This window comes from Tachypleus tridentatus, chromosome 10, assembly GCF_004210375.1.
Source record: "Tachypleus tridentatus isolate NWPU-2018 chromosome 10, ASM421037v1, whole genome shotgun sequence".
Lineage (NCBI taxonomy): Eukaryota > Metazoa > Arthropoda > Merostomata > Xiphosura > Limulidae > Tachypleus > Tachypleus tridentatus.
The window spans coordinates 145,143,779-145,432,136 of NC_134834.1; the positions used below are offsets into that span (position 1 = coordinate 145,143,779).

The window sequence follows — 288,358 nt, forward strand, 5'->3', positions numbered from 1 at the left end:
CGTAGTACACACTAAAGAGTTAAGTACCACTTTTATTGTGAAGTAACATCACACGTAGTACACACTAAAGAGTTAAGTACCAGTTTTATTGTGAAACAACATCACACGTAGTACACACTAAAGAGCTAAATACCAATTTATTGTGAAGTAACATCACACGTAGTACACACTAAAGAGATAAATACCAGTTTTATTGTAAAGTAACATCACACGTACTACACACCAAAGAGTTAAGTACCATTTTTATTGTGAAGTAACATCACACGTAGTACACACTAAAGAGTTAAGTAGCAGTTTTATTGTGAAGTAACATCACACGTAGTACACACTAAAGAGCTAAATACCAGTTTTATTGTGAAGTAACATCACACGTAGTACACACTAAAGAGTTAAATACTAGTTTTATTGTGAAGTAACATCACACGTAGTACACACTAAAGATACTTTAAAGATTAGTGAATGGTGGTGGAGATTTTTTAGTATTGGAATATAAAATGTTGGTATGATAATTCATACGAAATATTTTAACGAAAATTTAAACACTAAACATTGTAATAAAAAGTATTTTACTTGAAAATATATAACGATATTTATAATATCAATATACTTTTTAGTTGAACTAATAATGTCTGCAAATAGTCTTAACTGGATATAGTTTTACTTAGTATGCCACGTGATTCAATACTCCAATTTCTGATGGTTTTCTGGAAGAATACAAAAGAAAAGATTGTCTGTCTAACTTCAGTTGATATAATTTCTCTTCCTGCAAAGAAAAACAAAAACAAAATAAAACGTATACATGGAAAAATATGCTCAATCTTTTATTTGTTTTCAACTAATGATTTAGGTATTTAATATCTGACTTAATTCATTTTTAATTTAGCCAAAACTACACGAGGTTTGTACGTCCTAGCTGTCCCTAATTTTGCTATCATAAACTGGAGGAAAGGCACATCGCTAACCCTTGAGCAACTCTTTTTTTTTTTTTTTTTTAGCGATGATTATCGTCTTGTGTTATAGCATACCTCCTTATCAGCCGTTGAAGCGTTATAAGGCGAGTACGTTCGAGGGGACAGAATCCAAGGCCAATACATTCAGATTAGGAGTCTGGTGTTCTAACCACGAGTCATGCCAGTTAGATGAGAATAAATGTGTTTCGTAGAAAAGATGATAATAATTCAATATTTTTAACTAAGTTAGCGTGCTTTAAAGCAACGTTTCCCAAATATATTTCACCCACGTCCCCATTAATAAATATCGTTTCTCGTGTGCACCCTTGATTTTTAAATGAAGAAAGAATGAGTTAAGTGACTAGATGCAATGCACTGATACACATCAAAACATTCTATGCATTTTAGCAACTACATATTACTTTTTTATCAATAAAATATATTAAAGCACTTAATTTTGCACCATTGATTCTACCCTAATCATTTGCGTCTCTTGGAAGAGGACGCTCCAGACCTTGGGAGACGCTGCTTTGAGGTGTTCAAGGTTGCCGAATTTGGTAAAACCTCCATGAAATTTAGTAGATTTTGCTAATTTACCTGTTGCATGGCCAATAAAAGATTTTCAAATTTATTGCCCCTTTACGTGAAATTTGACCTTGTGATAATACTTTATAAGGGCGAGTTTTACGTCTAAATGTTTGAATATGCTTTATAAGGACTCATTGCGCAGGCGCAAGATAATTTCAGACAATGATGATCCACCAGTGCCTCTTTTAGTCTTGTTTTCATGTATTGTAGCTGTTGTTATGATTTGGTGAGTTGTGACTCGTGAATGTCAGTATTCGTTTACAGTGCATTGTTTAATTTTAAATTTGTGTTTTGTTTGATTTTTATAATTTTACTTAATTTACATTTAATCTAACCCACAGATCATAATGGCTGAGAAAAGGATTGAAAAGGAGTTGATTTAATAGAAAGTCCTGCATAGGCCTAGTTACGAACAGAAACGTTAGTTGCCACAAAAATGGCCTAATTATCTAAATTTAGTTGTTTTAGTCGAAGTTCGAAAAACGTAAATAAGTCGTTTTGTAAAATATGCAGTTGTGACTTATTTGGGAGTGTTACCATATATGAGAAACATCTTGACAGTGAAAACATGTAAAATTTTAAAGCAAGTGCCGAGACTTCTAAAGTAACTAATTTCTTACGACCTTCAACTTCTTCATGTAGCATGTCTCAAGTGGTTTTTACTGGACTGAAAATGTGTGCGTTTGTGGCAGAACACAATCTCCTCATTTCAATACTAGATCAGCTTTCTGTCTAATGCATGATCTAATTCTAAAATTTCTAAGGGAAGTAAAAGTACAAGAACAAAAGGAACAGCTATTTATCGTAATATCATTGGTGAGGAATACTTGGAAATTCTTATAGCACAGTTAAAGAATATTAAATTTTCATTAATTATTGATGAAAGTACAGAGGTATCTACAAAACAACTTGCTCTAATAGCTAGATTTTATGATAGTCATGTTTAAAAAAACATTTGACAAGTTTTTAACTTTTTTGGAAGTCAACTGCTTTTCTGCCCAAGACATTTACAATTCTATAGTAATTTTGTTTAATAAACATGGAATCTCATTTAAAAATCTGATAGACTATGCAAGTGTAATGATGTGGTCAAAAAGTGGTGCTCAAAGTGTTCTAAAGCAGAAAGTGCCATATCTCTTTGTATAAGGTTATGTATGTCATTCGATGCATTTATGTGCATCCTATGCATATTCTGAACTTCCAACTTCCTTAGAGAAGCTGACTAGAAACATTTATTAACATTTGTCAAACAGTTCAAAGAGATTATTTGAATGTGCAAAATATAAGTGTTAGAAAGACTACTGAATGAATGGCCAGCACTTGTTTTATTTTTTTTCTTCAGCAGCATTAGAAGATGGGATGACTGTAGCATTTACAATACAAGAAGGTATACAAAGTCCAACTGTAAATATGTACTTTGCATTTCTAACTTTTATTCTGCCATGTGTAAATAAAAAAAAAACTTAGAGTTTCAAGCTCAGAGCTTCAGAATTCATAGGCTACGTGACTCCATCAACAGTAGTATGAAAGGTATCCTTGGTAATCTTATTAAAAAAAGAAATACTAAAAGATGTAGATATATCGAAGGTTAACATAAATGGTTCTTCAGTTTACCTTCCCTGAAGTGAAATATAGCGTGGAGCAAGAATTGAAAGTATCTTTCCGGAACCAAAATCCAAACCCAAGAACTCGAAGAATTTCAGTTTAAAAAATTGAAATTTTATGTCAAATTAAACAAAGAAATGTACAAACGGTTTGTATCATCTGGTGTGTTCACGTATTTACAGCTATTTGAAGCTTTAGGTCCAGAATATGTGTCTAAAGGACAGCCACAATCAATTATCTATCTCATTGGCCATGAAATTTCCTGATATTATTGAGGAAGAAGAGTATGAAGATATCAATAGAGAATGATGAGAGTTAACTTTGTGAGAGAATGAAATTTCAGAACCAGAGAAATACTGGCATTATAGTTCTCAAGAAATATGTCGAGATAAATTTCGTTTCCCAATTATCTACAAATTAATTATATACTTAGTATCATTGCCTCATTCTTCAGCTGCAGCAAAAAGGCTGTTCTTTTTTGTAAACATTGTAAAGGTAAAAAATCATTCCCAGCTGAATACGGAAACACTAAATGCCTTATTATATGGCAAAAATCTTTTAGAAAACACATGTAAAGAATGATAACTGTCTGAAAATGTCTGCAAAAAAACATGAAGGAAACTAAGTTGTATGCCAATGAAGAAGAAAAAACACCAATTTTTTAATAATATAAGGTTAGTTACATGTTTTTTTTATTTAATTTGGTAAAATCCAAGAATTTTCGGTAATTTTTAGAAAATTATTTGGCGTGTTTGTGTGTTTCTTATAGCAAAGCTACATCGGAGTACCTGTTGAACCTATCGAGGGGAATCGAACCCTTAATTTTAGCGTTGTAAATCCGTAGACTTACCGCTGTACTGGCGGGGGAGAAATTACTTGGTAAAATCCAAAAAGATCATCTGGCAATCCTGAAGATGTTTAGTCAGAAAACTATCGAGTAAGATAAATTTTAGGATTAATATACTATCTCGGTGCAGAAAGCTATGCTTGCTGTTTTGGTTTAGGATAATAGAAAGGTACACAGCTTTGAAACGTAGTAAACAATCAACAAGAGCATTGTCCGAGCATGGTCTAGTGATTCGTGCACGAAACTGGAAATCGAAGGAAGTAGGGTTAACTTTTGGCTGTGGATGCGCTGTAGGGCTTTCGAATGGGGTTAACATTCAGGTAGAGGGTCTTGCAAGTTGATTGGCCTTATTCTGGGCGGGCCATAGTTCAGAACTAGGAACTATTATGCCTGAACCAAAGGTTTACTCTATAAGGTGCCATTCAGTTATTTGCACAAATTTCGGAAAAGTATTATTAAAGAATGTTGTCGGCATCTAAAACTTTTAGGATTAAAAACTTAATTAAACCTGTTTATTTCCCGGTTTGCTAGTGATAAGTCTATAGAGTAACAACGATATAATTCGAGGGGGTTTGATTCCTTGCTCCAGACAAGTAGGTACACCAATGTGGCTGTGCTCTAAAAACAAACATACGATCTTTTCCCATTAATTTTACTCAATGGAATAGTAGTAAGACTATTGATTAAAAACTCTAAAATCGAGAGTTCGATTTCCTGTGGTGGACATAGTAGGTAACCCAGTGTGGGTTTGCTTCAGAAAAAATCGTTTGTGAAAAATATTGTTTTTTTAAATTCAAAGCAGCATGATATTTCATATATTATTTAATCAACAGTTTTTATTTAGCTTTGTGGTGAGCTTGAGGATTCATAATGCTAGAATTTGAGCTTCGACATCTACGGCGAGCACGGCATGTCCAGATGGTTTGGGTGCTCGACTCGCAATCTGAGGGTCGAGGGCTCAAACCCGCGTCCCACCGAACATGCTCACCTTTTCAGCCGTGGGAGCGTTATAATGTTACAGCCAGTCTCATTATTTGTTGGCAAAAGAGTAGCCCAATAGTTGGCGGTAGGTGGTGATGACTAGCTGCCTTCCCTCTGGTCTTACACTGCTAAATTAGGGACGGCTAGCGCAGACAGCCCTTGTGTAGCTTTACGCGAAATTGAAAAATAAACCACCACTTTTTCTTGGTCATCAGTGAATAACGTTTCATGCAAATAGACACCAAATAAGGAAGGTCATTTCAAGATCCTAGGCCTGGCGTGGCCAGGCGATTAAGGCACTCGACTCGTAATCTGAGGGTTGCAGGCTCGAATCCCCGTCACACCAAATATGCTCGCCTTTTCAGTCGTGGAGGCGTTATAATGTGATTGTCAATGCTACTATATATTAGTAAAAGAGTAGTCCAAGAGTTGGCAGTGGGTGGCGATGACTAGCTGCCTTACTTCTAGTCCTCAAATACTAAATTAGAGACTACTACCTAGCGCTGATAGCCTTCGTGTAGTTTTGAGCAAATTTAAAACAAGCCAAACAATTTTTCGTCTAACATAAATTAGAAATAATTATAGTTAAATGTTTTATACAGACTTCTAGTTTTGTTGTTTCATTGAATATAGCACGTCAAAATTAAGAGGAACATTTCAAAATACATTGTAAAATTTTAAATCTTGCTCGTGCTGATTAAAACAACACCAATTCTCACTTGTAAAAGTTTGATTGATTACTTTAAATATGATCTAAATATCTAACACTAAGTTATATTGTACATATCACTTGTATATTCAGGCAGTTCACATTATAACTTTTCTTTTTGATATCTTTATTAAAATCTATAACGGATGTTACTTCGAGTTATCAGTTTGTGTCAGAGCATCGAGAAAAATATCAGAAGAAATAATTACATTTATTTTCAGAATATGTTTTCTCTAAAGGACTTCGAGACAGTCTTCCATAGGGATGTTATACTTTTCCTAGCCTTGATGGATTTCTATTGAAGTTTGAAGACATTGTTGATTTTTTAGGTGATTTGACCATGATCTTTTCTAGACTCGAAAATCTATTAACACCACCTCCGGTTGAAGAATCTACGGATATGTTGACGACGTCATGTTTTAGAGGATCCAGTGACCTAACGTTAATGCCTTCATTTAATGTATCCACGGGTCTTGCAAGAAAGCCTACTCTAAGAGATTCTGGTGATATGACAAAAGGGCCTCCTCCAGTTAAAGTATAACTGCCAAAGCGATCTCCATTTAAATTATTTAGTGATCTTTTAACAACGATTTTTCCACTTAGAGGGTCCAAAGACTGAATAATTGTTCCTTCATTGGATGATTCTAAAAACCTTGAAAACTTGCTAGGACTACTGGTTCTTTGATGTAATAATCTATAGAGCTTAGAGAAAGCAATGCTGAAAACTCTGTTGTGCCGAATATTCTGAAATTAACAATAACAAAACATAAATTACTGCTTATTTTGTTTCATGTACTGAAAATTTGTTCGTCAAAAAACTTTAATACACAGTGATGTCGAGAAAACACACTTGTAGAGAAAAAATATATACGTAAAACGACTCGTTTGGGTTGAGAAATGTTTTTACGTTCTTCGGTCATCGTCAGGTTCACAAATAAAGAAAGAAGTAACTGACCGGAAGCTGAACACATGTTTGAAAGGGGTTGTGTAACAGAGTGTCGGAATGTAGAGGGCGTGCTTAGATGTTTGAATATATAATTTTATATTATTTATTTTATTATTATTATTTATTATATTATTTTTAATATAAGTATGAAGGTGTTCCTTTGTATTGGTTTATTTGGGCTTGAGTTGTTGTATAAGTAAGGCTTCTTTAATTTTGCGTTTGTTTATGTTTGTTTCTTTATTTAGTATTTGAGTGTTTTCTATGGTTATTGTTGTGTTTATTTGACTTTATGTTCAACAACCACAACTATATACAAAGAAATGGCCTAAGCATGGGCAACCCAGTATCACCAGTTCTAGCCAATATTTTTGTGACACAAGTTGAAACACAAGCAATTAACACAGGATTACATCAACCACTATACTGGTACAGATATGTAGATGACACGATTGCGGAATTCACATCTACAGAACACACACTTAATTTTTTCAATCACATTAACGCTATACATCCCAACATCAGCTTTACATGTGAACAAGAAGAAAGCAATCAAATATTATTTCTTAACCTCAAAATTACAAGAACTGATACACAATTTGAAACAGAAATCCACCAAAAAATCACCCATATTGGACTATACATTCCTTGGGACTCAGCACATGAAACAAAACAAAAACTCAACATACTAAGAAACCAAATAAACACAGCCATAAAATTAACTGATGAGGATAGTATAATGTTTTATACGCACACACCTAGACAGAAAGCAAAATCAACCAATAAAAGTAAATATACCTCACGATTCAAAAAATCACAAAACCATATACTGCTGCATACCATATTTTCCCGACATCAGCAGAAAATAACCAACATCTGGCAAAAACCAATAACAAAATATGACATTCCAGTTAATACCAAATTTATTCAAAAACCAGGCACAAAACTGAGGTCTATACTAAGTAAAAACTACACTGACAAACACCACACCAACATTATTTATAAAACACAATGTGATAACTGCCACGACTTTTATATTGGAGAAACAAGTAGCAAAATGGAAACCAGATTCAAAAAACAAAAAGTCACCTTCACATGTTTTCGAACACTGCAAGTCAAATAAACGCAACAATAACCATAGAAAGCACCTAAATACTGAATAAAGAAACAAACATAAACAAACGCAAAATTAAAGAAGCCTTACTTATACAACAACTCAAGCCCAAAATAAACCAATACAAAGGAACACCTTTATACCTATATGAAAAATAATATAATGAATAATAATAATAAAGTAAATAATATAAAATTATATATTCAAACATCTAAGCACGCCCTCTACATTCCGACACTCAGTTACACAACCCCTTTCAAACATGTGTTCAGCTTCCGGTCAGTTACCTCTTTCTTTCTTTGTGAACCTGACGTTGACCGAAGAAGGTCGAAACGTTGTTCGCTTCTCTACGTAAAAATTTTTCTCAATCGAAACGAGCCGTTTTTACATATATATTAAACTTTAATACACTGTTATTATTTGGATCTGTGACTTACGTTATGCAAAGAAATAACCGCTTTATTTTAATACGTTTATGCAATATTGTCTCTTCAAATAAAATGTCAAACCAAGATACGCTGAAAATGAATATACAGAATTCACTATGGGTCAGTCACACTTAATATAATTTTTTAAGTGTTACGTTTTGGAATTTTATTATTTCTGTTGATCACACCCAATTTGACTGTCGTGATTACATATTATTTATGATACTGGGTTTCCTATTGTATCAAGTTCTTATATTAAATTAGGTCAGATATTTTGAGAAATTTTTATACCACTGTGTGTGGGCATCGACGTCCAAGACCTAATTTTTAAGTAGACTAAAAGCAAATACATTCAGTAAAGCTATATGGGAGGATTTGATAGGTATGTGGAAGAATGGGATTTCTGTGACGACCTCAGTTTATTCAGTTACGTTTCCAATAAAAATAGCTGCTAGAAGGTATGTTCAGCTTTATAGCAACGTAGTTTTTGGGAGGAAAGGATTGAGGGGTTGAAGGATTCTCTTTCGTAATTGGGTTTTCACTGTGCGGATTGATTTATAAGTATCTATGAAGATCATCAGAGACTTCATTTTTTGAAATTTCACGTCTTTTGTCTCCACAGCAATATTTTGGTTTGAAGACCGATTCATGTTAAAACTACATACACATATCGGTATATTTAGCCAATTTTAACGAAAGGCCTTATTCTGCTGAAACATTCAACAAGCTGGTTTGCTGTTTCATACGGGTTTCTGTCATGTCAACGTACTTTTATAAGGGTCATGCTTTATAACCACTAAACTCACAACTATCTTTTGTAGCACTTTTATGAATGTGTAAATATAGTTTAGTATAGCACACTTGATGAATGTGTAAATATCGTTTATCGAAACTTACATGGTAAAATTTCTGTCGTCACACCCAGACTAATGGGTTTGTTCATGGAAGATTTAGAGATGGGTGTAGATATTCGCTTTTATTTCTATACGTCTACAAATTGGGCTTGTTACAAACTTTATAATTTTTACATTAATTCTGTCACGCACAACCGACATTAGCTTTAAGTACCACCAGTGGTACTGGTATCACAGAATGAGAATCTTTGGATCAGGATGAAGTTTGTAATATTGTGTAAATAGTTATATATAGTTTCAGAGCAGTTACTTTATTCACGGCTGCCTCAGCATTTATACCTATCATGAAACACGACAGTGGTTCATAATAGGAATGGCAAGTAATTACATTAAATCCCAATGAAACGCAAAGAGCAAGAAACATTTTAAATATTCATTTCAAACAACACTTTAACACCTCTAGTACTGACTGCTAAGGCTGCACACGTATATAAATGCTCAGTAAAGCGCACATGTTAGACTTACAAGGAAAATAAAATCAGCTCAAAAATCAGTTCCAGCCTACAACAAAAACAACTTGATATATTTCACCCAAAACTCCTTGTAAAATACTAAATAAAGTGCTGGGAAGGTTTTAGGGTTAATGAAAAGTCGACGTGTTTCTTCTATATTTTGTATAAGCAATAAAACACAATTTTAATGTAGACGATGTTATTATAACACCTTGGAGAGAAATTTATTTCAAATATGTGGTGTTCCTTTAAAAACCTTAAGTACAGGGTTAAGAAGGAATTACAAGCCAGTGATAGATGAACATTACTTTACTGTAACATATGGATAATCAATGTATTTTACACTATAGTGTATAAAACATTAATTACAATTGGTAACTTTTGGTTTGTTTTGAATTTCGCGCAAACCTACACGAGGGCTATCTGCGCTAGCCGTCCCTAATTTAGCAGTGTAAAACTAGAGGGAAGGCGACTAGTCATCACCACCCACCGCCAACTCTTGGGCTACTCTTTTTACCAACGAATGTGGGTTTGACCGTAACATTATAACGTCCCCACGGCTAAAAGGAAGCATTTTTGGTGTGACGGGGATTCAAACTCGAGATCCTCGAATTACGAGTCGAGTGCATTAACCACCTGGCCATGCCGGGCCATATGAAGTGAAGGAGGGAAAAAACAAAATGGAATCTTTGATAGCCATGGCTGTAATTAAATTTCAAATCGGTCAAGAGATGGAGCTATAAGCTAAACGTTTCTACTTGAACAACAACAAAAAATACCTATTCTGTGATTCTGCGACTAGAAATAATACACATATTATTAACTTTTATTAAATACATTCGTTGAATAATTACTTTAAAAAACACAACTATTTTTTGAAAGCGATGCTTTAGACGTATGTGTTTTATTTGAAAAGTCGACTTTTCTACCGGTACAATTTTATGCGTGCTTAGTGAGAGTTGTGTCTTAGTCTTGGCATGTATTTACCAGTTGCTATGGCTCCCTAGTGGCATAGCGGAATATCCGCGAATTTCTAAAGTAAGAAACCGGGTTTTGGTACCTGTGATGGCAGAGCACATATGTTTCGTTATGTAACTACAAACAAACTAAAACCGATTCTCGTGTGTTATAAATAGATATCTTAGGTACATAGAAACCATAAATGCTTACTATATTCTCAAACAAACCTCCATAATAATATTCAGCTGCAGTTTAACATTTTACATCTCAAACTAATGCGATCAAATAGTCAACAACTACAGTAAATCATCATGAACCATATCGGGTATCTACTAGCTAAGTTGAGCAAAAAAAGCAGCCAGGAAAGAAGATAAAAACTGGAAATTTAAAAACCTTCAAATAAGGCTTGTAAAAAAAAAATTGTGGTTTAAGCACATAGCTACAGAATGGGCTATTTGTGCTCCTCCCATCACAACTATCGAAACCCATTTTCTAGCTTTATAAGTCTACAGACACGGCACTGCGCCTTAGGGGAGCTACAAAACGTAAACAAATATGGCTAGCTGGAGAGAATCTCGACATTATTTATTCAAACTACAAATCCATATTTTGGCTTCACCAAATGTAATCCCAGGTAACAACAGCATGGAACCAAAATAGGGGTTTGTAGTTTGAATAAATAATGTATACAGTATCTACATACAGTCATGTGAAAAAGTTAGGACATCCTATGAAAGCTTGTGTATTTTTGTAACATTTATGGATATATAGATATTTAATCTCAATTTTAACAATTCATTCATTCATTCACCTCTCGATTCCATCAAGGAACATAGGGCCGCACTCGCTTGCAGATTCTTCAACCGGTATTTAAGTGAGTAGGTTGTTAGCCCACTGCACCGAACCGTCCATAATTTAGTAGTGTAAGACTAGAAGGAAGGCAGCTAGTCATCACCACCCACCGCCAACTCTTGGGTTACTCTTTTACCACCGAATAGTGGGATTGACCGTAACATTATAACGCCCCCACGGCTGGGCGTGCGGGCATGTTTGGCGCGACGCGGGCGCGAACCCGCAACCCTCGGATTACGAGTCTCACGCCTTACGCGCTTGGCCATGCCGGGCCAATTTTAACAATACTGAGAGATTATTGGAATATAACTAAACAATTAAAACTGAAGAAAAGACTTTTCAAGATCTTCTGTAAATGTAATTCTACAAAAATGCATATTCTAACTGAGGAAAAACAGTGGCTTTCTTTCTTTTAATAATGACACTTTATATGTACAAAAATATTCTTATTTATTTGAACGTTTATTTTTACTTTTAAATTTAAAGTTACTTATAACATAGTTTATTTTCTCCGAATATTTGCACAAAACTACTCAAGGAGGAGTCGTCTTGAATGCTGAACCGATAGAATAGAAACAAAGAAGCTCGTTAATAGTACACGCCTCCAACTACAATCTGGCTATACTATCCTGACTAAACTGTTACTTATATAGTGCACTGGCCCGGCATGGCTAGGTGGTTAAAGTACTCGACTCGTAATCTGACGGTCGCAGATTCGAATCTCCGTTACACCAAACATGCTCGCCCTTTCAGCCGTGGGAGCACTATAATGTGGCGGTCAATTCCACTATTCGTTGGTGAAAGAGTAGCTCAAGAGTTGGCGGTGAATGGTGATAACTAGCTGCCTTCCCTCCAGTCTTACACTGCTATGTCAGGGGCGCAGATAGCTCTCGTGTAGCTTTGCGCGAAATTCAAAACAAACCAAACCAATCTAGTGAACCTACAAAACTGTTTCGAAGCGCCATCTCATGGCAACTGGACGTAAATCTTGGATACTTTGATTCCCAGACCACATGCCAGACACTAGGCTACGTCACTCTCACATCAGATAGAAGTTCTTTTTTGTGATGTCATAGTATACGTACCGGAAATGACGAAATGATGTCGCAAAATATTTGGTTGGAACCGGAAGAAAAGTAGATATTTCTACTACCGGTTACGATGCAAACAATCAAACTGACGCCTTGTTTGTTTTTTTGTTGCTATTTTAACAAACAGATGTTTGTAAGTCTCCCAACAAAATGTATCTCAGAACGGCTGGTATTGGTATTAACATTTTTATTGATAAGGAGAGAACAACGTTTCGACCTTTCTAGGTCATCTTCAGGTTAAGAAAGAGAGAGTTTGAAAGTTTTAATACGCATACCAGTCTTTCTGAGATACATTTTTATTTCAAGTGAGTTTCTCGTCATCAAGAAGTCTTCTAACAGTGAATCACACAAATTAAGTAAGTAATGGTGTGATGACCAAATATGGAATCGTTTGTAGTAGGTTGTACCGGATTAATATTGGACATATATTTAGCACTACGGTTACGAAGAGAAAAATATATTAGAAAAAAATGTGATATTACAAAACAAACCAATGGATCTAATAAATAGTTTTTATTTTCAGTATCGCTAAACCTGCTAGGAACACCTGTTTCAATATCCATATAATTTCTTTTTTACATACTATTGTTACAGTTCTTAAATATTTTTACATTTACAGTCACGATATCAGATTTAATATTCTTATCTTGAAATTGTCATTTTTTAATTTCTTTTTTATTTACAGACAAAACAAAAGATTTCCATTTAATAATAAATAAATTGTCCTTTTTTGACGATAACATTACAGGAGCTGAATAGTTCCAGTCGTTAGTTATGGAATTCTTGTCCGTAATGGTGAAAGAAGTGTCCACGGATGACGGTAATAAAAATCTTATTATTTTATTAAAGGTGGATTATCATTAAGCTTAAGGGTTATAATATTAAAATTCGTGTTGTGCATAACACAAGTAGTTCATTGAGCAGCTTTGTGGTTGAATTAAACAAAGAAACAGCTGAGGTAGTCTGTGGGAAATTATTTGGTGAGCTGAGAAAGTGTAGAAAGTATACGTTATTAGCCCTCAACACAACATTCAATAATCAATACTTGCTCGGTGTTATTGATACTTTCTATACAAGTGTAAAAATTAAACGTAAAAAAACACCCCACTGAATGAGGTCTGGTGTGAAGTTTTAGTTACTTATGTGTTTGAGTTTTGAAAGTACTTATTATGATAAATAATGTTGTTTTAAATATAGTTTTGTCTTATTTATTTATGTTATTGCACAAACTGAATGATCTGTTTATAGTTCAAGGGTTAATGTCAGAGGAAATTAGCATGGACGAAAAAAACAACAACAACTGTTAAGTGACGTTTCAGAATCTTTTGATCTAGACAGGTCCACTATGCATATGAATATTAATATGGAACTTATTGAATAATGAAATTAATAATTAATTTTAATTCACAGTCAGAGCAAAACTAAAAGTCAGCCTGGTATTCAATAAAGCTAAATAAATAATGTTTGTCACGTTTCTACTCATAAAGATTAGGATGCATTATTTTACCAGCTACGTACTCTCGCTGTTAACGATATTTTCGGCTGTAATCCCAATAATATCTCATGGGGTTTTGCCAGCTTATGATATTTAAATTTATCCTAAATACGTATTAAACTAACAATACAAAACAGTCTTTATAAACTAATTCATTAGTAGGAGATCACTTGTTGAACTAGGTCATCTTGGTTTACCAATTTGATTTAATGAAGAATGTTACAAACATTCTTTTTAGTTTTCAGAGTAATAAGTTTTACATATTTATGTAAACCAAAAAGTAAAATAAAACCTTTTTACTCTAAGCTTCTCACCTGTGTTGGTCTACATTGAAACATCTGGATCGTCAGGGCTATCAATAAGACGATGATGCCTACTGCACGAACTTCCATCTTGGAATAACTGATGGATTAAAATGGACTAATTCTGATGGAGCGTTGGAATGTCTGATCGTCTAGGTAAGTGACATAATGTGTTTTATATGTAAGTATTTATCATTTCTTTTCAACATACGTATTCGTAGTGTGTTTTATGACGTAAGCCAATCAAAATTATCCTTGGCCACTGGTCCAGTTTTTATTATCTGATGTGTTCGTCTTCTTCCTGTGAATGACGTTGGTGGTGACATTTTCTTGATACCACCTACAGTCGTTGTCTTCAAAAAGTAAAATAAAAAAGCGATAAAGAAACAGAAAATAAATTGAAGGTTAACGAAACAGTAGCCACAAAAACGTAAAGTGTTATCAAAGAGAAGATTTTGGAGAATGGATTGTGTATTTTCCAATTTGCACTGCAACCACTTTGTCACCAATAACCAATAATCTGGCAGTGCGTGAGAACAATTAAATACAAGCATTATGAGTAACGCTATTTCTAAATGGGCAAACTAATATTTAGTTTTATCACGCTTTATGTTGTATTCTAATTTCGTAAATAGTTTTATTAACGTTATTTTTCAACGAAAACTACCTTATCGAATTCCTGAACGAAAAACCGAGTATTGTTTACGATATATTACGCGCATGTATAATAATAATACGCCGAAAAAACAGTTAACGTTTCCGGTATAGCAATTCAAAAGTTTCTAAAACAGTAACTTTTCCGTCTATTATCTTCATACCTAATCACGTTAGTGGGGCTAGTGCCTAGACGGCTCCGACTATCGCTACAAGATTTCTCCAGCTTATTTAATTGGCCTGTGGGTATTCACTTTTGATATTCTGATGAAAATTCACACACACATACAACATACAGTTATAGTATAAATAGCAAAGATAAGCACGTATTGAACTATCTTTTCAACCCAATGGATAGCGCTGCATATTGATGAATAGACACGTGACAGTTTCTAAAGTTACAGTATATAGTTTAAACAAAAAATAAATAAACAATAGAAATAAAAATTATTAATTTTAAAATTAAGCAGGGATCCTGCTACTTAAAAGTAACGAAAAACAAAATCACACAATATAATCCCTGCTTGGGCAACTTTATACACATCAATCACACAATATAATCCCTGCTTGGGCAACTTTATACACATCAATCACACAATATAATCCCTGCTTTGGAAACTTTATACACATCAGTCACACAATATAATCCCTGATTGGGCAACTTTATACACATCAGTGGACCAAAGTAAGTATTAAATATTATAAATGTGTGTCTGTGGTTTTAATTATTGTAAGAGTTACAACTATCTGGGATACAGCTATACTGGAAGTTTATAGATCTTGTGTCCATTTCATGGACATATAAAACTAAATAAATGATAGGAAAATAAAATTTAATTCAAAGGAAAGTAAGGATTTATGGTTATTTGTGGAATTATTATAAGTATCCAAAACAAAATAAGTGGTGCAATAAAAAGTACACAAACAAATAAAGTAATATTAATTGGATATACTTTAAAACAATTTTCAATCCTCACTTCGGCTGACATTGTGATCTGTATAGCTAAATGAGGCAGTCTAAGTTTACCAACCAAAGTATGAATTGAAAATCATTTTAAAGTATATTCAACCAGTATCACTTTACTTTTTATTGTACCATTTATTTTGTGTTTTATACTTCTGACAGCAATTCTACGAATAAACGAGCCCTAATCTCCATTAAAATATTAAGTTGTTTTCCTATTTGTAAAGTTACTTTTAAGTTCCAGATTAAAAACTAAGCTATTACAAATGTCGTGGAAGACGATAAATCCATGTTACAATCTGTATTCATGGTTACTAATCGAGGGATCTTTTTCTTTATAAATTATGAGTTTATTTGAATATACGTATATACATCGGAAACAGTTTTTTTTCTATTTTTTATCTTTTTTCTATATTTTTCTTAATAAAATGGGCATAAATTCTATAATAGGTATATATTAATGTGTTTTTGTGTGTTTTACAGGCGTAAACACGTTGTCTCTGATATAAATATATATTATTTATTGTTTTTAGTTACTTGCAACAGTATTGCCTGATAAATTTCGCTATAGTAGTGTTTAAGAGAATAAATATTAATAAATAAGATATTGGTGAAACAGGACAGTAACAGGTATCATCTGTGAGAAGGTATTTTGGATCTGATTAGTGTAATAGGATAGCTCAAAAATTGAGATAGGGTTAGAGAAAACCAATTTTTGTGAGTAATAAAATCCAAATAAAAATGGACTTAGGATTATGGATAACGAAGATCTTGGCTGCTTGTCCTTAGGAATAAGATATACCAAGCTCTAGATGGCAGATACGAGAATTGTATTACAGTCAAATTAGAGCATTGAGAGTGAAGCATCTGGAAAGGATGCAGAAAATTATGTAACATTTAGATTAAGCAGAGAAAATGAAACAGAATGTAGGCTTAGGTGAATGTGGTTAATGATTATGTGGAAAAAATATTTGCTACTCTACTTGACCAAAGAAGTTAAACGTTAATTTTTACTACTGAATTATAAATTTTTTACCAGTTCACTCGACTAAGCTGTTGCAGTTTAACAGCTTGTATTCTGCTACAAAACAGCAACTCAATTAATTCTGTGAGATTCATTCGAAGTTTGAGAAACGCCGAGTACCTACAGCTTGCATCAATGTCTTTTAAGAGCCACATTTCTAGCTTTTCTGTAATAAAATGACAATAATATAATAAAGAAAAGTGATTTGTGATATTATCTAGGTATTTCAAGGTGTTCACTGTTCTCTAAGACTGGGTTTAAGGTCATGAATTATCAATATTACGAGTGTTTGTCTATCAAGGCTTAGGATTATGGATTACCAAGGTCTAGTCTGTTTCCTCTTCGCTAAGACAAGACTTTGGATTATGGATTACCAACTTCTAGTCTGTTTCCTCTTCGCTAAGATGGGACTTAGGATTATAGATTATCAAATTTTGGCTGCTTGTCCTTAGTACTACGGATTAACAAAATCTCGGCTAGTTGGTCTTCGTTAAGACTGGGTTTACTATTATAGATTACCAAGGTCTAGTCTGTTTCCTCTTCGCTAACGGGACTTAGGATTATAGATAACCAAGGTCTAGTCTGTTTCCTCTTCGCTAAGACGGGACTTAGGATTATGAATTACCAAGGTCTAGTCTGTTTCCTCTTCGCTAAGACAGGACTTAGGATTATAGATTACCAAGGTCTAGTCCGTTTCCTCTTCGCTAATACGGGACTTAGGATTATAGATTACCAAATTTTGGCTGCTTGTCCTTAGTGCTACGAATTATCAAAATCTCGGCTAGTTGGCCTTTGTTAAGACTAGGGTTAGGATTATGGATTAGTAAAATTTCAGTAGATTTTACTTCGATAAAAATGAACTTAGGATTTCGGATTACCGAGATATCGGCTATTTACTCCTCGTTAAGACCAGGCTTAAGTATATGAATTACCAAAATCTCAGTTGCTTGTGCTTCGATAAAAATGGACTTATGATTATGGATTACCAAGTTCTTGGGTTTAGGGTTATGGATTACTAAGGTTTTAGCTAATTCATTGAATAATTGCATGGAAAAGTAAGAATTAATATCTAATAAGTGTTACCAGAAATTAGTTGCGTCATAGTTTAGTAGCTATCCACAACAGGTTTGGTTTGGTTTGTTTTGAATTCGCGAAAAGCTACTCGAAGGCTACATACACTAGCCGTCCCTAATTTAATAGTGTTAGACTAGAGGAAAGGCAGCTAGTCATTACCATCCACTGACGACAGTTTAGTTGTGGGAAAGGTTTGCATTCGGAAACGTCTGCTATAAAAATAAACAATCGCTTTATGCTGAAAGTTCCCAGTTTCGTATAATGCCTATTTTGTTTGATTTTATTAAATCTTGCGAGCGAATATGTTCGCCTTCTTTTAGTGCTCTGTGGCAAACGTTTACTCTTGATGTCCTTTTTTAAAGGTAACATACAGACTTGAATGTAATTTATCTGAGCAATCCAACTGGTGAACTTCAACCTTTCTTTGTATACGCTACTTTGCTGGAACGAATTATTGAAACTAAATATAATGCAAATGTTATGAGATTGCTTTCTCTCCATTGTATTAAAAGAAACTGCATCAGAAAACAGTGATGTATTTATTGTTTATGCTATGATTGGTTGTAATTAAACCCAACAGACAGTGACATACCAGAATATTACCTATAAACGTACAGAGAGTCATACTATACCCAGCAGTAGTGTGGTTGTTTCTATCAATTCTTCTATGACAGAAATGACACATGAAAAACGTGTAGAAATCAAAAGTCTGGCTATTGAAGGCTAATTTATGCTACATACATAGAAACTGTACGCAACTTGTGAAAAGGTTACACGAAGTTTGTACTATCTATAAAAGCACAGGTCGAAGCATACTCTCAAAAAGTAGGGTTAAGTAATTCGCAATATGCTTCCTACGTAATACACTACTAACGAAATATAAATCTTGCTAATGACACAGTTATAAGTACAGGTGTCCACGTTACTTCAAGAAACGTACAACACTCATTAACACGAAGTGATATAATGGACGTGTTTAAAGTGCAGAATCCAAATAAAAAGTGTTTAGCAACAACAGCTTTCTCGATGACAGGCATTACTGTCAACGTACAGCATGTTATGTGAAGCATCTAGAAGGGGAAATGACAAGCCTATAAATGCATTAACGCGAGTAGTGTTAGCAAATTTATATACAGGATAACCCAAAGGTTAGCATGCTATTACTCTAAGAAGTTTTGCAAATCTATATAACCTGTCTTAAATGCGAACTGAATCTCCTCAGTTCAACAAGATAACTAATTCTGAGGAACTGTGTTCATGAAAAGGAGATAAAACAGGCTGTAAACATATTAACACATGATATTTTATTGTATGTATTTGTTTGAAATCTCAACACAAGTAATTTTATTATACCTATTTGTTTGCATTATTAATACACGTAGCTTTATTGTATGTATTTGCTTCCAATAGCAATATACACGAAACTTTCTGTATGTGCTTGTTTGCAATATTAACATGTGGAAATTTATTGTTTCTACTTTTTTGCAGTATTAACAAGTGGAACTTTATGGTATGTGTTTGTTTGCAATATCATCACATATTATTTTATGTGTATATATTTATTTGCAATATCAACACATGTAACCTGATTTGACAAAACATGTTGTGTGTTGTTTTCTAAAGCATACACAATGGAGTTCTTTCGATTGCTACAGATTACCGCGAAAGTAGATTTTTTTCATTTGTTAGGAATATAGTAGGAAGAGATGAACTCAAAACAAAGTGTCTTGTATGTTGATGAAAAAAGCGATTATTTTAACAATACGTTTTTAAGTTGTTAAGGGCTTTCACTAAAGTTGATTAAAAAGACTATTGTTTTAACAATGCATTCTTAAACTGTGAAGAAATCTTACTCATCTTTGTTGTTTAAAAACTATTGTTTTAACAATACCTTCTTAAACTTTCAAGGAATCCCGCTCATGTTGTTAAAAAGAACTATTGTTTTAACAATGCATTCTTAAACTTTCAAGGAATCCCGCTCATGTTGTTAAAAAGAACTATTGTTTTAACAATGCATTCTTAAACTTTCAAGGAATCACGCTCATATATGTTGTTAAAAGAACTATTGTTTTAACAATGTGTTTTAAAGCTATCAAACACTCCTACTAATGTTTCTTTTACGACAAAAGACGAACTAAAGTTTCATTTCCGTCGAAACGTCTGTGAGGAAGTGTGGAGGTGGCGGCAAAATACACAACACTGTTAACATATTCAGTACATATAGGTCAATTGGGTGGGAACTCCCCGTCTTAGAGAACCAATAATAGAAGTATGAGCTTTCTGTTATATAACATTGAATACTGGTTGTAATTGGCCATCGTGTTCCTGGTATTACTACGCTAAAGGCAGGGATTCGATACCTCTCGAAGGGCATAGAAGTTAGCTGCATGTAGCTTTGCCTAAATAAAATATATACATATTTGTAGTCTCGTTGCGTCATCTAGCGGACCTTTTGTACTTTAACTTTTTTTTACTTTTCAGTTAATGTGATTCTATTAAACATATGTATCTTACATTTCGATGGTGTTCATACATTTAAATCACAAGTGTAATCACATATAAATGGACAAGCGCAAGTGAGACGAAGAAATGAAAGTGTAAAGCAAAGGAAGGAATATTTTATTTTTTCTACTACACGTGTTCAAAGGTCAAATCACTTTTCGCTGTGAGACAAAATAACCTTTCATGTACTTTAAACATCAACTACACGAACAGTTTGACGTATATTTAAATAATGAAAATTTGGCCTTTTGTTTTCTACACGTGGTAATTTTCGTTATACAATCGGCGTTTGAGAAAACCCTCGAATCCAGCGTTGTCGATCTCGTCAATATTTCTTTTAGGATGGTCAGCTAGACTGTCGCGACGCTTCAGAAAACTTCTAAATCCAGCGTTGTCGATCTCGTCCATGTTGCGTTTGGCAAATCCATTGAATCCAACGTTGTCGATTTCATCAAAGTTTCTCTTGCTTGCACCCAAGGCTGCTCCACTCAGGGAATCGAACCTTTTGGAATAACCCAGTGACGACCCACTTAAGGAGTCGAAACTTCTCTTCGAATTCGATGCTTTAACGAGAGAATTTCCTCTTATAGAAACCAAAACTTTCATGATATCATTCCCTTTGAAGCTGTCGAAGAGCCGAAGAAATCTCCCTTCACTTACCTCATCTAAAACTCGCAAGATGTCACTACTTTCGAAGATATCCAGCGCACGATTCTTCATCAAGAAACGCAAGACGTCGCCACCTGTCAGAGCATGTAGCTCGTAGAAAGTTTGGTACATAGGCTGATGACTAACCTGTAAGGAGAATTTGGCAATTTAAATGATATATTTGCATTAAGAGACTGAATGCTTTCTATTATTGTCGTCAAGTAAGAATATAAAATGTGATATACATAAAACGACAGATGTCCTTAGATTACGATACAGATTTTGTTCTCAATATCCCACGTTCTTCAGTTTAATTTTAGATATAAGTGTCAACGTTAATAACCACTGAAATCATTCGTTGTAGCTAGTACTTTGGAAACGTTATGTAAGGGTTTACATCATGAACTGCTTATATCTAGGTCTGTGGTTCATTTATTTGTTTATTTGTTCTAAAGCACAAAGTTACATGGTGATCTATCTGTGCTTTGCCCACCACAAATATCAAAACATGATGTTTAGTATTATAAACCCATTGACTTACTGCAAAGTCATATGTTATCGAGTCGTTGTTAGGTGTTAAATTAAACACAGAGCCTATCAATTCATTTGTGGTAAGTTCAAGGCAGAGGTTTAATTCCATGTGGTGGACAGAGTGCAGATGACCCATTGTGTTATTGTTGTTTATTATCCAGCGCAAAGCTGCACGAAAGGTTGTTTCTGGCAATAGAAGTCCAAAGACATTCTGATAAGCCACTGGAGGGCAGCACATTTTGTAGCTTTGTATTAAGTAAAGAACAAAATTAAACAAAAATTAAAGGCTGAAACATTATTCATACGAAACTATAAAGGTATTCAGGAAACTAAATTTAAGATAAAAATGCTATTCAAATATCTTCCGACTTCTGTACTTAAAAACTGATGCATATTTAATATTGATATTAACTTTTGAACTCTGCTTGTTAAACGTATCAAAACTGAGGTCGAGGCTATGCTATAAGAATGGTGATCAAATTTCATTCTTCAGTCAGATAATAGTAACCTAAGAATTGGCAGTGTGTACTCGAGTCTAGTCTGTCAGTCCAAAATTAAGGACGGCTGTGCAAAGATAGCCATTATAGTTTAGAGTTGGACTGAATCCTTTGGAAATATGGTAGGAAGAATGGTTTGTTTTTGAATTTCGCGCAAAGCTACTAAAGGGCTATTTGCGTCAGCCTTCCATAATTTAGCAGTGTAAGACTAGAAGGAAGACAGCTAGTCATCACCACCCACCGCTAACTCTTGGGCTACTCTTTTAACAAGGAATAGTGGGATTGATCGTGACATTATAACGCCACCACGGCTGAAAAGGCGAGCATGTTTGGTGCGATGGGGATTCGAACTCGCGACCCTCAGATTACGAGTCAAACGCCTTAAGCAACCTGGCCATTCCGGGCCAGAAGGAATGGTGAACATTGAGTAGATAATCACACGTAATAGGTTTTGTAAAAAAAAAAAAAAAAAAAATCAAAAAAATCAGTATATTTTATTTTTTGTGCTCTGTACTGTAATTATTTAAAACACAAGTAATGCAAAGAATTGAAAAATAAATGTTTGCATCTGTTGAATCATTAATAGCTTCTGGTCAACAGTAAATTCTTATTACAACTTAAGCTATTTAAATTATAACCTTCACTAAGAATAAGACAATTTGGGAGCATTGGTTATCTGGATAAGCCAAATAGTTACTGTAAGGTATAGTTTGGTTTGAATTTCGCGCAAAACCACACCAAGGTTATCAGCGTTAACCGTCTCTAATTTATTGAGGAAAGACTACAAGAGAGGCAGCCAGTCATCATCACCCACCGCCAACTCTTGAACAAATGAATAGTGGGATTGACCGTAATATTATAACGCTTTCACAGCTGAAAGGGCGAACATGTTTGATAAGACTGGTATTCGAACCCGCGACCCTTAGACTGGGAGTCAAACGCCCTAGAAACATGGCCATGCCGGACCTGATATAATATGAAAGATTGAATAGTAATGTTTAACGCAGGACTTATCATGATTAATACCATATGTTTAAATGTAAACCAGTGCAAAACTTTAATTTTCGGATGATTAAATTGGATTGTATTATAAGAAAGACACATTCGATGATAACAAAATTTTTAGGAGGTTTAAATGAAAATAAATTGTAACTAATGAAATTATACAAAAACTATTAAAAGAAAAAATATGTTGGAACTAATGACATTCAATCAAAATATGTTAAGATTCTTAGAAATCATGTTGGATCTGAATAGTCTCTAGATGAATTACGGTACAAAGAATCAGTTAACCCTAACCCATGGGCTTCTAGAAGATTAAATTCAATAACTTAATTCAAGTGCTTCCAAACGTGAAGTGCAATAAATTGGATAACCTTAACCCGTGTGCATCGAAAGATGAATTATTTTTTTAAGAAATGTAATTAGAATAAACTTATCAAGCGCTCATCTTTGTATATGAGTGATATATATTTCCAACTTGTAATTGTCTTCTGGTTATGTATGCTTCCAGTCCAGTGTTATATATATTTGCAGTTCATCTTTGTATATGGGGGATATAGTTTCCCAGCTTATTCTTGTGTGTGAGTGATGTATGTTCCCAGTTCAATTTTGTTTATGGATGATGTCCGTTCACAGTTCATCTTTGTCTACCGGTAATATATATTCTCAGTTCATCCTTGTTTATGGATAATGTATGTTCCCAGTTCAACCTTGTTTATGGATATTGTTTGTTCCCAGTTCATCCCTATATATGGGTGATGTCAGCTCCCTGTTCATCCTTGTGCACTGGTGATATGTGTTCTCAGTTCATCCTTGTTTATGGGTGATATATGTTCCAAGTTCATCCTTGTTATGGGTAATGTCTGTTCCCAGTTCATCTTTGTCTACGAGTGATACATATTCCCAGTTCATCTTTGTCTACGAGTGATACATATTTCCAGTTCATCGTTGTTATGGTTAATGTCTCTTTCCAGTTCATCCTTGTATATGTGTTATGTATGTTCTTATTGTGAGCGTAGAATTCCATGCTCAAAATTTGAATTCTCTCCAATAAACTAAAGAAGAATGAAACACTTTACACAAAAGCTTGAGTTATCGGATTCTTTGTTTTACGAAGTTAGCTTTATGATGATAAAACTGGAACCTGGTCTTTACCTCCATAGCCATTAGTTGTCCACACTCGGTTTCCCAGTACGTTCAGTAAGTTACTTTTCATGATCTTGTACTCTCAGCAAAACTCATCAACACAAATATGTTGGTCACGACATGGAGAAAAATATGGTTATTGTAGCACTTATATCAAATGTTATAGTAGAAAAATATGTTTATAAGTTTGATCAATGTACCCGAAGAGCAGCAGGAGACTAATAAACCCCTATTGGTCAACCGGAAAGATATTTTATCCAATCGTTACTGCACTTTTAATGACGTAAGTTTCAGTTTTTCACTCCAGTACTTACTGAGAATGTAATTTACCAAAATCCGTTTATATCGACTTGTTCTGTTAAAAGGCCCGTTTAAAAATGATAATAACTTCAGAATAGCACAGATCTGATTTTTTTCAAGCAACCTTTTAACTTCACCAAATGGTGTGCTACCCTTGTTTGTTTTTTAATTTCGTGCAAAGCTACACGAGGGCTAACCGTTCCTATTTTAGCAGTGTAAGACTAGAGAGAAGGCAGCTAGTCATCACAACCCACCGCCAACTCTCAGGCTACTATTTTACCAACGAATAATGGGATTGGTCGTTACATTATAACGCCCCATGGCTGAAAGGGCGAGCATGTTTGGTGCGACGGTGATTCGAACCCGCGACCCTCAGATTACGAGTCGAGCGCCGTAACCACCTGGCCATGCAGATACAAATATTCTCAACCAACCATCAAATTTACAAAACTTCTTTTATTACGCAGATACAAGTATTCTTAACCAACAACTCAAATTTTTAACTTCACTTTGTGTATTCTGTTAAGCGCGTTTGATATTTTTAAATATAAAATTCTAAACACATAACAGGATCTCATTCCGACTGTCTATGCACTTCTGTGGTATTTGTTTGAGTGTGTGTTTTAGGATTTTGCACATAATTTTATCTGCAGATACACTTCTAGTCTATTAGACAAGAGTGACCCAATAGATGGAGGTGGACAGTGTTGGGTTTGTGGCCTTCCGTCTGGTCCGATATGGCCTGGTAATTAGGGCACTTGACTCGCAATCTGAAGGTCGCGGGCTCAAATCCACGTCACAAAAAATATGATCGTTCTTTCAGTCATGAGGCGTTATAAGTGACGGTCAATCCAATTATTTTAAGATAAAAGCGTAGCCTAAAAGTTGGCGGTGAATAGTGTTGATTGGCTGCCTTCCCTCTAGTCTTACATGGCTAAATTAGGGACGACTAGCGTGGATAGCTCTCGCGTAACTTTGTGCGAAATTAAAAAAAAACCAACTCATCCTTCCAGTGCATTCAAAAGAAGGGCCGACATGTGCAACGAGTCCATATGCATACTTGCACAAGTATTCTGAAATAAATAAATGTACTTCTTTACCTAAGTCTCCCTTTCACAAATGGTTCAATAGTAAGTTTATGGACTCACGAAGATAAAATTGTGGTTACATACCCGCAAAAGGTATAGCATGTATTGAGCAGTTTTGCTCTTAACAACAACTAAACTGTACTTATATATATGACTACCAATCCAGTTCTTAGAGTTCACGTATCAGCAATTATATTCATCATATGATCGACACTAGCGCTTATCACGTGAGTGAGTCAGCAACTTCACATCATTGTAATACTCTATAGTGAGTATGGTTAAATTTACTTATGTATAAACCCTTACTTTATAGGTCTTTATTACTGCTGAACTAGCAAAACAAGAGGGTTACTTGATGAACTATGTGTAATCCAACTAACAGAAGCAATGGATCACTTAATCATCTAGATATAATCTACTTAACAATAGAAGAGGGTTACTTGATGATTTATGTGTAACTCAACTAACAGGACCAGTGTATCACTTGACATCCAGATGTAATCTAACTAACATAACAAGAGGGTTACTTGATGATCTTTATATAATCTAACTAACAAACCCAGTGGATCTATTGATCAACCACATATAATGTGACTAACAGAACAAGGCAATTGCTTGATGATCTATGTATAATCCTACTAACAGAAGCAGTAGATCACCTGATCATCCAGATGTAATCTATCTAACACAACAACAGGGTTACTTGATGGTCTATCTGTAATCCAACTAGCAGGACCAGTGGATCACTTCACCATCCAGATATATCTAGCTAACAATATAATGATCTATGTGTAATTTAACTAACAGAAGCACTAGATCACTTGGTCATCCAAATATAATGTAGCTAACAAAACAAGAAGGCCGCTTGATTAACACTAGTATTTTAACTAATTTACTAAGCCTAGATATGAAAATACATTTTGCACTAAATTCCTCGAGCAAGTAAACTGGAAGCAAAGAACTCCATTATTGTGTTATTAATATAATTTTTAAAGAAGCAAGAGTTATAGGAGGGTTTTCTTCCTTTCTAGAATCTCAAGTAAACTTACACAAAGTTGTTCTGCTAGTCACTGATACATCACACGCAAGAAGGATTAGATATATACAAGAAATCCTTAACCTTCTCTCAAACTCTGTCCACAAAATGAAGATTGACATCAGTGATAGTAGTGATATTATTGATGTCTCGTGATACTTGATACTAACTACGAAACAATAACATTTTATACTAGATAGGAACCAGTAACTCCTGATAATAAACTAAGAACCAATAAATGCTCGATAATAGTTAGCAGCCACTAAACATCTGAAAATAAACTAATAACTACCTGACACTAGTTAGTATTCAATAAACACCTCATATTAGTTAATAACTAGTAATATTTGCTACAAGCTAGTAGCCAATAAACATTTGATAATAACTAAGAACCAGTAAACACCTGATATCAGGTGTAACCAATAATATGTGATAGTGTTCTGTAACCAGTAGCAGCTGATAATAACAGGAACCAACTAGAAGGGAACTCAGTAGAGAGCAGCGTTGAGTATATTTGTCCCTAAAACAAATTCGAAAATGTGTCCTATTTCCGTCGTTATAAACGTATACGGATGATATTTAGCAGGACATTGGGAAATAATACTCGACATATGTCTACCAAGATTCATTTCGGTCATTTTGGACTGAGATATACAGCAAAAATAGCATGAAAAATCAGTACCTATATTAACATATAGGATTTGTTTTTAATTTCATGACTTCATGGGATTCTGATCTCTTAAAAACTTATCATTTCTAAGTTGGATCAAAGTCCAAAAGTATACTAATTTCCGTCCAAATCCATTCAGCCATTTTCTATAAATCTCGCTGTCAAACGCACACACTCACATAGAGATAAAAACGTAATCTACGTTACATGATTACTCTTCCCTTTTACGTTTCGAGAGTCGTTCAAATTGTGTTGTGAGCTTCATCGATGGCTGAATGGAGTGAAATGAAAGTTGCTATAGTATGACCGAAGTGATGAGGTTTCGGAGACTTAATGTAACAAAAATCCTCATGTGTTAACATGGGGATCGATTCTTTCTCATTATTTTTACTCTGATTATCAAAAATGATCGGATTTTGATGAGTGAGCCTACGTAGAATATTATTATTTATTGTTCTACTAAAAGTGGTTTATGTCCATCGATAAAGACGGATATACGAACGAATTTTCTTATTTTTTAATACCCTAGTGCGATCATCGTTGCGAAGAATAAAAAAGCCTACATTTCCAGTTTCAATACAGCATTGAATTTTTTCTTCCTTTAGTAACAAGCAGAACTAGTTCCTAGTTTCAGATATTAAGCAAAATAAAAGTTCTCATAATCTCACACCGGGAAATGTATGGAAATGTATACAAGCGTTTAATACTTTTAGAAATAGATATATTCAATTGAATCGTTTCTCAGGCGCCTAAAATTAAATTGTACTTAAACACGCAAATACTGGCTTTTAAATGTTCAAAGGAAATCACGTGATAATACTCGTAGTTTGAAAGAAGTGCAAGCTGGGAATTACTCTCAACCGAAGGATGTTTGTCGATAATATAACTCTATTTAGATAATCCGTAAAGTTTGGGTTCTGCAAATAGTTAAGTAAATAACAAACCCACCAATTAACAGATTAAAGTATTATATGTACGGTGTTTTCAGTTCTTCTGCTCAGCACAGGGAGTTTAAATAGGACTTAAATAATATGTACTATTGATACTTTACACATATTCTTCTAAATTATGCAGCAAACAAGCCGCTTAAATTACCAAAAATAAAAATGAAGCCCGCGCTATTATCCGATTTACACTTTACCATTATAACTCAACGAATAGCGGTGAATTAAATGGTAGATTAGGCTTCCCAACTGTTTTAATAGATTAAAATATTCTTTATGTGGGATTTATGAAGTGACCGTAAAAGCAACGGTTTTCATTACTAACCTTACAGGATAACAGGCACAAAATTTAATTGTTTTAGATAAACAATTAATTGCATACTAATGTTTATAAGCTACTCCGCGTCTTCTAAGAAAGCTTATGTTAGGGTTTTAGATCTATATCGTGGAACGACTTGAAAGTAAAAGAGAGAAAAAATGAAGAAATTATTATATCGTAACTAGTTCCATGTTGTCATAGATTCTTTCATTTAATAGTTGTTAGAAAATTTCTTTACTCTAAGATGCCACCTGGTGGTTTAGCGATTATAACGCTAAGGTTTAGTTTCATATCACAGGGGACAAAGCTTTGTACGTAATAAAAACAAACACCTAATCATTTCTGAGAGTCTACAAATTATTGCCTCTGTTCAAGGCCTAAATTGTTTATGTTTTTCTCAAAAAAGGAGTAATGTATTTTTTTTTTCTTGAAAATGTCACATTTAATGATTCTTAGTGAATATAATGTTTCTGAAAAGCGTGTTCGTTGTTAGATGAAAGTATAGAATATGTGCAGGGATGTTTTCAAGATAAGTTTAGAACTCTCCATAGAAATGAGTCATATTACGAAGCATTATGAGTGTCAAGAACTATTTTTTATTTTATAAGAATGTTCTTTTCAACAAACTTATTTATTAAATATCACGGATTTGTTATGATCACCCAAACTTATGTTAATAAATGAGATACTAGATTGTGTACACAAGAATATCTAAATTTTTGATCATATTGTATAACCTGTAACTTTATGCAAACTAAGTTACCCCAAATCTGCACCTCTATTTATTGAGGGTGGCGGGTTCTAATCCCTGTCCTACCAAACATGCTCGCCTTTTCAGGTAAAAGTAGCCCCAGAGTTGGCAGTGGGAGGTAATGACTAGCTGGTTTCTGTCTGGTCTTTCACTACTACTATATTTTGGAGGGCAAGCACAATTAGCCCTCGTATAGCTTTGCGCGAAAATCAAAAGAAACCAAACCGTTTAATAATAAAAGTAAAACTTGACGTGACAATGATATACCGGTAGATGGCAATAAGAACATAAACCTGGTGTATGTTTTCTTCACAAACCATATACAGAACTTGCGTTTACCATCTAATTCTATAAATTCTAAGACATTGAATTTATCGATCTCAACCAGGTTACTGGATATATAGACGCCTCCTTTCAACCTATGACCCTAATTATGGGTCGTTATATTAGTCAAAAATTGTCGAAATCCGGAATGTCAGCCTTAGCCTTCATTTTCCCACCTCTGCCTTTACCTGTTCTCATATAAAGAGTGATTCCAATACTATCATATTTAATCCCGTCGAAAAGTAATGCCTCTGAGCGGCACAGCGGTATGTTTGCAGACTATTAGCGCTACAAACCGGGTTTCGATACCCACGGTGGGCAGAGCGCAGGTAGCCTATTGTACAGCTTTGTGCTTAATTTCAAGCAAATCGAAAATTAGTAACCTCAGCGAACAATCTATTAACTAGAAATCCGATTTTAATGCAGTTATTAAAAGCCCATTTTAGCTAAACACAGTCTTCATTAGTGGTGCGAAGGGGAATACATCTCAGTTGAGTAAACTATTTGTTCTCTTAAAACTAAACACCGTCCATGAATAAGAGAAATAATAATGTAACCCCCGCTTGACAGCGGCTAAATTACGAACTTACAATGCTAATAGTACTGTACCTCAAGGGGTAGGATTGCATATTAAGGAGTGAGATAGCAGTTGAGAAGGTAGGACTGTATCTTAAAGGGCAAGACTACATCTTAAAGAGTGAGAATGTGTCTTAAAGGGTAGAACTACATCTTAACGGAATGCATCTTAAGGAATAGGACTGTATTTTAAAAGGTAGGTAGAGCTGCACCTTACGAAATAAGACTATCTTAAGGCGTAGGACTACATCTTAAGGAGTGTGATTGTATCTTAAAGAATAGGACAGCATCTTAAAGGACAGGACTGCACCTTAAGAAATAAGAATATTTTAAGTAGTAGAATAGCATCTTAAAGTGTATTACTACATCTTAAAGAGTGGGAATATATCTTAAAGGACAGGACTACGTCTTGATTCTGAATCATATTGTAAGTTTATATAGATTGGTTTTTCAGTCACAATTCTGGATTCTCAAGAGCTTGAAAATTCAATCACTGTCTCATCTTCTCTTGTACTTTGACAAATCACTCACTGTTCTACCTTCTCTTGTAATTTGACAACTCAGTCACTGTTCTACCTTCTCTTGTACTTTGACAATTCACCTACTTTACGGCTTTAGCACAGTTTAAACGTTCAAACAAGAATGTATTTCTCTATCATTATCGTGTAGCACCTTCTTGCCACTGTCAGTTCTGTAGATTACGCTGTCCAATATAGTTTCACGGTATGACATTGGCTCTTATCGGCATGGAGCTTTCTGGTTTCTTCGAGTTACACTTCAACTGAGATTTTTTTTTTACAGTTGACAAAAATATGTATGTTCTGCCCTATTACAATACAGTTTACAATTTCTATAACATAAATACAGCATTTCAGAACTTGGTGAAAACTTAGCTTTTAAACTGCGTAATATTACTAAATATCGACTTCATGAAAGCTTGGCTATAGATATGAAGGATAAAACTATATTTAAAACAGGTTAAAATACAATACGAATCCTGTGACTGGGCTCTTCCGGGTTCTGATATTCATACTTAAAATCTTAAGCATGAAAGAAAAGCTAACCCAAGTTATTAATTTATTTTTCAATTAATATTTAAAAACTTAAGTTTCCCTCTCTTTCTAGTTGTTTTCATATTTTTCCCCCAATTCATAATCTCCTTTTATTCACCTTTAGTTAGTTATGAATGGGACTTATTCACTTTTTGCAAAAAAAAAAAAAAATATTGAATAAGAATTTCCATATCTCTTAATATGTAAGCCTTTTTTGTCGTCGTGAATAGCAAAACCCTAGCGGACGAAGGTGGTAAACCTTGATAAGAACAAACTTTGCGACTTGTACGATGCGTCAGAACGCAACAATAAAGCTATCGAAAGCCAGGAATTACATTTAGTCGAGCTGCAAGTCGGTAAGTACAACATACACGAGAATAAACCGACGGTCTTCTAATAAAGAAAGTATCTTTATGTTTTATTTTTTGGACTAATCTCGTGTGATGCAGTATTGTAAAGAAGGGCAATTCTGACTTTTTGTAATTTGTTGTTTTTTGTTTAAATCTCATCATAATATTGCTATTGACTATTGAGTGTAATATAATGATCTGGACACGAAATGCGAGTAAATGAAGGTTAGATAATATGTTTGTTTGTTTGTTTGTTTGTTTGTTTTGGGAATTTCGCACAAAGCTACTCGAGGGCTATCTGTGCTAGCCGTCCCTAATTTAGCAGTGTAAGACTAGAGGGAAGGCAGCTAGTCATCACCACCCACCGCCAACTCTTGGGCTACTCTTTTACCAACGAATAGTGGGATTGACCGTCACATTATACACCCCCACGGCTGGGAGGGCGAGCATGTTTAGCGCGACGCGGGCGCGAACCCGCGACCCTCAGATTACGAGTCGCACGCCTTACGCGCTTGGCCATGCCAGGCCCTAGATAATATGAACAACAAAATAAGAGTTATGTTACAAAACACATAACTTCAGGTAGAATGAAAATAGTAAAATAATTTCTCTTTCACTAGGTTTATAGTTCCACGCTAGTACAGCAGTAAGTATACGAATATACAACTCAAAAATTAGGAGTTCGATTCCCCTCGGTGGATTCAGCAGATAGCTCTATGTGACTCTGCTATAAGAAACACACACGCTGCTGAAGTTTGTTTTATGTTTTATTTGTCATAAAATTAAAACTAGAACGTAAACGTTTACATTTTCCCTTTGTTTCCATTTACTGATTGCTTGCAACGACCAAACTCGATGACGTAATACACTTTTATATTTATTACTTTGTATCGAAGTAAGTAAACCATAAATTTTTAATTTCTCCAAATTATGTTACCATTTTCTTGTTTGGATTCTATTTAAATAGTGCGCATATTTTAAATATATATGTATATGCATATATTTATCATTGGAACATTTTTTTTATTTTGATGAAAACTTTGAATTCCAATTTATTACTAGGATTAGACAGCAGCGCACCTAGTGGCCAACTAAAGACCTATAAACCATTTTCGTTTAAGAGGTACCGCCGCTATCTTTTATTATAATGACAATACTAATATTTGCTAATCAAAGATTTGTTGTACTTGTCTTGATATGTATATCATATTTTTTTGTTTCTATGACAGATTTTTACCACAGGATTAACTCACTTTTTACCAGTAATGTGATTTAACACTTTTCGCGAAGTACGATTTTTTTCCAGTGCTTGGAAGCATTTATATTACATACTTTATTCTTAATTAATACAATTAGATTCAAAGAAAGAAAGAAACAGCGTCGAAGTTTAAAGATTAGAAATAACGAAAGGGTTAAACAGTTTGGCCCATATATTTGCTAAAAGCTTTATTAGTTAGGGCCCGCCCGTATTTCTCAGTTACAAATGATCTGTTTTATCAATGGGTCAAGAAAAAACTAGAGCTAGAGCCAGGAAATTACTTGTGGTAGTGTCCAGACAGGAAATTACTGTGTGATAAGTTTTATTTGGCCTTTAGACTTTAAACGTTACTTTTAATATAGTCCGTTAGGGTACTCTGTTAAATCTTCAGGTTATAGGTTAAGAATGTAGTATTTAAAAGCGTAATAAGCCTAATACGAATATCTCATGACAAGTAAAATTCCGTATATCATCACATGTTCGTTTAATCAAAATTTACATTTCTTAAGTTCAGACGATCTCATAACTGTTTGTTTCATTACAAACTATTTGTAGGATTCTTACCAGGACCGTGTTTAGACTAGGTGAGAAACTCAAAGATATTTTTGTAAGGTTTCTCATAACGATAACATATTTTTGTATCACATGATTGAACAATATAGAATACTTAAGTTTTTGTATGATTCAATGTAATATTAAAAGAATCAATCGGAAATGTTTATTCGGTTTCACCCAATAGTATAGAAGCTGCTGAAAAATCTCTCTTGACGGTGTAGAACCATTGGAAACTTTTTAACTGGTTTCATTTGATGGGTGTAGAGCATTTAAAACAATTTTTAGCTATTTTTCCTAATCTGCAGGCTCGACATGGCCAGGTGCTTAAGATACTCAACTCGTAGTCCGAGGGTCGCTGGTTCGAATCTCCGTCACACCAAACATGTTCGTCCTTTCAGCCATTGGGGCGTTATAATATTAAAGTCAATTCCACTGTTCGTTGGAAAAAGAGTAGCCCAAGAGTTGGCCATGGTTGTTGATCACTAGCTGCCTTACCTCTAGTCTTACACTGCTAAATTAGGGACGGCTAGCGCAGATAGCCCTCGTGCAGCTTTGCGTGATATTCAAAACAAACCAAACCTAATCTGCAGCTGTAATCCAGTTTGTTAAACTATTTTCTGAGTAACATTTAAACTAAGGTTTTTAGTGCTATCGTATTTGAGAAGTAAACCGTGACTAGTATTGAATCACAAATATCACATTTAAGAAGTGAAACATGTGGTTGATTTAAAATAATAATTCTTACATTACAAATGTGAAACCTGTGATTGGTTTTCAATTCTAGTTTAGGAAATAAAACCAAAGTGAAAAAAATGGCATTGCCAGTACTCAAGGACAGTAACAAAAAATAAGACTGACAAATCTAAAGGACATAAAAAATATAGGGTACTAACAGGACTTGACGGGCAATTGACAAAAAGGTAGACCCGGCCAGAATCTGTGATTAATACAAATGGATAGAACATGGCCCCCCGGCATGGCCAGGTGGGCATTTGGCGTTCGACTCGTAATCCGAGGGTTGCGGGTTTGAATCCTCGTCACACCAAACATGCTCGCCCTTTATAATGTTACGGTCAATCCCACTATTCATTGGCAAAATAATAGCCCAGGAGTTGGTGGTGAATGGTGATGACTAGCTGCCTTCCCTCTAGTCTTACACTGCTAAATTACAGAAGGCTAGCGCAGATAGTCCTTGAGTAGCTTTGCGGGAAATTCAAACCAAAATTTACCATTTTAGCTGTTTCGAATTTTCCACTTTCCACTTCGTTCTGGCAAATGTGCTTATCAGATTACTTAATATATTCACTTCGAGTTAGGGTTTGTTAGGGAAAGCAGTTAGTCAACACCACTCATAGCCATTGAGCAGGGGGATTAATCATAACATTATATCGCCTCTATGGCTGAAAGGATGAGCATGTTCGATGATGGGATCTGATCCCACAACTAATCTTTAAACTTGAAGTTTTTTTTTTTTTTCTCTTGTCTCTTGCTCATGCGTTACTAACTAAAACAATTAAAAGATTCGTACATCAACATGATATGCCTTCTTTTGACTCAGTAGAATGTGTCTATACGTATGGCGTTAAAAGTAGGATTTTAGCATTCATGGTGGTGCGGAACAAATGATCACGGTGTAACTATGTGCTTAACGACAAACAAACAAAATAGACGCATCCTTCTCGAATTTCTAAAACCAATACTTTTCAAAAGAAGGACAAGTCTTAACGTGTTTTGAGCATTCATGGTTCACAGCCTTTTGCCTTAAAAATGGATTTTGCTGACTGGGACCTTGAGTGTGCTGTAAGAGAAATAGGTAAATTATATTATTCAATAAGACGAAGAGTGTTATTGATTTAGCTGTCTTTCCTCTAGTCTATTGGTTCATAATTAGGATGGACTATTCGCAAGTGGCGCTGCTGTAGTTTTGTGTGAAATTCTAAAAGAAAGAACAAAACATAGTATAATTTAAATCGACTTGAGACATCTGCAGCGGTGGACTGAGAAATGTTAGAAGATCAAAACTCATATTGATTTGTTGTGATGACAGTTTCCATGTTCAGTAGTTGATTCTGCCCGTTCTGATTGTTCGTAATAGAAAAGTTTTATAACTGTCTACATAAATTAACTGAAGTCCAGTCATGGCACCATTTTTGTACATTTTATAGGGTTACCAACAGCCCGATTAGCCACTTTTTATTATTTTGGAGAACAGTAACAAGAGCTTGAGTGATCACTGTTGTGCATTTTATAAAAAACAACAACAAAAAAACGTTTGTTCTTAAGCACAAAGCTATACTACAGGCTGTTTATGCTTTGCCCACCACGAGTATCGAAAACCGGTTTCTAGCATTGTAAGTCCACAGACGTACCTCCGTGCTACTGGGGGGGGGCATTCACAAAGGATCTGGCATGGCTGGTGATTAGGACACTTGACTCGCGATATAAGGGTCACGGTATCGAATCTTGTCACCGAACATACTCGTCCTTTCAGCTGTTGGAGCGTTATAAATTCATGATCAATCCCACTATTCGATAAATAGTAGGCCAAGAGTTTATGGTTTATTGCGGATTTCTTTGAGTAGGCTTGGGTGAAATTCAACAAACAACCAGTTAAATCCAGATTCACCAACTCTATACATTTTTGAACAACTCAGGAATCCTGTTTGTTATCTCCTCATTTGAAGTTTGTATTATAAGGAATAACGTTTTTCAGAAAATAAAATACGTTTGTGTATTTTTATACTGATTGTTTGTGGATATTCTATTCACTATTATACGTTGTTTAAATTACAACTTCCTTAAAATGGTGTTAAAATTCATAAAATAAATTAATTGTAATTGAAAAAGTTCCGGAAATTGATATTTATTTTTATCCTGCTAACTTACACATTTTTGCTTTCCATATATAGTTCTTGAGTATGACATAGTGTTGAACTTGTTATATTTTAAATCTGTAGGTTCTATGATCCGCCCTCTGTATATTGGGGCCTGACGATGAAATCTCTCTATACGATTACATTAACACAAGAGTTGGCGGCGGGTGGTATTAATTAGTTGTCTCCCTTCTAGATTTTCACTTCAAAATTAGAGACGGCTAACTCAGATAGCACGATAATAGCTTTGTATGAATTTCAGGAAACAAAACAAACAAACTAACAGGTATTATATGTTAAGTTAATTCGGTAGTTTTTTAACCTGATGGAATTATGCTTCTGTAGAAAAACGAAACATTTTCTGTAATCGTCAAAAAATACTACAACTTAAGCTTGGATAGCTTTGATAAAAATTACTTTTCAGAAACACCTAAACTACCTATGTCTTTCCTATAGAATGACATTAAAGTTAGAAAAGCACAATGGCTCGGCATGGCCAGGTGGTTAAAACGTTCAACTCGTAATCTGAGGGTCGCGAGTTCGAATCCCTGTCACACCAAACATGCTCGCCCTTTCAGCCGTGAGGGCGTTATAATGTTAGGTGCAATCCCAGTATTCGTTGGTAAAAGAATAGCCAAAGTGTTGGCAGTGGATAGTGATGGCTACCTGTCTTCCCTCTAGTCTTACACTGCTAAATGAGGGACCGCTTGCGCAGATAGCCCGCGAGTAGCTTTGCGCGAAATTCAAAAACAAACAAACAAAAGCACAAAATGTTGACAAAAACACACACACAAAATCTTTTTTTTTTCTGTTTCTTTTTACTTGTTATTTAAACTTGGTTTTGTCATCTTGCATTAGATTTAGTCTTGGTGTAAGAGTAAATGTTAGAAGTTATTTGAGCTAGTGGAGTAAGTTAGTCGATTACGTGCGTCAACGAAAATCATAACGTTGTCTGATAAGTTTTAAGAAGACAAATACGAGCTACAACGCTAAAATTAGGCGTTTGATTCCCCTCGGTGGACTCAGTGGTTTTGTTATAAGAAAACACACACTTACGTAACCAAATCTAGAAGAGCAAGTTTAAGAGAGTAACACAGTAAGTTACCAACTGAAAACAGACTTTTGTTCCTCATTGAAACAATGTACGGACTTATACTGCTAGAAACCGTCTTTCGATACCCGTGGTTGGCAGAGCAAAGATAGCCCATTGTGAATATTTTCATTTAACTACAAGCAAATAAAGAATCTTGAGAGAGATCTAAACGAGCACAAATGTGAATTGGTTTTCAGTCTTAATAAAGTTTAAGAAAATTAAGATTTGTGGTATAACTTTGTATTTGTAATACAGCTTTGTGGTTAATGACAAACAACTACAATTAATAATTTTTGTATAAGTGAACGATAAAAATGTGTCTCCCAAACCTGAAGAAGCCTTTAAGGAGTTTTGTTATATTTGAAGTAATAGAACGAAGGTCATATAGTCCTAACTTTTCAGAGACAAAAAAGGAATGCTTACCTGTTCTGCTGAGCCCAGGTATAGTACAATACCACTGAGGAACAGGAAGGTGCAGCTTTGGAAATACATGACCCAGAAACAGCGGATGCTTCTATTCCTAACCTGTTATTCTTTAACTTATCGAGAGTTCGGGTCAGTCGAGGATTTTTAAGAGCACAAACCACGCCTTCGTAGGCGGACAAAGAACCAATCAGGTGCTTCTTAATTATACCTGTTAAGAAACCTTTACACCACGTGCTAACAGCCTCCACCCACGTTTCGTGGAAATAAAGTAAAAATAGTAAAGAAATTATTAAATCAGAAACTTGAAGCAAAATTTGACTTTTCTTTCATTACAGGGTCGAATATTCTTAAGTTATTCGTTTTTACGTCATATTCAAATAACTGTTTGTGTGGCAACGTTTATTGAAATGTGAAATGAGGACCCATATCATTGTTTTCAGCGTACAATTACTTCAAAAACAAATATAAAACCTATTTCGACACACCACTTGTCTCTTATCCAGTCTTCTTACCTAATAAGATAGAATTTCCTGAAAACGTTATATCTCAGTGACAAGTATTCAATCGAATGAATACACTTATAACATCAGTGATACATACTTCAAATTCTATATAGAATAGGTGAATAAAAATAGTCTAAACACTACATGTATAATATAGCTTCTTACTACATAATTATTCACTTTTTTTATAGTTTATTATATTTCAGAAACCCCGCCTAGTTTTGCTTAATAGACACCTTTCTTAATACTGGTTTATTTAATTTTTTTTTCACGCTTTCTCAGATAGCTACTCGAGGACTGTCTGTGCTAGCCGTTTATATTTTTGAAGTAATAGAACAACATACACTTTCAACTGTTAGGCTATTCATAATGAATAGCAGTCTTCTGAAAGAACAAACATACTTGTACCTCCAGATTGGTAAAGGCCGTGCAGGATAGACGCGGACAGTCTTCTACGACTGTATTGTAAAGAGGATAAGGAGTTAAGGTTTATTCGTAGTTTCAATATCATTTTATTTTATCATTTTGTGATCATTATGTGTAGCATGAAAAATTAATCGTACAAAATGTATGGATTTCAGATATGTTATAAAAGAAAAGATCGAACTTAATCTAGTGTTTAGCATGTCTGGATTGTTAATTTGAGAACTCGTTGGTGAAAACAACAAAAATGAAAACAAAATATATCAATCCGTACTTTGGGGTCACGAGTGGGCTTTAAGAGTGACGGCCAAGTTATATCATTTAGTCAGACAAAAGTAGCCCAATTGTTGGCGGTATGTGCTATGGACTAGCTGCTCTTCTCCTAGTTTATCAGTTCAAAATTAAGGACGGATGTGTCTTGATAACCGCTGTGAGGATTTGCACGAACCTCCTCCCCCAGAAAAACAAACAACAACAACTGACAAATAAACGAACTATAAAAATATGTGCTGTTGATAAAAACGTTTTAAAATAATATATTTGTATTTTCAACATGAACTGGACCCACAAATAGCACAAAAATGTAATTTATTTAGTTTTGTATTTTTAACGTGTACATATGTGGTTGAGTCCACAGTTTTATGTCTAATATTCAGATGAATAGTTGTACAAAGTTGTATGTATAAACATTTCAAAAATCCAAGCCTTTAGACTGAAGTGGAAAGACTTATTTTATTTGTTAAACGATATATTTTGATGTAGGTTTCTTTATAACACTGTTAGAAACCGGGTTTCGTTACCCGTGGGGGGCAGACCACAGGTAGCCCATTGTGTAGGTTTGTGATTAATTCCAAACAGTCAGTGAATCATTATAACACAAACAGTCCTCATATTTCTGTTTAGACGAATGCATAAACACACACATATACACTGCTGGCCAAAATCTTAAGACCAATGAACATAAAGAAAAAATATGCATTTTGCGTTGTTAGACTCAATCACTTATTTGAGCAGAGCTTTGAAAGATGAAAATAAGAAAAGTGAAAATAAAAATAAAAAACCTTTTTAGCATTTAATGGGGCAAATGTGAACACAATGATATTAGCCTAAATACCAGCTGGTCAAAAGTTTAAGACCATACCAAAAAGAAGTTCTAAACAGGGTAGGAAATGTCCAACAAAGGTCTTAGTAGTGAGTTGCACGGCCGTCATTGCGAATAACTTCAAACATTCGTTTTGACATGGTCGATATAAGCGTTTGCAGGAGGCTGGCTGGAATGTTATTCCAAGTGGTGAAGATGGCTTCACGAAGATCATGCACTGCTTGAAATTGACGTCCATTTCTTTTGACTTCTCTTGCCATCCACCCCCAAACATTTTCAGTGGGGTTCGGTTCGGGCGAACATGCTGGATGGTCCAAAAGAATCCTCTATTCGCCATGGAAAAGTCCTTTGTCCTGCGGGCATTATGGATTGGAGCGTTGTCCTGCTGAAAGATCCAGTCATTTCCACACAGGCGAAGGCCTTCAGTCAATAAGGATGCTCAGTCAAACATGCCAATGTAGCCAGCTGCTGTTTGACGCCCCTGTGTAACCTGAAGCTCCATTGTTCCATGGAAAGAGAAAGCACACCAGGTTATGACAGAACCTCCTCCCCTCTGTCGTGTAGAAAATGTCTCCAGTGGGATATCCTTATCGTGCCATTAACGTTGAAAGCCATCTGGACCACCCAGGTTAAATTTTTTCTCATCAGAGAACAAAACCTTCGTCCATTTTTCTACGTCTCCTGTTTGGTGCTTCTCAGCAAAGTTTAACTGAGCTGTTTCGTGGTGTGGAAGGAGGCGTGGCCTTTGAAAACGTTTACGGTTTTTAAAGCCTTTCTCTCGTAGATGCCGTCTTATTGTTCTTGAGCTGCATTCTACGTCCTTAAGGGCCTTAATCTGGTGTCTTGCCAGACAACCCGTCGAATCCTTCTGCTCAACGCCAGCGAAATTTTCTTTGGGCGACCACTTGATATTCTCGTTCCGTATCCTTCAGGGTCTTTTAAGAAATTTGCAACAGCAGTTTCACTACGCCCAATCTCACCAGTGATGGCACGTTGAGAGAGACCTTGCTTTTGCAGCTGGACAATTCTGCCACGTTCAAGCTCTGTGAACTTTTTAGTCTTTGCTATGTTTTCACCCAATGTAGCACAGGAGATGTCAGTGGGAGATGTTGACAATGCAAATGCTTGAACACAAATGACTAAATTTCGTTACGTGTTTACCGATTAACGCTTCGTTTCGGTATGGTCTTAAAATTTTGATCAGCTAGTATTTAGGATAATTTCATAGTGTTCACATTTTCCATAGTAAATGCTAAAAAAGTTTTTTTCCTTTTCTTATTTTCATCTTTCAAAGCTTGTTGTTGTTTTGAATTAAGCACAAAGCTACACAATGGGCCATCTGAGCTCTGACCACCACAGGTATCGAAACCCGGTTTTTAGCGTTGTAAGTCCGCAGACATAATACCACTAAGCCACTGGGGTGCCTTTCGAAGCTCTTCTCAAATAAGTGGTTGAGTCTAACAACGCAAAATGCATATTTTTTTTTTCTTTATGTTCATTGGCTTTAAGATTTTGGTCAGCAGTGTATATAATCGTTCGTCACGCTCATGTTTCCAAGAGTTTGTGGAAAGAATCTTAAATACGCGGTAAAACAAAATATTAAGCCAGACTTGGGTTTTGTAAACAAAGTACTGTTAATTAATAATACAATGTTAAAAATATTTATCTAAATTTCTATACAATAATACTTTGTGGAATTATTATAATTACTACTAGCAGTAATACCAGCCCTCTGGGCAGGTATAACTACTATTTAGTTTATTTTGAGTTTCGCGCAAAACTACACAAGGGCTATCTGCGCTAGCCGTCCCTAATTTAGCAGTTTAAGACTAGAGGGAAGGCAGCTAGTCATCGCTACCTACCGCCAACTCCTGGGCTACTCTTTTACCAACGAATAGTGGGATTGACCGTAACATTATAACGCACCCACGGCTGAAAGGGTTAGCATGTGTGGTGGAGACAGGGATTCAAACTGGTGACCCTCGGATTACAAGTCGAGTGCATTAACCTCTTGGCCATGCCGGACCTTTTATTTAATACTTCTGTGGTTTAACTAGCTGCTTTGTATTGCATTTCATATTCTTATATCTTTCATAGACTATTTGGGTATTGTTGTTTTCATTTATTATTTTATACTTTCACAAATTTTTTTTTCTGGTTATTCTAAAGATATACGGGTATCAACTCGACTCAGTTATTCAGTAGCATGTGACTTGGTAAGTTTGTTATTTTTCTCCAAAGTCAGACCACAGAGCGGCTTAGTGTGTTTTCTTTGGTTAAAAGACTTGTTACAGATAACTGGAGAGAAATCAGAAATGTTATACTAAGTTGCGTCTTTCAAAGAAAATTAATTCTGTTACAGTAATTGAAGTTTAAAACGTGGCACTTTGTATTGTCATGAAGCCAGTAAAACGTGAGCATGCTGAGAATCACGAGAAGAATTAATGCGCTCTTTAGGCTATATCACAGCATAAAATGTGAACTTGAAAAGCAAGAAATAAAAAATATTTGTTATTCTTAATTTTTGTTTTATTTACTCATGAAACAGAACAATTTGTGTAACCCGGGGGACTTGCCATCTAGTTATACAGATTTTTTTTTGCCTTTTTATCTTAATGTACGTTTTTAAGACCAATCTCAATCTCTTAAGCTGGCTGAATCTCTCGATTACGGTCGAAAATATCGTTAACAATGATGATATCCGATTGATAAAACCATGCATTTTAAACTCGATAAATAGAGACTTAAGAATATTAAGTAGCTGTTCAGGTATAGGTTGGTGTTTAGTTTCGTAATAAGTAAATAGCTTGGCTACAACTCTTGGAAAGAGTGAAATGTTTATTGAACAGAACTAGAAACTTTCGTCCCTACTAAACAGAGATACGCTTTACTTTACTCATTTTATTAAGCCTAAAAAAGGTTTCACCTTTTTTGTTCCCTTGTAAACGTTGAATATAATTTTACTTACGTACTTGTTTCACGCTTTACGCTTACGGTTATTAAAAAGGACTTCACAGTCCACTAGACAACTTTTAAAATTTTCTATCCAATCAAGTACGAAGATGAGTATTGACGTCACACGACAACAAGCTTCAAATAGTGTTATCAATAAGAAATTATCAATGTTATCCGATTCGAAGCATCCATTTATAGATCAACGTATTATATACTTTTAAGAGCAAACGAAGCGAACGTGTTGGCCAAATGCTGGTGGCCGTAAAATTGTGTTACAGTCAGTTTTAAAACGAGTAAATGACAAATGTCATTTATAAGGGCAATGTTAAAACTCAAGTAACCCGTATGTAAAAGGAGGAAAGTTTTTCACTGAGAGAGAAGTCGTGCAAAATGCACTTATGATATCTGAATATGATTAGTACAGTAATGGATCATTGTTCTGATAATATTAATTTATTGCTTGTTTGTTTGCTTTTGAATTTCACGCAAAGTTACACGAGGTCTATCTTCTCTAGCCTCCGCGATTTAGCACTGTAAGACTATAGGGAAGGCAGCTAGTCATCGCCATCCACCGTCAACTCTTTTACCAATGAATAGTAAGATTGACCGTCACATTATAACGCCTCCACGGCTAAAAGGGCGAGCATATTATGTGTGACGAGGATTCAAACCCGCAACCCTCACATTGCGAGTCGAGCACCCTAAACACTTGGCCATGATGGGCCTATTTCATATTGACAGTAGGATGTCACCTAGCGGCAAGAAAAGTAATTTTTGTTTATTTGTTTTCAGAACAGTGTTATCTTCACATATTAGTAGTATTAGAAATTACGTTTCTTCCGTTCATCCTGAAATCTGCCTAAAATATTATTGGAGTTTGATTTCCTGTTTGTTATTACTCTTTATACGAAAAAGAAAGTAAATAACAGCGCCATCTACAGTAACAAATATTTCAAACACTTTTTATAAAATTAATTCCTAATTGGATTTTGTATTATATCTAGACGGTCATAACCGTTAACAAGCGAAGAAAAATCTTGAGTTTTAAGTTTTAGTTCCTCAAATGTTATAGAAACAATATTTTCAGATTAGTAAAATTCCCTAGGTAACGTGAATGACATGTTTTAATATAAACATTTAGTGTATCATGTCATAGTAACTTCATCCTTGTCTGGTAACTTAGTCACTAAGATTTTTCACTACTTACTAGGGTTAAATGACTTTTCGAACGTAATTTTTTTAAAGGATTTTACAGTTGATGAGACAAATCAAATCTGTTTGGCCAAAGAAACATAAATTGAAAAATCCGCATGTGATTGAAATAATTTTGATACTATTATGACGCTACTTACTACAAGAGGAAAATTGTTCATTTTAACTTCATAACAGGAAATGTCAAAAAGCACAGAACGATTCTGTGACACTGCATTTATGATTTTCGTTATAAATTTGTTTTACCAGCTCAAGTGAACATGTTGAAGTTTTTTTTATATTTTGAATGTAATTTTTTTTTAACCTGTAAACAGAGGAAATGTTGTAGGTAGTGGCATCAATTGGTTATGGCCATCGTTTAAGGGTTAAACCTTACGAACACTTGATAAACTCGTCTGTAAAATAACATCTGGGCGTTGATAATTTTAAGTCTTTAGATGCATCGTGTCATCTACTAAAACACGTTTATTCCTGTATAATACAAGGTTAAACTACTTTTTCGCGATAATAGACTGATTTCAGCGTGGCATAGACTTTAAAAGATTTCGAAAGATGATTGGTTCCATTACAACACGCTCGTTGGAGAACATAATTTGTAATTTTTCACATAAGTAAGCGCGAGTTGGAAGTGTCTTATAAATGTCCAATCTTAGTAGGAAACCATGACTGTGCTAACTAAAGAAATTGATTGAATTTAAAGTCGGGTTTTTAGAATGAACTTTGAATAATAAAAGAGTGAAAGTTCATAATATCGCCTAATATTGTTTAAGTGCACTATGTATATTGGTCTTAATTTTACAAAATTAAAAAGAAAATAGAATGTTTTCCACACCATCACACCAACTCCAACATCTTGCAAAAATATTGTCAATATCCTACGTAGATGTGTTCATATATTTCGGAACGAAGAAGGAGTGTAGCACACAGCTCAGAAGGCCCATTTTGTGATTAAATGTAAACAAACAATAACTAAAGATGCTTCTTGTTTGAAGAACAACTGAAGCTCGCTTTTCTTTTTACAAATGAATTAAGTAATTTTTATGGATTGGTTATCGACGGCTGTATGAAAATTTACTTTAAAGATATTTACACTATGCAACTGAGTACAGCCAAATCATGACCTCTATTAAAGAGCAGCCTAAGATTGGAGGCCGTCTTACAAGCCTGGTTAATCATCTTTTGTTTCGTCATTCATTAGCACTTGATAATTTTCTCAGGCCGCAGAGTCAGTGGTGTATTAAGATTAACTGGCACTCTAGGCTTCACATTTTAGGTTCACTCCTCTCTTTCAGAATGGCTTTTCAAGATGGTTATCCACCACCACAAGAACATTAAGAGATTGTAATTAAATTAAATGAATGGAAAATTGGTTTTATTAATTATTTTTGAAAATTTATTCTTAAGATTTGTCCCTCAAAATATTGCACTATATTGGTCCAAGTCTGAAAAGTCTGTTGTTTATATACACTTTACAGAGGTATTCTTTTTCTACTGTCACTCTTGACAAGCTCTGATAACAGACCGTCAAAGAAAATGTCTTGGTTAATTAGCCTACTGGTGGTTAGGAGGCGCTTGACTCGCAATTTAAGAGCAGCAGATTTGAATTCCCGTCACCAAACATGCTCGTTCTTTCAGCCATAGGGGCGTTACATGTAGTGGTTAATCCCATTACTAGTTGGCAAAAGAGTAGTTCAAGAGTTGGCGATAGGTGGTAATGACTATCGCTGCTAAAATGGAGTCGGCTAGCGCAGATAGTCCTCGTGTAACTTTGTGCGAAATTCAAAACAAATCAAACTGTGCATATATAATCATGCGTTTTTGAAAGTCTAAGAAATGCTTGATGTTATTACTGTCATTAATTTATTTGGGGGTAAAGCAATTGATCGACACTTTACTTTCTATTTTTCATTTTCAAAACAGTGTTTTACAAAGCTGTAAAAAGTGTTTATGGGACACTAATAAAGTTATCAGTCAACATGCGTTTAAGTTTAACTTCTTATGCTTTACAATTATCCAAGTTACTATAAACAGTAAAATGATATAAAATGTGCAGAAGTTCACGATTTCTGTAAATCAGCTACAATACTTTGATTGTAAATTCGGGCTCTATTGCAATAATATAACACAGTGAAACCTTATTAGATTTGTATGAAAGCAAAAAAAAAAAGTTGTTTGTTCTAAAGGCGGGAAATTTGTAAAACCATATAACGTGACTCTAATTTCGGCATTTAAATATGATCTTTGTCTACTAAGAGAGCATATTTGACAACAGCATTCTCCGCCAACTCCTGAGTTGCTTCTGTGTGACCAAATAATCGGATTTGACTTTAACTTTTATATCACATCTACCACCCCAAAGAATAAACTCGATACAGCAAATCGCCAGGATATAATTATACCTTTAGAAAATGAGAAAAGATGGTGTGAGAAACTTGTGATTTTCCTACGTTTGTTTTCAGTTGAGCTATATTAAACAAATTTGTTTTGCTTGTTTGTTATTAAACTTAAATTTATACAATAGGCTGTCTGAGCTCTGCCTACCATGGGTATAAAAGCCGACTTTTATGGTAGAAAACCCTTACACTTACCGGTGAGTCATCTGAGAGCTAAATATTTTGTTTTTCCATTTTGATGTTTATTCCACGATTCATTGAGAATAACAAAACTTATGTATACCTGTAGCAAAGTAAAAATTAATTATATTAGTGTTTCCAACCTTAAGGGCGCACTTAAGCTGAATGGCCAGGTCAGATGTCTCTGGAATTTAGGTATAGCCGTCTCTAATTCTAAACTACTGACCAGAGTGTGAGTAGCAATTTACCAAGTACTGGGCCCGGCATGGCCAGGTGGTTAAGATACTCAACTTATAATCCAAGGGTCGCGGGTTCAAATCCCCGTCACACCAAAACATGCTCACCCTTTCAGCCATGGGGGAGTTATAATGTGACGGTAAAAGAGTTGGCGGTGGGTGGTGATGATCCTTCCCTCTTGACTTACACTGCTAAATTATGGTCAGTTAGCGCAGATAGCCCTCGTGCAGTTTTGCGCGAAATTCAAAACAAACCAAAACCAAGAATTGTTGTTACAGGAGGTATGACCAAAGGGTTCCAAATGAATCTTAATTCTTTAACTTATGCATGTTTGGCATATGAATCTCAGTTTTTTAACTTATACACGTTTAGGAGATGAATCTCAGTTCTTAACGTTGTGGAAATTGTATATTCATTCTAATATACATTTACTCATGCGAACTAGAAAATGCTTGATTATAAGGGCAGTGTCTGTCAGTTTTAACAGACAGAATTCTTTGAATCATATTTTCCTAAAGCCAAAATTCCACCGTTAAGTGATTTCTTATTTAGTGCAGTAAATTAGAATGTATTTATTTTTAACGTACTTTAATTGAATGGAAATTTCATTCAATTGAATGAAATTGAATGGAGTAATTTCATTTTTAGCGAACTTATGCGAACGAAACAAAAAAAGTAAAAACTTACTGTCTAAGGATCAAGGTTTGAATACAACTTTGGATCTAAAACTAGAATTTTGTATTTCTCTCGAAATCGGTTCAGGGTACGTTTCTCTACTTGGACGTCATTTTTCTACATCGATAAACAGTTACGAATAAATGAACTTATTGTTTAATGTTCAAGAAACTGTTATTTCCCAACTTAAACTTTCTATTTAACTACACAATCTCCATTTTCTTCCTGCTCTGATATTATGGTTCTAAAGAACCGGCTTCAAAGAACAAAGCTTCATGGTTATATGAACTCGAAGACTCGGCTAATTACACTAAGGAAGAAATCGCATATTGTTTAATATAGTGCTATTTATAAAACTCAAGTGAAGCTTATTACAGAACGTATCTCGACGGAACATCCGGGTACTCCTGTCTTCATTCCTCAGGATAAAAAAAACAAAAAAACTGATCGAAAACAATCGAAAGATAATATTTTTTATATAAAAACTCATTTGATCATTTAAACATGCGAGCGATATTTATATAATCGAGTAATTAGTCCTCCAGTGGGCTACATCAAACGTAGTGCATACGAGCGGACGCCACAGAGACATAAGTTTCTACAGAAACATGGAACGTAATTTGCTATAGAAACAATTAACATGCATGTTATAATACATATGCGAAGAGGCAATGACCATGAAAATTTGGTATAAAAACTATATGGTTTATTACATTTACTGATTTCACCTAAAACTCCACAAAATAAGGTTTACTGATTTCCCTCTATACTTTACTAACCATTTGAACTGATTTCACCTAAAACTCCACAAAATAAGGTTCACTGATTTCCCTCTATACTTTACTAACCATTTGAACTGATTTCACCTAAAACTCCACAAAATAAGGTTTACTGATTTCCCTCTATACTTTACTAACCATTGGAACTGATTTCACCTAAAACTCCACAAAATAAGGTTTACTGATTTCCCTCTATACTTTACTAACCATTTGAACTGAGTTCACCTAAAACTCGACAAACTGCGTTAACTGATTGTGGTCTAGACTGAACTCACCACTTGAACTGATTTTAACTAAAACTTGACAAATTACGTTAACTGATATCACTCGAGACTGCACTAACCATTTGAGCTGATTTCAGTTAAAACTCGACAAACTAGGTTAACAGATTTCCCTCTAGACTGTATTACCCATTTAAACTGATTTTAGCTAGAAGTCAACAAAATAAGGTTAACTGATTTCCCTCTAGACTGTACTACCCATTTAAACTGACTTCTGCTAAAACTCGACAGACTAGGTTAACTGATTTCACTCTAAACTGTACAAACCATTTGAGCTGATTTCACCTAAAACTCAACAAGCTGCGTTAACTGATTTCCCTCTAGACTGTACTAACCATTTAAGTTGACTTCACCTAAAACTCAACAAAATAAGGCTAACTAATTTCCCTCTATACTGTAGTAAACATTTGAGCTGATTTCAGCTAAAACTCGACAGACTGCGTTAACTGATTGCGGTCTAGACTGAACTAACCATTTGAGCTGATTTTAACTAAAATTTGACAAATTACGTTAACTGATTTCACTCGAGACTGCACTAACCATTTGAGCTGATTTCAGTTAAAACTCGACAAAGTAGGTTAACTGATTTCACTCGAGATTATACTAACCATTTAAGCTGATTTCAGTTAAAACTCGACAAACTGCGTAAACTAATTTCACTAATTTGGATATCTAACAAGTCCTAATATAAAATTCCGACCACCTCGATAGAATACAGTTAACAAAATGTAGAAAATCAACAAACTTTGCCTCTGTCAAACAAGCAACCAATCAAACTAGATTGACGATAATAAAAATCTTGAAAATTATACCCAAAGAGGACAAAACTGGTATTAGGTTCCAAAAGGACCAGTAGATATTTGTTTTTGTTTCTAAGTCAGCACGAAGCTACACAATAGGTTGTCTATGCTCTGCCCACCAGAAACCCGGATTCTAGTGTTATAAGACCGTAGACATACCTCTTTGCCACTGGGGTATGCCAATAGAGCCCAAGCGGTTCACGATCCAGAGATACAACAAACGCGGTCTGCACACTAGGCCGTATTGAAGAGCAATAAATGTGACAGTCAAATTATACCATCGGACATACATAGTGCTCTGGTATATGAATATAAACACCTCCATAGTCACTAGTATTGTTCAAAATATACTCACAATTATCCCAATATCTAACGCTAATGAACGTTCATGTAGTCTTTCATATACGGAAAAGTGAAGCAACTAATGCTGATGGATCTGGTTATGATCAGTTTAAGAATTTTATTTTATACATTGATATTACCAGTGTTGACTCTAAGGCAAACAGCTAATCTTAATATGCAAGTGTTCAGTGGCAGAAGGCGGAGTGTGCTGTTGGCTATCTGCCTTCCCTCTAGTGTATAAGTTTATAATTAAGGTCAGTATGGAAATTATGGAACAATTACAGAATGACGAATAAGTATTATCTGAGAATATTTAATATTCATAAGGTCGTCAAACCTGAAATAATGTCCGCGTTTATTTCTTTTTTCAAATGTTCGCTCTTCTAGCACGTGAACCAAACACCTTGTTTCATAATAATTTGTGGTAATTCACTGCCAGGTGAAAAACATATAATACTTTCATAAAAAACAACCTAGTAAGTTCAAACTACACAACGTGTGTTTGTTGCTAGGAGAAAGGTATATAGTACTTCTGTATGAATCTAGTTCGCTTTAATCACACGATGTATGTTTGTTGCTAGGTGAAACGTATAGAGTAGTATTATAAGAGAACAGCCTGTACTCATTACTCATGTTTCCATAGTTACATGAAGTAACTCTATATATACCTTAATGTGATTGAGGAGAAAATTAGGTGATTAGGTTTAGTGTTAATTATAAGTTATTGTGATATAACACATGTTGTCTTTTGTCTCTTGAGTTAGAACATGAGAAATCTAAGATTTCCGACTGTCTCTTGAAAGTTCTAGGAATCACACTTAAACTTTGAGTATTGCAGTGTTATTTGCTTGGGTGGTGTTCTCGGTTGTATTGGCTGGTATTGTGGTTTTGTTTGCTTGAGTGATGTTCTCGGTTGTATTGACTGTTGTGTCTTTACATACTGCATGAAGTCATATTAATTTTTACTAGTTTGGTGTTTTGTAGAGTAACTACGAACACTCATGCGATTAAGTTAAGCCTACACAGGTAACAAATATTCAACTATACGAAATATTCCGACACTTGATGTATTGTTAGCGATAGAAGTAATTAAATATTAATGAAAACTCCTGAAAATTTCCATATAATGACCAACCTTACAATTTTCACGAAGTTATTTTGTTTTTTTAATGAAAGATCCTAAAGTGCCAGGTAAGAAAATGTGACGATTTTTCATTTATTTAATTCTATTTTATCGTAAATCCATTATTCGTCTACTTCGTTTAGTTTTCAAACAAATTCAAACTAACGTTCAACATGCAAATTTACTCTAAGTCGATTGAGACCACTACTAAAGTAATATATATTTTAATAACCATCTGACAAAAGAAAAAAACTATCTTTGGTATTGTCGGAAAACAGGTCGAAGATATTGAATTTAGAGCGTATGTAAAAAACAAGACATACGAGACTGACTAACACAAAAGATATACCGCTTGTCAAACCCGCAAAATTTCTGGATCGATGTCTTAAAGTTAGGGATTTGAAGTAACCATAAAGGATATCACATGTCACAAAGATTAAAAATCTTTATTTTATCCTTTTTGTTCTTTATAGAACACAAGTACCAACATAATACTTAAGTTGTTTTCCAAGTCTTTGGTCAAAACATGCCAGTCTTTTAAAAGTACTTTTGCAATAAGATTTATTCTTTGTTTTTTTTTACAACGCAAAGCTTTGCAGTGGACTAGCTGCGGTAACAAGATTTACCATATATTTTGTTCTACTTCGATAGAAAGTTTTATTTCTAGTTTAATAACAACTGATTGAAACGAAGAAAACCCCCCTCCTTCATCGCGTCTTTTCTGTTATAGTTTAATGATGCAAGGTTGGAAAAATAAAAAGTCAGATTAGCGTATGATACAAAAAATGTAATTTGAGGAAAAGCAAGATTTTGATACATACGTTATTTTTCTGTTCAGCAGTGTATTTGTGTAGAACGGCCAACTATAACGTAAATAATAATCGCTTCTTAGACTACAACGTAAGAGACTCAAGTAAGGATATACTCGTGAGACATGTTAGTTTTAGTTGTAGTTTCTGAACAACGGATTATTAATTTATTCCTAATGGTCAATGAAAGAACTCTCCACCGTAAGATAACAGCAGTCATATAAATATTATAAAACTTTAAAACATTCTAACACTAGGGGAACAGAAGCTCAGATCTAAATGGCAGAATATTACGTTACTAGGATAACAAATGTTCAAGTTAAAATTATAGAACATTACGTAACTAGGTGAACAAATTTCCAAGTTTAGATTATAGAATACTACATTACTATGGAAGCAAATGTTCAAGTTAACATTATGGAACATTACGCCTCAAAGTAAACTACTGTTCCAGACAGCATGATAGAATATCACGTCTTTACAGGAACAGATGATTAGATTAGTATACTAAAGCATCAAGTCTCCATGAGAAAAATGTTTAGGTGATACAATAAAACATATTGATTTTACTATTTGTTCCACAATGACGTAATGCTCTGTTATGCAAATTTCTACTTTTTTAAGCCGTTGTAACGTGGTTCCCCCGCTATATATACCTGAGCATTTGTTCCTATGAAAACTTTATGACGTTTCATGCTGATATTAACGACTAAAGGCTAATTATGCTGGCTAGGACATTTACTCTCATAGTTGTGTGATATTTTGTTATACAACCTAATTAAAGAGGGCAACATTTGCAGGAGAATATAACATCTCTCCACATCCGTAACACAATCTCAACATGGTAACTTTTGACCCCTTGGGACCTGCAAAAGTGTATCTTTGTAACAAATCTCCTTTAAGTTGGTTGACGTACACGTGAATAGTTCATGAAAACCTCAAAACGTGGTTCACTTGCTGCAAAATTGGGCAAAATACAAAAATTCCAAAATTGTCAATTGTTTCGAATGTGTAACAAGTATCTTTGTAACAAATCCCATGTAAGCTGGTCGAAATGCAGCAAAGTAATTGTCACCTCCCCAAATTGTTTTATGTGGCATCTTGACCCTTGTATAATTATTAAAATTGGGTAAGTCCGCCATTTTTATTTTTCAATGAGTGGAACTTTAGACAAGTATCTTTATACTAAATCTCATGTAAATTGATGTCCAAATAGAATCAAGTAATCAATCAAACATCCAATATCTGTATATGTGTGTGTGTTTAAATTTCCTATATATTACCCCTGATTTCAACAAAGTAAAAACACTAAGCTAGAGATAAAGAAGAGGTATATACATTGGAAACAGTAATGAAACAAATTTAAGAATTAAAAGACAGAAAGCGAAAACTCGTTTAAAATTAATGAGACGACGCATAAACACAAATAAAACTATGAAGACTAAACAGAAAAGTATGTTTGGCGCAAAGATACATAAGGGTTATTTGTGTTAGCCGTTACTACTTTTGAATCCATAGAGGAAAGGCACATGAATTAACAGCACCCACCATCAACTCCAGAATTACTTTAAAATTCACATTCAAAACCTATCCACTTTAAAGTGTGAAGACGGTTAATGATCGATGACCCGTTGCATTTATAGTCCGGCACGTTGACAATATGGGCAAGCATGGCCCAGAACAAAAACATGGAAGAATATATATAAATGTATGTATATTACACATTAGGTCGATATATCATACATATAGATAGCTGGGTTTGAGTGTAATTCGAGTTTTCTTTTTGTAGTTTCCCAGTTTCAAACGTATTGTTCCTAGCTGTCGATTGGTCATTTTGCGCAAATCGAATGTTTCTTCAGGTTTGAATTATTACCTAAAACACTTTCTTCCAGATCGACATCATATGGGCAAATCATCATACAAGACCATGTAATTTATATTACAGGTGTCTAAAATTCATTTATATTTAGATATTATATTGATATACCTTAAAAATGCGTGAATTTCGTGTTTCATTGCTGACCTGATAATTATTTTTAAAGTGACCTGATGCCTATTTTGGGAACCTGAATATTTTCCTTCCTTAAATGTGTAATGACCTACCATTACCATCCTAAGACTTTCTTGTTAATGGGTATATCGAAAAGTCTTCCTAAATTAAATATTTATAATGTATGTAGCGCATCTGCTAACTACATTATTTGTGACGGATGATACGAACAATATATATATATATATATATATATATCAAGCTAAAATTACAATGTGTGCCTTTAGGAAAGTGCTCAGTAACAACAAAATAAACACGAATAGCGTGTTTTTATACGAGTTATGTCTGAACAATGACAATTAAAACAAGCAACTATTTGTAACACCGTCTCACCTCAAATAAGTCAGGGATAATGCTCAGTAGAACTACTTGGATGTTTCTCTAAAAACGTTGATTTAGAAAATAATTGGATGCGTGGATCCCGTTTGTTTTTGCTTATCAGCACAGTAGTAAGGCTGAAATTTATAATGGTAAAAACTGAGTTTCGATATCCCAAGTGGGCACAACACGGTTAGCCCATTATGTAGCTTTATGCTTGGTAACAACAACAAAAAATCTGTGAATTAGAGACTCGTAATCTGAGGGTCGCAGGTTCGAATCATCGTCACATCAAACGTGCTCGCCCTTTCAACCGTGGAAACGTTATAATGTGAAGGTCAATTCCATATTCGTTGGTAAAAGAGTAGCCCAAGAGTTGGCGATGGGTGGTGATAACTAGTTGCCTGTCCTCCAGTCTTACACTGCAGATAGCCCTCATGTAGCTTTACGCGAAATTGCAAAAACAAACAAACTGTGAATTAGGAAACAGACTATCCTGTAAGATCAACAAATGAATTTACGAAGATACAAAAATGATCGCGTTAACACAGTAAAGGAATCGTAGCAGGAACTTTGTTGGAACTACAACAATAATAATAAAAAGTAGTAAACGTTTTCGTTAAGAACTGCTCAAACAGTATTACCACTTACTTTAAGTGTCGTTGTTTGTTTTTCTGGTCTTACAACAGTATTACCACACACTTTAAGTGTCGTTGTTTGTTTGGTCTCGATAAAGTATTGCCACTCACTTTAAGTGTTGTTGTTTGTTTGCTGGTCTTAAAACAGTATTACCGTTTACATTAAGTGTCGTTAATTGTTTGATTGTTTGTTCTTAAAACATCATTAATATTCATATTAATTATATATATAGGGAGCGCGAGCACTAGAAACAAATATTAAATAGTTGGTACAATTATTAGTTGAAGATTTTTGTAATATTCTTGTCTCAAGAACGTTTTTAATATGTGCAAAGTACTACACTTTTCGAACTCAGCAGCTAGTGATGACTAGGTAAGATTAAAACTGATGTTTTAATTGCAACATTTCTAGGTTGTCATACATCGACTCATAAGCTTATGTGATGTATTCTGACAGAATACGGTTTATTCCTTGCTTTGGAGCATACGTGGAGTAAATCAGTATTGACATCAGGTTGGATGAGCCCTAAACGTTTGTCTGCTTCTTTTAACAACGATTTAAAGTTTAGTTGTTGAACATCGCGTATGATGAGCTTGGAAATAGTCGAGTTCCTACCAAGAGAATGCACAGATAAGCTGATGATGCCCTCCATGTTTAAGGTGTTAAAACCAGATATACTACATTATGGGATGATAAGTTGCGTAAAATTATGTGTCTTAGTTTCACAGCTTCTATGAGGCAAGGTTTCGAGGACCGCTGGATACTCCAGATTTTGTTTGAACTACAGTGGTATGAATCAGTAATATTGTGATAACTCATCTTTACACTCACGTATTTCCTTGGAGATTTCACAACAGGAACGTTTTCACAACAATTTCTTACAACAGGAAAAGCGCGCCGGTTCGCTCCCCCCTCAACTCAATCCCTGCTTGTATTACATTTCTTTATTCAAACGATTATTCAATTAATGTTAAAGTGATCCCTGAATAGCATCTTTGCTCATTTCAGTTAGAGTCTTTAAAAACTTTCACAGACTATTTTTTATTTCTTGCTTTCCTGTGTCATTATGAGAAAATCGACCTTTTTACAAACGATGATATTTATAGGTATTGGGATGCTGTAGGATAAAGTACTTGTACGTATTTCAAATATTTTAAATTATCATTATTTAGTTCTGATTTCACGCATAAGGCTTAAGCATAGGCATTAAATCTGATTGGTGATGTATCCCCACCGCTGTAAGTGTCCTGTATTAAGATATATCTCTCATACGAGGACACATTTTACAACTATTATTTTATAGTTTGCATCTTTGTTTTACTATGCATTTGGATTTTGAATTTTGATCTATCAAATGCATGGAACCCTGTCAACAAAGCCTTTTGACATGAGGTGACGTTATAATTTGACAATCACTCCCACTATTCATTAGTAAAAGCATAGTCTAAAAGTAGACGATGAACGATGTTGACTAGATGCCTTCCTTGTAACCTATCACTGCTAAATTGGGGTCAGTTAGCGCAGATTGTTCCCTTGTAGCTTTGCGCGAAATTCAAACAAAACCAAACTTATCCGAAGAAGGATGGAAGACGATATATGAACATAACCTAACCCTTACAGGTTGCGCACAATGAATGAATACCTGTCCAGACACAGTACTGAAACAAGACATTATCGACTTCCACTTCATTTTCCTTTTGGATGTTTGAATCTAAATTAATGTTTATTTACAGGTGTAAAAATATCATTTACGTAGCAGATATGCTGTACATTATATATAACATTACATTACTTGGTAAACGCACTAATTAACAAGAATATTTCGACACGTTAAATAGTTTAGAATTCCAGAATGATCTGGACTAAAGTACAAACAGTTAAAAGACATCACGTAATAATGTATTTTCAACTGGAACGTACACTATACGACACATGGGCTAAAGTTTCGGACACGGTTGTCCCTAATTTAGAGCTGTTGACCAGAGAATGGAAAACAAGTCCAAAGCATCCATCGCCTACACGAAGGTCATTCTAAATAGAGAGATTGATTTTTAGCTCTGTAACGCAGCCTTGCGGAGCGTTCTCAGCATTATATTGCGAACAAGGAACGCAGATCTTCCGATTTCCAGTTCAGCAAGTTAACATAAGGTCACGCTTTGCCTTACGTTTTAGGCTGTAAACAAAAATAATAAAAATTACAATATATAGAAGGGTCTGTAGATGGAGATAGTAAACCCATACTAGTGGTCGCAATTTAACAATACTTATAACGTCGTTAAATGATTACAGATTATTTGTCATTAGGGATTTATGATTATTCATATGAAATACTATACATTTAATGCAACTTACCGAATAATTTTAATTAATGGATTAATGTTTTGAATACACAATAAGTATGCACCACATAATATTGCTCTTAATTTTGATCGCCTCCTAGAATTTAGTGTGATATGAATTCCTGAATATTATTTTCATAAAGTGAAAATAAATAAGAAAGGACCTCATTTTCACTCTTATTTCAATACAAGGAGTGTTTACTTTTTAAAAAAAGTAAACTTTGTCATATATACACAATTTTGTAGAAAAACTGATATATTTGGTGGTGAGATAAGCTATTTATTCGTAACAAACACTTTTTTTATTTTCTGTTTTCAAGACTCATCACACCAACAGACTTAATAATCTTAACAATGCTAGTAAATGTCTTTTAGGAACGCTGGGTAATGGTTTTTAGCAGCTTTAACAAGAGTCAAACCTAAAACCGAAAGATAAATCACGTAAAAATGGTAGCGTTGCGATCGAAAACATTATTTATAGTGACTTTTCGGACTCTAATTATAGATGGAGGAAGACACGAAGACAGAATTAAAGCATGGTACTCTATGAAAGATGTCGTCCACGTATCATCTTCCAACAGGTTGTTTCATAACAAAATGACGAATGAGAATACATGTTCATATATTTCACATGTAAAAGTAGACGCCATTTTAAGTTATTTTGTCCTTTAATTTGGTTTTTATTAGAAAACTTGAATCTCAGTTCCAGAAACTCTTTTCCAAAGCAATAATTCAAATAAATAAGACAAATGATAACGAAATGACTAACTATATAATACTTTGTTTTTGTTTGAAGTAAGTTATTAGAAAATGGACTGAAGTTACGGTTTGAACAATGAAAGCACCAAATATTTTTTTGTAAAATTTATATAATACTAAAAGAGAACAGCAAAAAATATTTGCAGTCAAACCACTATCTTTATTGTAACAGTATTTCTTTAAATACTGGGTTTCTTCAATTATTCTAAAATATTTTAATCGCAAACAGAAATTTATAAGTCTACTTGTCCTAGACCTAAAATAAGTTAAGCCTTTTTTTAGTTCCGCTTATATTCGATAAACAGATTACACTGTAGCTTGAGTATCTTTTTTGCTTAATTTTAATTCGGGCTGAACTTTGCTTATTTAATACTGTCAATAACTAAACGTTATACTGTTATTCTACAACCTAACGTTACACCTCTTTAAAAACTTTCATAGGCTTTTAATATGTTATTGTACAAAATGTCTATTAAAATGTATATACCTCTGGATTTTGTTTACGTTTGTTAGAATGAAGTGACGCGCATGCGTATTTTAAATAATAAGGTGAGCATACGCATTTTCAAGAAAGAAAAAACTGAGCATTGCCATAATAGATGTTTAAAATCTTTCACAATTGAATTGTTCCAATATGAATTTTAGCACAACGAATGTAAACATTTAAACTTAAAAAACGAACAACGAAAACTTATATTTACCAAATGTACTGGTTAATTACAGCGAATTAATACAACCCGTAGCTTCTCAAACAGAGAGGATAAAGACCCAAGGAAACAACTTCACCCTCATTCCCGAATTGCTTTTATACCATTCACTACCAGTGAAGTCTATGAATATTTTTCTAGTTGAGTAATTATATGTTGTTATCTGTTACAACAATCAAGGTAAGGTTGTTGTCAATTTTTTACGCGAATGTGCACAATGGAATGCCTTCATTCTGTCCACCGAGGGGAGTACAACCTCAGATTTTAACGTTGTAAGTTTATAAACTTATCGCTAACCCATTGGAAAACACAATATAAAGAAACGCGTTTTACGCGTGACTCGTGTTATTAGCGACTCTGTAACAAATAAGGTCACGCAACCTCAAGACATTTGGCGTGAAATATGTTTAATTAGTCAATGAATGACACAGGTCAACCTATGGTTATACAGGGTGTTCGGAAAGTCACTGTGCACGTATATTTATTAACAGACATGTTTCAATGTAGAATACAAGAGGTAAATATGAATGACAATTATAAACAATGTTGAAAGTGACCCTCGTTGGCATCAATACAGGTTTGGATCCTTCTTATTTTGTTTCTAAACACCGCTATCAGTTGCTGGCTTGAAATAGACTGAATGAATGCTGATTACAAAACTGCACAGTGACTTTCCGAACACCCTGTAGAACCGTTATTTAATCACACAAAATTCATTGCTAAAGTGTACCAGTGCATATGACAGTTCAAGACAGAGAACCACAGAACCTGAGAATGCTATATCCTCCTTCTGAGTGAGGTTGTTTGATAACGCTAAGTCGTCAGTTTGGTGTTATGCTTGTGATGTGTGTTATGTGGTAATCAACACTAAATCTGCACTAGTCACATATAATTTCCGGTAACGCTTTAGTTTTTTGATGCATTCAAAAACATTAATTTAGTTATCTTTAAAAAAAATCGACTCGTAAATATGGCTCCCATTTATGTGTCAATCCGCCGCTGTAATCTTATTACTTCGAAGACTACCACGATCCGTGTAAGAGATTTGACGAGCAACATGGGGGGAAACTCGTAAATGAAACAACGCTTTGACGCTCTTCATATAAAGTTCTTTCAAATAGGCTGTTTATTTACCTCCTAGCGTTCTGCAAATTAACTTTCAAGCGATTGTTACGTATTACTCTAACCTGGAACACGATTAAGAAAAAAAAACCCCAACTAAACATAAGAAAGAAAAGGCATTGATGAACGAGACGAAACTGATTTACGTCGATTAATGAAGAAAAAATGAATTGTGTGCATATTGAATACTCACTTTAGGGTACTATTATATTTCTATAAACGTCGTTAAAGACTACAGTCGCCTTCTCTTAAGGCTCAGCAATAAGTCTCAGGGCTCATAACGCTAAACATCAGATCTCCACACCCGTTACGAGCAGGACACAGACGGTGTAGCTTTGTGCTTAATAAAAGAAAACCATATAATGAGTTTAATATTCCTCTCCCCCATGCCAGGACCAGCGGTGAGCTGTTTTTTATTTATAAAATGCTAAAATTCGAGGTTCAACCACTGCTGTACTCACAGCACAGGTAGCTCATTGCATATCTTTGCGCTTAATAAACATATCATATAAAGAGTTTAATAGTCTCTCTCTGTTTCCGGGTTCAGGGGTAAGCGTCTTGTGTTATAATGTTAACATTTGAGGTTCGAAATCCGCGATGGAAACAGTTCAGATATGACATTATGTGGACTTTTGCATAACGACAAACAAATTGTTGAATAGAAAATGAAATATTTTAATCATTTTCAGCATCTCGAAATAACAATAAAAATCGCTCAAAATTAATAAAATATGTAAGAATCCTACCAATTTATTAGACAAAAATACAACCTAGTGAGTAAAGAAACCTTTCAGAAAAGAAAAAAATTATTTTCCTGTATCTAAACCTTTCCGCGCAAACACAGAGCGATATATTTGCATAACGAAATGTGTTATTCACTTGTGCGTTTCGAAGCAACTTATTCATTATGTAGTTTCTAATGTCAAATATTTAAAAAACTAGTTCAACAGGACAGTAAAACGTTAAGTAGTTCTTCAAATAGATAAATTATTCAATGTTATCTGTTTACTGGGTTGATCGATTGGTGAGATTTGCTACGAGATTATGTACCGGAAGATGCAGCGTTCCGTTTCTCTTTGTACATGTGACTCGAGAAAGGAAATCGGTATCAACAAATTATGTTTTGAGCCTATTTTTGGTGAAATAGTCCCAAAATAGTGCATATAGCTTATACAATTCAAATATTGTTCATTTTTCATAAAGGTGGTTAGTTTCTGTTGATGTCATGTTGTAAAAGAGTTGAACAGTGAAAGTTGTTTATTCTTGATAAGGTAGCCCAGTTTTCGTTAGTGTTAGGTTGTGAAAGAGTTGAACAGTGAAAGTTGTTTATTCTTGATAAGGTAGCCCAGTTTTTGTTAGTGTTAGGTTGTGAAAGAGGTGAACGGTGAACGTTGTTTATTCTTGATAATGTAGCACAATTTCTGTCGGTGTCATGTTGTAAAAGAGTTAAACAGTGAAAGTTTGTTATTCTTGATAAGGTAGTCCAGTTTCCGTTGGTGTAACGTTGTAAAGAGTTGAACAGTGAAAGCAGTTTGTCCTTGATTAGGTCGGTCAGTTTCTGTTAGAGTAAGGTTGTAAAGAGTTGAACAGTGAAAGCAGTTTGTCCTTGATTAGGTCGGTCAGTTTCTGTTAGAGTAAGGTTGTAAAGAGTTGAACAGTGAAAGCAGTTTGTCCTTGATTAGGTCGGTCAGTTTCTGTTAGAGTAAGGTTGTAAAGAGTTGAACAGTGAAAGCAGTTTGTCCTTGATTAGGTCGGTCAGTTTCTGTTAGAGTAAGGTTGTGAAGAGTTGAACAGTGAAAACAAAGATTTGCTGAAATGATTACCCGTAAAGTTCACATTAAATGACACTTTTAATAAAATATTTTAGACTGTTTACATGTTAAAAATGATAGAAAGATAACCATCAGATGGCTAATACTAACTTAATCAGTTACTTAAACCTTAAATTTCATTTGAAAAGTAATCTGAATTATGCTACGTACAGTGTTCTTACGAGTACGAAAGCTTTAAAACGTTTCTTGTTTGTTTTTTCTCTCTGTACGTGAAGAAGAAACTTGGGGAATTCAGTAGAATTCATTGATTGAGAGTCTTGTTGGAATGATTTTTAATAATTTATATAAATAATTTATGAAAAGTTTTATATTTCAGGCGTTTTTAAGATAATATGTAAGAGTAATCCAATGTTATTAAAAAAAGCTTTGTGAGTCTTTTGTTTGGATTTGAAGATTAAAATATGATTTTTTAATCTGTTGTAATTTATGACAGTGTATGATTAAATTCTTTAGTGATTTGAAAATAATTTATTAGTGATTGTGAATATTAATGATTGAAGATGGCGTTCTTTAAAGGTTTTTGACGGTTAGGAACAATTGTTTTAATTGGAAGCTCGTAACTAGCGCGTTTCCGCATTCGCACGGTGGCAGCACAATCGTCGTTTGTTGTTGCCTTCTCTGGACGTGGACTATTACCGTTTAAATATACAACGTTTGGTCCTTATATGTCGTATGTAACTAATTTAGGAATATGAAATAACTAATATATAAATACATTGTGTGTATTGTATTTGGGTATTACGACAAATTTTCTTTTTTTCAAGTGAATCATGAGCTTTTAAATGGGCGATAATGTAGGCCTTGTTATTTATTTCAATGTCATCTAGGCCTAAAAAAAACAAGTATAGAGTAATAATTGTTTTAACCTGTTTTTTAGGTTCTTGAGAATTGGTTTGGTTTAGTTTGAATTTCGCGCAAAGCTACACGAGGGCTATATCCACTAGCCGTCTCTAATTTAGCAGTGTAAGACTAGAGGAAAGGCAGCTAGTCATCACCACCCACCGCCAACTCTTGGACTATTCTTTTGCCAACGAATAGTGGGATTGACCGTAGCATTATAACGTTATCACGGCTGAAAGGGCGAGCATGTTTGGTGTGACGGGAAGTCGAGTGCCTTAATCATCTGGTCATGCCGGGCCATCTTGAGAATTACGAACAATTGTTTTAATTTGTTTGTTTTAGGTTTTACAGTTAGTAATAATTGTTTTATTTTGTTTTTAAGGTTTGACAGTTAGTAGTAATTGTTTTATTTTATTTTTTAGGTTTGACAGTAAGTAATAATTGTTTTATTTTGTGTTTGAGGTTTGGCAGTTAGTAATAATTGTTTTAACTTGTTTTATGTTTAACAGTTAGGAACGATTGTTTTAATTTGTTTTTAGGTTTGATAGTTAGGAATAATTATTTTAATTTTTTCTGTAGGTTTAACAGTTATAAAAAATATTTAATTTTGTTTTTCAAGTTTGACAATTAGGAACAATTTTTTTTTTTTTAGGTTTGAAAGTTAGGAACAAACCACAATGGATTATTCCGTCTTTTTTACGATGCAAGTTTTGTTTATAATTTACGATTATCCACAAAAGCCTTCAATATTTTGTTTTTTGAACATAATACGATCATTCAACTTGCGAGGACTGACTATATATTTCACTACTTCCCCATAGTGAAAACAGTAAAACTTTAAATAAATGGGATAATTTATGTCTAGCTAACAAAATCTCGCCATTTTCTGACACATGAAGCGAGATTTGTTCTCGTTAAGTTGATGCAGATTTGGCCTTCTCCAAAATTTCAGTGACACAACCAACCGGAAGCCTACACATTCTCAGAACGATACAAAGGAGATTTAGAGATGGATCTTTCGATACGTGGACAACGTTTGTTGTTGTAACCCACTTTCCCCTGCAAGGCTCACATACATTATCTAAAGATAAGCATAATGACAGGAAACGATTGATCAACTATATCTCAACATTCTTTGCGGTATTAAAGAAAGTTATAGATCATCACAATTTTGCCACAAAGCTCCGGTCTTTTGGTATTGGATTTCCTGGATGAAATGTGAGACGTGTGTTGCTTAGTGATGACTATAGGGATCAAACAATCATTATTTCGATACGACTCGACAGTCTTTCTCTATAATACCACATTTTTGTAACTAGGACACAGACTTAGTTGAACAAGTTATTTCATTGCCCATAAACTATTTCTCAGTACTTTGAAGTTATCCATCTGTGTTAGATCTGGCGAGCTAAACAAATATTCTTTAAAGACACGCCATCATCCGAAGAAGTTATAATTCATCTGCTATTAAACACTGTCACGTGACATGAAATGTTTGATGGCGTAAAGCAAAATAGAATACCCAGGGATTTTCTACATCATATTATTATTATACTTTCGTTTCTATAAGAAACCACTGACTGCTGAATCTCAAGCGCTATCAGGCTTAACTTTGCTGCAGTTAATTTGTTTGATTTTAGCACAAAGCTACACAATGAGCTATGTGTGTTGTGCCCACTATGGGTATTGGAACAATGTTTTCAGCGTTATAAGCCTTCATAGTAATTGATGAGTCACTGAGGGTCACAGGATGTTCGACAATGTCTTGCTGCAACTACTTTTGCAGATGAAATTAAATGGAATTAATTGTACTATCTTTACCTGATCTGTAAGCAGTGATGTCACTAAGCCTAACATGTCCACGTGGTTCTAAGCCTAACGTGTGTAGAAGTGGCTTTTAGCTTGAACTTTGTTGACTAATTTTGCTTCCCCAGTTTTGACCCCTCAAGCAAGTATTTTCTCACAACAGCAAGTAATTGAAATGAATTTACTTAAATTTACTTTTTTCTTTCAAAAACACACTCGCACACACACACACATTCCTACGTAATATGAACATTATAATTGGAATAATTCTGGGAAACTTATGATGCTCACACAGCGTTTAATTGGTTCGGTCACTTATTGGTAAGATCACTTATAATGTGAGATAGAATTTTGGAAACAAAATTGAATCGCTTGGACAGCCTTTACTTGTCGCACGTTTCTGAAGATGTAGACAAATAATTGTGCCAGTGGAACAAAAGGAAGGTTTAATAGTTGAATGAACTTTAAGTCGAGGAGACCATTGCATGAGATACATTTACTCCAACAATAAATTTCTTAAACTTCTCTTCTAAACTTTAGATCGTGTGTAATTTGTCGTTTTACTATTGCGACAATATTTTCCATGTGCGTGTCTTAGCTGTAAGTTGTGGAAAGATTACAATACTCTAATTCGGGGCTCGATCCGTGAGGTGGTCACTGCACAGATAGCCCATTGTAAAACTCCTTAACTTTAGGATGGATTGCATCAAGGCCATAATTATAACGTTTGAATGGCTTATAGATATATATAATATAACGTCCTTCGGAAGATGCAATTTATTTAAATTTAAAATGTTCCTTTAAAGACTTGATCAGTATGCCCCCTGCACACCTTTCGTGTTTCTCAAGTTTTTTTTAAATCACAATTACTTTAACAGCAACGTGCAGTGGACTTCCATGTACCAAGTACACTGATAGGAATCTGTTTGTATATTTTTAAAACAAAACGATACGTTAATATTAGAATTCAGCGGAATAAGTTGGCGAATTGAAGAGCTTTTGTGAGATAAAAATTTTCGACAATCGATAACAGCCCCGAGAGAAGCTTGTTTATTTTATGACTTAACATCGCTAATGTTCCTACAGGAATGATTAATATTTTTTTACTGTATTTGTCTGTTTGTTTTGAATTAGGCGTAACGCTACAAGAGGGTTATCTGCACTAGCCGTCCCTAATTTAGTAATGTAGGACTAGAGGGAAGACAGCTTGTCATCAACACCCACGGCCAACTTTTGGGTTACTCTCATACCAACGAAAAGTGGGATTGACCGTCTCATTATATCGCTCCAATGGCTGAAAGGGCGAGCATGTTTGATATGACGAGGATTCAAACCGCGACCTTCGGATTACGAGTCGAGCATCCTATTCACGTGGCCATGATGGGCCTATAACAATATATGCTTATTTCACATGTCGTAAATTTACAAAATATTTTAGGCACGCGGTGGTTAGAAATGTTCAGACTAAATTTTGAATTTATTATCAGACAATATAAAAACGATATGGAGCATATTAAGAATATTGAAATACTGAAGTTGTGTACGTTATATTAAAATAATTTATGAAGCTTTAGGTCGTCCTGCCATACTTTACCTGACGATTGTGCATCTTGACAATATACCTACAGCGTACATTCTGTTGTAAAAGGTTTCATCATAAGGCTATCTTGTCCAGAGGTTACCACTCCTACTTGCTTACTTTCCACCGTTAATCTATTATACAAAGACGATTATTTCTGAACTCCCGTCTCAGCAGCCTGATCGCACATATGTCCATACATGTCACGCTTGACGACATAATTGGTACTCCTTTTTATAGAATAACATTAATAGTCGTTAAGCACATATGTGATGGAAGCAACTTGTGTATATATGACTGGTATCGCATCTCCAGAAGAAGATCGTTCGTGCTTTGTTTACCGTGGTTGAATACGACTTGTAGCAGGTTACTTTCTGGGTGGTCCAGATGTCCCAAGTTAATCGTCATTCCTTTGTTTTCCAGTACCTCTACGTTCGGAAGTTATCTCTGCATTGGACATTTTAATTTAGTGTATGAACACGCATGTCGTTTTATAACGGGTGTTATTATCACGTGACTGCTTATTTATGCGTACATAATCGTTTTAATATAACGTACTGTACTCTCTGTGATACAGTTTCAATGAGCTAAAAAAAGAAAAATATATTTTAAATAAAACATTAACTTTATTTCCACATACAACATTTTAATCTAACCTGCATGAGGTGTTCAGATTAATTATATAACTTAAGATAATGAAGGTTTAACAAAATTTATATGGGAAATTCAGATCAGTCGCAGCCACTATACAATAGAGGTTTCTACGAACAGTCCAGTATGGACACCTATTTACACAATATTTCTTATGCTTTATTATTACAAATTTATTTGGGTTCTTGCTTGCAGTGTTTCTAGTGACCTAATGTTTCATCAAAGAGCTGAATATATATATATACATAGTGTGTTAATAGTTTTAAATGACTTACGAAATGTTTCACAGCCAGAACGTGGTTTATAAATTGTTTTCATATTACTGGTTAACTTGCAGAATAAATATTAAATGAAAACGTCCGGACGTGTTGATAATACGTATAGATTCCCAGTTACAGAGGACAAACTGAAATTTTTGCAAACTGCTGTATTTTAAAACAACAAGGATTAAGTAATAGTTCAAGTAGTGTAAAAATGTCCGTGATTATTTTAACCTTAGACATAGTGCCTTATTCTATTGATTTTTAATGATGTCCGTAGGATTTAGAAACTCTCTGAAGTAGGTTACTGAACAGAAGAGATATTTAGTGCGTTTCTTATTGATTTAGAGTTTATAATCTAGGAAGCTAGCAATTCTCATTTCTAACAAGGGTTTTTAGGGACAATAATTACCGTGAGTTGCGCTTATCTATTTCAAATCAAATGATCACTTCCTATTGTTAAAAATGTATTACAAAAACATTTAAATCCGGATTATAGGTTTGTTTCACGAATAAATCAACTTAATAATGCATTTTTATTGGGGAATCGTTAAAACAAGTGTGGAATTTTTTATTAAGGAAGTAAGGTTCACACTAGTATCTTTTGTTTTCGTAATACATCTTTCCCGTTTCTGAACATAGTCCCTCAGTAACATTTGTTTGTTTATTGAATATCGCAAAAAAATAACCTCAAAAGTTATCAGCGTTATCCGCTTATGATTTAGAAGTGATAGTTTAAAGAGAAGACAGCTAGTTAACACCAGCCATCACTAACTCATAGGATACTCTTTATTAACGAAAAATTGAATTAGCCGTCAAATTATAACACTCCCCACGACTGAGAAGCAAGAATTTTCGATCACTGGAGGCAAACCCGTGATCCACAAACTACAAGTCCAGAGATACCAACTATTTCAAATGACTGAGCATAATGATTATAGACAGAGCCCGTACAGATATCGTACAACCAATGGATACAGTTTTGAGTCATCCATGTCTGTGGACCCATCTGTGGCTAAACTGTAAACACTGTTAGTAAGTATGCTTGAAATCATTTTGTCATCTTCACAACCCAACATTTGTACAATGATTGTAGTTTTGGTTCTAGCACAGCCATATGTTTTTGCTATATCAGAGCCTGGGAACATTTTTCTGAATAGATGTCCTGCATGATCGGCTACAGCTAGGGGTAAATTATGAGCAATGCCGAATTGCGTGAACATCACTTCTGCATTTATGGTTTCATATTCTGAATTCTTACTCATAAATGTCGTTATCGGCATCGTTTTTTGTCTTCGCCTCAATCTTTTGTTGGTGAGATGCTGATTTTGTATGTCTGGAACAATCGTTTATCCCGCCATGCGCCACAGAAAAGTCGATGTGACAAATTGTACAAAACGCATGACTGTCACTGACTTTTGATGTAATGACCGGATATTTTGCACTATACTCTTTCCTAACTTTTTGATTTACAGTTTTAGTCCTTTTAGATTTGGTAGAAACAAGACAATCTGGTGAACAAGGCCTCTTTTTTTTTCCATCTTGTGAACGATCGCATTGGTGTTTCTATGCCGCTTAGAAAACGAGAAATACCCATATACGCGAGCGCTGATTTGCTGAAAAGCAGTGATGACATAACTATGGATTCCCCCACGTACCCAGTATGGAGAAGCACCGCACTCAAACTATTGGTAGACGTTGGAGATACAAATACTTTTTATTATTTCAAGCATAAACATGATTATCGCAAGTAGCCATTTGGACTATGTCTTTTATTTATTATAAAAAATTATTTGTATCTCACTAGAAATTTTTTTTTCACTCATTTTAAGCCCTAGGGGAACAATTTATCACTTTATTGTATAGGTCTATATAATATATAATAATTTGGGAGTTGCAACAATTCGTAATATTTGTCTGTATGAGCGTATAGTCGTAATGTATACACCAAAATCGTAATGATTACGCTCAACTCGTAATAGTTGGCATCTCTGCAAGTCGGATTCCCTAACTCTCGATGACCTTTTCGTTAAGTCTGAAGGTTTATAACGATAAAATACGGGTTTCGACACCAGAGACGGGAAGAAAAGGAAGAAAAGCCAGTTTTGTAGATTTGTTCTTAATGGCAAACAAACATTAATAAATGTATTTTCAACAGTATAGCGTAAAATGATAACGTTGACAATGAACCCTGCTAAAAAAGTAATTGTATGTAACGATAGATAAATGAATCACCATGGTCTGACTGTAATCATTTCGAATTGTACTCTGAAATCAACATTAGTAGATGGTCCCCGAGAGAGAACCAGTTGGAAACGATTAATTGCTACTGTTATAGGCCCGGCATGGTCAGGTGGTTAAGGCACTCGACTCGTAATCTGAGAGTCGCGGGTTTGAATCTTGGTCACACCAAACATGCTCGCCCTTTCAGCCGTGGGGGCGTTATAATGTGACGGTCATTCCCACTATTCTTTGGTAAAAGAGTAGCCCAAGAGTTGGCGGTTGGTGGGTGATGACTAGCTAGCTGCCTTCCCTCTAGTCTTACTTGCTAAATTAGGGACTGCTAGCACAGATAGCCCTCGAGTAGCTTTGCGCGAAATTCAAAAAACAAACAAGCTACTGTTATTTGTGAACAGCATGAAGGTTCACATGATGGCTAATTAATTGCTATTAGTGAAGAACATGAAGTTTCCCATGATGGCTAGTGTACTGTTGTTAGTGAAAAACATGAAGTTTCCCGTGAGGGCTAGTTTATTGTTATTAATGAACATCATGAAGTTTCCCATAATGGCTAGTTTATTATTATTAATGAACAATATGAAGTTTCCCATGATTGATAGTTTATTAGTATAAATGAACATCATGAAATTTCTCATGATGGTTAGTTTATTGTTATTAGTGAACAATGTGAGGTCTTCCATTATGTAATGTGAGTCTTTTCATTCTGCTGTTTTTGTATTCAGAGGAGCGGTGTTGTTTAGGTAGGTTCACGTGCATTACTCAACAAATTGACGCTAGATTTTTACAGAAAGCCCTCTATGATTACATAAACCTCACAACCGAACAGATGGAGCGATTCGATCATATTTTCAGAAATATGTCGTGGAAAAGTGTCCTTCTTTTTAGTACACATCCACACAGTTCTGAAAAAGTACTAAAAGTGTCGGTCTATGTATTTACTCGTATAACTCAAGGTCTTTCTGTGTAAAAACTATAAGACTAAATCAAATAAAGAAAACACATTAAAAAACAGGAAAGCATTTATGCAGACGCGAGATAATGTACAAATGATGGTAAAACCTACTGAAGATAGTATAGGAAAGATGTCTGAATTTACTGAAGACAGTACAAAAAAAATCATGGCACCCTACTGTAGACAGTATAAGTAAAATTTCAAAATCTATTGAAGACATTATAGGAAAGGTGGCAGAATCTATTGAAGACAGTATAAGTAAGATGGCAGAACCTACTGAAGACTGTTTAGGAAAGATGGCAGAACCTGCTGAAGACAGTATAAGTAAGACTGCAGAACCTACTGAAGACAGTACAAGTAAGATGGCAGAACCTACTGAAGACTATATAGGTAAGATGGCGGAACCTACTGAAGATAGTATAAGTAAGATTGCAGAACCTACTGAAGATAGTATAAGTAAGATTGCAGAACCTACTGAACACTGTGTAGGTAAGATGGGAAAACCTACTAAAGATAGTATAGGATAGATGGCTGAATTTACTGAAGTCAGAGTAGGGAAAGTGGCAGAATCTACTGCAGACAGTATATGTAAGATGGCGGAACCTACTGAAGGCAGTTTAAGTAAAATGGCAGACCTACTGAGATCAAACGGGATGTGTGATGTAAACTTAAGACGTGATAAAGAATTCACACCAATCCAGGTTCATTTATAGCGTAAGAAGTTAAGATCTGCTTGTTGGATTACAGTCGTCACACCCCACTGATTGATAGTTCTTCTGTTTAAGCAGCCTTCAAATACGACAAGAAAAAGTAACAGTTAGGAGTACCTCAAGTTCACAACGTACCACATTTAAATTGTCGTCAGCAGATAGGTGTTATTGTTTTTTTACGCTATTAACCCTAAACAAGCCTTATAATACAAATTACAGGAAAACATTGATTTAGATGTATAATAGTAATAGTTATATAATTTACAACTTTATGAGATTTTGAATGTGATTGTAATTACTTCATATGTATAGGAATATTTACGCTAAGTCACGAAATAAGTGTGATATTACAGAGAACAAATAAACAGTTAAGACAAGCAAAATGTTTTTTTCAATCAAATAGATAACATGTTCGTTATGCTTTAGAAATTAGTGAAATCTTTAATTTTTGTATTTTGAGAAAAGTGTGTTTGTTCATTTTATAGTAAAGTCGTATTGGACAATTCGCTGTGTCCATCTCTGAGAATCTAACCATAGGTTTTAGCGTTGTAAATCCGTTGACTTAATGGTGTTCCAACGAGGGATGAAAGCAATATGACGAATTTGAAGAGATTTGTTTTCCTTTTTTTAGGGGAAGACTTGTAGAAAAAAAATTAACAGTGACAATTTTACTAATAAAATTTAAATTGACTAGGGATGGAAAATAATGATATGTGAAACACAATCAATTTATTGGTGTAAACCTATTGATACTGTTGGATATGTGACGTACGAGAAAGAGGCGAAGCAGAGTTGGTGCTATTTTTTTTCTCCTCTATTTAATGCGTAAGTTACTTTTCAAACAGATATCACTCTTCCAAATGAACCATTACTATCGATTTATTTTTTTATAAATACAGTGTATGAAACAAGGTTTCATATCAAAAGTAGAGGGTAAACGGTAGATGTCTGTAGGACTCGTTTTTATGCATTTTATGCTCGATTTTGCTTCAAATTTTAAATTTAAATAGTTTCTAGTTGTACAGTGCGTCTAAAGAACGAATTTTATGCTATAATTCCAGTTAAAAGAACAAAATATTGTTTTCTTTCAGATACTTTGAAACAGATTGATGTTTTATATCACCAAGTAAACGTATACCTTAATCTTATAGACAGTTGCTGGTTGAAAACTTTCTTTGTAAACGTTGGAAAATGGGAAATTCAATCACGAAAGAGAAACAAATCACGTGGTTTGGTTTGAATTTCGCGTGAAGCTACACGAGTACTATCTATGCTAACCGTCTATAATTTAGAAGTGATAGACTAGACGGATAATCATCATCCACCGCCAACTTTTGGGATACTCTTTTGCAAGCAAATAGTGGGATTGACCCTCACATTATAACGCCCCTCTGACTGAAAGAACAAGCATCTTTGTTGATAGGAATTCGAATCCGAAACCAGCAGGTTGCGAGTGGAGCTCTTAATCAGTAGGCAGTTCCCTACATTACAATGAAATAAGATACTTTACTGTTAGTGTACTGTCCAATAAAAAGTTTCATAATGAATTCTATTTGACAAATACCAAAACATATTCCTTAGCAGAAATAAAACTCCGATGATAGAGAATCTTTAAACTCCACGTATAAAGAATGCAAAATATGCAAACAACAACACAAAAGCGAAAACATTTAATACACTTCTCAACAACATAGTGGCCGTGACAGGATATTAGAAAAGACATTCATTGCAAGTACCAAAGCTATAGAAGCTCTGATATGCGTACTGTCGTTTTTTGAGTTTATCGTCGAATATCGTGTTCAACAACAGAACCCGTGTAAACGATAGCATAGTGCGAAGTGTATTTTCGACAATGTATCTCAAAATAATAAAGAACAACAAACAGAGATGGAAAGGCTTTGGAAGCTGTTTACGTTTCTAAAAGAATGCCGACACAATGTGATTCAGCAGTTGTCTTTGATAACGTTTCAGATTACACCACTCTTGTGATTTTCAGCCATGCATAGGATGCTTTTCAAAACAGTGCGTGTTTACAGCGATCACTATCGTAGTTTGTGAAAGAAACGGCTCGTGACAAGGAGTTACATGTTATCCACGTACGGAAGAACGTTTTTTTTATTGGTCCATATCAAGAAACAATATTAAAAAAATATGTGGAGAGAGAGAGAAAAAAAAGAAAGAAAGAATCGAACATTGTCTCTAGCAGAACATATAAACACCGCAGTGTTGGTTTCCGTAACAACAGCAACAACACGTAGACAGAATGAACATCTCAATGATACAACACAAACCCTACACAGTTGTAACCTCTGTAAGAGCGAATACTGCCAATAGGCGTTGATACTAATGATGGAGAGACGACAAATTATGATCTTTGTTCTTAACTACAAACAAACAAGATCCGAACAAGTCATTTATTATGAGATTTTCTTGTTGGTCATAGAGATGAACGGCTATGAAATGTAGAATAAACATAACCATAATTTCGATTCATATTTAACTATAATCTGTTTATGTACTGAACTGAATGCTATGCCACAGTTATTAAGCCTGTTTTTACGACTATGCAGGCAGTATGTAATAAGAACCATTTTATTATTGAGAGAATGCCATAAAAACGTAGTATATATATAAAGGAATAGACGTTTTGCGTTATAACTTTGTTTGCTACGAAATCTCTAATACTGTCGGAGTTGTAATACTTGTTAACCAATTAAATTATCAAATTTATTAAGCCTTTCTTTTGAAAATACTATTCCAGATAAATAGTCACCCGTCAACGAATTAAATTTTAAATTTTAAGTCTTTCTTTCTCAAAAAATATTAGAGATGAAACAGTCACCTGTCATCTAATTAAATTATCACGTTTATTAAGTCTTTCTTTTGTAAATACTACTGAATATTGAACAATTTAATTTCCCTATTAAGTTCTTCTTGTCCTCTCTTACTTTAATTAATCTGCTCTGGAACCTCCCCTACTCATCAGTAACATTGCTTTAATAAAGTTAACAGGATCGCTTTAATTTATTGTTTTATTTTTCTTGAGATTAGGTTTGAACAACTTTTAAGACATTGCTTAAATAGACGTTTTTTGATGAATTGCGATAATAACATAAGATATATCAAGCATATAGTGTTTAGGTTAACGTTTATTTATTATGTTTGTGCTTTCTGCTTTTATTAGTTAAAGACCTATAGAGAATCCCCCATTGGCACAGCGGCGTCTCTGCGGACTTAAATGCTAGAAACTCATTTTCGCTATCTGTGGTGGGCAGAGCACAGATAGCCCATTGTGTATATTTGTGCTTATCTACAAACAAGCAAAAATAAGGTTTGTAGAGAAAAGACAACAAACAAAAAAAGATGTTAAATTATTGTAAAATAGAATTCATTCTTTAATCAGTTCTCATAAATTAAATAGTCACACTGGTGATTTCTTGTTGAAAGCAGTTAGAATAACCAAGGTGAAAAGATAGGATGTCAGGTTTACCTACTGATACTAAAATCGTCTTTTTGCATTTATGGAATTCCCCTTTGTATGATGTCATTTTTATGGTAGTAGTAAAACCTGAAATAAAAACGATAATTTTTGGATAGTGCATTGTCTACATTAGCTGTGCATTGAAGTTTTCTGTTTCAACATGTGGTTACTGAAGGAAACTAGCAAGTCTTTGAACCAGAAGTCCGCCGATGTGAAAGGGGACTTACAATGCTAAATTCCAGGGCTTGATCCTCCGCAGTGGACCAAACAGATAGCTCAGTTTTGCTGAACCAAAATACTGAGAAGTGAAGTTATACAATTAATAATAGAAAACATGTAGCAGATAATTTATCCTGGGACTAGGTTAACAGGTATACTCGTTTGTGAGAAAATAGCGCCGAGTAGATTGACTCGAGAATAAAATTGTGAAAATATGTGTTAGAATGTGGATACCAATTACAGGAAAATGCTATTTATTTTTCCAGTCAGTGACGCAGTTTCATTTAAGAGCTCGGAGTAACACGTACACACACAAAGTTAAATACTTCTAACAGACAGCACAGTTTCTCGTCTCTTGCTTAGAGCAGGGTGAACAACATTCGAAAGTCCCAGGTAATAATGGAGCTAATGGCTCACACTTTGAAAGCATCAAAGAAAGAGCTTTTCTGTAATCACTTGTGTCAACAGTTCTAAACTGAAGCACATCTATACTTGAGAGAGCGAGACAACTGAACAAACATCAATGTTTCACATGCTTTCATCGTTTAACCTCTCGGAGAAAGGAGTTAGCGGTAGTGATGAGCACTAAAAAGGAATGCGACATTGCTTAAAGCTTCGTATGCATGAAAACTAAGAAAAATGTACCTGTTAAACGTGAGTCATACTTAGCAAACCTCTCGACTTTACTTTTCACAATCATGGACTTAAAAGTAGTTTATAAAATTCGCGGTTTAAAAGTTGAGTCTGGAGCAAAGCCAGGGATGAAAAGATAAAACATTATTTCCGCAATTCATTTAATTTAAAGTTTTAGGGGTATTTCAACTTACATGTATTTTATCTCCACATCCAATACAACTCTTCGTTCAAACTTTTAGTCACACGAACCTTTTGAAATTCCTTTTATCAACCACTCTAAATTAATAGGTACAAAATTGTTTGGAATAAATGTCTTTCTATAGCTTAGTTTAGTTTTACTAAATATAATTTTTTGAAAGAAAAAAATTCCTTGTTTTGTGTGATAAATAACTTTTCAGTATTTTTGTGTGCAGTGTTTTTGCAGTTTTTTTATCATTATGCGTTATAAAATTAAAAGTAAGTAAATATGTACGTTTTGGTTGATTGTTAAAAAATAAAGCTACATCAAGGGCTACTTGTTCCGTGCCCACAAAGGGCATTGAAAGCTGGCTTATATAGTTATAAGTCTACAAACTTTCCGGTCAGCCACTGGTGGTAAATGTACAACAGAAATGAAGGGCGACAAGAAATAAAAAAAATAAAACTATTTTATAAGTAAACAACACTAAAGAAGTATAACTGATCTTTTTGTGAGCACACAACTATATCTATGTGTGTGTGTTTTGTTCTTAGAGCAAAACTACATCGGGCTATCTTCTGTGTTTACCGAGGGGAATTGAACCCCTGATTTTAAAGTTGTAAATCCGTAGACTTACTGCTGTTCCAACGGAAGACAATAAACTATATATATACAACACAGGCGCAACAAAAAGGAAAAGAGCAAAACCTATGTATACAGAAATAAACAATATTGAAGAAAGTGTGTGTGTATATATATTTCGTATAGCAAAGCCACAAAGAGCTATCTGCTCAGCCCACCGAGGGGAATCGAACCCCTGATTTTAGCGTTGTAAATCCGGAGACATACCGCTGTACTAGCGGGGAGCTTGAAGAAAGTGTAACTGATTTTTCGTGAGCATATACGGCTGTGTTTCTTCAGTTACTTTTGTGTACAAACCTTGTAGGTTTGCAAACCTTAGGTATTAAATAAATCACCGCGTTTCCTTTAGAAAGTTATTTCAATACGTTTCTTTCGATGTTCATTCACTAGGAAAAATTTCATCAAGAACGTATTGCCTTGATTCCCACCACTTTGAATCTCTTTCAATCACTCCCCAAAGACACCACCACAAATTTTAATCTCTTTCAATCACTCCCCAAAGACACCACCACAAATTTTAATCTCTTTCAATCACTCCCCAAAGAAACCATCAACAATATGGACCCTTTTCGGTCAGTGTCTATAGACGCTTACATTTTGTATACATTTCATGTAATTCCTAAAAATCGATCCACTTTGAATCACTTTACATTACTTCCTAAAGACGTGTAAAGAGGCTTAGTACATAGGAAAGGTATGTGGAATGCTTGAAGTGAGTGTTTTGGTAACGTATTTAAGCCGTGTACAACGTTTTAAGACCCTAAAAACTTTAAAGTTTCTTTGTTCCTTTTTATATCGCTGACTAAAGTTTCCAGCACTACTTTTTAAGACCTTACAATCAGTCAGATTTATCAGAAGTAGCATTTCTAAATAAACAGTCGAACATATGAGGCTACTTATACAGACTACGAAGCAATAACTCAACATGTGCTGTTTGTAAGACTAATTTCAGACTAACCGCTCTGAGATGTTTTCTTAAGAAATGTTTGAAATATTCTCTTGATAGAATTTTAAATTCACGATTCCTTCAGTCTTCGGGTAATTTTATGTGCTATAATGGTTTTATAATAATGAATGGAAAAGATTATAGCTTTGTCCGATAAAATATTTTGGTGAGTTTGATGCTTAATTTAACATGTTAATGACGGCGTTCAAAAAGTAATTTGTTAAAGATGAAATTAGAACATATTTTTATCACACGATCTTCTTTCGAAATAATGGTCGTTTAAATAGAAGTACTTCGAAAAATTACAGAGCCTCAGGCGTTAGTTTTTGTACTACTATTTATTTAGCTGTTGAAACTCGAGCACCGACAGCTGCCGGTTGAGAAGATGTCGATTTGTTTGTTTTCTTCAAATTAAGTTGCAACAGGGCTACCTACGCTAGCCGTCCCTAATTTTAAACTGGTAGCCAAGAGAGAAGGCAGTTAGTTGACAACACTCGCCACTAACTCAAAAAGTATGATTTAACTGTCACTCTTATTATGTTCTTAAAGTCTCAAAGTGCAAAATGAGATTTTTTGCGATAATGAGACGCGAACCATAGACTCTCGGACCTGCAAATTGGCACGATAACTACTAGGGCCCAATAATGTGTAAAAATGGTTTATTTAGCATAATGTGAATCATATTTTATTTATAACGTAGGGCAAAAGAGAATCGCTTTTTTTTTCTGTGATTTGTAGAATTATATTTCAGGTGAAATTTTGTTTAAAATTATAAACACTAATACAATATAACCATGAATAATGTTCAGTTGATTGATGATACCATTCTATTTTTAATATGAATGATGTGAATAACATGCAATATTTTAGTTCAGACAAGAATAAATTTGTTATAGCTTATTAACAATATTTTGATTCAGAGAAGAATAAAATTGTTATAAATTATTAACAATATTCAGATTCAGACAAGAATAAAACTGTTTTGGATTATTAACAATATTCTAATTCAGGAAAGAATAATGCTGTTATAGATTATCAAAATAATCTGATTCAGATACCTTCTCCACATCACCTCCCCCAGGGGTACTTGAAACTCTCTTTGTTAACCTGAAGATGACCTTATAAAAAAAAAAAAAAAAAAGTCGAAACGTTGTTCTGTTTAATTAAAGTTTTAATACCCGTTATCCGGTATGGCCAGGTGGTCAAGGCACTCGACTCACACTCGGAGAGTCACGGGTTCGAATCCCTGTCATACCAAACATGTTAGCCCTTTCAATGGTGGGGATGTTATAATGTGTCAGTCAATGACATTATTCGTTGGTAAAGAGTAGCCCAAGAGTTGGCGGTGGGTGGTGATGACTAGCTGTCTTCCCTGTAGTCTTACGTTGCTAAATTACGGACGGCTAGCACAGATAGTCCTCGCGTAGCTTTAAGCAAAATTCAAAACCAAACAAATTAATGCCCACACCAAACACTGTTTGTATATGTCTTTGTTTTATATGGAAGATTGTTAGAACAATTTCACGTTACATTAAATTTAAGTTTAAGAGCCTCTGAGAGAAAATAAAAAGAGAAACATTTTGCGTCACAATATTAACGCCAGTTCCGACAAAAATCTATATGATTAGACCGTTAGAGCGGGTTAAGCTTTGTCACGATTCGTTGTTTTCTGTTAATTGTTATGGATTTTGTAATTAAAATAACATTATTGGGGAAGAAGGCAGGACACGTTAACGTACGGAATACATTATTATAAGAAACTATAATTTTCATAGTGGTTGTTTGTTTACATGCTAAGCGACACAATGGGTTACCGCCTTAGGGATCGAACTCCAAAGTATAGCTTTATTGAATATAAGCAATTAAAATAGTTGCAACAAGCGTGTTGACAACAGATGACTACGCACAATAAACTATATTTATCGTTCATTTTGGTTATCTGTGTAGGTTTTTGGTATTATTTTCTTCGGTTTTGCTCCGTGATTATGGCTCTCGTCTCGCAATCTGCGGGTCTCGGGTTCGAATCCTCTTCACCAAACATGCTTGTCCTCCCAGTCGTGAGGGCATTATAATGTGACGATCAATCCTACTATTCGTTGGTAAAAGAGTAACCCAAGTGTTGGCGGTAGATGGTGTTGAGTAACTGCTTTCTCTCTAGTCTTTCACTACTAAATTAGGTATAACGCAACAACCCTCGTGTAGCTTTGCGCGAAGTTTTGAAACAAATTAATCCTTTTCCTTAATAACAGTTACTTTTTCACCCTATTTCGTTCAAATGTGTCAAAATATATTTTATATATATTTTGGATATTATATATATCCTTACATTATTGTATTCTCGGGCCTCGAATTTGCATTCTTGCGTAGTTTCTTAGGATAGAATTGGTACCGAAGCTTCGATGGAATGAGATATTTTTCAGTGAACACATAAAATGTATCATTTTCATCTTACTTCCAAAGAAATCGCCCAATAGGCCTAAATTACACTGCCCGAAAAACAAACAATAAAGTGTAGACGTATGTGGTGTTTACTTGCAAAAGGTAAATTCCTAACTTGACAGGAAACACGTTTCATGTTTTTACACTTCTCACAGAGAATTAGGCACGCGCATAGACATATATGCATTTATATCAGTAAAATAAATAATAATTCCACAATGAATTTTTACCTTTCCAGAATTCATGGACATCTTCGTGAAATTAAATGTAAAAAAAACAACAAGTTTTAAAACAATTTAAGAATAACATGTACCGTATTTTATGTCTTGTAAGGAGCTGCATCATGGAAAACGCACCGTAATTTTGGAAAGACAGTTTTAAGAAAAAGATATTTTGACTCAGCAACCAACACATTGATGCATCCTTGACTTTTTTTCAACCAACTCTGTAAATACAGTCAAATACATGATATTCTTCACAGAAAATCGACAATATGAGTTAAACTGAGTATTTTATGTTACTGAAAATACTTGTAATTAGTAAGTAATGAGATTACGATCTGCATGAGAGGCCATTTTCAATTGACCCTAAGTTAACCTTTTGCCTTAATCCATCACTTTTGTTTTGGAAGACGCATGGGGATTTTTCACGGTATTTTTAAAGAAAAAAATGCGTCTTACAAGGCGTAAAATTTGGTATTTCAATAAAGAGCCACTATATTCTGTCAGTTTTGTTCATTTCATGTGTACCCGGACATCTTTTCAAAATGTTAATAAGGTAAGGAATTTCATATTAATAGAAATCTCTTTCACAAGCCGTCCATGGAAAACGTAAGCGTTATATCTTAAGTGGTGTACTTAAGGAAATCTAAGAAAGTTCTAGTGGTATCTAGCCCAGGTAACTGTAGAGAGCATGCAGCACAAGCTGGTTAGTGTGAGATAATAATATTTAATCACAGCAATAAACTCGAACATGCTCGCGTTCTTATCTTCGATCTTAGCAACCAACTTAGCAACCACGAGTAATATGACCAATAACGATGGTGTCCTGTGTAAATAAAATAATATGAAGTTGTACAGAAAATCCATACGATTTGTTATAAGTGTCTTACAAATTTGATACTGTGTTGCAACAATCGTTCCGTAAAGTTCTAATAACTTAAGAAATACAGTGCTTCTAGGAAAAATCGTTTCACGTATAAATAATATTATTAAAACTAAAGAAATAAAGAGACATATCTATTACCGGATTTGAATCCCTGTCACACCAAACATGCTCACCCTTTCAACCGTGGAGGCGTTATAATGTTTCAGTCAATCCCACTATTCATGGGTAAGACTAGAGGGAAGGCAGCTAGTCATCACCACCCACCGCCAACTCTTGGGCTACTCTTTTACCAACGAATAGTGGGATTGACCGTCACATTATAACGCTCCCACGGCTGAAAGAGCGAGCATGTTTGTTGTGACGGGGTTCCAACCCCCGACCCTCAGATTACGAATCGAGCGCTGTAACCACCTGGCCATTCCGGGCCGCTTCTTTCTTTCAAAATAAAAACCTTTGGAACTCATTTTACATACCACATTTTCCAAACGAATAATGTCGAAAATATATTTTTCTTCTCTTACAGTGTTCTTGATTACACCCAGATAAAAAATGGAATCTTTTCCTTTACTTAATTTTGAAAAAATCTTAAATTATGCTGATAAGTTTTAGTTTTTACCAGAAGGAGATTAAAGTGTAAAAAAACCACTAAATAAAATTATATTTTTAGTAGCTGACGTGCTCGTTCAACGCACGAGAAAGAATCGATGCGTCAGTTCCAAACACTGACTTCCTCCCCATGTTATTCTGCGAAGGGCTCTAAGGCTACATGCCACTATTTATAACAATCGTCAGTTTCAAACACTGACCTCCTCCCCATGTTATTCTGCGAAGGGCTCTAAGGCTACATGCCACTATTTGTAACAATCGGTTCAGCGGTTTGCCGGTTATGAGTGAACCCTCTACACTCTTCTCAAATAATATTTGAAATATAAAAGTTCGGTGTAACCACGCAGCTGTAATCAATATACATTAGTTGTTTATCATATGCATAAAAACTCCATTTATTGTAAAACGCTTCAAAGTTCTGTGAATACAGCTTTACAGTAAATCGCCAGGCTCTGAAGTGTATGATAATATTTGTATCTCCTTTGATTAATATTATCTGAAACTAGATATTTAATAACTTTAGAAAAAGAGAGTGTATGGTACGTTGTGTCACTTTAGCTGGCATCTCAGATGTTAAACTATATTATAGTTACATTGTCATTTAGTAAGGTTTCACTGTTCGCTAGACGTTGCTTGGAAGGGAGATTATATATAATTTTATAAAAGATAGCGCCACGATTCTCAGTCAAATCATTTTTACGTATTTTGTTAGGTTTGTTCTTTTCTTTCTTTAGTGTTACTTCAGTTAACAATTGGCTAAATTATGTAATTTTTCCATTCATTTTTACATTTTATTACAAAGATTGTTTTCATTGTTTACTTACTGTCTCGATTTCAGACTAGCCTAAATCTTCTAAGCCGGACAAACCTTGCAAGATTTTATTGGGTTTACGGCCGAAAATATCTGTAATAGCGAACGTACCGAATGATGGATTATAATCATTATAACGTTTTATTTTATAACATTGCATACCTCTAACTAGACTGTTACATTCAATTACATATTTCAAATAATTGGTTAATTCTTAGTTCTTGTCTATAAAGGTAGATTTTTGTATCAGAAATTACTGATAAGCCATTAGGGTTTAAAGAAATTTGTTTTCATTTGAGCGAGTTTAATTTTGTATAACACAATAGCCATGTCAGCACCAAATGATCATAAATTTAAGTGTATTACGCTGTTTCTTTCAGTTGATAGTTGAAACTTTTATAGTTTATGGATGCATATGAGCATATTCTGGGAAGCTAGGACTTAATTATTTAGACAGACAGATGTATCTCTGTGTATTAACGAGTCAAACTTTCATAGACAGATGTATCCCCGCATTTTAACGAGTCGAACTTTGATAGAAAAATGTATTTCTGTGTCTTAACAAGCCGAATTGTAACAGGCATATGTATTCGTGTGTCTTAACAAGTCGAGCTTTGGTAGGCATATGTGTTCATGCGTCTTAACGAGTCGACCTTTATAGACAAGTGCTTCCCTGTGTTTTATTGAGGGAAACTTTGATAGATAAATGTATTCCTGTGTCTTAACGAGTCGAACTTTGATAGGCAGATGTGTCCCCGTGTCTTAACGATCCGGGCTTTGATAGAAAGATGTACTTCTGTTACTAAAAGATTCTAACTTTGATAGAGGAGTGTCCCTGCCACTTGAATATACTCACTCTGATAGACAGATGTATTTCTCTTACTTGAAAATTATTTCTTTTGTTAGAAGTGTTATTTTTCTTAGTTAAAGATTCTTAATATCAAATTCTCCCTTGATGGGCATTTTACCATGCAGTGTTGCTTTACAGCTTTTAAATTAAAAACTAGTGTATCCATGTCGCTTAATGGGTTCTACGTTGATGTATAGTATATTCCCTCACTTGGACGAAAATTTTCTTCCTGACGTTTAATAAATCCTAATTTGCTTGTTTATCTCTCTTACTTAACGAGTTTCAGTTGGATGAAAATGGTGTCCCTACAGCAAACCCTAATTTGTTGGTGTATCTCCGTCACTTAACGAATCGTAATCTGATAGTCGAAAATTGATAGACGGTGTATCCCTTTCGTGCTTTATTAATGGAGTTGGCACTAATGTTAGTTTAGGTTTTGTGAGCTTCTTGGTTTATTAATGGAGTTGGCACTAATGTTAGTTTAGGTTTTGTGAGCTTCTTGGTTTATTAATGGAGTTGGCACTAATGTTAGTTTAGGTTTTGTGAGCTTCTTGGTTTATAAATGGAGATGACATCAATGTCAATTTAGGTTTCGTGAGCTTCTTGGTTTATAAATGGAGTTGGCACTAATGTTAATTTAGGTTTTGTGAGCTTCTTGGTTTATTAATGGAGATGACATCAATGTCAATTTAGGTTTTGTGAGTTTCTTGGTTTATTAATGGAGTTGGCACTAATGCCAAATTAGGTTTTGTATGAATTTTGAAGCAATATAACTCAAAATATCACTCAGATTCTGGTTATGGCTGATATATCTGATTGCAATACTTAAGTTCCCAGAAAACATTGGGGTTTCCATCTACATAAATACACTTTATTTTCAATGAAACCTATATATGTACACACAACCATCAAAGTATTTATAATACAGAGATACGGTCTGATGGTGAAACAATAAAAAAACATAATATATATGTATATATAATCTTTGTCGAAATATACGTACGTAAAGGTAACATTTTATTCTGTTCTAAAAATATTTCATTTCAACTATTTGATCCTACACAATTTGAATAGATTAAGAATTTAAAACAGTAACTGTTGTAGCTGTTATTAAAGGCTCATCTCATATTTTAAAAGTTACTATTGTAGCTGTTAGTAATGGTTTATGTCATTATTTACAATAGTTAATATTGTAGTTCTCAGTAATGGCTCTTGCCATGATTTAAAAATGTTACTGTCGTATTAGTAGTGGCTTATCTCTTTATTTGAATTTGTTACTATTGTAGCTATTAGTAATAGCTCTTTCCCTAACTTAAAAGTTAATATTAAAATTATTAGTAATAACTATTGTCATATTTAAAATTGTTATTATTGTAGATGTTAAGGTTATGTCTTGTCGTTATTTAAAATGATTACTGTTGTAGCTGTTAGTGTTATATCTTCTTAAATATTTATTGTAAATATAACAAAGTTGAAAAGGTGGGATTACCTGCTGATTATTACATTTAAAAATGTCGACATCTGTTTTTCGAACGTTTCATAATTTTAATTTCACAAGTTTTCTTACGTATTGTTCTTACAGTTAACCTGACGTAAACATGAAATGCTTCTAGACCGTTAAAAGCTAGATGAAGTTTCTTGATAACATTTGTTATTGTTTGTATAGGGTCAGATTTTGACAATTTATCCATGTGTCAAAAGAATTACAATTGTTACAGATACTCAACAAAACAAAACAGAAGAGTTATATTATTGGTTAATTCAACTAAGATAGTATAGTGTAACAACTGCTATTCGTTAATTAATCTGAGAACATCGCGGTTTTTGTTCAATGATTGATTGATTTAAAATATGATAACAAACATTATTTCATTATTTAATTCAATGGAAATACCATAGAACATGTTGTTGCATTAGTTAATTTTTAAGCAATGCTAAAAGGCTACAATACAATATGGGAAAGAAATTGATAATTGGAAAATGGATTCACTTCTATCTACAATGTGAACCATTGATTTCCACAATCAATTGCATATTCTATAGAGAATTGTATACTGTTCCAATTAGCAATGTGTGTTTTTCAGTTATAATAAGAGTATCTTACCTTCTTGCTGTACATGATTTCACAATGTATTTTATAATTTCTGTTATTAAGTCCTAAGGAAACTGTTCTACAAGTTATAATTTTCTATCGTCTCAGTTTTTTCATTTGTGGACGTCATCGATCAAGATTTGTCTGTGTGGGAAACGCTAGTGCCCAATACGTAGGAGAAATAAAACATCATTTGCTTTAAAGTCTAACCTATAAAGTAATTATTATAATTTTGTGAAATCTTATGAAGATGTATTTATGATTTACAAGTACCACCTTATCAAAGTTTCTACTCCATTAAATCGGCTCTCCAGTTACTATTACTTCGTGAAGTTATTAAAAATTACTTCATTTAATCCTTAAATGAGAAATTAATATGAATGTATTAAAATAATTAAATTATTCTCTTGCACAAAATCACCGTCGGGTGGCGTTTTAATTTTTTTTCTGTTTGAAATTTGTAGCTGTAAATATAAAAGATTAGTTTTGTCTGTTGTTGAACACAAAACTAGACAATGGGCTGTATTTACTCTGTCCACCAGAGGTATCAAAACCCGAGTTTGAGCGCTATAAGCCCTCAAATTATCCTTATGAGCAACGGGGGGCTTAAATCTTAGTCAGAAATGAAAATCTTTAACTTTTTTTTATTTTTGTAAAGAGGTGAAGCGCCCTCCTCTTATTTTATACGAGTTACATTTATTTAGCATAAGAGTTCGATTAAGGAAAACGATATTCTCCAGTGTTGCTAACAAGCATACTCATCGATTTTTCGAGGGTACAATGATGTGTTCTAACATTTACTTTAATATTACTAACTTAGGGCTATGCGGTTATTCGCCACACAGCGGAAAATTTTAATGGCCGTTATAAAGTAGTATATTTTCTCATTTGAGGGTAGTTAATTTGAAACAGGATCCACTTAATCCATAGTTTTGGGGAAAGCGGGTTTCTTTTTTTTTTGACAGAAAATGGTAGAATAACACTCAGTAAGACATAAAAGAAGTGATAAGAATAAATATTGGAAGGATAAAATACAAGAGTGGGAAGCCACTCATTTGATGTATCCAAGTTTCAATCTCATTTTTTGAACCTCGCTAGAATTTAAAGTGCCGTGTTTAGTGACTCAGACAAAAATAGGCTTAACATAACATACTACATTTTTCTCGGGATTGAAAACAAGCGAAATTATCGTTTAGTCTAAATCTTTATGACGTCTTTCCGTTTTCGTGACATCATTTCAAACTCTCACGTTCATAAAAGTACATTATGTATTCTATAATCTGTACTATTGCTGTGCTTAGCTTCGGGGTTTTAAAACAATGCCGTATACATTGTCATTTCATTTAAAATGAAAGAGAAACGCATTGTTAGACTTTCATATATATTTTTGAAAGAGCGTGAAAACAAATTGTTATATCGTAAGTTATTTAAAAACGATGCCGTTTACATTGTAATATTAACATGTATTGTTTTAAAACAACGCGGTATACATTGTTTATTATCTTAAATCGTTTGAAACCCTGACGTTGTTATATAAGTGTATATCATGTTGTTTTAAAACGACGCAGTTTAGATTGCTATATCATCTTACATCATTTCCAAGTCCATAGTCACAATACTTTTCTATTTCTAGCAGACCTCGAATAATTCAACAATATTACTTTTTTCTAACAGATAGTTCTACGAGCACTTTAAAATAGTTTTAGTAAAATATCGTGTTATTTATACAAATTAAATAACGTGATTTATGTGACGAACATATTTCAAGTGATTCTGTAACATATGGAAACGTAATTTTAATTACCTGAATCAGGTTATAAGCAGTTTTGTAACATACGGAAATATAACATTAACTGAGCCGGATTTATAAATTTTGTTCTTAATTTTAAAAATTTTCGTTCCGTATGCCTTGTTTTTTACACTGTTTATACACCCAAAATTAACGTTAAGCCGAGTGCAAAGTATGCTTAACTCAATTTAAGTTTGTGTAGCTCGCATTAGCACATCGTCATTTTCGTTTGCACATAATAATGATGCTTTACATCCACCAGAATAAGTCATAATAAAATTGTATCACTTATGATGTGTAAATTGCAAATTACGTTTTTTAATATTATTTTAATTTGCGATATTTTTTCGTAATTTGTAAAGTAATTGTGAAATCCTTTTGATAAATAATACATATAATCGTAACATGTAAATAATTCTGTATGAAATTGGGTATTGTAAATTAATTCAGTTTGATAGTCAACATCAGTTATGCTGGTGAAGATAGATTTCTATACATCACTGAAAAATATCTTCATAAAATAATGCCAACAGATGTCTCTGTGAAAGAAAAATATTGGTGAGTACTCTTATTAAAACCTGATGTTGGTTGTAGTCTTGTATTTTTCAAAAAATGGTTAGTGCTAATGGACGATATTTCTGGTAAGCTTTAAACAACCGGAATTAATCTCCATACTAGCATAGCCCCGTCAGTACCCCCTGCTGAAACCAAGTGCTTGTCTCCTGGTAAGAACCTAACAACTGCTGTACCAGCACTTCCGTGCTTATACTCTCGGAAATATGCCTGTGATAAAATAAGAAAATATATTATTATAACAGAAGAGAAATACAAGTTCATACCGTGTCACTACAATAGTAGTAGAGAAATACAAGTACATATCCTGTCACTACAATAGTGGTAAAAAAATACAAGTACATACCCTGTCACTACAATATTAGAAGAGAAATACAAGTACATATCCAGTTACAACGATAGTAGTAGAGAAAGACAAGTTCATACCTTGTCACTACAATAGTAGTAGAGAAATACAAGTTCATACCCTGCCACTACCACAGTAGTAGAGAAATACAAGTACATATCCTGTCAGTACGATAGTGGTCGAGAAATACAAGTTCATACCCTGTCACTACGATAGTAGTAGAGAAATACAAGTACATACATACCCTGTCACTATGATAGTAGTACAGAAATACTACTACTTAACCCATTTTACTAGGAAAAATACAGAAACCCAAGTTTTACTAGGAGAAAAATACAGGAACACAAATTTTACCCCGATAAAAATAGAATAACATACGTTTTACTTGAACAAAATAGAGGAGCACAGGTTTCACTAGGACACAGAAATACAGGAACATATGTTTTTATTAGAAAAGAAATTTTGTTTGTAAGAAATTAAACTCAAAATTATACAGTGGGCTATCTGTGCTCTACCCACTAACGGTGCGAGTCCGCAGAAATACCGCTATACCATTGAGGGGGGGGGGCACAACAGAAATATAGGAACACAAGTTTTACTGGGACAAAAAAACAGGAACTCATGTACTTATGTTTACTAGGACAAAAATACAGGAACATACGTTTCACTAGGACAAGAATTCAAGAACACAAGTTATAGTGAGATAAACGTTTTTACTAGAACAAAAGTATCGGAACATAAGTTTTACTTGGACAAAAATACCGAAGCAAAATTTGATTAGGACAAATACACAGGTACTCATGTTTATTAGGACAGAAATAGAAGAAAACAGGTTTCACTATAACAGAAATACAGGAAGAGAAGTTTTTCTGGGACGAAAGTACACGAATAGAAGGTTTCCTGATACAAAACACAGGAATAGAAGTGTCACTACTACAGAAATTCAATAACACGAGTTCAACTAGGACAAGAACACAGGAACACACGATTTGCTAGAACAGAAACAGAGGAACGCAATTTGTTATCAGAAAAAATATACATTAGCACAAGTTTGTACTTGGACAGAAATAGAGAAACTTAAGTTCTTACTAGGATAGAGATTCAGGTGTATCGAAAAACAGTTTGCCACTAGGATGGAAGTTCAAAAATTAAAAATATCAATAATGTACTGAGAAGTACCGAGATATACTTTTTTTAAGCGATAGAAGTTCTCACCAGAGTACTGGGACAAGGGTACCTAAATAAGCGTACGTAGCCTTCGTGGTCTCCTGCTGCTAGCAACTGTTTCGAATATGATCGGTGTGACGTCAAATTGACCACTTCTCTCAAGTCCTGATTTTCCCATATTCCTAAAATAATTTGAATTATATCTTAAAAGTAATACCTTCACCTTAAAGCATGAACAAACATCGAATAAAGCTAGTAGAAGTTACGTAAATCTAGTATGAACCCTAACGTATCGAGAGACATTGAAAATAGCTATTTGAATTTACGTAAATCTAGTATCGATCTTAAAATATTGACTAACATTGAAGAAACTATTTGAATTTATGTAAGCCTAGCACAAAAATACAGAAATACACGTTTTACAAGTACAAAAGTAAAGGAACACAAGTTTTACTAGGACAAAATACAGGAACACAAGTTTTTACTAGAACAAACTTACAGGAACACAAGTTTTTACTAGAACAAACTTACAGGAACACAAGTTTTACTAGTACAGAAATATCGAAACAAAAGTTTTATTAGGTCATAAGATATTAGTATTAGGCCTATTGCATTTTTTAATTTTTAATCTAGTTTTTAAATAGCTAGAAGACTGTATAACAATTATATTCCAACCATAAGTGACGTCGGCAATGGATATGACAAATATTATATCGTTGGAATATTACTATTATACACTTTAGAAATTCTTGAAAGTCCCTGGAGGGCCAGATTAAGAATTTAGTGTTTAGAAATATAATAGGCCTAATGATTAGAAAAACAAAATCGACTTCTTCTCTCCAGATAACTATAAAAGAACTTTTTTATTTTAAACAACGTTTCCCCTTTGCGACTTTATGTAATTTCCTCAAGTATACATAACACATTTTGAAAGACAACAAAATAATAGGCATGTTACTAATAGCTTGTTACAAATATAATTGATTTCTTGTTTACTGAAGTAAGATAATGGGGAAAGAGCTTGTTTTACTTGTTGAGCTGCTCGAGGAATGTCTGTGCCAGCCTCCCTAACTTTGAATTCATAAAATTGGAGAAAAGCAGCTAGTCAAACCATACAACGCCAAATGTTGGGCTACTATTTTATCAACGAGTAAATATAATTCATAATTATATTATGACGTCTCGCGACTGAGAAGTCGAGCATGTTTGGCGACAGGTTTCGATCCCATGAGTGGCAGTTTGCTAGTTGAACGCCCTATCCACCAATGCTTTCATAAATCGCACTTCAATAAAACGTAAAGTACGTTTTTTGAAAGTAGATAAATCCGTTAGGTTAACTTCAGGTGTTAGTGACTGAGAAATTTGCATTCTATATAGGCTTAACATGTGAAAAGGAAATTAAAATATAAGCGCTTTATGGCTCTGGATTCCCTGGTATTGTCTAATTATGTTATTTTACCAGTTTGTATATGTTTCTGGCCACTGTATAACGTGTGACTGTACATTGTGATCACACATATGTATCGTTTAGTTCGAGTTAACACGAGTCATCTGAGTGGTTCAAGTGTAGCACTTTTATCTGCTTTTTGTTTATGAATGTGGCTCATGTCTGCGTCAGAATATCGTTTGTCAATGGCAGACGAATTATTAACACCTTGCATATCTTGTACAGCATCCTTTTAACATTCAACATCTCCTGTTACTGGCGAAGATAGGGCCAGAAAATACGTGCATTAACTGGGCACTACCACCTCCCTCCCTATGAGTTAGTCCTAATGATCAAATTGGTGAAAGAAAGAAATTGTAACAAACTAAACGAAAAGAAAATTCTCGAGTAGCTTTACATGCAGATTAAAATAACCGAAAAAATTATAATTTTATCATTTATAAAACTGATATCTGAGGGTCGCAGGCTCGAATTCCTGTCGCACCAAACGCGCTCGTTTTTTTCAGCCGTAGAGGCGTTATTAAGTTATAATCAATCCTACTATTCATTGGTAAAAGAGTAGTTCACGAGTTGACAGTGGGTGGTGATGACTAGCTTTCTTTCTTCTAGACTTACACTGCTAAATTAGAGACGGCTAGCACAATTAGCCCTCGTGTTGCTTTTCGCAAATTTCAAAAACAAACACACAAACAGTATGAGTCCTACAGAGCCACCTTCTTTTATATGAACTTTCATAGTCAGTGTTTTCCCACGAGTCTTACTCGTTCACCCTTTTCTTTACGATTCCTACATACGAATTTTCTTTCCTATGAGTCCTACGTAGTCACTTTATTATCTTGAGTTCTATATGCTTTTCGTTTAAGTTCTTCAATATCACATAACCCACTCTTATTTCTTTACCTTATAGTACATCGGTTGTCTTGCACTGTTTACAATTATTAATTAAATAATATTTATTTTTTTCTATAATACAATAAGATCTGTATTTTACTCTATGTAATATGCTTACTTACCGAGAAGATTGTGACCTAGAGTCGACGTCAAGTCATACCACTCAAAATCTATAGTTCCTGTTGGATTTCCTTTTCTTTCAAGACTTGGTACGTCCCCTAAAACCGATAAAGAAAACAAAACATATGTCTTATCGTGAATATCTTCCTTTAACTTAGAGATTTTCTCTTTTCTCTAAGAGTTATTTCAATACTCTAGCAAGCAATAAAAGGATTTATTCGTTGCTGCTCACGATGAGTTAACGTTTGCACAGTTACATTCAGTAACTAAACACATACCATTATATGTGATATATGTAACTATTCTCTTTTGATATAGGAAGTTTATTTGCTCAAATTATATTAAATTACGTTTCGGAGTTTTGTTGTGAAAAAGAGAAAAATATAATGGAATCAAATAAACCACCGTGACCTATTTAATTGGATCTGTAAAGGTCAGAGCTCTGAGGTCAGAAAACCTTAAATCGTTTTATGAAAATACATACACGCAAACACGTTCATAGATACACACAAATCGAAAAGAAAGTTGTTATTTTTAACGTAATTGTTTTACAATTAGTGGTTCAAAAGATGTCAGAAGCTAGGAAAGGGTCAAACGAGCACTTGTACAAATGTAAACAAAATATAGCTTTTGCCTTCATAATGGGAGGTGAGTTTTTCTAAAAATAGCATTATAATATTGTTAATATTTTATAAGTACTTTAATAATTAAGCACAATGAATGTCTCCTAGGGACATTCCTATTAAAACTCTCGATTTCATCTGATGGTTTTTCAAAGACCGTGGCGCTATCTGTAGGTAAATTAGACAGTGGAATTCTCCAATAGCAACCATTAAATTAATGAAATGTGTGAGCAACTTCTTAAATATTAATAACAAGAATATATATGATATATAAATCTAAGAACTTAATTCTAGAGATTAACTTATGTTGTAAACACATAAGTTTACGTTTGTACAAATGTTTGTGCTGTCACAATTGTTTAGCGCTTTTCTTAGTCGTTTCTTTATCGTAGAATAAGTTTTACTTTTCTTTCGCCTATATTTATTTTTCACCAGTTCTAGACATATTTTTATAAATGTTTTAAAGCTAAATCACTATAATTTCAGCCTCATCCACGTGTAATCATTTCAACTTTGGAGTTCATGTTCCAGGAATCCAGATGATTCGCAATGTTAACTGTAAGAAAATTACCACTCTATTCCATTCATACTGAAAATTTGGGATAATATTATAAAATCGGATGATATTAACAAACCCAGAGCAAAACTATCAAACTTAGAAGTAAATTTCAGTTTGAGGTAAAATAAAGGATTTGACGGTTAATTATAATACTTACATTTAGCATGATGGTCAAAATTTTAAATGTTCTGAAACAAATGGGAAAGAATGAGGAAAAGTGGGAAAAAAGTAGTATTAATGTGAAAATTAAAATATCAATACGTTCTTGTAAGTTTTATTTGCCTTTTCTAATCAAGTTACTAGCTTGATAAATTCTATAAGTGAAGATAAGCTGAGATAAAACAAACATATTTTAAAAAGATGAGAGCTGAGATTAAAGTTTGGGGGGGAGGTTTGTTTCTAAAGCACTGGTGAAATATGGACGAAGCCGACCTCACTGAACCTTATCTTTGATGAGGAGGATCTGTCAAGGCACGTTCACGCTATTATTGGTCACGTTGTAAGTGAAGATAAAGACAATGGCGTGACTTCCATAAATTAAGTTGTAACCCTAAAAAAATGCATCTCTTCTCAATAAACAACATCACTATGTAGTGATCGTCACGATAATAGACAATAACATATTTAAATGTTAAGGTTTTACAGAAGCCACCTTCTTTCGTGTAAGGCTTAAGTACATAGTAGTAGTTATAGAGCAGCCTATAAACTCTTTAGAAATGTAAGTTTCGATATTTTTTATATGTGCCTGTGTTTAATATGAAAACCTCATGGCACTATCTACCGTGTTCACCGAGTGAAATCGAATCCCTAGTTTTAGCGTTATAAATCCGTAGACTTACCGCTGTCCAAACGGGGGACTCGACGAGTTCTCAAGCAGATGTATAAATACTTGTTTTTAAATGTATATTTCCGGCTACTTTTGCTCTTTGGTTATAAGTGAAATTGTCCATAGTGAGTCAACGTTTCGACTCCCAGTTTTCTTCGTGTATTATATTTGAAATTGTTCATGGGTAGGACAAAATTGGCCCGGCATGGCCAAGCGTGTTAAGGCGTGCGACTCGTAATCTGAGGGTCGCAGGTTCGCAACCCCTTCGCCTCAAACATGCTCGCCCTTTCAGCCGTGGGGGCGTTATAATGTGACGGTCAATCCCACTATTCGTTGGTAAAAGAGTAGCCCAAGAGTTGGCGGTGGGTGGTGATGAATAGCTGCCTTCCCTCTAGTCTTACACTGCTAAATTAGGGATGGCTAGCACATATAGCTCTCGAGTAGCTTCGTGCGAAATTCAAAAAACAAACAAACAAAACATGAAATTTAATTTCTGTTTTATTGGTGAAGAAGAGGTGTTTGTTTTTTATTGATATCGATGGTTTCAAAATACATTTACCTGCGTGAAATTCTACAGAGTGCATGGTCAAATTATGAATATTTGAATTACTGAGATTTTTACACCATTCGAGGTGTAAGACACCTTTATGTGATTCATCTACAAAATATTGCGTGATGAATTAATATACTTTAAAGAAAAAAGTAACTTTCCATAATCAGAAGTTTTCCATCTTCAGGTTTGATTGTAGTTTTTATATACCCCAAATCAGTACCACTTTCGCACGACCTCAGTCACTCCAGAAATGAAATATACGTCACAAACGGCTACTTGTATCATTGATTTTGTTTGTAATTAAGCACAAAGCTACAAAATGGGCTTTGTGTGTTCTGCCGCCCACGGGTATCAAAACCTGGAATCTAGCATTGTAAGGCCACAGACATGCCGCTGCGCCATTAGGGAGCTACCAGTATCAACCCCTTTTATTCAGTTTCAGAGACAAAAAATGTTAAAAGTTCGAAAATAAGACAAAATGAGGTATATTATCTTTAGATCATACGCTATAGCAAACTATTATAAAATATTATTAAGTATTGTATTGTTTAATCTGCTTGTTTTAAGACAAGGCTAGATTAGAATGTCTGCTGCTCTACCGCGGATAATCAAACCCCAGGTTTTAGCGTTGAAAGTCCGTAAACGTACCACTAAAAGGGGGAACTTTTATTGTCACAAAAAATATAATTAAAGATGTTGTTAAAATTATGTTTTCAAGTTTTAATTAATGGAATCAAAAAGCTACACAAAGGGCTATTTGTGCTCTGCTCACCACGAGTAACTAAATCCGGTTTTCAGAAATACACGTCTGTAGATGTACAACTGGGGGGAGGGAGTCAGAAAGTGATTCCTGATTTGTTTATTCCAAGAGAGATGCTCACCTGCTAGTGTAGCGGTAAGTCTACTGATTTACAACACTAAAATCAGGGGTTCGATTCCTCTCGGTGGGCTCAGCAGATAGGCTGATGTGGCTTTGCTATAAGAATACACACACCCAAGAGAGATATGACGAAACAATAATCCAAATTTGTCTCAACGAAATCTTCTAGAAGGGATCAAAAGGTACAGTGGATGCTTCAGAAAATGGTTAGAAAAACTTTAGTTAGGTAATGTCAACATTTGGTTTTCAAAAATATAGAACAGAAAAAACTATTGAAATGTCTTAATGTTTTCGAACAATATGCCAGGTCCAGTTTCACTCCCTACTTACATAGAACCAGTTCTTGGAATTCATTGTCACTTGTGACCGTCTGGATCAATGTTCCGTCAGAAGACCAGTCGATGCTAAGGATAGGATGATTACCCTGGTGATCCAGGTGCCAACGAAACAAAGAAAAAAATAAAAACATTTATTCAAATTGTTTATTTAAACCACCAATAAACAAATGAATAGAAACAATATACCAAAGTTTTTCTTTTTAACGTAAATTCTTACTTAATAGAGAGATAACACAATCTAACAAAATCAAACATTTTCTTCTTTTATACAAGTTACTGTGATTGGTACAAAAATACATATAAGTAAAAATAGTACTCTACCGATAATAATTCTTTAAACAAGTTCTAATTCAGTGAAGTATTCAAATATACATGTTTTGATACAAGTACAAATATTGCTTTGCTAATAAGGATTCTTTAAACAAATCCAAATCCACTAATCTATTCAAGTATATTTTGACAAGCAATAAGATATCCTAGGTGTACGAGACGGGTAATAAAGAGGATAAAATATGTTACTGTTAAGTTGAAGCTACCTTGTATATGTCAAACATACAGTTGCGGCAGAAAGTGTTCGTACCTCTGCGCCGTGAGAAGTTTTCTTCTTATAACTTAAAAAGTATCACGATTGGTTATTGAAAGTATAGTATATTATAAATATTATACATATACGGCACATTAAGTTGTGTAGCTACATCGGAAAGAGACACACGAGACTTGTATTTTACAATAATTCGGTTTTTTAAATCACTGGACAGTTGTTTCTTGTTCGCCATGATGACCAAGCAGATAATGACGGAGACTGCGCTAAATTGCCGGGAGTACATTTTTTACTGGCTAAATTCCAATAATTATGAACTCAGTGTCTAGTTCTGGAATTGTATAATGAAGTTTATTCGCCAAACTAAAAATTTTACGGGAATATCAGTTTCTTCACACGTTCTGAACTGTACGAACACTTTCTGCTCATCCTATTTTTGGTTATTTGCTTATAAACAGTTTATTTGTCTTTTAATTTACATAAAAATTATGTAGATATGTGCTAGTATAATATTTATAAAATACTACACTTCTATTTGCCTAATCGTGATACTTTTTAAGTTATGAGCAAAAAAACACTTAGGAGTACCAACGCTTTCTGTCGTAACTGTATATATATGTATTGTAAGTGGTACTGAACTGATTCCATCATATTTTAGTTTGTAAATTAAAACATCACTCGGTATTAATGTAAGTGATATTGAACTGATTCCATGATCTTTTAGTTTGTGATCTAAAACACCACTTGTTAGTATTCAAGGTGGTATTAAACTGACTCCATAATCTCTTAGTTTGTGACTTAAAATATCACTTGTTAATAATGTAAGTGGTATTGAACTAATTCCATGATCTTTTAGTTTGTGACCTAACACACCACTTGTTAGTATTCAAGGTGATATTGAACTCACTCCATAATCTCTTAGTTTGTGACTTAAAATATCACTTGTTAGTAATGTAAGTGGTACTGGACTGATTCCATCATATTTTAGTTTGTAAATTAAAACATCACTCGGTAGTAATCCAAGTGGTATTGAACTGATTCCATGATCTTTTAGTTTGTGACTTGAAACGTCACTTGGTATTGAACTGAATCCATGATTTTTAAAATAGTTTCAGATTCATCATGTAGTCATGAAGGGTGAAATTTCATGTTGTGTTCGTTTCGTTTGTAGTTCTGGAGTTGTGTCACCAAAACTATTTTGTTTGCATTTTGAAATCTGATGATCATTGCTAAAAAAAACAACCAGAATCAATTTTTTGAGTAATTATATCTCGTGGATTAAACACGCTGAGTAATTTAACCTTTCCCATTGAGTAGAATAAATTATTTTTCTGCACGTCTGTAGACTTGACCAATAGCTTTTAGCAAAGATTTCATTTATTTTGTGTTTGTTTAGAATTAAGCATAAACCTACACGGTGTGGTATCTGTGCTCTGCCCACCACGGGTATCGAAATCAGATTTTTAACAGTTTTAGTCCTCAGACATAACGCTGTGGCACGGGGGGGGGACAATTTCATTTGTATGTTCATTACTGTTTTAAGAATGACCGGAACCAATGGAAATACTTTAAACACCGCAAAATTTAACCATTTATTTGAAACATATATAATTAATCAATTATTTTACATAAATTAAAGAAATTAAAGTTTTAATCAATCATATCATATACCTATACTAGCTTTATTGATTAATTTCTTTTAAATTTATAGATAAATAAATAGATATTCTACTTAAATTTGATCCTATATGATGCATCATGGCTAGAAAGCCACTTTTACTTAAGATTAGATTATTATTTTACAAAACTTCAGATCTAACCTTATATCACCATATTCTACTAGTGCGTATTTCTGGATTTGGTTCTGATCTTCAGAGGACAATTCTCAACTTATCTCGATTAGCAGGAGCGTGCATTTCTGGATCTGGTGCGTTAAATTTTGAGGCTTTAGTGCTTTGATGAATAACTTTTTTTTTTTTTGGTCACATAGAGTTTCTATCTCATATAGGAGAGTTGGATTGGTATAGGACGAAAATATGTTTTATATGGGATAGAGAATGAAATACAGGATTGGTTTGGAACAATGGTAAGCTCACGGTCTTACAAAGCCAAAATCCTGGGTTCGATTCCTCGGGGCGGACACGACAGATAGCCCATTGTGGCTTTGCTTAAACAAAGAGCAGTACCAGCCATGTTAAGACAGGGTTTTGTTCTTGGTAGCTCAGCACTGAGATTAAATAGGCAAAAATTAGTCTTTTTAGAGAAGTGTAATTAAATTTAAGAGTTTCTGAATAAAACGTTGAGTCAGTTTGTTGCAAGTCCGTTTGTCGTGAATATATATAATACATAGAGCGTGGTGGAAGTCCTGACCAATCAGGGCGTTGGAAGCATCTGCAGGTGTTAGGGCTAAATCAACTTGACATAGAAAGGCTTTACAAAGTCCTGGAGAAGACGTTGGAGGACGATATCTTACGGTAAAGTCGACGAAGGCTGTTAGAACTGCAGGAGACGCTCGTGGTCATGAAATTGCCACTTTTAAGTAGTCGTCAGGTGAAACTTGTTTGTAGCTGAAGTTACAAACTTCATTCTCTGAGATGCTATTTAGAAATTCTAAAGACGAAAGGAAGAAAATTGTCCAAAGCACAAACGAAAAGAAGCTCAGACTCGTTTGTATGAGTCCTTAGTGAGAGACATCAAATATCTGTCTAGATTCGGACATACGATATTTTCGAAAAGGATACGCTATTTCCGATTCGCTGTCACTATATATACATATATATATTCTTGAATATAAGCGTTGTGATTGGCTTGTTTTAAATTATACAGACATTCAACGTTTGCATATATTGGCTTTCTTATTGATAACGGAGGATATAATAGTATGGGACTAAAATATTTTGATAATTATTGATCTATTGTGGTTCGAATTTCGCGCAAAGCTCCACAAGGATAATCGAATAGTAGGATTGACCGTCAATTTATAATGCCCTCATGGCTGAAAAGGCGAACATGCGTGGTGCGAAACAAGCACTACAACCATCTGGCCATGATTGGATGTGCGGTTATAGTTGGTGAATATCAAATACCCTAGAAACATCATATAGGATTAGATTCCCACCAATTGTCTCTAAACAAAAGCAATAATGATTAGATAAAACTAAATATGTTTTAGTGTCTTCATCTTGTCCACTATCAATGCAAAATAAGATTATTAACATTAATAGTGTAGTGCTGTGGAAATAGAAGGAAATGAAAACATTTACCTCAGAAATTCCTTTTTCATAATGTATCGTATTTTCAGTTACTTACACACTTGGTCTGAATTTGTTCGTTTCTATGATATGCCACGATCAAAGCTCATATTCCAATTTTTTATTTTAGGTTTATTTACAACTGAAAATGCAGTGGCAGTGTACTAATCTTCTGGTTAAGAGCTGGTTTTCTTAGCTCAATGGCAAGAGAGACGCTCGATTCGCAATCTGCAGGTTGCAGGTTCGAATCTCCCAACCCACAAAACATGCTCGCCCTTTCAGCCGTGGGAGTGTTATAATGTTACAATCAATCCCACTATTCGTTGGTAAAAGAGTTAGCCCTCTTGTATCTTTGCTCAAAATTCGAAAACCAAAGATTAAATGGTAAGAAATTTTAGCATTTTAAGTTGGAAATCTTCCAGAAAATGGAGGATGAGATATAACATCACATTCTTTAGACAGCAGTTATTAAAACTACTGGTGTTCTTCTAATCTACCGTAGAGTCCTCTAGCGGTCGATGCAGTAAACCCTTATTTTCACCTAGGACACGTGGTCTCATTTAAGACTAGCGAGATATTCTTTAAAGATTAAAAGCTCTTTCCATGTAAGTTGTGTTTTAAGGTCACGTTTTAACTGATCTTGTGAATATGTGTATATAGCTATTTGAAAATATTTTATTTTCATTCTAAACTATATGCAAAATAGTACCTCGATGTAACTGGAGTAACAGTTATCTTCAGAAAACCTCACCCAACAATAGAAAAGTATGGTATAATCTATACAAGAACGACGGAAAATCAGTTTCTTTTAAGCGTTTATTTAATGGTATTAACTTTTGCCTAAAAGAATGTTTTGATATAATAAAGTTTGTATTTTTTGTTAAGCACAAAGCTACACATTTGGTCATCTGTGCTGTGCCCACTACAGGTATCGAAACCTGGTTTTTAACTTCATAATTCTTCAGACCTGCTTCTGAGCCACTGAAAAGTTGATTAACTGATACATCAAAAGTAATGCGTAACAAGGTTAACAGTTGAAACTTGGAAATGTTTAACCTGAACTGTACGGGTTTCTAATCTGATCAGGTTAAACCTGAATCGTACGAATCACTAGCTTAGAGGTCGAAAATTCGAGATGTGATGGCTACTGGAGACGTTTCATATTCTCAACTGCTGAATCGTTATAAAAGTGACAGTTAATGCCGGTACTCGGTTCAAAGAGCCGGATAAAGCTCTTATAGCGGTGGGCTTCGTTTGCTGATTGTCTTCCCTCTCTCTATAATTTAAATTTTGAACTATTATACCTAAAAACGTAAGGGTCTCAAAATTGATCGTTCTGTTTTGAAATACCCAGTTGCAATTTTGTTTGCGTTTTAGAAACAAGAGACGCGATTAGTAAACTTTTTATGATCAGATAATTTTCCTTCTTTCTTTTCCAACTCTCTTCAAGCCTCTCTCAACCGATGGTTAAATTTCATGAGGAAATGGATAATTTTATCCTTAATGATTTAGTTAAGTACCGCCTTTACTTGTTTCGTTTTCGAGTTTATTTCTGAGCTCTAACTTCTAAGTGGAGTAGACTGCTTTCAATAACATATATTTGAAATAGGAAATGAAACTTTTTTTTTCCACATCGGTTTAGTTTTATATCCTATGTCTGAGGACAAGTTATGTCCCTACAGAGTATCTCTTCATTACTGTGTAATACGTACCTGACTAAATAACATTAATGGAACTTTTAGGCTTAACCGGAAAGTATGCATTTTTTTTACTTTGATAGATGTGAAAGAAAAGTTCTAGAAACACTCCTCAGAGATATCTTTAGGTGATTTCTCTTACCTTCATCATTCCAACATTTTGTAACACTTTTCCTTGGTCGCGTGACTGGTAAATATGTACATTTCCGTCCTGATCTCCGGCAGCTAAAACGTCGCCTTCTGAAATAAGATCCAGCACAACTTACATTAGATTAGCATACTAAAGTGCACAATTTATATACATTACTTTTCAAGACAACTTTTTCGTAAGTCATTTGGTACAATTTTAGAAAACGACATTAACCTCGATAGGGGGCCCTACGGACTTCTTAGTTTGTTGTTGTTAGATACACGAAGGCTATCTGCGCTAGCCGTCCCTAATTAAAAAGTGACAGCTAGTCATCACCATTCACTGCCAACTCTTGAGCTACTCTTTTATCAACGAATAGTGGGATTGACTGTCACATTATAACGCTCCCACGGCTGAAAATTTGAGCATGTTTGATGTGACAGGGATTCGAACCCGCAGCCCTCGTTTTACGAGTTGAGTGCCTTAACCACCTGGCCATGCCGGGTCCCAGTTTGTTGTTAAGCGTGCACACTTGTGATGGTTTTATTGTCTTGAAATGTTTACATGTTCTCCAGTCATTGCTGTACACTGAATTCGAAAATGATTTCTATTCTTCTCCATGATGTACAGAATCTTCACAAAACGTCATATGTACTTTTACACAAGTGAATCATTTTCATTGAAACTGGGTCACATTTTATTGTATTTAGAATATTGACAACTACTGGCTATAGATTTCTCTAGACCAATCGCGACGTGAGAGACTTTATCGATCCTTCTAGAACCCAAACTTAACATTAAAAATGTTCACTGTGGAAAACGAAATAATAATTTGATCTCAGTAAGAGTTTGTTTTCTTTACAATTTGTAAAAAAAAAGTACATCACACAAAAAATATATTTTTGAAACTTGCGAAGCTAATTTAGGGAAAATCTTTTATTAAAACAAAAACATCTTTTATGAAGTTAAAATTCACAGGACTTTGTTATTATTTCTTAGTTCTTTATATCGATTATATGAACAAAAATAATCGAAACAAGAGGTAGTTTGAGATTTTTAAACTGAACGAGGCTTAACGTGTTAGTTTATTGATTTAATTACAGAATAGCGTCAGATACCAACGTATAATAACTATTATGTCGGATATCTGCATATACTGACCACTGTAAATATTGTATGTCTCGCAAATTGAGATTGTTTGGTATTGGCCAGTTGGGTGACACTCACTGTTTATCGTCGGATATTCGACTTTTAGCAAAATATTCGTTTTTGTAAATGTGTGTGTGGTACATGCTAGCCACAGAGAAAGTTAAAAAGAACATTCATATGCTCTTAGTGTCATTAATATATGCTTTACTACAGAGAGAGTTAAAATGAAAAATAGTATGCTTTAGTTTTATGTTACCTGCTAAGTAGAAGGTAACAAGAAAGTTAAAACGAACATTAGTACCTTCGAAAAGTTTTGTTCTAACATCTAAAGTAAAGTAAGGATGAAATTGGAATGTACATAAATATTTAATATACGGGTACGTACATAATAAATTAAATTGTACACTGTCATACCTTCAAAATATTTCTGTTACTTGTTAAGTACATGTGATATTAAACTGTGCACCAAAATATGTGAATGTTAATCTCATTAATTCCTAACAATTTAGTGTAAAACATCCTGGTAGTGAAATAAAATTTGGCATCATCATTATTCCCGCCTATTCTACCGACATTTCACAAATGAATGTTGAGCTTTGTCTGCGTGCATAGCTTTTCAAACGATGCGCGGAAAGCGGCTGTCGTAAACGGGAGACAGCCACCACGGTTCACTATATTATATAAGATTTCAGCAGACCTGTTATATTTAATTACCAGTTGAAATCTGGAAAAACAGCCCTGGAAATTATGTATTTAAAAAAAAATAACGTTTTCACATGCAATATTTACATACAAGTTAAATTCCATAAAACAATGATACCAGCTCGCGCTTGTGTGTTGTTATCGTCATCTGCTGATGAATTATTGAAGGTGACTAAAATAATAACAGCGAATTGTAGTACCTAAAGTATAGTCTTTAAAAATCGGATAACGTTACGTTGGATGTGAGTCGTTCACATGGGGTGTTTCTGGCCTACTTTGATTATTGTGTCTATCTTTAAATGTCAACTAGATATTCGTTATGTAATGAACGACCTTCTTCATCCATACTACAGAGCAGTTAAAGTAACATTGTCTTCTCACAATTATTTCCCGAGTCAGATAAGACATGAAATCTTCTTACGTTCGATAAGATATCCAGTTTTTACGTACATTTCTGAGTTTAATAAGATATCCAGTTTTTTGCGTACATTTCTGAGTTTAATAAGATGTCCAGTTTTTACGTTCATTTTTTGAGTTTGATAAAATGTTCATTTTCCGAGTCTGGTAAGAAATCCAGTTTCTTACGTTCGTTTATTGGGTTTTAGAGGCATTCACTTCATGAGTCTTACGAGATATCCAGTTAAATATTTCTAGAAGCAATTCCAATTACTCTGGTAATATGAATGTGAGACAAAAATTCCGGTGTTTAACTAAAAAAAAAAAAAAGGATGACATCTCGGCAGATGTACGTGCCACGTCATTTACGATTTAAGTTTTTGGGGTTGGGTTGGGGGTTAAAAACCCTGGTAAATTTTGGATTTCTTCTAAGGGAAAATGCGACAATATGCGATCTGAAACTGGATTGTACTGTAGCTTCTTTGTAACATACACAATAAAGACGTAAAATTATCAGGTTCTTCTGATTTTTTAGTTGGGGTTAATAGGGGGTTCCTGGAGTGTGAATACCCTTTTAAACACACACACACGTCTTACTGACGTTGGTGTTAATAGGAGTCCCTGGAGACGTTAATACCCTTTTAAACACACACGTATCTTACTGGCATTAGTGTTAATAAGGGTTCCTGGAATGTGAATACCCTCTTACACACACACATATCTTACTGACGTTGATGTTAATAGGGATTCCTGGAGTATGAATATCCTCTTACACATAAACACACATCTTACTGACCTTGGTGTTAATGGAGATTCCTGGAGCGTGAATACCCTTTTACACACATACATCTCACTGAAGCCCCGAATCCATTTTTCCCTGCAAATCACAGAAGTGTTTCTTTTGAAGAGTGTCTTTTAGAACTAATGTGTTCTTCTTCCGACGACAGATTAACTGTTGTTTTATTAAACACGAAACTTACTCTTTATCACGCTTTAAAATATCGATCAGTGACGTCTTAAATGTTCCATTAAATGGAGTAGGTTATGTTATTACCTATTTCGCACAAAGTGTGAAACGATTAGAGATGAAACCCTCATCTTTCTGCGTTACATATGTATTGGAAAACTTTAGCAGTAACTAGTGTGATTTGTTTTCTCTGGGTTCCCAATTAACTAAAGATAAAAAAAAAATGTTTAGCAAAACGTGACAAAAAGCCGATGAACCCCATCAAGCAATTAAATGATCAGTTATTTCTCGGACAGGATTTTATTCGCTTACGTAAAACGTCGAACTGTTTACTTTAAAAGATTTGTTTAAATTTTAAACTAATTAATTATTTTCTCGAGTTACATCACTCGACTCATTTCTGAGAACCGATGGCTGTCACTTTGTCGGACCGAACTCACTTACCTGGAGAAAAGGCAAGAACGTTTAGAGCACTATTCGTTATGGAAACTGTAGAAACTACCAGACCGTTTTGAGAACTCAGAAGTGTCACTTGGCCGTTGTTCATACCTGCGGCTACAATTATAGCGTCTCGGTGTACCGATAGAGAAAGACACTCCGCCTGTAGGGAAAAAAAGATTACTGCTGTACAGCCCGTGGCTTACAATAAGTGCATATGAAGAATATTCTTTGTCTAACACACTCTATGATACTTTACATTTTGGACCCTACGCACATTAGGGATTTTAAAACCTAAACTATCAGTTTCATTCTTTGAAACTTAAAAACTACCTTTTCTGTCGAAACTCCATGGAAACGGTTTCCTTGTCTGCCATATGTTTGGGAAAACTAAATTACGAAATCGTCTATCAGAAGCAGAAAAAATGTCTTTCTTTTTAACCTTTGACACTGGTTATTTTTGTTCCTATCAAGCAGAATCCTGGCGACAATTTTTGTCCCAAGCTGCTTCTTCGTTTATCTAAAATTATTTTGTTTCTTACCAATGCATTTTTCTCACCCTAATGTCCCCTGCTGGTACAGCGGTAAGTCTACGAATTTAGAACGTTAAAATCAGGGGTTCGATTCCCGTTGTGAAATCAGCAGATAGTCTGATGTGGCTTTGCTATAATAAAACATACACTCACCATAATATTTCCAATTTAAAAAAAAAACACACTGTGCTGCGTATGTACGTCGTTTCATTTCTACCAAATGCGTTGATGTATTGATTCACTCACTGACATCAAATTGCATTTAGTTCTACTAACTTGTTTACTGAACTTCGTGCTAGCTGTCTCTAAATTTGAACTGAGAGCCTAGAGGGAGGCCAGCTAGTTAACAGCACCCACCGCCTAACGTAGGCTATTTTTATCGAATAGTGGAACTCGCGTGTAAAACTTTAAATACTGAAATATGCCCTAACTGAATACAATATTGGTATTTTAAATAAATTAAAAAAATAAATCTGCAAGAGAGCATGTACCTGGAAACGTGAAAATAACCAAAATCATCGGAATTCGGTATACGATTACATAATAATTTTTTAAATTCTTAACGGAGAGATTATTGTGCGCAGTAGGAGTATTTTATATAAAAAGGAATGAAACACATCATTTAAAAATGACCATTCTTGAAATATTTTTATTCTATATGTAAGAAGATTTAATTTGAATTTCACGCAACGCTACATGAGGGCCATCTGCACTAACTATCCTAAAGTTAGCAGTGTAAGACTAGAGAGAAGGCAGCTAGCCATCTAGACGGCTAGCACAGATAGCCCTCGAGTAGCTTTGTGCGAAATTTCAAAACAAACAAACTCATGTTTTCTCACTTTTCGTCATGCCTACGTCCACGTACACCTCATATCTGTTCTCTGGATTGGTTTGTTTAGTTTGTTTTGAATTTCGCGCAAAGCTACACGAGGGATATATGCGTCAGCCATCCCTAATTTACCAGTGTAAGACTAGAGGGAAGGCAGCTAGTTATCACCACCCACCGCCAACTCTTGGGCTGCTCTGTTACCAAAGAATGTGGGATTTACCGTTACTTTACAACACTTCCAAGGCTGAAAGGACGAGCATGTTTGCGAGTCGAGCACTCTATCATGCCATATCGAATCGAGCAGAGAGATATTTCATTCGGTAACTTTTCGCTTAACAACAAATGAACTATCATTTATATTTACAATAGCACCGGGCGGGGTCGAGGATCTTTGGCAAAAGTTAATCGTAAGAGATTCAATTTTATTCATCGTGCGTCTAGTGAACAAAAGACCAGTAAACAGTGAATTCAAATTTATCCCTCACTCACACATTTGTGGTATAACATATAAGTTATCATTAACAAATAACTATAATAAATGTCTAGTATTTTCACATAAGCCATTTGTTTTACTTTGTCTGTGTGTGTATGCAGGACCGAGGAGAGAAACCTTGGGGTCACCTATCCCCCCCAATCCTATATTGTTTTTTTCACTTACAAGACTCACCAAATTCTTTTTTTTTTTTTTAGAAAGAAGGGGGACTTTTAGATACCGTGTATGTGGAAAGTATTTGGTTGGGTGAAGCCTCGGTGATTACTACCTGATACATCCTCGTTACACCAAATATGCTCGCCCTTTCAGCCGTGGGGGCGTTATAATGTGACGGTCAATCCCACTATTCGTTGGTAAAAGAGTATCTCAAGAGTTGGCGGTGGGTGGTGATGACTAACTGTCTTCCGTCTAGTCTTACACTGCTAAATTAGCCCTCGTGTAGTTTTGCGCGAAATTCAAAACAAAAAATACACCCCTTTCTCCTAGGCCCTATGACGTAATAAAGCCTACCTAATAGTTTTCAAACGTAATTATTTGCTCATTTGATCAATAGATAGTGGTATACGTGTTAAAGCAACTATTCAACAATCAAGTAAGTGCCTTTAACATAGGAAGCTCGACTTAAAGCTGTAAAAATTTGAAATATTTCAAAACAAATTATTAATTTATTACTATATGTTACATATTTAGTATCAGTTAATTATTTGCCTTTTTGGAATTTTATAATAGATCAGTCTGTGTTTTATTCCATTTTATTCTCTATAAAATCAGTGAAATTAAATGCAAAATTATTTTATTATGATGGTTGATGGATATTGTTTTTTAACTTCGGAACATATCACATAGGTTCTAAACAGCTTTTTGATAATTCAATGGAAGAATAACGACCAATTTAACCATATCTAGGGGGAAGCTTCCCCTTAGCTTTATCGTTTCTTCGCTGGAAATTATTTTTCTCATAAATAAAGTCCTTTGGTGATTAGTAAGCAAAATGCGCTAAATCATCTGGCTGCATTTGAGAAGATACAAAAGGCTATTATTATGTCAATAAAATTTACTTTGACAAATTTCTGTTTCATGAACCAATTTTGTAAAATAAACTGTCTCAAAAGCTGAGAGATTAACCGTACTCTATCTGTGCGCTTACGAAATGGCGCTAGTGGTGAGCGCTTTGTTTTTTTGGAATTTCGCACAAAGCTACTCGAGGGCTATTTGTGCTAGCCGTCCCTAATTTAGCAGTGTAAAACTAGAGGGAAGGCAGCTAGTCATCACCACCCACCGCCAACTCTTGGGCTACTCTTTTACCAACGAATAGTGGGATTGACCGTCACATTATAACCCCCCACAGCTAAAAGAGCGAGCATGTTTGGCGCGACGGGGATGCGAACACGCGACACTCAGATTACGAGTCGCACGCCTTAACACGCTTGACCATGCCAGGCGGTGGTGAACGCATTTCATAGGTTAAACTGGCATGTGCAACTTCCTCCAGAATGTGGACCAGATAGTAATCTTTAAATTTATTTGCAGGTTACACCGTATAAAACAAAAGTAAAACGTAAAAGGACTGCGAATTACAAAGTAAAATTTCTTGTTATTATCATGAAAAGGGTCCAAGTATAGTAACAGTAGAATACAGAGTGAATGAGAGTATTATTCAAATAATAAAAGTTATAAAAAATAAATTGTGTTTCATCATTTACCCTAACAGTAGGTGAATCAGATATATTCAGTGCGACGCTTGAGGCTTCATTTCTCTCACAAGACGATAAATGTTCTTAAATTCCCTGCCTCCCAGTGGCCTAGTCGTTTGTCTGCGGACTCGCAGCGATAAAAATCGGGTTTCGATAGCCCAGTGTGTAGCTTTGTGTTTAATTACAAACAAACAAATTAAATCCCCCTAATGTAAGAAATGTAACAATTTTCCTTCAGGCATCTCTTCCAATAAGTACGAAATTTAACGTGTATTTATTACTTACTATAATATTGTCATCACCCAAACAAGGCATAATTTTACTAGCCGTCAATCTTAGAAAAACAGATTCCTCTTGCCACATACTTTTTTCAGGATTTGTTAATAACCATCTCTTTTGTTTAATGCTGTATTATTTATAACCAATATAATGCTAAACGCTTCAATTTACAAAATGACGTATTACACTACGTTATTTTCTGTACGGATAATCGTCAGTTTCTCATTCAGAACACATTTCGTTTTTATGAGAATGATATCGACGACATTGAATGAATTAGTAACGGCTCTTGACGCATAACTAGAAAGTCAGAAAATTTGTGATAGTTATGAGATGTCTCGCTAACTGGATTTAGTTGTATTTTAAGTTAAAAAACCACCTCGCAGGTCGTTCTTTGCAAACGTCTTCGGTTAAACACTGTCTTTAAAACATCTGTAGACATAATGCGAATATATCAATTAGTTTTGATGATGTTATCATGAATGACCAGTTATTCTGAGGAAGGCCCAGCATAGCCAGGTGGTTAAAGCACTCGACTCTTAATCCGAGGGTCGCAGGTTCGACTCTCCCGTCACATCAAACATGCTTACCATTTCAGGCGTGGGGGCGTTATAATGTGACCGTCAATCCCACTATTCGTTGGTAAAAGAGTAGCCCAAGAGTTGGCGGTGGGTAGTAATGACAAGCTGCCTTCCCTCTAGTCTTACACTGCCAAATTAGGGACGGCTAACGCAGATAACCCTCAAGTATTTTTGAATTTCGTGCACATATTCTCCAGAAACAAAATTAGTATTACATATTGTTATACTTTGATATTCCACAGACTAGTTTGGTTTTTGGAGAATATGTGTTATTTCTCAATTGCTTATGTTGTAAAAGTACAGAAAATGGCCATTATTCCCTTCAAACTTTGCCTTTGTGACCTCGATAATGAAATTTAGAAATTAACCTATTTTCTATGTAAAAACGGGCAAATTTGCACATTTTCACTTACATAAGATAAGGTCTAAATAAAACAACATACGAATCAAGATTTACATGTATTTCTACTAAAGTTATACAAAAATGAACAAAATGTTTAAAAGTGAGTAGTTTTTCGAGATTTGCGATTGTAATATAAATCACTTTCACATATCAGCCCCCAAATATAGTCTCCCATCATGTTTTCTTTATACGCGCTTTGGTAGCGGCGTTCAAAGTCCAGTATAGCCTGGTGGAGGCACTCTCCTTGCTCCTCTGAGAATGCTCTCATGTTCTCCTTGAAGTTATCAAGATGAAAGTCAAAGATATGGACTTTCACGGACATACCGCATGCAGCTCATTTCGCCGATGTTCTTCACCAGAGCCTCAACCAGTTCCACATAATTAGAATTTTCGTCCTTTTAATTGCCCAAGAAGCTCCAAACTACTGCGACAAAGCTGCCCCAAGCTTTATTTTCCTTTCTACTAAGCTTCTTGGGGAATTCTGTGCACTCTCAGATCTTCTTTATTTGTGGTCTAATGAAGGCACCAGCTTTGACCTTTGCCTTGGACAGCTTAGGGAAGAAGTCTCGAAGGTGTTTGAAGGCTACAGACTTCTTATCAAGAGCTGTGACAAATTGTTTCATAAGACCTACCTAATTTTATGTGCAATGGTGGGAACAACATTGTGCCTCCCCACAGAGAACTCGGTTTGTTGTGGCTAGTGCTTCCTGTTGTAGTGCGGTGCGGTGTCCCTACTGTCCCAAAGCCAAAGATAACAGGGAAACTTGGTAACGCCTCCTTGGAGACCCATCAAGAATGCCACCATTTTGAAGTCTCCAATAACTTCCCAGCCATACTCATCATACTTCAAGGCTTCTAGCAAGTTCTTGACGCTGTTGTATTCCTCTTTGCGGTACACCGAATGAGCCAGAGGAAGAGACGGATACTTATTCCCGTTAGAGTTTTTTTGCAGTGCTCGCAGGTAAAACGAGGTGCCCAGGGTTTGTCTTGATCCTCGACAGGTATGCCGAAATATACCTTATAGGCTTCACACATTTTAGCAGATGCTGTCACAGAGTACGTTTTCGCTCTTGTCTTGATAATTTGGCCACATACAGAGCAAAATGCGTCTGGAAAATGCTTGCAGCTTCTTGATGCCATCTTTGATAAAATCGGATAGGTCTATGTGTTCACTTGGGTAGCTAAAACTAAACTGAAGTGGTGAGCCCTGTATATATATATATTACTATGAAAAGTTCTAGAAAATTCTCGTAAGTTCTACAACATTCTAGAAAGTTCTTGAAAATTCTTGTAAGTTCAAAAAAAATTTATATCAGCTATTCAACACTGAATCTACCTGGAATGTTTTGGGAAATTGGTAAATTTGAAAATTTCATTACCCAGGTCACAAAAGCAAAGTTTAAAGAGAACAAAATAGGTCTTTTCCATTTACTTTGGGCATAAGCGATTGGTAAATAACACTTTCTGCCCAGGAACAAGAAAAGTAAAAATTATGTTATATAGTGTAATCATTACATATTGCTTCATTCTGTCGGTGATTGTTGGAAAGGCAGTTACAATGAGACATTCCCACAATATTTCATCAGTTAATTCATATTATTAAAATAAATTATATTTAATGTCGCATACAATTAGAACAACTGCTTGCTTCAACAAACTTCAAGAAATTTATAAGTAGAAATAAATTTTGCACATTACTGGCAACCTTTACAACAATGCATAAGAATAAATGTTGAATATCATTAGAGGTTTTTGTGTGTTTGTTTTTTTAATTTCGCGCAAAGCTATACGAGAGCTATTTGCACTAACTGTCCCTATTTTAGCAGTATAAAACAAGAGAGAAAGCAGCTAGTCATTACTACCTACTGCTAGCTCTTGGGCTACTTTTTTATCAACGAATAATGGAATTGATCATCACATTATAACGCCCCTACGGCTGAGGTTTTTTATTTTAGCTATTATTTATTTTCTCTGATCTAAAACAACACGAGCTTTAATTTTATAAAATGTCAATTGGTTGTGTTTCAATAAACCTACCTCGACTGATACATGCCATTCCAAGCTATGAAGATTCCACTTGCAGACAACCTTATCGTCACCAGCAGTGTAGAATCCATCACCTTTCGGGTCACTCGCTATTGCTCGAATTTCACGTGCGTGTCCCTACAAATACATGTTAAGACTAAATGTTGAAAGCAATTGTAGAAAGATAAGTTAGGCTTATATATTTGCTCTAATTAAACTAGTATAAATTGAACCATGAAACATAAATCACTGTAAAATAACACTCTTAAAGACATAGTTAAACTGATGTTTACACTAGAGAAATATATTAAGAAAGTACATTAAGTTACAGTGTACTGTTTGTTGTAAGATATATTTTATATTAGTTGTTTGTTTGCTAGAAGGAAGTTCTCATTAAGCCACGATAATACATGATTTGAACATTCCATGAAAGTTAAGATCTGTAAAAATCTCGAAGCTTCCTAGTACAATATAAAAAATGAATGAATGGGTATAGTTGAGTTAATAAGCAATCAAAGAGTAAATTAGTTCAGTATAAGTTAAATAGTGAGAATTAGTACGTCTGGGATTCAGTTAATCAGTGAGTTATGGTTTGTTTTGTTTTTGAATTTTGCGCAAAGCTATTCAAGGGCTATCTGCGCTAGCCGTCCCCTATTTAAGCAGTGTAAGACTAGAGGGAAGGCAACTAGGCATCACCACCTACCACCAACTCTTGGGCCAGTCTTTTACCAACGAATAGTGGGATTGGCTTTTACATTATAACGCCCCCACGGCTGAAAGGGTGAGCATGTTTGGTGCGACGGGGATTCGAACCCGCAACCCTCAGATTACGTGTCGAACGCCTTAATCCACCTGTTCAAGCTGGGCCATATGTGAGTTATTGAATTCTGAGATTCAATAACTGAATGAGTTTTTCAGGGTTTTGGTTATCCTTCTTCAGTTCAGTTTGAGAATTAAGATGTGATTTAATAAGTCAGTCAGCATTATGTTTGCCACTGGTTACTTAGTGTAAAAATCATTCAACTGAATTGTGTTTTAAATTGGTAATAAATTAGTGTCGAATTGCTGTTGAAACCAATTTTCTAATGGATCAATAAGAGATAAAGCAAAAACAATCATAGCAAACAATCGGTTCATATGACAAAAATATAGTTTGCAGAGTTGGATTCTTTACACCTATGTGAGGGCTTGTTATTTCGAAAATGGGAAAAAAGCATTGGATAGAAACTATAATTACAACTGGTTATTTCACATTCTCTATATATGGAAGCATTCTGTCACCTTCCAGGACCTCCAATAGCTGAACACTGGAGAGAATAAGAGACACTGCTTACTGCTAACTTTTGGGCTACTCTTTTACCAACAAATAGTGGGATTGCCTGTAGTATTATAACGCCCCCACAGCTTAAAGGGTGAGTGAGCATGCTTTGGTGTGACGGGGATTCGAACCAGCGTCACTCAGATTGTAAATCGAGCGCCCTCACCATCTCGCCATGCCGGGCCATTGAATAATAAGATCCATAGAGAATTGATGTAAGTCATGTGAATTATGCTAATGAAACAGCATGTGCAATTAAAACATTATTGTGTTGGAACACCACTTGAAAGAGTTGCTCCTGGTATGCTTTCATCCTCTGCCACACAGTAACAATGGAAATAGATACATCATGGTTGTGATGGAATATTTCTTTAAATGGCCAGAATTATATGATGCTTATGTCCCGTAGCAGAAGCTTTGGAAAAGAAACTCGTCAACGAATTAATATCAAGGCTTGTGGTGTCTATGGAACTTCCTTCAGATCAGAGACGGAACGTTTTAGGTTTATCTAAAATATTTGATTGTGTAAATCAAAAATTAGTGTTAATAATATACAATAATAGAACAAGAAGTCAAATGTGTAATTGGATGAAGAATTATTTTAAAAATAAACGACAACTTAATAGTTAAGGAGATAATGATTTTGTGCAAATGGTGAAAAGACTAAATTCATACTTTTTCACGACAAAAATATAATTGATAATAGTAAGGAAATAAACATATGATTGAAGTATTACTGGAAAGATGTTCACCAACGAAAGTTTTTCGGTATTATGACAACAAATTAACTTCGTCTGAGAAAATTCTTAGTTAATAGAAAATGTTTGATAGCTATTTTGTAGTTTTGTTTATTCTTAATTACCACATAAAAATAGTTGCCACGGAGGTTTGTTTGTTTTTGAATTTTGCGCAAAGCTTCACAAGGGCTATCTGTGCTAGCCGTCCCTAATTTAGCAGAGGTAGGACTACAGGGAAAGCAGTTAGTCATCATCACCCACCGCCACTCTTGGGCTACTCTCTTTACCAACGAATAGTGGGATTGACTGTACCATTATAACGACCCCACAGCTGAAAGGACGGGCATGTGTGGTGTGACGGGGATTCCAACCCATGACTCTCAAATTATGAGTCGAGTGCCTTAACCATCTGGCCATGCTTATGTGAGTAATTTTGTTTAAAGTGTCAGTATTCTGTGTATAATTTATTTTATAGGTAATTGATGTGAAATATTTATGAAATAAATAATAACTTAATATGCCATTTTCTGTTTATGGTTAGAAATAAAGATTTCCAGTCTTCAAATAGTTTTTTAAAAAAGATAACAAGGACATATTGTCATGATACAATAATAATGATAACTTACACATACCAGTTCTGTTTTTTTCTCAAATCAATAGGTCAGCGTTCAATCACTTATAGAGAGGTAAAATATGGAACATATTATTCAATAATCTAAGATAAATGAACTCTTAAAAAAATATGCTTGAAAAACATCAATTTAATTTATATATATTACAAGGCTATTGCTAGTTGGTTACATTAAATATATTACGCACGGTAATTTTTATATTTATATGTTTGTTTATTTTCTTGTTTGAACTATTAGTAGTTCTTTTCCATAAGAGAGGGATTCTCTATAAATAAATATATTTTTTTCTGTCTCCTTTTCATATGTTACATTGATTGCAATTAAAATTATCATTTACAACCTTTTATATTATAAAGTGAAAGAAACTGAATTGTGTTGAACTCTGAATGAGTTTTGCTTGCCAGAATATTTCAGATCCTTGGACAACTGTTCTGCATCCATCTTCTGTCGACATCGTGGAAAAATACAACCACATGCTCTTACGTCAGTCAGCCACTTATGTGGATGAATATTAGTTAATACAGGGACAAAATATGCTGTTGCTGTTTATTATTTGTCGAATATGACGTTACATACAACATTATTGATGTTTGGGAAAGAACTTAAAATTCTATTTGACCTTCTGTATTCTTATCTAAAGGATAGCCACTCAGTAGAGATTTACACAGAAGGTGTAAAGAGAAACTGAGAACATTACTGACTTTACATAGGAAAAACTTAAATCAGCCAATGATAACAAAATGTTTTTATGGTATTAGCTGACAAGACTTAATTCTGCTGAAGTGGCATGGTGTGCCTGTAAAAAAATATCAACAGATGCTGTACGTTATACTGAAGAAAATCAAAGATGTAGTTTACAAAATCGAAAAGGTCAGGCAATTCATGTCAAAGGTCGTCTATCCTAATAATTTTTAGAAGTGCATCAGTGAGAGGACAGCGAATTGAGCAGTTCCAGAGAAGAGTTTAATAATTGAAAGATAATCTCTGAAGAGCTTAGGGTTTGGTCCGTGCACGGGTTTTATAGGGTCTGTGAACCTGGGAGGGATTTTTTTGCGTGCACGTGTGTGCATATGTGTTTATGTGCATTTAATTCTGGATAGGAGGCTCACAGTTTTCGAATTAGATTCTCAAAGGGGTCCTTGACGCATAAAAACGTTAAGAAACACTGGTCTAGACCGCTTATCAGAGTCTCACTATGTATAAAGCCACCAGTAGAATCGCTTAACTACCTAGTTACCTAAAAAAAATTACCAGAACCTACACAATAAATGGCGATAATAATGACGTACATCATTAACACTCGGAAAAGGAAATCAACCAAAAGCGTTTGGTGAATGAAAAGTTTAGTGCGCTGTTTTATTTGTGTCTTAAAATTGTTCAAGGGATTTCACATTTCAGAAAAGGTTGTGTTGTAACCTACATTAAAATTTTAATTTAGATATCTGTTTGCTAAAAGTAAAGTGTTATTGTGTTACGATGACGTAAAAACGAGAAATTTCATGAAAGTTAGGACATGTAAGAATCTTCAAGCTTCCCAGCACAATACAAGATTGAGTGAGTGATGTAAGTTGAGTTAATTATAAATCAGAAAGTGAATCAGTGGGTTATTTAGTTCAGTTAGTAAGAGAGATAGTGATTTGGTGAGCCATTTAGCGTGTATTTTATTGAATGATTAACGAGTATATTATTAAAGTAAATGTATTTTGAAGTCAGGTATACATTAGTTATGCAGTCTGTTGAAACGTTTTTTGTGAATTTAAATGTAACAGCGAACATTGCCTGCAGTAAACGTTATAAAAGAAGCTGTCTAATTCGTTATCGTTGCGTGGCCCGTAATTGCCGTAATTTTCACCAAATAAACCAGAACCTCACTCCCATTAACAGAACTCGTTACAACAATACGTTGTATAAACCATCTTTCATCGACAAGACAACAGTGTAAACTTGTACGTATGATTTTATTTGCTATATATATAACTTTCACTGTATCATATTCCTCTCGAATGAATTTCCTAAGACAAGTTCGTACGGTCTACTAGAGAACCGTATTTTTTGATACATAAATCATGGAAATTGTAATTTAGTAAAAATTAAAGTTATTTGAGGAAGAATTTTTATAACAAAATGCATTTTGGGTTAATAGTTTATCACCATATCCTTTATTTCCACGAATGCATGTTTCTTTAGAATCTTCGGAATTACTTACGAAAATTAGAGGACGGAATTTCCGCTGTGCTGACCCCTCATATACCTCGTTCATGTTGGTTGCTACGTAAATTGTACCGTCTGAGTTAGGGTACTGCAGGCACAAAGCTACGATACCACCAGCTCCACGAGGTAGCTAATTAAAAATATTTTCAGTACCAAGTGAAACATGTTAAAATAAAACGATCAGTTAAATTTCATCATACTATATCATTTATATTGGAAAAAAATTGGGGAAGCGTGGATTAAACATTACTTTCTAAAAGTGCTCAATATCGAGATACTTTACCGCCATCTGTCGGTTTATTGCAAAACGAATATTCGAAAAACAAAAATATATAAATAAGAAGTGATGTTGCTTCTTTAGTGCAAAGCTACACGATGGCTATCTGCATTCTGCCTACTGCAGGGAATCGAACCCTGGATTTTAGTGATATGGACCCGTAAACGTACCACTGACTCATCGGGTTTCAGAAAGACTAGTAAGTGGTAAAATCTACACTTTGATTTCGAGTCTTTTTAAACAAGAGTGGTATTGAACAGTTTCTTTCCGTCATACTGAGCAAAATATAACATTAATCCAGCGGCTCTGTACGTAGTTTAGTTTGGATTATACTTTAAGCCTATCTGACTGAGCCAATAACTGCCACAATAACAAAAATACCGTTTACATATTTTTTTGAGTTAATCACAAAGTTACACTCACTTTTTAGCCGTGTGAGTCTGCAGACATACCGCTGTGCCACGAACTAGGCGTAGTATTCACACGTACGGTTGAGCTCTAGGATTGTTAACACTACCAATGTCTTAGTTCCCCGATCCGACAGCGGTAGATTTAGGGACTTAAAACGCTAAAGTCAGGTATTCGATTCTCTGCGGTAGACACAGCAAATAGCCCAGTGTGTCTTTTTTTAAAACTAGTCTTCCGCTAGGACAGCGGTAAGTGTTCGGACTTATAATGAGGTGTTCGATTCTCCTCGGTGGACACAGCAGATATCCCGCTGTAGCTTTGCTATAAGAAAAATACACTCTAAAACTAATAAACTAACATATTTCCATATGTCAAATAAATAAATAATTTCTTAGTAAATTATGAAATAATCATTTTGATAAGTGTTCCCACTGTTTTGTTATAAAGCCTCGGTCCTTTATCATTTCAGCCAAGTATATGTTAGAACTCATTACCAATCTAATAAAGATATATGTATACCTATTTACAATATCAGATACTAACACTAGTAGCTGCAACTTTTGTCAGTTCGTTTGTTGTATCCCAAGCTTTGATGTGCCCATCCTTGTCTCCACTTCCTCCTGAGAGGAGAGTTCCTTCCGGCAACAACAGAAGGCCTCGAACACAGCTCTGAAAAACACCACAAAACATTTAAATTAAATGTGATGTGTGTGAAAAGGTCAAGTTATCCAACTGAGATGTGTGCTGGGACACAGTAATCCATATACGTAAAAGTGAGAATGTCTCTCTTTCTGTGGTTCCGTTCTTTATGCACGGCCACATTTTTAAAGCTACAAACTCCAAACTTGAGTAACTGACACAACTTTATGTACGAAGTAACAACGGCTATTGGTCTCGACCTTATAGGACGTTTTTAGGCCGCAAATTGAGGCCAAAATTACCAATATAGCAATTTTTGACAAACAGGACAACCAATTGGTCTATAAAGGCCTGTCTTTTGTTGTTTTCTTATTTTTTGGCAGTGTGGGATCAATAGAGCTATTATTTACGTTTATTATCTGTGTGAGAACTTTTCCTAATTCTTCTATGTGTGATATAATAGGTGTTAAAACTATTTTAAAGCTTCGTGGAATCTTCGTTTGTGCTTTTTCCCTCCCATTCTCTCTTTCTTCACATACACGTCTGCTCTTTAATTCCCCTAAAATGAAAATGGCTTTCTCTCGAACATGCACACACACTTGCTCAACTAAATAGGCTTGCTTAAGCCATGTTTATGAACGCTTGCAAGAAGGAGTAGGAGAGGGCATATTCCCCATACAAAAATAGAGTATTATAATGTAAATTCCACATCATAGTTAAACTATAATGTGTTAGTTATTTTGGTTGAAACTGTAAATTTGTGTTTGCGTTTAAGCATAAATAACACAAATTCTTTTTTGTCTGTTGACTTACACTGTAAAAGCTGATCCCACACATACAACTTTTGCCCTTCCCCTTGAAAATATTTCTAAGGACACCCATAGCCATATCTTTTGCTTTGTTTACGTGTACTCGCAAGGATCAGCTATACGATGACTTTACAAAAACTTTTGGGATTGGCAAGTTTTCATTTAAGTTGTTTTGCAACAAAAAGAGAATAAATCAGTTCTTCTTTAAATGGAATTTAAAAATCAGAATAAACTGTAAGTGACACTTGATCACAAAGCAGAAATCAGAATACCAAAAGGTAAATAATTTTATTTTGGAAGCTTTTCAAAGTACTTGCAAAAAGTAGGAACAATGTACACGGTTGTGCTTTGATTGAAATAGCTTTAGCAAGTCTTCTTTTCGTATATTGTTATTTTTATTTATTTTAATTAAAACACTTAGTTAGGTAAAGAAATAATTTTTATTTTTTGCAAAACACACGAACAATTAACATGGTGGATTTAATCAAAACAAAATCGGATATTCTGCTAGTTAGTTTTTAACGTAACACGTAACCTTTGACCTCTTTATTAACGGCGGAGTAATTTCCAGTTTATATTTAATTAGATTACTATAATTAATCGTCTTATTTAAGCCTACCTCGTGACCTTTGACCTCTTTTTCAACAATGAATGTATAGGGGTCATTCTCGTTTCCAGGAACCCAAAAGGTCAAATATCCTTCACTATCTCCTGTTATCATTGAACCATCTGATAAGAAGTGGACGCACGTCACCGTCTTTGCTGTTTGACCCTGTGTGTAAAAGCAAAGCAAAACACGAGTTAACCTTTTAGCTTTATTTGACTACCTCTTTGTCTAAAGGACTATTGTTTGATATTAGAAGTAATAATGATTTTTTCAACTTCAAGAATAGACAAGACGAAGAAGATTAGAAGTAAAACTGCAGTTAACTCTGTTGTTCTATCAGGACTTCAGATTTGAAGACAGTGAATATGCCTTGCTATAAAACATAAGTTCGTCTTTACTTGATCCCTTCTTTACGAAAGTAAACAAGTAAAAACAAATAGGTTAATTCGTTATGTTCGTTTATCGGACTGTTGATGATTTGTCGCTTTGGACTGCATAAGGTCGACCTGTAAATGGCCGTCCCAAGAAGACTAGAGGAAAATAATAGTACCTACGGTCAACTTTTGGACTACAACTGTTTGACCAGATAGTGGGAACTGACTTTTACTCTCATCACGCATCTAAAGCCCCAAAAGACAAACTGCGGATAACCTATAACATATGTATATCCTTGACAAGTCTGATTAGTTATCTTCATTAAAGCAGTTGATTTGTTTGTCAGCTCAGTCTTCTGACTGATCAAAATAATTCATCGTCGATATCATATCTCACGTTTTTTAAAGTTATAATATATCCTCAGCACATGCTAGATGGTATATCTGTATGTTTATGCTATTTTTTCTTTTGTTTTTGCTCCCTTTCTTTCTTTTCGAATTTAACTTATTTCGTACATTTCGTACTAATAATACAAGCCTGCGAATGTTTTATTGTCTTTTTATAACTTCTACAATATTTACTATACGCTGAATCCTAAAATAATATCCATTTTTTGTAAGTCGTACAAAAAAAAAAAAACCCTAGTGGCGCAGCGTTACCTATGCGGACTTACAATGCTAGAAACCGAGTTTCGGTACCCATGGTTGTTGAGGTACAGATAGCCCATTTTATTGTTTTGTGCTTAACTAGAAACAAACAAACAAATGTACAGATTTTTCACAAAACATCGTATGTAGTTTTACATAAGTGAATTATTTTCATAGAAATTGGGTTACATTTTGTTGTGTTTAAGATATTGACAACCACGGGCTATAGATTTCTTTAAGACAATTACAACGTGAGAGTTTTATCGATCATTCTAGAACCTATAAGAAACACACCGCTAGTATATAAGCAGTTAAAAGGTCACATAGTGAGTCATTTTGTGATAGTATTTGTTTATGCGTTTATATGTTTATATATAATTACTTTCCACGTAAAATCAACATGCAGATTCGAGGGTTTATTGTTCGCACTTTGCAGACAGGGATGCACTATAAGTGTTACAGTAAGACAACACTATTTAGTTGGAAAAGAGCAGCTCTCAATTGGCTTCTTTCCCTCTAGCATAATTATCAGTTCAATATTAAGGTTAACTATGGATAGAATAGCCCTGGAGTGTGTTTGCGTGAAAATTCTAAATAATTTATGGTTTGGTTTATTTCGAATTTCGCGGAAAGCTACATGAAGGCTATCTGCGCTAGCAGTCCCTAATTTAGCAGTATGAAACTAGAGGGAAGGCAACTAGGCATCACCACCTACTGCCAACTCTTGGGCCAGTCTTTTACCAACGTATAATTGGATTGACCGTCACATTATAACGCCCCACGTCTGAAAGGATGAGCATGTTTGGTGTGATGGGGATTCAAACCCGCGACTCTCAGATTGCGAGTCGAATGTCCTGACTACTTGAACATAATTTAAATTAACAGTAAATTAAATCACATCTTTACAGGGAAAAACAAGAACCTTAATAAACAGTACAGCTAAGTTACAACAGTTAGATGGAAAAATAATTTAATGTCATTTCGAAGTAATTTCAAAACTTACGGTCAGATTTATAGGCTGCTTCTCAAGGAACTCATCGCGCCCTCGCTTCCAGCAACACAGGTGTTGTGTACCAAACGTCACCATGAGTCCTTCTTCTGAAGGGTGGAACATAATACCTAGCACCTGCTCGTTTTCTGTCTGGAAGAGCAAAACCGCTATTGAGACAACAAACCGTTCTACCTCTCTCTTTTTCTTATTGTTTAATATTTTAACAGTAAAAAACAAAGTTGTTTAACAACCATATGTGTTTGTGTATGTGTGGTGGTTCTGTAGTTTTACTGCTATTATTTTAAATTCGGACTACCCTTCCTGTTGTGTTTTAATATACGAAGTGGCGAACCAGGGGGACGTACCCCCACATTTGTTTGTTTATGGGTGGTGGTTCTGTAGTTTTGCTGCTATTATTTTATTAAATAACTGAAATACCTGCTCTGTTATATGGAAATAATCGCGGACTATTCTCCCTGTTGTGTTTTAATATAATAGGTGACAAATCATGGCAAACGTCAAATTATAAACAAGGGGTAAAGTGCCTCTTTGATTGGGAAATTATGAAGGGAGGTTGCTCTTTGGATGTTATCGCTATTTGGATGTTATCTTTATCCAAAAGCCTTTACTTCGTGGGGTCTAAATACAGTTATAATTAATGTTATGAAATCATTCTACGACAGAAGTTTGCACGAGATACTACGCGCTGCAAGATACAATACATCTTTGCAGATGAAAGAAATTATTGAAAATCATAGCGACAACATTGAACAGTTGTTATAGTAACGCACTCTTGTACCACTTCCAGAAGTATATAGGATTACAATTCCCAACACCAGTAAAATATTTTAAAAATTCATCCAGTCTGTATTTCTATAATTTAACCATTCAATATTTCTATAACTTATCTATTCTATATCTTTGATAAAACTACAGGAGATGATTATATTGGAATTATATATTGATAAAGCATCACTGCAGATCAATAAAGATACCAAACTGGAATAGGTTTCAACACTTGAACTAACACACTTCTATAAAGGTTTCGACACTTCAACTAATACACTTCTATGAAGGTTTCGACACTTCAACTAACACACTTCTATAAAGGTTTCGACACTTGAACTAACACACTTCTATGAAGGTTTCGACACTTGAACTAATACACTTCTATGAAGGTTTCGACGCTTGAACTAACACACTTCTATGAAGGTTTCGACACTTCAACTAGCACACTTCTATGAAGGTTTCGACACTTCAACTAACACACTTCTATAAAGGTTTCGACACTTGAACTAATACACTTCTATGAAGGTTTCGACACTTGAACTAACACACTTCTATAAAGGTTTCGACACTTGAACTAACACACTTCTATGAAGGTTTCGACACTTGAACTAACACACTTCTATGAAGGTTTCGACACTTGAACTAATACACTTCTATAAAGGTTTCGACACTTCAACTAATACACTTCTATGAAGGTTTCGACACTTCAACTAACACACTTCTATAAAGGTTTCGACACTTGAACTAATACACTTCTATGAAGGTTTCGACACTTGAACTAACACACTTCTATAAAGGTTTCGACACTTGAACTAACACACTTCTATGAAGGTTTCGACACTTGAACTAACACACTTCTATGAAGGTTTCGACACTTGAACTAATACACTTCTATAAAGGTTTCGACACTTCAACTAATATACTTCTATGAAGGTTTCGACACTTCAACTAACACACTTCTATAAAGGTTTCGACACTTGAACTAACACACTTCTATGAAGGTTTCGACACTTGAACTAACACACTTCTATGAAGGTTTCGACGCTTGAACTAACACACTTCTATGAAGGTTTCGACACTTCAACTAGCACACTTCTATGAAGGTTTCGACACTTCAACTAACACACTTCTATAAAGGTTTCGACACTTGAACTAATACACTTCTATGAAGGTTTCGACACTTGAACTAACACACTTCTATAAAGGTTTCGACACTTGAACTAACACACTTCTATGAAGGTTTCGACACTTGAACTAACACACTTCTATGAAGGTTTCGACACTTGAACTAATACACTTCTATAAAGGTTTCGACACTTCAACTAATACACTTCTATGAAGGTTTCGACACTTCAACTAACACACTTCTATAAAGGTTTCGACACTTGAACTAATACACTTCTATGAAGGTTTCGACACTTGAACTAACACACTTCTATAAAGGTTTCGACACTTGAACTAACACACTTCTATGAAGGTTTCGACACTTGAACTAACACACTTCTATGAAGGTTTCGACACTTGAACTAATACACTTCTATAAAGGTTTCGACACTTCAACTAATACACTTCTATAAAGGTTTCGACACTTGAACTAACACACTTCTACGACGGTTTCGACACTTCAACTAGCACACTTCTATGAAGGTTTCGACACTTGAACTAACACACTTCTACGAAGGTTTCGACACTTCAACTAGCACACTTCTATGAAGGTTTCGACACTTGAACTAACACACTTCTATAAAGGTTTCGACACTTGAACTAACACACTTCTATGAAGGTTTCGACACTTGAACTAACACACTTCTATGAAGGTTTCGACACTTCAACTAATACACTTCTATAAAGGTTTCGACACTTCAACTAATACACTTCTATGAAGGTTTCGACACTTCAACTAACACACTTCTATAAAGGTTTCGACACTTGAACTAACACACTTCTATGAAGGTTTCGACACTTGAACTAACACACTTCTATGAAGGTTTCGACGCTTGAACTAACACACTTCTATGAAGGTTTCGACACTTCAACTAGCACACTTCTCTGAAGGTTTCGACACTTCAACCAAACACACTTCTATAAAGGTTTCGACACTTGAACTAACACACTTCTATGAAGGTTTCGACACTTGAACTAACACACTTCTATAAAGGTTTCGACACTTCAACTAATACACTTCTATGAAGGTTTCGACACTTCAACTAACACACTTCTATAAAGGTTTCGACACTTGAACTAACACACTTCTATGAAGGTTTCGACACTTGAACTAACACACTTCTATGAAGGTTTCGACACTTGAACTAATACACTTCTATAAAGGTTTCGACACTTCAACTAATACACTTCTATGAAGGTTTCGACACTTCAACTAACACACTTCTATAAAGGTTTCGACACTTGAACTAACACACTTCTATGAAGGTTTCGACACTTGAACTAACACACTTCTATGAAGGTTTCGACACTTCAACTAGCACACTTCTATGAAGGTTTCGACACTTGAACTAACACACTTCTATAAAGGTTTCGACACTTGAACTAACACACTTCTACGAAGGTTTCGACACTTCAACTAGCACACTTCTACGAAGGTTTCGACACTTCAACTAGCACACTTCTATGAAGGTTTCGACACTTGAACTAACACACTTCTATAAAGGTTTCGACACTTGAACTAACACACTTCTATGAAGGTTTCGACACTTCAACTAATACACTTCTATAAAGGTTTCGACACTTCAACTAATACACTTCTATGAAGGTTTCGACACTTCAACTAACACACTTCTATAAAGGTTTCGACACTTGAACTAACACACTTCTATGAAGGTTTCGACACTTGAACTAACACACTTCTATGAAGGTTTCGACGCTTGAACTAACACACTTCTATGAAGGTTTCGACACTTCAACTAGCACACTTCTCTGAAGGTTTCGACACTTCAACTAACACACTTCTATAAAGGTTTCGACACTTGAACTAACACACTTCTATGAAGGTTTCGACACTTGAACTAACACACTTCTATAAAGGTTTCGACACTTCAACTAATACACTTCTATGAAGGTTTCGACACTTGAACTAACACACTTCTATAAAGGTTTCGACACTTGAACTAACACACTTCTATGAAGGTTTCGACACTTGAACTAACACACTTCTATGAAGGTTTCGACACTTGAACTAATACACTTCTATAAAGGTTTCGACACTTCAACTAATACACTTCTATGAAGGTTTCGACACTTCAACTAACACACTTCTATAAAGGTTTCGACACTTGAACTAACACACTTCTATGAAGGTTTCGACACTTGAACTAACACACTTCTATGAAGGTTTCGACACTTCAACTAGCACACTTCTATGAAGGTTTCGACACTTGAACTAACACACTTCTATAAAGGTTTCGACACTTGAACTAACACACTTCTACGAAGGTTTCGACACTTCAACTAGCACACTTCTACGAAGGTTTCGACACTTCAACTAGCACACTTCTATGAAGGTTTCGACACTTGAACTAACACACTTCTATAAAGGTTTCGACACTTGAACTAACACACTTCTATGAAGGTTTCGACACTTCAACTAATACACTTCTATAAAGGTTTCGACACTTCAACTAATACACTTCTATAAAGGTTTCGACACTTCAACTAACACACTTCTATAAAGGTTTCGACACTTGAACTAACACACTTCTATAAAGGTTTCGACACTTGAACTAACACACTTCTATGAAGGTTTCGACACTTGAACTAACACACTTCTATGAAGGTTTCGACGCTTGAACTAACACACTTCTATGAAGGTTTCGACACTTCAACTAGCACACTTCTCTGAAGGTTTCGACACTTCAACTAACACACTTCTATGAAGGTTTCGACACTTGAACTAACACACTTCTATGAAGGTTTCGACACTTCAACTAACACACTTCTATGAAGGTTTCGACACTTCAACTAACACACTTCTATGAAGGTTTCGACACTTCAACTAACACACTTCTATGAAGGTTTCGACACTTGAACTAACACACTTCTATGAAGGTTTCGACACTTCAACTAACACACTTCTATGAAGGTTTCGACACTTCAACTAACACACTTCTATGAAGGTTTCGACACTTGAACTAATACACTTCTATGAAGGTTTCGACACTTGAACTAACATACTTCTATGAAGGTTTCGACACTTGAACTAACATACTTCTATGAAGGTTTCGACACTTGAACTAACACACTTCTATGAAGGTTTCGACACTTGAACTAACACACTTGTACGAAGGTTTCGACACTTCAACTAGCACACTTCTATGAAGGTTTCGACACTTGAACTAACACACTTCTATAAAGGTTTCGACACTTGAACTAACACACTTCTATGAAGGTTTCGACACTTGAACTAACACACTTCTATGAAGGTTTCGACACTTGAACTAATACACTTCTATAAAGGTTTCGACACTTCAACTAATACACTTCTATGAAGGTTTCGACACTTGAACTAACACACTTCTATAAAGGTTTCGACACTTGAACTAATACACTTCTCTGAAGGTTTCGACACTTCAACTAGCACACTTCTCTGAAGGTTTCGACACTTCAACTAGCACACTTCTATGAAGGTTTCGACACTTCAACTAACACACTTCTATGAAGGTTTCGACACTTGAACTAACACACTTCTATGAAGGTTTCGACACTTGAACTAACACACTTCTATGAAGGTTTCGACACTTCAACTAACACACTTATATGAAGGTTTCGACACTTGAACTAACACACTTCTATAAAGGTTTCGACACTTCAACTAACACACTTCTATGAAGGTTTCGACACTTGAACTAATACACTTCTATGAAGGTTTCGACACTTGAACTAATACACTTCTATGAAGGTTTCGACACTTCAACTAGCACACTTCTCTGAAGGTTTCGACACTTCAACTAACACACTTCTATGAAGGTTTCGACACTTGAACAGGTACACGTGCTAACAACTACGATTTAACTATACGTTCTACTTACAGATACGCGGCCAAGAACAGATTCATTCTCCCAGTTCCACAACCACAATTCACAGTTTACGTTTGCTTCCAGCATTGCTAGTAGAGAGCCCTATAGAAAAATATACGTTTAGAATGTGATGAGAGCACAGGCAACGTAAAGTTATGTATACGACTTATAACTACAGGGTGTTCGGAAAGTCACTGTGCACTTATATATTTATTAACAGATATGTTTCAATATAGAATACAGGAGGTAAATATGAATGACAATTACAAACAATGTTAAAAGTGACCCCCGTTGGCATCAAAACAGGCTTGGATCGTTCTTATTTTGTTTCTAAACACCGCTATCAGTTGCTGGCTTGAAATAGACTGAATGAATGCTGTTATCGCTGCTTTCAAAACTGCACAGTGACTTTCCGAACACCCTGTATGTTTATATCTGGCTTCGAAATCTAAGTAAAATGTCAAGTATCAAAACAACTAAAGTGGCACAACGTTTAAAGAATCGTATTAAACATGTGACCAACGTTTCCCTGGAAGTTGAGTAGTGTAATATTGGTCGTTTGTTTTCATAACGTTTCATTTGATGTTTCTTTTCAATATTTTTCAACACATACATTAGAACGACTCTAATTATTTCCCTACTAATAAAACTGTCTTTTTTAAATTATAATTTAAGACATTATCAAAATAAAGGCACATGAAAATTGTTTGTAACCCTTTGAAGTGTACAAATATGGCACAGAAAAAATATAATAGGTATCAGATTCTGAACTATACATAACAACGACGACCTTTTATTATACGCTAAAGATAACACTGTGAACCTACGTTACACTGAAACGATTACTATACGAAAGACATACTTTTAAAATTATTTCATAGCCGGGTGTGGCGCGATAGGCAGTGTGTCTAGACTGGGAACCTGAGAGTTCACTTTTCGTTACTGTTTAAACGAGCTTTACATTTTTGAGCCTGGGTGCCCTAAAAGAAGGAGAACTCAGTACCACTCTTCGGTCAGACCAAAATAGTAATAATCAGTGCACGTATAGTCTTTGTGCAATTTTGAAAGAGACTTAAGGAAAGATTTATAATATTGTTCTCCATTCTCATCCTAATCCAAAGTACTAAAGTTACAAATTACACAAGTTATTTAATTTTGAAGTTGATTAATTACTGTATAACAATGATTAGTAATCTGTATAACAGTAATTAGTAATCTGTATAACAGTAATTAGTAATCTGTATAACAGTAATTAGTAATCTGTATAACAGTAATTAGTAGTCTGTTTTTATACAATTTTAGCAAATATTATGATAAGTCAATAATTAAACATCTGTTTTGATACGATTTGTTTAAATAATGATTTATTATAACAATGTTTACTAGTCTGATACGATTAGTTTAATTGTTGATTTATTATAACAACGTTCACTAATCTGTATAATAATGATTAGCAGTTTGTTTTTATATAATTTTAGCAAATATTATGATAAGTCAACAATTAAACATCTGTTTTGATACGATTAGTTTAATTGTTGATTTATTATAACATTATTTATTAGTCTCTTCTATTATGATTTGCATAGTTTAATTATTGATTAATTATAATAATGGTAGTTCGATTGTTGTTTTCGCACTTTGAACACGTGTTTGGTTTGTGTTTAAGAATGATCTAAGTTATACCTAAAGAGAGCTACAGTTTTAATTTGATTTGTATTTCATTCGTATATCACTTCCAGTTTTCTACACAAGATAACACTTGAACTGTTGCATACTACACAAGATAACACCTGAACTGTTGCATACTACACAAGATAACACCTGAACTGTTACATACTAAAACTTACAGAAAAAAGTTTGATTTTCTCATTCACTTGAATAAGATGACCACTGAGTAACACATTCAATAACTCAATTGGAAAAAGTTCAGTGCTGGTTGTAAGCATTGTATGAATGTGAAAATTAATGTGCAGTGTTTATATATATTACATGAATGTGAAAATTAGTGTGAAGTGTTTATATATATATTACTTTAGTGTGAAGGTTAATGTGCCGTGTTCATACATATTACATGAATATGGAAGTTAATTGAGCAATGTATTCGATTCATTGGTTTGTTTGTTTTTTGAAATTTCACACAAGCCTACTCGAGGGCTATCTGTGCTAGCCGTCCCTAATTTACCAGTGTAAGACTAGAGGGAAGGCAGCTAGTCATCACCACCCACCGCCAACTCTTGGGCTACTCTTTTACCAACGAACAGTGGAATTGACCGTCACATTATAACGCCCCACGGCTGAAAGGGCGAGCATGTTTGGCGTGACGGGGATGCGAACCCGCGACCTTCGGATTACGAGTCGCACGCCTTAACACGTTTGGCCATGTCGGGCCCTCGATTCATTGGAAATACTAGGTCAAATTTCAGTTTATCTCAATTTCGAGCTAAGTAGGTATCTTGCTGTGATCGAGATTTAATATTAATGTGAAGTTAGTTTACAGTGTGAATACGTATTACATGAGTGTGAAAGCTGTGGTGTTCCCCTCAGAGTAGTTTTTCTCGCAGACCTGCCAACTAGAGGTTCGAAAAATATTGAACTATAAATGTGACCGATGTCTTTCTACTTAGGGCCGATTGGAAGGCAGGGCTTGTAGCCCCCAAATGCAAGAATACAAAATACGATTTTTATTGATAAAAACACAACCACACTGTTAAACATTAAGGGAAGTGTGTTTCTTATGTGTTGGCTTGGTGAGAAAGAAGAAAACCATTCAAACCTTAGTGAACTCCTTGAGACAATCCCACACCGCGAATTGAAAATGAAACAATTCTTGGTGACGAGAAACCCACCCGAAATAAAAATGTTTATCAGAATGGCTGGTATGGGTATTAATACTTTTACTGATAAGGAGAGAACAACGTTTCGACCTTCCCAGGTCATCTTCAGGTCAGGGAAAGAGAGAGTTTGAATGTGACCGTTGACGGACACATGTCTTAGGAACGAGAGTATAAACGGGTACGGGATTGTAGGTGGATGTTGGGTTATTAATTAGTATAGGTATAAGGCGGCTCCTTTATATTGATTTAATTTTGGTTTTATTTGCCGTATAAGTAGGGATTCTTTGATTTTGCGTTTATTTATATTTGTTTCTCTAATTAATATTTTGGTGTTTTCTATGGTTGTGTTGTGTTTATTTGATTTGCAGTGTTCAAAAACGTGTGAAGGTGTTTTTTTTTTTCTTTGAATCTAGTTTCCATTTTTATACTTGTTTCTCCAGTATAGAAGTCGTGGCAGTTATTGCATTGAATTTTATAAATTATGTTAATGGTGTGTTTGTCAGTGTAGTTTTTACATACGAGTAGTATGTATTTTACTTTTATACCTGTTTTTTTGGTGTTTACTGGAATGGTGTGTTTTGTTATAAGTTTTTTTTCAAATGTTGGTTATTTTTTCGCTGATGTCGGGAATATATGGTATGCAGCAGTATACGGTTTTGCAGTTTGTTGAATCTTGGGTTTTATTGTCGTTTGTTTGTTGTTGGCCTTGGTGTGTGCGTGTAATTTTTTCCACGGTTTTTTGAGGAAATTTGTTGATGTTGATGAAGTATTTTATTTTGTTGATTTCATCTTTAATTTTATCAGATGAACACAGTTTTGTGGCTGTGGTTTTATAATTTGTTGAGTTTGTGTTTTGTTTCATGTGCTGAATCCCAGGGAATGTATAATCCAGTATAGGTGATTTTTCTATGGATTTTGAATTGTGTATCAGTTCTAGTGATTTTAAGGCTATTTGGTTAGTTTTTACTGTTCGTGGGTGAACTTAATGTTGGGGTGTATCGAGTTAACATGGTTGAAAAAACTAAGTGTGTGTTTCTGTAGATGTGAATCCAGCAATTGTATCATCAACATTCCTGTAGAAGTATAGTGGTGGGTGTAAGGCTTAATTGGATATAAAGTTATATAGCTATCCTGCAGGCTTCAGTTGTTGGGACTTCTGTGAAGAGGGAGATTACATCAAAACTGGCCATTAAGGCTTTATGAAATTGCTGATTAAGAATATATTTAAAGTTGAGTCGTTGAAAAAGGAACCGGATGATATTACATATTTAGAAAATGCCCATGCTATGTATTTACCGAGTTGTAGTTAAATGATTCGTACTCAACATTATGGGTCGTAGTGGACAATCAGGTTTGTGACATTTGGGAGTGTTGTATAGTTGTAGCGTGCGTGAGTCAGTCTTTCGTGGGTAAGAATAAATGTTTTCTGAGATTGTGTTTTTTTCATTTGTAGTAGTATTTTGTTTAACTGGTTTTCATGTGTTTTTATTGGATTTGTGTTTAGTAGTTTAAATTTGTTTGTATCTGACAAGATGTTCAATTTTTGAATATATTCGTTTGTGCTCATTATAAGTATAGCATTGCCTTTATCTGCTTTTAGAATTTTGATGTTGTTGTCTTGTTTTAAGTTATTTATAGAATTAATGTCTTTTTGTGTGAGGTTGTATTTTAGGTTTCTTTTCTGTGAAATTATGTTGATAATTTTGTGTGAAAATTCTTTGAAAAGGTTGTTTAAGATACTGTTTAGAGGTGTTTCAGGAAAATAGATGTTTTCAGTTCTGTCTTGAAAAATAGGTTGTTGTTTGTCGGTATAATTGTTGTCAAGTTGTCTTCTTTCTGATGGTTGTTTTCCGTTGTTTTGTTGGTGTTTTCAGTTTGTGTAGAGTGGATTACCAGTCTTCTAGCTAGGTCTTCCAGGCAGGCTTTTATTTCAATAGATGGAATATTTCTAGGTGTTACTGAGAAGTTGAATATTTTGTTAAGTAGATGTATTTCTTTATTGCTTAGTTTTCGGTCGGATCTGTTAATTACGAGGTTTGTTGGTGGTTCATCGGGTTGGTGTCTTTTGTTGTTGACATCTTAATTTATTTAGTTCCTTGTTGTGGCGGACCTTCTTTTCCTTGTTGTTCTTACTATTGAGTGGAATAAGGTCCGCCACAACATATGATATACTTATTTACCTTCAAGTTTATGATTCCATCAGCTACTTCATTGCTCAAATTTCAAACTTCAAACCACCCCTACAAAAACAAACTTGTTTTCGAGCTATGGCACTTTTCTGGTGCGATAATTCATCATCATTGGCTCAGGGATAGTGTCGTTCATGTAAGGACATGGCGCGGCCAAGTGGTTAAGGCACTTTCGACTCGTAGTTTACGGCATGAGTTTGAATTACTTCGTACAATATACCTTGTAGTAAGAATTTCGCTTTAGATACTGTTGTAAAGGGTGTATATTACTTAAAATTTTCAGAAATTGTAGTCTAGATGGAAAAATACAATAGAAGCACGAGCCTCCCAGAGCCTCAACATGGACCATGTTCACATGCACACTTTTTACACTTGGACCTATATCTCACGTGATAACAACGCAGAGCTAGTTTTCATATTCGTTACCGTAATTAATGTTTGCGTATTTAACAATATATGTATATAATTTCTTCTTAAAAACACTTTAACACGTACTCACCCCTGGAGAAAATGCCAAGTCCAGAAGTCCAGCGGATGCAAGTTGTCCGTTTCCCACTTCAGCTATCGTCTCTAAACTTTCGACTTTCCAAATCCGCACATGCGCCTGAAAAAAAAAAAATCCAATCGCAACGATGGACATTAACAAACAGTAAAGGGTAACTAAATTTTATTAGCTTTAATCAAAGGAGGTTCGAAACTTTAACAATAAACGTTTTGATAACGTTTAACAATGTAACAAAGAGAGTCATTCAAGTGACAAGAATGGTTTTGATCACATACAATAATGTACAAAGAGAGTCATTCAAGTGACAAAAATGGTTTCCGTCACGTACAACAATGTAACAAAAGAGTCATTCAAGTGATAAGAAAGGTTTTGATCACGTATAACGATGTAACAAAAAGAGTCATTCAAATGACAATAAAGTTTTGATCACGCACAACAATGTAACAAAGAGAGTCATTGAAGTGATAAGAAAGGTTTTGATCACGTACAACAATGTAACAAAAAAAGAGTCCTTTTAGGAACAGGACATTATTATTTAACCTATCCAATACAAAAAACAGGCTCACTATCATTGAAACTTTCGCGAACCACTGAATTTCAAATACAACAACGAAAACACCATGATTTACTTTAGAATAATCTGATACTCCATTAGATTTTATTTGTTTCTTAGTGGTTTATATGTAAGATGCTGTAACTGATCGGAGATGAGACCAGGTCTTCTGGTTTATAAAATGAACCAAATCTGACATGGATCTTAATAATATCGCTTTTCTGTTTTCTTTTTCGGATCTGGGTCTTCAAATCTAAATTCCTGAGACTGTACATTTAGAGCTAAGTTAAGAAAACGTGGCAGGGGGTGGAGCCATTCCTGTACCATCTTAGTCAGGTGGTTTTCCAAATGACAAAACGTACGAATTAAACTCACATTAAGGTACAGAGAAACCTGAACAGTTTAACAGTTTTACTGTTTCTTACAAAGACACAAACAATAAGATTAGTTTTATACTCTTTACATTAAACCTAGATCAATCTTAAACTTTTTACATCAAACTTAAATCAATCTTATACTTTTTACATCAAACCTAGATCAGTTTCATACTATTTCCATAATACTTAGATCAGTCTCGTATTTTACATCAAATCTAGATAATTTTATATTTCACATTAAACATAGCGAGTCATATATTTTGTGTCAAACCTAGGTTATTCTTATATTTTGATTAAAATGGATACGTCTTACTCTTTGTATCAGACCTAGCTTAGTTTTATACTTTACATCCAAACTGGATGAATTTCAACTCAAATTTAAATAAAACCTTACAAAATCGGTTACATAATTCACGAACAGTCAGGGTGTAAGAATTATCTGGTGGTTTATTAGCGAACCTACAGTTATGTTTGTATGAGTCTCGATATATAAAATAATAACTACCTGGGAAGCGTTGGTTGGTCCTGCTCCTTGGCCAGTGGCCACTATTTCTTGACCTCTGTGAACTGTTATGCTATAACGTGAAAAAGAAATATCTAGTTCTATATTTTTCAGTATAATAAACTATATATATAAACAGCCGTAGCAGAGGACAGAACTTTCATTATGTAAATAACACTTCGCACTACCGAAAAGTTTCGTATAGTGGATTTTTTTTTGTTTATTGTTATTTTCTAGAATAAGTTGTAATATGTTTCATTGTTTTCGGACATGATAATTGAATCTCTAAGTGATATTTATTTAAAACTTTACCATTGGATGTCTTCTGTGTGATCAGTATAGTGGCGTTGTTGATTGTTTAGTTTATTATAAATAACAGCTACAGTTGCAACAGGATACAGTAGTTCACCAGAGGGTAGCACATGCAGGTTACCGTTACCTTCCTGTGAGCGAATTCCATGCCTGAACATCGACAAAGCTAAAGAAAACAACAGGTTGGTTCTTAAACCAACATAGAATGTGAGGAAAATTTAAAGCAACTGAATATAAGTATAGTTAATTCTACAAAATGGCATAATTTTTGTTTTAATTTTAAACAAAATATTTATCCTTAACCATTTATTATGTCGTGTTTTATTGTTGTTGTTGACTTCTTAGTAATTATTCTGTCTAGAGCAACAATAAGAACACTTGAACAAAAACAAAAAATTGTGATTAGGAAACTTCAGGAGAAACGGTTTTCCAAAACTCGTGAGGACCGGCATGGCCAGATGGTTAAGGCATTCGACTCGTAATTCGCAGGTTCGAATCCCCGTCACAACAAACATGCTCCCTCTTTCAACTGTAAGGGCGTTATAATGTTATGGTAAATCCCACTATTCATTGGTAAAAGAGTAGCCCAAGAGTTGGCAATGGGTAGTGATGACTAGCTGCCTTCCCTGTACAGTGGAACCCCTCTAAAGCAGCCACCTTCGGGACTGAGACAAACTGGCCTGATTAGAGGGATTCCACTTTACAAAGTTAGGGATTGTGCAAACAAAAAAGGGACTGTGACTGAATGACCGCTTTCAAGGGTCAAAGAGGTAAAAGGGTCAGAGGTAAAAGAGTAGCCCAAGAGTTGGCAGTGGGTAGTGATGACTAACTGCCTTCCCTGTACAGTGGAATCGCTCTAAAGCAGCCACCTTCGGGACTGAGACAAACTGGCCTGACTAGAGGGGTTCCACTTTACAAAATTAAGGATTGTGTAAACAAAAAAGGGACTGTGACTGAATGACCACTTTCAAAGGGTGACCGAATCTGAGGGGTTCCGCTGTAGTTTTACACTACTAAATTAGGGACGGGTAGCGCAGATAGCCCTCATGGAGCTTTGCACGAAATTCAGAACAAAAGAAAAATCGTTCAACATTTTGGTTTCACACATTGTCTTCACGAATAACTATTTTTAGTATGCACGTCTGTAACCCTAAGATAATATCCCATCTAATACAAATATTCAATATTACCAAACAAAGAAATAAACACGGGAAAAAAACACGTTTACAAATGAATTTCAGACGAATAAGTATTTGAATTACACACTGTATTTCTCTTTTCATGTCGGTCACTGTGTGTGACTAAGTGTGTAATGTTACACATAAAAACTTTAAAAGATGTAAAAGAAAACTAACTAAAACGCAACATCCACATCCTAGTCCGAGATCGACTGAATAAAAAGAGACACTTTCTTCTTATAACTATTGTAAATTATTTTATTTCAATTTAAATATTCTTTGCTTTTTTATGGGTGATTATTTAAGATGATTTTAAGCACAAAGCTACGGGATGAGCTTTGTGTAATCTGCTCAAAACTACGTAATATCGAAATCGGAACTGTAAAGTTTAGGCTTAAGATGAACCACCGAAAATTGAACTTTTGTACCTGTTTGGACGATGACGTACATAGAGGGATGGATGTTCATGTTTTGTGATTTAACGAGATCTCTTATAGATTTTAAATAACATGTGCCTGGAAATGTTGACAAAAATTAGAAACTACGTTATTATTATTATCTTGAGCTTCGTTTCGTAACATGTGCGTAATTTCATGCACGAGTTTATCAATAGCATTTCGTATTATTATGAAAAAAGTTTTTCTTATTTTAACCAATGCATTAATAACATAGAGGTTTTAATATGAGAAAAAATACCATAAGGTTAATAATATCTATAATGTTAACTAGTGTATTAATAAATTGAGGTTGTAATATATCAAAATTCATATCACACAGTTGACAACATAGTTTTTTTGAGAATGCGGTAAGTTGTATTAACTGGTCAGTGTTACGTACCTTGACAGCTATCTGATTTTACAAGCCAGACGTAACAAGCACTAAATGAATTCTACGATGTCACATTTCTGAGTGTATTCAATGTAGTTCTAATGAAGTCTTTGAGTGATAACCGTGTGTCTAAAATAACAAGAGAACAAACACATGGATTCCTAAAATCACTTGAAAAGCTCCGAATGGTTACGTTTTATCAGACATCTGGCAATTTATATCCTAAGGATCTTTGTAAAATTTTGATCAGGACAGTTGTTTCGACTAGATGAAATATACATTTTGACAAAATATCAGGATGCCAAAATTAGGCGCTATCTATTGAAATTTCCAAATACTTTTATAAGCAGACAGATGTGGTGTAGTGGTTGGCACACTCGAACTATGATTTGAATCCGAGGTCCATGGGTCGCTGTACATTGCTGCAACGTCTCACTCGGCACTTTGGAGTGCGGGTGTGCTATAAGAGTGACAGTCAAATCCTATTACTCGGTCAAACGAGAATATCCCATAAGGTGGGTGTTGTTTACTATTAGTTCAAAATTAGGAAAGTCGAAGATTCTCAAATAGTTTTACCTGAAAACTTACCTTAAACATATTATATTAAAATTACTTTGAAAACTCACTGCTTTATTTTACCAGTAAGATTTTCTGGAATCTTCCTCTGAACAATATTTTGTTTCTAACGGTTGCAACACCCACGAACAAGGTCACTTCAACACCCACGAACACAATTACTACAACACCTACGACCATGGTTACTAAAACACCCACAAACAAGGTTACTTCAACACTAACGAACACAGTTATTACAACACCCACGAAAAAGATTACTAAAACACCAATAACACAGTAACAGCACCCACAAACAAGGTTACAACATCCACGAACAAGGTTACTTCAACACCCACGAACAAAGCGACTACAACATCCACAACCATGATTACTATAACATCAACCAACACGGTTACAATACCACGAACACAGTAACAACACCTATAAACACGGTTACAACACCCACGAACAAGGTTACATCAATACCAACGAATGCGGTTACTACAACACCCGTAGCCGCCATAACAGAAATTATGTTAAAATACTTATTTATAAATCAAAAATTAACTGAGAATTCTGCCACTAGACGTCTTTTTAAGTCTATTTCTCTTCGTAACTGAGTCGAATGCATGACGTCATGGTGATTAATTTGTTTTAAAACCTTCTATATAAAAGAAAACATTCACTTTTGAATTCAGATGGCCGTTTAAAAATATTCCTGGTTTAACAACTCAATGTTCGTAGCAAGTCTTATTACAGTGACGGTTATTAAAAACTTTCTCTTTTTTAATCTCGGTACAGTGACTATTGTTAGATGTTTTATCATTTTAATCTCGATACAATGACTGTTGTTAGGTGTTTTATCTTTTTAATCTCAATACTACAAAACAGTTGAATGGATTTAGAAAAAAGTTAATTCAATTAAAAGTGAATGGATTTTGGTGAAACTTGGTGAAAATATGTATAACATTATTCTTAATTATCCTGCTAAAAATGATCTGTCAGTTAATAATATTTTCGCATTTTTTGAGTGCCGAATGCAATCAACATTGCGTAGTGGAGGTATGCGCTCCACTACGTACATTCGGATCATACGTGTGACATGAAAGTGGCGCTCATATGTCAATTAGATTGGTTGGTTGGTTGATTTAGTGTTTTATAGCACAAAGCAGCTAGGCTATCTGCGCCAAACGTCCAGTAAAAAAGGTAAACGTAAAGTAAATGTAGTAAAATTCGTAAAAAGAAATGAATGTAAAAACAAAACAACAATTAAAAACATAAATGACATAAAACCAATGTTGACATCCAGTCTACAATGTTAAGAGAGAAAGCAGAGTAAGAAAAGTTGTAAAGGACTTCCTGTAGCAAAATGGTAATGATCATAACCCGCCAGGAAGACTAACAGGTAAGTACAAGAACCACCATCAGTCACCTGAAGTTGGCCTTTCCAGTCCTGGTTCTGGGTTATGTCATTATGGCCAGTATCAAAAAGTAAAGTAATAAAAGTGTTAAAAGACATGCAGCAAAATTGTAATAATAACTTGCCAGGACGACTAACGGGTAGTTCAAACGAATAGTTCAAACAGCAGTGTTAATCACCTGAAGTTGGCCTTTCCAGTCCTGGTTTTGAGTTATTTAATGTCATGGCCATTTTCCAATTTCAAATCAAACTAAAGAGATTGAGACTCTTAAAAGGGAACTACAATTAAAAAGGTGTAACGAATAAATATCAAACACTTAAATGAGATTAAAAAGATTAATGGCCATTAAGAAACTAAAAACTTTATCAAGGTGGACAGTGTCACCGTCACCAATAACACTGTCTAATGTTATGGAAAAACCTTGGGACAGAACATGTTTAAAATAATGCCGTCGTTAAGAGTCGCAACGATGGCAAGAAGGTAAAACGTGGCTTACAGTGATTTGAGTGTTACACAAACTACACACTGGTGCATCAGGTCCAGATAAAAGAAAACGACGAGTTAAAAGATGTGACCAATGCGTAGTCTAGTTAGAACAACTTAGACGGCCAAAGTCCAATATAGGGTATTATTTGGAAAAGCTTGTTGTCGCGTTGCTCACTCCAAGTTGACTGCCAGCTGGCACGGAGCCGAACCTTGAATACAGGACCATAGTCCATGTATGGAATAGGCACAGTGGTGATAGTGCTAAAGCACATAGACTTAGCTGCCGTGTCTGCAAGCTCGTTCCCGCGAATACTAACGTGATCTGGTATCCAGAAAAACTGGATAGAAGTATATGTTAATGAGAAATGGGCCAGTTGGTTTTGAATATCAGTGAGAACAGGGTGTGAGCCAATGTGAAGTGATTCCAATGCTAGTAGAGAACTAAGCGAGTCAGTATAAATAGTGCAGTTGGAGTACTGCTTAGCTTCAATGTGATCCAGAGCAATAGAAATGGCGTACAGTTCAGCAGTGAACACAGAAGCTGCAGAGGGGATTCTGCGTGCGACCACCGAACCGCAACAAACCATGGCAGAGCCCACCGAGTCACCTGAGTTGGAACCATCCGTATAAATTGGAATGGAAATATTGTTCGAAAGATGTTCAGTAAATAAAAGACGGTACTTCCAATTGGGAGTATCTGCCTTTTTCAGATGATTTAAAGAAAGGTCACATTTGGGGACTGTAATAAGCCATGGTTGGATGTTCTCACCAGTGCATTCTACAATGTTATCAAAGGACAGACCCAATTCATCCATTTGCGCCTGGACGCAAAGGCCAAAAGGAGCAATGGCAGATCATCTGTTCTGAAAAGGTATGGCCCACCGAGGAAGGAAAACACATCCCCTGGTAGGATGTTTTGGTAAGGAACAAAGTTTCGAAGCATATAGTAAAGACAGTTGCAAACAGCAAAGGTGCAAAGAAGGTTCATGAGATTCTACGTGTAAGCTCTGAACTGGAGAGGAACAGAAAGCCCCAGTGCAGAGTCAAAGTCCTTGATGATGAATGGGGTCCAGCATCTTTAAGGCCGAGGGTCTGGCAGAGCCATAGACCATTGATCCATAGTCGAGTTTCGATATATCTTTAACAAAGAACATCGATCCGCTCCCCAACTGATGGTAGAGAGGACATGGAGGATGTTCAGTGCTCTTGTGCATTTGGCCTGTAGCTGCTTTAAGTGTGGTATAAAGGTCAGCTTACGGTCAAAGATAAGCCCCAAGAACTTGGTCTGAGGGACCACAGGCAGCGAAACTTCACCAATACGGAGTTCAGGATCAGAGTGAATACCCTTTTGGCGGCAAAAGTGTATACAAACGGTTTTAGAGAGAGAGAAATTAAAGCCGTTCGCTGTGGTCCACTTCAGTACACGATCGAGGGCAGTTTGTAGTTGCCGTTCAATATATCTCATGTTCGACGACTGACACGAGATGTAAAAAGTCGTCGACATAGAGCCCATTTGCAACAGTGAGTGGGAGTTGTTCAGTGATGGCATTAATTTTTATACTGAAAAGTGTAACACCCAAAACACCCCCTAGAGACTCCTCAAGTTCCTGTAGAAAAGAACGGGAGTGTTGAATCCACACAAACTTGGAATCTCCTGTCCATTAACAAATTTTTAATAAAAATAGGCAAATGGCCACGTAACCCATATATATGGAGGTCTCGCAAAATGCCATACTTCCATGTAGTGTCATAAGCCTTCTCAATGTCAAAGAATATAGATACAAGATGTTGTCGTTTGAGAAAGGCTTCTCTGATTGACGTTTCAAGTCTAATTAGGTGGTCCATGGTGGAGTGCTGTCGTCGGAACCCACACTGGGTGGGCGAGAGGAGGTTGTTTGATTCGAGGAACCAAACAAGACGAGAATTGACCATCCTCTCTAAGGTCTTACAAAGACAGCTTGTCAAAGCAATTGGACGGTAGTTTGAAGGAATCTTGGGATCTTTCCCAGGATTAGACATAGGTAAGATAATAGCCTGGCGCCAAGTATTAGGAAAAAAACATTCTCCTGCCAGATCCGGTTAAAAGCAATAAGAAGAATATCAAGAGAAGCAGGAGATAGATGGCGCAGCATGTCATAGTGTACATCATCTGGTCCAACAGATGTACTGCCAGAACGATGAAGGGCCAGTTTCAGTTCCACCAGTGTAAAGGGATGATTATAATCAAAGAGATAGCCAGTTCAAAAGGAAAGAGGTGAACGCTCTGCCCAAGTCTTGATGGCCGTGAAGGTGGAGGAATAAGCAGAAGTGTTAGATACCCGGCAAAAGCTTTCACCTAGAGTATCGGCGATGCTCCAGACATCACCTACTTCTTGGCCATCAGAGAGTAAGATCGAGAGGGGGACAGAATTGTAGTGCCCACTGACCTTTCAAACCCTGTCACATACGACCTTGGAACTGGTGGTAGAAGATATGCTAGTTGTGAACTTAATCTAAGATTCCTTCTGGCTTTAACGTCTCATCCACCTAGCATGTGCACGGGCCCGCTGCGGTTTGAAAATGTGGGATACCTACGGAAAGTATCCCAGGCCCGTTTTTGAGCTTTCAATGCCATGTGGCAGGCAGGATTCCACAACGGACAAGGATATAGTGGAAAACGTGTCGAGGTTTTAGGAATACATTGAGCAGCTGCTTGTATAATACAGTCAGTAACTGCTGCCACACAGTCGTCTATTGATGGCTGACAGACGATGGCAGGATAAAGTTCTGCGAGAGCAGTGAAAGTGGACCAGTCTGCCTGATCCAGCTTCCACCGGGGTACGCGGGAAGGGTGGCATCGACCACGACCAGTCTTTCTCAAAAGTATAGGAAAATGATCACTGCCTACTGGATTATTGTCAACTCTCCATGAAAAATGGGAGAATAATGAAATGGAGCAATCCGAGAGATCAATAGCGGTAAAGGACTGACTAGGTGCGTAAAAATAAGTTGAAGAACCAGTATTGAAAAGAGAAAGGTTGTGATTAGAGAACATCTGCTCTACAGAGCAAACCCTCCTATCAATAACAGCACTACCCCAGAGGGGATGATGTCCATTAAAGTCCCCCAGGATTAGAAAGGGAGGCGGCAACTGTTCAACGAGAGCATCAAGGTCTGATTGATCATATGTCTCTCCAGGTGACAGGTAGAGAGAACAAACAGTGATGGCATGACCCAAGTTAACACGGATGGCTACGGCTTCCAAGGGTGTGTTGAGTAACAAAGACAGGGTGGGTATATGTTGATCAACCAACAGTGCTACCCCTTCATGTACTCGTCCATCACACAGCCTGTCATTTCTGTACATAGAAAACTGCCGAAAGGTGACTGTATTGGAAGGTTTCAGAAATGTTTCTTGTAATGGAAGACATACAGGATGGTAGGAAGCAATCAGTGTTTTGATGTCATCCAAATTAGAACGTAAACCTCGACAGTTTCATTGTATCAAGGTGGCCATTTTTAATGACGCGTAGGCGAAGTGGCCGGATAACCATTCTGTTTACGACCACGTCTTTTTTCTTTACTGTCCTTATTCGGAGGAGGTCTATCTACCTCCATGGATCCTGCCCTGGGTCGATTTGGCAGGTCTTTGCTGTTGGAAGGGGATTCTAGTGACTGAGGACGTGAACGAATGATTGTTTTGCATCTTGGGGTGGGAGAAAAAGATGTATCTGAAAAAAATGCCTGTATTTGGAACCAAATGATGTGGATCTTGGGGTTTGTTGGAATGTATGGGAGGAACAGAGATGGGTGTAGAAGTTGATTCATCAACTTTTTTAACCATGGAGGTCAAAAGGCTTTTCATTTGTTTTGAGAACGATTTTCTTGGAGGCACAAAGAGATCTGTCTGCACTCTCACTGTAGTTGTAGAACGAAGTGCAGCAGCATATTTCCGAGACTCAGATAACTAATGTTATGAGTCATTTTCAAACGCTGCACCTCTGTTTCCTCCAACCATTTAGTACAAAAACAGAAGTAGGAAGGGTGAGAATCATTGCAGTTGACACAATTGAGCAGCTCTACGTAAAGATTGTTTGTAATTAAATCAAAGCTACACAATGGGCTATATATGCTCTTCCCACCATTGGTATCGAATCCCGGTTTCTAGCGCAGATATACCGTTGTGCCACAGGGAGTCATATCCGAGAGAAACTTAGAAATTGCCTTTACGAAAGTTTAACGTATATCGGCCCGGTATGGCCAGATGGTTAAGGCGCTGAATTTGTAATTTAAGGGTCGCGGATTCGAATCTTCGTCGCGCCAAACATGCTTGCCCTTTCAACCGTGGGGATGTTATAATGTCACGGTCAGTCCCATTATTCGTTGGTAAAAAGTAGCCCAAAAGTTGTCGGTGGGTGGTGATGACTAACAGCCTTACCTCTAGTCTTACACTGCTAAATTAGGGACGGCTCGCGCAGATAACCCTCGTGTAGCTTTGCATGAAATTCAAACAAACAACGTATACTCTAAACAATAATTTTGTTTTTAGCGTCTTGTAGTTTTAAATTCAATTCGTCTATGTTGACACTCTTTCCTCGCGTGTTTTCATGTGCATATATAAATTATGTCCATGTATAGTTTTAACAATAAACCTAGTTCACAATGGATTATCGCAACTGCCTTCAGTAGAGCCAGTATTTATTTAAAGAGCCGACTAAACTAATACTTCAAGAAACAAAAATATAATGGCACTAGAATCGAATACAACTTATTTTTTTAATGATATTATCATTGATTTCTAAATATATCTTTAAAAGTTTTTTATATAGTTTTGTAAAGTTTCTGTTTAGGATAAATAAGATTATGATCTTAAAAGTGTGAATAAGCAAAAACATTAATTTTCAAAAAGCCACATTCGTTAGAATAAATTATAGTGATACCTTGTTTTCACTATGAAAACCTAGGTGGCAGCACTGTTTGTTGTGTGATGAAAGTTAATGCTTCTTTGCAATTGCAATTTTAAAGTCAAATGTCAGTATTAGGGAAATCATCAATGTTCACCATTAGGAGGACACGTTTACTTAATTTGATATATGGTGATTATAACACGATTACAAAAAATATGCTTTTCAACAACAAAAAAAACTTTTGTAAGTGACCTGTTACAAAATTAAAAAAACTGTGAGCGATTTCTGCTATCCATAGAGGTACCTTAAAACAGGCTTAATGAAATAATAATATATAAACGAAAGGATACACCCATTCCAGTTCCAGTTCTTGTCGGGGCGACTATTGTCAGGTGTCATTCTTCTTGACATATCCTGATTATATGTTTCTGTAGCGCTCACCTCCATACCCACGGGTTTAACGTTTTCTGGCTCGCTTTTTTCCCACTCGTCTTCTAGAAAAAAAGCAACAAAAAACATAATAGCCATAACTGACCACACTGGACTGAAGGTTTGTGTGTGTGTATTTCTTATAGCAAAGCCACATTGGGCTGTTGCTGAGTCCACCGAAGGGAATCTAACCCCTGCTTTTAACGTTGTAAATCCATAGATTCACCGCCGGACCAGCGGGGTAGTGAAGGTGTAAAATTGTTATAATATAATAGACACACAACTGGCCGCACCGGATTGATTGTGTAAAAAATTTGTTATTAATATAGCCCTAACTTTTTTCCCGTTGCATAAGAACCCACGTTTTTATTTTGTAAACAACCGGTGTTTCTATAAATCTATAGTTCTGTCCTCCAAGCATTAAGCATACATTCATACATGCTGGTGTAAAATATTGAATATTATAAATATTCCCCCCGCTACTACAGTGGTAAGTCTACGGATTTACAACGCTAAAATCCGGGGTTTGATTCCCCTCGGTGGGCTCAGCAGATAGCCCGATGTGGCTTTGCTATAAGAAAACACACACACACATCATAAATACCACTTGCACAATCATATATATATATATATGGGGACACAAAATATTATACTGTTGTTTCGTTCATGAAAAATCTCGACAATTGATTATATCTTCAATCTGTCCACCGCGGAGAATCGAACCTGAAGTTTTCGCGTTCTACCTCATCTCACCCAGAAAATAAAGAGCCATATGTAAAGGGCTGAGATGCATATCGATAAAAATGTGGTTATTATGTTAATATCTTGTGTTGATACCTTGATATATGTTCCACGAGTATGTAAATAACGTACATAATGTGGTATTAAAAAAACTATCAGCTCAAACTGTTTAGCGCTCCAGTGGCACAGTGGTATGTTTGCGGACTTATAACGTTATAAACCGGGTTTCGATATCCATAGTGAGCGACACACAGCTAGCCTATTGTGTAGCTTTGTGCGTAACTTCAAACAAAGAAATTTTTAAGACTTATAAGAGGGGTACTTTTATTTAATTAAATAAGTGGCTTTGACATTCATGACTTTAGGTTCTGTTTTTAATTCCGAGCTTTCGATTCTCTTACCTAAACCTTGACCGCGAAACTGAACAATAAATTTGATGTGACAAAGTGGTGCAAACGAAATCTTTGGATAACTCTTTTAATAATACACTAGTTTATTATTGTCTGTTACTTATTTAGTTTTGTAATGCTAAATATTTGATAATAAAAATGTATTGTATAAGGTTGACATGTGGAATTGTTTAGTCCTTACTGGATATGGCTAAGTCGTCACATTCGTCCAAAACGGCTTGCCATGGCTTGGTGACTATGGTATTCAAGTCGCAAGCTAAGGGTTTGGGGTTCGAATCCAGTCTCCGAACGCGCTCGTCCTTTTAGCCGTGAGGCATTATAACATCACGGTCAATCCCACACAGTAGACAGTGGATGATGTTGATTAGAACTGCCTTCTTTCTAATCTAATTTATCGCTGCTAAATTAGGAGCGGCTAACGCAGATAACGCCTGAGTAGCTTTGAGCGAAATTCAAAAACAAATAAGCAAATCGTACGAAACAGTTATCAGCATTTGATTGAAATAACTGTTATGTTGCCATTGACAACGCACTCAAAGTTCTTTTATTCCAACAGGCCTGGCATGGCCAGGTGGTTAAGGCACTCGACTCGAGGGTCACGGGTTCGAATTTCCGTCGCACCAAACATGTTTCCCCTTTCAGCCGTTGGAGCGTTATAATGTGACGGTCAATCCTACTATTCGTTAGTGAAAGAGTTGGCGATGGGTGGTGATGACTAGCTGCCTTCTCTCTAGTCTCACACTAGTAAATCAGGGATGGCTAATAGCCATAATAGGGATGCAGATAGCCCTCGTGTAGCTTTGTGCGGAATTCAAAACAAACAAACCAAACTTATTCCAACAGAAGCGCCCCCAGTGGTTCATTGTGTAGCTCTGTGCTTAACAGGAAACAAACCAGTCTTGCAGTAACAGCTTAAGGAATCCACAGAATTCATTTTAAAGAATATCCTTTTTAAACTATATATTTGACTGTTTAATTAATTTTGTTTATTTGTTTTGCACAATATTGTGTAATAAGTTATTTGTGCTCTGCCTACGGCAGGTATTAAAACCTGATTTTTAGCATTACAAGCCAACAGTCGTACTGCTGAGACACCGTGGAAAAACAATTAATAGTAATTTTAATGGCTGATATAAATTCTTAACTTTCAATTTTGCATTGATAATCCACTAATGCTTAGGCTTGCCTTTAGGGTACATTAGCGTATTGAGTTCCACGTTTTCAATTTTCCTTCAGTTAAATAACTATTTCAAAACATAGAGAAAATAATTTGATATATTTACCCTTTTTTAACAACGTACATTTCAAAATTACTGACAGTGAAATAGGAGCAATGTAAATATCACTTCATTCATTTGTTTTTAGGTTATGGTTTAACTGGCATTAGTTGAATTATAGAATATATGTGTGTATTTGTTTACGAATTTTAGTCATTGTTGCGACAACCAGCAATTCATAGTCCTGTAAACACAATAATACCTATCCATATTCATTTTGCGTGAATAGGTAATTCGTTTGATAATATTATTAAATGACTGGTATCTTTACATGTGGGGTATTATTGCGATTACAGCCGAAAGTACCGTTAACAACAAGATCACCATCCTTATGATTTAATCTAGAGTGTTCAATTTAGTTTTTATGTATTCATTTATAACATTAAACGATACCGTCTAATTAGTTTCTTATACAGGATTGGCTTACTTAACTTATATATTGTTTCACCTCTATTCTACACAGTTTACTCACTTTAGTCCAGAAGTCACAGTTTAATTAAAATTAGACATATCTTCACTTGAAGCTTGGGTACATGTAACAGGTAAACCTTGAAATGAGCAGTTGAATCCTCTACCATCCAGATGTGGCATCATTAAGTTGGGTAAGGGGAGTAACGAAGGAAGATATAAAAACTGGTGTAATTACACTTGAGTTATAAAGTACCCGTGTGGTGCCACGAACATGAAAGGTATTACTCTAAGTTTTTATGAAGGAAAGGATCTTGCTTAGTGTTTAAATTTATAACACGTGAAATATCTATCTACACTGAGTACCGAAATAAGTTAATGACTATTTTCGTGCAAAAACAAAAGTTACTATGACAACGTTTGATGCGTTTAGTTCAACCGGTTTTGGCTAACGTATTGTGACGTTTGCTGTTAATCACTAAAGTTTTAACAGATTGCTATCCGACATCAACTGATATAGAAGAAAAAATTATAACGGGTAAGTCTTTTGGTTATTTTTTACTTGCTACTAACATCCATGCGTGTGTGGAACCACAGAGCCGTTACTGGTATTATTTTCTCTTGATCGGTATCATTCGAGCCCAGTTCTTGAGAAACTTTACTAAAAGACTCGCAATCATAAAACATTAAAGTGGTCACGATAGGGTAATAGAAGACGTAGTAGGTGAACACGTTCTTAAGATATTGTAAACTAAGTAAATGAATCTATACTATAACTAACGTTGAGAAGCCTGAAAGAGAACCTAAGTCTCCTTTAACAGACTTTATTCTATAATTTAGAATGTTCGCATAAAGCTACACATGATTGTTTGCTCAGAATGAAGCACAAAGCTATACAGTGGTCAAGCTATACAGTGGTCTATCTGTGCTCTGTCCATCAAATTATGGAAGAGTAAGACATCGCCATCCTACTTTTAAAACGCACCCGTGGCCCTAAGGTGGAGGGTGTGATCATTTGTTGTGGTAGCTACTGATCCTCTGGTCCACAGACTGGCACTTTAACCTCTGAGAGCCGCCATGGTCCTACTGTAAGAAACATATATGTTTCATTCTCAGTGTACCTTCTCTAACAGACACCTACACTTAATTCTGTGTTTTATATAATAATTTTCTCTAACAGACACCTACACGTAATTCTGTGTTTTATATAATAATCTTCTCTAACAGACACCTACACGTAATTCTGTGTTTTATATAATAATCTTCTCTAACAGACACCTACACATGGCTATTTGTGTCATATAATCATTTCCTCTAACAAACATTTGCATGTAGTTCTGTGTGTGTTATATTATAATAGTTTCTAACAGACATCTACGTATTCTACTACACATTATACTATAATATACCCTAACTGACATCAAATTGGTTCTGTGTTTTATATGAGAAGCTTGTGTAACATACATCTTTACTTGTTTCTGTGTATTATACTATAATCTCCCACAACAGACATCTACGCGTGGTTCTGTGCGTTATACTAGTAGATCTACGTATTCATTATATATATGAATCCTTCATTTGATATCTAAAATATACTTGAATGAAATATCCCTTATTTATTACTGAAATATGAATCAAACTTTCAGACTCGGCATTTCTGGTGAAATATACCTGATAAGTGACTTAAAAATTTCATATCTGATTTGTTCCTAAATCAGAGTTGTCGGTATGATGTAATTTTACATCATCTTCAAAGACATATTGATACAAAACATCATGTAATGTCCGCGTCATTATTACTTCATATTTGTAGTTTACTGTTTCAAATTGTTCAAAAGTTGTATTTATTGCCAACAGTAAAATTTAGTAGTTTTTAAAACAATGCGATACTTGTAGTGTCTGTTTACTCGTCAAAATTACATGAACTTACAGATGACTAGTGTAAAAAAAAAAGTTATAATTCTTCATTTCGAAACGGCGATTTGTCTAGCTCAAATACTCGAAGGTTTCTCAACCGTTTTGTTTTTATATTTATAAGATAACAAAAGTTATAATTCTTCGTTCCGAAACGGCGATTTGTCTAGCTCAAATACTCGAAGGTTTCTCAACCGTTTTGTTTTTATATTTATAAGATAACAATTTTTACTTTAATTTATACTTTTCTTGTGTCCCACTAAAAGACAGAGTCAGGCGTTTAATTGTTGGGCTACATGTAGGAGGGTCCTAGGTTCGATCCAAGATATTCCACACAACTCACTCAGTTGTTCAGCTTTTGAGATATAATAAGTGTAACACTATATTCTAATATTGGGTTAAGAGTAGCTGTTTAGGCGGTCGGTACCACTAACTGACTGCCCTCCTTCAAGGCAGCAGTTCTAAAACAAGGATGAATATAACGGAACCTTACAGTGGGGGTATCTAACTTAACAGTTTAGTCCATGTAATAGTTCAGGCCAAAAATATCAAATGTTCTTTAATGATATTTATAGACGGCGTATCGTACCATCCACCAATCCTGACTGATAAGAACTGACTTAGCAAGAAACTGTAGGTTTAGCAGATCATAAAAAAATGTCATTTAGAATGAACTCAGAATTTCATATTACAATTTTAGTATAGTTTTACTGCACTGTTTAGCATGTCATACAACATTTATGTCACTTAGTGTGAACTAGATATTTTACATTCCAATTTCAGTATAGGTTTTACTGCGATGTTTAGCATGTCATGCAACATTTGTGTCACTTAGTGTAAACTAGATATTTCACATCCCAATTTCAGTATAGTTTTTACTGCGATGTTTAGCACGTCATTCAACATTTGTATCACTTAGCGTGAACTAAGTATTTCACATTCCAATTTCAATATAGTTTTTATTATCTCGACAGTGCCCATTTTATTATAATTATGTATCAAGCGTAGGTGATTTTAGTATTGTTAATTATTATTGTAGCACCACAGTATTGTTAAGATTACTGTAGTATCACTTGGTTGTTAAGGTTACTATGATATTACAGTGTCGTTAAGAGTACTGTAGTATCACTAAGTTGTTAAGGATACTATGGTATTACAGTGTCGTTACGATTATTGTAGAATCACTAAGTTGAAGAGGTTACTACAGTATCGCAGTATTGTTAATATTACTGTAGTATCACTAGGCTGTTAAGTTTACTGTGGTGTCACATTATTTGTTAAGATTACTGTAGTATCACTAGGTTGTTAAGTTTACAATGGTATTACAATGTCGTCAAGATTACTGGGTTAGTAAGTTTACTATGGTATCAAAATATCGTTAAGATTACTATAGTATTACAGTGTTCTTAAGGTTACCACAGTGTCATGGTGCTGTTAATATTATAGTGGTTTTATATCGTAGTTACAGTAACTGTGATATTGTATCTTTGTTAATGTTACTGTCGCTATATATTTTTTTGTTACTCTGGTATTACAATGTTACCAAGGTTACTGTAGTGTTATTTTATCATTGTTCTCGTAAGGTTACTCTAATCCCACTTTGTTGTTAGCGTTAATAGTGATGTTAAGAATATTATGCCAACATGGAGTTGCTAAGGTTACTGCTGTAACTCAGTACTGTTAAGGTGATAGCAGTAACACAGTGTCGTTTTACAAAACGTTCTTAACTCCTTTTGGAAATGCTTCTTATAAATATAAGAATTATTCATCTGACTTATATAGATTTACGTCCTCCAACCTGTGTTCAAACAGAATTAACGGCCCGGCATGGCTAGATGGTTAGGGCGCTCGACTCATAATCTAAGGGTCACGAGTTGGAACCCTTTTCACACCAAACATGCTTTCCATTTCAGCCACAGGAGCGTTATAAAGTGACGGTCAATCCCATTATTCGTTGGTAAAAGAGTAGCCCAAGAGTTGGCGGTGGGTGTTGATGACTAGCTGCCTTCCCTCTAGTCTAACACTGCTAAATTATAGACGGCTTGCGCAGATTTCCATCGTGTAGCTTTGCGCGAAAATCAAAAACAAATAAATAGCATTAATCTCTCGCTTTAGCAACTTTTTGTTTTTGTCGGCCATCTTTTTAAGATTCTGACTCTACCAAATGCGCATAAAAGTTCAAAATCAACTTGCAGCTTAAACTTTGAGGATGAACAACCCCTTCTCCTTTATCAGCTTCTGTTGAATAAGGAATCATACTTTTAAAGCGTTCTACGCATTTTCCTCATCATTGGACGATTTCCCCCTCTGTAAGATATTCGTATCACGTTCCAGTTGCGTTTCGAATATTGTCTATACACAATGCAATGGATTTACAAAGAATAAAACTTTTAAATGTAATGTACTTCCGCTACGTCATATCTTTTCATCAGAGAAGCCTTCAAGCTAATGTGGTGTAAGTATTGTGTTATTAAATCGGTATATAGGAAATGTACATCATAGAATAAACTCTCCAGGCTTGTGAAATGCAGTCATAATTCTATCGAAATCTAAAGTGTAAAAATAACTGAATGATATAACTGAAATCTTTCTATATGTTACTGACACTGAAACCTAAGTGTAAATTACCTCGTATTTTGTGTATTACACTTGTGTTTGTAGCAAGCGAACACTTGACTACAGAAAAGTGTATTCATTACTGATAAGCGCAATCATTTAAGCCTGATAACAGTAGCATGTTAGTGGCCCGGCATGGCCAGGTGGTTTAAGGCGTTCGACTCGTAATCTGAAAGTCGCAGGTTCGAATTCCCGTCGCACCAAACATGCTTATAATGTTATAATGTTACAGTCAATCCCACTATTCATTGGTGAAAAGATTAGCCCAAGAGTTGGCGGTGGGTGGTGATGACTAGCTGCCTTCCCTCAAATCTCATACTGCTAAATTAGGGACGACTAGCGCAGATAGCCCTCGTATAGCTTTGCGCGAAATTCAAAAAACAAACAAACAGTAACATGTCCATATAAAAACACGCGCGTTTATTTGATGATCAAAGTAGTCCATTTCTGTTTATTGCAATTTTGTTAAGTTTCATTGCTGTCTTCGCTCGATTGAAAATAACATCATTAGCTTCCTTGAGTTGTAGAATCAATATAATATTTGTTTAATTTTTGTTCTCCATCTAACCTGTTCTCCCTAGATTCTAATTTTTGAAGAACCAAAATCACCAACAAAGTAAATCAACAGTGAGTTTAAATACTTCCAACGCTAAAATCCAACTTTCGATTCCCTGTAGTAGAAAAAAGAACAGATAGTTTATTTAATATCCTTCCACTTGGCTCCCAATAACACAGCGATATGACTGCAGACTTACAACGCTACCAACCGGGTTTCGACAACTGTTGTAGGCAGAGCACAGATAGCCAGTTGTGTAGTTTTCTGCTTAATTTCAAATAAGGAAATAAAAGCTTTGGACTAAATGCAAACAAAGGGAAATTCCATGTAAACGCTAAGAAGCAAGATAAACGGACCTAAATGTAATATATATAAAATACACATATGTATCATATATATATGGGGCCCGGCATGGGTAGGTGGTTAAGGCACTTGACTTGTAATCCGAGAATCGCGGACTCGAATCCCGTCACACCAAACATGCTTGCCATTTCAGTCATGGGGGCGTTATAATGTTACGGTCAATCCAACTATTCGTTGCTAAAAGAGTAACCTAAGAGTTGGCGGTGGGTGGTGATGACTAGCTGCCTTCCCTCTAGTCTTACACTGCTAAATTAGGGGCGGCTAGCACAGATAACCCTCGAGTAGCTTTGTGTGAAATTCCAAAACAAACAAACTGACTTGGAGGTCAGTTTGAAGGTTAGAGCTATTTCAGTAGTTTAGAACTTTAGGACAACACAGTTTGCAAGATAATATATTTACTTTCTGTAAAGAAATCTTCCGTTCAAGATGTGTCATGATTTTGGGAACTTTTTTACTCGCGGTAATTAATGCCCGAAAACTGTGTTAAGCCTAGTTTTAATCGCAAATGCAAAGTTTGTGGCTTGGTGTTAAGTTGAATGCAGTCAAGATAGAGGCCGGATTGAATCTAAAGCGATAAGAAACACTAGATTCAAATCAAATTGCGAAGCAGAAGAAATAATAGGAATAAGATACTTTGTTATTTTCATTGTCTTAGGTCGTTCAGTGATATGACTGATCACGCCAATGGAAGTCATACGAAACACTTGAAGAACATGTAACATTGTTTCCACAAAATGACTAAAGGGTCCCATTCTTGCAGTGAAAATTAAAGTTGCAGTAGAATGACCTTAAGCAAAAGTAGCCTTACTTTGGAAAGTATTTTCGTCAAAATTTTTTTTTTGAAATTTATTGCGTTTTTCGCAGCAAGAGGTCGAACTCGAAACTTATGTAAAGTCTTATATGAGATACTGGTCTAGTGGATTTTGTCTTTTTCAGGGTTGACATCAAAATATAAAAATTTCTATACGATTGATTCACGAATTTAGGGTTAATAATATATTTGATATGCCAGAACTTTAGACGTGCATATAAGTCACAAGCAAAGGTGCCCAGCAATGTTGGCTTAGAAAATAATGCTATAAGTGTGGGCGTGAGCCGTATTTTCACTGTTTTAAGTCGTAACACACGAGCCATTCATCAGGTTCGCGCATTTCCCTATCGACTCCTGCTTCTCGTTCACTGGATTAATACTGCAGAACTGCAGTACCTGTAAACATTACATTGTTAATCTGAGTGCTTATCCATTTGAACTTTATTTTTTGAAAGTACACCTAAATTTATGGATATTATGGGATTGTTGTTAACATAAAAACGAGCAGTTAAACATAGTCTCTCAAAAAAAAAATGATTTAACAAGATTTTCTGTTATTGTATTTCTAGCTGCACTTTATTCGTGCTAATGTGTTATTTTTTTATAATTATTTACGTTACATAAGAGATCGTATGTATCTGAAAACACAGTAATACAGCAGTATGGCTGTGGATTCACACCACTAGAATATGGGCAGAACACAGATATGCCTTTGCGTAGCTTTGTGGCTAATTCCAAAACAATTAATCAATCAAACTCGTAACAAAATTCAAGAAATACAGTTGTTATTTTTATGACATTTCCTTACACAGCTGAGGCCATTTAAAATATTCTATAGACCACCCACTGGCACAGCGGAACATTTACTTATGTTTCCACATTTTTCCACCCATTGGCACAACAGTACATCTATTTACGGCACAACATTGTTCCATCCATAGACACAACGGCACGTCTACTTATGGCCCCATGTTGTTCCACACAGTGGCACAGCATAACGTCGACTTATGGCCCCATGTTGTTTCACTCAGTGGCACAGCGGCACGTCTTCTTATGGCTACACGTTGTTCCATTTGCTATGTTGAGTTAAAATATGTATTTTTTACCGTATGTCAAGAGAAACGATATTATATATATGTTTCGGAAGTTCGTGCAAGGCTTCCCAAGGGCTATCTATGCTGGGCGTTTCTGTGTGTCAAATGGTAGATCACAGGGAAGACAACTAACTACTCGACAGCGACCTTCGCCAACTCTTGGGCTACCGTAATCTACTAGCTGAGGTTTGCCGTTGCTCATATAACGTCTTCTCGGCCCCAAAATGTGGAGCTTCATTTGTAGTAACGGGCAGCAAACTAGGAACCATAAAATACACAATCCGGTATACTAAGCACTTTCTCACCCCCGACTCAAGTGTGTCCATACAAACACATTTAACCAAGCTAGTATGCATACAAACAAAGCCAGACAATTTTGGTTAATATTTTATTGCCTGATTTTCAAAACATAAGGGTTACTTTTAACCCAACTCTGCAAGATATCAAGTTAAATCTGTGTGCGTACGTGAAAAAATACAATCTTGATTGAGTCAAGCATGGCCTTGTGGTTAACGTGCCCGTTTACCATAAGACTGACAGCCTGCTATTCCTTGTTTAGAACAAACCAAGAACTTATCGTCCTTTCCCTGGATATAAGTAACTTGATGCCAATAAATAATCGTTTTAATAAGTCACCATCCATCAAATGCAAGCACACTTTGTATTGTTTTTTCCACTATAGGTAGATGCAACGCAAAAATAAATTAGCAAATACAAGAGATATTGGTTTTGAATAATGACCTATAATTAAATTCGTATCAAAAAAGGATAAAAGGATGTACGCGTGTAGGTGGCTGGGCATAGTCTGGTAGTTAGGAGGCACTTGATACGCAATTTGTGGGTTTTGGACTCGAATCCCCGTTCCACCAAACATGCTAGTCCTTTTAGTCATGGCAGCGTTATAATATTACTATCAGTCCTACTATTTGCTGGTAAAGGTGTAGCCCAAGAGATGGCAGTGGGTGGTGATGACTAGCCACCTTCCCTCTAGTCTTTCACTGCTTACAAATAATAACGGTTAGCACAGATTGTCCTCAAGTAGCTTTACGCGAAATTAAAAAACACAAAAAAACGTCTGCAGTAAGGATTAACAAAGCGAAGATTAAAACTTTTTAGTACCTGCATGTGTCGTATGAACCCTTGATATGATTGGTAACTTCTTAGTACCTACCCGTGTGGTATGAACCCCTGATGTGGTTGGTAACTTCTTAGTATCTGCATGTGTCGTATGAACCCCTGACGTGATTGTTAAGTTCCTGGTACCCTGTATGTGTTGTATAAACCCCTGATGTGATTGGTAACTTCTCAGTACCTGCATGTGTCGTATGAGCTCTTGACGTGATTGGTAACTTCTTAGTACCTGCATGTGCTGTATTGTATGAATCTCTGATGTGATTCAACGCTGTTCAAACAACATTCAAAATGAACATAAGCAGGGTAGCTACAAACTGCAGAAAGCTGGACCCCTATGTATACATTCTTTATGAGCTGAACATCAGCATTCATTCTGTATGGTAAAGGTTCTCAAACATCTCTAACGATATAGTAAAGCGTTACTGGACCGTCACATATTGTGTGAACTATAAACACCCTCATAAGCTGTCTCTGAGGTTCATATTTGGCATTTAAACTACTTCCAACAAAATATGCGCCCAATTTATTATTAGTAATTTTTTATTGGAGTACCATTGTGGTATTTAGTAAGCAGCCATTAAACTTCTTCTGTAGTGCAATTTTCTTATCCAATATTATTCCGAAATTTTTTAAACAGCACCTGATGTGTGGAAAAAACTCGTATTTCATACAGTAAATAAAACTGTGGTAAATTATACAGTTAATTTTCAGTGTTCTCTGTGATCGATATCGAATTTCAAGTAGGTTGAGTTCCGAGAGAATATCTGGCTCAAATCAATAATTTTTAATGAATCCACAAAACGATCCATAATGTTCTGTTGCACCGAGCATTTTATTTAAATTATACATAGTTTAAGGAGAAAAATATTTTTAAAAACTCAACAAAACTCAATAATCTGTTTAGTATTGAATAATTGTTTTTTTCTGCCCCATTACAACGACGAAATAATAAGTCAGTAATAATAGTGAGATAACAGTAAAAACTTATCCAACAACAATATTTTATGATGAAAGAACGAATCGGTAATAATAGATGACAATTGAGGTTTATGAGATAATAATATTTTGTAATAAAAGAACGAATTAGTAGTAATAGTTAGAAAACAGTAGAGACTTATGAAACAACAATATTCGTAGATAAAAGAACGAATCAATAATAATAAATGACGATAGAGGTTTATGAGATAATATTTTGTAAAAAAAGAACGTATCAGTAGTAATAGTTAGATGACAGTAGAGACTTATGATACAACAATATTTTTTGAGAAAAGAAAGAATCGGTATTAATAAATGACGATAGAAGTTTATGAGATAACAATACTTTATAAGAAAAGAACAAATCAGTAATAATAGATGACAGTATAGATTTATGGGATAACAATATTTTAAGATAAAAAAAACGAGTCAGTAATAATAGATAGATGACGATAGAGGCTTATGAAATAATAATATTCTGTAACAAAAGAACACATCAATAATAGTATTTATATAATACTAAAGTCTTACGAGATGACAACATTGTGTCTTCATTTAATCTTATAATGGACTCTGTTCTTGTATCAGTATCTAGGTGTATGACCAAAACTCCTGCGCCATGTACTGAATAGCATAAATTCATAAAAATATTTCTCACTTTGAGTATTCAAGATTCAGTCAAAAAAAATAACTACGTTATATTCAACAACAATTTCTTCATCAGAGAAAATGACTTTATAAAACAGGTTTCTTGTCAGAACAGTAACCCATTTTTCACTAGGATTGCACTTGAGGGTTTGATTATATCTTTATTAGTGTAATGTCTTAAATGTAGTACTGAGAAACTAGGGTTCTTATAAAAACTATTATTTTTTTCATTTCAATAAACGATATCATTTTAAAAAGAATATTAAAGTTTATAACAGTAAAATGTATGAAAATTTTGAGCTTTGGACGTTGAATCATTTTAATGCAATAAGTTTTGTATGGCTATAAAACATAATCCGAACACGTATCGTGTCAGTACTTCCCAAGACAAAACAGTTCAGAAAATATTTACATTTTATTTCAACGACGTATGAATACTGTGATAAGTAATTACTTGCGCAAATAGACGTCCGTGAGGCGGCGTTTCTAGTGATTTTTAGTTCTTTACTCTGAGTAATGAAGAATTTAGACCTCGTTTAATATTAGAAATAGAAAAGGTATCTTCAGGTAAGGACGGAGGAGGCCATGTTGCATTGATACTAGCTCCAAATGGAAAACAACCAAAATAAGAAAATTCCTGTATTTCGATTAGTTTAATATACCCTAACGAGGAATAGAACATTCTTATTAGAATAATAACATGTCTTGGTTGAAAATAGAACATTAAAAGTTCCATCTTTATGTGCACTGTTCCAAATATACACGAGTTGCCATTGGTAACGAAACGTCCTTAGTGTTGATCTAGTAACTGACCTCGCTACTAGTCTATCACGTGACGAATTAGCTATGTCAATCTTTTCACGTTAATTAACATCATATAATCCATAAAAAAGTGACATTAAACAACGTGTTTGATGAACCTAATTTATCGTTTCAAGATTTCATCACTGTGTTTGGAATTGTTCGATTTGTTAGGAGTCCTTACAATATTAGGTTTACAATTATTAATTTATATGATCCATCATAAGCTCGTGCTTTGCCACTGATTGTTTCCTCTTGTCTAATTCAACAGTGGAATTAGCAAGTCCAGTCTTCGCCATTTGTACTTTCGTGCCATATGCACAGACAAAATTTCCTCTTATAAAAATACAATTAATAGATTTTATACCATGAAAGATTAGCTATACTCATTTCTTTATAACTTATTCTTGTAAAAGCGATACTCATGAGCTCCATTTGAAGGTTTATTTATCTTGAAATTCTGTTTACAGCCTGCATCGTAATGTGTATGTTTTCTTATAGCAAAGCCACATCGAGCTATCTGCTGAGCCCACAGAGAAAAATCGAGCGTCTGATTTTAGTGTTGTAAATCCGTAAACATACTGCTGTACTAGCGGGGAGCTGCATTGTAATAATTAATGATATTGTGTTTTCCTTTTTCACGCATGCGTGATGACTATAGCTCGTTATCGCCATTTATTTCAGTTTCGTATTTACAAAGGCGGCAGTATATTTACACGACTGTTTAGTATGACTTAGTTGACAGTCAATTAAAGGACAGTTCGAGTTGATGTACAGTGGAGCGCCATTAAGCCGCGGACCAGTAAACCGCAAAATCGCTTAAGCCGCTGTAGCAAGTCTTGTGGGCGATGTGAGTGAGGATTATCGCGGCTCACCGCTAATTTAAGAACCTGTAAAAACGCGGCTTACGAATTTAATCCTGGCTTTATAACTTCAAGGGGATATTTAAAAAGGATTTGCTTTAATTTGGGAAATAAATAAAATATATTACAATAGAAATCGACCGTTAATCTACCTTATCCGCTCTCTATGTCAGCTTTATGGAGGCCGCCATTATTACCGAATCACACCTCTTCATACATTAAAGTTATTCCGCGGTAAATCCGTGAAAAAAGTGATCAATAATTAAAGTATTATTTTTAATTCGATAATCGATATAATGATCACGTAATGGCCCGGATGAGGCTCCTCGGCGGAGCTGTTGGCGACTTCGGCTTTTCAGTCACGAATGTTTAAGCCTCGGACCACTTAAGCTGCGGTTAAGCAGGTTGACCCCCCAAATACCGCGGCTTAACGGCGCTCCACTGTAATAATAGTTCCATTTCTCTCTTGTAAAAATTGTCAGCAAAATGCAACATCATGTCGAATTCAGCTTTAAATGTAGAATGGATCAGAGAAGTCGTGGATGACCAAAATCTTATCGCGAATTTCGTTTTCAATGTGGAACTGACTACTGACATAATAGTCATAATCTAATAACAAATTAAGTTTTTAATGTAAAATGGACACATACATATATCCACATGTATTATTTCTTTTTGAATTTCGCGCAAAGCTACACCAGGGCTCTCTGCGCCAGCCGTCCCTAATTTAGCAGGGAAAGACTAGGGGAAGATAGCTAGTCATCACCACCGCCACCAACCGACAACTCTTGGGCTACTCTTTTACCAACAAATAGTAGGATTGACCGTCACAGTATAACAACTTCACAGCTGAAAGGGTGAAGATGTTTGGTGTAAGTGGATTCAAACCCTCGATCCTCGGAATACAGCCGAGCGCCTTAGCCACCAGGTCATGCCGGGCCTTACATATGTATTATTGATCATAATGTTTTAAATACGTCTACACACACACACGTCCCTTACAAACATTTAAGTGTTGTGAAAGTGTACTCCTGATATTTTTCTTTTCTAATGATAGCTGTATCGGGTTTACGGATGCAAACACACATTTGCTTCACCACAGAACCTATTATTTGACCTGTTTGTTTGTTTGATTTCGCGCAAAGCTAGTCGAGGGACTAACTGTACTAACCGTCTTTAATTTCGATGACATAAACCAGAATAAAGACAACTAGTCAACACTACCCAACGCAAGCTCTTAGACCAATTTTTTAGCAAGGAATAGTGCAGTTGACCGTCATATTATAACACCCCAAGGCCCTCTGACTGCGAGTCCAGCGCACTAATCACCCGGCTATACCCAGCATTACTCAACAGTGTAAAGCCCTTTAAGATCATTTATACACATACCAGAATTATGTTTAGGTAGTAACATGACTTATGCACTTTACGTGGTATTAAACTTTGAAGCGCGTGATCTAAAATCTGTACAGCTATACAGTTACAACAGAAAGTGTTCCTACCCTTGCGACCCGAGTGGTTTTTTCTCATAACTTAAAAAGTATCACGATTAGGCTAGTAGAAGTATAATACATTATGAACATTATACTAACACGCATATATAAATTAAACGACAAATAAACTGTTTATAAACAAATAACCAAAAATAGGATGAGCAGAAAGTGTTCGTACAGTTCAGAACGTGTGAAGAAACTGATATTCCCGTAAAATTTTGTTTAGTTTGGCGAATAAACTTCATTATACAATTCCAGAACTAGACACTGAGTTCATAATTATTGGAATTTAGCCAGTAAAAAATGTACTTCCGGCAATTTAGCGCCGTCTCCGTCATTATCTGCTTGGTCATCATGGCGAACAGGAAACAACTGTCCAGTGATTTAATAAACCGAATTATTGTAAAATACAAGTCTCGTGTGTCTCTTTCCGGTATTGCTACACAACTTAATGTACCGAAATCTACTGTTCAAAGCATAATTGTCAAGTTTAAGCTTAGAGGATCAACTTCTAACCTCCCTCGTTCCGGACGCTCCACCAAAATTCTAGAGAGAACCAAGAGGAAGGTTCTCAGAGACGTTAGTAGGAACCCTCGTTTAACACGTAATGGCATACAGAAACTCGTAATGGAAACTGGGGTTGAAGTAAGCACCTCTACTGTTAAGAACATGTTACGCTCTTCTGGGTTCAAAGCATGCCGTCCTCGTAGAACTCCATATTTAAAGCCTGTTCATTTAGAAGCACGATTGAGGTATGCAAGAAAGCATGCAGGTAAACCCTTTACTTATTTATTGGAAGAGCATTCTTTGGTCAGACGAGACTAAAATCGAGCTTTTCGGCCACAATAATGATCGCTATATTTTCCGTAAGAAGGAGGAACGAAATATTCCAAAGAACACCGTCCCTACAGTTAAATACGGAGATTGCTCGATCATGCTATAGGGTTCCTTCAGCTCTTCTGGTGTAGGCAGCCTTCACCGCGTCAACGGAATCATGAAAAAAGAAGAGTACGTTGATATATTAGGTGATGCTCGGAACTTGCGACTTGGGCGTCGATGGATCTTCCAGCACGACAATGACCCTAAGCACACATCAAAATATGTGCAATCCTGGTTGCAGAGGAACCATATAAGCGTCCTGTAGTGGCCATCGCAGTCATCCGATCTCAACCCAATTGAATACGTTTGGCATGAGTTGAAGACCAGGGTTCATCAGCATCATCCGAAAAACTTGCAAGAGTTGGAGGCCTTCTGTAAAGAATAATGGAAGAAAATACCAGTCGAGTACTGTCAAACGATCATGGAGGGCTATGAGGAGAGATTGCGCCAAGTAATTCACCTGAAAGGCTACACAACTGACCATTAAAATAGACGCACGAACACTTTCTGCCCCTCCTATGTTTGGTTATTTGTTTATAAACAGTTTATTTGTCGTTCAATTTACATAAAAAATTATGTAGATGTGTGTTAGTATAATATTTATAATATACTATACTTTCATTGTCCTTATCGTGATACCTTTTAAGGTATATATAAGTTTTTATATGAGGAAAAACTACTCACGACGCAGGGGTACGAACACTTTCTGTCGTAACTGTAGGTGGCCATATGATTCGAAATCTTATGACGTCAGTTGAAAAGTAACTATAGCGCACTATTTCTTGCACAAACTAAACCAAATTATCGTATTTGTCTAATAACAAGCCCCACAAAGCTGTGCAGCCATACAACTCACCGACCAAAGTAGGACATACAACGTACGATTTATATTTTTTAATGGTCTCATATTTCAGTTTCGTGTTGGTCTCTTTTAGATATCGGTTTCAATTGCGAAATGTCTTTTGTAAAACTTGAAAACGAAACCCATAGCTACTGAAAAAACAAAACAAATAATAGCTTAGAAGAGATAGCGTTTATCTTAATATAAAGAAAGAAAATAAAGCTTTATAAAGAAAAAAATATAAACGATATTTTCTGGCAACATAATAATCCAACTTTTGTTCGAAAGTACAGGTACTTGTTATTAATACTGCCCAGCACGTGTTTACAGTGTAGTTACCATAGAAACAACTGCTGCTATGGACCGTTCTTGTGCTCGCCAATAATATTACGAAGATTGAAATGTCTGCATCAATTTTCAGTCGGAAGTAGGTTCGTGAACATATCTAATTTTGGTTTGTTTTTGTATCAGTTATTACTATTATTTAATTTTAAAAACTGTTTTCTAAAGGTTCTTATGGAAGTAATGGAAGCTAATTAAAAAATATCTATTACATGACTTATACATCTTATTAAGGACCATAGTATACGATTACATGAAATTTCATTCAAAATGTTGCAAAATTTTAAGTGTTTAGAGAGATGTATGGAAAACTCACCAGATGGCAAATACCTTAAACATTCACATTTCTTATTTTTAAGTATTTTTCAACAGAGAAATATTAGAAATTAGCAATAAAAGATGTTCGTTGTGGTTTTCTTTCATGTCGTGTCAAAACGTAAAGATTTAGATAACACTGGAGCACTAAGTTCAAAATTCTATTTTTGATGATGCCACTCCTCTGACCAGTAATTGTTTACTGCTGTCATGATCAGGCGTGGATATTATTTTAGTTACGTTACAATGCCATTTTTGATATCCTGATAAGTATTCCTGGCCTTTAATGTCATGTTCAGATGAGGGGGTGTTATGTTGGTGACGCCACTTTCTTGTTCAATAAATTTTTATATAAGTTCGTATAGACCTGAAATGTTATGTTGATATTGATCTGGTGACGTTATCAAATAACCATAAAGATTCTTAAAGATGTTGTTGACGTAATTGTGCCGTTACCTTAAGTTAAGTCAGAGTTTCAATGCTGTTCTAACACTTTCATTCACACATGTTTAAACGAAGACATAAGACAATAAAAAAGGCATGGCATTAGCATGGTATGAACTACTTCTTGTCACGCTAGCTCATGTTCTCTCCTTTTCAGCGCAACTGTATGGACTGACTATAACGTCCTTCTCTGACAAAATAAGAATTGTGAGCGACCAGAAAATCGTTAACAAAATTTATTTCAAATACTTTACCAAACATTCTCAAAGTTTTCAGGTGAATTATAATTTCTATTGAATCACCGTTTCGAACAACGTTCCCAAATGTGCCCGAACATGTGTGAAGCTACAATATCTGTGACACTTGTATGCATTTAAAAGACTTGTGGAAACTTGTTGAAAGGATAAATACGTTGCAGCAGTGGAAACAACATAAATACAGATATCACAAAGAAAAAGGAATGACAACTAGATGGTGAATGCATTACTGACTAACTGGAGTAACCATCTTTTGGATGCGTGAAATAAAAAGTCGTTTGTAACAAAGAATAGAAAACTTTGTTTCTGTTTTTCTCCCTTAAAATAATAAACATTAAAAGTGCAATAATATAACATAAAGGTATCAGTACTGATAAGAAAGACGTGTTTTCAAAAATTCTATCAATATGAAATTAGATGATGGTGTCCAATCCCTATGACAACCATCCTCATGTCATCTTTTATCACTGTGTCAAAGTTAGTGCTGATTAATCAAGAGATGTGAGAGCGTGTAATGAACGGATACACCCACACATGTTTACATTTATTTATATAGAAATTATAAAAAATACAAAAAGAATGTGAATATGGTGTATAATATATAAGTATTGTGCAAGTTGTTTGCTTTATATAGTAAAGTACAGCTTTTTTTCATGTAACTATACATTTTGCCCCCCGCTAGTACAGCGGTATGTCTCCGGATTTACAACGCTAAAATCAGGGGTTCGATTCCCCTCGGTGGGCTGAGCAGATAGCCCGATGTGGCTTTGCTATAAGAAAAACACACAAACACACACACTATACATTTTATCAGTGTACGACTGTGTAATGTTATTCGAAATTACACTACTGCTGCTAGGCATTACCTTTATGTTAGCGTAGTACTTTTTGTTTGGTTGGATGCCAACCAATTAGTTTAAAATACCACCACGTTCTGTATTGTGATGTAATACATTTTCAAATGAGAAATGGTCAACATTCTCGTGACATCCACCTTTTATAACATTTTCTTTCTCATCGTTTCTTTTAAATTTTTAGATTTTCCACTCTGCATCCAAAATGTGTTAAACAACCAAATTCTTGTTACGTTCATGTGTAAGATGTATTCAAACTTCAAATTATTCTATTTTTCTAAAACTGAAGTTTTCTTTATTTTCTTAATGAAACAGAACATTTTAATCAATCTCCCAGAATGCAATTCTCCGTTATATTCCTGTTATTCAGAATTTCAGTTATAGGTTGAAGGAAATGGAAAGCAATACTAGACTTAGATATATACATATATGTATATACAAACATTAAAATATGATTAAACACAAATCTACATGATGGGTTAACTATGCTACGGCCACCACAGGTATCGAAACTTCCGCTTTTTAGCGATGTAAGTCGTGAATACAAAAATGGTTAGTTAAGTTACGTTAAAACGACTTTTTATGTGTAAATCAGCTGGGTATGTGGTATCTACAGCTGCTATATAGCTGTGGTGTAACAGAATGTATCAGAACAACATTTTGACATTGTTTCACGTTGTGCAAGTAGTATAATGCCACGAAAATTGATCACTTTTGGTGAGAGTATGTAACAGTACTTTCCATTGTAAAATATTCAGATCATTAACGGCACTGGAAAACAAAGAAACGTCTATAACCTTGGGAACTCAGGACTATCCTGAAAGAGACCTGCAACAAGTCGTATCCCAACCGTCGTAAGCAAAATGTGGCATCTTGCAACATACTGAAATGCTTGAACACAGAGGTCATTAGCAAAATAAGTCTAAGCACCCAAGGCAATAGTACCCAAAATTTAACAAGAATCTCAGTATGAAAAAAAAAGGATGAAAGTCACGTGCACACGAGTTTCTTCTATAACATATTCAGTTATCTGTCACTTACCTGTAGCAACTTGAGAAATGAAACGGGAATTGATGCTATTCCATTCGAAAACATTCCAGTTAAGCCGCCAGATATAGCTTCTATGGATTTCTGTGTGATCAGACTGTTAAACATGGTTTGTGAAAATCTCATCCTCGTACACTAGATTGCTTATGAAAAGCATATAGGAGTGATGTGCTTTGGAAATGAAAAACTCATACGGGATCTTTCACAACAGAAATATGTTGTAAGGCTATTGTTAACATGTTCTTTCATGAAATAGAGCATAAACAAACGTGACGACATGCACTGTAACGACGTGGTAGGATCCAAAATATTTTAATATAGCGTACATTCCACTAAATGTTTCCTACACGCGTGATTCAAACTAGGACTCGCAACCTAACCAGTTGTTGTTTTTGTGCAAAGTTTTAGTTTATTGATTTAATTTTTTTAATGGCACGTCTTTTGAACTTCACCTACAGGTGAAAGACGTGTGTTGAGATCTGACAAATACTAAAACCCACATAGTTTATCCTATCTGTTCTGTGATAGGTTATTAAATTCTACATATAACACTCACCACCTATCTTTAAATTACCTGTCTCTGCCCTCTTCGGGTATGAAAATCCAACTTTTAGCGTTATAAGCCTTCAGACTTACACTGATCTGCTGGGAAGAGAGGCTTTATGTAATTAAGTTAAGTTTACAACATCAAACTGCACACTCTTCACTAATAAATTAACATAATATTATTTAAGGTTACACTTGAAGCCATTTTTAGCCTAACTGCTATAGTACTGAACACATGCGACGAACATATACGACCTGATTTGAAAATAAAAACTTCAGTTTATGTGTAATGCTGAAAAACGGATAGTTTTTAGCGAAATGTTATTCGCTGTAAAAAAAAAAATTCATTTTTTTATCAAGTCCAGTGTTAAGAATGTGCAACATAGGTGGCTACACTCAGTGGCTAAATTTTGTGTACGGTTCAGTATAAACTAATGCTGGCCCTGATCCTGATTTCTGGCATTTATTGGTGTAATAATTAGTGAATTCAAAGAGGTAGCCCCAAACAACCAATCAAAACTCACCTGCTAGGTTAGGGGCGCTGTCAGTGCGCAACACTCGGACGCTCTTTGTTGACTGAGCTCTTAAATTGTTCTCTAGTGACTCCTCAGACTTCGATGTTTCCATGACTCTGCTAACAGGACGTATCCTGGAGTCTCCGTTGTCCAAGTAGAATGTATCAACATCACGAAATTCTTTCTTCAACTGAGAAAAACTGCGAACCTGATAAATACAGACAATCTTGGGTAAAATAAATGTCTCGCGAAACGTTCGGAATAAACTGACGAAATAAATTGTCACGTCTGTCAACATCGAAGTAAAATCTTAAACGTAAAAAAGACATGAGACATTGTCTATATGTTGTTTCAGTTTTCTGCGAGATATTCGCGTAGGTCTAGACAGCTGTTCCAATTTGTGATTTGATAGACTGGACTGCGGTAGTTCCAAACTCTTTTAGTCTGAAGCTTACTTGAACAGAATAAAAAGGTTTGACCCCAACCTTTAAAAGTACCTCAAAATGTGATTATTTCATGAACTAATGAACTTTAATTATATCTACAAAATACTTTTTCTGTTTAATTTTATTTGTAATTTAAAGTTGCTTTTTAATATCAATTTATATGTATTATAATTAGACCATTAGCAGTTTTCTTTACGTTTGGGTTAAATTTGTAGAATGATGTGTAGTTAAATACACACTTAAATTTATGTAAGGTTATTTTATTTTCATTTTAAAATATGAAGCAATTCTAATTGTTCTGAATTTCACGCAAAGCTACACGAGGGCTATCTGCGCTAGCCGTCCCTAATTTAGTAGTGTAAGACTAGAGGGAAGGCACCTAGTCATCATCACTCGCCGGCAACTCTTGGGCTACTCTTTTACCAACGAATAGTGGGTTTAACCGTCACTTTATAACGCCCCCACGGCTGAAAGGGCGAGCATATTTGGTGTGACGGGAATTTGAACCCGCAACCCTCAGATTACAAGTCGAGCGCCCTAACCACCTGACCATGCCAGGTTAAAGAAATCCTGTAATTTAATTAATTTAATATCTTTATTTTTGGTCCACATTTTTTATTTCCCTCCCAGAAAAAGCTTCACGGCCCCAAGAGAAACCATAGCACCCACTCTGGGAAACACTAGACTAGAGGGAAGGCAGTCGGTCAACATTACTTATCCCAACTCTATTCAAGTGTTAGGAATTTTACTGTCGCTATGTGGTAATAAAAGTATGCGATGTATGTTCCCTCGGATTTACGAAACGACATGCTATTAGAGAAAATGTCTAGAATTAAAACCAGAACGAATCCACAAAAACAAATCTGAAATATTAAAACACACAAAAATAGACGATGCTATGTGAAAGGGTCAGTAACCTTTCACTGTAACCTGAGTTACAGCATGCAGTAACCTGAGGAGAAACAAAAAACGAAATAAAACATTAATTAGAATGAAAACCGTTTTATTTAGATGTGTCTAACGCTGTGGGATGCACTTATTACGTCATGAGCACAAAATTACAAAAAAGGTTGCACTCATATTTCGCGTATGCAAAAATAAATGTATTCCGAAACAGTTTGGCTGTTGGGTTAAGGCGTTCGACTCGTAATCTGAGGGTCACGGGTTCGAATCCTTGTTGCACCAAACATGCTCGCCGGAAGCTTTATAACGTGACGGTCAATTCCACTATGCGTTGGTAAAAGAGTAGCCCAAAAGTTGGCGAGGGGTGGTGATGAGTAGCTGCCTTCCCTCTAGTCTTACACTACTAAATTAGGGACGGTTAGCGCAGATAGCCCTTATGTAGCTTTGCGCGATAAAAAACAAACAAATTCCGAAACATTCAACTAAAGTAAATAAATCGTTTCGCTATCCAACTCTCAACTTATATATTTCATTTCACTCCTTCCTCCGAAAATCACAAAGTAAATATGTGGTAAATATGGGCTCTATTCATCACGGGTATCGAAAACCCGAATTTTACCATAGTAAACCTGCAGACTTACTGATGAGCTCTTGGGGATCCAACTTCATGAACAGCATTAAACGTTTTTTGTTTTGTATGTGTGCGGTTTTGAGCTTACCAAATAACTAAACAATGTTATTATTTCCTGGTTTGAAATTAACACTGTATGCCCGGGCATCATTTACTCCACAACAAAGGTTTTAGCAGTATCAAAACTATAAAGACTTAAGGAATACAAAGAGGTCACATTCTCGGTCAATTTGACCGAGCTCATTTAACTGTTACGCTTGTTTAAAGGCAGACTTTGTGAAAATTATTCTGCAACTATACTTGTAGTAAAATTCGTGTTTTCAGTCAATGGCTGTACCATTGATGTTGGTAATTTGGGCAAATGTATATTTGTTGTTCTGGTTTCTAAACTGTCTTTAAATATCAATGCTTTTGTCTTGATTTACTTACTGATTAAGTATTATTTTATTATAATTTACACCTTTTACAATACGAACAAATCTTCCTTACTGTAAACAATGTCTTTAAATGCGATCTTACTATCCTTTTTATTCTATAACTAGGAAATCGTTTTATTAAATTCTTTATTTTCTTATGAAACTATTCATAAGTACTTGTTATTTTATAAATATGGACTAATATTTTACAGAGATTAACAATGTACTTATATGAGATAAAACTATAAAATTTGAAATATAACCCTGCTAAAGTGCTTTATGAAAAACTTCACCGTCTAATACTTACTTCTTGTTAGATACTAAAGCTTCCAATAAAAGTAAATTGTTGAGTTTCTTAAAGTTCAACCGTGAACTTTACATTATCATGTCTGCCGTTCAGATGTTCACGTAACCGATTTTGATGTTTCATATCGTTAAATATTGCAAAAGTATCACCCGTATACCATCATTAGCATATAGATTTGATACTATTCGGGCGTTCCTTCAACCATTGTTTTCCAAGGTAGCACAGACATAGATTAGCTAATGACTGAGACAATCTGGAACCAATATTAGCTCTATCTGTCAGAACAAAGTTATTATCATCAGAAAGAAAATGGGACTTCTTGGGAAGCAGTTCTAATAGTTTTTTGAAAGGCTGTCTTACAAGCTCTGTAATGTCTCCTTCAAAGGAATAACCGCATATAACGATTCATCATCAGAACAAGCACAGTATTTATTTCTATTTAATTTGAGATCCTAAACTTCACTGGAAAACATAAAATTCTCTTTTATAATATGAATGAAATGGGTAAATAATTGTGAAGTATTTTAGCTTACGTAAAATATATAAGAAACAATTCGACTTTTCAATATCCATAAGACCTACGCAGTACCTTATTTAGTATTCTATAACAGGGTTGGGTAGAATATACCAAGCTGATTCTTTCTGAAGGCTGGCAGGAGAATAATAAAATAATAAATAATAAAATACAACTGGGCCTTTTCAAGCGGATTTTCTTCCTCCTGTGACTTTATCATACTTGATTTTTGTGCTTTTTTTATATGTGCACAGGATTAGCAGTCAATATTAAAGGTTTTTCAACTGAATCTTCATTGTTTAAGGTGATTTTGTTTCCTGAATGTTCTATTAGGATTTTTTTGCAATTTTCGTCGATCTCTATTACTAACTGTAATGTGTATCTAAAACTACTAACTGTAATGTGTATCTAAAACTACTAACTGTAATGTGTAGCTAAAGCTGCTAACTGTAATGCATACCTAAGATTTCTAGTTATAAAGTACATCTGTCTGCTAACTTGTATTTGTTTACACATTTCTCCTTTTCGTATGTGCTTTAATAAGCTTTTACATTTATAAACGCTTTAATAAGAATGGGCGAATAGAGACAAACCTTTGTTTACCTTCTATCTTAACCACTGACATTGAATAAAAACCATCTTACGAATCACTACACATATTAGTGTTCTCAAACTTTAAAAGTTGTTTTGTCTCAGGTAACACATACACACAAACAGACTAAGCAGGGTGAGCTGCACATTTGCAAAGATGGCGGTAGCTGACACATTACACACATGTGAATATCACAGGATGAGTTGCACATAGTTGCAAAAGCACACACAAATAGACCTAGCAAGCAGAGCTGGACGTGGTTATGATGTCACACACGAGTGACTAACAGGCTTAGCTGCGCATGGCTACGACATCACAATAACATAGATGTAGCAGGCTTAACTAACGTAACTACTACATCACAAGTAAATGGATGTAGTAGGCTTAAATGCGCGTAGCTATCACACCACACACGAATGGATGTACCAGGCTTACCTACTTATTTGCAAACATTGAAAATGTCACACAAAGACAAATATAGTTCACTGAGCCGAAAAGCTTCAAAGGTAGTAACAAAATGATATTACCTTCAGACGAATTAATACAACTGAGCCACAAAACTGACTCTTTTTGGTATAATTTAATGATTCAAAGCAGTTTTCTAAGTCAGAAAGATAAAACACCTGATGTCACTTAGCATACATATGGCATAATGAATAATTTCTTTGTTTGTTTTTTAATTCTCTATATTTTGTCTCGATATAAGTCTGTGTGACTGACAATTCCATAAGTTGAGTAGGAACTGAATAAACTTTCAAAAAAGGCTTAAGGTACGAAACAACTAATACAGGTAAGCTTAAGAGATACAGTTACGACAGAAAGCGTTCGTACTTCTAAGTGTTTTTTTGCTCATAACTTAAAAAGTATCACGATTAGGCAAATAGAAGTGTAGTATTTTATAAATATCATACTAACACATATCTACATAATTTTTATGTAAATTAAAAGACAAATAAACTGTTATAAACAAATAACCAAAAATAGGATGAGCAGAAAGTGTTCGTATGGTTCAGAACGTGTGAAGAAACTGATATTCCCGTAAAATTTTTAGTTTGGCGAATAAACTTCATTAAACAATTCCAGAACTAGACACTGAGTTCATAATTATTGGAATTTAGCCAGTAAAAAATGTACTCCCGGCAATTTAGCGCCGTCTCCGTCATTATCTGCTTGGTGATCATGGTGAACAGGAAACAACTGTCCAGTGATTTAAAAAACCGAATTATTGTAAAATACAAGTCTCGTGTGTCTCTTTCCGGTATTGCTACACAACATAATGTACCGAAATCTACTGTTCAAAGCATAATTGCCAAGTTTGAGCTTACAGGATCAACTCCTAAACTCCCTCGTTCCGGACGCCCCACCAAAATTCCAGAGAGAATCAAGAGGAAGGTTCTCAGAGACGTTAGTAGGAACCCTCGTTTAACACGTAATGGCATACAGAAACTCCTAATGGAAACTGGGGTTGAAGTAAGCACCTCTACTGTTACGAACATGTTACGCTCTTCTGGGTTCAAAACATGCCGTCCTCGTAGAACTCCATATTTAAAGCCTGTTCATTTAGAAGCACGATTGAGGTATGCAAGAAAGAATGTAGATAAACCCTTTACTTATTTATTGGAAGAGCATTCTTTGGTCAGACGAGACTAAAATCGAGCTTTTCGGCCACAATAATGATCGCTATATTTTCCGTAAGAAGGAGGAACGAAATATTCCAAAGAACACAGTCCCTACAGTTAAATACGGAGATTGCTCGATCATGCTATGGGGTTCCTTCAGCTCTGCTGGTGTAGGCAGCCTTCACCGCGTCAACGGAATCATGAAAAAAGAAGAGTACGTTGATATATTAGGCACTTATATAAAAAATGATACTTGGAACTTGCGGCTTGGGCGTCGTTGGATCTTCCAGCACGATAATGACCATAAGCACACATCGAAATATGTGCAATCCTGGTTGCAGAGGAACCATATAAGCGTTCTGGAGTGGCCATCTTAGTCACCCAATCTCAACCCAATTGAAATCGTTTGGCATGAGTTGAAGACCAGGGTTCATCAGCGTCATCCGAAAAACTTGCAAGAGTTGGAGGCCTTCTGTAAAGAAGAATGGAAAAAAATACCAGTCGAGTACTGTCGAACGAACATGGAGGGCTATGAGGAATGATTGCGCTAAGTAATTCACCTGAAAGGCTACATAACTGACCATTAAAGTAGACGCACGAATACTTTTTGCCCCTCCTATGTTTGGTTATTTTTTTATAAACAGTTTATTTGACATTCAATTTACATAAAAATTTATTTAGATGTGTGTTAGTATAATATTTATAATATACTGTACTTTCATTATCATAATCATGATACTTTTTAGGTTATGAGGAAAAAACTTCTCACGATACAAGGGTACGAACATTTTCCGTCGTAACTGTAACTAGTGTAAGTAAATAAAAGATAAACACCTAAATACGTCGTTTAATACGTTACTATCGAAATGTTGTATGGGATTTTCGTAACATGTTGCCATACTGACATGAAAAAAAGACAGAGTTATCTTTTTGAGGGTTCTATAAACATATGATATAATAATAACGCTTGGTATGGTGTCATTTCTATTACACAAATACATATATAGCTCAGTACATTTATTTTACTACCTTTCACTAAACAATAAATTTATAAATATTCCTGACAGTGTATCTCAGAAAGGCTGGTATGGGTATTAACACTTTTACTAATAAAGCAGAAACAACGTTTCGACTTTCCTAGGTTATCTTCTCTAATTAGTGAAAGTGTTAATACCCATTCCAGCTGTTCTGAGATACATTTTTACTGTAAGTGGGTTTCTCGTCACCAAGATATACATTGTGTAGTGCAGCTCCACCTATTATAAATATTTCTATATCAGTTACATTCCTAAGCTTATTAACAATTCCTAATAGTATTTTTTCCCCATACTAACTGAGTCAAACGGTCAGTTAATCAAATTAAAGAGGATAACCTAGTGATCATCCAGATTTTGCAATATTAGCCTTTTAGGTCAAAATGTTTAATCATCACGTGCCAATCTTCAAATACAATCCTGAAAATCCATAGAAAAAATATTTTCCTGAAGTATTTATACTAAGAGTCGTAAATATCTTCTTTCATCGTGTTTATGATTTTCATAACACAAGCAACTGTGATCGTCGTAAGAGTTCTGTTATCATCCACATGATTTCATGACTCAAGTTGTGCTAGAGTTGAAAACACTTGCAGAATGAAATAGAAAAAAAAACGTTAATAAATAAGCAACAAAAAAATGCAATTAGAGCTTTATTTTTGTTGTTTGAACTTATTTATGATCTTATTACGAAACGATTAGTAAGTAATCTGATGATCGCGGGTTCGATTCCCCGTTACACCTAACATGCTCGCCATTTCAACCTTGAGAGCGTTATAATATGACGGTCAGTCCCATTATTCGTTGGTAAAAGAGTAGGCCAAGAGTTGGCAGTGGATGGTGATGACTAGCTGCCTTCCCTCTAGTCTTACACTGCTAAATTAGAGATAGCTAGCGCAGATAGCCCTCGTGAAGCTTTGCGCTAAATTCAAAAAACAAACAAACAAAGCTATTATAAATAAAACCCATAGTTAAAATAGATGTGTTTAAAACTATCATATAGAAAATACATTTGTTCAGAGGCACTTTAAAACTCGTAAGAATTAACCAAAAATATTTCTGGATACGTTATAATGAGTTTGAAAACTGTTTCAGTGAACTTCTTGTGGATTTCAACCACCATAACAAACCTATCCACGAGTAAAACTACGGTGACCATCATAAGTCCTGAACAGCGTCCATTGTTTCTAAAAATACCAGGCTAAATGACACGAATGTTACCGAAATCGTTATAACTGTCAAAGGTAATAAAAAACACAAAATAAATATAATTCTAGTTTATAAAAAAAGAAAGAAATATGTTATTTTTTGCAAGAAAAATATATTTATATCATTTTGAAACTTCATGTTCCAGATAGAACCTTTTCTAAATAAAATATGATTCTCATGGTTTACCTAATGGCTTCGTTCTCCCGGAACAAATAGTTATTAATATATCATAATTCTAAGCGGGGCTTTGATCATAACAGCCCTTTAGATACGTAATACAAATATAATTTATTTTATTTCATTTTTATATGGCGTTTTATTTATAATAACTACATTACGAGCAGTTCTGTCTTATAATATTAAATATGGTTTTATATCTATAATAACCTCTAGTAGTTTTATATTATAATAATTGTGAATTTGTTATTTTATTTATAAATCACCCTGTAGCTCTTAGCATGCAATAAATAAGCTAATTATATGACGTCACAGATACGTAACGGATTAATATGTTCCACGTCACATCTGCTTTAAGCAGTACCAATACTCTTAAAAAACATAAATCTTAGGTGGTTTATCGCATTGCTGTAAGTTAAATATTTTATAATCGACCCTTTTTCTAATTATTTATACGCTTAACGTCCCCGCTAGTCCAGAGGTAGGTCTACGGATTTACAACGCTAAAATTAGCGGTTCGATTCCCTTCGGTGGGCTCAGCAGATAGCCCGATGTGGCTTTGCTATAAGAAAACACAAACACACACACTATGCTTAACGTGAGCTTTGCATGGAATTACATCATCAAAGTTCGCAGCTCCCTCTGGCTAACAAATAAATTATAAGATTAGAAACATACAGCTTACAACATTGCCGTTATCTATACCATAACTGGCTTCCTTACGCCCAATCTTATTATTCGAAAGTGGACTATTGAGAATTGTAGTTTCTAGTTTGTTGTAACATCAAAAATATAAGTTTTGGTTTTCATGCAGTGTTCTTTTTTATTGTTTAAAGGTAGATGATTTCTCTAAAGTTGCACTTGCTGTATCGTGAAAAAGTAATATAAATAAAGGACAAACGATATATAACGTTTCAACTGAAAGTTTTCCGTGTTGTAAGCCCAAAAGTTTAATGAGTTCTGGAAAAAAGAGATAACATTACAGCCGATAGAGACTCGGAACACGCGATATATATACAGTTTAAACCATACAATATGGTTTTCTCATTAGAAACACGTGTAACACAAGTACTTTTTCTTTATTTTTCTTTTTTAATTTCGCGCAAAGCTACACGAAGGCTATCTGCGCTAGCCGTCCCTAATTTAGCAGCGTAAGACTACGGGGAAGGCAGCTAGTCATCATCTCCCACCGCCAACTCTTGTACTACTCTTTTACCGACGAATAGTGGGATTGATCACACATTGTAATGCCCTCACGGCTGAAAGGGCGAGCATGTTTGATACGATAGGGATTCGAACCCGCGACGCTCAGATTACGAGTCGAACGCCTTAACCCACCTGGGTAAAACAAGTAAAGAGAGATGAACATTATTACCAATCTTATTGTTGTGGTGTTGCATCACTCCAAATGTTCATCAACATTATTCTTCTACTCTCTTGTACAATCGTCATAATATACAATTGTATTTTCTTGAAAAAATCATCATTTCAAGTTCTTTATGAATATACAGTTAATTTTCTGTAAAATTGTAATTTCAAGTTCTTGTTAACATAAAAATTCCAGGTTCTTCACTGAATATATTTCTAGTTTGTTGTGAAAAATCACCATTCCAAGTTTTTTTTATGGAATATACAGGTAGTTTTTCGTAAAATCGTAATTTCAAGTTCTCATTGGAATAAACCTCTAATTTGTTGTAAACTAATTCCATGTTCTCCATTGAATATATTTCTAGTTTGTTGTTAAGTAATAAATGGAATCTTTTCATGGAATTTACCACTAAGTTGTTGTAAAATCATGATTGAATTATTTCTCTACGTAATCATTATTAAAATGTATTGTTTTGGTTATTTGAAACATAGAACTACAGTTTTGTTCAAAATGTTTGTATATTTTGTAACAAATGAGATTGTTATTATTAATGTGGAATACAAATACACTTAGGTCTGTCAAACTGAGGAATGTATATTATGTTAAACATCTACATATTAAAGTTGTATAATGAGACAGGTTATTTAGGCTTTATAAACGATTTGTTAGAACAACAAACAATTTTATAAGACTCTCCTAGAAATATTTGTAATTCGATATATCACTTGTGACAACAAACTCTTACCAAAGCATATATATATAATAACCAAATATGAGATCAATTTTTATAAATAGCGTCTATAGCCTTATATCAATTTATATTAAACGTTCAGTGGTTAGTTCGTTCTCCTCGTACTCTAAACACCAGTATAACGCGATCAGACATGCTGTCAATGAGGTTATGGATGTAATCTATCATGATTTTATTCCAAATTGTTACTAGAGGGCACTGCAACTTAGATACAGTAGCTAGTCTAGTTTTGTACTTTGCAATTTTTTATACCCAATAGTTCTCAATGGGATTACAATCTAGAGTTTTTACTGGATATGACAATCTTGTAATGTCCTCTTTGGCGAGATAATCCGGTACAGTGTGCATACTGTGGGTAATGGCATTATGATTCTGGAACACATACTTATTGCCAAACTTTACCCTAACATATGATAGAAATATCTCATCCACATGATGTCTGTCGGAGGCACCATTGACGTTTCCCTGAAGAATATGAAAATCAGTTTTTCCACCATGATGAATAGCTGCCCAAACATGTATTGCACCACTTCCAGTATGTTCTCTATGGGAAAGACAGTCTTCCAACATCTCTTCTCTAGTAAAACGACGAGCACAAATTCTATTATTAGCTCTAACAAGCCGGAAGCAGGACTCATTTGAAGAGTTGACATGTCTCCAACGCCCTAACTATAAGTTGGCATGCTGTCTTGTCCAAGTAACACAGTGACAGCGATGAATTCTCGTTAATTTTGGTTTGCAGATAACGTTGTTTGGTCAGTCTCTCGTTCACTGTTCTTCTGAATACACTGGAATGAATGTGTCCAATCATTCCTGTCGTAAAGTGTTACAAGACTTTTTTTTTTTACCTTGATGTGTTAACCCGATCAAAACACTGTTATCTTGGGCAGTACATTTTCTTTTGTAATTTAACAGTAGACTTTCCTGGAAAGTGTTTCCCGTAGTCCAATGATGTTTCAGGATTCTGGATAGAGTGTGTTTCATACTACTTCTGGATAGTCAAAAATTTTAACGCTCTATTACCTTTAATATGTGACGAGGCTTAATTCTACATGAAGTACAAGAAAACTATCTGAGCAAAGGGCTGATCTGTTTCGAAACAGGCTATAACAGAAGCACGTCCTCTCACACAAAACAGGTGTGTGTCTGTGTTTTATAAACCTATGTGCAAGACAAACCAGAATAACAACTCATATATGTTTGTGCGATCATACGTTGCCTCCTCTGCTTAGGGCCTACATGGCCAGGTGGGTTAAGGCGTTCGACTCGTAAGTTGAGAGTCGCGGGTTCGAATCCTGGTCGCACCAAACATACTCGCCATTTCGGCCGTGAAGGCGTTATAATATGACGGTCAATCCCACTATTCATTGGTAAAAGAGTAGCCCAAGAGTTGGCGATGGGTGGTGATCACTAACTGCTTTCCCTCTAGTCTTACACTGCTAAATTAGGTACGGCTAGCGGAGATAGCCCTCGTGTAGCTTTGCGCGAAATTAAAAAAAAAACATAAACATTCTCTGCTTATCAATAAAAGTGTTAATACCCATAGCAGCCGTTTTAAGATACATTTTTATTTCAAGTGGGTTTATCGTCATCAAAAAAACCACATTTTTGACCAAAATGTTTGCAAACTGTTCTCCATTTGATATTATTATTTAGATGTGTGGAGTAGTTATTGAGTAGATGTCCGAATTGTAGCAAACTACTTCAGGTAATCAAAACAGTAAAATCATAAAAAGTCTATTGTTTTGATTACTTGAAGTTATACAACAAACTAGTTTGGTTTATCTGGGGTGATAATTTGTTGTATAACTATTATTTAAAAAAGCGTATGATTTATCTGGAGTGCTAGCTTGTTATAAAACTATTATTTAAAAAGTGTCTGGTTTATCTGGAGTACTAGTTTGTTGTATAACTATTATTTAAAAAAGCGTCTGATTTATCTGGAGTGCGAGCTTGTTATACAACTATTATTTAAAAAGTGTCTGGTTTATCTGGAGTACTAGTTTGTTGAAGAACTATTATGTAAAAAATGTCTCGTTTATCAGGAGTGCTAGTTTGTTGTAGAACAGTTATATAAAAAGTGTCTGGTTTATCTGGGGTTCTAGTTTGTTGTATAACTATTATGTAAAAAAATGTCTGGTTTATCTGAAGGCTAGTTTGTTGTACAACTATTATGTAAAAAAGTGTCTGGTTTATCTGGAGTTCTAATTTGTTGTAGAACTATTATTTAAAAAAGCGTCTGATTTATCTGGAGTGCGAGCTTGTTATAAAACTATTATTTAAAAAGTGTCTGGTTTATCTGGAGTACTAGTTTGTTGTAGAACTATTATATAAAAAGTGTCTGGTTTATCTGGAGGCTAGTTTGTTGAAGAACTATTATGTAAAAAAATGTCTCGTTTATCTGGAGTGCTAGTTTGTTGTAGAACTGTTATATAAAAGGTGTCTGGTTTATCTGGAGTGCTAGTTTGTTGTAGAACAATTATTTAAAAAGTGTCTGGTTTATCAGGAGTGCTAGTTTGTTGTAGAACAGTTATATAAAAAGTGTCTGGTTTATCTGGGGTTCTAGTTTGTTGTATAACTATTATGTAAAAAAATGTCTGGTTTATCTGAAGGCTAGTTTGTTGTACAACTATTATGTAAAAAAGTGTCTGGTTTATCTGGAGTTCTAATTTGTTGTAGAACTATTATTTTAAAAAGTGTCTGGTTTATCTGGAGTGCTAGTTTGTTGTAGAACTATTATTTTAAAAAGTGTCTGGTGTATCTGGAGTGCTAGTTTGTTGTAGAACAATTATATAAAAAGTGTCTGGTTTATCTGGAGTGCTACTTTGTTGTAAATCCATTACTTAAAACAAAATCCTGTGGTTTACGTGTTGTCAAATTATACTAATGTACTAATTTAGTCTAAAATTATTATTAAAACGAAGGGTGTTTTGTTTCCATGGAGAGAACAGTGCTATTTGTTGTAAACATTAACGAACAATCTCTGTTGTACGCTCACGAGTCGTCTGCAGTGAACTGACAGTACACTTGAGAGAAGAAAAAAAGTATTTCATTCGAGAGTCCAGTAGAATGTTTAGTTTCACTTCACTATTTGGTAAAAACTTTAAGTTTGTAATAATAACAGAGTAAAAACAACAACATATATATATATATATATATATATATAACAGTATTTCAATGGTGTAACATTTACAAAGTAAATACTTTCGGCAAAATGTTTCACAATCCATTTTTCTTTTATTGCTCCCCGTTGGCAAAACGGCATGTCTGCGAACTTATAATGGTAGAAACGGGGTTTGGATACTCGCGTTGGGCAGAGTACAGATAGTTTATAATAGAGCTTTGTGGTTAAATACAAATAAACAATTTTATTTTGTTACATTTTCAGACATTCACCTGCTGTGATTTACTTTAACATCAGCTCGTTTTTCCTTCCCCCCCTTTCAGATTTACTACTGTTTTTATCAGTCCCTGTTAATACTTACTCTATGCTTTCTCTTTTTTATTCTTACAATATAAATATTTAACCCTCTCTGTTCATCAGTATTTCTCTTCTAGCTTTGCCTCTTTCTTTATATCCACTGTCCTAACTTTTCTGCTTTCTTTTGTTTATTTTAGAGTTGTTGTTTCAAACTTCTGTGCTTTATTTTTTAAATACATTTTCCTCTCTGTCCTTCCTTCCCAAAGTGGGGGTTGATTTATGATAAAACTCTAGATTCTGGAGCTACCCATCGGAATCAACTATTGGTGCGTTATAAGTGTGACAGTTCATCCATTAGCGTAAATGATGAGTAGAAGGGTAATGGTGGCTGGCTGCTTTCTCTTTTTTTTTTTAATGGTTCAAAATTATAGACGACAGTAGATAGCCTTAGTAAATTTATCCTAAATAACAAACTTAAGATATAAGTGCATACACTTTCACCCTCTGCTTGCACGTGATGTTATTTTCTTGTTTCTCCCACCAGGTGGTTTCTTATCCTGCTAACATTATTTTCCTTTCCCTCTCTGCTTACGCATCTGATTTTTTTTCCTGTATGAATTTTGTGTATTTAATAATCCTTATTAAACTTAAGTCACAACTCAACCAACTGATTAACTTATTACTGAAATTATAAAGACATCTTGTCTGGTTTTACTGGTCGTTTAAGTTTCTTCATTTTCTAATTATTAAAATTTTTATATTCTCTTTTTATCTTTACTTTAAAGTTCCTTTTATTTAACGCTACCTCATGATACAATGTTGTCTCTTACCTTACGTCTCCTTTGCTCATCTCTCTCTCTCTCTCTCTCTCTTTATTGCTAGCTTCTTTCACTCCTTTTGTTCTTTCTTTCTATTTACTCGTGTTTTTTTTCTTTCACCACCTCAGGATCTCATATCTTTGCATCATTCGGTTTTAAATACTTATGAAGTTTCCCTTAATCGAAATTGTAATCTTATTGTTCCTCTTTTCACAGTTGTCCGTTTTATTCATTCAGTTTTCTTCTTTCATTTGTTCCCATTCTCAGATCGGGTGTAGTCTAGTATAAACCTGAAGATCCATTGTCCATGTCCAGGTGCAACAGGACATCGAGACTTGGTCATCGGAGAGACAGTCGAATTCAACTGTTCGATTAGAGAACTCCAAGAGCAACCTTGTGACTGGTGCTGTTGACTGCATATCTTCTCTCCAGGTGGTTAATGCACACGACTCGTAATCTAAGGGTCGCGGATTCAAATCCCCATCACACTAAACATGCTCGCCCTTTCAGCCGTGGAGCGTTATAATGTGACGGTCAATCCCACTATTCGTTGGTAAAAGAGTAGCCTAAGAAATGACGGTGGTTGGTGGTGACTAGCTGCCTTCCCTCTAGTTTTACACTGCTAAATTAGGGACGGCTAGCGCAGACAGCCCTCGTGTAGCTTTGTGCGAAATTAAAAAAAAAAAACAATCCTTCTAGTCTGTTAGTTGAACAATATAGACAATCAGCGCCGGTAGCCCTTGTTTAGATTTGCGCAAATATTCAAAACAAACAATAATTGTAATCTTCCTTACTTAGCATAATTTTTTACTTCCATTTTTCTGTCTAATTTGTCATTTTCTCTTTGTGGTTTTCAATTTTGAAAAACTAACTTTTTTCTTTTTAAAACTAATCCAGCATCCCATAACTTTCCATCATTTTTGTTAATGGAATTGTTCAAGAGGGCTTACAGCTATCAGAGACATAATCATTTAAGTATAAACCAAAAAATCAGGACGTTAAGGAAACCAGGTGTGCAACATAAGTGGGGAGTTATGTTATTACGTAGTATGGCAAATCAGTTTAGTATACTAAATTCACTTTTCACTATGAATGCTGCCTTCTCCTTCCAGTGGCTCAGTGGTTAACATGGATTATAACGCAAAAATTTGATATCTGCGTTGGGAGAGAACAGATATCCCGCTTTGTGCTTAATACCAAGCTGTGTTATCTAAGAAGTAATATAAACACTAAATTACATCTAGGTGTATATAAACTAGGTTATTTCGTAATATCTCGTCTAGAACAAGTACTAAATAATTTGGTTTGCTGAGTAAGTTCGTACACTGGCTTGGTTATCTGGATGAGTTGGTACATTTGTCAAACTGCATAAACAATTTACGATGCAAAGTTAACAACAGCAAAAACATAAAGTATACAAACACAGAATGTTTATATGAATTTGGTCAATATGCAATATCGTGCAAAGTAATTCACAATAAAGTTTAATATACGTTTCCCATTTTTCCTTTGAAAACAAACGCAGCAACTTTTATATGTCTTATTTAGTTTCGCTACTGGAATTGTTCAAGGGGGTTTAGAGCTGATGAGAATGTAGACAATTAAATACAAACCCAAAAATCAGAACCCTGAGGAAAGAAATTGGGCTGGAGAGAACATGTGGAATGTGAAAACAAGTTTCCATTTGAATTTGGTAATGTTATGCTAGTTCAGATTTAAAACTTATTGTAAAATAGACAGCATTTCTTACCTCTTGGCCCCAGAGGGTGAACATTCGTTTCGTTTGTTTCATCTTGATGGCTTGGCCTAAATCCCCAAGAACTTCTTCAAAGGGTTGAAGAGTCTTCATGTTGAGGAGTACACGATTACGCATGGTTTGGTCTTTCTTGTTCACCACTGTAATCACACGCCCTTCCCGCGACCCTGGGAGCGAAGGGGCCAAGGACTTACTCCCCGAAGGGGCCCCCGATCCTTTTCTTTTTCTGGCCCCTCCTTGACTAACAGGACGGAGGAGCATGAGATCATCCTGACGGAGTGGGGCGGCCTTGGGGCGGAAAGCAACGTGAGCTGTTTTCATCCTTGTCGCTTGTCCATACGCCAGTTCCTGAAAGTTCTTTGACCCAGACATCACATAGGACTGCCCATCTTCTAACTCTCCCAAGCTGGAGACTCGTTTCCCCTGTAAGTTAAAGATGAAACGAGCGCCGTTGGGTATCTTGGTCCTCTGGGTGAGATAATCACACAGGTTTCCCAGGCTCTTAAAGTCCTTTCCAGGTATTATGGACACCTTAGTGCCCGAATGAAAAGGATCCCCATTCTTGAAGAAGGTTATCATGCGGGCCTTGCGAGCCATAGAAGACTTCCCGCGGAAAGTACTCCCGTTCACCCTACCGATATCAGGAAGGCTACCGACCATGCTACTGTTGGGAAGACCGTCTTGTTGTGTGATGGTGAGCCCAACAATAGTAGGGTTTCTATGGTGACCGTTTATTTAGGGCCGCACGTTTACAACTGATCAATGCTTTAAATCATACCCAGAAGACAGGTGCGTTTCACGAAGTTTGCCTGTTACTTTAGCTGGACAGGTCGAGCAACATGTCATTAAGTCGAATAGGTGTGACGTTCGATTTTAATACCGCCTTCCAACAAATTTTAGACGTCTTTATTTATTAACACCATTTAAGGGTTTCATTGTCACACTTCGTTTACATCCGGGAATTTGTCACCTAAAGTTAAAGACACTACAACAATAGGATAACTAAACAATTATACAGACTACTGTAAGAACCTTACCTTCCTAATACTCATCAGAAAAATAAAGCATTGTTGGGCGGAGAGGCCGTCAAACTCAACTTTTATAACAATATCTTAAGGACATCGTGACAATATTCCCTTTATAGATCAAGAATGCTTTTGTATTGTTCAAAGGATTAAAATATTCATCAGTTATGTTTCAGTGAAGGACTTAAGGGGTTTCAGAAATTCATTTTAATTACTTATAAAATTTTTATTTGCTCTCTAGCGATAAACAAAATCAACGAAGTGTAGCTAAACATTGTAAAATGAGCTCGGATTTTTCTAGATTTGTGTTCAAAGTGGATCTTATTTTATGTCTAATATTCTTTCACTATAAAGACATAATTAAGCAGCGTTATAGTACTATAACAGAATATGATTGAAAATGTGTACGTATATCAAAAACAAGCACCGGTTTGGTTGTTATCTTTGGGTCTTATAAATGAAATTTTGAAACTTTTTTTTCTTTTTACAAATTAAGTTATAATTAATATTCATGACTTTAGGAAAATACATGGCTTCAACAAATACATTGAAGACAAAAGTAAGAAACTCTCTAACCCAGCCATTTTAAAATAACATTTTAGACATAATTATCTTTCTGTGTTTATGATGTATTACAAATGACGCTAGTATTTTTTCTTTTATAAATATGGCGACATCACTATAAATAAGACAATGAAACTTATGATTGGTGATTACTGTAAAATGTAGTCTTTGAAATTCTGCAGCTGTTTCTTCCATTAACGAAATGCAACCTGAGAAAAACAGAAATTCTTACGAATCAAGCCCATGCGCCGAACAGGTATGCTCTTTCAGCCGTGAAGATGTTATAAGATGCTGGTCAATCCCACTATTCCTTGGTAAAATGACACTACCTTCGATATGACGAAGTAACCCAAAAGTTGGAAGCTGTCAGCCGGCAGTTCGAGATTAAATATTACGGTAGATAACCTTTGTACCTTCACCATAAACAAAACAAACTAACCCTAACGTAAGTTATTACGTTTATTTAATATGTTCTGCGATTCTGAATACGTGTTTGAATATCTTAAAAGATATGTTTGAAGGGCATTGAAAAGTTAAGACATAGTTTGTGAATTTTTTTCTTGATAAAACAACAGAAAAAAAAAGGCTAAAAATGTTACCATATTTACCTGATTTTGACACTTTATGTTTTCTATTTTGTTCGTAGTGTCCCAAGAGATGGCGGTGGGTGATGTTGACTAGCTATCTTCTTTCTAGTTAATCACTTCTAAACTAGGGACGGCTATCATAGATAACCCTAAGTAGCTTTATGCGAAATTCCAAAAACAACAAACAGTTATACATGTATTTACTTTGGGTGGATCATAAAATACAATTTTAGCCGTAGTGGCGTTTACCTCATGCTAAAACCTTGTTTGTTTTTGAATTTCGCACAAAGTTACTCGAGGGCTATCTGTGCTAGCCGTTCCTAATTTAGCAGTGTAAGACTAGAGGGAAGGCACCTAGTCTTCACCACCCACCGCCAATTCTTGGGCTACTCTTTTACCAACGAATAGTGGGATTGACCGTCACATTATAACGCCTCCACGGCTGAAAGGGCGAGCATGTTTGGCGCAAAGGGGGTGCGAACTCGCGACCTTCAGATTACGAGTCGCACGCCTAACACGCTTGGCCATGCCGGGGCTACTAAAATTATATATATATCGTCGTAGCATACATATAAGAACGTGTGTTCAGTTTATTTTACTTTGAGCATGATCCTTCTATGATATTAACATAAAATCTTCGCGTAGATAACGTTAAAAGGAATGTATTAAATCAACATCGAGCGTTCCAACGCTAAACACACCTTCCATTATTACATGAATACGACATCCTACCATAACTAAGCCCGGCATGACCAGGTGGTTAAGGCATTTCCCTCGTAATCTGAGGGTCGTGAGTTCGAATCCCCGTTCCACCAAGCATGCTCGCCCCTTCAGTCGTGGGGGCGATATAATGTGACAATCAATACCACTATTTGTTGGTAAAAGAGTAGCCTAAGAGTTTGTGGTGGGTAGTGATGACTAAATGCATTCCATCTAGTCTTGCATTGCTAAATTACGGACGGCTAGCGCAGATAGCCCTCATGTAGTTTTGCGCGAAATTCAAAAACATACTAACAACCAATCATAACTATTCGGGAGAGGATATATGTATATATAGATTTTTCTTTGAGTCCCGTGGTGGCTCTCAGTGATCTTGCATTTGCTGTATGTTGGAAGTAAGTATTGATTACAGTGTAGATTAATGACTCGATTGGATAGCAGTTTCGATTTAATTGTTTTCATCTTTTATGAACTTTGTTCATGAATTTTGATAACTAAAGGCTGATAGGTAAAAATAAACGCTTTCTACTCGATTTAAAATTTCATGTTTGAAACTTCTACTCCATACGACTTAACATTTTATTAAAATGTCTTAAAATAAAACTCACTTTAAAGTAATAACGTTGGAATCAACATAACTGAAATCACGTTTCAGAATCTGGAATGTAACCATATTCCTAACTTAGTTATACCGTAATTCCGATGATTTTAGGATGAGATATTTTGTACTGCCCCCAAAACGTAGGGTGGATACAAAGAATAGGATTTGTAATATTACTACACAGCAAATATAATGTTTAAGTTAATTATTAATTTGCGGTTTTCCAAAATATGGAACATTTGTAATTCTCTTTCTTAGTTTAGATCCATTTTGCTGAAAGAATTATGACATGTCTGTTGAATGAAAAGAATGTCAATGCATGATTTAATGGCAAATGAAAAACAATATATTTGAAGAAGTGCAAATGTGCTGTCATCTAGTGGTATAATTTATAATTCTTTTAAAATCCAGACATTGTTTTTGAATTTCGTGCAAACATACACGAGGGCTACCTTCGTTAGCCGTCCCTAATTTAGTAGTGAAAGACTAGATGGAAGGCAGCTAGTCATCACCAACCACCGCCAACTCTTGGGTTACTCTTTTACCAACGAATGGTGGAATTGACCGTCACATTATAACGTCCCCAAGGCTGAAAGGGCGAGCATGTTTGGTGTGATGGGGATTCGAACCTGCGATCCTCTGATTACGAATCGAGTGCCTTAACCACCTGGCCAATGACAACCGGAAGTCCTACTGTTTTGGACTTTTTGCAGGGTATTTTACGATAATTGTTATAGTTAGCAACTGTATCTAGTTACCTCAGTTCTAACCGAAGTAAGTGCAATAAATCTTGATTTATTTTATAAGTATTCATATAAAAAGATATGAATTATATTGTTTTCATTATATCTAAAGTCCCCTTCAGATCCCATGAAAATGAGTAGCTCCCGAAGAGTTAAGCACAAAAATTGGGTCATGGAGTCATTTCATATCACTTGCACTATAACTTGAGTCTCCCTTACCTTTCCTCATTCATGGTAAATAAATAGTTTTGTTATAAAATTTTCTGTTGCTTTTTAATTTATTTTTGTTAACGAACTATAGATGTTAGCACATGCGCTTTATAAACTCATGTATTAGTATATTTGTAAGTATACTCTTCAGAAAAAGAAACGCAAAAGGCAAAATATGAGACAACTTGTTAACAAGTTTATTCCGGGTAGTTCTGTATGACATGTGTGAAACTTTGCACATTCACTGCTGAACATCCAAAGTCTGCAAAGGCGAAGTCCACGCTTACTAGGTGAAGTTTAACGTCACTCAACGTCAATAACGAGTATTCCCCCCGTGAGCATCAATAACTGCTTGGCATCTCCTGCCCATGGAAGCGATGAGATGACGAATCACATCCTGTGGAATGGCTGTCCACTCAGCCTGCAAAGCTGCTGCAAGCTGAGGTAGAGTTTGCGGTTGAGGTTGTCGCAGACGTCGGTCCAACTCGTCCCAAAGATGTGCGATGGGGTTTAAATCTGGTGATCTGGAGGGCCAGGGAAGAACGTTGATGTTGTGGTGTCTCAAGAAGACAGTGGTGAGTCCGGCTGTGTGAGGACGGGCGTTGTCATGTTGAAAAACGTCGTTGACGTTCACCATGATGGGTTGCACATGGGGCCTAAGAATCTCGTCGACGGTTGCGTACGGTATGATCGGAAATCCTACGCAGCCCTGGTATGGTTGAGGCAGTAGACGTCGCAGTGGTGGTCCTATCCCGAAGGTGACGTAATCGGATGTTGCAATCTTGTGCGGGCGTGGTTACACGAGGTCTGCCAGATCGTGGACGGTCACGAGTTGATCTATGTTGTTGGTAACGATTCCATAGCCTTGTGACGGTGCTTGGGTGGACATTCACAGCTCTGGCAACATCTGATCCAGATTCGCCTGCTTCCAAGCGACCAATGGCGTTGTTGCGTTGTGCTTCAGTCAGTCTTGGCGTAACTGTATTGCGTGTCGGTGGCTTAACACTGAGCTATGGAAACCGAGAACCCGTCACTTTTATAGGGATTTTGCACATGTTGCACTTGCAGAACATGCAGATCTCTCAAACAAATTTATTGGAGAAGCATGCGTTTTGGCGAAAAATCCGATGTTTTCCTCCGTTTTCAAAGTGCACAACTTTTATTGTCATTTTGATCTGACAATCAGTGCCTTAACACGTGTAACATCACATACTCTGAGCTTGTAACGTTATTACATATATTTCTCTTTAAAATAGCAAAAATATCCCTTTTGCGTTTCTTGTTTTGAAGAGTATAGTTATATTATTTATAGTTAGTAACTGGCTTAATAAATATAAGTAAACACATATTCCTTTTTTATGTAATTAGTGTTAACAAAATTCCCAATTTTCAGACTTATTTTTTGTCCCAATTATAAACAGCAAAAAAAATATATAAAGTTGTCCTAATTTCTCTGAACCTTAATGTTAGTTTACTATATATGGTTTATTATTATGTACAACTCTTAAATTTTACTTGAAGAATCACGTGACAAAGACTAATAATTAGGCTTACTATAATTTTCAAGCCTCAAACCAGGACAGTTTTCAATTTTTATCATAGGTACCAGCACTGGTATAATAAAGAAGCGTTTTCATAACCTAACTCCCCTTCAGCTTTAATGCCGAAAAAAAAAGAAGGGAATACTGGGAATTTATATCTCTAACATTTATTTAAATTCAACAAGGCAAGGAACATAAAAATTTCATGAATTTTTCACTGAACACTTTTGTGACCATTCATATTTTTCACTTGAATGAACTTTCTTCAGGAAATCTTTATTAGTTTTTATTTTTTCAAGGAACGCACTGCAACTCAAGTCAATATTGGGTTTACAATGTAACATACCTTTTACTGTTGATTCATTCATTAGACCTCTTTCTTGATACCAAATGCTATTCATCACCGAAAATACTCTTTCAACAGGGGCAGAAGTATCTGGTAAACAAAAAATGTACTCCATAACTTGCCTGAGATCATCAACATTGGTGGCAGCATTTCTAAGTGTTTCATTAATTTTTTCAGCAGCTGCTTCTGTATCACGCCACATGAAAACACTGTTTGTTATCCAAACAAAGTATTCCCCGCTACCAAAACGGTTTTCCAACAGCTGAGTATAAGACAGGCAGAAATCATAAATACTGGTAAATTCCTTCCTAATCGCCCTCCAGTGGCTCAGCGATATGTCTGCAGACTTACAAAGCTAAAATCCGGGTTTCGATACCCGTGGTGGGCATAGCACGGATAGCCCATTGTGTAGCTTTGTGCTTAACTCAAAAAACAACACAACAAACCTTCCTAATCAAATCTACCTGGCATCCTCCCTCTTCTTCTAGCATACTGAGATTTTTTTTTTTTTGTATCAATGGGAATAAAGTTATTATCTCGTCTTTCACGTTGGTTTTCAACTTAAGTTCTGTAACAATATCACTTGCAGTTACTTTTGTTTCCTCCATGGCTAAAATCACTTTGTTGAACAAGTCGAGTTGTCCATGAACAAACCATAAATACATTTCTCCACATTTACTCTCCAAAAGTATATTTATCAACAATGGACATTGTTCTTGTGAACAGAAATATGGCTTCAGTCCTTCGTAAATCTTGAGATTTCTCTCAACAGCTGGTAACAAAGACAGAAATCTTGTATTTCCACATTGGAGAACCTTCTTGTACTCAATTTCTACAAACTCACAAAATTCTTGTAGGTGTGTATCAGGCACAGTGTAAATATAGAAATACTTGTAAATTTTGACCACAAAGCTTTCCACTTCAATAGCAAGGACACCAACTGCAGTTTGGAGACAGTTACGTACAATATGAGCACCACAACCAAGACCTACAATATTCTGCCAAGTTTCTTCTTCAATGGACTATATACATTATTTTTTCCCTTTCTCTTTACACCACCAAAATTTGTATTGCAGTTGTCACCACAATAAGCAACAATTTGTTTTGACAAATCATATTTTTTAAAGTGGACACCAAGCAATTCGTTGAAATTTCTCATGTCATTCCAGGAACCGACTGAAAGTCTAAAAGTTTTACTTTCACTCCTTCCTCTGGCAAAACATATCGCACCATGACAGGTATAATTTTGGCATCTTTTCAGTTTGAAGCTTCTGCTGCAAGTGTAACAAATTGGACCTCCATTAAATCTCACTTCAATTCCTCTGCTACTAAAGGAACAATTACATTCAAAATAATAGCCTCATTCTTCATTCTGGAAGAACTGAACTTTGGTTCAAATAATTTTGGTATCAGTTTAGAAGAGCAATCAGCTGTTTTAAAGCTTATGTTATGGACAGCACTGTGATAAGCAAAGGTTGCTTCTTTGGCAGCTATTAACAAGTCACTCTCTTCAGGCACTGTTTCTTTGAAAAACGCATCAACTCTTGAACTCTGAGCAGCTACTGAAAGACTAGGTGCATGTTTAGCACTTTTTAAATGATCTGTTATGTGTAAGCGGCCGCCATGTGAAACAGAGAACTCAGATAAACACTACAAACATTTCACTCTATCCTACTCGCCACAATTTTTTTAAGAAGTATTATTTTTACAATTCACTGTTGAATGTGCACTTTCTTTTACCAACTTTTAACGTTATGACTAGGATTAATTTCTAAAATAAAAGAATGCAAATAATTCAGCATGTACCGTATGACTAATATAATAAATAAAGTAATCACAAAGCATAAACACTTGCTCAAAGAAAGTTTTGCATACGTTGCCTCTGGCTGTTTGTGCAGCTGCTGTCACGCGCGTTTCCCCAATAGCGGCCTACTGCTGAATCATTATACTTATACAGATACTGTATCAGCTGCACGTGAATTTCGTCTGATGCAATCCCTTTGAAAATTTGCATGCTACAACACTATGGCTCCCTCTACCCATCAACTAATCAAATGAAAACTTGAAAAATATTTTTTGTCAACACTAGGTCAGGACTCTATGCAGATTTTAACATTTTCCCTTTATCCTTTTTGGAGTTTATGCCTTTTCATCAAAAACCGGGACATTCTGAGACAATTCAGTGTCAACCAGGACAAATTAGTAACGGCCAAACCGGTACGTATGGTAAGCCTACTAATAATGCGAACACTACCCCTACCACTCTTCTACGCTTTCTTAGCCTAACAAGCCCGGCATGGCCAAGCGTGTTTAGGCGTGCGACTCGTAATATGAGGGTCACGGGTTCGCATCCCCGTCGCGCCAAACATGCTCGCCCTTTCAGCTGTGGGGCGTTATAATATGAGAGTCAATCCCACTATTCGTTGGTAAAAGAGTAGCCCAAGAGTTGGCGGTGAGTGGTGATGACTAGCTGCCTTCCCTTTAGTCTTACACTGCTAAATTAGGGACGGCTAGCACAGATAGCCCTCGAGTAGCTTTGTGCGAAATTCAAAAACAAACAAACAAACATTCTTAGCCTAACCTGTCACTAGGCAGCCGCAGGAACTGACTGAGATTTGAAGACCTCTCTAACCACAAATAAGGAAAATCGAAGTAACATTTTTCTTTTGGACATGTTCAAAACAACTTAGGCGAGTTTTTATTTTATTTATTATTTTTAACTATATAAGCTTCTAACAAATTTTGTTTTTCTGTGGTTTTAAAACGCAACGCAATAAGCACAAAGTTATATAATTTAAACAGTTTCAGAACTGTTACAGCGTTACTTCGTATCAAAATAAATCTAGGCTGTAACAATGTCTATAGATATAATGTACTAGTTTTTTGACTCTGGAAATATAGTTCTGTATATATTCTTGAAAATATTATGTTAACAAAATTTAATACTCTATTAAACAATAGTAACAGCATAGTAGTTTAGTGCTAATAGTCGTATTAGAAGTAGGATATTTAATTTCAAAAACTAAGCAACATTAAATTTTTCTTTTTAAACTAATGCGCATTATAACCAACAGATGACACAACTATATGATACGAGAAAATTCCACTTCGAGTTCTTGCACAGCATAAATTGATGAGAGTAATCAGGAGATATTGTTTACTGTATTCCCGCTGCTCCTTTTCGAGATTACATGAGTTTATTTTGGATGACGTTAAATTTCACTTTCCAAAACTCGGAAAATCCTTCTCAGATCCAGAATGAACAACGATCTGGATCGTATTTTGTGGGGTAGATAAATTGAAGTGACTTAAATTAAGACGTCTTTAGTTCTCTTACATTCTTCATTTTTGCTCGTATAAATGATTTAACAAGTTTATAGGGTTAATTTCTCTATTTAACCCTGAAGGACAATGAAAAACGAAGTAATGCTTTTCTGTTAAAATCAAGTTCCAAATCTCACCATTCGATTAGTATGGTAGTAAACTATCACATAATAACGTTACCCACAGCTTAAAGAACAGGCATAACAGTTAATGGATTGAAAACCAACCGCAGATTAATATCAGAACACTAAACAATAGGTTAGACGAGTGATTAATGATCATTAAGTGTCGAAATCAATTCTACTACAGAGTTCAGTTAGTTATGTTAAGTAGGCTTACGTCTTTAATAATGCAAATATAATTAGGTCTCCAATACCCATAAAAATGTGGTAAGACCTTGAAGTGTTCCAGCGCGCGTTTTACCATTGTTAGACAAAAACGTCATAGAATAGTGGTTGACAAAATTAAGGCTATTAAAACACTGCTTTTACAATCCAACTGATTTAATGTTCTGTATTTACAAAATATATTAAGATAAACATAAAGCAAGCTGGCTTAGTTTAGCTTACTGTTTATCTACTACGTAATTAATCCTGCAATAAGGTTTTAACACGTAAGCAAATTGTTAGGCCTTACCAGTTAGCTTTTTCTTCTGTGTAACTTCAGAATGTGGAAAAAATTAAATAAAAAAAATTCGAAAAGAGCTAAAGAAGGGTTTAAAAAAAACAAACGGAATAAAAATTGTGTGTGATTAACATTTTTAGAACAGATGAATTACGATTAAATAGAAATTAAGACGTTGTTACGTCTGGCAAGAATTAGATTTTAATAGTTGTACATCTATAAACTTAACTGTTTTGTGATTCACTTTTGTTTTAATTCTTCCTCTCTCATTTGATCGAAGTATCAGATAAAGTTGAAACACAATAGGAAGATTCTTCCCAGTAAAATAGACTGATAAGATATTTACATTGTTGGCAAATTGAAGTATTTTTCACACAGTGTGAAAAAAAGAAAGCTTTCATTTCACATTATTACATTTATTTTAAACATAATACATATTCAACTAGTTTACATAAATCAAAATAAAACATTATAAACCTTAAATTAACAACTGAGCAAGGAGTTGTTTAAATGATAGTGAGGATATGTTGATTTTTATTTATACATTTCGAACATTTATAAGAAGGAATAGTTTGTAAAGAAGTGTTCAGTGAACACATTACAAAATTTATAACTATAATAAATGACAAACAGGATATACTTATATTACTATACAATACACAAGATGACAAGTAACATAAAAGACAGTTGCTGGTAAAACTTCGAACTATACACAAAATATGGAATGAACATACTGAGTTTTGTTTTCTAGATTACTACCAAAAGTTCTTTCCAAGGTATATTAAGGAGTTTCTACACACAGTAGAACGTTATTTGATGTGCAACTACATGTGGTAAAAATCACGCCACTTTATTACTGTAACACAGGTATATAATTAATTACATTTCACAATCTTGCTTTATCGTATAACTCCTTTCTTATAGTTAAACTAATTTCAAAAATAAAAAATGCTAAACGATAAATAAAGATCAACATGCTGGAATAAATATAAAAATTAGTTTCTCTAAAAAGAAACAGTTATATAAACAAATAATTTCAGAACAAATTTGTTAAAGTTATTAAAAAGATCACAACAGTGATAAATAAATAGTAAAATATAATTAAATACACAATATTTTGTTGTTTTTTTAAATAAACACTTCCAAGAAAATGGATCAGCCATTCTGTTTATTAATTTAAAAAGCTTATTTTCCTTATGTTACCGATGTTTATTGCATGGAAGGAGTCTTCATCGTCGGAGATGACCGGCATGTTCACATCGACCAAAGCTCACTTACACTTGCATGTTCAGTAACATTATTCATTTGAAACAAACCAGACTTTTTACACATCCATCCACACACACAAACTGGTTACCTAACATTAGTACATCTCACTGGTATGTTTTTTGTCTAAAGGTAGCAGTAATTTCTTCTATGGTTTTGTTCTTTGTTTCTGGAACTTTCTTGTAGGTGAAGAGAAAGAAGATAATCAGAAGTACTGTGAATATGATGAAAGTGTAATCTCCAAGGATATTCTGCAAGATGAAAGCCAATGTTACCTTTACCCTGACATTTGTTGTGAATAGATCCACAACAATCTCTATACAATCACCTTACAAACTAGTATTACACTACTTATTAAATAGTACATATTTTATTTTTTAAAAAGTTTAATGAGAAAAACAAAACTTAGGGAATAGAAAATGTTTAGAAATATATATCATTAAAATGTGAACAATTTCAAACTACAGCAGTACTAAAACACAAGTTTTCTGTAAACGAATATTCAACAGGTTAATACTGGCCAAGACTTATGGCATTTCAGAAAATTCAAATATTCTATGAAGCTTTTGTTGGTAGGAGTTGAATATTACAAATTTGTTACATTTTTAAATATATTACATAAAGTTTAAACTAACTTAGTTCAATGATGCAATAAACTTATGATTAATCTTACTGGAAAAAAAGGTCTCATACACAATGTATAGTGACTTACAACTAGTGGTAGAAAACTAAGTCCTACAACAAAGTTGGCACTCCAGTTTACAGCTACAGCAATACTTGTAGCTATTGCTCTGGCACCTTGTCCAAATAACTCTCCCACCAGAAACCAGGGAATTGAACCTGCAGGAAATAGTAAAAATGCATTTGAATAACAACTAACAAGATGTCATAAATCAAGTTAAAGATTTGCTAAGCCTTAACTTATTTGTTATGCTTTACAATATTCAAAGAAAATTCCACAAAAGATTCAGGTATGAAAGTAACATTACAACATTATTGTTTGTTGTTGTACCAGAACAAAACTTGTTTTAACATAAGAAATTTAGTTTGTACAATAAAAAAAGTTATCAAATTCAAAAGGAATCACTATAAATAATTCCTTGTTAACTAAAGTGTAAGTAACATTTAAATGTTTACTGGTAATGATAAATGCAGATGTACAGTGAAAAAGAAAGAAACAATATATTATACAATACAATTTTCCTATCCAGTTTTCCTATTTTAACAAAGGAAATGCAGACATACCTGATCTGCTGAATATGAGAACAAAAATTCTGAATTAAGCACAATTAAATACTTATGATTATTACACAAATTAACGCCAGTTGTAAGGAACTGGAATCTAAGTTAAAGAAAACTTTTGTTTGTTTAGTAGTTGTGTTAAGTAAAAATAAAAGTGTGAGAAATATACAAACATGGAAGCTAATTTAAAAGATTCTCTGGAAAACAGCTGACAGAAGCACACCAACTGGTTGTTATAAATAATTAGTTACACAAGAGAAACAAATCTTGTATCTACATTAATGAAAGTGCTACTTGTTAACCATGAATGGTCTTTATCTTCCAATGAGGTACTACTATAATTTTACAAGGTACGAATGATACAGAAACGTGCTAGTTATTTCTTTCAAAATTACCTGGTCCAGTAGCAAACATCACCACAAACCCAATCACTAGAACAATACTCAAGTAAGACAACCAAGAAGCAGAGTCCTAGAAAAAGAAAAACAGTTGTATTCATTTACCTTTTTTTGAAAAATTAGGTTTGGTGAAGGAGTGTTTAGGATATACAATTAAGTAACAAGGAACAAACATCAACACAAGTTTATTTTACTTTCTCACTCCAATTCATAGCTAATATCATAAGTCAAAATAGACAAGTACCTTCTGTCAATACTTTAATTAAATTTGAACTTTTTGAAGAAAAAAAAATACTTCCATACTATCTTACTCTCAACTCTAAAAAACGAATGATGAAATGATTCTCTGAGCATTTCATAAAATATTAGAAAACAAAACCATGGTTATTGCAAAAATGTCAATGGCTTTAAAAAGGTCAGATTAAAAATCAGCCAACAACTAGTTAATCGTTTTCCTTATCTTTAGGTATCACCTTAAAAATTAAACAGATGGTCAGCAAGAGAGTGATGACTGCCATCCCACCAAGACCAATAAGATGTAGTGTACGGCGACCAGCTCTCTCTATCAAAACTAGCGAGACTATGGTCATTAGTACATTGATAGTTCCCATAGCCATAGTTGCATATACAGCTGTTTGTTTGTTCAGCCCAGCACTTTCAAAAATTTGTGTTGAGAAGAAAATAACCTAGAACAGACAAATTTCACAAAATAAGTCATGTAATAACAGTTAATTCCAATGTGAAGAGACGTTTGTGAAGATATAGAAAGTCAAAGTATAATAAAACTTGTACTTTTCTTGTAGTGACAACAACAATATTTTTTATTAACTATTACACATTTAAAAAAAATATTTTAAAGTTATCCAATCCCTCTTCTTTCCTAATTGAAACTATTCAAACCCAAAACAACAGTTTACTTTAGACCTTAATGGTACTGGACACAAACTCAATAATGTTATAAAATAAAGATAAATCATAAAACCACTGTTTCTATTGGAAAGAAAAATAAAAGTTTAAAACTATATTAATAACAGTAAAATTTCAAACTTAAAAGTAAAAAAACTGATATTACTAAACATAAGATAGTCATCACTAATATACTCACAGCATTGATACCAGACAGTTGCTGTGACAACATAACTATGATGGAGATTAACAGGGGAGTACGAAGCCAAGGATTAGTCCACATCTCACGCAGGGTAACCTGAAAAGTTGGTAAAAAAAATTTAAGGAATGCTATTAAACTAAATTATCTTTCAATTGGATCTCCACCACCCTCATGAATCAGTATTAAATTATGGTCCTATACACAGTGAACAATATTTTCATACTTTAATTTTAGAAGACATGTACAAGTTTAATTCACAAGAGGATAAACTTAAGTGACTAATTTAGGTTATTATTTTGTAGGATTACAACATACAGAAGTACATACATAAGACTTTATGACATGTTTACAAAACTTTTTTGGCTATTAAATCTAGTTAATAAACAGTCAAGATTCATGTAGGCAAAAAAGATAGACACAGGGAACCAAATCTTACACCCACAGCAGCTAACGAAAGTAAATTTTCACTTAATGCAAAATTAAGTCTTTAATCAATGTCCCTCATTTGTTCTGATTTCTTGTACAAGTTTCATGATTTAGTATTTACCTTTGGGATTAATTTGGATGCTTCATACTCTGTTTTCATTTCTTCCATTTCATCATGAACTTCAGGGGTTCCTCGAAGCCAAGTCAGAGCTATCAACAAAAACTAATATTACGATTGGAAGCATTCCTACAGTGTCACATTAACGACATGTAATCATACAGAACGACTGACAGAAGTCATTAATATTCATAGGAATTAAAGTAAAAATTGGAGGCTTACAGAGCAGTAAATTCTTTACTGGTTACACCCTGGAAAACAAATTTTATTCAAAACCAACACTGCAGTTTGTTTTATCTAACTGTTTTATGTGTTACTTCTGGTTTATGAGCTTGTATTTGCATGTAATGTTTAACCCTTGAAAACATTGCAACTCAAAACGTCAGATTTGAATAGTCATTTTATGAAGCAAGATCATACGTTTTTCTTTTTCCTGTAAATATAGCTCATATTCTGACCACAAAAAACTTTTAGGTAAATAAAATTAACAGCAGCAGTTGTATAATAAACATATGGAATGAAGTTGAACACACAGCAAACACCCACATAATGTTTAAATTACAAACAGCTAAATATGTCAATACTTAACTTTTTTTTCCAAGTAACCCAACCCTATTAACAGATATACGTTATGAAGCCCAAAGTCTTAGATTAATTTAATCTAATACTGCCAAAAAGAATTTCAAATGCCATAGATATTGAGGATTTTCTCATTATATCTTAATCTATGTCCCCATAATAGTGTCTGTATGAAGTTATCTTCTAAATTTACTTAATTTGAAGTCTGAGATTCTAAAACAGAAATATCTTTTAAAAGTCTTACTGTACCTTTTTGTGCAGCAACATCTTTACCCTGATAGATCAGAATATATCTAGGAGACTCAGGGCAGAGGGGCATTGTTGCCAACATAAAAAATGCAGGAACAACAGTTATTCCTAAGGAACAAATTGGCAAATTAAAGAGAAGAATTAATCAATCTTTTCTGAAAAATACTAAACCATCATACAAGAACATTAAGGTCTTCAAATACTAGTTTAGTTTAGGAAGGTTCCACTGTATCAATCATGTCTCTTGACTTCCCTACTTTTAACAATTTCTTTAAATTTTACTTTGGATGTACTAATTTTGTAATTAACAGTTTACTTTTGAAATGAACAGAAAGTGTACTAAATAGTCCAACAAGTAACTTAGCATTAAGTATGGCTAATATGGCAAGGCTACATTATTTCCTGGTTCATGTTAGAAGAACTCACCAAACAAGAAGGGCCACAACTCCTTAGTTCCCAAAACTTGAGGGATTCCCAACACCTGGGACACAAGGATTGAAATGGTGATAACAAGCTGGTAGATTGTCCCTACTGCTCCACGAAGATGAACTGGGGACACTTCAGTCAAATACATGGGTGCTAGTCCTGCATTCAAACCTGTATCAAAAAGAGAACTTTGGTAAGTTTATATTTGGTACAGCATGTGAAATTAGAGAATGAGAAGTACTCAATGACTGAAAACTCCAAGCTACAAATTTTTTTTCCCCCTTTAATTTCTATATTCAAATTTTTCAATATCCCTTTTAGGGTCTTTGTCTTGCTGAAGCATTACATTTATTGATACAGTGCTGAACACAGCATAATCTCTTCCTGATAAAGACAACCAAAAATAAGTATTAACTTTTGTATAAAAATACATGAGAATAATTCTTTTAGCAGGTTAAAATTCATTCCCAAATATAATCGTTTTATGTATCAAATGTTATCTGGTACAAACATTTAAATTTGAAAAAGTTCTACCAGAAATGTCTCAATTACTTAACCATGTATTAAAGAAACAAATTAAAGTTGAAAGAAAATTAAACTCGCTTACCAGAGTTGATACCGATGAAAAACCGTCCCATAATTAACATTTCATAAGATCGAGCCATCTTAGAAAAGCCCATTAGGCCTGCAGCTATGAAAACAAAAACGTTGTTTGCCAACAGACCACCTTTTCTTCCTAACTTCTCACCTACGTAAGCAGTTGACAAAGCTCCTACCATTCCTCCAATGCAGAAGATGGACACCATGATGGAGTAAATAATGGTTACCGTTTGTTTTCCTGGTTCCTCATTAAATCGTTCCCAATACGAATTTTTGATAAAGTCCATTATCAACTGTTTGGAGAAGAAAAATACTGGTGTGCATTAAAAAAAATTAAATAACCACAAACTATTACTGATCTTCAATAACAAAGCTATAAATTAAGTTGTCATCGGTGATAAACTTATGAAATTCAGGTCAGAGCCACGAAAAGTTTAAAAGATTGCACTATTAGTTTGGTTTGTTTTGAATTTTGCGCAAGGCTATACGAGGGCTATCTGCGCTAGCCGTCCCTAACTTAACAGTGTAAGACAAGAGGAAATGCAGCTAGTCATCATCACCAACTGCTAACTCTTGAGCTACTTATTATCAATGAATAGTGGAATTGACCGTTACATTATAACGCCCCCACGGCTGAAAGGGCGAGCATGTTTGGCGTGACAGGGAATTGAACCCGCGACCCTCGGATTACGAGTCGAGTGCCTTAACTACCTGGCCATACTAGACCCCCTATTAGTTAAAAAAAAAATACTACAAAAATCATCTCATACTGGATAGCAAATTAGTTGAATTCATAAACTGGTTATTTATACTGATAAGCAAGATATAGATATTTTAAATTTTCGTACCCCTCTTCCCACCTACAACATACTTGCCATTGGCCAAGTTAAGCTACTTAACACAGCAGAAATAAAATTATTACAAGTTTGGCAATACAAGCAAACGAAACCTTATAGCCAAACAAAAACCACTTTGTATTTTCTTAACCCGAAAGCGGCCTTTAGATTGTTCACTCTCTTTATACAAAGTTGATAAAATGAATTGATTATACGTTCATTTCACAACACACAATCCTTAATCTTAACTCATAAAACCAGTGTACTGTTACGTTGAAACATTATTTCGCATGTTTGTTTTGTTGTTTTTTTTAATTTTCGATTTCTACAGCGGTTTTCCTCGCACATTTCTTCTGGCATACAATAGGAGGCTTCTTATCGTTGTTTTATTATTATTATTATTATTATATCAAGAGTATTAGTTACATTAAAGAATAATTTGAGGTACGAGTACTTTAACTCACCATACAGAACCCTAAACTGATGTAGGCGTGCAATTAATGACATTGCTTCAAATTTATTATTTGATATTATACAGTTGTGTAATTACTACATTAAGTTATTTTACCCAAATGTAATATTTGCCGCAGAGGTATAACACATTTTGATTCGCAGTAGACTATAGTTTCGTCTACTTCAGGTGAGCCAACGTTGCTTAGGTAAGTAAACAAAGAAAAAAAGGCTCGTAATACAGTTACTATAACAGGTAGTATGCTTTGGTAATTCTTAAATACAATGTCAAATCATTTACATAACCTAATTAGTTTATATTCCTATGTACGGAGTTAAAAGTGTAACGCATTTGTTATACATTTATTTTAAATATCTGTTTCAGTTTAATATATATTAAAGAGTAATACAAATTATATTAAGTGTGTACTGCGCAAGTCCCGCATGTTCTCTGAATTTGTAGAAGATTAATGAGAGTAAGAAACACTAATACATGTTTTACGAAAACACTAGAGTATCTTATCTTTGAATATTGTTGCCAAGTGAATTTAAGAATCTCGCCTAATTAATGAATACAAACTGTAGCTATCGCAAGATGCGAAGACACAAGAGTATTGTTAGTTATCTACAATTAGTACACCATAAGCCTCGTAAACTATAATTGTGATTAACACATTAAAAACTAGAGAACTGAATCATGAACGTTTATAGATTTCGAATATTACCAACCGTTCAATATCAGAGAATTAACTTCGGAAGTTAGATATATCTAATGACCGCAAAGAAACTATCTTCTTCTGTGAAAAGTAAGCTTGTAAAATGCGTTTAGCCAAACAAAAAGAGTTAGCTAGTTACATCCTCAAGTGAATTAACTGCACGTGTGTGTTAACATAGAATTGATTCATTCTCCGTGAAGCGTCAAAGATTCGGCTCCAGATCAGATAAAAGACCAAGATTGTTTATAAGTTGTTTTTTAAATTATTGTGCATAAATCATTTGTAATAACATTTATTACACATTGTATTGTTGTTTGTATATTAATATATTTGAGCTAAGAATGAAAATTATTTGTACCAATCTTATTAGCAAATAATACATTTAATACTTAACACTTAATTAACTTTAAATTCAAATTCCAGTTTATGTTAAATCGTAGATTCGTACGAGATAAACTACAGTACGTTACAAAGAGGGATTAAAAATTAAATACATCATTTAAATCTAATAGGCCCAAGTATATCTCTTTGGTTTAATTGACCCAATATTTACGAATAAACCTTGAATAGATAGTATGGCAATCAAAGAATGTGTTAGGCCTCTACCTCAAATAACTGAACCTTTGATTAAAATAAATCTAAGGTAAGAATAATTGTTAAGCATTATGTATACACATGATTTTTTTGTCTTCACAATAAGAAAGAACATCTTCATAATATATGGATAACTTTTGTTTGCATTAAAAAGTTTAATTAAAAACGTACATCTTGGGGAGCATTAACTACACCAGTATTGTAACCATGTTGAAACGACGAGCCTAGGGCTGCAGCAGCTATGGCAAACACCAATTGTCGAGTCAAACCCTAGTGAGAAAAAGGAAAATTATTTTTGTCCTTCTATAAAATATCATAATTTGCACTTTTAATCTTTACACATGATTTCTGTAATAATAACATTAATACTATAAACAAGCACAGTTAAGTGCCTTTTATTATTATTATTATTATTATAGGTATCAATATCAAATATTCCTAACTTATTTTCGGAAAAGTAAGATAGGTAACAATAATCAAGTCCCTGTTGATGAATTTATGTATCTTTGCGCAAATTTAATTTAAAAAAACTCATTTCTAATAACAAGTCGATTTCGTTATATAAATAATCAATAGATAAGAATGTCGTAAGCAAGCGTTTGACAGGAATTTAAACAGAAATAAGTAAAATTAAAAGCAGTAATATTCTGATACCGTATGGTTAAGCAAAGTTTATTTTAGGCATCATACGTGTTCATAACGTTTGTTGTTTTTTAATATAAAGGATCAAATAAGTTACTTTGAACTGTGCAAAACTGTAACCTCAAGCAAGCTTGCTAGAAGTTAGAACTACTTACTGGTCGTCGTATGTACGGCATTTCGTTTCTCGAGCAATGTGGGTGTCGACGCTTATTTCAATATTTGACAATTTACTGTGGAAGTCTTTTGAATGTGGATAAAGTAACCCTAAGACTGGCAACTTCTATTTAAGTAGTATTCAGCAAATACTGTGTATTGAAACAACCTAGAACATTTAGGTAAACACTGGCTTTTATAAACAAAGATCTCTCCAAGTCAGCTCTTACTACTCGAATTCGTTGGAGCGTCAATCCTGGTAAGAATATACACCGGCATCTAAAATAACCACGCATGGGCAATAGAGTTGAAAGATGCTCACGTCATCACCACGCCTTCAAACGTCACCAAAACAAGAACACGCCGATTTCGCAAATGTTAATTTCTTTGTGGACACTAAAACCATAGCAAATAGAGTTAAAAGATTACATTGAAGAGTTATATTTCGAAATGCTAAATATGCAATGTTAATGAAAAGAAGAAATTAAGAACTGTCTTCTAGACGTACAAATTCGTCGAGATAAAAAGGGACATCTTTTATTTGCAAAAAAAATGTTTTGAATTAAAAAATATATTTCAGTCTTTCCCTTCGGCCTATAAAATAGACGTGTGCATCCCGATACAACTACTTCATTCGTTTAAGTTAGTGAAAACTTAAGTACAGGTTAAATCCACACAAAAAAGTTACAGAAGGTTTTACTGGTTCTATAAAGTAACTTGTTTTTTTAATATACAACGTTACACTTTGGGTTATGTGTTCATCATAAAATTACTTTATAAAAAGGCCACCTAGTTACTTGACTAACTTTACAGCTAACATTTTCGTATTGTTAATTTTAACACGAGAGTTTGACAGAACAAAATACTTATTTTCCTTTAAACCATTACCAGTTTTTTTCAATAATGTGAACATGTACGTGTTAAACAGTTGGTTTATCTTAGCAGTTTGAATGGGCATTTTACCCAGAAGTATCCAAGATAATTATTTACGGATCAGTGATACAAATTCCGCTGTGTAATATCTGTATTTTATTTCTTTGACAGGATGTAGGGAGATCAAAAGAAACGCGAAATACGGGCTCTTTATAAAGCAGGTTTTTCAAGATCACTGCATAACAGTAAGTAGCCAATGCTTCTGTGTCAGTAAAGTTAGTAAATTAATACGCTTGAAGTTTAAGGTATAAAGAAAATAATATTTAGCTCAATAACAGTTCAATAAGTATTGGAGATAATGAAGTAAACAATCGATTTAAAACAAAATTTAAAATCGCCATTGCTGTTGAAGTAAACACGAACAGCCATCATGATTATGCCTACGCTAAGAAAGTTTGGCATAATGCCAACACTAGTAGATCAGGCTTTCGTCATTGAAACCATGGGAACGTGATATTGATCAGTTTTGAGCACAATGCCAAGGTGACCTTTAAGACACACCTCCCAAAATATTATTTATTGTAATTTGAAGTTTATTTTACAGAACATCGAAGGCCAAACAAATGTTTCACAGAATTTACGTATTATATCAAAACGTTTTGTTGGTGTTTGTACTACTAATTACAAAAATGGAATAACTTTATATAATGTGAAAGGAAACCAATCTGTTGCTTGATCGACCGTTCCCACTTGCAGTATAAACTAGAAGGCTTTAATTATAACAGAATACTGTTAACTTTATTATTTAATTCAACACTCACACTAGAGAACCGATTCGGTGATCATTCACAAATTAAGTGATTTATCAAATAGTTCGGCCGTCAAGGTTCACCTATTTACACTAAAGACAACTACAAATATTTATTAGTAGCAAAATTATTATAAATTATATCAAGAGAAAGATGATTCATTTATAGTTAAGAGCACACGATAAACGTTGATGGAAAGCTACTGAACATGACAGAGAAAGATATATTAGTTTACGGATGGGAAGCCAATTCAAGCCACTGAAAGCAGTACTGTATTAGCAGTGATATTAGTTAACTTTTGTTACAAATGGAGTAGTTATCTCGATACAAACCACTAGTTAGGCCTTTCTTGGGATGCCGTGTTGTTTTGGTCACTTTAATCAAGAGAAAGATATCGAATTGGATCTTTGAAGAGGAATTGGGAGTTACTAGGTTTACGTTACTTTAGAGGGATAACTTAAAATAATTTATCTTTAAAGAAATAAGAGATGATCTTAAGGAATAAGATTATCCGGAGGATTAACAAAAAAAAAATCAGGTTTTCTTTATATTCTAGAGATAATGAGAGGAGATAACTCAATATTTGGAAAACACGTGCTAAGGTTCAGTTAAGATTTGGAATGGGAGGCCATGGTAGTAGTGAAGGCTTGTACAAGAGTTTAGAAAAAGAATAAAAGTGAAAAGTAAAGGGCTGATTTAAGCATAATTTTACTAATTGTGGACATGCAAAGATGGGTTTTAAAAGAAATAGTTTTTCGTTGTCCGTGGCTTATGTCATTGTGCAAACAAGGCGATACCGAGTCGAATCTACATTTGTGATGTCATGTCGGAATGTAACAGGGTGTTAGTATGCAGCTGTTGAGCTAGTATTTTTTACAAACTTTAGAGAACAGATTAAACACGTATATTAACACATGCTTTTGTTTCTTTGCTTTGAAATTTCGCGCAAAGCTACACGAAGGCTGTCTGCGATAACCATCCCTAATTTAGCAGGGTAAGACGAGACGGTAGGAAGCCAGTCACAATACACGAACTATTCAACTACTCTTACCAACGAATAGTGGGATTCACCATCACTTATAACGCCCCCACGGCTGAAAGAGCAGGCATGTTTGTTGCGATGGGAATTTGAGCCCGCGACCCTCAAATTACGAGTCGAGCGCCTTTACCATTTGGCTATGCCATTACCATATGCAGATTTCTACTAGCGGATATTTTCAATAATAGAGTGCTGGTGAAGAAACGCCACAAAGTTGCTTTATTTATTAATTGTCTATTATTTAGTGTCAATTCACTGTAGCCATCCCTACACAGTAATCCTCTATTTCAATAATGTTGGTCACTTTAGATGACCATAGAGCATTAAGGGCCGGGCTAGAAATTGTTGGAAAAAACCTTTTTGCACTGGAAAGCCAGTCGATAAGTTGAAAATATATAGAATCTATCTTCCTACTGGAGGGCTCCGACATACATAGCGCATGCAAGCTGAGAGAGAGGATAGAACGTGGAATACAATACTATTCTACTGTTACCTACTATGATGAAATTTATACGATGTTCTACGGCTACACTTCGTCGACAAACTCTTAGCTTTGAAATAAGATTGAATAAAGTGTAACAAGTTATCTTGATTTTTTTTAACTCGGTGATACGTTTCTTGCATGACACTGGAAGTTATTTGCAAGAACAACATGCAAGGGTACAGCAGTTTGTGTTAGTGCAAACCAGCCATTTTCACCCTACAACAGCTAGAGATAATAAAAAATGGAGTTAGAGGTCACGGATCTTCTGTACTGTCTGGAGTTTGTACAGGAACAACTTTGTTTGGAGCTTCTCGCCTTCTTCTCAGTTCCTTATCTAACCCTTCAATGATTTTGGAGCATTATAAGACACCCGAGATGTATCAATACAGTTTTCAAAACACCAAAAATTTCACATCGAAAATTAATCGCCTTCCGACGTAGCACCCACAGGGTGCTATTATAATATAGTAAATCAAACATAATGGGGAAACTCGCCGCAAAGCCTATTTTGGCCCATAACCCCTTCCTCACATGTTTGAGAAAACTGTCAGCTTTTACTCGGATTCCAGAAGTATTTCCCAATGGTCTTACAATTATAGGAGTTATTAAGTGGTTTAACAAACGTAATGATAGTTTTTGGTTAGTTCAAAGGACAGTTCTCTGAATGCTTTATGTTTTGTGAGAAAATGAACAATTTCAGTTTCAATAAAGTAGTTAATCAAAAAATGAAATACGTTAAAATAAACTACAACCAAATCAACTGTAAGAACGTATTAAATACTAAGAAAAAACAACAAATCTGAATATTTGAAAACAGCGTTCCGAATTTGTTCTACGCATCTGGGAGAACTTAAAGAATACGTACGTCTGTGATTTTAAAAATACAGAAATTACAGGAAATATGGGAAAAACAAGTATAACGCGATTGTGTTTTTACAGTTAAGTTCATCAAATTCATTTCTCATTGATCCAGATTTCGCGTTTGTTTGTTTTTTGCGATCTCTCTGATGGACACTTCCAATAAGATAAAAAGTATATTAAAATCGATAAGTTCATCGAAATGGATTTTGATGACATGGCCTAGTGATATGTGCTCCACTAGCCATTGTGTACGTATTGTTTGTCACGCAGTGATTCGACGTTTAGGTTTACCAACACGAAGACATTGTCCGTTCATTGACTTGTCAGGGCCTAATATAATATTAACATGGAAAACAAAACGATGAAATACTCTGCAAGAGATTCGTTAACATGGTATGAGAAGATCAATATTCCCTTACATTGATATAACAGTTTAGGCCTAGCAGGGGGGAGTAATTGTGAATACTTAACTCACTCATAGGGTCTCTCTCTCTCTCTCTCTCTCTCTCATAAATACACACACACACACACACACCATGTTTACCCTTCTTCAGAATTAGGAATGGCTAAAGTTTTACTTTATTAAAAACATTACACCTTCGTTTTGGCATGAGCATTTTTCTTGTAATTGTACGCATGCTTGACGAGTACACTTTGAGAAAGTGATCGTTAAAGAAAGAAAATATAAAAGTCTTAAAACAGTTTTTGAAATAACTTGTATTTTCCCATTATTCGATGCTGAGAGAGGGGAGAAACAAAGAAACAATCGTGCCAAGTGTAGTAAACACTGGACTGAGTGATTGTAACAGGAGCACCTAGCAACGTTTGTCAATGTGGTTCTTACTTTATCCTTCGTAAATTAACATGTACGTTAATCACAGCAGCAGTTACATAAGTATCGAATTCAATCTACATCTACTTAATCATGGTGAATATCTGCTTTTTAATTGGAAATATTTTTTTTAAAGTACCTCATTTTGCAACCGATGTGACAAAAAGTTGATTCATAAAAATAGACTCCAGCGTTTGCATTCTCCTGATCACTCGTTTCTCTAGTTCATTTCGTATAAAGGCGCACGGGAATGGCGCCATCTGGTGTCAGTGCGGTTTCAGGTTCTTGGATGGCCCGGTATAACCAGGTGATTAAGGTATTCGGCTCGCTATTTGATGGTCGCGGGTTCGAATCCCCGTCACAAACATGCTCACCCTTTCAGCCGTGGGGCGCTAAAATGTATGGTCAATCCCACTAATCGTTGATAAAAGAGTAGCCCAAGAGTTGAAGGTGGGTGGTGATAAATAGCTACCTTCCCTCTATTTATACACTGCTAAATTAGGGGCGGCTAGCGTAGTTAGTTCAAAGTGTGACATACACTACCCTCGTGTAGCTTTGCGTGAAATTCAAAAAACACAAACTGAGGTTCCCACCCTCCAAAAAAAAAAATAAAAAAAAAAAATTACTTTTAAGTTCCAGTTTAATAATTTATGTAATGTAAATAACATCTTATTTCATATGTTACTTTCTTATACGATCAGCAGCATCTCTTTAAATTGTCTAGTTGATTAGGGCGAATATTTTTGTGTTGGTGTTAGATACAAAAACATCAAATAAATCCAAAAACGCTCGAGTCTAAACAAGAACTTTCTTTTATTTACACACGATGATGTTACAATATAAACAAACTTGCTACGAGTTGCACCATTTTTATTAATGTGCTGAAAGACTAAGTGTACGTTCCAATTCTACCTAGAAATTGCAGAGTTACACTGAACAAAATATGATGCGGCTTAACCAAATATAAACTGAGTTCTCTGTTAAGATAATTTGAATAATTAGAGACTTTTTTTTTTTTTTTTGTGTTCAAGAGATACAATCCACCGTTTAAACCAATAATAGTCGACTTTAGATAGTCGAGAATAAAAAAAAGTAATGTAAAAATGATTGATGTTGGCATTTTCCCAGTACACTAGTTGTGACGTCAATTATTTTACTACCATCTCTCACACACCTCCAACTGTGATAGGCTGACTCACAGCCGCACCCCTCTCCGCAGTCGTTTCCATAGAAACTTCCTAACCACTGTTAGCGGTCTACCTATAAGCTTATCTTTCCAAGTATTGGGGAAAAAATGAGCAAATGACACCATCATTAGTTTACAATATTCACGTGTTTCAAAGTGTGACATACACAAGTGTCTAAATTCGAGATACTGATGAGGAAATGATTTGATGAATGATTATTATTGAATATACCTACTATACGTTTCCAAAATATATTCGAAGCAAGTTTGTTTCTAAACTAATCTATATCAATGATACGTAATGAAAATCTTGCTTACAATATGTAAGGCACGAATACAACATCGTGCTAATGAAACAGATTATACTTTGATGGAAAATAAATCACTAAAAAAACCCTTCATACTGACGGGAATTCACAAGAATGTTTTTCAGGTTTAAATCGATTCCATTATGCTTGTTTTGATTGTAACAGAGAAGTTAAAAATATTCCTTGACAGTTAAAATGTTAAATCTATAAACTTATATGGATGGATTGAAAGTTTACAGAAAGATGAGAAATAGAATTCGTTAATGTTATATGGATTTGATCTGGAATAATTTTCACTCGCTAATCTGAAAACAAAACGACGACATGAATCAATATTGATTTCAGAAACTGGATTGTTTTGGCGAGAACAAGATGGAATTTTTAACTTCAAACTTAAATTACTGATAGCAATAAGGAATAATATGACGAAAATAATAAACAGGATATAAGACAGGAATTTAAGAAGTTACGAAAAAAGATTAGAGAATTAAAATAAGATTAAAGATAAGATGAATAACGATCTTTGAAAATTACAAAAGGATTACAACAATAAAAATGGAGAAAGTACAGAAATCAAATGACGAAATAAAACATTTGGTGAAAGATCTGATAAACGTCAAGTTTAAGCCAGCAATACCTTTCTTTATTTGCCCAAAAACTAACTTGAAACACCATTACCTACAAAACATGGAATGAGACAATTAGTTGGCCTATCTTTATTACTACTGATGTTCCATTTGTTACTGCAGGACTAATCCAGCTATGTATGTCAATTACAGTTCTTGAAGTGAGCTGCCCAATTCAGGTACCAAGGCACAGTTAAAAATTGTTTTCATAATGAATAGATAAATACAGAACACGATATTTTTCTTGTTGTTCATTAAAATGGGTCAGCTTTAATGAAGCTAACATTCCAGATGACAGCCATAACTATCAAGCATTGGTAGCTGCTTTAAGCAATAAGTTTGGGGTAACACACGTGAAAGAAGTATCTAGAGTAATGTTCCAACGAGTGCATGGAGATCTTAGCCAAATTTGCAGATTTGGCTAGGCTTGCCCAGTCATGTTACCTGCATGCTTGACGTTGAATGATGAATTCGCGAGTATACGTCCGATTTACAGATGTGATAAGAGATAAGGTTGAAGCAAAAAAGGGTACGTCTTTAAGAGAAAGTTGTTCAGTTAGTATCATAACTCTAATCCATTAACATTTTAGGTAAACTAAAAATCATTGGATCGAATTGAATGGTATTGAAACACGAACTTCCTACACTTACATGGGTCAGTAGTGTTTATTGGGTGATTGCACAATATTGAAATTGAAATAAACCATCACATGAAGAATAAGTTAACCTGACAGGACACATCGTTAGCTAATGTAGACGAAAGTCTACATGAAATAACTTTTCCATGAGGATCGAGGAAAAAGGAAGTAAAATGCGAGAAATATGATCATTATAACAAAGACCGAAGAATCAACAGGTGCTAATAAGCACAATACCTCAAGTACGTGTTTTTGAATTGAATCAAAAGCTCAATGAACTAACTAATTAGACGTCAAAACGAAATGACCTAACAATTTATAGGGTAAAGTTTAGCTGAGAATAGAAAAACGTTCATGAGTCGAGAGATTTACCGATAGGAAGGAATACGGAGAAAAATAACCAATTATTCTTTTAGCATTACCTGTTAAACTTGTGAAGAAAACGGATGCATCCACAAGATTCATAGATTTACAGAAGGTAAATTCAGTCAATAGGTGCCTACTGACTGCCAGAGATCGACTACGTTGGATACTTTATATGGATCAAGATATTGGATCTCAAGAAAGCCTTTCCTGCAGGATGTAGATTGTGAAAAGTTGGAGACGTTACTGTTTGGATTACTTAATATACCTTGCACATTTCAATAATTAGAAGTGTATTCTCTCTGAACTTGTAGATGGTAAGATGTTTGGTAAGGCTCCTAAATTGGACTAATTCCAAAATATATGAATAAAAAAAACCTTGGCTGAATTTGAAGTTCGAATTGTTCCATTAGGCAAGTTTCCTGGTACATTCATCAGAAAGAAAAAGTCTGCAGGTTCCTCCAAGACCGATTTAATCCAGAACTGGCCAATACCAAAGAACCAACATGAAAGCAAGAGTACTTATTGAAATACTTTTATTATAACCATTTCGTAAAATCATTGATCAGCATAATTCATTCTCTGTACAAGTTACTTAAAAAGCCAAACAAGTTTCGTTCAACTGTTAACTGAACAAATCACTGCAACAATACCATTCCCACTAGTATATAAACAAACATGGAACGTAGACTGCTAACTACCCAACGTAATAAATGCTCGAGAAAAGGTAGTTCTTAACTCGTAAAGAACTTTTGCGTGTTCGAGTTCCGAGTTATTTCTATCATAGTAAACTTTTAAACGTTTAACATTTCAGAGGTAATGCAGCATTGAAATGGCTGGTGAATTTTCAGAATTCAATGAAACAAATAAAATGATTCCAAGAACATTATGGAATACTCTGGAAATACTGGCACACTATTCCAAAGACTTAATGAAAGACGTATACAATGAGGAAAAAAAAAAAAATCACGAAACTGTAAAGACAACCAACGTAAAGTTCAAGAGTACTAAATGTACTTCCACAAGATCCCGGGTGTTCCGTTTGAGAACAAAAACCAAAATTAGAGTAACAATTGTTCATGCTTTAAGTTCATATTATGCTGTATTGTAGCCAACTGAATGTGTAATTCTTCTCACGATTCATGGCATATCATTCTAGTGTCTACTAATTGTCTATGTTACTATATCCTGGTGAGAGTAGTTTATAGTTGACCTCCTAAGCCCCCTCTGAAGGAAAATATTTCCAAAATATTTTGAAACACTTTCACGTACACAACTTCCAGCCAGAATGTTTTACCTTTATTATTTTAATGTTTATTCTATTTTAACTTATCTTCGATTTTGTTCCAATAAACTGCTATGTAAAACTAGGCTGTACAATTCTTTTGTTGTTTTTGATATATACACTAAGTTCGTATTTGAGGTAATAAAAATACTGAATTCACACACAAACTTAAAATAAAAATGCAAATTATTCGTTAACGATAATATTGTGTGAACAGATTGTCAACACTTTCTCCAGTCCCCATCTTTCAAATGCAGAATCAGTTTCCAATTCTACTAACACTTGAAGTTTAACACACTACCAAATACGATTACTCTTATAAATCAACAGGTGTTGATTCTTAACACAACAATCTGCTGCAACTTCTTACAGCATTTAACAACAAAAGTCGTTTTATCTCGTGATAAAAGATGTTTTTAAACATCATGCACTAGTACGAGTATAGTTTACACAGATGGTCTCCCCTCATTCATGTTATTATTCACCTTACTTCATACCGACTCTCATATGTTTACATTAACTTTGATGTAGGTAATAACATGTAGAAAATTACTTTTATAATTGTAACCTTCACACATGTAGAGCACAATTTGGTCAGCATATTTTAACCAATTATGGAAGTGTACTGTCAATTGAGGGCACAATAGATATTTAGCATAGAATACTGATCTGCTCCCCAAGAGGTAGAAGAGAGAACATGGAGAATGTTCGGCGCCCTTGTATACTTAATGCATAGCTGCTTGATGTGTGGAACAAAAGTCAGCTTACAGTCAAATATAAGCCCCAAGAACTTTGCCTCGGGGACCACAGGAAGCGCAACTTCACCGAGGCAGAGCTCAAGATCGGAGTGAATACACTATAGGTGGTATAAAAGGCATGCAGATAGTTTTCTATAGAAGAAAGGTAAAAGCGTTAGCTGTGGTTCATTTCAGTAAGCGATTGAAGGAAGTCTGTAGCTGCCACTCAAACCTCACGCTCGACGACTGACACGAAGTATGGAAGTCGTCGACATACAGTCTATTTGCAACTGTAGTGGAGGGATGTCCAGTAATGGCATTAGTATTTATAATGAAGTGTGACACTCAAGAGGGACTTGGACTCCAAGTTCCTGTGGGAAAGTATCAAAACCATATGAACTTGAAATCGCCAGTAAAAAAAAAAAAATGAAAAATAGACGGATGGCCATGCAACCGATACGAATGAAGGTTTCGCAAAATGCCAAACCTCCACGTAGTATCATAAGCTTTCTCAAAGCAAAAACAAAGAGCAGAAGTAAGATGTTACATAAGAAAGGCTTCCGTGATTGACGTTAAGTTAAATCAGGTAGTCCATGGTGGAGCGCTGTTGTCGAAACCTACACTTGGTGAGCGAGAGGAGGTGGTTTGATTTGAAGAACCAAACAAGACGAGCATTAACCATCCTCTAAGATCTAACAGAGACGGCTCTTCAAAGCAGGTGGACGGTAGTTTGAAGGAATCTTGGGATCCTTCACAGGTATGGGAAAAGGTAGGACATTAACCTAGCAAAGCATCAGGAAAAGAATTTTCCTGCCAGATCCAATTAAACACTACCAGAAGAGTATTAAGAGTGGCAGGAGAGAGGTGACACAGCATCTTGTAGTGGATATCATCAGGTTTGACTGAAGTACTGTCAGACCAATAAGGGCAAGCTTGAGCTTCAGTGTAGAGAGGCAATCATAGTCATAGAGATGATCAGCCCAAGAGGAAAGAAACAATCACTGTGTCCAATGGCTAAAAAGGTGGGAGTGAAGCAGAAATGCTATATGCACTAGAAAAGCTTTTGCTGAGTATCGGCGATGCTCCGAGCATCAGAAACTTCCTGGTCATCAAAGAGCAAGACCATGGACGAGTATACCATGGAAAACGTGTCGAGGTTTTGGGAATACAATGAGCAGCTGCCTGGCCAATAGAATCAGTCACTTCTGCCACGCAGTCGTCTATCAATGGCTTATAGACGACAGCAGGATTAAGTTCTGAAAAAAGCATGAAAGAGGGCTAGTTGGCTTCATCCAGCTTCCATCGAGGCACACGGGTCAGGTGGCATCAACCATGGGTAGTCTCTCTCGAAATAAGAAAATTAGTCACTGTCCCGTGGATTACTGTCAAGCCTCCAAGAAAAGTAAAGTGCAGCAGACAGAGACCAAGAGTAGTAAAAACACTAACTAAGCGCGTGAAAATAAGTACAAGAACCAGTATTGAGGAGAGAAAAGTTGTGATCCGAAAGCATACACTCTATGGACGACCCCTCCCATCAATATCAGCACCACCCTAGAGAGAATTGTATCCATTAAGATACTCTGGGATTAAAAAGGGAGACTAACTGTTCACTGAAAGCATCAAGGTCTGAATGATTATAGGTCTCTCCAAGAGAACAAATAGTGATGGTTAGATCCAAGGAAACATGGATGGCTATGGCCTACAAGGGTGTATCAAGTGGTAAAAGACATGGTGGGAACATGATGATCGAACAGCAGTGCCATCCCTCCATGCACTCGTCCATCACACAACCTGTCATCTGTGTACAAAGAAAATTGTCGAAAGTGACTGCACTGGCAGATTTCATAAACGTTTTCTATAAGGAGACACACACAAAGGATAATATTCGAGTCCTTAATGTAATTTATGTTCGAACAAATACCCGACAGTTCCACTGTATCAGAATGGCCATTTTTAATTATGTGGAGGAGAATGGGGCGAGGATCTCTTCTATTTTCGACCACATTGTTTCTGGAATCCTGCCCTGGGTAGAGTAGGCAAGGCTCTATCTGTAGACGAAGATTCCAGCAACTGAGGGCGTAAATGAATAACAGTTTTGTATTTCGAGGCTGGAGAAGATGGACTCGAGGAAATGCCCGAACTAGGAGCCAAAGAAAGTGGATCCAGGCAACCACTAAAAGGAGTGTCAAGAGATATTGGAGAAAACGTAAACTCGTCAACTCTTAACCATGGAGAGCAAAAAATCTTCAGATGTTTGCAAATGAGTCTGTTGGAGGTATGGAGAGATTTGTCTGCACTCTCACTGCAGCAATGGAACAGAGTGGATCAGCAAATGTCCGAGATGGAGTGGAAGACAATGACTTCCGAGCCTTTGCATAGGAGATATTCACACTAAGTGTTGCACCTCTTTCTTCTCCACCCACTTAGGGCAAAACCTAGAGCAACAGGGGTGTGAACCATTATAGTTATTACAGTGTGGTTCTAGTTTGCACTCGTAGGCGTCGTGGTCTTTGCCACCACAACAAACACATGTTAAAGAACTACGACATGATGTCTATGAGTGACCAACCTACTGATACTGAAAATAATTGAGAGAGTTGGAAATGCATGACCTCACATCAGATAACTTACCTTGACTGTGGCAGGTGGATGTAATCGTCCTAATCAGAACATTAGTTGGCATCATAATTTTGGGTTTGCAAATGGAGATTCAGTGCATGGTAAAAAACAGCAAAGAACCCCGACTCGTGCATGTTCAAAACTTTCTCAACAATAACTCCTCTTGAAAAATTAAGGATAGCATGGAGAGTAACCTTGATGTGTACATCCCAAATAGTCTTCAAATTCGGGAGTTTAATGTGTTGTGGTGAGGATTTTTCGAAAATGTCTTCAGAACGCAACTTTCTTACTGACTTGGGGACTCAGCAAGCCTCTCTAATCCCTTTTGAATAATAAAAAAGGGAGATATACGCCTTAAAGATTTCTCAGATAATAAGTGCAAACTTAATTAGGTACAGAAACCGATTACGATGGCGATTGTTGAACAGCCATCCATTCGTAGCCATTTAACAATTATCGTTTTTTTCCCTCAATTTTATTTTCTTCATGAATGGGAGTATCCACAGTAAAGTAGAAACATTTCAGTGTTTACTGTTCCCACCCACTACCAAGTTCTACGAGTGGGCGCACTACAATGTTAAACAAGGACACTGCAACAATGCTAGAGCTTCGTGAGCACTATACCCAAACACCAGCATCAAATACAATGTCCACAACTTGGTTGATCCCAGCAAAGTGAATCAGCCGATTGACCCGAGGGGGCCACCCCAAGGCCGTCCCGTCTACAGCAATTCAAGGCCAAAGTGGTGTGTTAGGGTTGGACGCTTCAACCACCAGGATCCTCTCCTCTCTTTCAAGAGTCACCACACACAGCACACACGTGAGATGTTGAGGTCCCAGAGGAGGTAAACTGAAAAAACAGAACCTTCACCCTTGGAGGTCCCCTCACCATGTACAGGAATCCACACCGAGGGGGAGCTCAAATGGACAAGCCATTTAATTCTGAGGGGCCACCCTAAGGCCGCCCGTATACAGAATTAAAGACCAAAGTGGTGTGTTATGGTTAGACCCCTCAAACACCAGGATCCTCTTCCCCCTTCACACGCCACCACGCACGGCAAACACGTGGATAGATGTTTAGATCCCAGAGAAAGTAAACTGAAAGTACAGAATCTTCTCTGAAAGGTCCCCTCGCCACATACATGAATCCACTACGAGACAATCATATTGCATATACGCTCTTGTCCAAAGATTTGGGTCGACTGCACATTTCATTAAATATTGGGTTGAGGAATAATTCGTGAGCGTTTTTTCAAGTTAAAAAATATATTCATAAATAAAACGCTTTCGCAAAATATTTCATGTCATTTGGTAGATAATTTTTTGCTCTAATAGCTGGTGTGTTTGATTTTCATATGTCTTTAATTTTTGCTTTCATTTTTAGCTCATTAAATGGAATGTCAAGTGGACAAAATCGAGCATTTTCGACACCATCTGCTTTTCGCATTTAATTTCTTGCAATGTCGTTTAAAACAATGCATACTATATACCTAGGTATTACATGAAATAAATTATCATAATAAATGTTTGGGGTGTAATGTGTTCATGCATTGAAGTATTGTATAGTCTTGCATGTAATGCTTGAATGAAATTATTTAAAAACGCTCACGAATTATTCCTCAACTTAATATTTAGAAAAACTGCAATTGACAGTTCCCGCCCACAATTGTCTGTGATTGTTCAAGTGCATTTGCTACATGTATGTGGCCAACATGTCTCTGGACGGGCTTTTCAAAGAATCGAAGAACTATACTCAACTGGTGCAAGGTTTGGCGGCAATATAAAGACGTAGATCTATGTGCTATTTTAGATTATTGTAACTTTGAAATTATTTAGTCTGCTACTTCGTAAGTAACTGTCAGGTAACCACTAGCAATTTGCATGTCTCCTTCAGTTAATTTTGAAATTTATGTAATTACCGAGTTTCTTTGCAGAATTAAGAAGCTACACAAAGGGTACATCCGCCGTTCCTAACTTATCAGCGTAAAACGGGAGGGAAGGAATTCGTCACCACCACTGCCAACTCTTGACCTACTCTTACCAACCAATAGGGAGATTGACCGTAAAATTATAATTCCCACAGTTGAAAAATCGAGCATGTTTGATGTGAAGAGGTTCGAACCCGTAACCCTCACACCACGTGTTGAGTGCCCTAACTACCTGACCATGTCAGGCCTATTGCACTTGTTCAACAACTATGCTCTTGCTGCCTTGCTATAGGTGTGTTCAAACGTCTTGTGCAACATGCATAGAGATAAATACACATCTGTCATCTAGGAATCATACAATTATAACGAAATATACCAAAAAGAGGCGTTATTGTTTAACGCCAAAGAAATTATGTACATGTTGTTAGAACGTGAAAATTCCAACTAAAACTTCAAAAACAACAAAAACAAACTGGAAAACCACATCCTTTAAAGCATCTTTAGTATCAGATTGCAATTTCTCACAAATAAAAAGATGTCTTGTTTCACTGGATAAGAAATTTAGAGTTTCGTAAAGTGTTGCGATAAAAAAAAAAAAAGGTGCAGAAAAAAGTTACGAGTTTCCGTCGAAACTAACAATTGTGGCTAGATACAAGATCTCAAGTCTCGAATAATATCAAAAGTTCTACTTTTATCATTATAAATAATTCCAGATTTACTGCATCCTACACCAGGGATCTCTGCGCTCGAAAGTCCAAAAATGGAGAACCGAAACTTAGGATTGCTGATATAAACAAAATTATGAAGAAAATTTAAATAAAGCCGGCAACTATTTTCTTACATTTGAGTTACACCGCTCTGTGGTATTATTAGTATTGCTCTATTTAAAAATACGCAATTATTATTGATAAACACTTCAAGGAACGTTTTCAGACATGTTTCATTTCTACACTATTGTGCTAAACATTGCTCACGAGCAACTTGCAAACAACTTTAGGTTCGATAATGTTCTTTGAATTGTTTGTTTTCAATTTCGCGCATAGCTACACGAGGGTTATCTGCACTAGCCGTCCATAATTTAGCAGTAAGACTAGAAGGATGGCAACTAGTCATCACCACCCACCGACAACTCTTGGGCTATTCTTTTACCAACGAATAGTGGGATTGACGGTCCCATTATAATGCCCCCACGGCTTAAATGGTGAGCATGGTTGGTGGGACGGGGATTCGAACTCTCGAGGTCCTCAGCTTACAAATCGAGTGCCCTAACCATCTGGCTATACCTGGCTACGTTGTTTGGAGAAATACTTGATTGACGCACGAAGTTTCGGGTTCGATCCCACTCGCGAATAATGCAGAAATAGGATTGTACAGAGTAATCAGATTCTCAAGTATTTTAAGAATAAACCTGCACAGTGCTGAGGCAACCGAAGGAATCGAACCACAATTTTTGAATTAGAATCACTTGAACATGCTGTTTAACCACTGAAATACTACATCTGCATGTTAACAAGTCTTAATATTTTAAAAATTATAATTCTAATCTGCAATTATACAAACTTAAAATTAGAGCAAGACACCATTTAGAGGGACGGTCAACGTATTGTTTAAAACTGTCCACTAGAGTGTCTAGTAAATTTTTCATTTAAATAACGTGCAAGTCGTTTACTACGTATTTGTTAGATTACAACTATCATGTTCGAAGAACATTGTCAACATTTTTAAAAACATCTGATGAAATTCGTGTTTATCCTAACAATAATACAAATTTTAGTAGTTAATAGAATATTATTATTTATGGTAAATCTCTATGAATGCAACAGTACTGTTTGTTTTATGTCCATTAATTACTTTACAAGATGTAGATGAAAATTCAAATTTGGCATGGAGATTCATTGGGCCCAATTAATTTTGCGGTTTTCATGTGCGATTTGTATATGGCTACTTCGCCCTCTGTTGACGAATCTTCAAATTTGGCGTGAAGGTTTTTATGCAGTGATGAATGGAAACTTGCGATTTTATATTTAACAGTTCTTATGCACATTTGATTTTAACTTTTACAAGGTGTTGATGGAAATTCACCAAATTTGGCATTAGAGGTTCGTTGGGTCCATGGGAAGACGCAAATTTAATTTTGCGGTCTTCATATGCGATTTTGTTTACGACTACTTCACCCCCTTTTGACGAATCTTCATCAAATTTGGCGTGAAGGTGTTTGGGTTTATGGAGTGATACACATCAAATTCAGAATTACCCGAAATCCAAAACGAATTTAGAAAATATAAACAAACTACAGACCACCTAATCAGATTAACTGAAACGATTACAGACAGCTTTAACAAAAACGAATGCACTGTAGCTTGCTTTCAACATTGAGAAAGCATTTGACTCGGTCTGGTTTAATGGATTACGTAACCGGTTAACGGAAATGAATTTCCCCAGGGAATTATTCGCTGGCTAGCTTTCTGGACAATAGAAAGTGTAGAGTAAATGTGAATAGGACCCACTCAGGGCCCTTTTCACCTGAGGCAGGAGTCCCATAGGGAGAGGTAGTTAGTTCTATCTTATTTATCACATATGTGAGTAATATGCCACTGTCAGATCTAAACTTAGGTTTTGCATCACAATTTGCTGACGATGTAGCGGTCTGGAAAAGTGCCCCCCACCCCTTCAATAGCAACAGCAAACCTCCAACCAGTCCTGAATAATTAAGAATACTGCCAGAAATGTAGAATAAAAATAAATAGTCCGATAAACCAAGTAATACTATTCACCAGCTTAAATAAACTAAAAAAGATCCACCAAAGTTATACATGAACAGATCACTTTCACAGACTGCTACTTTCGCTAAATTTTTAGGATTAACTTACGATACCAAATTAACGTGGATACAGCATACTAACAATATCCTGACTAGAATCTGGAAAAGAGCAAATTATGCAAGACGTTTTTCAGCTAAAAATTAAGGCACATCACCTGATAATATATTAAAAATCTAAAAAATATACATTAGACCTACAGGGTGTTCGGAAAGTCACTGTGCACGTATATTTATTAACAGACATGTTTCAATATAGAATACAGGGGTAGATATGAATGACAATTATAAACAATGTTGAAAGTGACCCCCGTTGGCATCAATACAGGCCTGGATCCTTCTTATTTTGTTTCTAAACACCGCTATCAATTGCTGGCTTGAAATAGACTGAATAAAATGTGATTACACAACAGCACTGACTTTCCGAACACCCTGTATAATAGAATACGCATTTCCTGCCTGTATAAACATAACACAAAAACAATTACAGAAGCTATAAAAAATACAAAATTCAATCTTAAATTCAGTCTATAAAGTACTACGCAGCACTTCATCCACATTCATGCTCAAGTATACAAACATAGAAACAATATCTGAAAGACTCTTCCATAATGCACTAAATTATTTGAAGAATTGGCATAAAATTATTTATTATGTGATCTCGACAGGTACTATGTACTTGATGAATATAATCGTAAATACCTCTTCTATGAATATATATTTAAGAAATATAAATCAAGCTGGCCACCATGCACTAGACGTTTAGATTTAGTATAATATTCAGTTTTGTTTTAATCATTTTTTCTCTTCCTTTTTCTTTCTTTCTCTTTTCCGTAAAATAAAATTTGTTTTGTTTGTTTTTTTGAATTTCGCACAAAGCTACTCGAGGGCTATCTGTGCTAGCCGTCCCTAATTTAGCAGTGTAAGGCTAGAGGGAAGGCAGCTAGTCATCACCACCCACCGCCAACTCTTAGGCTACTCTTTTACCAATGAATAGTGGGATTAACCGTCACATAACGCCCCCACGGCTGAAAGGAGCGAGTATGTTTGGCGCGACGGGGATGTGAACCCGCGACCCTCAGATTAAGAGCCACACGCCTTAACACGCTTGGCCATGCCGGGCCTGTAAAATAAAATAAAAGTAACAATGAGAAAAAAAAATTTATATAAGAAAATTAAAAATATAAAAAAGGGCAACTCAAAACAATACATGGACATTGCCCTGAAAGGGCTGGAGTATTGTGGGTTACTCTGGCCCAAAACCACTACAACAACATAATAGTAGCCGACATGAAAGTTAGGGATGGAGGAAGAGGTCTTGTGCACCTGACCCTCCTGGTTATCTAAAATTCAACATACCCAAATACCCACAAAGAAGCGAGGCAGTGCTACATGGAAACTTGCAGTTTTATATTTTACAAATTTTATGGGATTTTATTTTATTACCTTTACAATTACATGTAAGGTTTGTTTTTGAATTTCGCGCAAAACTACACAACTCGTCCCTAATTTAGAAGTGGCTAGAGAAGAGGCAGCTGGTCATCATCACCTACCGCCAATTCTTGAACTAATCCTACCAACGAATAGTAGAACTGAGCATAACATTATAACGCCCACAGGGCTGAAAGGCCGAGCATGTTCGGTGTGACGGTGATTCAAACTCGCGACCCTCGAATTGAGTCGAATGTCTTAACCACCTGACCATGCCGGGCCTACATGTAAAGGGAAGCAACTTTCATATATGAATTTACATAACTTCTGTCCAGGGTACGGATACTCCAAAAAGTATACAAGAATATTTTCATGAGAGTAAATAAGATTTTGTTTCAATTAAAAGGTTTCTGTAAGAAAATCGTTTAGCTATGCAACAAATGTTGCAAGTATTCGAATGAAAAGAATATCGTAATTACGAAATTAAAACTCAGTATTAATTATTCGTCTAAACATTGCAGTTCACCACATTTCCAAACATCCTGAAGAGTAGGCTCAACAAACTTATTGCTTGACATTGATTTGAATAAAACCAAGACACTACCCTATTAAGGCGTGAACTTACGGGCACTTCAAACAGCGCGAGGAATTTCAACAAGTTCAATAATAATGGGTTTAATCACACATCCCCGCGCAATAAATCGACCTCTTCAAGCAATTACTCCAAGAAATTATGAACTTACCCATTTTGAGACTTATAGCTGACAAATTTCTTCACGTCACGCTGGCATTTTGCATTTATGTCAAATCTTTCTCAAGACATCTTCAATACGATCGTGTAGGATGAAAATATTAATAACTCGCTCACTGTGAAAGTTAAATCGGTCGAGCTGGTTTGAATTACTGGATCAAGAAACACAGTAGGACACACTGGGTTACCGCAGTCAGATGCAGAAGATGGTTTGTGTTTTTAATTTCGCGCAAAGCTACTCGAGGGTTATCCACGCTAGCCGACCCTAATTTATCGGTTTAAGACTAGAGAAATGTAGCTAGTTATCACCATCCACCGCAAACTCTTGAGCTACTCTTTTACCAACGAATAGTGGGACTGATCGTTACTTATAACGCCCACACGGCTGAAAGGGCGAGCATGTTTGGTATGACAGGGATTCAAAACCACGACCCTGAAATTACGAGTCGAGTGCGCTAACCACTTGGCTATGCAGAATATGGAAAAACGCTAAACTATCACTCCTGTTAATAACAAACTGTCACGTAGTTTCAGTGGATGTGCTCTACTGCATGCACTCTTAATTCACATACAAAATTAAAACGATCAATTTAGAAATACGAGATATAAAATATCAAATTTTGATGGTTTCTTTTTTACTCTTTCTTTGTACGTAAAATACGGAAACTAACAAAAATATTTAACTGTTATGGATTTTTTAAAATTTGGTACACCGATAGATCTAACTTCCAGTCTCATTTGATATAAGCAAGTCACAAATGCAAATTTAATCAAAAAATACTCAAATATGACAAATTATTGCCTGCACCTAAGTAATCACGTTACCTATCGGTCAGTTTTACTACAACTTCATCTAAATGGTCTACTTAGTTTTATGTCATTCGGAATAAAAATGGCCGATTTAAAGCAGCAAAACTAAAGTGAAAAAACATAGATACCCAAGTATTGGTTAGGCCAAGCAAACTAAATTAGTTTCTAACACGTTTTTGAAATAATCATACAAGTAAACGGTTATTATTTGTTACCAACTTGTAAATATAAATCTACTAAATTGTATGAAATTATTATAATTAAGGGGTATAGCGTCACGTGATATCAGCTTAAGCAACTGGCATAAATAATGATGCTTGACATGGCTGTATAGATTTCATAAGGGTGGTGACAAAAAACCGTTAATATAAATTCCATGGCTTTATAAAGGAAGTTATTAACAATATTTCAGAGAGAGAAAACTACCAACATACTTTAAATAACCTGGTTGGTTCCGTAAAGTAGATTTATTTAAATAATAGGGGTTACGATCCTAAAGCAATTTCTTACTTGTTTTGGTATTTATTGATGATGTGCATCAACAAAAAGTTATATATAAATCAAAAACCGCGCACGTGAAGGTTAGCAGAGAAACAAATATCCTCGAAAAGAACACTTGAAGTCGCTATTAAGACAAACTGGGTGTAGACAAAGAAATTAGATTTTCCGGACAAAAACTCAATTACCAACTTACAACCTCAGTTCTCTATTGTTAACGATGGTATATTTTTAAATATTTGGGGTCCTTTGTCATTTTAAGTAGATACACTAGGGGGAAAACACCATTTAAAATATTCACGTTAAATGCTATAAATTCACTAATAAATTTCTAATATCCTTCATTACGTAAGATTAAGCTTAATTTATTTCCCCGATCCAATACATATTCTTTTAAATTAGTTTATTCTGCGCAGGTGGCCGAACAGGCTGGTAGGACTGGTCTGTTTAATTTGTTTTGAATTTCGCACAAAGTTACACGAGAGCTATCTGCGCTAGCCGTCCTTAATGTAGCAGTGTAAGACTAGAGGGAAGGAAACTAGTCACCACCACCCACCACCAACTCTTGGGCTATTCTTTTACCAACAAATAGTGGGATTGATCGTAACTTTATAACGCCCCCACGGCTGAAAAGGCGAGCATGTTTGGTATGACGGGAATAGGAACTGAAGGAGATTAGTTTTTTGGAAAATTCTGAAGTTTATTCTGTTAACCATCTGTAATATGTATATTGGTTATTTGATTGTATTATATTTAATATTTAAAGCGTTTTTTTTAATTGCCAGACAATTTATAGTCGCCCCTGTTTACTGTTTTACACTTTCCCTGTGGTGAAAAAATGTTTAAAACACTAATTTTCCTGTTAGTACTCAAACAGTCCCAAAAAACCTAGACGCAGAATCTAATCTTAAAGATTCTGGAAAGAATCTGAATGAAGTCCCTCCCGTTTCACTGGGTCAATTACAATACATTATAGAAAGATTAGCAGTTACTAATAACAAGAAAACAGTTATGACAGAAGTAACCAACGAATTGTTCAGTTATATAACGGTTTAGTTCACTGAAGAACTTTGTACTGTTGTGGCCTGCAAAGCAGATAAGAGATGGAGTTTAATTTTGGATAAAGGTTTGAGGGTCATATTAAAGAATCGTTAGAGGATGGGTACGCTAAAAACTGCAGTGAAAAAATATTTTGACAACAAAAGAATGACCTTCGTCCTTTAAGATCATTTTATCAAGGTTTTACGTGTTACCTAACGCCCACAAAATTGACATTTCATGTATCCAATCGTGGCTCATCATTCCAACCATTAGCAACGTTTGTCAAAAATGTTCGTTTTTAACAAACCATCAAATACGCGATAAAAAATTTAAAAAATGTAAAATAAAATATAATTTTGTTTGTATAATCTAGGATAAATGTGATATATACTGATAAACTAACCTCTTGAAATTGTGTCGCTTGATAGTTAGAGGCACTTGTTTATTTTAAGAATATATTTGAAAGCAAGAAATTTGCTCTGTCAGAAACGAGCGAAAGTTTGATGCTGACCAATAAATGCATGTCAAACGCTTATTGTAGGGAAGGAATATTCTTTAAACAGATTAAATATTTAACTATAAGGGTGTCCCTCTTGTCACTCCCCTTCCTGATAACTAATCACGGGTAGAAATACTTTAATAAATAAACAAATTGACTCCATACTTCACTGATACTCGTTCTAATAATGTAGACTTGTTACAAGACACTTCGCACGGTTTGTCGATTACTTTATTCTCAAACGTTCCAAGCATCCCAATACCGGCGTAATGCACTTGAACATCTAAATTAAAGCAGTAGAGATATCTTACAATAGTAAGAAACCGAACACAAGATAACGTTTTCTTGATCCAAAGCATGCAGTCTCAGACCACGTCATAATTACCTTATTATTCTGTCCCAGTAGCTTGTATGTAATAAAAAGCGTAATATCACGACACGCTGTTAAATACAATTTGGTTAATATATATTAAATGTTCCATCATCGAATAGTTCTTACGGTAATGGCCCATAAGTACCACTTTTTATTTTCGAACACAGCGACGATAGCTCTAGTAACGAGTTCAATGTAATTAATACTCGCGCTTTGATCTCATTAATTCGAATTTGTCCAATCAAGTTAAAAAAGGGAGGTCTTTAAATGGTTTCTTCTGCTAGGCTAACACTCCCTATGGTAACAAAAAAAAGAGTAAACACAGCCACCACACTTGACGGAAAACGTAATTTACATACAGTTTTATACGAAACTAAAATTAGAAACTAACATTTAAATAAAATTAAACAAATTACTTCGAAAGATGTTTTCTTTTAGCAAAGTTTAAAGTTCAAATCAAAGTCATCTTCAAAAATGTTAGTTTCATATTGGTTCTACGTATAAAATTAAGATTTTTATTAAAATCTAACACATTCACATCCGATAGATAAAAGTACAGAGGTTAACCGTAAACTGAAAGATTAATATTAACAACAATAAAATGTGAAGACATCACTATTGTTATTACCTTTTTTGAGTTACTAAATTTTTAGAAATACTGATGTTTGTTGAATATACAAGATTGTTTTGTACAGGTTATTTGGTTCATTTAGCGAATAAGCTTTCCATAACAGGTGTTACTATAAGGTTAATTATTTCACAGGCAATAGTTACGTAACTGCGTAAGAGTTGTGTTGTTTAACTGTTGTAATAAGCTTTAGCAATATTGTTGACGTCACGTTACTAGAATATTTTTCTCGTTACCTTACGTGAGTATTGTTCCATAATAGCGTCGCGTAGTTTTTAGGTTGGAGGCCTCCGAGAACAATTCACCAAGCGAGCACAAGAAAATTTTAGTCAGAAAAAAAAAAACTTAATAAACTGCAAATATTCATTAGTTAGCCCGTCCGCATTTTTTTTAAAACCCAGAATATGCTGGGGGTGGGTAAAATAAAATACGCGACAACAAAATTAATATTTACAATAAAATATTATCAATGCTACAAGTGTGGCTCTCCAAATCTAGTTACAAGTTTTGATTTCATCAATTCTTTATTTGGCCATACCTCCAGAGTGTGGGGGGGGCCCACACCTAAGGTTTTCTTTTATTTGAATTTTATTTTCTCACATACCAATACTAGGTTTAAAACTCTTAACATACCCATACTAATTTTTTTTAATAAAAGTTGAAATTCTGGTAAGTATGGAAATCAAACAAGTCTTTAGAAACTGAAATACGTTTCCCTCAAGTTAATAAACAAGCATTGAATCAACATGCCACTTAGTATGTAAAGTCCACAAGTTTTATAGTATACAAAATATTCATCAGGGTGGCCCGTAAGTCCCTACCCATCCATATATCTTACGTATCCAGTGTATCTGTGTGCTGTCACCCGTATTCTTGCGCTCATGTACCCACGTACTTGTCACAATATGCTCTTCAAGGGTAAATGGGCTTACATCAGCCATATTTCTCTAAAAAAAGAAAAATTTACAATACATGCGTAATTGAATATAACATAACATATGGATGGGTAGGGACTTACGGGCCACCCTATAGAATAATACAGGTTACACATGACAGGATTTGGACAGATTGTTTTTGAATTTCGCGCAAAGCTACTCGAGGGCTATCTGCGCTAGCCGTCCATAATTTAGCAGTGTAAGACTAGAGGGAAGGCAGCTAATCACCACCACCCACCGCCAACTCTTGGGCTTCTCTTACCAACGAATAGTGGGATTAATGGCCCCCATTATAATGCCCCCACGGCTTAAATGGTGAGCATGATTGGTGGGACGGGGATTTGAACCCGCGACCCTCAGATTACGAGCCGTACGCCTTAACTCACCTGGCTATCTTGTGCAGATTAATATGGCTAAAAAACTAACTGTTCGATAGGCACGTCGTTTCAAACATAAAACATTAACAGGTATTCCTTTTCAACATGATAGAAATATTTGTTTGCATAACTCAAAATGATACATCATTGCATTGCCAGATGATTAAGGCGCTCAACTCGCAATCCGAGAGTTACGGATCTAATCCCCATCTCACCAAACATGCTCGCTCCTTTCAGCCATAAAGGCGCTATAATTCCACTATTCGTTGGTAAAAAAATGTAACCTAAGAGTTAGCAGTGATAGTTGCCTTACCTCTTTCTTTCAGTGGTAAATTAGGGGCAGCTAGCGCAGATAGCCCTCATCTAGCTTTGCGCGAAATTCAACACAAACAAAACCAAAACGACACGACCTATCTTTTCTGCAAAAAAAGATGTCTCATGCATAATACGGTACAGCTCAGTTGTTAACTGATCGAATACCAGTGAAACGCGGTATAACAGAAGCCTCACATTGGTGATTCCCTATCAGATTGGCCTCATTTCCAGTGGAGATGCTGTATAATATTGCGTACTGCTAACTGGGATACGTTTTCTATCAAGTTTATTAATTTGCTTACCACGACTGGGATACTTGTATCGGGTATTTCTGAATGGTCCTGGTGCCCCAAGTTGATCTACATTCCTTTGTTTTACAATTCATTATATGGATGTACCCATCTTGGAATTCTTAATTTCCGATCTGAACCTATCTTTATTATCCCAATATGAGTATTTTGCATCTGAAAAGACTGTTACATAACCTTCCCAAAAGTAATCAACCCTTGGTGATACCACATTACCTACATTATATCAAATGTCAAAATGCAATTCTGTTGTGTGCTTTTTCCAATACAACTACAGGGTGTTCGGAAAGTCACTGCAGTTTTGTAATAATATTTTATTCATTCTATTTCAAGCCAGCAACTGATAGCGGTGATTAGAAACAAAAGAAGGATCCAAGCCTGTATTGATGCCAACGGGGGTCACTTTCAACATTGTTTATAATTGTCATTCATATTTACCTCCTGTATTCTATATTGAAACATGTCTGTTAATAAATATACAAGTGCACAGTGACTTTCCGAACGCCCTGTATATTGCCTGTTGTCGTCGTCAAGTGATTTGATCTGCATATTCAAAATAATTTTAATATAGCGTTCAACCTTTCGCACATGAAGGTTAAGTAACTTCATGTACGTAACAGTACACATTCACATACGAATGAGAATATTTCACTGAGAGAAATATCGGTGCGTTTTGTTATTTGTAACTGATCCTCCTTTCAAAACACAGGCTACAAGATGAAGTCCCTGAACGGACGCTTTTTAACAAAAGCATTGCTTCGGCTTCTTTAATAACTTGTATATAAGCATACAGAGTTCTACGTTATTTTTTTTTTTTATTGCTGTATGAAAAAGCTTTATGTTAGCGTATCTAGTTTGTACTTTTTAGAAGTTTATTATTTTATATATTCTACGGTGTAATTATTAACTCGACTGACCCCCCCCTTCCTGAGTTCCAGCGTTAGTTTATTTGACACAGTAAATCTTAAATCACTAATAATTGATAAAACGATTTGAAGAGAAGATGCACAGTTAACGTTCCGGACAAACGACTTTAGTAGTGGCGGCGAGCATAAGCGGTTTGAAAATGGGGAGGGGATTAGCCTCTTCAAATAAACCGTTTCACAAAGCGGATTATTCGCATCAAGTCAAAAACAGAATATGTACACGAGTTGTTGAAAAATAGTTTATTCACTTAGAAGTGTGAACCTCCACACATAAATAGCTTTATTCACTTAGAAGTGTGAACCTCTACACAAATAGCCGAGACTCATTTGTCGCCTATGAACTAGATCAGGGTTCCGATTTAAAACTTTTAGGCTGTTTGCGGTTCCTTCTTCAAATAAATTAGCCACTTGAATATCATACTTCATCTGAATGGGTTAATACAATTAAAACTAGTTAAAAGATAAAACTTAAACATGGTTGCAATGTTACTTAAGCAATGCTTGACCCTCCCCAAAAAAAAAGGACCGAAACTCGTGCCATCCAACAACAGTTACATTTAACTAAAAATAACGTCGAATGCAAATGTCCAAGAAAGCAGTTTCTGTTCTGAAAACCTTTAAATATCGTGGCCACCGTTACTCTTGCAACACTAACCACCTGACCTTACTGTCTTATCGGTATGTGCTATAAGGGTATAAATACGAACAGAATATACTTCACGTGTGACAGTAAAAATACACATTTCGAAACTAAATCTTTGCTTCTAGAGTTCCAACTTTATTTTGGAAGAACAATGGCAAAGTTTGGTACAATGAGGTAATGCAGAACTGTGGTCCTAAAAGTAAGATACGATGAAAATTGTAACACGTGAAGTGCAAGGTCAATTTTTATTTTATTTTTCACCAATACATATCGGTGGCAAAACTTATTTTAAATCATTGAGAGAGATTTATATTGATGAAAATAAACCGAAAGAGGGCAGATGACACTAATTATTGCTAACCTTACCATGTATTGAACTGATAAAGCGAGCTCATGTCAGATACATTTCAAATAATGTTGCTAAGCGAGTAATTAGTGATGTAGTAATCAACTGACCTAAATCACAGTAAGTAAATACATCAACATTTATGTTATATTGTTTTTAATAAATCTTTCGTCGAAAATTTAAAAATTAAACTGTCTTTGCTCGGTTCGTGCTTTAAACGATGTAACGGTATTGATGTTTAGCGATATAATGTATAACCACTACACATTAACACTATATTCACCAATGAGAAAGTAACGCTTCTGCGACATTGAAAGGCGTTTAGTAACAACACCCTGCGATTACAGAAACTAAGAAGGGAAAAATAAAAAAAGACAAAATTCAAACCCAATAAAAGTTTTTAACCTCAAGTTTAAATGAATTACAAACAACGCGCATTTTATCACTTCAGAAAAACTGAATTAGTCAACATAATAGACGAACTAACTATTAAATTAATTAAAAATACTTAGTAAATCGAGTAAAACTAACGTTCTAGACCTTGATATTTTAGCCCTATTTATGTTTGATCCAACAATTCGATCAGAAATCGAAAGACTAACTGGCGATAGGTCTATGGAAATAATGGTTGTAGAAAAGCAAGGTCCTCGAGACATAGCTCGCGGGGTGCGATTCATTCTAAATTGGTTAGATTACTAATACCTTTATTGTGAACAATGGTATCGACCAATAGGTAAGAGATTTCTTTAGTGCTAGCTTTTATTTGGATGAGTGGTTTTCCTTTGTAACATACATACTTTCGTTAGTGTACACTGGAACGAAAAAAACAAACAAAAAACTTAACTTCTAGAAATTAAGTTTGCTTGGAGTTTAGCGTTTATTTTTTGAATTATGACATTACTGGACTCTTTACGGAAATTAAATATACGTAATTCATTTAACTATTAAAGAAGTTAGAGGAACGTTTCGCAACTTAAAACCAAACGTTAAATCTTCTCGAGTTGGTCACGTAGTTTTTGTTGTCGTTTTACGAATTATTCTCGAAGTTTCCAATGTATGGATGGATGGGCTCTGTAGTTGTAATACATGCTCTAGATATTTATGTTAATACACATCTAGTACTATTCAGTTTACGAGCCTCTTCACTATTCTTTAATAGATACGACAAAAATTATTCAATTTCCCACTGTTTCGTGCTTAATAAATAAGTCTTTATAACGTGTAAACATGTAAAAAAATCAGTTAGTTTAGATTTAATGTATCACACGACTATAGTTATTACATTTTATCTAAATTAATTGCCCCTAATTAACGCCCCTTGGAGGCATTGCAAACTAAAAAGGGGGCGTTAATTATAGCACTTGTCCAGTTCCAGATTCTATTTCACACATGATTTGCTGATCTCAAAGATGAATGCGTTTTCAAATCAGAGTTACGGTAATAACACTTGATTATATGTTGGAATACAACTGCTGTCATATAAGGCAAGTTTATTAAAATGTCGGAGGGCAATAATTAGAAAAGGACGTTAATTAGGGGCAATAGGATATTCACTCACAATCACAGCAGTCTAAATTCAAACAGATTAGCGTACGTGTCGGTTATGCGTCCTGCACATCCAAACTTAATTAGCTCTCAATATATTTTAAATTTCATAATCAAAATGCAATATAAATATTTTGATTTACTAGTGTCTACTTGTAAATTTCTTCAAAAGTTTCAAATAAAAGCATTTGAATATCATATTCTCTGATCATATCTACTTGGGCTACGATTTTATCGATTTATAGCGTTTATAAAATCGTTGCAAGTTTCCTCCCAATTACAAGTTTAACAAATGTATAAGAAACAACAGTACTAGCTAAATTTCTTACAATTTAAGGCCTAATAAAATATTCTGCATACCATACGTTTCTGCTCCAGCTATATATATATTTTGGCGTTATAATAGTATTAATACAGCGTATTTTTCCAATTTTGCGAGAGGTTGTGGAAAAGTGGTGTAAAACTACAAAAATACGAGTTTTCGTAACAGACTGCAAGTTGTACAACTTCTTAACTTATTCCCTTTTGCAAGTAACGCCTCTTCCTTTTTTTTATCTTCTAGTTTTCAACCGTCGTCACTCGTTTATTATAGAACAAGAATGGTGATACAACTTTAGTTTACGACCAATCTTCATTTTATTCCGACAAGTCACTTCATTACCATTTTGTGATGTTTATTCATATACCCAGCAGACAGATACGGTTCAATTTTCATTTCAAAATATCTGTTAACTGAGAATCGTGGGTTACAAAGAAAGATAACTAATATCACAGTTCACAAGTTTTAGATCTCTCGTTTCAACTTTGTCGTGAGGTTATATTTTTGTTAGGTTGTCGAATTTATTACTGTTTCTCGAGATTGTGTAGGAAGTTTTCTGTAAAGTGGGTCCACATAAAATTGTGGATTTATACCTAGCACTAATACCATTTTAAGTGTAGACATACCATAATAAAAGCATTAATACTTTTATCTGCTAACACTTTAGTGAAACAGGAATGAAAAACATTTGTATTAGAGTAAGATAAAACAAAAAGATGAACTTACGAAGTTTTCACGTTTGACAGTACGGCCTGTAATGGGTGTAGTAGAAATGTCAGTGGCGGAGGAAGCTAAAGAATCAGCAGGCGAAGTGCTCTTAGATTTATCAGTGTCAGGAACGTGCAAATAATCCATCTCGTTCATTTTCAATTGGTCGTCCATAATTGTGATACGTCAAGCGAGTTCTTCAGAAAGAAGGATTTGTGTCCTTTTAATGTATAGGTTATAGGCTTGGTTTTCCACGTCGATGTGATTCTCTTACGTAATGTTAGCTCTCAAAAATGAGCTCCTCAGAGTTTGTACGAAACTGAGAACCATGAATTTATTGATTTAGCTATAGCGCATGCGTCTAACGTCAGACCAGACAAACTCGATTTTCAGTGTCATGACCAGTAAATCTTTATATTATGGTATAAATATAGCTGGTATTTTTTAAATATTGTATGTGACATAATCATCCGGCAATTACAATATTTTTAGTATATTATATTGTGTTGTTTTTCACGTTGAAAATAAATATTAGTTCAAAATTTACTGTAAACGATGTCTTGGGTCACTCCTTGACATAATGGGTACACAAGGTGTGTTATTTCTGTAACCATACAAATAACATAATATTGCTCTTTTCATAAAATAACCTCGTTTTCACGTTTCTTAGAATTAAACACAATATGACATAACTATTCTGGGTTCTTCACTTTCTCTAGCATATGGCTGTAAAGCATTGTTATTATGTATCTTGAGCGATGAAATTCGAAAAAGTATTAACTGATTGAAAGGATATATTTTATTTGCGATTTTTTTTTTAATTTCGTGCAAAGCTACACGAGGGCTATCTGTACTAGCCATCCCTAATTTATCAGTGTATGATTAGAGAGAAGGCAGCCAGTCCTCACCACCCACCGCCAACTCTTGGGCTACTCTTTTACCAACTAATTGACCGTAACTTTAGAACACCCCTACGGCTGAAAGGGCGAGCATGTTTGGTGCGACGGGGATTCGAACCCACGATCCTCAGATTACGAGTGGAATGTCTTAACCCACCTGGTCATGCCGGGCCTATATTTACGATTCATTATCATACTGATGCAATTGAAAAAAAAATTCAAACTAGCATTTTAAAGTTAATAATATGATTTTTTATAGGAAATTATTTAATGATGCATTAATGGATTACCTCAACTATATTTTTTATTGTTCATGGATTTATCTTTGGTATTAGAACAAATTCTCGTGCTCATAATTGATATTTATTCAGTGTCCCAAAATATTCTGCAAAAAAAAATGTTGTATTAAATCATTTATTTTTCCCAGGCAACTTCCAGGCTAAGTTTTCAAAAATCAAAATGACCAAAGTAATCATGCTTACACACAAATATCCATGATTGACCAATTGAAGAAAAGTGTCGATTGTGCAGTGTGCTTATTTGTATAATAGATTTGGAGAACTGAAGGACTTTTTTTTTTACGTAAGATTCACCAAGTACGCGTCAGTGGAAAGTTAATAGTGTTACAACTCTTAAGTCTCTCGCGGGTTCGAATCCCAATCACACCAAACATGCTTGCCTTTTCATTCGTGGGGACGTTATAATGTGACGATCAATCCCATGATTCGTTGGTAAAAAGAGTAACCCAAGAGTTGGCGGTGTGTGGTGATGACTAGCCTTCCCTTCAGTCTTACACTGCTAAATTACGTACGGCTAGTGCAAATAACCCTCGAGTAGCTTTGCGCGAAATTCAAACCAAACCAAACCAAACTAACAAATACAGGACTCAGCAGATAGCTTAGTGTGGCTTTGCTATAAGAAAAATACACACACACTTAAATCCCGGAGTTCAGTTCCCCACGATGGACATAATACAAATAGCCCATTTTGTAACTTTGTGCTAAAAACAACATACATTACATAAATTTAAAAAACAAACAAATCATGAATGATTGATAGCAAGGACTCGTGTAAATATTACATCATTACGCTTATTTCTACGACTTCCTCAAATAACCATTCTCTTGTCCAGTAAACGAAAGAATCAACTCATTGCACAATCACTACATGCCAGTTAGAAGCAGCAGCCAATCTTGCTTTAATTGATGTAACTTGTATGGCTTCAAAAAGAAGAAAAATTAAAATTATTATTATTATTACAAGGCCTTAGGAAGCGGTAATAAGGGCATTCAGGCCATAGCCTAACCACTTTTTATGGCATGTATACAACCTATATTTTTAATTTATTTGTTAGCACAGTCTATGCATTAAAACTGCTTCTTTTAATTCAGTACATTAGATTGTGTGTATGCAGAATTTGAAATTAAAATAGCTCAAGACTCAGTTTCACAGTATTACATTTCTTTATCCCTTTAGAAGTAGAATGTGGCAACGGCTTGAACAATACAGAATTACTTCATACGGCAATTTCAATACGCGTTTTTATATTTGGGTTAATGAAAAGAAATTTGTATGAACATTTCCTTTTATTTATATTACAGTTTGATAAAAGGAAATGTTGTTATCGGCTCTGAACACATAAGGAATCGGTTTCTTCATTTTCAACTGGAAACTCCAATAAGTTACAGTTCTTTTAAGTATAAAATAGGCATCAAGACAAATTCAAATCTTTATTTAAAACGCAAAAATATTTAAGATAAACTGCCGGAGTGTAACTATTTTATATTTAAGAAAAAAAACCAAAAATATTTATTACTCGATTTGAACTCAACGGGTCTAGTGTGGCGAAGTGTTTTAGTCAACCCACCAACCATGCCGGGTCAATATTTCTAGAATTAGGATTGTATATTTTTGGTATCGTCATCTAGGCTTAGTTTTAAAATATGGGTTGTATGTATGTGTTTTTTTTTTTTGTAATAAAGCACATTGTATAATGAATCAATACATTATTATTATATTTCTAAATAACCATTATATTCATGTTCTAGTTTGGAGAAGTACTTTAACCAGACCGTTATTCAAATATCTTAACCAAAAGGTCTTTCCAGATATTTGACGTTATTTCTTCACGAATGAACATAAACGAGAATTATAAGTTTTCTTAGTAAAGACATAAAGGCAGCCTCCCATAATTTTGAAATACTGATGAGAGAAAAGACAATCAGCGCCATATTACTCATGCTAAGGTATTGAGTGTCACTCATATAATGTGACCCGGCATGACCAGGTGATTATGACACTCGACTCGTGATCTGCCGGTCGCGGATTCGAATCCCAGTCACACCAAACATGCTCGCCTTTTCAGCGTTTGGGGGCGTTATAATGTGACGGCCAATCTCACTATTCGTTGGTAATAGAGTAGCCCAAGAGTTGGCGGTGGATAATGACAACTAACTGCCTTCCCCCTAGTTTTACACTGCTAAATGAGGCACGGCTAGCGCAGATAGCCCTCGAGTAGCTTTGCGCGAAATTCAAACCAAACAAAATTTTTATCCATTTAACTAATTTCAAGTCCTCCTCTAGTACAGCGGTATGTCTACGGATTTACAACACTCAAATCAGGGGTTTGATTCCCCTCGGTGGGCTCAGCAGATAGTCCGATGTGGCTTTGCTATAAGAAAACACCCACACGCACTAATTTCAAAGGTAGTCTAAAATCAAAAATTTATTTTTAAATTAAGCCAAATTTTATCAAATGCGTTTTCTACGTCTAATATTATAGCTTCGAAATGCAGAAGCTCCATCACAGAAGCTGCGCCCAAAACTCCAATAAAGAGATCTTGCCTTCTGAAGGCGTTGGATAATTTATTCCTAAATAAGGAGCATATGTCTATTTTGATAGTGCAACATGATTGCGTATGTTTCTTATTTCATTGCAAAACAGTCTTATGGAATATATTGATGTTTTTATTTATTTTGTTTGATATAAAGCCCAGATAATGTTTGGTGCTATACAAGTCCTTTGTAGATTTGAAATTCTGTTTAACAGATAAAACCTCATTGTTTTTTATTATAAAATTCACACAAACACAAATGATGTTAAGTATTTTCTCTCTCTAATTGAAATGAGAAAAAAATATTGTAATGCCTGGCTTATGTAATGTGTATATATCTAATGTTAATTTTGTTTTTATGTTTAATTTGTGAGAAATATTGTTCGATACACACACACACACCCAAAGATGTTGTCAAGTTTATTCTTCACCTTTGGTTATTTAGGGTTACGTTTTATTTATGTGCTTGAAATTGATTAAATTTGGGACGCGGAAAATATTCGGATTATGAATTATTGTCGTTACCAAGTGAGAGCTTGTGATTTGACGTGTACAAATAAAGCCTAATATTATCTATAGTAATAGCGTTGTTCCACGCAGATGTATCTTTTTTTGGAACTAACAATGATGATTTCAGTGAAGGCATGTGTGATGGAAAAGGAACATTTCTTATCACCGTGATAGCAGCTTTTCTGTGGAAGCACACTGAAGATTCGGAAACTGAAACCTAGCGACAGCTTGTAATTCCCACATCTGAACGACCACTGGAAAAGATTCCAACAACGGTCACCAACTTGGTATTATGCAACATCAATGGTAACTCCAAAAATAACACAAAGTTTGGAAGTTGCCAGACAAACCAGAAAATCATAAAGACTTCAGTACAAGTAATGCCACATGGCCTTTTGCACGATTTTGCAATCAAAATGGCTTTGGAGATGCTGTTAGGTAAATACCCCAAAACCACAATACCAACATAGTCTGCTTATTATTTATTCACAGTCGACAACAAGAGATAGCACCTGCTCATGTATAATCGACTCTTCTGACACTTCTTTTCCAAGCTCAGAAAATAAATTCTTAAATTATTGGACTTGATAGGAAAATAGTGATAGCTCTGGACATGGCACTGTATGAGCGTGCAAATATACTGAAAGAGTTTCATCCAGAAAATACAAACAAGAAGATTTTATGAATCGGGGAGTTCTGCACTGGGACACTGAGGGCAACTGGGACAACAATATATGGATATGGGGTAAACAAAGTATATATCACTCTGTATATTTTTGTTTGTTTGTTTGTGAATTTCGCGCAAAACTACACGAGAGCTATCTGCGCTAGCCGTCCCTAATTAGCAGTGTAAGACTAGAGGGTAGGCAACTAGGCATCACCACCCACCGCCAACTCTTAGGCTACTCTTTTACCAACGAATAGTGTGATTGACAGTCACAGTATAACGCCCCCAACGCTGAAAAGGCGAGAATGTTTGGTGTGACTGTAATTCGAACCCGCGACCAGCAGATCACGAGTCGAGTGTCATAACCACCTGGCCATGCAAGGCCACTCTGTATATGTATGGACACTTGACCATTTGACCAATGTGGGAAGGGAAGCATATGAAAATGTCACTGAAGGTGCACATCACCGTGCTACAATTCATTAAAACATTCTACCTTGGAAAGCAGAATTGAGGGTCCTGTCCAGAAAGTGATTTAAACATGTGCAAATATTTATTCACGATACATAAACTAAAATAAGCATAAACTGTCTTACAGTACTTGTCTCGCCGCAAGAGAGTAACCTTGATATATGGAAAGAATTCAATAATGGAATCATTTGTGTAACCAAAAGTAAAGTTCAGTTCTATTGCATTGGAGTTGATCATGCAGTAGAGCATACTAAAATGATGAAAGTAAACGGTGGACTAGCAAAAGCCAACTGTTTTAATACGATTTTATTTCTATTCTGCTTGAGATAGTCCACCTAACAGGGCATTTTCAGAGGATTGTAGACGTTCCAAAATTCCAAAGAACAAAGCACCCTGAGTTATATCAAGAACTGACCTAATGAACTTTATGATAAAAGCCATTGTGCGGAAGAAGATAAAAAAGGCACTTTTTCACAGCGTAGAAATGGGCAATAAATACTACCAAAAATATGTCTCTGAAGGGATTTAAAGACCAATGATCTCATGGGATCGAATGACAAAACTGAAGCTCTTCACTTGAAGTGATGCATCAAAGATCATCTAGGTGAAGCTACAAATTAAAGATGCTGAGTTCAAAGAAGCCTGATATCTGTTTGCAATATTATTGATGTTTGTAATAGCACGTTCTGAGATTTATTTACAAGAAGTTATGTGAATTTACGAGTTTTTCTGCATACCAAGATCGTTATGTTCTGTAGATTGATGCTTTTTACCTTGCAATGATAAAAACAAGACGATTGTCATTCTGGAAATTATGTTAAAAGACACTAAAACAACTACACATAATCCAGAAGGAAAAACTGGCACGACAGATGAGGAAAATAACAAATAAAAAGCCATCATAAATGATGTTATGGCTGTGGTCCAAGATTAATCAAGACTAAATCTGAAGCCATCTCAAGAACTCGCTAATCTTTTCATCAAAGGAATAGAAGCAAGAATACAAAACTACAATATTTCCCTTATAATGTACAATCGACATGACAAACAACTCTCTTTGAAACAAAAGACAAGAGAAAATTGTAAAGCAAAGATTGGTTCTTGTGATATATTTGAGATTTCAGATTCAACCCAACTAAGACATCTTTAGCAATGATACAAACAAAGATAGACTGACAGTATGCCTAGCAGCCGAAACACTGGATTACTTCCAAAGCAGCGACAAAGTGAGTGTTATGACTACAAAAATAGTGCAGTCTAACAGTGTAATAACAATGTAAGTGGTTATGAAAGAACTAAACAATGATCAAGATCAGCCGTATTGATGAAGTCCACACCATGTCACCCAATACTGACATATCCATTCTTGCTTTTGCCTAAACTGTGTATTATACTTCGAACTGGAAATGAAAGGACAGTACACGTAAAACCAATATACAGCACTCTTAGAAAAGAACTGACCAGTGCATTATGTAGATTTTATACCTTCACAGACTCAGACACAACAGGATAGCTAGCAAAGAGAAAACATTATGATAAAAAAAAACCTTCCTGAAAGTTAATGATAACATTACGAATGCCTTTTGTCTTCTTTGAAGAAAGCAACACCCTTATGAACAAAACACAATGCTGTTTATAACTCTTCAACTGAACCAAGGGTGTTGCAAATTCGTTCAAGAAGGGAAAAGCTGAAGAAGAAAACTTGTCTTTACCAAGTGAGCACTGAGACAGCACTCATTACGAGCTCATTATGAAGCTATGATTTGTGTGAATTCTGATGTAGCACACCCTATTTTACCACTTATTTATACATATGGAAGAAAGAAGAAAATAGAGCTTTGCTTCCAGTTCTAATGGACCAGCCACCAGTTCCTGAAGCTATTGTAGAAATGATCAAATGTGGATGCAAAAGTAATAAATGGCCAATGGGATCATGCTCTTTTGCAAAAGACATGGAGTATCATGCACAAAAATGTGTAATTGTTACACAGACGTTGAACTTCATGACAATACTGGGACATCAGATGATTCAGAAACAAATGAATGATTTGATAAGGAAAAAGTGCACAATGACGTTCATATGACCAATAAATTGGTAAATTATTGACCATGTTAATAAATATTAATACATAGTTTAGACTGAGTAGACCAAAATTTAGTTGCGTCAACATAGCTTGTAAAAGAATAGAAATTTTAATAGTTTCAAGGTATATCCGTATCATTTTGTGAAATCATCTTTTTCTTTATAACCCTGTCATTACAGGTAGTTAGGGGGCAAGGGATATGTCATAATGTTTGTAAACTTACATTCAATATTTTACTGGATTACTATTTTATTAATTATGTCAATAAACTTTGTATTAATTGTAGATTTTAATTCAAATTTTAGAATTATACATCAGTCAATTTCTTAAGTTGAAAGTAAATATTAAAAAACTAAAAATCAAGTTTCGTGTGTTACACTGGTGCACCATCTTCTGGGTTTTATCAGATTACATTTTATGACGCTCATGATACAAAATCTGTAAGTCATACGAATTATAAACTTAAATATTTATATTTCTATTTTTTGAGACATCATAATATTTATCGAATTCACCATACTGGCTCCGTCCACCACTTCATCGTTTGAGAAGACTTGCTTATTTATGTTTATTTTTCTATACCTATAAATTTATAACCATTTCAAACCTCTATATTTCCTCTACATAATTCTGTTAGTTTTTCTAAATTGTTGGATAATTTGAAGTGTTATAATCAATGTTATTTTCTGAACAGAAATTAAAATTTTGTAGACCCAAATAGAGCATAGTTAAGAAGTCTGATAAATAACAATAGATGCTTATGTATCAATATAGTAATTTATAATTTTTGGTTTTGAAAAATGCATATATAAAAGTTTAGAAAAATATATTTACTAGATCAACATGTGAATTTGGACAAGGCTTACAACAACGATTCACGAGTGCAAAAAAAAATCAAAACACTTTTGTGGATATCATTGTTTTCTGAATATTTGTTATTTACCGTTCTACATTTTAAGAAAACTAACTTAAATATTTATTTGTCAATAGTAATGTATATATATACTCTTTAAAAAAAGAAACGCAAAAGGCAAAATATGAGACAAATTGTTAACAAGTTTATTCCGGGTAGTTCTGTATGACATGTGTGAAACTTTGCACATTCACTGCTGAACATCTAAAGTCTGCAAAGGCGAAGTCCACGCTCACTAGGTGAAGTTTAACGTCACTCAACGTCAATAACGAGTATGCCCCCCGTGAGCATCAATAACTGCTTGGCATCTCCTGCCATGGAAGCGATGAGATGACGAATCACATTCTGTGGAATGGCTGTCCACTCAGCCTGCAAAGCTGCTGCAAGCTGAGGTAGAGTCTGCGGTTGAGTTTGTCGCAGACGTCGGTCCAACTCGTCCCAAAGATGTGCGATGGGGTTTAAATCTGGTGATCTGGAGGGGCCAGGGAAGAACGTTGATGTTGTGGTGTCTCAAGAAGACAGTGGTGAGTCCGGCTGTGTGAGGACGGGCGTTGTCATGTTGAAAAACGTCGTTGACGTTCACCATGATGGGTTGCACATGGGGCCTAAGAATCTCGTCGACGGTTGCGTACGGTATGATCGGAAATCCTACGCAGCCCTGGTATGGTTGAGGCAGTAGACGTCGCAGTGGTGGTCCTATCCCGAAGGTGACGTAATCGGATGTTGCAATCTTGTGCGGGCGTGGTTACACGAGGTCTGCCAGATCGTGGACGGTCACGAGTTGATCTATGTTGTTGGTAACGATTCCATAGCCTTGTGATGGTGCTTGGGTGGACATTCACAGCTCTGGCAACATCTGATCGAGATTCGCCTGCTTCCAAGCGACCAATGGCGTTGTTGCGTTGTGCTTCAGTCAGTCTTGGCGTAACTGTATTGCGTGTCGGTGGCTTAACACTGAGCTATGGAAACCGAGAACCCGTTACTTTTATAGGGATTTTGCACATGTTGCACTTGCAGAACATGCAGATCTCTCAAACAAATTTATTGGACATGCATGCGTTTTGGCGAAAAATCCGATGTTTTCCTCCGTTTTCAAAGTGCACAACTTTTATTGTCACTTTGGTCTGACAATCAGTGCCTTAACACGTGTAACATCACATACTCTGAGCTTGTGACGTTATTACATATATTTCTTTTTAAAATAACAAAAATATCCCTTTTGCGTTTCTTGTTTTGAAGAGTATATATATATGTAATGTATGATAACCGAAGCCCCACTGTACCTTACAAAGTATTGGAAACTACGCATTTGTTGGTAAGAAACAAGATATTGATAAGCACGTTCACACTTATATTATCACTAAATCCTGACCAACTAAGCTTATTGAATCAGATACAACTTTGTACAGAGCCATATTAGAATCGTTTTCTCTAACTTTTACATAGTAGTTTATACAGTTCTTGTTGCAACCACTGTACTGTAAAGAAGCAGACAAATTCCGCCCCACTGTCTTCTTGGAGCTGCAATTCGAGTAGTTTCTGTAAGACACTTCCATTAACCGACTTATTGTATTGGCCCGGACTTTCTATATAAACATTTTGCAATACTTTAGACAATTGTAAATGTAACCATTATACTGTCAACAAGTTACTAAACCCTACCCCTCTGTCTTTGCAAAACAGGAAACGTTTCGAAAATTGCACCTCCTGACCTTATTTGGTATTGACTGTGTCAAAGTACGGTAATACCTGAAGGGGTATTTATTGCTCTTATATTCAGCAGGTCTCTACTTGTGTTACAAACAGTAGAATAAAAAGAGGAAATGGGTGTTAAAAGATTAAAAAACTCTCAGGAGATTTGCTTTGGAAGTTTGCTGTCTGCACTGAAAAGAACAGACAGTACAATTCATTTTGTTTCTTCTAGTTTCTAGACCATCTGTTAGCAACGAGTGTGTGTGTGTGTGTGTTTTCATATAGCAAAGCCACATCGGGCTATCTGCTGAGTCCATCGATTTTAGCGTTGTATTGCTATCAATGGAATAACTAAGAGTGAAGAGGTGAAAAATGTACACTCTGACCATAAGTACCTTGAACTTTTGTGGTATTTTAATCCTAAAATCAAAATTACTTTGCACTTTGATAATCAACATTCCGAAAGGAAAAAATTAATGAGAAAATCTTTAATAAAAAATCTTAATAGTTAATTCAAAAACCTGATATTTTATACATGAAATTTTCACAATTTCTGTTAGGTTGTCCAGAAATATATGTCGTTTTTGAACTGCGAAGTTTGGAAAGTATGAAACAGTGTTGTAAAACATGGTTTAATCAAAATAAGCACCATTTTACTTCAACACACTTTTGCGAATGTGTAACGATGCTGTTTATGCCCCTGCTGTAGAAATCAGAGTTTCCATGGCCAATGAACTCCCTGAAAGCTTTTTCTGCAGCTGTTTGGTTTTGAAAGCGTTTATTGCTAAATAAATTGTCAAAATGCTTGAAAAAATGAAAAATCTGTAGGGGAAAGGTATGGAAATAAAGTGGATGAGATAGAATCTTAATCCCAATTCATTTAATTTTTGGAGCGTCATCCTTGATAAGTCTCATAATGCCAATATTGTTGATCTTCAGTCAGCTCATACGGAACCCACTTATTCAACTTTGTCTTTCCAATCGCACTCAGGTGGTTGGCAATGCTTGACTTGCTTGTGCCTAGCTTTTCTGCAAGCTCACATAATGTTGTGCAGAGGTCTGTTTTAACTGCTTCCCTTAATGTGTTTTCATTTAAGGACGGCTTCCTTCCACGACCTTCGTGGTCTTGAAGACTTTCCTCTCCATGTCGAAATCTTTGGAACCAACGCTGCACTGTACGTTCAGTAACAGAACCATGGCTGAATGCCTGGCTGATGTTCCGTGTAGTTTTGGTAGCTTTTCGTCCAACTTTGAAGTTGTAGAGTAAATCAGACGAAAGTCCTTCTTGTCCATGCTGCCTTGGGGGTTGCGAAAATTACTCTAAGGAGAGTTGAAACAACAGACAATTAAGATACCTTGTAAGCGACAAATGCTGGATTCAACTAACCAATGATAAGTTACTCAATATTCAGTTTCTCAATGTTATTGTGAGAATTCCGACATTTATTTCTTGGCAATATAATAATAAGCTGCATTTTTGTAAGGATTTATGTACATTATCTAAAATCATAATATAATTACTCTCATGTATACTTTTGTGGTTACGAGCTGGGTGGATTTGACCCACCCCTAGTAATGCATTATATCAAATGAAAACACTTTCTTGTAACTCACACTGAAACCAATATATTATCAATGAGTATTACTGTGTATAATTTCATAAAAATTTTTACCACACACTGTGATGAACGATTACGTCACATTCGTTTAATACATAATATGTAATACAATATACAATATCGTATATTGGTGTTATTATTAATCTCTAAATTTACTTGTTCTTTTATGTGTGTTTCCAACTTTCTATTGGTCGAAACTACATACCTAACATAACGTCTTATATTTACATTTATATATCACACGAGTTATGTTATTCTATTGTTCTATACATTTTTGAAAAATTATGTTTCTAGATTTGAAAACTACTTTTAAAGCATCAGCTGCTGATTCTGGCATGAAATTATTTCTGATTACCTAATGATAAACACTGTGAAGATCTAAACCTCTCATGATTAATTTAAATTAAAAGTTAGATGTAAATAATATGGGTTATCTGTACTGTGTTTGGAAAGCCCGCTAACGGCGACTTAATATTACTTAATTTTATATTTCTAGGTGAAATAAGTAATTTAGTATTGAGGTTTATTTAGATACAATTTCGATAGAATTTTCATTCATGAGGCTGGAGGTGTTAATTGTTATGCACTATTTAGAACAAAGGGGGGTTATTTTTTAATTTGTTAAACGTCACATACTTTGTTTTATTACAACGCAATTTGTTTTAAAGTCTTCTATAATATTTTATTTAATAGAAAAGGAGTAAATTTGTTTATTAAGTATATAGAGTGGTATTTACTTTTATCTCTGTAGATTTTGTGATCCTTTCATGACAAATACATGTTCCTTGTTTGTGTTGTTGCTTACCGCCACTTTTGAATTATAATTACGATAAAAGTCCATTATAGGCTGGGGAAGAACCATTAGGCGTCTTTCACTTTTACACTGTAAAAATATGTTATTGTACGTCAATTATATTTATGTGTATAAGACTGAAATTTAATAACAATATTATTTTCAGTCAAATGTTGTATGTTATTAATTGGGTCATAACAATTTATTACTGTACTTAGATTTACTTAACCTAAATCAGCCGCAAATTACCCATAAAAGTAATACGATAATAAGGTTGTATCGCATTTCAGAAAACAAAAGATTGTTTATTTTTTAATATCGACCAAAGCTACTCAAGACCTATCCGATTAGCTGTTTCTAATTTTAAAGTGATAGACTAGACTGGAGGGAAGCTGGCCAATATCATCCACTGTCAACTCGTCGGTTACTGTTTTACCAATGAAAAGTGAGATCATCGTTAGAACCGAGTGAGTAAGTTAGTAAAGTTTGACAGCTATGAACCTTTTCCTTCCAAACGTAATCTCATACTTTGCATACTAAATAAAACCTACAACCATATCTCTTCCTATCTGATCGTTCACAAAGGAATTTCTTTGATATAAAAGCATTCTCTTTCGCATCGGCTACTCCATGTATTTCTTGGAGAAAATAATTTATAACGCCCCCACGGCTGAAAGGGTGAACATGTTGGGCGTGACGGGGATTCGAATCCGCGATTACGAGTCGAGGGCCTTAACCACCGTTTTACTTTATTTTGTGTTGAGGGTGTTTACCCGTTATTTGTTACAAATTATGTCATATTTCTGCTCTGTTTACTAGTCTGTTTGTTTTGTACCTCAATATTGCTGAAGATAGAATTTTAAAGATTCCGAATTATTTAATAAACCAGGCATGGCCAGGTGGCTAAGACACTTGACTTGTAACCTGAGGGTCTCGGGTTCAAATCGCCATCACACTAAACGTGGTCGCCCTTTCAGCGTGGGGCTTTATAATGTCATGATCAATCCCATTATTCATTGGTAAAAGAGTACCCCAAGAGTTGGCGGTGGATGGTGATGACTAACTGTCTTCCCTCTAATCTTACATTGCAAAATTAGAGACGGCTAGCATAGATAGCCCTCCTGTAGCTTTGTGCAAAATTCAAAAACAAACAAACATTTCTAATCCGTGATGACGAGAAAACCCACTTGTAGAGAAAATTATATATTTAAAAACGGCTGGTATGGACAGACAAAGGGCGTGCTAAGATGTTGGATATATTTATTAATATAGGTATAAAGGTATTGGTTTTGTATTGGTTTATTTTGGGCTTGAGTTGTTGTATAAAAGTAAGGCTTCTTTAATTTTGCGTTTGTTTCTTTATTTAGTATTTGGGTATTTTCTATGGTTATGTTGTGTTTATTTGATTTGCAGTGTTCGAAAACGTATGAAGGTAACTTTTCGTGTTATTTGAATCTGGTTTCCATTTTTCTACTTGTTTCTCCAATATAGAAGTCTTTGCGGTTATCACATTGTATTTTATAAATAATGTTGGTGTTGTGTTTGTCGGTGTAGATTTTACACAGCATAGACCTTAGTTTTATGCCTGGTTTTTGAATAAATTTGGTATTAACGTGGACGGGTACAATCAAATACCATTTCTTAACCTCAAAATTACAAGAACCGACACATATTTTAAAACAGGAATCCACCAAAAAATCACCCATACTGGACTATACATTCCTTGGAACTCAGCACATGAAACAAAAAAAACCTCAACATACTAAAAAAACCAAATAAACACAGCCATAAAACTATGCTTACCAGATAAAATTAACGACGAATTAGACAACATAAAACAATACTTCATCAACATCAACAAGTTTCCTCCACAAACCGTAGAAAACATTTTACGCACACATCTAGACAAAACACAAAATCAACTAACAAAAGTAAATATACCCCGCGATTTAAAAAAATCACGAAACCATATATGGCTGAATACCATATACTCCCTACATCAGCAGAAAAATAACCAACATTTGGCAAAACCTAACAACAAAATATGACATCCCAGTTAATACCAAATTTATTTAAAAACCAGGCACAAAACTTAGGTCTATACTATGTAAAAACTACACTGACAAACACCACACCAACATTATTTATAAAACACAATGTGATAACTGCCACGACTTCTATATTGGAGAAACAAGTAGAAAAATGAAAACCAGATTCAAAGAACACAAAAAGTCACCTTCACACGTTTACGAACACTGCAAATCAAATAAACACAACATAACCATGGAAAACACTCAAATACTAAATAAAGAAACAAACGCAAAATTAAAGAAGCCTTACTTATACAACAACTCAAGCCCAAAACAAACCAATACAAAGGTACACCTTTATACCTATATTAATAAATATATCCTACATCTAAGCACGGCCTCTACATTCCTACATTCGATTACATAACCGCCTTCAACTACCGGTCAGTAACCCTTTCTTTCTTTGTCAACCTGACGATGACCGAGGAAGGTCGAAACGTTGTTCGCTCCTCTATTAGTGCCTTCTCTACTCATACCAGCCGTTTTTTAAACATATAGACAAATAATTAATAAATGCGTAATTAAGTTCGTGTTTTACTTTATTCTTAAAATCTGTCTTTTTAAGAATTACAGTGGTTTTAAAATAAAAAAAATATTTAATAATACTCATCAATCACTTAAGACTTGTCTTAATATGGAAGAATTGTTAAAAATAGAGAAAAATTAGCAAAAACGTATGTTAATACCTGATAAAGACAATATAATAGTTCATCTAAATATAGGGCCTGGCATGGCCTAGCGCGTTAAGGCGTGCACTTCGTAATTTGAGGGTCGCGGGTTCGCGCCCGATTCGCGCCAAAACATGCTCGCCCTCCCAGCCGTGGGGGCGTTATAGTGTGACGGTCAATCCTACTTTTCGTTGGTAAAAGAGTAGCCCAAGAGTTGGCGGTGGGTGGTGATGACTAGCTGCCTTCCCTCTAGTCTTACACTGCTGAATTAGGGACGGCTAGCACAGAGAGCCCTCGAGTAGCTTTGTGCGAAATTCCAAAACAAACAAACAAAATCATATAAATATAACTTATTTCTAATGCTAATATTCAAAGTGATTATACCAAGTTCACTAAATCAAGGGGGAGGGAAAAGAAGAGAGAGTTCGTTTTGAATTTCGCACAAAACTACACGAGGGCTATCTGCGCTAGCCGTCCCTAATTTAGCAGTGTAAGACAACAGGAAAGGCAGATAGTCATCACCACCCAATGCCAATTCTTGAGCCATTCTTTTACTAACGAAGAGTGGGATTGATTTCTAATATTACTACACATAATCTTAAACTAGTCAATTTTTTCTATTGAATATTTAATGCATCGTATTGCTCCAAATCAACGCCCCTAGGAGCATTTCAAACTGGAAAAGTGAGGGCGCTCATTTTAGTATTTGTACAGTTCCGGGTTTTATTTTTCGTACGTAATTTGTTTGCTTCAATGCTAGTGTGTATGTGTGTTTTGGTTTGTTTTCCTTTTTTGTTCAAACCAAAATTACGACGACAAAAGTGGATTATGTGTTGGTTTACTATTGCTGTCACATAAAGTATGTCACACGGATTTAACCGCTAAAAACCTGGTTTCGTATTGGTGGGTAGAGCACAGACAGCTCAATGTGTAGTTTTGTGCTTAATTCTAAACAAACAAAATCGTTTTCAGAAACCATTTTCTATTTTTAATAATATATTTATTCAAACTGAAAATATTACCAGTGCCGCCACTTGTTAATTTGTTTCTTTGCCTCCGGGCCAGGCATGGCCTAGCGCGTAAGGCGTGCGACTCGTAATCCGAGGGTCGCGGGTTCGCGCCAAACATGCTCGCCCTCCCAGCCGTGGGGGCGTTATAATGTGACGTTCAATCCCACTATTCGTTGGTAAAGAGTTGGCGGTGATGACTAGCTGGCTTCCCTCTAGTCTTACACTGCTAAATTAGGGACGACTAGCACATATAGCCCTCGAGTATGCGAAATTCCAAAATAAAACAAACAAACAAATTCTTTGCCTCCAGGAAAAACAATAATTAATAAAACGGTCCGTGGAGTTTTAAACCTATAAAGTATCGAAGGTTTGTTGTCATCTTTCCAGGATTTCAACATATCAGTTATTTTCTAAATAAAGGTGGTTTTAAATTGGCCTGTATCACAAAAACACATATTAAAGGTTTATATTTTTATTTTAACAGCTCGATTACCGATTCATTTCAGGTACATTTTGTCGAATAATTCATCGTGCCTCTCAAATAATCAGCACATAAAGAATATTCTAGTAATGACGTAAATATTATTAAAATTTCTTTTTGTTACAGTTGGTTTTCAATTTGAAGTATGTTTTGTAATTATTTGAATAAAGTCAACGCAAAACAAAATATAATTTTCCAAAACAAACAATAAATATAACGTTAGTATATATATACACGGAAATGTGTATTTGATTTGATAAACCATATGCATTAGCGTTTTTTATGAAACCTGTTTATACATTAATATAAGTGTAATTCTCAAACCTAGAAATAAAATACATTTCGTCTTGGATGTAAGGATATAATTTCGTATTTAAAAACATCTGGTATGAAATGTATACATGAACGTCTGAAATTCCAAGTGCATTGTTTCACCACTAGATGGCTAGAAACAAGCGTAAGAGAAAAAAATTTAGTAATGAATAATTAATATAATATAAGGCGGTGATTGTGATAGAGTTAAGAATCATAGTATGTTTAAGATTAGCGCCAGAGGGTGTAATGGAAGAATTTGCCTATAAAATATATCATACTAATTACTAATCTTGAACCAGAAATAATAAGATGGTTTGTGATAGTCGAAGTATTAGTTTGTTTAAAATTTCGCGCAAAGCTACAAGAGGGCTATCTGCGCTAGCCGTTCCTAATTTAGTAGTGTAAGACTAGAGGAGAGGCAGCTAGTCATCATCACCCATCGCCAACTCTTGGGCTACTCTTTTACCAACGAATAATGGTATTGACCGTCACATTATAACGCTCCCACGACTGAAAGGGCGAGCATGTTTGGTGTGACGGGGATTCGAATGCGTGACCCTCGGATTACGAGTCCAGTGCTTTAATCACCTGGCCATGCTACGCCCAAAGTAATAGTAAAACGTAGTTAAACACATAAGGAACCACATTACAGGAACTACTAGTTTCATTTCTAAATGTCTGACAACATTCACTAGTTAACACAAAGCATGTTTATCAATAATAAAGACTAGCTTACTGAAATTTAGGTTATACACAGTTAACATTTATAACTTTCATCTTAATATAATTTTTCTCTAAACAATTTTATAAGTTGAATTTTGTGTACATGTATTTAAGGTTAACTGGTATAATTCTTTTCAATAAAGCTTCCACAGTAGAAGTCAGCTTTTTCTTTCAAATCATATTTCATTCTTTTGTCAGAATATTTTTCACTTTTAAAAAATTTAAAATATCAGTGAAACAGTATTTCTTTAAAGAAAAATACAGTCCACAACAAGGGATATATAAATTATATTTTATTATAATTCTAAACTTTATCACTTAAATCTCACAAAATAAAACATAATGGAAGAAGAAACTTTGAGTGAAGAGGATATTTAATACACTACTTCTTCATAACATACTGACAAATATAAAAGGTGCCCCCATTACTGGTGGCATGTCAACTTGTGGTAGTTTCCATTACAACTAAATAACTCGAGCTGTATAAGGATTACTACTTTTTCTATGACTATTCATTAGAATTTATCTAGTATTTCATTTCTTTGTTATTGAGGCCTCTGAACCTATTATCATTTCTGAAGAAAATGTAAAGACAAGTAAACTGTATACATTCTAGGGTTACAGATCCAGCACTGAACTGTACAATGCTATTTACAATGAAATCAATAAATAAATTTTATACAAAACAACTTTTAGGCCAAAACATAGTTTAATACAGAAAAGCTGTCATAAATTAAGGCGACCTAAATCTTTTACTACTACAGTTTCCATCTCATTGTCATTATCATCGAGTTCGACCCGACTATTCTTGTTACGCTTTTTGTCTTGGCTTGCTTGTTTTCTTTCTTTTCTCTTCAGCTCCTGACGCTGTTTGTTGGACACTTGCTTCTGAAACAAAATCACAGCATGCTCAAAAAATAAAACACTGCAATATATGCACTTTTAAGGGCCTTTTATTTTTTAATCTCATTTTCACACACTGTAAACCTTTATTTTTATCCATCAATAAAACCTTTAATTCCTAATTATTTAGGACACTGAGATGAAATTTTAGCATAATTCTTTAAAGACAATCATGGTGAAACTTCACAGTTACATATTTAATATCATACTATTGACACTTAACTGAAATTTAACTTCACAGTTACATATTTAATATCATACTATTGACATTTAACTGAAATGCACTTGTGAGGCTTACAGAATTATGACTAGAAGTCAAAATCAAAACTTACAAAGTAATAATACACACAATGCTGTAAAATACAGCATTTATTAAGCGATAAACTACGAACTATAATAAATATCTTTGGAAACATGAAAACAATTTATTCATTTAGCTTTAAGTACAGAAGTTACCAGGACCTAAAATAATCTTACATTCAATTTCATTTATTTTTCTCAGTGTTTCCATTTTTGTGAGTCTTGCACACAGACACATACACACTTACAGATAACAGTTTTGTGGGATATTTGTGGTCAAGCAGATGCTTTAAAGCATATTGGATTAGGTTATGTACCACTCATAGTTTAAAAAGCTATGGGGATCATGATAGCTAAAACTAAATAGCAAAATGCTAGTATAATACTTTTAAAATTCTTAAACAATGATTAAAAATTATACTAAAACAGTCAACAATGGAGGGATGGTCTATATAGCAGTACATAAAGCAACTACAAGTGTGACATTAATCAACTTTTACAACATCAATATAATTATGATAAACATAATTAAATATATGGAATAAACAAATGTGACCAATTCTAAGAACTTTACTTGCTATTTTTAAGTTACAGATTAATTAAGACAAACAATGTGTTGAAACCAAATACTATGAAAGATATTGGCCTGACCAGTTTTTGTCTAGGTGACGTTCTAGGCTGCTGAAGTTTAGGCTTAACACCACTTTCAACAAACTGGCTTTTTGAAGGGGTTCGAGATTCTAGCGACGTTAATAATTCTTCCCCAAATATTCTTGTCCCTGTTCCATCTGGGCCCCATAAGCACTTATCAGGTACATGTTCTAGAAATGGGAAAACCATCTTGTTGGAGAGGTTAACAAATAAAACCATTCTTCTAACATTAAGAGGAGTTTTCAACCCTCTTGAAGTCAACAGTTAGTGCTTATAGAGTTTATTATTATTATTACCACACTATATTTCATCAACTAGTTCTTGTTTACAATCAAATTCTGACATAAATAAACCTTTACTGCTAAAGAGAATATACTTATGTTTATTAAGATCCTGTAATCTGAAAGCAAGATGAATCCTAAAGAGGATAGTTTATTATCAAAAAACATTTTGAATCACTATAAAACCATGAAACCATATCAGAAGTATTTTAACCAAAATCCAGTTATTTTTAAATTCTCAGGAAGGTTAATTTTAAACTTTTTAAGTGAAAGTAACTGATGTCTAATTTTTTTCTTCTTCCTGAAGTTAAAATATATCAACTTCTGATGAAGTTATTAATCTGGAGATCTGAAAGGTTTTATGGATTACATTAATTTGCAGCCTGCACTTAAGGCATTTTATTTCAAATATCTGAAAGTAATATAATACAAGAGATGTTTTCATTGTCATTAAAGAATCAATCCTAAAGTCCTTTATAAATTTATAACAAACTATCTTAGAATTCACTTTTATCCTCTCTAATCAATGTTACAAGTAGCAACATACACATAACATTTCAGCCATATTAAATAAACTGGTATAACAACATGTAACTTAGTTTATTTAGTAGTAAATTAATTCAAAACATCTGTTAGTTTATTTAATACTAATTGACTTTAAACTGAGAATCAACTCTACAGTAATTGACAAACACTAAAACAGCTCACTATTTTAGTATTAGTATTTTAGAATAATGTATTGTGCTTATTTTTACAGAGAAAGATTCATTTGAAACTAGTTCCTGTCATATTTATGTCATGATTTTGGTAAAAGTCCACTGCTTTTCACAAAGTATTTACGTATAAAAGACCTGTTTTCAATGTTAAACTATCAACAGACACTTGGATATGGCCAAACTTCTCAGCTAAAAGTGAAAGGTTGGTAGTGTGAAAGTTGCGAGAATAGCAAACACTGTGGACATAATCATGAGAAATGTTCATGTTGAAGTTAAACAACCAGACAGAAAGAGGTTGTCCAAAAACCATAGCAGCTAAACAAAATAGTTTTTTTTCATTCAGAATTTTTAGTGCATACTGGAAGAATTTAGAAATTTACATGTTAGAAAAAATAACCTCTGACCTCCAGATAATTTAAACGTGTTTTATTTCAGCCTATAAGATTGTTGGAGGTGCTTTTAACAATGTGTAGAATATCATCATTGTTTCATGAAATGTTCTAGTATTATGGAATTTCAAAAATTATTTAACAAGTTAACATGTATTCTCCTATTAACCAGTGTTTGTAGAAGCCACAATGAAGTCATAACAGTTAAATGTAGGTTGAATTTTTTTTTAAATGATTAAATAACTTTGCAATCAAAATAGTGTAATACAATCGTCAAACAAACAAACAGTAAGTAAAAGATAATTTGTTACCACTTTCATTGTCTTAGGTCTTTCAGTACAGATATGTTTGATCAGATCTCAGCCAATAGAAAAACGTTTATTGGTGTTTCTAGTAAAAAAAACAGATACCCTACATATCATAAACACATTGAAAACCTTAGAATTCAAGTTCAGAATAGAATTACCCTAAATAAAAGTAGCTTTCCTTTTGGAAGACTCTATCAACACAAAAATAACACAGTGGGAGTTTCAGTACATTTTTCAAAGAAAAGGGCATGAAAACTTAAAATTAGACATTAGTCTAATTGATTTTCTATTATTTAAAATTGCCATTAAAACAAATTTCAATTTGAATATCACATGGCTTTAGGGTTAACAAAAAAAAGCAAAGGACAAAATTAGTGCAAGATTTTCTATGTTTTCTACTCACTGCTTTGCTACACTGGGCATAACATGGCCAAACTTTCATAAACACTCTATATAAAGAAATCTAGGTTTGAAAGGGCCTGTTAAAGTAATGCCTTTCATATACATGTATTTTCTCAAGCTCTGTCAGTAACATTTTCATTATGACTGGACTAAGTTTTTAATAATTTGGGTTTTAAGCCATTTGATTGGTTATCACCTGATTGATTAATCAGTTTGGATACCAGCACCAATCATTAACTAAAGTACTTAGTTTGTGTGGAAGAACAGTTTTAAGATTTATATTTTTATCATAACATTTTTGTTTTACAATTTTTCTGAATGATAAGTTCATTTCAAAACTCCCTAGCTGAAGCTTTCTACTTGATTTCAACTAACGTCTTTTTGGAGAAAAAAGTCTGGAAAGGTAATAGGCTGTCATTCCATGTGATTGATCAATAATTGATTTTAAATCCACATATTATTTATCTCAAAAGATAAGTACCTTCAGTTTGTCGTGTTGAAAGAGCCAATAAGTTCATGATACAATCCACTGTTGCATCAATATCATACAAGTTATCTTCTAAAGTAGATCGGACTAGTTGCAAGTCCTAAAGTTTCATAAAAATATTCATTATTTCTCTCGTGAAACAAAAGAAAAAATCAGAACAATCAATACAGAAATTTTAGAGAAAAATATTGTGCATACAATTATCAAACTGTTACATCATTAGCATATCAATATTACAGAATTCCTTAAAACCCAAAACTACATGTTAGTTTGTACTAACAATAATAGTGACTAGAAGTTTGGTTGGTTTCGAGTTTCACACAAAATTACACAAGAACTATCCACACTACCTGTCACTAATTTAGAAGTGATAGAATAATTTGAAGACATCTAGTTACCACCACCAACTCTTGGGCTATTCTTTTACCAGTAAATAATGGGATTAACTGTTATATTACAATACTGTCATGGCTAGAAGGGTGAGCATGTTCGATGATAGTAATTTAAACCCAAAACCTTCAGTTTGCGAGTTGAACTCCTTAACCACCAGGCTAGTGATTAGAGAAATGATTGTTAATTATTTCCCAGAAAAGAAATTATTTTTCTGTGATGTGGTTCCCTTATAAATCAGCAATTAGTAATAGTTAGAATGAGCAGTTTTTTTGCAACAGAATTATTAAGCATAAGATAAAGGCTATAATGGTTTTAGTAAATAATTAAATCTACTTCAATTAATCATTTTTGTATGTTAGATACAGAAAGGTACAATGGTGGTTTCAGTCAGTATGGTTTTGCATCAGTAAAACATTAAGTACAGAGTACACAGAAAAGTTAATATGTGATACTGAAATGTTAGCCTTCACAAACAATAATAAAAATACAGATATATAAAGTGTTACATTGACTTCCAAATAAAGTAATACATTATGCAAGTCAATCAGATTAATTAGCTTTCAAGTACTGGAACAACTCCTGTAATGACTAATAATTGGCTTACATAAAAGGTATTTCAACTAATGATCCATATTTTGTTATCCAGCCAATCGTCCTGAGCTCTATTACTGGGTAAAAGGCCTCGTGCACAAAGATATACAAACATTAGAAGTATCAATTCATAAGCATCATAACAGCAACTTTTACAGCAGACAAATTCTGTCTTTAATAACTGAAACATTTCTACTTGTACTGAATCATCTTCAGATAATTATCAGCTACTGTGGGTCAAAACTTTTGTAATCATTAGCATCAGGCTTGCCTACTGTAAAAGTTGCCAAAACAAATGAACTGTAGTGAAAATGCTAATATACACCTTCCTAAGTTTAAACCTTTATTACAGTATTAAAGCTTTATATTGTTTAAGTTATCGCTACTCTTGTTACAGTGTGAATGCCTTTTCCAAGATGGCAAAACATGGTTGTAATAGGTCTTATGATAAGTATAATTAACTGTAATTATGCTACATGAGCTAGTAAAAGGCATTCTCACCATAACAAGTGGCTTATATAAACAGTGTTCCAACTTCCACTGTGCTTGTTCTTTACCAACTGGCATGAAGAGCTCTGGATTGAGTGAAACACGTGGTCGACAATAGACGTGGCAAACACAGTGTGGTTGAAGTATTATTATGATACACTCTTCTAATATTTGGAAATCTCTAGCAGACTAGACACAGAAAATACTATTAAAACACTAATCCACAGGTATAATTACCAAGAATCACCACTCTTACTGTCCTGTAACAACACACATTAGTAATGGATCATGATTCACAGCTTAGACATTCCAGAGTTGTTAGATCTAACCTGACACCCCGTGCTCTGAACAACTTGAAGTTCAAGATCTGTCAGATCTACAGAATCAGAACTGTCCTGATGAGTGCTGGTACTTGTAGTGCTACTTTCTGACTCTGTAAGGGGTCTTTGACCATTCTTATAATCCTTTGGCTTCCTATTCTTCTGAGAAGACATATCTTGTGGTTCCTAAAATTAAAATGAATAACATTAAAAGTTTCAATAATACCTACAGTCGATAGTATGAACTCTTACACAGGATTATATTTAGGCAGCTTTAAAAAGTAAGAATTCTTGAAGTAACATAACAGGGTTAATAACATTTGTCGGAACATAAGTCTTGAAGCTATGACAAAATTTAAAATTGCACATTCATTGTATGCAGTATAATTTATTACACTGCTTTACAGGACAGGGCAAACTATAATTCTAGTATTTTATGATGTGTCAGTGTTTACTACAGTTGTTCCATATTCACATTTATGGACAGTATGGATAATTTGTATAGTATGTTACTTCTTTAGTATTAATATTTAAAACAAGTGATCCATTTCTACTGAAAATGTTAACATATATCATCAATTTTCTTCATTACTGTTTAGATAAACTGAAAAATATTTCTCTAAGTATTATGAAAATCATTACGATTTAGATTTACTTGATCAATGTTAAATTAACACTATAATTCTAAAGTATTCATTCCCCACTTTCATCACTTAAAACCATGTGTATAATTTCAAAAATAGAAGAAAAATATTCATTATTAAAAGGGCAGATTAGTAAACTAGAAAATATTCATTTACTTAATTAGAAAAATGCACAAAATAACTGTTGGAGATATAAGAAAAGCTATTTAAAAAAGTAAAATCTATAAATGGTTTTTATTCTTCATTCTGATAGTGTTTTAGTCTCATGGCTTAAAAATCACTACTCCCATCAAAAATGCTCGAATTTGAGGATATGTACTGAATTTTTAATAGCTATTTCAAGAACTTTCTAAACAAAGAACCTGGCCTCCAGCACTGAATCTTTCAGTGGCATAAGAACTCATAAGGTCCAGCATGGCCAGGTTGGTTAAGGCGTTCGACTCATAATCTGAGGGTCTTGGGTTCGAATTCCAGTTGCACCAAACATGCTCGCCCTTTCAGCTGTGGAGGTATCATAATGTGATGGTCAATCCCACTATTCGTTGGTAAAAGAGTTGGCAATGGGTGGTAATGACTAGCTGCCTTCCCTCTCGTCTTACATTAATAAATTAGGGACGGGTAGCGCAGATAGCCTTCGTGTAGCTTTGTGCGAAATTCAAAACAAAGCAAAAACACCAAAGAACTCATAAAAATTCATTGTTTTAATATCTTTGAAAATTATAGCTCTTGGAGTAAACATATGAAATACATTGTAAACAAGGATAAACTTACAATTATGAAATTCAGTAAAAATTACAATTATTTAAAAAAAACAAGGAAATCATTTAGTCATCATACATATAATTTGGTTATATTAACAAATTAAGGAAATTAATCCAAGTTAAATATTATCTTCTCAGAATAACTTGAAATTAATTACAATATTTATAATAACTTAAGAACCATTAGTATTTTTAAATACAGTGTCATTGAAAAGAAACACTATAAATGCTTAATAAGCAAGGTACTTTTTTCTTTTAATACAATATATACAAATATTTTTAAGAGAATGTAGTTAAGTAGATTCCATTTCTTAACAGTAATCAAACCTAACACTATTGTCTTATTTGCCATCTTTTCATGTTTTAACAGTTAACGAAAAGACCTACCACTTACTATACGCTCAATACCATAGCAAGCAGAAACAAAGCAAACAAAATTCTAATTTAATATCAAATTGCAGTCTAACTAAACTGATCAAATTCACTTGAAATTAACTAAAATATTTGTAAGAAATTACATCAGAAAAACATTATGTTCAAGGAATCTTGATACAAAGTGATTAAAAACCCTATAACGTAAGCACTTGCAAAAGATGTACCTGTCAAAAGTAATTGTGTTATAAGTTTATTTTTTCTATCACTATGTAAGAAATTAATAATATTAATAACTATTATTATTTGGCATTCAAATACAAAAATCATAGATTCCCTTGCAGTTCAGTGTTTTGCTTTTTATTAAATTTTCAAACCTCAAACTGCAGACTTAATGAAACATCTGGTCATGAATATTGTATTCCCAAAGAATTTAACTTTGCTAAAGCAAACCTCAACATATTCCTTGGTGCTAATTATCAGGAAGTTAAGTAGGTATAACTACAAACATTCTTCTGTATTAAACATAAAACACACACTTACAGATAACCTGATGTTAGCAGGTGATTCACTATCATCTCCTATTCTTCTCACACTGGAGTAATGCTCTCCATTATGGTATGATATATGAATTTCAGGTGCTCCTTTTTTTTCAGTGCCCCTTATCTTTAAAACAGTGAAGAAAAAAAAATCCATATTAAATACTGACATATGAGTGAGTTTTAATTTTTAGACAATGTACAGAACATATTATGAAGATATACTTTGGGAAAAAAAATACTTAACACAAAGATCAGTGAAAAATTGTCATTCAGTAATTTGTCAAATGATTCTTTTACAAGATACAAACCATAATTTTATATACTGGCTTGAAACAACATGACTATAATACTTGAAAAAAAATTAAAGAAATTTTTAATGTCGTTCTGTGATATCTATCTTTCAGAGGTTTGGACCAACTTGAAAACTGACAAGTTATTTTTTTCACAAATTTAAATATATATTACAAAAATATATATATTGTCAGTTTAATTATAACACAACAATAAAAGCATTACTTACAAATACAAATAAAGTTTTAATATTACCAATATTATGGTGGAGCACTGGATGTTTTTCAACTTTTAATATTTGTTTGTCTGAATGCAAATTACTTGATATTCTTAAACTGAATTCAGAAATTTCATTTAAAATAAATGTTTTATTATTTAATTACAATTATGTGATGAGTATATGAAAATATAAAACCATTCCAATTGAATTTAAGAGGAAAATGTATTGCTGTACTTTTCCTCTATAAAATACACCTTTTTCCTCAGCTGGTTATGATATAGGTTTTGTTATGTAATGCAAGCATATGTTTTATACTGGATAAATACTTTTCATGAATGATTAATAGTAAACAAATTACAACTTCTACTCCTTCTGAAACACAGTGAATGTTACAGTAAAATACAGTAAAAGTCAAAAAATAAAACTAACTATTTAGAAACCTGAAAAGATTGTTCAGAATATAATTTAACCTTGTGAACCACAAGGACATATGAACAGACAAGCAGCATAAGCAATCATGCAAGTATCCAGAGGAGATCCAAATCAAATGGAACCTTTCTCAAGTGAATGTGATGTTGTCATCTATTCAAATCATTTTTAAAACCATAAAAATGCTAATAATGAGCACAGTTTCTGTACAAAAAGAGAAAAAGCATATTTATTTTAATAAACTTCATCTGTAGCTCAGTAAATTAGATTCCACTATGAATCTGTTACAACAGCACAATATAAATTCATAACTTATTTGATAATCAATGTAAAGATATCTTCACCTGCCAAAGAAGGTATAAATTCATTACTTATTTGATATTCAGTACAAAGATATGCCTACCTGCCAAAGAGGTGAATTAAGCTGATGAATCACCACAACTACTTCATGAAAGCGAGCAAATGCAACAATAGCATCATTTCCTGCATGAGTTCCTGATTCTGAAAGGTTGGACACTATAAGAAACAAAAAATGATCAAATTGAAACAATTGTATAGCATCGTCAATTAACCAAGTTTTTAAACAACTCTTATGGCCTATCTGGCAGCCTTGGTTAGTAACGAATAAAAGTTACTTCACATGCTATTCACATAATCAGTGACCCAAGTTAATGACTATTTTTTTACGGAACTTTACGTTAAGCCTTTTGCCATTTTATAACCAGTTTCTTTACAGGTTTTCACTAACTGGTCATTTTATTGAAACTTAGTGACAGTAAGAGCTCAAATATCTTACACATAGTACAGTGATAAAAAGGAATTCTTCTAAATAAACTGTTAAATACTGAACCTAACCAGTTTCCTTATTCTCTTAATTATTAAAATGGTTTTCTCTACAAAGTTCAAATAGCTGCCTGAATAAATGTTTAAAAACAACACCACATTTTGTATATTTATTGTTCAGATAATCAGATACTATTAGCACTATTTACCTGAAGGAAAAATGTATTTTAAAAGACAAAAATAAATTATCTTAACGTACAAGGAAAGTTAATCAAAAAAGAAAAAATAATTTTTAGACTTAAGCACACCCTGCCACCAGTCACTGATTGAAAGGAAGTCAATATATTGAAGAGCTCCTTAGAGTTGATAAAAAACATTAAAAAGGTGAATTTTTAAACTTTAGTTTTTACAACTTACAATGTTTATCAAATGGTACATCATCTTCAACAAAAGGTTCAAAGTCCTGTCGATGATTTTTCATGTAGTCAACTACATTTTGACGATGCACAAGGTGATTTCGTGTGTGTCCTTCAAGTTGATCTCCAAGTGCTCTGAACAAACAGTTACTGCAAAATAAATAGTAACAGTAGCACAAACAATTTTATTTTTTTACAAACCATAGAAACTCAAAGAACTATTTGAAAGGAAAAAAAAAATTTTTTTTTTAAATCACGTAATAAGAAATGGAAATATAAGGCCCTTAATGAAGAGAGTTATTTTTAATGGTGAAAGTTGTTGTAATTTGCCTACTTTCAAAGTATTAATTCACACTTCTCACTTCAAACATGGTTGTAATTTCTTTATGGCATGGGTATTTTTACTTGACTCTAAGTGATAAGAGTAAAAATGAAAATGAATTAATATGAATAGACTTGCCACGCTCTGTTTACAATATGATAAAACCATAAACACCAACTATTCAACACCAGGACTGCACAGAGAACACCCATTTATTCAACACCAGGATTACACACATAATACCCAATTTACTCAACACCAGCACCACACAGAGAACATCCATGTTACTAAACACTAGGATCATAAAGAAAATGCCAACATCAGGATCCAGGATCACGCGTACTTATGTAATAAAATTTTCAAAACCTTCCAAATGAAAACTTATTTTGAAAAACCTAATCTGCTGACTTTAACAGCATGTGAATTCTGCCAAATTTAATAAGTAATGTTTTATTATATTTCATAAAACAAATACAGTAACAGCTGTTTGAAAAGTTCTAGCAATAACATACAATGAAATGCAAATTAAAATGTTTTACTTATTGTCTTATTTTTTCTGTTTGTATTTTGTTTCAGGCACAATAAATATTCTGCACATGTTCTAGCAGCCAGTTAGCATCCATGCTAGACTGATTTTGACCTTTCTGGCATACTTTGATGTTTGACCTAATAAAAACAAAGGTTTATTCAAACAAAACCATCAAATAGGACATTAACTGAAGTTTTACATGACCACCTTTAACTGAACAAAGTATTAACAAACTTTTTGTTCCTCACAGCCCCTCCTTGAAGAAGTGTAATCCAACAGGAATAAACTTCTATACCATTCTGTAATTTTTTAATTTGACAAAATAAGTCAGTACCAAAGTTTCTAAGTGCCAATTATGGCAGTACACTCAGTTCTCTGACAATAAGCATGAACACACTACTTGTTATGCAAATAAAGACTCTTCCTTTCCACAAACACACTTACAGGTAACCTGTTGTCATGAGAATAATAGGTCACAATTTTATTTTTTTTTAGTAGTGTTCAAAATAACCAGTTTCCAGTTATCTGAGAAAACTAAAATTATCACAGGACAACTAAAGTACACTGCTTTTGTTGTCCATAGGATAACCATATAATGATCTACTTCCATGGCAGTCTATGCATCCAGCACGTACTGGCATGTTCAGAGTACTACAAAATTATCAATAATACATTTATACATAACGTGTTCCAATTTCTGCAAAAACACGACCAACTATTTACTATAAGACTACATTATATCTTGCAAACCCGTCACAACTTACAACCAATAACAAATTGCCACTCAAGAGATTTTGACATTACCACATTCATTTTACCACTTACATCTTGCATGTTTTGAAACATTAGAATTAGATATTGTTTTTGATACAAGTTGTGGATCGAATAATTAAATAAGCTTTCTTTTTTTGCTTTAACTTTGCAGCAAAGACAAATGATCAAGACAAAATAGACAAGAAGTTTTTGAAAGTAGAAGCCAACATAACTACATTAAAAACTAATTCAAAGCAATGTTCCAACATTGCTGGAGAAATGGTTGTTCATGGATGAAGTAAGACGAAGAAAAAGTTTGTAACCTTTATCACAACTAATGCATTCATTCAAGTATGTACAATTACACCTTATTGCAAACAAACATAACTGGTCCGAAAACTGTCAGCTGAACAACCCAGTCAAAGTATTATTTTGAATGCTATCCAGCATTTTTTAAAACCATTAATACTGCAAAGTCACATTTATATTGAGTTGTAAATAATATTTCCACTTATACTAATTACCCCTTACTTGTATCACAACTGCATTGTATATCAGTTAGTAGAATGAGGATTACTGGTCAGACACATACTACCAATGTTTAATTTATGTCAATATGACGTCCACCTGTTCTATGTTGTAATAAGCAACTGTTATTTAACATGTTATCCTAATTTAATTGTACAAATCAACTGCAATAAGATGTACTTTTCTGTTTAAATTTTAAGAACACCCCAACCCTGCAATTGGGTATTTCTATATCTTGCACCTTTGAACATCAAAGTGTACTTTTACCAACTTGAGTTTTAATAACAACTGATTAACCCATCTTTCCCCAATATACCATGTTTTAGTCCCAGCAAAACACTCATTCAGTACATAATTAAAACCCAACTGATTTTTATTGATCACAATTTCAAATTGCCAATGAGACAAATCAACTTGTAACTGACTGACTGTTGAACATACATCACAAAACATCATCATACCAGCAAAGTAAAGATTCAGTCACATGGTCACCAAAATCATCATTATCATAATAATACATGAATTAATAGTGTTATACGTAACAGTTTACTGCTACAATTCTACCTAACAAAGAACTGGAAACATTGTGGGTCTACAAAAGTTTTAGGCTTTATATTTCAACATGGCCTTCAGCTTGTAAGTATTCTATGATGTTTGTTTGGTTGGTTTTGAAATTTAGCACAAAGCTACACAATGGACTGTCTGTGCTCTGTCCACTATGGGTATCAAAACCCAGTTTTTAGTGGTATGAGTCCCAAGACATACTGCTGTGCCACTGGAAGGCACTTTTCTATAATAACCCATACCCATGTTTAAACTATATTTAAAACAACAATTATTCTGAATAACTTTATTGGTTGTTAGAATGTGCTCTCAGTCATCCCAAACTATGATAGTTACCAGCAAAATCATGAACTACTCTAAGAATTTTATTCATTTTAGATTGTAAAGAAAAAGTTATAAGAACACAAAAAACACAAAATATTATCAACAGCAGACACCACAAAATTGTGCTTACAGTCCTGATTGTCCCTAAAATATTCAAGCTTAGATTATGCACTCTAAATAATGAATGACCTAATCAAGTATAAGCTTATAAGCTGTTAACAAAAATTTGTATCATGTGCAACTGCATGATTATCTTGTTACCATTTAAGTTGGCATTTTCCTCCCTCTCTCTTTTTTATTAAGTTCAGACAATAACTGATGAAGAACATAAGACTAGAAATTAATCATTTTGAAATGTTTATGCTAAAAATTCAACTACAGAAATTTTGAAACATCCACAGTCTTTATTTTATCAACAATTTTGTGATTATAAATTTCAACCAAAACGTTTAAGCTAATTTTTCCCTAACAACATCATTCCAACAATAATCATGTGACACTGGGTATGTTAATTTGTAAATGGAGGGACAAAGTTCAAAACCTGTTACTAATCAGTGTTACCAAGTGAACAGGCTTACAATTTTACAAGTCAAATTTTATAGTTTGTTTACACACTAAAATAAACACAATGGTTTGTCATCAGTGACAACACTTTCATAACAGAAATTATGATTTCTGGAATATCATTAACATAAAGTAGTAACAATGGCAAACCAAGGGCAGACACCCTTGGGAACACCACAATTTACTCTTCCCTGCTCTGAATACTCTTTCAACATCCCAATTCTCAGTTCTACCATTTACATAATGACTGATACATCTCTGAGCTATTCCTATAACTACATAACCAGAGACTTTAACCAACAATTTCTGTACATGAACAAAATCAAATCAATATAAGTATTAGGTTTTGATTTGCAAAACTCTCATCAACTGATTTTGTTCCAATATATACACAAGTAATTCACAATAATTTTGTTCACACTGAATGATATTTAACGGTAGTTTAACACACTTGAACCTTTATACTTTGTTTCTCATATTACATCTGCATATTCTAGAATATTCCACATTACTTGGAATGTTCATGAACATTTCATACATAAATAACCACAATGTCCCTCTTTACTTCTGTATGATAAGACAGTAGTTCCTAGCACTTCTACAAGACAATTTCAGGTAAGTTAAGTTACAAATGATTACTGAAAGTTTCTTGGTGACATTCCTCCTCCTAGAGCACTATTTACAGCAACTGGATCCCTGCATCATGGGCTATTGGGTGACCAAGGTCTAGATGCTTACAGGACAATTTAAGATTACTAGCTATGAGGAAAGATGATGTTGTTCTTCAAATCTATCTAAGAGCATGGTTTACTGCTTCCAATACCATTTCTGTTCCTTGCAGTGATCTTCCAGAAGGTAAATTCACTGGACATCTATGATATCTCAAAGAACTCACTGGTTTGGCATTCTTTGATCCAAAGAATGATCCAACTAACAGTAGTAAAGGCACTAAATGAGAAGGAAAGCATAGATGAACCTCCAAGACATATCAGTTATATATCAGAAAGACATGTCGAGTAAAGGTCTCATTACAAAGAACACAAGAGACTTCTTTAGGTGCCTCAAAAGCCCATCTGGATTTCTGAATTACATTCCAGAGTCATGAGTGCTTAGAGAGTATTGCCACTATAGGCAGTTCAGTACTTGAATGTAATAAATGACACTGCTGAGGCCTTACTAAGGTGTATAATGTTATTATAACAAAGAAAGAATAGGAAGAATTCCTCCTTCAAGACTTGGATGTTTATAGAAGATGCTTTCCTGACTGTGTAAAAGTTACTAACCATATCAAAATTACAATTATGCTATCATACATGCAACAAAATAATAATATACTTTAAATAAATTATTTTATATTACATACTACTTATGGTACCAGGACACTGCAGACAAGAACTTCAGTGTCATTGAGCAAGCTCTAAATATGGTCCAAAATGGATGTAGTTTGACAATTGATATTTTTCTTGTACATTGGACAAAATTAGGAAATGGAAACTTCAAAATGTTTAAATAAAAAGGACCACCCTAATAGGTTTGGTTTGTTTTGAATTTTGCATAAAGCTACTCCAGGGCCATCTCTGCTAGCCACTGGCAGTGGGTGGTGATGACTACTTGTCTTCCCTCAAGTCATCACCACCCACTGCCAACTCTTGGAATACTCTTTTACCAATGAATAGTTGGATTGACCATCACATTATAATGCCCCAAAGCTGAAAGGGTGAGCATGTTTGGTGTGAAAAGGATTTGAACACACAACTCTCAGATTACAAGTCAAGTGTCCCTAATAAGTAGAAATCAAACAATATCAAAACTTTCACTGGACTTTTCACTTCCCTTAACATGATATGCTTTCCAATAAATTTTAAAGTCCCGAAATGATTATGGAGACATGAACATCTCATTAATTAAGTATCACTGAGCTCCAACTCTTTTTGTACAAAATGAACCTTTTGTACATGATAAAAGTTGTAACTGGTTAGTTTTGGAAGGAATAAGATATTTACATACAACTCCAATTAGCATTTTGTCTTTGCCATTCCCAAAGTGGCACCTTAAATTTCATATTGTTTAACATTTCAAGTGTAAAACATTAAGTCTACTGTGTATATGTACCATATAATTTTCTCTCCATGTCACTTCGGTGTAGAATGAAGACCTGTGGTATAATATCTATGCTAGATTTGTCCCAATTATATGATTTTGTCACCATTTGCTATCTTTGGCCTCCTCATTACAACTACCTTCTGCCCATTTGTTGCTCTAACTGTGATCATTAATACAATAACAATTTAAAAGGTACTCAGTGGTTACAAAGTATATTCAACAGTTGTAATTTTTCTTTCAAACTGAATGTTATATTTTGCTAGGTATTGACTGCTCTCCCCAAAATGATTTGAGACTTATGGAAAGATCTGAATGATGCAATACTTCTGATAATTCAACTTCTGCAGTACCTATTACCACTATTCCTCAGTTTAACTTCCTCATTTTATCTTTATTGTTTACTCTCTTTTTATGATACTCCTTTCATTTCCTATCAATATTTATTTTTCTTCTTTTGAGTTCTTAATAAAGCCATTTCTCTTTTTTGCTTTCTTTAGGTGTTTTATCAGGACCTGTACACTCAGAATTCTTCAGAATTTAGCTTTTCTTATAATGTCTGTTCTTTTCACTACAACCCAAGTCTCTACACCTTCTCATCTAAGTTTATAGAAACTCTATTATCAAGTTCTCTTAATCAAGTCACCTGTTATATCTCTAAATCATCTACCTTAACCATATTCTAAATAATTTCTTTAATAACTTCTTTACGTGGTCTCTTCTTTGTTCTTTGAATAAAGAAAGTGATAAAACATTAGAAAACCATTTTCTCTTTTTTTTTCTTTTTTAGCTTCATATTAATCACATAACTTACTACATCCTTATCTTCTTTTCATTTTTCCATATCATTTTAACAACCCTTGGGTTATTTAACTTGCAGCTTCAATAGTTACCATTTATTTTTTCCACACTAGTTAATCTCACCTCTACGTTTTCTTGATAATTTCTACAATAGTGTCTTTTTTTTCAGTTCTTTCATTTATTCTTTATTTAACTGAAGGTGTTTAGTGTAACTGCTACCAGATGTCAACATTTTTCATAAAACTGCTTCATACTGCTTTTACATTTACCTTCCTCTTCTTCTCTCTCTCCCGTTAGGCTAAAGTCTGTCAGCTGTATCATCCCATGAAACATTACCACTTGCTCTTATCCAGAAAAAATCCACCTTCTCTTACCTCCTCCAGTATTTATAAAGCTTTGCTCCAGTTTCTAGGACAAGTGTTAAATCCCACAGTGGCTAGCTAGGCATGTCCTGGATTCTTAAAACTGATAATTAGCACCATTCCTTTGTCTCTGGTTCCTATATTTACAAATCTACTATCACTAAACCCAAGATAGGCTGGACTTCTAAATATCACTTTAAATTCAGTGATATTTTAAGACACTTTCTACATAACACATGATCCTTGACTACTTTCCCCTACACATATTACATTCATTTTGCTAGTGCTCTAACACTCTTGCTACTTAAATGTGAGAGTTTTTCCATAAGGCTATCATCATCACTAGTTTTCAAAACTGACTTCTCTTCTGAAAATGTTCTAAACTTTGAACTATTGGCTAAGGCATAACACAAACATACACAACCAAAAAACTAATTAAATATTTTTGATGCAACTATAAACCTTAGAAAAAATAGAGAAACAACAAGCAATACCCTTGACAAATAAATGTTTAAGCTATGTTGAGTAAAACAAAAAATTGCTCAGATAACTCTCGACAAGTAAACAATTTCAAAATAGATAAGTAAGTACACGGAATAGGTAGTTGGCAGATGAAAGCTGTATTTTAACAGTTAACTAATGTATATCTTAAAGTGGATTTTATAAAACTAAAGTTTACATGTCTGATGAGATGAAAAGAAGTTTTTGATATTCATTATGTCTAGGCTTAAAAGCGAGTGACACATACACAAATGGGCCCCCACATTATACAATTTTTTTTTAATCTGAAATTTTTTCATACATTAATTTCATGGATGTATATTATACATTTTAACATAACAGCACGTAACTTCCAAACAAACCCCCACATTAAACTTTTTCCCTATCAATAAAATACATAATTAAAATAATTATTTCACTCCAGTTAAAACTACAAAAACAAGAAGTAATTAGGAAAATATAAAACAGGGTTCAAAAATGTTTGAAATGGCTTATTATTCAACCTACAATGTATTTTAAATGGCATCATGTTAGGTTGAGAGAAGTATAATCTATTTTTGTTTATCAAAACAATTATTGTATTGTAATAAATGAAGAGAAACTTCACATGTTGTGTTGATTATTAGCAGAAGTTTCTAAACATTTTCAACTCATCCTTACCATGATGGGGTTCCAGTAAATGCTCAATAAATGAACTGCTTATCTATAGTAATAGCTTTCACACTATGCAGAAATCACTGATTTTTGCCATGTCACATGTAAACACAATATATGTCATTCCCAGAAAACCAATAATCAATTGATGTATTGATCTCTCAATCCAAATAAGGTTATATAATCAAAACATCAATAAGAAGATGAAATATCCTATGGAAAATGTCAAAGGATGGCACACTGAAAAGCGTATGGAGCTGTTAGGAAATGCATGCCCTCGTTTGTCAAACAAAGCTGAGATCTGATGCTTAGGACTGATTGTTTAGAATTAAGCATAAAGCTACACAATGGGCTATCTGTGCTCTGCCCACCATAAGTATTGAAGCCCAGTTTCTAGCAGTGTGAGTCCTTATACATACCACTGGAAGGCCTGACTTTAAATAATATATCTATGAACAGCTGCTTTGTAATTGTGGATAAACTAAGTACTTGTTTTACAAAATTTAAATTATTTTATACACAAAATTATAATTTTTCAACATTACAGGTCATAAAACTGAGCAATGACTGTAGTAACTACACTATTCGTTATGCCTTTTAACAGCATTAGGGCCCGAGATGCAAAAATAAATACACATACTAAAAACAGAGATAATTCAATGATAAGTATTAAAAAAAGGTATTTAATGATGTCTGCTTAATTATTTTTAAACATGCAATTACACTACAAGTGAGTTAATTTTAATCACCTGAAAAAACACACTCATCATGGAAAAGTCACATTGCCCTAATACATCCACTACTTGTATATATATGAGAGGATATGTGGAATTTGAGGCCTGTAAAAGTTAAGCAATAACAAGGACAATAAGTAAACTGATAAAAAAAAAAAAAGACAATAAACAGCAACTAGTTTCATATTTATGTAATCATTTACTTCAAACACCTTACAAGACCAAATATACTGGAAGGTAAGAAATTTTATTGTTTTTAAAACAAAACTAACATTGATAGAGTGAATACACAATCAATTTCCAACTTTCAGTGGAGTTTACACAGCCTCAAAAAAATATATGTGGAAATAGGAGTAAATTTTCCTGATTTTAAAAACAGAATAACTATTACTCTCAAGATAATGATGAAATTAAATGCAACATTTCTAATGCAGAAATGTCTATACACTGAAGCCCTGCTGCAGCACAGAAATAATTATAATGTGCAGGTCAGTCTTGGAAAGCAACTGTCATTTAAATTTATCTGTTTAATTGGTTTATCAGTACTACTTCAATTGGCTTGATGCTTCGAAAGAACAGTGTTATAGTACAGTCTCAATAACACAAGCCCTGTAGACTGTATTACAGCTAGAAACCTGTGTAATTGCTTTACACATAAAAGTGGTACAAAAGTATATTTTTAACCTCAATCTTTTTGTATTTGAATTAATACAACCAGGAGTGAATTGGGAAATTAAAATGTTCCACAACTTTCATTTTAATATCAGCTATCTAGTAAACAGAAAAAATATCCCCCCTTAAAAAAAATCAAATAGGGTACTGCAGTTAATGCTGCATAGCCTATATGTTATTACTATTTAAACAACTCACCCACCAATTAAAATTATATATGTCCTCAATGTTTATTAAACTCATTAACCACCTTAGTAATTCTATCAATCTGCCAACCACACATAGATCCATAACGAACACAAATGAACTGAAACTACCTCACAAAATAAAAGAGGAATCTTAAAATCCTGTTTATTACTCATCTACACTATAAGCCATTAATGGGAAACTGAAAACCATATTTAAAAACACAAATTAAATAGTGTTTAATAAAATAACTAACAGTTTTTTCAATGGACCACCACAAAATTGGAATTTTCCTGGTATTACTGTGACCCAATCCACCACTGAACACACAGGTATACTAATCAAATCCTCTAGCTTTAAAATAACAAATATGTTTTTTGTCAGTTGGTTCATTATAAATGTTTATGAAGCTAAAGATGTATTTATTCTTATAAAATACAGTAACACCTTCTGTCTAGAAACTATTTTCTTATTATTTAGTTTCAGCACCCTTTACTAACACCTAACAGCCATTCATTGAACTTTTCATTTAAGACTAAACAACAAAATAGATCAGGGATAGAAATAATGATACCAAATTACATTCACTTGATGGGAAGCTATCAGGAAGATGGGAAGCTATCAGGAAGATTACATTCACTCATGTAAAGTAATATTTCCCCACAAATTGTTTTTCACTTAATCAATGCAATATGTTGGCCATAACTAAAGGAATGCAGATGAACCATGCATTCCCTTATTGAGAATGGCAACTAAAAAAAAAATATATATATATATATATATATATAGCAAAGTGAAATTCTTTAGGAATGTAATATATCAATCCCTACAGATGTCATCTTGACAAGACTATAGCTAAAAATACATGTGCAGATTAAGTTAAGACATGTAGAACACTAGTTGAAGGAGTCAAGAGTACTGTTATGTGTGACTCATACAAAGATAAACAGTGGTTGTTTTTTAGACATCACACGTATTTCTCCATCAGAATATGAGTAAAACAAGACAGAACCAGGTAATTTAGTGAAAAATGTTCAACGTATTATCAATCATTCACAAAAACAACCCTTGTTGATTATTACAGGACTAAGTGATGCATACCATTATTATAATGTCTATGAAATTTTTGTATAAAGAATTAAATTAATACAGTTACTTGGGTGACATGTTATAAAAAATCCTTTCTCTACTATATTTTGTATCAATCTAATTCACAAATTCAAAATATTAAAAAATTGTGAAAATTAAACTGTTTTCATGAAATTGTTGACTTGAAATTACCTGATAATTTGTCTTTATTTGACCTCTTGAAATACTTACTAAAAACAACTTAAAAAATAAAAAATGAGCACAGTATATAGATAATACTAACGTGTGTCCTACTTTCTATGTCAAATTGACACATCAGAATAAACTATAGTCATATCCAATGAGTAACCCAACACTCAGTGACCACCTTGCTTCATCCATTTTATTGACATACAATCTTCCTATTTTGGTTCCAGGTTACACTAGTGTCCCACTGTTTACTGTAGTATCAGCTTTTGATGTGTGTATATGTATGTATGTATAAGCTCTTGTATGTATATGATGTGTAATGCACTACCATGGGCTGTTATGTTGACAAGGTTTATGCTAACCAATATTTATTGAACTTGTATTATAATGGTCAGCTCATTCAAACTTACCCATCTCCTGGGATTTCTCTTAAACTAAGGTTCATCACTGCTAACTGATTATTAAAACTGGCAAAGTTCTCATCATCAGCCAGATACGAGTCATGAAACTTGCTCTGTCTGTCTTTCTGGTGTGCTGGCTTCACAATATTCTTCTCACCTCGTTTTGTCCCACTCTTAGCTGAAGTATCAGTTTTTTGACGTCCCATGTGTTCATCCCTGGAAAAAAAGATGCAAAGCTTTCCTTGTAATACACATTACATTACAATAATGAACTTACCCCTTGAATCAAAGAGATATAACCATGGAAAGGACAACTGGAGATAACCATTATCCCAATTTTAGCTATCACCAATAGTTATCAATTATTGATCTATTTCTTTGCAACACATAACTATTTAAATTCACATAGTTTAAAAATAATACTAAATAAAAGACCAACATTAAAGCAACAGCCTGATACTGTGACAACTTTTCTAAAACAAAATGCCAGGCTTAGAGTTGACCATGGAACCACACACATATAATGGATTGTTAAAAAATGCCACTTTAAACTTAGCCTAACCATTACAGTTACAGTATATATACCTTCATATGTATGTATGTAGATATTTCAAACAGCCTTTCACCACAGTTTACATTAGCTAAATCAAACTTTATAGTTTAATTATGTAGGGCACTCAATAACAAAATGTGATGCAAACTAGCCCAAAAAATGGAAGTAACTTCTTTGCACAAAAACTGAAAATTATACTTGCAAACTGTAGTAATTTTATAGATTAATCAAAATGTCTCATAATAAGACTTATAAGAAAACAAATGTTTATTTGTTGCATGATTTGATTAGATCATAAGATAGAGTTCTTAGCCAAACTGAACATCATAAAAAATCAAAAGAAAAATGAACAACAAAAAGTTTAACAACTTTAGACCAGTTATTAATGAATAAAATAGAAATTACGATTGATAAATATTTAGAATTGAAGAATAAATCAAAACAGAAAACACAAATTACAAATAAGGAGAAAAAAATCACATATCACAAAACATGAACTAAAAGATTTCACTTTCCACAATAATTGTGAATCACAAATCATGTAACACGAGTAACATTCTAGACTGGGGGATTTTCAGAAGTAGGTGGAAAAAGTCCGCATAGCGCTGCTCTAGAATTTTGGCTACATGTTAAGTTCCACTTCTAATACCTCACAAATTATTTTAATTTCACCATCTCCATGAAACACTTTTGAACTGGAATTTCAAGGCTTAAAAAAGTTGAAAATTTTAGTTATCTGGTCCGACTGATTCAAAAATACTAAACACGGTAAACTCTAACGGATAAACTGAAAGAGTTTTCGGCCTTTGACCTCGTAAGTTCTAACTAATTCAGCTGAGACACACGTACTGCCTCTAAGTAACAATGTAAGTTGTAACTTTTTTCGTTAGAACACAGTGCTATTCCAAAAACAAAAACCTAAGTTCGCCATAAATTGTTATTTAAAACATTCCTGGATTAATATTATTTAGATAACAAGAACATTTATACCTAAATATTCAATAGAATACTCTACTGAGCTTTGATTACCGTTTCATCAGAAATATCACCTTCCACAAGGAATAAAACAACTTAGCAAGTATCGCAAACACTGTTCTCTCCGAACGGATTGGTTCCAACGACACCTAGACTAATGATGAAACCACTGGAAATTCGATGTTTGTTCCAGTTGGTTATTTGCACAAATGCTAATAATATCAGCTTTGTTCATATTTGGAAGATGTATAAATTTTCACCTGTTTGTTTCTTTCAAAACTAAGCTCATTTAGTTATAAGATCAAACTTAATATTTTTATCAGTGTAAATCTACATATAAAGTGTGTGACTTTTGCAAATCTTAGGCCCATCAAAAACTCTGGAACAATAAACAATCACAGGCTAAAAAAATTAAAATGCATATTTATATATAATTTCTAGTTTCTTTAAAAACAATAATATATATATATAAGTGATATAAAGACCGAACTACATCTCACTGAGAGAGGAAAACGATTATAACTTAAAACGTTTTTAGAGTATTCGGAAATGTTTGCTTCTAGTATATGCGGCCCGGCATGGCCAGATGGGTTAAGGCGTTCAACTCGTAATCCGAGAGTCGCGGGTTCGAATCCCGGTAGCACCAAACATGCTCGCCCTTTCAGCCGTGGGGGCGTTATAAAGTGACGATCAATCCCACTATTCTTTGGTAAAAGAGTAGCTCAAGAGTTGGTGGTGGGTGGTGATGACTAGCTGCCTTTTCTCTAGTCTTACACTACTAAATCAGGGACGGCTAGCACAGATAACCCTCGAGTAGCTTTGCGCGAAATTCAAAAAACAAACAAACAAACTAGTGTGTGTAGAAAACATGATAAAATTATCAGTTTGTTTAATTTAATCAAAGTAGGAATGTTTCTCTTTTAGAAAGCGCCACCAGTGGCTCAGCGGTATGTCTGGGGACTTACATAGCAAAAAACCGGGTTTTGATACCCGCAGTGGGCAGAGTACAGATAGCCCATTGAGTAGCTTTGTGCTTAATTCAAAATAACAACAACAACCTTTAGAAAGTATAATCGATTAACATTATAACGGTAAATACCCCTTCTTTCTTAGAAAAATGAAGTGATTACATTAATTACTTTGTATAAAATATCCCAGTTTTCTTATTTTAAAAAAACCCTCAATCAGTTATTTAACTATAATTACAATGGATCTTACCTACCTAACACTAAAAATTAATGGTGTAAAATTAGAGGCTGAAAATAAAACGAGTCTGATTATTTAATATTATATAATATGGCAACAAATCACGAGAAATGACTCAGCGCTTCAATTAAAAACTTTTGAGTAACGACAACATGTGAATACTAATTGTCAGCTGCTAATATATTTTGAAGCCAAAGTATTTGTAACAAATAGTGTTGCAGAACCATGTTTTGCCGTCGTTAAAGGTTTGACTGTATCATGTCTTGTTGGGTCAGACTTTGTAAGCAAACCAAACCTACTCTTAATGTGTTTACCATTGTTATTAAATTAAATATTCCATATGTTAGATGTGACTACGATTCTGAAAGCATAATAATCAAAGAAAAATAGTGTTCACATTTTAAGAGTAAAGAGTGTGAACAATTAAAACAATCTGTGTTGAAATGTGCAGATATTTTTAACGATAAATCTGGCCTCACAGATTTGTGTGAACATAGTATCATACTCACTAGTGAAAGGCTAGTGTTTAGTAAACCTTATTGCCTTTCTTAATTATAAATCCTACGTGATCAAGTGTTTCTTGATGAATTAACTGAATCCTTCACGTTTTCTTTATTATCTTCAGTAGTTAATGCCAAGAAGAAAACTAATGATATTAAAACCTATGTAGAAAAATCAAATAAACTATCTGAATCTTACAGATATCCATTGCTTCTTATAAGATATAATTTGAATATTTTGTCGGGTGCAACCTCTATCAGTACATTAGATTTATCAAGTGAATGGTGGAAAATACCTGTAAAGTGAAGGATTAACATAAAACTGATTTCATAATTAATAAATGATACTTGACATTATCAATTTAAAATAATATCCTTTGGTCTCAAAATTGCACCTTTCAAAGATTTACGGACAAGGCTTTAGCAGAAGCAAATGACTGTTTCGTAACTCATATTGATTATCGTTTTGTGTCTTCACCCACCTTTGAAGAACACCTGAAAGACCTTGAATTTATTTTTTACAAGCTTCATATATCAAATCTTACTGTAAAATTTCATAAAACTAATTTTACCAACTATAAATATTATATTTAGGACTTAAAGTTACTTCAAGAGTTCATTCTACCGCTAGCCTTGTAAAAAGTTCATCGATTTTCGTTACTGCAGTAAACTCACCATTTCTGCCTGTTAAGAAGTCAACAGTAAGTCGTATTTCAAGTCTTAGAGCTTCTTAAGAGTTTAAAAAGATATTTATATATGTACCAAGTTATAAAGAGTGTAGGAGAGAAAACTGTGACTCTTTGTTTGGGCGAAGGGTCACTAGAATGGTGGGAGGCTTTGGAATCAGAAATGGCTTTCGAACATTGAAAAGAACTTAAAGAAACCTTGACTAATTTGTACCCAGCAGTGTTGGATAACGTCGAATTGGCTAACTAATTCTTTAATAGGAAGTATCCCATGAATACAAGGACGTCAGTTGAGACCTTTATTTGGAAAACTGTAAAAATGAATATATCATGGAACCTTGAAGTTACAGGGAGAGAGAAATTGTAATATGTATACTTTAAAAAATGTGTGTTTCTTGTTCATTCCTCTGCCAATGCCTGTATCGTTTTATAAACTTTAGAACATCAGCAATAGATACAGAAAAGTGGTATTCTTGTATCCTTACTTTAACTCTTTCTTTATATTGACACACGAATCCTTGGCTGTGTAAATGTAAATACCTTATAAGGAGAAATAATTCATGTTCCTGAATCTTCAGCTTGATCTTCTATAGCTTCCAACTATGATTTATCTTACTGGAAGTTTATTAAAAGTTTGAAGACCAGCTAAACTGTGATAATCAATGCTGCAACATGGTCATATGTACTTTGAGTAGGTTGAGAAGGAGATATAAGTACATCTTTAGCAGGATATATCGAAGAATGAAAAGAGGATACATCATCAGAAGTACTTTTTCTTGTAAAGAACGACCTTCTGTAACTGACATTCCTGTTTTGCCGCAACTGTCTAGGATTATTACTATCTATTTCTATGTCCAGAGAAGTTTTAATGGGAAAATATATGTAATTCTTCCTATTAGAAACATTACATTGTTCTGCAGTTCTACCTGATCTTGGATCTGTTAACTCGTATACTAATGGAGTAACACACTTAGTAATTTCGAAAGATCATTCCTCTCAGAGCAAATCTTGCAATAAAATTATTTACTGTAGAAGATAATAGATGTGTTCCTAATAGTACTAAGTCACTTACTTTAAATGTGTTTGGGCATCTCTTACAGTTGTATGTTTATAGCTGTCACTCCTGAATTTTTCAATGTTGGATATTACTTTCTGTAACAAGTAGATCTGTCACCATGTGTCTTAGCACTTGCACCTGTTCCATTAATACTAATACAGAATGCTTCATACTTGCCACATAAGCTTCACTAATTTGAAGTAATAGTTATTCTTTACAAAAAGTTAATTTATATCTAATTAAACTCAAGTTATTACTGAATTAATCATTCGACAATGAACTTAAAAACAAGCTACTTAAAATTCAAAACCCTGTATAATAGGATCTATGTTTGGGCGTCATTGTAACATTAAACAAAAACCGTAATAAAAATGTAATCCGCTATCCATCAGCATTATTTTTACCATTTAACATGAATATCTGAATTCTCTCATACTTTAATGTGTTTTTTTCATTTTAAAAATCTGCAATTTATCTTTATCACAGAAATAATTCCTGATGCGAACCAAATGTAAAATTCTATCATATTTTTATAACATTAGACGTCGTGCAGTCTATTTATAAACATTTTACATTTCTGATTTCAAAAAAATTCCTGTATCTGACCTTTCCATCACTGTGATGCATACAGTACACTATACATGCCAAAAATGTCTTTTAGTTTTATTTGCAAATACTGCACAAAATATATTAAAAATAAATATAGGGATAGTGTGTGGTGGAATATTTATCCCTTTGCAATATGGGGTACCCTGATGAAACAGCGGTAAATTTATAAACTTTCAATACTAAAACCCATGTTTGAGTTCCTGCAGTAGACATAGGAGAGAGCCCAATGTTTTTATTTTTTTCTAGAAGAAGCAAACATTATCAAGTTTCAAGAATAGCGATTTCAGAGAAAGTTACGGGTGAATAATTAAAGCTTAAGTAATTAATCAAAACGATATGACCAAGAACAATTGATGTTTTCTACATTTATTCTACGACATGTATAGTATATGTGATGAAATGTATCTTTGTGGTATGTAAACATACTACATGTTTTATAACTCCTTGTATTAGCATGGGAATATTTCAAAATTTGTTGTTTATTCCTCACTGTGTAGTTCACAAATGGTATTGATTAAGAAAGCCGGTAAGTTCCTTTCGCTCTAGCTACCTATTGTTCTGTGAGACCAAGAGAGCACTTTTTGTTTTTCTATGGTAAAGACATGTGCTATGTAACTTATGGAATCTGAAGTTAGTTGTAATTCCTTGTGGTAGTCGTGTGATCTATTGAGGTAATGACCCCTTATGTTTCATTGGGAATGACTCTAACATTAATGAGTTAAGTAAATAACATGAGATTTTACAATCTGGAACTAAACAGGGTTAGCCATGTTCATGACCCGATTAAGCTATGACGGATTCGACTTTCCAGAAGTTTCAACGATTTGAAAGAACTACTTTATTAAAAATACCTTCAGATCTAACGAGGTTTCACAGAACGTTTTGTTTGTTTTGTTATTAAGCGCAAAACTACACATTCGGCTATCTTTGAACAACCCATCACGATATTGAAACCATAATTTTAGAAGAACACAGAATGTCTTTAAAAAGACTTAATTAACCTCTTTCTTAACTAAAATGTCTTGGTTAAATTCTTATTCTGATTTTGTTCTCCTGTATGATGGTTAAAATTAACAACCATTATTTAAGTGTATCTGTTTTACTATGCACCAATTCTTGTGTAAACACGTTGAATAATTCTGTTTAATTGATGTTTTTAGCTTTATTTAAAGCATAACATTCAAAACCAGTTATCATTATTCAGGTATTTCTTTTACTAATTACTTATGGTTATTTGTTTTTGGCAGGTATGTACATAGATATGTCAATTTCTGTCTTGCTTTGTTTTCGAGTTTTGCGCAAAGTTACACGAAGGCTTTCTGAGCTAGCCTTCTTTAATTTTTGAATTGAAAGACTAAAAGGAAAGCAGGTAAGTACCACCAACCGCCAATTCTTGGCTTACTCTTTACTAATGAACACTGGAAATGACCACCACATTATAAAGCCCCCACTCTGAATGGTCGAGCATTTTCAGAAACGATATTCGAATCTATGGCTCTCAAGTTGCCAGTTGAGTGTCCTAACCACCAAGCCATGTCAAGCATTTGTGTTTTGAAAGGATTTACTGTTATAGTAATTATTGTATAATGGGCTGTGGTTGTGGTACAATTATCATAAGGACGATAGCAGAAATGGGCCTAGCACAAGTTAAGATCTCAAATACAGTGTAAACAAAACTTCATAAGCATTTCCACCATTGTTGAGTTGTAAACAAACCAACAGCAGGGTAAGAAATCACCGAAAAATTTGAGAAAGTCGGTAGATTAAAATACATATTTCACAAAATCACAAATTTGTCAACCTGACTGATTGACTGACTAAAGTTGTTGGAAAGGGATAGCTCTCTCGTCCCTTCGACTTATGTAAATCTAAATGCACATGATTGAATTACGTCATCATGATATTCTCAGTTTTACTTATTGGTCATAACAATAACTAATAAGTTAACACTACTAATGAACTAACAACAATACTCAAGCAGATATATTTTATGATCACGAGCACGCGCTGTGTGTTGCCAAGTGTCAACAATCCGCCCTCATATCACGTTCGGGTTTGTTTATGTGCACTCAATACTTCATCAACGTGCAACTGTATTAACTAGTTAAAAAATGATAACTACATAGGTCATCTAGATCTAGTTTTTAACTATGATATAATCTTTGAAAACGTATTCTTTAGCTCTATACATATGCCTCGAGGGTTCTGTGTTGGATTAAGCAATTTGATCATAGTGGTCAGTACATAAAAGATGAGGACGAACGTTACCACCGCCGAAATCTGATACGGCTTTGTTTGAGCATTGTGGTATGAAAACAAGTTGTGTAGTTGTGCAAAAGTATTAGGACAAGTAAAAATTAGATTTTGAAATGTCATCATAAGGGCCATAAACAAAGAAAACTATAAAATATCTGAATGGTACATTACAGGATGTGAAGCTATACATCATAGAATTTCATAAGCAGTCATCTTTAAGGCAAAACGTAGAAAGCCTGATATCCAATGCTCATATAAGGATAACTTACTATAACGTTACTTACAAAAGATGTATAACCATAGTTGCAGAGGTCTTAGAGCTGATATATGAGATAACTTTTACGATTTTATTGTTTAGTATCAAAATTTGTTCTCTAGTGTACGTCTTGAGTTAGGACTAAACAAATGAAATATCTCATAAGTTTGATAATGAAAATGCATCTCCAATGCATTATTTAGCCAAATGGTTCTCATTTGCAAAATAAGCTGAGGTTTTCAAAGAGATAGAAACTATGTAGGAAAATGGAGCAATAGAACCAAGAAGAGAATTACTAAAATCATGTGAACTATGCTGAAACTGAAAAGATCCAGGAAAGAAACTTTAAAGACAGCTAAAGCAGCAATATGTTTGGAACAATTCTTGAAATAATTATTGTTGATGTGCTTGGTTCTTTGCCACAGAGTAATAGTCGGAATAAATACACCATGGTTGTGATGGAATATTTTACCAAATGGCCAGAAACATATGCAGATAATATAGTGAGGAAACTTGTCAATGAATTATTTTCAAGATTTTGGATGCCTATGGAAGTTTACCCAGATCAGAGATGAAACTTTTAAACAGACTTGTTTGTGGATATGTATCAGATCCTGGAAATCCAAAAGACCAGAACAACAGTCCTCCATCAATTTTCTGGTAGCATGGCGGAGAGGTACGACCATACACTTTTAAATCAGTTAGCCATTTATGTGGGTGAACATACAAAATGTGGGATTAAAATCATTCATTTCTACTTATAAATTATTAAACGGCAATGTATGAAACTACAGGCAACACGTCATAATAACTGACGTTTAGGAAAGAGTTTAACTTATCATTAGACCTTCTTTACTCACATCTTGAGGATAGTCACTCAGGAGAATCTCACTCAGAATATACAGAGACACTAAGGAATAACATTGATTAACACATTATTTTACTATGAAAGACTTAAAATCAACTAGTGATAAAATATTAACACTTATAAGACTAGATTACATTGATGTGATATGTTATGACTGTACAATCTCTATCACAAAAAAGTATTAATTCCAAAGTTCAACAAGTATTAGTAAGGTTCATTTTTATACTGAAGAGCATCAATTATGTGGCTTTCAGAATTCAAAATGAAAAACAATCAAAGTCAAAGGTTATCTGCCTTGATAATCTTTGGAAGTAGGTTAATGAGAGAATGGCGAGTTGGGTAACTTAATAGGAAAGTCAACCAGCTGAAAAGTCTATGGTTCTTATCGAGACCACGACCAAGGACAGAGTTACCAGTAAATTCGCTCGACCATCTATCAAGGGAAAACTTCTCCAGTGACTGGAAAACATGTATTAAAAAGTACAATAGATTATCCCTTCTACACACCATAATCCGTAAAGAAAATGGCATGATAAATGTACTATTTAATGAATTATTTTACTTGTGTATTAAGATTGTTCAAGGAATTCACAATCCAGGAAAGGCAGTATTGTGAGCAATTATTTTTTTTCTATTTTATTTTAGATATGTGTTTACTAGATGTAACTCAATTACATTATGGTGGTTATGATTACGTTATGATCTAGGAATATCATTTAATAAGTGAAAATTAAGTAACTATACAAATATAAAAGTCATTGAATGAATGAGTTATTCAATTTAATACCACTTTGTGAGTGAAACAGTGAAAATTATTTGCATCTACTTGTCTGCAATTAAGTTAATTTGTAAGTTAGGGACAGTTAGCGCAGATAGCCCTCGTGTAGCTTTGAGCGAAATTCAAAACAAACCACACCAAACCAAATAAGAAATTATATTAAATAATATTTGTGAAGTTAGGCCTATATACTCTGCAGCAACGTTACTAAGGAATCAGGTAATTTTTTAACATTTCATGCACTGAACTTAATGTTATGTTTTTTATATAATCTGAAAAGATCCACTCAACTACAGAACATGTTACAACAATTCATGTTGGAATAAAATTATTTAATTCAATCCAAGATGATGAATATTACTCAGACACTAAGTATATATTATAAAGAAAAAATTAGTTACATTTTAAAAATGAAATAAATTCAAGTTCTGAAATATTACATATATATCCAATGTTTTATATCTTCAGAATGTTACCTTTTTTTTCAACAGTTGTCATTAAACCGCCTTTTAATGAAAATTTATTCTAATAAAAATTTTCATTTTATTTAAAAACTGTTGTTTGTTTTTGAATTTCGCACAAAGCTACACAAGGGCTATCCGCGCTAGCTGTCTCTAATTTAGCAATATAAGACTAGAGGGAAGCCAGTTAGTCATCACCACCTACCGCCAACTCTTGGGCTACTCTTTTACCAACGAACAGTGCTTTCTCACGGCTGAAAGGGCGAGCATGTTCGGTGCGACGGGGATTCGAACCAGCCTCCCTCTGATTACGAGTTGAGTGCCTTAACCACCTGGCCATGCCGGGCCGTTACGCCTTTTACACCACCAAAAGCCTGGCATGTTCCAGTGGTTAGGGGCGCTCGACTCGCAACCTCTTGGTCACAGGTTCGAATCCTCGTGACGCCGAACATGCTCTTAACATGAACCTAAGGAGGAGAGATCATAATATGATGGTCAATCTATCATTTGTTGGCGATGGGTGGCGTTCACTAGTTACCTTTTGTCTCGTCTATCCCTGCTAAATTAGGGACAGCTGATGAAGATAGCCCTTATGTTGATACTTGAATGGTAATTTAAATATTTTAATTCAAAGAAAAATTTTTAGTCAAACAGAATTATTTTCTTTGTTTTTTTATTTAATGGATCACAGAACTTTTATATAACTTTTGAAATAACTATTAATAATAATTAACATGGATGTGAGATTTTCATGCGCACAAGGCAGTAAGTTTGAGGATATCTTAAGAAATATATTTTCATCTAATAAAAACACATTAAAATTGATAAATAAACATACGTCGTATTGTTTCTTGACAGTCACTTTACAACGTCCTCTCGGTTGAAAGGATGAGTATGTTTGGTTTGACGGAAATTCGAACTGCAACCCTATGATTGCGAATCGAGCACCATAACAACCTGTCCATGCCGGGCCATAAACGTTGTAAAACTGACTTGTAAGTAAATGCAACGATTTAAAGACCTTTTTAGTAATTTATGTCTTCAAATTACTTAATAAAATCAACGCTTCATAATAATTAGAAAAGATATAGTTTTGAGACTATTAGTTTCTTTTAAAATTAAGCACAAAGCTAGCATTGTGTGTGTGTGGGAGTGAGACTGTTAATTCCAGAATATCATATAGTATATAAATATATGATTGACTACTACAGAGTTTGGTGATGACACAAATTGCTTCAACAGGTGTTATATAAAGTAGACAAATTTATATTAAGCTAGAAACTCAAAACGTTTCTTCTCTGTAGTAGTAGTAGTCCTGAAAACCGATAGATGGCGATGCACGACATCGGTTTGCAGGAAAGTGTACCTGTTCGTTTGTTTTGAATTTTTACACAAAGTTACTCGAGGGCTATCTGCGCTATTCGTCCATAATTTAGCAGTGTAAGATTAGAGGAAAGATAACTAGTCATCACCACCCACCGCCAACTCTTTACCTACTCTTTTATCAACGAATAGTGAGATTGACTATCACATTATAACCCACCAACGGTATATTTAAATAACAAACGAACGAGTAGTGAACCTAACCATGTAGTCATATTTTTAAATTAGTGTCCTTGAAAAATAACTTAATATGTAGCTATATTATTAAACTATTGTCCTTGAAAAGAAAAACTTAATCAATTTAAAAACATATTTACTACCCAATTTGTTCCGCAAGCTGAATCTAATTATGGGAATGATCTATTTTTACTAGAAAGCTTGTAACGCTAACATTTTATGATGATTACCCTTTTATCCACTCTTCTCTGAACATATTAGTACATAGTTAGAATTCTTTCCTTTTTTAAATGCCATATTTTTTTCCGTCTGAAAGATTTTTACGGTGATTTAGAAACGGTAATTGCATGAATGAAGAATTCGGATTGCTTAATCAACAAAGCAGAGTAATATTCTTGGACCGTGGAATCGAGTGTATCAATTACAGGTATAAGAATCTAAATATGAACTTCGTATATAGAAATCGTACGTCATAATGTGGGGCTATTTCTGCTTTTACAAAAGAATAAAATTACATTATAATTTATTTTTTATTGTTAACATTTATTTTCAATAAGTGGCAAACACCCACTATAAAACACCTGACATAAGTGAACTTAAAGAGACCAAAATTGCGAATGAAAGCAACATGCCTTCGTCACGCAACTGAAAATAACACAAACAGGGTTGTGTCATTAAGCCTTACCGAAAAAAATTAGATTTGACATAAAAATTTGATAATAATTACAATTTACTTAATTAATCTGGTTTACGCCATAACAGTCGTTGTTCAGGAAACGTTATGATATATATATATATAACACATATATATCACTACTATGTCATATCTCAGTCGGCCTCATGAACTTTGGTTCTTGATGAAAAGTCTCGTCTGTACTGGATATGGCAGTTGTAAAAGTGATTGGCATGTTATGTAGTTTTTCGTCATTTTCACTCGTGAATTATTAACGTCTGAACCTGGATTAACTCTCGATCTGTGTTAGTATGTGCACGAAATGTGTGGTGGTAATTGTTTTATTTCTGCACGTGTCGGGTAATCCGCTCCTAATATGTTAAACATTCCGTTACTGCGGTAATTATACGTTTGTGAACTTCTATGGCTGCTGTGTTGTTATGCGCTTCTTTCTTTTTGCGTCTTCAAGATTTCACAATAACGTCACAGGAATTTCCTAAACATTCTAAAGCATAACACTAAAATCCTAAAAGCTATATCGCACATTATTGACAAGTAATATCAAATTTTCAAATCGAAATGTTTAAAAACTTCCTTATATCTGAACATCAAAAATAAGGAATGTCTAATCAAGCAAGTGACATCAACCAGCAACGTCATTTGGTCCATGTTGACCTCGTCTCCGTCTTAACTACAGCATCAATCCTTACTACAGGTTATAACAGTAACGTACACAGAGTATTAAAAGACAGCTTTTTTATGTGCGTGTAGGGGTCGTTTTGAGGGAGACAATGGGGACTGTGGGTTGCCACTTGTACACACAGAATCTTTAAAATCTTAAACTAACCAAATTTGTTTAAATTAACACTTAAATAGCATATCACAATTGGTATTATTATTGTTGTGTAGTAAAGACCTAAAATTTATTGTGTTTCATTTATTTTATTAAGTTAATTTTTTTCCCCTAACTAGCAGTAGCAAAGTGTGGAACCAACCAGGTATGTCTTTTAATAGTTGAGGACAACTTTTAGGTATGTATTTTAGCAGTTGGAGACAACCTTTGAGACTGAGAAAAAGAGCACTTTGGGGACATAAGAGGAAAAGGTAGACCCTCATGTACACTCCACTGGCTAATAGTCCCCTAGTGGCACAGCAATATGTCTTCAAACTTACAACGTTAGAAACTGGGCTTTGACACCCCTGGTGGGCAGAGTATAGATAGCCCATTAAATGGTTCTGTGCTTAATTACAAACAAACAAATACTGGTAAATAACAAATATACAGTTAAAATGTATTAACTCTTATAAAAAAGTAGGGCTAGTGTTGCAGTGGTTTTGTAATATTTCGAGTAATCCATCATGGAATTGACGAAATAATCAAAAAATCCTAGATGTTCTTTGTTGTTTGGTTATCTGTGCTATATCAACGCAGTTTTTAGCGTTATAAGCCTTGGAAACGAACTGTAAATTTTGTACATAAAAAGTCCTACGTGTACATGGTTTCGTCTTAATGGCGAAGTAAGATATTTTCGTTTATTAGAATAGAGAAATTTAGTGTTTTTTGTTTGTTTTTGCAAAATCGAATTTTTAAATCTCATCCAATTATTACTGCTATGTTTATTAAGTCCCTAACGTGTGATTTTCCTTCTCATTTTAAATAGTTTGGACTCACCGCAGATCCTTCTTAAATAAATTATAGTTGAATGAACGAAAAAACTTGATTTTTTTAAAAAACTTTCTCACGAGTACTCCCAAACTATTCAAGATATCTGCTAAGAGCGGAAGCTTCATATAATCCAGAATAATTAACGTTCATAAAATAATCTGTTTGGGTTGAATTAAAAATGGCGTAAATGGACGTCAATTTGGAAATTATTGCTTGGGTATATTTTAGTCAAATCAAGCATAAATGTTTAGATAGCACTCACTTTCAAGAAATATCTTCGTTGTGAACAATGGTGTAAGTATACCTCTGTAACCCTGGAAATTATGGGGGAGCACGAAGGTGATTTTTTTTTTTTAATTTCGTGCAAAGCTTCACGAAGGCTATCTGTGCTAGCCGTTCCTAATTTAGCAGAGTAAGACTAGAGGGAAGGTAGCTAGTCATCGCCACCCATCGCCAAATTTTGGGCTACTATTTTGTAACGTCCTCACGGCTGAGAGGGCAAGCATGTTTGGCGCGACGGGGATGTGAACCCGCGACCCTCAGATTACGAGCCACACGCCTTAACACGCTTGGCCATGCCGGGCCTGTAAAATAAAATAAAAGTAACAATGAGAAAAAAACAAAATTATATAATACAATTAAAAAATATAAAAAAGGACAACTCAAGACAATACATGGAAATTGCCCTGAAAAGGGCTGGATTACGAAGCGCACGCCTTAACGCGCTAGGCCATGCCAGGCCCGCGAGGGGAAGAGAAATATAATTTATTTGTTTAAACTAAAGCGCAGTGGCATTAGTCTGTTAATTCAATAATATCAATCAGTCAAACTCGTAACTACAATTATAGTAAAATGAAGGTAGGAGGCCCAATTAATTTTTATTTGAAGGGGGACATCCTTTGTAGTTACACCACTGGTTATGAATATATTGCGTAAAGTCGAATATAATAAATTTAATACCAATATGATGTATTATATTTATATTACACGATCGCCTTAAATTTAATTTTAAAAACGAATAATGGATTAAATGATACTTAAACCTAAATTAGGTTGCAAGCTTAAAGACTTTATCGAAAACTTTTATAATCAAAACTTACGGTTTTCTATAATTCAACTTGATTTTGTGTCGCAGTTGAGGTGTTACAACTGATATCATCACCATGACATAAACACCATGTTATTAACTGTTAATTTTATTAGCTTGCTTTTTGATATTAAGTACAAAGTTGCACAAAGGACTATCTGTGCTCTACCCACCACGGATATCGAAACCTGGTTTTTAGTGGTATAAGTCCGCAGACATACCACTTTGCCACTTGGGGTCTAATTTTATTACATTCAGAACTGAGGTTGAAGCTTCGATGTATTAAATATCTAACTTTCGTCGAGTCGAACATAATTTGGTTATTCTACAATATTAGGTCTAATAGAAGGTAAACTGAACATTGCTCGCTATATTCGAGTAACACACCACTGAGCAATACGATTAAACAATTTTCTATCCAACTTCAAGTTGAGACTTAGTTCATGCTCGAAGTTTATAATAATAATATTATATAAGTGTAAATTGTGACTGAAATATTTTGACATCTGCCATAGTGATTTATAACCAATTTCTTTTTTAATGTTTATTTCATTAACAGTGTTGGTTGAAATTATTTTGTGATATTGTTCCCTAGTTGTACTCATGTAAATCTTCTAAACGTGGTGGGCAGAGGCTGCATACGTGGTGGGCAGACAGAGATTTTATTTACGGAGTTTGTGATCCGGGTTTGAAACCATACGATACATATTCCCCGCATTTTTAAGCTGCTGGTGCATTCATATAGCGAATGGATGGTAAGATCATGCTGATTGGATACCCTCTCTCTAAACAGTATTACAAATGTAGAGATGGCAGTAAACAGTTGTATTAGCTCTGCCACAAATATGAAATGCAAACCTTAACCTGTTCGAACTTTGTGAATTTTGCCTGGAATTATTTCTAAAACATAGCTAACAACAAGAGGACCAATCTGATGAAATACTGCATTATAATAATATTAAGTAAGAACTAAAGAACAATATCTTTAGTAAGATATATTAATTACTAAGCTGATCTTTAGTTCTGTTTTATATAGGCAGTTTGCTTTGATCAAAAGTTAATAGTAATAACAATAAAAGAGTCATCATCAAATGTAGATGACATCTCTAGCAGTGAGAAATATTGTGATTGTAGACATATTCCGCGGGATGAAGTGAGTTTGTAAATCTTTTAGTAATAACATTTTTTATACAAAAATACGAGCAAAATGTTTTATAGAATATTTCGCAAAACTTCAAACATCACAAACTGTTTAATACTACCTTTTACCATTGTAACGGATTTACACTTAAACATTTATTTTAATCCCTACTTTTGTTTCGTTTTGATGTATGTGAAGTATATTGTTGGATGTGTATTGTGCAAGTTCCGCCTGTCCTCTAAATTTGTAGAAGATTCTGGAGAGCAAGAATCAACGATACATGGTTTACGAAATCACTAGCGTGTTTTCGAAAATTGCTGAACATTCGAAAATCTCGCCTTAGAGTATACAAACAGACGCGCCAAGAGACACAGTAGAATATTTTTTACCTCTACAGTCATTACACTATAAGCCTCGTAAGCTATAATTGTGATAAATGCTTCTTAATTGGCAAACTACGGATTTTGGACTAGGATCGTTTATAGATTTCGAACATTACGGACCGTTTAATTTAATTGAATTAACTTCAGCTGTTACTATTTTTATAAGGATATTAAATATCATCATTGGTAAAAAGTCAGCTTCTAAGCAGTGTGATGTCAGCAAAGAAAAAACAACTAGCTCGCTTAAACAGGATGTAACATTACCAACTCAAAATTAATTTGCTCTTCTTGAACCTTGACCACCGATAAAATATTCAGTTCTATATCAGATAGAATACTCAATACAGTTTGTAAGTTTGTAAAACTTGCATGTAAACCAATCTGTGTATTAACTATTTGTAATAACCGTTATTATAAATTGTATTGTTGTTTGTACACTAAAATATATTCGTGTTAAGAAAGTAAATTGTAAGTATCAATCTTGTTGACAAATATCATAAGCTTAATACAAATCGACATTTAAATAACTTCTAAATTAAAATTAAAATTCCTGACTATTGAAAATCGTATCAGGTAACATATGTAATATAGTAAACTGGA

At 34.6% G+C, this 288,358-nt stretch overlaps 5 protein-coding genes across 9 annotated transcripts; all 5 read right to left on the minus strand.

Annotated features, from left to right (window-relative positions):
* Positions 1 to 368: 368 nt before the first annotated feature.
* Positions 369 to 14,392, minus strand: LOC143228232 (uncharacterized). Its single transcript, XM_076459525.1, has 3 exons — positions 14,244 to 14,392; positions 5,890 to 6,424; positions 369 to 763 (listed from the first exon to the last, which is right to left on the minus strand). Exons 1-2 carry the CDS (start codon positions 14,319 to 14,321, stop codon positions 5,948 to 5,950), a joined length of 555 nt encoding a protein of 184 aa, XP_076315640.1. The 5' UTR covers positions 14,322 to 14,392; the 3' UTR covers positions 369 to 763; positions 5,890 to 5,947.
* Positions 14,393 to 20,545: 6,153 nt separating this feature from the next.
* LOC143228233 (uncharacterized) lies at positions 20,546 to 38,010 on the minus strand. Its single transcript, XM_076459526.1, has 2 exons — positions 37,886 to 38,010; positions 20,546 to 21,244 (listed from the first exon to the last, which is right to left on the minus strand). The coding sequence occupies exons 1-2, from the start codon at positions 37,952 to 37,954 to the stop codon at positions 20,705 to 20,707; spliced, it is 609 nt and encodes a 202-aa protein (XP_076315641.1). The 5' UTR covers positions 37,955 to 38,010; the 3' UTR covers positions 20,546 to 20,704.
* Positions 38,011 to 83,362: 45,352 nt separating this feature from the next.
* On the minus strand, positions 83,363 to 182,026 carry LOC143228530 (echinoderm microtubule-associated protein-like CG42247). Its single transcript, XM_076459773.1, has 18 exons — positions 181,361 to 182,026; positions 175,624 to 175,836; positions 165,413 to 165,611; positions 133,477 to 133,642; positions 133,168 to 133,237; positions 131,727 to 131,831; positions 126,217 to 126,306; positions 120,398 to 120,535; positions 118,385 to 118,537; positions 116,861 to 116,986; positions 115,628 to 115,762; positions 110,747 to 110,872; positions 103,904 to 104,060; positions 100,258 to 100,355; positions 94,619 to 94,712; positions 90,850 to 90,945; positions 88,438 to 88,571; positions 83,363 to 87,086 (listed from the first exon to the last, which is right to left on the minus strand). Exons 1-18 carry the CDS (start codon positions 182,024 to 182,026, stop codon positions 86,952 to 86,954), a joined length of 2,901 nt encoding a protein of 966 aa, XP_076315888.1. The 3' UTR covers positions 83,363 to 86,951.
* Positions 182,027 to 192,051: 10,025 nt separating this feature from the next.
* On the minus strand, positions 192,052 to 231,627 carry LOC143230532 (solute carrier family 2, facilitated glucose transporter member 1-like). Of its 2 annotated transcripts, none has more exons than XM_076464267.1 (11): positions 231,332 to 231,627; positions 200,831 to 200,929; positions 198,071 to 198,356; positions 197,464 to 197,634; positions 197,038 to 197,145; positions 196,213 to 196,301; positions 195,663 to 195,761; positions 195,031 to 195,243; positions 194,555 to 194,630; positions 193,630 to 193,757; positions 192,052 to 193,168 (listed from the first exon to the last, which is right to left on the minus strand). In XM_076464267.1, exons 1-11 carry the CDS (start codon positions 231,485 to 231,487, stop codon positions 193,025 to 193,027), a joined length of 1,569 nt encoding a protein of 522 aa, XP_076320382.1. In that variant the 5' UTR covers positions 231,488 to 231,627; the 3' UTR covers positions 192,052 to 193,024. The 2 variants fall into 2 exon arrangements, with proteins under 2 accessions (XP_076320382.1, XP_076320383.1); XM_076464268.1 differs by lacking the exon at positions 231,332 to 231,627 and adding an exon at positions 201,457 to 201,735.
* A 17,731-nt stretch (positions 231,628 to 249,358) lies between these two features.
* LOC143230533 (OTU domain-containing protein 3-like) lies at positions 249,359 to 272,783 on the minus strand. 4 transcript variants are annotated; one of them, XM_076464270.1, is made up of 9 exons: positions 272,626 to 272,783; positions 271,053 to 271,259; positions 259,772 to 259,920; positions 258,975 to 259,087; positions 257,633 to 257,755; positions 255,322 to 255,498; positions 253,514 to 253,619; positions 250,937 to 251,106; positions 249,359 to 249,967 (listed from the first exon to the last, which is right to left on the minus strand). In XM_076464270.1, the coding sequence occupies exons 1-9, from the start codon at positions 272,631 to 272,633 to the stop codon at positions 249,809 to 249,811; spliced, it is 1,212 nt and encodes a 403-aa protein (XP_076320385.1). In that variant the 5' UTR covers positions 272,634 to 272,783; the 3' UTR covers positions 249,359 to 249,808. The 4 variants fall into 4 exon arrangements, with proteins under 4 accessions (XP_076320385.1, XP_076320384.1, XP_076320386.1 ...); XM_076464269.1 differs by having other exon boundaries at positions 249,359 to 249,970; XM_076464271.1 differs by having other exon boundaries at positions 249,359 to 249,970; positions 272,587 to 272,729.
* Positions 272,784 to 288,358: the final 15,575 nt, after the last annotated feature.

Bases quoted from the DNA above. Each gene is read 5' to 3' on its own strand.
- LOC143228232 (XM_076459525.1), bottom strand. From the start codon at position 14,321: ATGGAAGTTCGTGCAGTAGGCATCATCGTCTTATTGATAGCCCTGACG. The intron at 6,425-14,243 runs GTGAGAAGCTTA...TGTTAATTTCAG, and splicing joins TTCAATGTAGACCAACACAG to AATATTCGGCACAACAGAGT.
- LOC143228233 (XM_076459526.1), bottom strand. From the start codon at position 37,954: ATGTATTTCCAAAGCTGCACCTTCCTGTTCCTCAGTGGTATTGTACTA. The intron at 21,245-37,885 runs GTAAGCATTCCT...TTCTCCTTACAG, and splicing joins ACCTGGGCTCAGCAGAACAG to GTTAGTCATCAGCCTATGTA.
- LOC143228530 (XM_076459773.1), bottom strand. From the start codon at position 182,026: ATGGTCGGTAGCCTTCCTGATATCGGTAGGGTGAACGGGAGTACTTTC. The intron at 90,946-94,618 runs GTAAGTAGGGAG...TATCGGTTTTAG, and splicing joins ATTCCAAGAACTGGTTCTAT to GGGACGTACCAAGTCTTGAA. The intron at 88,572-90,849 runs GTAAGTAAGCAT...AAATTATTTTAG, and splicing joins TCTAGGTCACAATCTTCTCG to GAATATGGGAAAATCAGGAC.
- LOC143230532 (XM_076464267.1), bottom strand. From the start codon at position 231,487: ATGGACGACCAATTGAAAATGAACGAGATGGATTATTTGCACGTTCCT. The intron at 195,762-196,212 runs GTAAATACTAAA...CCAACTTTTCAG, and splicing joins CATCCAAATTAATCCCAAAG to GTTACCCTGCGTGAGATGTG. The intron at 193,758-194,554 runs GTAATTTTGAAA...TATTTCCTGCAG, and splicing joins GATGTTTGCTACTGGACCAG to GTTCAATTCCCTGGTTTCTG.
- LOC143230533 (XM_076464269.1), bottom strand. The intron at 253,620-255,321 runs GTTAGATCTAAC...ATGAAACTTTAG, and splicing joins TTCAGAGCACGGGGTGTCAG to GACTTGCAACTAGTCCGATC. The intron at 251,107-253,513 runs GTACTTATCTTT...TCCCATTTCTAG, and splicing joins TTCAACACGACAAACTGAAG to AACATGTACCTGATAAGTGC.